Source organism: Monodelphis domestica, chromosome 1, assembly GCF_027887165.1.
Source record: "Monodelphis domestica isolate mMonDom1 chromosome 1, mMonDom1.pri, whole genome shotgun sequence".
Lineage (NCBI taxonomy): Eukaryota > Metazoa > Chordata > Mammalia > Didelphimorphia > Didelphidae > Monodelphis > Monodelphis domestica.
Window position 1 is genome coordinate 253,776,878 of NC_077227.1, and position 288,358 is coordinate 254,065,235.

Consider the following 288,358-nt stretch of genomic DNA (forward strand, 5'->3'; position numbering starts at 1 on the left):
TCCTTAATCTAGTAGTTGATATCTTTGGGCTTATAAAAATTATGTCATTCTGTTTGTTTCAATGGTTGACTCTTCTATTGTTGCCAATACCAAATAGTTTTGAGAATTCCTAATTTTTACTATAGTTGTTTGAGTAGTGCTACTCATATGACCATTTCCTTCTCACTTTTTTCATTACTTCCTTTAAGATACTTGAACTTTTGTTTCTCCAGATTAATTTTATTATTTTTTTAGCTCTGTAAAGTAATATGTTATCTCTAACCTTTAAAAAATTCTGTTCAGTTCCTTAACTTCTTTATTGTTTAATTTTTCCCTGTATTTCTTGGTCTAGTTCTGAAAGCAGTGCATTGAGCCTCCAACTGTGATAGTGTTGCAGTTTCTCCCTGTAGTTCTTTCTTTGTTTGTTTCTTTCTAAAATCTTCACATTCTATCTTAGTAACAACTTTTAAGACAGAAGGGCAAGGGATAGACAAATGGACTTGTCCACAGTCACACAGCTAGGAAGAATGTAAGGCAACATATCATCCAGGACCTCTTGTTTCTAGGACTGGTTCCCTCTATACTGAGACATCTAGCTACCCCTTCTCCCTGTATTTCTATTAATTTTTCTGTTAAGTACTTAGGTGGAATGCAATTCAGGAATGTCACTGCTATGGCTCTGGATGTCCACAGAGGAATTCTGAAGAGCATATTGGTCTTGGGCCTCCCTCACAATCCACAATAGTAGCACACAGGCTCTAAGCTGGCTAATCTTCTGCTAGAGCTCCTAGGGCTCCAAGGACAGCAGGATTGAGCCCTGTCATTCAGTAGGTACTAAATTTTGGCAGCCTACAATGATATATTGAACAGTTTTGACCATTTCTTCCTATTGTATAAATTGATAAATTGGACAACTCTTATTTAGTAATTTCTTTTTTTTAATTAAATTACATTTTTATTTAATTGATTAATTGAGAAAATCCCTTATGTAATTTATAGTGGCAATAACCTGTGCCGTAACTGCAAGAATTAACCAACTTCCCCTTCCCCACCATTACTATGAAAAACTACATGACTCACCCAATTTTTTGAAGTTTCATTGTTAAGATTGTTGGTGCCTTTTATGCGATGTCATTTGTGCTTTTGATGTCTGTCAGTCTATGATCTCAGTCATTTCATAGATTCCATCCAGAAGTAAACCGCTTCTGGCTACTTTGGAGAAATCCAGTGGAATATACTTGTTATCTGCATTTACTAATGTTGGGCGGTGTTTGCTTTTTCCAAAAGTATTTCTGTAGTTTTTTGACCCATTTGTCATGTGCTCCAAAAATGTCTGTCAATCCTCTGCCTTTCTTTTCCTGTCAAAGAAGTGTTAATTGTTCTGTTATCATTGGTATAATTAGTCTGAACCTGTTGTTTCATCTGTATGTCAAGCTCTTGGTGAGAAAAATTTTCCTTTCTAACATAGATTTGCAAATATTCTGCAATTTGAAGTCTTAGAGAATTGCTTGGGGCAATGGGCATTTAAGTGACTTTCCCAGAGTCACACAGTCAATATATGTCAGAGACAAGACATAAAACCACTGGTGCAGTGGATTAAATGTTGGGCTTAGAGGCAGTAGGATGGTAGTTCAGTGGATAGAGTTCTAGGCCTGGAGGTCAAACTTGGCCTTAGACACTTCCTAGCTGGGTGACCCTGGGGAAGTCACTTAACCCTTACCTCAGTTTCCTCTTCTGTAAAATTAATTAGTGAAGGAAATGGCAAACCACTCCAGTATTTTTGCCAAGAAAATTCTCAGTGGAGTCACAAAGAATCAGACATGACTGTAAAATAACTGAGCTACATTCTCTTCTAACTCCTAATCTATGATACTAAAAACCTACTTTTGCTCTAGAAATAGGCTATTCCTTTTATTTATTTATACTTTTGTTTATCTTTTTGTTTGATTTTTAAATTTTATTTTAGTTAGCTATAATTCTTAGGAAGAAGCATGGTGAATTGAGAGCTAGCCATAGAGAGAAGATAGTTATAATAATCATGATAATTGTGATGATGATGATAGTAATAAAAATATCAACAATAATAGCTAGCATCTATATACTGTGAGCTACTTATTAGGTGTAGCACTTAATATACTACCTCATTTGAAGATTTGTGTTCCTCACAGCAACCCTGAAAAGTAAGTGAAATGAATCTTTCTGATTCTAAATCCAAATGCACTGTGCCAACTAGACTTGTGGGCAATTTTCAGACATAAAAGGGCATTAATATTTTAAAACACAAACTCCATGCCAAACTATATGAGTGCAACTAAAGTAAAAATATTCAGCAATTTTGGCAGGGGAACATATTACATAGGTATGGGAAACCCCCTCCATTGTTTCAGATCTGTAGCCAATCTGCAACTTAGAGAATTAGAGATACCTGGGGCACCAAGAGATAAAATGACTTGCCCATAAGTCACTTGCCCATAAGGAAACAGTTTGTATGTGTCAAGAGGCAGGACTTGAAGAGCCTAAGTCTTTAGCAGTTTCCTAACAATCCATCAAAAAATTTATTTATTTATTTATTCAGTTATTCATTCATTCATTCAAATCCTTACCTTCTGTCTTGGAATCAATGCTATATATTGGTTCCAAGGCAAAGTAACAGTAAGGGCTAGGCAGTGGGGGTTAAGTGACTTGCCCAGGGTGACACAACTAGGAAGTATCTGATGCCAGATTTGAACCCAGGACCTCCTATCTCTAGGACTGACTCTCAATCCACTGAGCCACCTAGCTGGCTCCAAAACAAAAATGTATTAAACACTTAAAAAAATTAGAATGTAGTGATCATCCAAATCACTCCCCTCATTTACATATAAGAAAATTGGATTTCAAAGAAGTTAAGTGATTTTTTTCCAGCACTTAGCATAGTACCTGAAACATAGTAGGTGCTTAATAAATGCATAAATAAACAAATAAAAATTTTATTGATGGCTTGATTCTATAAGGTCATATTTAAGTAGCAGTGCAAGAATAATGAATTTCTTCTCATCAGTGATGTTCAGCCAGGGGCAGATGGGACCTAGTTTCAGGTATGCTGTAGATAGAATTCATGACTTAGTTAGGTTAGGGAGGACTAGATGACCTCTGAGTCATCTTGCATCTCAAAGACTATGAAATGTCAAGATCATGGTATCCTTCTACTTGTGTAACTATGGTGATTCTGGAAATCGTATAGGTGACCTCAAATTAGGATTCATTTTTATTTTATTTTTTATTTTACTGGACCAAATTTATTGGATCAAAACTTGAGAGACTCTTGCTAGATTTGCGTTAATGTCTTAACATTGTCCAACCTGGGAGGCAATGATAACCATGACTTTCCCTTGTTAAATTGGCTTTTGCTATCTATCATATGGCTGAGGTCCTTTTATTTTTCTTTGTATTTGTGAAATTTACCATTTAGCAAGAAATTTCTCTAAGGGAAATGCGGTAGAATGGGATGGGACTATGAAACAAGAATGATGGCCAAGACAAAGTGACGATTGTTGATTGGTCCAAGAGTGCGAGAATATATCTGTTATTCTCACCCTGTATTTCAAACTGCCCATTGGAAATTCAAGTTCCATATGTCCAAAATAGAACTCATGATCTCTGTCCTCCTTCAACCTTCCCTTCATTCAAACTTTCTTATTTCTAGAGAGGACACCATCATTCTCCTAGTCTCCCAGGTTTACAACTTTGGTGTTCTCCTCAACTCCTCATTCATACTCACCCCATATATCTACTCTATTATCATTTCTACTGTTATAGCATTTCTTATATAGATCTTTTTCCCTTCACTCACAGTCACCACCACAGTTTAGGCCTTCATTATCCCTCACCTGGACTATTGCAAAGACTTCCTAATTTGTTTCTCTGTTTCAAATTTCTCCCTACTCCAATCCCTACTCATGGCCAAAATGATTTTCCTCAAAAGTACAGATCTAATGGTGAATCATGTTACCTGATCATTAAACTTCATTCACTTTCTCTAGGATTAAATATAAAATTCTCTGTTTGGCACAGAGGCTCTTCACAGTTTGGGCCTTTCTACCTATCCAGTCTTCTCACAATTTATTCACTACCACATATCCTAAATTGTAATAATATAATTTAGCATTATATTATATAACATTATATATAATATAATAAAAATACTATACTATCACACACAGTATAGTATAATGTAACAACCCAATACATTACATAAAACAACATTACATAAAACAACACATCCTAATATATCATATCATAATATATCATATCATAACATAACATAACACAACATAACATAACATAATGGGGCAGTTTGGTGGTACAGTGGACAGAACACTGAACTTGGAATTAGGAAGACTTATCTTCATGAATTCAAATCCTACCTCATATGCTTCCCAGCTGTAAAACTCTGGACAAATCACCTAGCTTTATTTGCCTCAGTTTCCTCATTTGTAAAATGAACTGGAGAAGGAAATGGCAAACCACTCCAGTATCCCCAAGTGGGATCATGAATAGTTGGACATGACTCAATAACAACTTAATATATGATATATTATAATTAATATAGTGTAGCCTACTTACTGTGTTATTCCTGAAGACTCTCCCTCCTTTTCTCTTCTTGATATCTCTTGCTTCTTTTAAGACAACTCATATGCTGTCATCTGTTGGAAGCCTTCCTTGTTCTCCTAGTCACTTGAGCCATCTGCTCTAAGGTTACTTTCCTTCTACTCTGTATCTCTCATGTATATACCTATTTATTTACATGTGGTCTCCCTGGTTAATATATAGTTCCTTAAGGGGAGGGACTATTTTTTGGTTTTGTTTTAGACTTTCTTTGTTATTGAGCACTTAGCACATTACCTTGTGCATAGAATTTGAAATATGCTTTATGAAAGTATGCATGAATGGATATATGCATGAATCTTGTTGATTGAATACTGAATAGTAGTTGACATTTATGTTGCATTTAAAATTTTTCAGAGCCTTTTCCACACATTGAGCCTCTCCCAAACCCAGGACAATAGGTGCTATTGCTATCCCCATTGTACAGATGAAGAAACTGAGGCACATTGAATGAAATGATTGCCTCAGAGCTACATGGCCCTTAGGTGTCTGAGACAGTATTTTAAAACTAGTCCTTCTGACTCCAAGTCTAGATAGACCTCTAAAAACCCTCACACTTTCTCTAAGCATTTGAGAGCAGGAAGTATCCAAAAGACCATGGTGGGAGAGCCATCAGGGACACAGACTTCTTTTTAAAAGAAAAAATATATAAATATATAGCTAGCTAGCTAGCTAGACAGACAGACAGACAGACAGACAGATAGATAGATAAATAGATAGATAGATAGATAGAAAGATAGAAGTATATTTCTACATTAACTATTTCCAAACTTCCTATACATTTTTAACATTTAAAATTTTTTGAGTTCTATATTCATTTACTTTCCCACTCTTTGAGAAGAGAAACAATCTACATGTGAAGTCATATAAAACATATTTACATATTAGCTATGTTTCAAAAGAAAACACAAAAAGCCCAAGATAAATAATTTTTTTTAAAAAGTATATACTTCAGTTCTCTCTCTGGAGGCGGATAGTATTTTTCATCATGAGACCTTTGGAACTGTCTTTGATCATTGTTTTGATCAGAGTAACTAAATCTTTCACAGCTGATCATCATCACAATATTGCTCTTCCTGTTTACAGTGTTCTATTTCTGCTCATTTCACTTTATATCAATATATATGTATATACATGACTTCCCAGATTTTTCTGAAACCATCTTTCTTATCATTTCTTATAGCACAACAATATTCCATCATTATTATCTACCACAACTTGTTCAGCCATTCCCCAATGATTGGGTATTCCTTCAGTTTCCAATTTGCTGTCTCCACAAAAAGAGCTGCTAGAAATATTTTTTTCAAAAATATTCTTTTTTGTTGTTTTCCCTTTTCTTTGATCTCTTTAGGATATAGATCTATTAGTGGTATTGTTGTATGAAAGGGTATGCCCTTCTTTATAGACCTTTAGGTATAGTTTGAAATTGTTCTCCAGAATAGTAGGACCAGTTCACAACTCCACCAGCAATGCATTAGAGGATCAGATTTCTAACAAAAAAGAAAATTAAAGGAAGGAGTCAATGTGAAGGGCAAATATCATATGGTCTAGGAAAATTGAGGTTTGGTATTCATGGCTCAGGGCCTCCAGAGCCCAGCTGTTAGTTTGGAGCCATATAATGGATGATTCAACTACAAAACAAGGTCAACGCCATAAGAGTGACACGAAGAAAACACTAGTTCAAAGGAATAGAATAGTGTGGGACAGTAGACATAATTTTGGTTTTATAATCAGCAATTTTTGTTCAAATACCTCCACTGCCATTTATTTCCCATGTGATCACGAATAAATTACTTTATCTAAGTCTCAACTTTCTCATCTATAAAATGGGGGTTTGGGACTAAATAACTTTTGAGCTCCCTACTAGCTCTAAAGGGGAGAGATATCTTCCAAGGCTAGAGGTTCAATAGTTCTAAGGAAATAAGTTGAAAGAGGCAGTCTAAAGCCCAGTTCTTGGGGAAGAAAAGGAAAGGTCTTTCTCATCCAGATAACCACAATTGGGGTAAAGACAATTTTTCTCCAAGCCCTGGTCAATAAAGAAAAGGACTTGTTTGGGAAGATGGTGAGGCTTAGAGAAAGCAGTAATATATATATATATATATATCAAGGCCAAGGGACTGTTATATGCCAAGGTAGGGATTAAGAAAAATAGACTCTGGAAGGGCTGAGTCCTTCACACTTTTGTTAAATGTAATTCATCAGTCAGTCAGTCAATAAACATTTGTTAATTGCATACTATATGCCAAGCATTATGCTAAGCTCTGGACATACCAAAGAAAAGCACAGAATAGTCCCTGCCCTCTGGGAGCTAACAATCAGCTAAAGACCAAGATTCTATGGTAGATGGCAGCTAAATGGTTGACTTTGACATAGAGAAGTAAAGTGTCATCCTAAAAGAAGAAACACAGAGTCAAAATCAATACCATCTACATGTTTGCTTAAGCCTGAGATTGACTAATAAATTCATAAATTTAGAGGAGGAAAGGATCTCAGAGTCTATCTAGTTCACTCTGTTCATTTTATAGATGAGGAAAGTGAGTCCCTAGAGCAGGGAAGTGCTGTGCCTGACATCCCACCTGTAGTTAATTAGCAGAGCTGGGTTTGGAACCTAGGTCCCCTGACTCCAAAACCAATATTCTTTCCATTATTACATAACCTTTTGATTGTTATTCTGTTTCCCTTAATGTGTTTTCCTCTGATGCTTAGTGCCAAAAACAAACTCACAAAATCTAAAAACAAAAAAACTATAGAATCCCAACACTTGAAAACAACAATGTGGATAATATGATGCTCTCCAGCTGCAAGAAGAGAAAAAAGACTGGGTGATGGGGTTCATTTCCAGGTTAAACTAGGGTTCAGGGAATCAAGTTGAGACAAAAGCAATGGTGCCAGCTAAGATCAAGTGCTGGGGTTTCCAGATTGAAGAAAGGAATCAGATCAAATGGAATCACAGTGTGCCATGGCTCACATCACCCATTTAAATGTGGTGTACACCCCAGGTCTTGGATCTGGGAAACAAATTAAAGACTCAGCTTAGACATTTTTGTTAGTGGAATGACCAAAGGAACACAGGACCATAAACCTAAGGCTGGAAAGAGATTTGGAGGTCATTTACTTCAACCCTTTTATTTTATAGATGAGAAAACTGAGGCCCAGGAAGTGGGCTGCTTTTAACTTCAGTTTCCTTTTCTAGAAAAATGATGTTAATGGTACTTATATTACCTACTTCACAGGATTTTGCAAGGATCAAATGAAAAAGTGTCTAAGCTACTTTGAAAACCAATGGATACTCCATAAATGTCAGCAGCTTTTATTACTTCCTGTGCCCACCAGGGTGAGACCATGGGTGACAGGGAATCAATCAGGTTTCAGTTCAAGAGAAGAAACCTGAAGAATATCAGCCAAATCCAAGGAGGGCAGAGAACCTGCAAATTACCAATTCCTAACATGGGATGATAGTGATAACAAATAATAACATAGGACTCTTTTAAGGCTTAGTAATAGGAATGAAGAGAAGAGGAAGGAGAGAGGCAAAAGAGAAAAGAAAGGGGTGCTTATATTGGCATGTGTAGAGAAAGGAGGACAACAATAATATGTGTAGAGAAAGGAGGACAACAATAATAGGGCACCATTCAGTCAGTATGTGATGTTTGGTCCCATGCACTGAGCGGACAATATCAAACTAGTATAAGGAAGGGGTCCATTAAATTAATCAATCAATCAATCATTCTGCCCCACTTAAAAGTAATTACACTAGCCAGACAAGCACCTCTATTGAATCAATGAATCAATCAAAGGTTTTAGATTAGGTGAGGAAAGTTTTTGTTTAATTTAGCAATCCCTGAAAGCCATTGGACCAAATGGGTTGATGGAAAAAAGAGGAAATATATTTGGATTGGTTGAGGAAACCTGGTCATGCCCTGTGAGTCTTATATAAAGAGTAAGCCATTTTTGAACCCAGGCATTCTAACATCTGACAACTATATTTAAAAAGTCCTTTTACATTGTGAACATGAAGGACCAAAGGCAGAATGGACTGGAAAGGAATAATGTCAGTCATTACTCCAACAGTACTGGATTCTCTTCTTGACCTTCTCTCTATCTTGCAAGAAGTTACCTCTATTTTTCTATGGTTACATGATTCATTTTCTTTCCCTCCCCTCCTCCCCCTCCCCTCCATTCCACTGGGTTTTACATGTGTCATTGATCAAGACCCATTTCCATATTATTGGTATTTGCACTAGAGTGATCATTTAGAGTCTATATCTTAAAAATGGAGATTTGAACCCTGGACTTCAATCCCCAGAAGTCCTTGGTACTCCAAGAATTCCCTATAATCTCACCTGAGTCCTCACCTGAGTGCAAGAACACAATTTAGTATTTAAAGAGCTCTCTGCCTCCCAAGCTCTCTTCCTCTACCTGGAGATGACAAGATATAGTGAGTAGATTGTGAATGGACTAATCAGCCCAGGCACATGGTTTTTCTATTTTCTATTTTCTTTATGCCTTGACTTCTAATAATCTTTAATAAGCCTCTTAAAATATAATACTTTTATTACTAGAAACTATTTTAACTGTTACACAGAACAGTAGCAGAACTGATTCCAGGTCTAAATAAAAGTCAAACACAGTAGAGAAGAAAGAAATGATAGCATATACAAAGGCATTGTTTTAGAACAAAGCTGTCTCTTGGACCTAATTGGACTCAACTTCCTAGATGCAGGTTCCTTCCATACCCCTCTGCCTTAGCCTACATGGGGTAAGTCCGAGACAAAGCTACCCCTTGGACTTGATTGGCTCTGACTTTCCTGACCTAGCTTCCTGGTTATCTAGGAACATAAGTCTGAGCCATGGGGAGAGATTACTGTGCCTCTCAGACTTAGTGGGTACTAAAGACTACATAAGTAACCATAACCTGATGAGCGGATGCATTTCCAGGATAGAATATGGCGGGGGGGGGGGGTGTCATCTCCACAAAATCTTAGTGACATTTTATCCTCATCACCAATTCTTGTTTGCTGGGAACAAGATACATCTCCTTCATTCAACGACATGCAAGTGTCTCATTTCAACTCAGTGTTGCACCTAAACTCAGAAAGTGCTGGTCTTAAATCTGTGCCTCTGACAATAATGGACACAGGTAGAAAATATCATATAAGTAGACTAGCTAATGTGGGACCTAGGGACCAAATGTGAACTACCATTAAAGAGGGATGTGGGGTGCAGTAGCCATAGGATTTTGAATTATTTGCAGAATTTAAATTTAATATGATGGTTAATAGGAACTGATTTCTTAGAAGAATTTATTGTAGCTGACAAAGAAAATTCCAGGGCATGACCGCCTCACAGGGAGTAAGCAAATTCATAGATGTTTAGCCAAAGTCACCCTTATCCTACCAATGGTCCATGGAATTGATTTTCACAGTAGAGAAATCTAAAGGGAGATTGTGTGTGTGTGTGTGTGTGTGTGTGTGTGTGTGTGTGTGTGTGTGTATGAGAGAGACAGAGACAGAGACCCAGAGAGAGAAAGAGACAGAGAAATAATGGAAAGTAGTAACTGCAGTTGGTAAGTTGGAATCATGCTCTTCATGCTTATTAGACACAATTAGTCTAGAACAATATCTACCTACGTCACCATATCCTCTGATCTAGTGATCTGATCAACCATCTTTCTTGGCTTACTAAAATGATATGATGACCTTTGAACTCCAGAAAGCAGATTATTTTGGTCTTTAGGGAGTTCTGAAGTGAATCTGAAATCTAGAGCTGAAGTAAAACAACTATTATCTAATCCAATTTTTTCATATTATAATTGAAGAAATGGAGACTCAGTGGGGTGAAATTACTTAACAGAGATCCTAGAATAAATTAGTGGTAAAGCTGGGACTGGAACTATATCTTTTGACTGTGAAGCTAGTGTTCTTTCCACTATTAAAAAAGTATCATTTCTTCTTAGATTTTTTGTGAATGTGTATGTCTTCTCTCTTGGCTTTATTCCTGGCTTCTAGCTTTCGAAACTACACTGTGTTATCATCATGGAACTTCCCTCAGTAGTTGGGGGTCTCTTCATCTTGAAAAATCTAACCACTCTTGTGACCTTCCTAACTTGGAACATATCACTGAAAACATCTCCTTCTCCCATTGGTGAATTCTCCCTGAAGTTTCCATTTTGTGGAAGGGACTAGTTTGGCCTTCATCTCTCTTGGCCCCTTCATCCCCCATCCTATTCTTGGCTTCCACACTCCAAAAATCAAGCCTCCATAGTATGTGTTTTCTTTCCTACCCCCCACCCCAACATTTCAGCTCCCTTCTATATATTATCTTCTCCCATTAGAATGCACGCTCTTTGAGGGCAAGAACTATCTTTCTTTTTTCTTATATTTATATTCTCAGCACTTAGCACAGTACCTGGCTCATAGTAAATGCTTGATAAATGTTTATTTCTTCTTTCCTTCCCTTAGATTATTCTCTTTTTGGAACTGGGATAAGGGAAATGTATTATATTCCTTGTGTTTCCAGGTAAAGTGTAGATACTTGATTGGGAATCTCTTGCTTTCTGCATCTCTCCGTGGATGGTGAGAAGGAGTCAGGGAATTGATCTGAGCTAGTCAGGTTACTAGAGATGACAATCACTGATGAGACAGAACTCGGCCTAAGCTATTTAGTCTTTAGTCCAAGATTAAAGTTCTGAAGATGCATGTGGCTCTACTATCAGAAGGAAGACCCATGGGAAAGAAGACAGTACTTTTGCATCCTTGTGGCTTCCCTTTTTCTAGCTAGTCTAACCTATTTTTTTTCCTTCTATGAATTCCTTTTCCATTTACTGGCTCTAAAATTTACTGTGACTCTTACACATATGTATGAGGTTGTCTCCTAGGGAAATTGTAGTTTCCTCAAGTTCTGAGTACAGAGTAGACATTCAGGACATACTTGTTGAGTGAATGAAGAACTAGCTGAATGAAAAAATGGACAAATGAACGAGTGAATAAATACCCTTATGCTCCTTAAATGCCAGACCATACCCACCTTGAATAAGCCTCTCTCCATGTATAATTTCAGCACTTTGACCAGCTATTAAAGAGTCTTTTATTCCACCACCACACCCTTTCCAGGCAGAGACTATTGTCCTATATGAAAGAAAAAGAAAATGAGTTAAGAGGCCAAGAAGCTTGGGATGGGATGAGATGAAGAAGAAAGGAAAAGGAAGAGCAGGAAGAAAGGGGAGTGGGAGAGAGAAAACAAAAGATCAATAAAAAGAGAAGGGAGGTGACTTCAGAAAGCAGAGGGAGTCGATCTCCTGATTAGAATTCATGAACTCCTCTCTTACATTAAGTCTTTATATGACACCTGGCCTTTAATGCGAAGCTGCCTGCGAGCATTAAAAATTAAAAGCCGAAGGTAGGCTACATCCATCTCCGATAGTGTGCGCGGTACGGCTCCCCTCCTATCTGAGGTCTGCACAAAGCTATTACACATTGATAAATTATTTTGGGTAATAGCTGAGATATTACATTGTTTCTGAGTGAAGGTAAAATCTCTTCATGACATGGGCATTTATCAGGAGTGCCTTTCATCCTATTTATTATGGTCCAGATGAGCTCCTGGTCTGCTGGCAGAGCTGGGATGTTGGGCTGGTCCCCCTGCCCCCTTCCAGTCAAGTTCCCTTTCCCTCTGTCACTCCAGTGATGGGATATTGATGGGCCTTGTGACAAGTTAATTATTAACTAAAGATATGCAGTTCACCTTTAAGGGGGTGGGGGTACCAGGGAAGAGGGAAGGATGGCTCTTGAAAAACCAGATCCATCATGGACCTGTTTATCGATTCTACCTCCTCCCCAACCCCTAGCCCCACTTACAATTCATTTTTTTTTTCTTCTGTAGGATCAAGCTTGTGATGGAGGCCCATACGGATAGTAAACCATGTCTGTTTTCCTCCTTTTGGATCCTCTAATTTCCCTCTTCAAATTATCTTGTATTTATTTATCTGTGTTTGGGTTCCCCCACCCCTAGAAAAATGCAAACTCCTTGAGGACAGGAACTTTCTCATTTTTCATCTTTGTATTCTCTCTGAGTAGCACAGAGCTTGGCACATAGGGAGTGGGTATACAATAAATGTTGGTTGGATTTATTCAAATCAGATTGAGTTGAGTTGTCAAAAATCCATGTCAGCCTCCTAAGGAGGCTGGAGGAAAGAAGAATAGGAATAAAACACATATTATCCTCAACACTTAGATCAATCTTTGGAGAGGAGGCAGGTAGGTGAATAGAAAACCTGGAAAAGTGGGCTCAGACAGGTGGCCATGGTAGAGAGATGCAAAAAGGACTGTATCTCTCCCAAATAATTCAAGGTTATGGTAAATAAAGATTAAATGTGGAGTTAAATAAAAAGAAGAAAAGCCCTGATTTTGAAACCTATCTAAAGTATGCTTTCTTAAGATGTGAGCTTAGTGATCTAGATTTGCATTGTGAATCACTATTATTGTTGATCCCAAGATATGATATTCCCATAGCATGCCTGTGCATGCCCGTTCTCTGGCGGGCCTCAGAATCCTGACTTTGGCCAGGGAAATTCACTCAATCAGCATGCAATATGCCATTGCCTGAATGACTACTGTGTGTGTGTGTGTGTGTGTGTGTGTGTGTGTGTGTGCTCAGGGAGGACTAGCACTTCTGGTGTGAGAGCTTGCCAAGTCCTTCTCAAGGCTGCTCATCCACCTATGGTGTCTACCTTTCACACAACTCTCATCTGTGGCTCCAAGAAGCTGTAGCATGTAAAGTGGTCACACTCCATAAAACCAACTGGGCATATGAGCTAGGGTTGAGGGTAACCAATGGACCACAAACCCATTGGTGAGTTAGAGGAATGTCTACCCAAAGCATGTGAAGATTTCCCCTGATGGAAAGGAAAGATGAGAACAATTTGTTCCAATGGCCATAAATGTTGCTGGAAAAAAATGCTGCAGAGACTTTAGAGGTCAGACATCAAAGATGCCAAAGTCATCCACAGCATCCCAAGCCATTGCCAATCCATCTTGACTTTTGTCTTCCTACTGGACTTTGATGATTCTGGAAGAGAGTAAGGTTGATGACTTTGTATGACTGCCTCACTTAAATCCAGTTCATGAACCATTCAAAAATTGCCCCATAATGTTATTAGTTCTCTTAGGAAAGGATGAATAACAATAACAACAACAGCAATAATTGTGACAAACCAAAGGCACAGAGTGTGAAGCCAGGACAATAGAGGAAAGGAGTGACCAGCACACAGGAAATAGAGACCCAAAGAAGTCAGGAACCAGGACACTTGTAAGAGAACACATATTCATTACCAGAATTCATGGCCAAGCAAATCATTTTCCCTCTCCAGAGTCTCTGTTTCCTCCTCTGGAAAATGAGCAGTGGAATAAATTGCCTCAGGAGTTGTGGGCTCTTAACTCCTGGAGTTGTAGTTCCTACTTAGCTAGAGGTTGTACAGAGGCCTGTGCAGCCTACAAAATTCCCTAGTTCATGAATCAGATTAAAATATAATTGGGAAATGTTGTTTAACAAAATAAACAGAGATGCAATATTATATAGCTAATGTTAATTTGTAGCTTTCTAAGTCAATATGGAGCCTTCAGGGATAAGTCTCTATTTCAGCTTGTCACCACTGGATCAGATGACCTCTGAGATCATAACATCATAAATTTAGAGCTGGAGGGTACCTGAAAGGACAATTAATCCAACCTGATTATTTTACAGATGTAGAAATGAAATGTCATAGACATTGGGTGACTTGTTCCAGGCAACCCAAATAATGACAACTGGGATCTAAGTTCAATTCTTCTGACTCCAAATTCAATTCTCTTTTTTCCATAATCATGCTGCCTCTGGAGCCTTCCAGCAATGAATTTCTGTGATTATGAGAAGTCATTTAACTTCTTCAAATCTTAATTTTTCCATCTTTAAAATAAGTATAAAAATATATGCCCTAACTTTCCCCATGCTTATAACATTTTATTTATTAATTTATTTATTCTGGTGAAGAAAATGCTTTGTAAATGATTAAGTGCTTTAAGAATATGAACTGTGGAGGACAGCTAGGTGGATAGTCAGACCTAGAGATGAGAGTTCCTGGGTTCAAATCTGATCTCAATCAATCTTTTTTTAGCTGTGTAAACTCAGTCAAGTCACTTGATTCCCATTGCCTAGCCCTTACTACTCTTCTGCCTTTGAACCAATAGAAAGTAAGGGTTTAAAAAAAGAAATGTGAGCTGTTCATATTGTTGGTCACCAAATATAGCATTTCTAGCCTGATGTGGCATCTGCTCCTGTGCCTTGTAATATTTATATGGAAATGTGTTGGGAATTGAAGAACAGGGGATACTGAAGGTTTTGTAACAGGGAATGGAGGAGTTGATGGAAGAGAGGGAATATGACTGCCAGTGAGGTAAAAGGAAAGAGATGACCCCTGTTGAGAGGCTATTTTGAAAAATGAGGTTCCCAAGAAATGGGTCACTTATGATAGTCTGATGGGATGTCTTCTCTATGGATTGATGTTGAAGATACCCTAGAGCAGGTAAGCACGGACCCTCCTAAGGGACAAGCCTCCCCCCTGTCACATTTAAGAGAGTGGTTGCCTTAAACTGTGACCGCAAAGATATGTTTTTTATATTAAAAATAAAGTGGTCGCCAGGGAAAAATTCCCAAATATGAAATATACCCAAATCAGCTGGGTTTTTATGGAGATTTTAAATACAAATAAGGAATTAATGAGAGAGAGAGAGTAAGAGAAAATAATGAGAAAGGGGCTAGGCCAGCCTAGACTTTAAGCCTTAAGAGAGAGATCAGTCAGTCTTTAATCCACTCACCACAAGATTTGTCCCAAGCAAGATTCTAGTGTTCAGAGAGACCCAGCTACTCCAACTAGTCTGAGCTCCAATTCAGCTTTGGCAAACTGAATTTTCAGAGGCCTTTTCTGTCCTCCTTTTAAAGAGAATTTTCTCCTATGTCACCTTCCCTAAGTTCTCACATCTACCAATCACAGTAGATGTTTTCCAAAGGACAGACCATTCTTAATTCACACCTGAGTAGACTAAACTTTTGAGTAAGTTCACGCCTCTTTGCCCATTACAAGTTTGCAAGTTACCTGACCTTCATAGGTACTTAGCACCTTCCTAAAAATAGACTAAGCTTAAGGCTTTTGCTTCACTATAAGTATGAGTTAAGTACTTTTTCATTGTTCAGTAAAGAGTTTACAACTTTATCTTCCCCTAAAGTATGCTTAAGTATGGGTGGAGTAGAGTTTTCACATTCCTGACTAAGTGCCTTCATTGTTTAAAATGGGGAATGGTCTTAACCAAGTGTTCTGAAGTAGGGTCTGAGAATTTTTAAGATTCACACCCTAGACCAAGGTTGTCCAGCAGGGGTTCAATAAGGACCATCTTTGGTTGAATGGCTGTCCTTAGGTTCAATTCCCTCTATGTCCCCTGAAATGATAATCCTCTTATCTGACTGTGATTATTTAAATAAAGATGAATTTTAATAACAAGTTTGGATTGGGGAGGTATCAGGGAAGAGGGAATCGGGATTTCCCTAGATTGGATTTGAGTCTCTCTCAGCTTTTGAGCTGAGGTCAGGCCTCGCAGGCTGGTGAAGGGTTGCTTTTATTCCTATCAATGATAATCTGTGCTAGTTTTCTTAATTTCAAAGTCTTAGCAGTAGACAGCAAGAGGAAGAAAAGTTCTGACCTTCAGACCTAAAGACTGGCCTTACAGTTCAAACTGCTTTTTTTAAGTCCTTTTGTTCGATGATATGATCACAGGAGTCCAGGTAGAACACACAATTGGAAAAATCAGGAATAGAGGTACTTCTATCCAGAGACAGGGAGAGAGGTTCCTTCTAGTCTGAGGGCCAGGAAGAGACACAAGACCAACTGCCACTCCCAGTTGCCCCTCCCCCACACCAACTATCATTCTTGTCAATATCTTCTCTCTAACATTCCAACTACTGTTTGTTCCACCTGATTGGCAGAAAGTTCAAAACTTTCTTCAGTTTTCCTTTCCACAATAATTTCCTTTTTTTGTTGTGACCTTCCCAAAGTCACTTATTTTTATTATATTTACAAAGCTACTAAATCTAATTTCTAAATACTCTCCCCAAAATAATAAACTTCCCTCAATTGCTCTATCACTATTCTATGCTAACTTTATCTACTGTAAGGAATTCTATGCAGGAAAGTTTGGGTAAAGGCAGTTTTAGGGTTTTACAATAAATTCAGTACAATAAATATTTGAACAAAACCATTACAAAGAAATTTAAATCTTAGTGCTAATACTACTTAATCTTGTCAAGTTAAACTAATATAAACATTTTTCCTATTTTATATATCTGTAATTATTTACAAACTATTTTATCTATATATATTTCCATTAAACATAATTTCAGCGTCAGCTTTACAATAAACAATTAAGTTAACTATCTACAAATGCAGCTGAAGTCTATTCCCAAATATAACTGTCTATGCTATGCTTAACTTACTCCTAATCTATTCCCTACTTTTATATTATATTATATTATATTATATTATATTATATTATATTATATTATATTATATTATATTATATTATATTATATTATATTATATTATATTATATTATATTATATTATATTATATTATATTATATTATATTATATTATATTATATTATATTATATTATATTATATTATATTATATTATATTATGTTATGTTATATTATATTATGTTGTATTATATTATATTATTATGTTATGTTATGTTATGTTATGTTATGTTATGTTATGTTATGTTATGTTATGTTATGTTATGTTATATTATATTATATTATATTACATTACATTATATTACATTACATTATATTATATTACATTACATTACATTACATTATATTATATTATATTATATTTATTATATTTATATATTAGTTATATTATAACTATTATCTAAGTCTCTAGTCTAATCTATAACCTAATCTTATGTACAACATATATATATATGCTATGCTAAATATTTATAGACTATCACTATGTTACTAACCTAATTATAGTATATACATTATTTATAGAGATTATTTACATATAATATAATAATATACATAGTTCCCTAATCTTGATGTCAGTCAAATAGAAATATCTATTGATCTTTCTATTTGCCTAAGACCTTATGGAACTAACTATATACATATTTACATTTTGCATAAACACAATTTCAGACAGCTGTTTATTTAAACACGGTCTCCCAGTATGTCAGTTTTCTTCTTCTGTTTGTTTTCTATCAGGTATATAATTTTATTCTACTTCTAATTCAGTGTCTTCTTTCTCAGCCTCATACTTTTCATAAAGTTCCTGATAATTCTTGACTACCAATGCTGCCAGCATTTCTTCTAATAAGGTTGTGTATTCTATGCCCTGAACTAATTCTTCTGACACGATTGTTTGTTCTTGATTTGAGTTGTTAATGTAATCATCTGTCTCCCACTCTTGTAAAGCTTTGTGATCTTGATTGCAAAGTTTGATATGTTCCCAAGGTTCTTGGTCTTCTTCGCTGTCTGAGTCAAAAGTAAAAAGTAAAAAAAAAAGTAATACTTGATCGGTGGCCATTTCAAAATCGATGGGCAACCCTTCAGTTTCCAGTTCTTTGCCACCACAAAAAGAACTGCTAGAAATATTTTTGTACAGGTAAGCCCTTTTACCCTATATTTGATCACTTTGGAATATAGATCTAGTGATGGTATTGCCGGGTCAAAGGGTATGGACAGTTTGAAGGCTTTTTGGGCGTGGTTCCAGATTGCTCTCCAGAATGGTTATGTCAGTTCATGGATCAATCAACAGTATATTGATGTTTCAGTTTTACCACATCCCCTCCAAAATTTATCATTTTTCTTTTTGGCCATGTTACTTAGTCTTTTTGGTGTGAGGGTATTATCCTCAGAGTTGTTTTGTTTGCATTTCCCTAATTAACATTGATTTGGAGCATTTTTCATATGTCTAAACACATTTTTAATTTCTTCATTTATATCCTTTGACTATTTTTCAATTGAGGAATGCCTTGTATTCTTATAAATTTAACTCACTTCTCAAAAAACCCCCACAATATTACTGACATCAAGTCAGTTTATCCACAATGTGCAATTGCTTTAATGGTGACTATGTATGATGATATGTGCAATAGAAATAGGAGGATCACAAAAACCACAGATTTAGAACTAGAAAGGATCTTAGAGGACATCTATTCTAAAACTCATTTCATAACTCTACTGATTGGATGCTAGGTTGCCTGAAATTATTCGAGATAGTAGTACAAAACTGCAATAAAGGAGATCAAAACATAGCAACATTTCATTAATCTGTATTCTATTCCTTTGGAAATACAATCATACCTCAGAAATATTAAGTATGGGTTTGGTTCTAGAGTACTGGAATTAGGTGATCACAATACAGAGAGTCACATGGATATTTTTTGTTTCCCAGTGTATATAAAAATTATATTTATACTATATTGTAGTCTATTAAGTGTGCAATAGTATTATGTCTAAGAAAATTATTTATATATGTATATATATATACACCTTAATTAAAATATTTTTTTGCTAAAAAATATTAACCATCATCTGAACCTTCATGGAGTTATAATCTCCTTGCCTCGATGTTGATAGCTGCTGACTGATCAGGGTGGTTGGTGGCTGCTGAAGATTGGGGTGGCCACAGCAATTTCTTAAAATAAGACAGTAGTGAAGTTTACCACATCTATTGACTCTTTCTTTCATGAAAGATTTTTCTATTGTATGCAATGCTGTTTGACAGCAACTTACTCACAGTAGAACTTCTTTCCCAATTGGAGTCATTCTTCTCAGACCCTGACACTGCTTTATCATTAAGTTAATGTAATATTCTTCAATATTATTGTGTCTCAGGGAATAGGGAGCCCTGAGGAATGGGAGAGAAATGAGGAATAGTCAGTCAGTTGGTGGAGCAGTCAGAACACACCGGCATTTATCAATTAAGTTTTCTGTCTTATATGGGTACAATTCATGGCACCCCAAGACAATTACAATAGAAAAATAAAAAATTACTGCAGACAGATCACCATAACTGAAATTGCAATAATAATGAAAAAAATTTAAACCCTTACCTATACTTACCAATACTGTGTATTGGTTCCAAGGCAGAACAGTGGTAAGGGCTAGGCAAAGGGGGTTATGTGACACAGCTGGGAAGTGTCTGAGGTCAGATTTGAACCTAGGACCTCCTGTCTCTAGGCCTGGCTTTCAATCCACTGAGCTACCCAGTTGCCCCCTGAAAAACTTTTAAATATTGCCAGAATTACTGAAATGTGACACAGAGACAAGATATGAGTCACATGCTATTAGAAAAAAATGGTGCTGATCACCTTGCAGGGTTGCCACAAACCTTCAATTTGTAAAAAAAAAAAAATGCAATATCTAAGAAGCCCAAAAAAGTGAGATAGGCCTATAGTGATGATTTAGAACAGAATGGGTTGAAATTTGTCTATAATTTTCTTATTCTGAAGAAAGGAGCTTGTTAAGTAAGGGAATAACATAAATTAGATAGAGAGGTATTCATCCAAAGGGAACAAGTGCTTTTTAAGTATTTGAGAAACATTATACACGCATTAAAAAAGTTTGATATAGGAATGTTCTGGTAAATATTTAACAAATAACTGGAAAAAAGGACACACTTTTAAGATTAACTGATATTATTAACATTTTTTTCCTCTATCACTTTCTTAAGTGAAGTCATCAACAAAACAAGAAATCTAAACTTCATTTTAGATCAGAGAAAGGAGAAGTAGTGTAGGGTATATGAGTTCAAATATATATTTAAATTTGAAGCACCATATAGAGGTATCTAGAAGGCAATAGGAAATGTGGAACTAGTAAAATAGAGATCTAGAAAAATCACTGCAATAAGTGTAGGAATGCAAGATGTTAAAGAAAAAATAAAGAGTAGAGAGCCTACAACAAAGTGTTGAAGGAACTACCATGTTCATGGATGCATGTTTGGAGAAGAATACAAGTACAAGCAAAAGACACAGAGGAAATGGGTGAGAAAAGTAGGAGAGCCATAAACATTGTTGTTATTGCTGGTGGTCCTTCATTTTTTAAGAGAACCAATGACATTAGGGGATGGTGTCTTGATTTGAATTACATTTAAGTGAAACAGTTTCACACATCACCAGCTTCACTCTCTTTTCCAAAGGAATCCAAGTCCAGTGGCAAGACAAAAGTCAGGATGATTGGTGATGGCTCGATTGCAGTGGATGACTGGAATCTTTGATGTCTAACCAAGTTCTAAGTATTCCACATCATCTGCTTCAGTCACCTTCATGGACAATGAAACAAATTGTTCTCATCCACCCATTCTGCCAAGGAAAGTCTTCAGGTACTTGGACCAGATATCCCTCTAGCTTGTTAATGGACTTGAGGCTTGTTGGCTGCCCTCCAGTTGATTTAGCTCACCTGCCATGAGAGTACCATATTATGAAAATCAAGAGAAGCATAAAAGCAAGATTCAGTATTAAATGTTCAAGGAAGAGGGCTGAAAAAAAAGGCTATTGGGTTAATGATAAATGCCCTCACATTAGTGACCTTGCAGTGATCTATTTCAGTAGAATCATGGGGGTAGAAGTCATATTACAAGGGATGACAGAGTCAGGAGGTAATGAGGAAGTAGAGGTAGTAAGTGGAGACTGCTCTTTCTAGGAGTTTGACAGGAATAGGGATACAATAAGAACCCAATAATAACTAAAGGGAGGTCACCAAGTTTTTTAAAAAAAGATTGTTTGCTTTTTCAAGCTAGAGAAGATATAAACATGTTTATAGGTTACAGAGAAGGACCCAGTAGAGAGGGAGAGATCAATCTATGGAAGAGGAAGGATGATAGATGAAGAAGAGTCATGAAGGAAATGGAATGGGTTGGGGATCAAAGGGTTGGATTTAGCAAAGAGGAAGGCCACTTATTCCTCTCAGACTGGAGAGAAGGTGAGGGAGGTGAATAAGACTGATAGATTTAGAGGCAGAGCTGTAGAGGGGAGCTCATGTCAGAAGACCTCAGTCTTCTCAGTGAAGTCATGAGGTCATCTTCTAAAAATGTGGTAAGAGGCAGTGGAATTGAGGGGTTTATTATAGAAGATTTGGAACAACTTTTGGAGAGAATATAATAGTCAATAAGAGTTTAACAAAAGAATTTCACAACCCAGTGAGGACTCAGTTGAGATGTGATAGCAAACCTTTGTAGTGGACCTAATCAGCATGATTTTGTGATGCCCTCCAACAGTGACTAGCAGCTTAGGCCAGGATCTATAGGGGCTAGGGAGTACAGGAGGTTATTAGCAGGGCAAAAATGGCAGGAGATCAAGGGCACAAGGGTTTCGGGATAGAGGAGAGTGTATTATTGAAGTGGGCAACCCAGTTAGAACTGAATAGAGAGGAAAATGAATTCAGCACAAGGGTTGAGTGACAAGGGGAACAGGAAAAAATCAAAAGGCTGAAGGTCGTGATAAGGATAATGATCAGATTAAGGAGGAATAAGGGAATTAAGAGAAGCATAAGAGGAAGGAGACTATGGACTGAGAGGGGAATTTCAGAGGTTCAAAATTTTGGAGGAAAGGCAGTTTTGACTAATACTGAGGTTTGAAATATGGCTTCTCCCTCCCTATCCTGCCCTTATTCCCAGCCAATCCAGGGAAATAACTGAAGAAGAATAGAGGTGAGAATTATAGAATTTGCCATTGATGTGTTGCTTTCCTGAATTGCTGTTTTCTTCCTTTCATTTTTATTCTTTGTTACAAGAGATGATAAAGGTACGGGGACATATTAAAAAAATTGAAGTAATATAAAAACTAGCAACTAGGTGGTAGAGAGGATAGAGGGCTAGGTCTGGAATTAGGAAGTTCCTTCCTTCCTGAGGTCAAATCTGGCCTCAGACATTTACTAGCTGAGTGAACCTGGACAAGCCACTCAAGCCTGCTTGTCTCAGTTTTTTCTTTTATCTGTCAAATAACCTGGAAAAGGAAAAGGCAAACCCCTCCAGTATCTATTCCAAGGAAAACCCTAAATAGGGTCACAAAGAATCCGACTAAAAATGACTGAATAATGTAAAAACAAAAAATATCAATAAAATTTAAAAAGTTTTACTTGGTAATTTTGAAAAGGAGAAGGTAGAAAATAAGCATTTATATAGTAACTACTATGTGCCAGGCCTAAAGTGATAAGCACTTTACAATTATTATCTCTTTTGATTATCACAACAACCCTGTGAGATTATTGATATCATTTTTAATATTCCCAGTTTAAAGTTAAGGAAACTGAGGTAAAGGGAGATTAAATGGCTTTCAGGGGCCACTTCAGAAGTAGGATCTGAACTTGGGTCTTCCTGACTCCAGGCCCAGTGCACCACATGGTGGGAAGGAAGAGGAGATGGATGAGACTGATAGATTTGGAGGAGAGAATTCACTGGGGAGTTCATACTAGAAGACCCCAGTCTTCTCAGTAGAGTGGATGAGGCCATCTTCTGATGACCTGAACCACCTAGCTGCCTCAAACTGTAAGGACAATGTAGTTATTCACATATATGTGAATACTGAAATCTCTAAGGATGGTGTAAGGGGAAAAAAAGAGTGGTTAAGCCATAGAGAACGATAAGAAAGCTTTTGGAAAATTGGCTAATAGCAGCAACACAGATAGGGATATAATAAAATTATGTTAGAGTTATGCAATATAATATATAATTTATATTATTATCTTCATGATAATATAATGATAAATAATATAGGTAGTGTATAGATCATTATCTATTTTACAGATGAGGAAGCTGATAATCAGAAAAGTTAAATGAATAAACTGGTAAGTTACAGAGTTTAAGTCTTTCTTCTACAAGTTCATTGTTTTCTCTATGCAGGTGAGGTTTTATGTGCATAGATTTGATTCAGATTTGCCAGAGCCATAACTAGAAATTTTTGCATCAGGGATAAGTGCCATGAAAGATACGTGCAGTTGGGATGATGAGAATAAACTCTGTCATGGGGTTACACGGAGAGATTTTCATGTGGAGACTGTGGGATACCATAAAGCCATGGCTAGAGAGGATGTGCTCAGAGAGAGAGAATAATCTGACTTGGTAGCTTCTTATTTTCATCAGTTTTTTTCTAATTGGGGGTGTGAAGTATTCTGGGAGAACCAGCAGCTCTGGTGAGAGGGCTACTCATCTACCACTGGTGTCCACCTGCCACCAGACAGACCTGCCACCTGTAGTTCCAAGAAGCTGTAGGATATATAGTGGCTACTCCCTGGTAAAACCATCTTGGTAGATGGGCTAAACCAAGTTGTGGGCAACCAGCAGACCTCAAACCTGTTAGTTTGTGTCTTCTCCAGTTAGTGTCTACTCTACCAGTTAGAGTGTCTACTCCAAGTATATGCATACTTCTCCCAAGTGGAAGGGGAAGATGAGAATGATTCCTTCCAATGACCTGAAGGTGGCTGAAGCAGGTGCTGTGAAATGTTTAGAGCTTGGTCAGACATCAAAGATGCCAAGATCATCCACTGTATCTCAGGCCATTGCTAGTCATACTGACTTTTGTCTTACTCCTGAACTTGGATAACTCTGGAAGAGAAAGTAAGGTTGATGGCTTTGTGCAACTCTGCCTCACTTAAATTTGAATCAGATGCAAGTTATGCCACTGATCCTCTTCAAAAAAGGACAAACAACAAAACAATAAATATATTTTAATTTACTAAGTGCTAAAGTTAGTTGTTTCTTCAGGTATGGCTTCTCAAAAGCCTGATTATTTGGTTATGGAAGCAAACAAATAGTTATCCCTTCCAGGTCTCTGGGGTTGGGAGAGCAGCACCCTTGTGATCTGGGAAATATGAATACAATTATTTGACCCTCTCTTCATACCAGGGAAGAAGTCTGAATTTTTTCTTTTTCTTTTATGAGCTGTTTATAATACCTTATTGCAAGTCATGGAATAAGCATGCATTTCTGAGTTTCTAAATTCTTTCTGTGTCATCTTTTAGCCTTTGCATGTCACCTCTGGCATACACAAAACTCCTTCCAAATTCCCATTTAATTTCTTATACCAACCACGATATATAGAAACTATGACAGGGAAAGTCTCAATGTGGAAAGGATAATTGTAGATGCTATAAGGAGGGCTGAAAGACACCAACCTCCTCCCTCCTCCTGGCACCTTCAAAATAACATGATACAATGTTAGACTTAGAAGGGATTTTAAGTATCACCTGCTTGTACTGAGGAAGAAAGTGAGTCCCCAAAAAAGGAAAATGATAGTCCAGTGTCCTGAAGGAACACGCACTCAGCCCTTACAATATAGAGACTGAGTTGACATGGCTTTAAATGGAACCCATAGACACAGAAAATTAGAACCAGAAGAATCTTAAAGATCACTAAACTCATTCAGAATGGGTGAATGACTTGAACATAAAGAAGGAAACTATAAGTAAATTAGATGAGCACAGAATAGTATACATGTCAGACCTTTGGGAAGGGAAAGATTTTAAAACCAAGCAAGACTTAGAAAGAGTCACAAAATGTAAAATAAATAATTTTGACTACATCAAATTAAAAAGTTTTTGTACAAACAAAACCAATGTAACTAAAATCAGAAGGGTAGCAACAAATTGGGAAACAATCTTCATAAAAACCTCTGACAAAGGTTTAATTACTCAAATTTACAAAGAACTAAATCAATTGTACAAAAAAATCAAGCCATTCTCCAATTGATAAATGGGCAAGGGACATGAACAGGCAGTTCTCAGCCAAAGAAATCAAAACTATTAATAAGCACATGAAAAAGTGTTTTACATCTCTTATAATCAGAGAGATGCAAATCAAAACAACTTAGAGGTATCACCTCACACCTAGCAGATTGGCTAACATGACAGCTATGGAAAGTAATGAATGCTGGAGGGGATGTGGCAAAGTAGGGACATTAGTGCATTGCTGGTGGAGTTGTGAATTGATCCAACCATTCTGGAGGGCAATTTGGAACTATGCACAAAGGGCGATAAAATACTGTCTGCCCTTTGATCCAGCCAAAGCACTGCTGGGCTTGTACCCCAAAGAGATAATAAGGGAAAAGACTTGTACAAGAATATATATTCATAGCTGTGCTCTTTGTGATGGCCAAAAATTGGAAAATGAGGGGATGCCCTTCAATTGGGGAATGGCTGAACAAATTGTGGTATATGTTGGTGATGGAATACTATTGTGCTCAAAGGAATAATAAAGTGGAGGAATTCCATGGAGACTGGAACAACCTCCAGGAAGTGATGCAGAGTGAAAGGAGCAGAACCAGGAAAACATTGTACACAGAGACTGATACATTGTGGTACAATCGAAGATAATGGACTTCTCCATTAGTGGTGATGCAATGTCCCTGAACAATCAGCAGGGATCTAAAAAACACTATCCACAAGCAGAGGATAAACTGTGGGAGTAAAAACACCAATGAAAAGCAACTGCTTGAATACAGGGGTTGAGGGGATATGACTGAGGAGAGACTCTAAATGAACACTCTAATGCAAATACCAACAACATGGAAATGGGTTTGAATCAAGAACACTTGTGATACCCAATGGAATTGCACGTGGGCTATGGGAGAGGTGGTGGGAGGGGGGAGGGAAGAAAAGAAAATGATCTTTGTTTCCAATGAATAGTGTTTGGAAATGACCAAATAAAAAGAAAAAAAGAAAAAAAGAACATGGAACAGGAAAAAAAAAAAGATTACTAAACTCATTCCTCACTCATTTTTCTATAATGGAAACTGAGTCCCAGGGCTCATGTTGAAGCAGGAACAGGAACCCAGATCTCCTGACTGAAGTCAGGTCTTTCATTCAGATTTTTGAAATTTTGTCTTATGAAATACTGCCAACACTCATCCAAGCATAACAGCCCTTCCTGTGTGTACAATGTTCTGCTCTCATCATTTGGGATGAGAAATCCTGCAGGAAAGAGGGTTCTTCTGTCCTTACTGGCTGTAGTTTGGCTTAGAACTCACTTATTCCTGGAAGTTCTCTGGAGTACCTCTGCCACAATCTTACCTAACCTGAGGTAGGGTAGAGGGGGATGGAGAGGAAGGGTTCAAGAAATAGAATGTCCCTGTCCCATTGCTGGGGGTTAAGTCACTGTTGTCAACAGTTGAGGTAGGGGGCAATCTAGCTAGAGCAGAGTTAGACCAATTCCCCACCGCTAGACTAACTAGAGTTCAGTTCTCCTTAGTGGAGTCCTGAGCCCTCTCTACCCTTTCAATTTGGGAAACCCCAAGAGATAGACACATAACCACAAATGAGTTAATACCTGCTCCTCCAGAAAGGACCTGCTCATGCTCTCAATCTAAGCATCCCATTGCCAGGATCACCTTCTTCTTCAGATGTTGTCAGCATCTTTTCAATTTCTTTCTCTGGACAAAGCTCTGGTTACCTCCCTCTAGTTTGGTCTCTAGTGTCCAAGGTAGAGTAGTAAATAGTATTAAATTATGGCTGAGGAAGATGGAGGTATAGTCAAGAAATATCGTCTTGACTCTTGTTGATGAATGCCTAGACATGGCCTCAAGTGAATGATAAACAATACAATATTTAAAAATGCAATAAAATAGGTAAAAATGTAATAATTTACCCCACTTGTCAAGCAATAATAATAGATATGGATGTGCGAGTATATGTGTATGATATGACTGTGTGTAGATGAGCTGTTAATCCCTGACTCCAGCTCAGTGTGACTTCAGGAAATGGTAATTATTTCTAATTTTCATATTTAAAGGTTCATGGTAGATAGAACTTCTTCGTTATTTATTCATTCATTCAATAAACATTTAATTAAGCATATATTAAGTGCCACATAAGCATTCCATCACTTTCACACTATGATTCATTCAGCCATTCTCCAACTGATGGGGACCCCCTCAATTTCCAATACTATTTGGGGGGGGGCTTCAAATATCAAATAATCTCCCTGCTGTACACTGTCTGTAAATCCTACTTGCTGGGACAGCCAAAACTAACGTTCACATTCATAGAAACAAGATCAATAGAGTGGTTAAGGACAGAAGCCAATGTAAAAGGGGTGAAGACAGAGAAGGTGGTAAAAAAGCGGAGGCAACAATGGTCTAAAATCTTTTCCTTGAGTCCCAGCATCATGGAGATTTGCCTGCCTTTAAAAAAGAAAGGTCCTCTGATAATCCTGAGCCAAGCTGAGAAACACTTGGCAGCTTCCCCTATAGGAAGAGATTCATTCATCATTTCAACACTGAATTTTATAGATGGAAAGGACCTTGGAGATGATTTAGTCCAGCCTTCTCATTTTACAGAAAGACTAAGAAACCAGGCTCCCCCAAATTAGAGAAGGGTTGAGAAGTTTGAGTGGAGATTTTCTTCCACTATCAAACTCTCTCTTTATGGAGAGCAACCAGGTGGGCTCAGTGGATTAAGAGCCAGGTCTAGAGATGGGAGGTACTGGGTTCAAATTTGACCTCAGACACTTACTAGCTGTGTGACCCTGGGCTAGTCACTTAACCCCCACTGTCTAGCCCTTACTACTCTTCTGCCTTCGAACCAATACACAGTATTGACTCTAAAGTAGAAGGTAAGGCTTTAAAAAAAACCCTATATACTAGATAAATAGTGAATAATTAAACACACAGCTCTAACTCTAACGCAGGAGGTAAGGGTTTTAAAATTTAAAAAAAAAGAGTGACAAGTTGTATAAACCTGGCAGAGCCCATTCTTCCTCCCCTTTAATCACCTTTCCTCACTTCTTAACCTTTTCAAGATTCTCATAATAATTCTTTCAAATCTATTTCACTCGATCAAAAGAAATGCAATGTTATTGCTCTATGCCAAACCCTTTGGAAGGTCCAGAGATTGTCCTTCCCAAGAAAGGATGTCTTAGAGCAAGCAAAGATGGGCTCTTGCTCCTTGGGTGGGCAGAGGGGGACATGTTTCACACTGCACAGTTCCGCCTCATGGAAGTGAAGAAAACTTGCCCAATGGAAAACATTTGAGATAAGAGTGGCAGAGGAACCATATTAGTCAAGTTCCAGCCCCTAATAGGAAAAAAAAACAGACTAGAGGGTATACAAGAAGCCCCTTCTTACTTTTATTTTAAACCCTTACCTTTTGTCTTAGCATCAGTACTAAGTATCAGTTCCAAAGCAAAAGAGTGATAAGGTCTAGGCAATGGGAGTTAAGTGACTTGCCTAAGGTCACACAGCTAGGAAGTAGCTGAGCCCAGATTTGAACTCACATCTTCCTGACTCCAAGCCTTAACTGCCTTGAGTTCAAAACTAGCTTCCAACCATTCCTAAGGATGTGATCCTGGTAAAGTCGCTTTTGCAGTATCAGTTTTCTCATCTGTAAAATGGAGATGATAGTATCATCAACTTGCTCGGGTTGTTGCAAGGAGCAAATGAGATAACACCTAGAAAGCTCTTTGCAAACTTAAAGTACAGTATAAATGCTATTATTATTGTTGATATTATTACCAGATGATGTTTTTCTGATTCCAATGTCCAAAGAGTTAATCTCCCTTCCATGAGGGGGTGGGAGAGGGAGGGAAAGTGAGTTTCTATAAACCCATTGCCTCTGCTCCTAGAACCTGCTAAGGGGCAGTGGTCAGAGGGAAACAGAGGGAGAGAGAGATATCAAGTGTAGTAATCAGAATGAAAAATGGAGCTGCGGTTACTTTAAACAAGAGCTAATTCATCACAAGAACGAGTGGATAAGTAGCTGAGTTTCAGACGCTCAGTAAGTTCCCCGTTCTGCTCCAAAAATTATTCCACCCCTGTCTCCATGCTCCCATAAATCATCCCCTTCTTCACATCGGCTCCGATTACCAATTACTCCTGCCTACAACAGGCTTTCCCTGCCCAACACCGTCTGACGGGGTCTTGCCTTTTAATTTTACAAATGCCTTTTTTCCCACTTCCTTCTTCCTTCCCTCCCTCCTTTCCTTTCTATTCTTTACTTCTCTTCCAGGGTTTCTCTCTCTCTCTCTCTCTCTCTCTCTCTCTCTCTCTCTCTCTCTCTCTCTCTCTCTCTCTCACACACACACACACACACACACACACACACACAAACACACACACAAATCTGGGTGGAAAAACCTAGAAATGATCAGGATGGTGATTGGAGTGAGAACACCATAAGCAAAAGAAGGATCTCAGGAAATAAGCTTTCTCCCTTCACACTGACTCACTTGGACATTCCAACTCAGGTTAGAAGCAGGGAAGGTTTAAGAATTGGGGTGCCAGTTTCAAAGATTGTATTGTGAAAGCAGTGCCAGGGCTGGAACTAGGGGAGGTGGACAGAAACCTAGGGAGAAAAAAAAGAAGAAAAATCGTATTTATATCACTCTTTGGTTAATGAATTTGGAGCTGAAGGCAGAATAAAGCTGGAAAAAACTGTGACTATGAAGTCAAGAGGGCCTGGGTTCAAATTCTAACTCTGTTAAGGCACAGTGCCAGGAGCCCAGGATTTATAGTCAGAGAACTTGTGCTCAAATCTAACATTTATAGCCATATAACCTTAGATAAGTGCTTGTTCATTTGCTCAATTCTGTCCAGTTCTTTGTGAACCCATTTGGGTCTTTCTAGGCAAAGATACTAGAGTAACATGCCCAGCTCATTTGACAGATGAGGAAACTGAGGCAATCAGGGCTAGGCAATTTACCCAGGGTCACACAGCTAAGAAGTATCTGAGGCAAGATTTGAACTCATTAAGAAGAGTCTTCCTGATTCTAAACCCAGTGCTCTCTCCACTGGGCTACCTCACTGCCCTTGGACAAGTCACTTCACCTCAAATGACATCTGTAAAATGAATGGATTTGGCTCAATGACCTTTAAGTTCTATTCCACTTCTAAGTATATGATTTTACCTGTGTGAAGCAAGTCACTTCAATTTTCTGTGCCTCGGTTTCCCTATATGTAAAAGGAAGAGGCTGGATTAGACTATTTCTAAGTTTCTTTACAACTCTAAACACATGGTATTAGAGGTCATATAATCCAACTCCTTAATTTTAAAAATGAAGAAATTGAGACGTGGAGAGGGTAAGTGATTTCCTTCAGGTCACACAGCTGGAAAGTAGCCATTCTAGAAGTCAAATACAGATACCCTGCCATCAAATACAGTATTTTTCCCCCACTGACTCCACCTTTGTCCACAACAATTCTGTGATGTCTCTTGGTGGAATTGTGAACTGATTCAACCATTCTGGAGAAGAATCTGGAATTATCCTCAAAAATGGTGCATACCCTTAAACTCAGCAGTATCACCATTGGGTCTCTTTTCTAAGGTGACCAGAAAAAATGGAAAATAACTTATATGTTTTAAAGCATTTAGAGCAGCTCTTTGTGATGGCAAAGAATTGGAAATTGGGGGAATGCGCATCAATTGAGGAATGGATAAACAAGTTTTTGATTGTTTTTTTTTACTTCTTTATTTTTGTTTTATTTTTTCATATTGCAATAACATTTTCTGAGATTTCATGATCCATGTTCTTTTCCTCTCTCTCTCACCCCTTTCCCCTACTCCAGGATGGCAGGTAATATGATATAGATTGTACATGTGCTACCATACAATAATCATTTCCATGTTCAGCATGTTGTGAAAGAAGACATGCATTACATACATTAGAGAAAAATTCATGGAGGAAATAAAGTGAAGAATGGCATGCTTCAATCTGCCTTCAGACTCCACGAGTTCCTTCTGTGGTGGTAGATAGTCTTTTTCATCCTGAGTCCTTTGTGGTTCTCCTCAATTCTTTTTTTATTTTAATTTTTAAATATTCTTCATGTTTCCATGATTCCTTTTGTTTTCCTCCCCTCTTCCCTCACCTCGCTGAGAGCCAACAAGCAGTTCCACTGGGTTGTACAAATGTTATCACTTGATGCTTATTTCCATATTATTCATTTTTGCTATAGAGTGACTTTTTAAAGCCTAAACCCCAAGGTACACACCTATATATACATGTGAGAAGTGATGTCATATGTTTTGCTTTTTCAATTCTACTCCTATATGTAATAGATAGATACTGAGGGGTTTCCAGTGATTATTACTGATGGCTAGTGGATCAATATTTTTGCCTATCCTCCCCCCTCAGAATGCCACCCGTTTTCCCACCCCCTTCCTCCCGCCTCCCTTCCCCTCTCCCCTTTTAGTCAGCCACCTTCTAAGTAACTCAAAGTGAGCTATGAGGTTTATGAGGAAGAACTCTTTTCTCTCCTTCTCAAGTAAGGGTTTATTGGAGAAAACAGGAAAGGATGGAGGATGAGTAATTTTGAACCCTTGGCAGTTACTAAGACTTCCATTCCATCCCCATATTCAAATTTAACTGTTATGTCACCTCCATTACTCTGAATAGGATTATTGTTTTCAAAAGTAATTTCAGCTCCATTTTCAGTTCATTTTGTCTTCTCTAAATCACTCATTGTTGGATGAAAGGTATCAGCTTCTGGATTCAAATGAGATGTTTTTTTTCTAATGGTACCTTTGCCAGGTAGCTATTTACAGAATTAACTAAGTTTGGTGGGATGTGATGCAACTCTGTGAATGATTTGAAAGTATTTTCTTCTTTAGCAACAGTAACCTTTAGGGAATTGAAATTATGTGTCTGCATCTGTCACAAACTCCTGCTTGAGTTCTTGTGACTTCTTTCTTTCTCTTCTGCACAATTCAATCCCATTGCCCACTTTACACTGGAAAAAGCTCTCTAATAAAGATTTGATTTCATTTAAACTTTTTTTCCTGTGTAGTTACTGTGCAGCTCTTTTCAAAGTCTCTTACCTCAGTTGCTATTTTAGAAATGTTCTTAATTTCTATATCTGTCTCTGTTACTAGTCTCTGCCTTTCTCTTGATTTATTGCAATAGCTATCACTCACAGATTCACTTTCTTGCACTGAATTTTCACCATTTCCCAACTTTTTTCTACTATTTTTAACTGGAGCCTCATTCTCACTATTTCTTCTATCTCCAAGTGTCACACTATATACTTTAAATGTAAATTTAATTTCTAATTTAAATATTAAATTTTAATTAAATTTTAATTAAAATTTAAACTTTAAATTTAAACTTTAAAAGCCATAAAAATATGGCTTCATAACTCTTTCCTAACCATATCTGAGTACTTAGGCTTGGCTCCAGTTTTTATGGCCTGTTGCATCTCATGCAAATTCAGTGATTTAACATGCAATGAGAACAGCGAGTGGACTTTTTGAATCTAGTTTTTGTATCTTGTGTGCTCTTGTTATTAATCTCATGTTTCTTCTTCAAAAAACAATTTTTAATGAGGTGGCCTTTCTTGTGGCAAAAGAAACATTCCCTAGTCTCTCTCTGCATTGGCTTTGCCTTGTAACTAGGTCTTATGTAACTAGATTTTGTGAATGTCCTAACCGTGTTTAGTTTCTTGATTTCTTCTATCTCCTTTTCCTTTAGATTTTTCTATGTCATTTCTAATTTCTCTTAGGTCTTGGATATGTTTATTTTGTTCTGACTCATTATCAAACAAGTAACTTGCTGTGTCATGCAGTTCTATCAGGCCAACCAAGTCATACTTAGGGAAATATGCTTGAAGAAATTTTTTAAATGATGTGTGCAACCCCTCAAAAATTGCCTACAGACATGGCTTATATATTCAGCCATATATGTGGCAGGATGTTCCCCTTTGCTCTGCAAGATCTTATCAATCCTAGCCCATGCATTTGGTTTTGAGCAGTATTGTTTTATGGCCTGAAGCAAATCTTCCCTGCATCTTCTTAGGTAAGATATGCTAGTGGGGTTTGCAAAGTTCAGATCTTTCCTTTGCTCCGCAGTTGGCCAGCTAGTTAGGTTACTATCAGATCTTGTCTTCTCCAGGAATTGCCTTTGTTCATGTGGGCTAAACAATTCTAAGAGGAGAAACTCAACATCCTCAAAATCAGGATCAAAAATCCTAAAAGCTCATTTCAGTTCCTTTTGAGATTTGAAAGGATGTTCTACAAATTTGGGGGAATGTCTTTTTAGGGATTCAAAATAATGTGAGGTAAACTGTCTGTGAACTTTGGACTGCAGCACACCAACAGTGATGGATAGCTTGGTGACCTCCTTTAATGGACAGATTTTTTTCTAGTTCACTAGCAGACACAGTGTCCTCGTCACCTTCATTTCCCTTATCAGCGACCTTAGCTGTCTTTTCTTCAGATACACTGTCTGCCTGTCCATTGTCCTTGCCCATAACCTGATCTAGCCCCTTTTCCTTAATCAATTCCTCAAACAAGTTCTTTATCACAGTTTCCAAGTTGTTATCAATAGCCAGTATCTTTTCTGCCTTTAGGGGAATCACAAATCTAAAGATCTTCTTTTCATAGGTTAGAGTCTCAAGGGCTGCCATAACAAGGGTATATACTTGAATTAAAACCTGCCAGAGTACTGGTTCTGTTTGAAAAGGTAACTGAAGTATATAGACATTGTTATGTTGCCTATGTAGTCAATAGAGTCAACGATCATGTGGGTCATTCTGCTGTACAGTATGTTGTAGACCCAGAAACAAGCAATGACAGCCATCACAACTCCACGAATAACTTGCTTAAACACCTTTACTCTTTTCTACCCTGCCTTTCTAAGGATTGTGGGGTTGAGTCAGTCTTAGAGGTGCCAATTGTAATAGATAGATACTGAGAGGTTTCTATTGATTATTACTGATGGCTAATGGATCAATATTCTTGCCTATCCTCCCCCCTCAGAATGCCACCCATTTTTCCACCCCCTTCCTCCTGCCTCCCTTCCCTTCCCTACTTTTAGTCAGCCACCTTCTAAGTAACTCAAGGTGAGCTATGAAGTTTATGAGGAACAACACTTTTCTCGCTTTCTCAAGTAAGGGGTTTATTGGAGAAGACAGGAAAGGATGGAGGATGAGGAAAGAGGGATGGGGTTTTCCCTAATCTATACAACAAGTTAGGAGGGTATTAAGAAAATGGCAGTTTAGTCACAACTGTGACACAAAGCCTGGTAGGGAGTCACTAGCAGGGACAGTCAGAGAGAGATAAGAAGGCAAATATTTTCTTCTTTCTTCTTCAGACTCAAATCTCAGATATACAATCAGTTCTTCAGGTTCAGCCACCACCATTAGTCACACTATACAAAAGTTAGTTCAAAAGCTTCTCCCCCAGATTCAGAAGTCACAAGGGTCTCTCAGCATAGCTCAGAAGCTAAGAAGGATCCAGTCAGAAGCCTCTCAGCCTGGCTCAGAAGTAAGTTTTTCCTAGTTCAGCCTGGCTTGGCTCCAACTGCTTCTCCTGGAAACATTCCAACAGAATGTTACTTTTTGATTGACAGATGATGTCCTTTGCTTTGTGTTGCATGTTTGGCTTGCCTTGCAAACTCTCTCTTTTACACATACTTCTTCAGGAGTGTCCTGGCTTGTTGCATTGCTGCTAGTAACAAAGCCCATTACATTAGGTTGTTCTCAATTCTTATATTGCTATAATAGCTGTCACTGATAAGTGATGATCATAAATTATTGCTATTACTATGTACAATATTCTCCTGGTTCTGCTTATTTCACTTTGCATCACTTCATATAAGTCTTTCCAGATTTGTGTGTGTGTGTGTGTGTGTGATCGTTCTCTGTCATTTCTTATCGCAAGTGGCATATGATTGTGATGGAATACTACTGTGCCATGAGAAATAATGAGTAGGTTAATTTTTCAAAAAACATGGAAAGATCTACATGAAATGATGAGGAAAGGAGCAGAAACCAGAGAATATTATATAAACAACAGAAATATTCTTTGAAGAATACTTGTATATGTGTACCTCTAGAGAAAGAACTGATTAAAAAACCAAGCAAGACAGTTTTATGTCTACTCTACCTTATCATCTTCTTATTGTTGTCCATTGAATAGCTTGGGAGCTTAATTTATAACTATTGAGAATCTGGAGGAATAAAGGTAATATATAGCAATATATATATGTAGTCAAATGATGCCTTCTCTAGTGCATAGAGGTCAGGGAGGAAAGGAGATACCTGATAACTGTAATTTAACAAATAAATAAATAAAATAAAAGCAGTCAGTTAATATTTGAGCCAGGATTTGAACCCATGTCTTTTGATAACCCCAGAGCTCTTGATTCCAAGCCCAATGCTCTTTTCACTAAACCAAGTTACACTCCCATAGTGTATGTAACATTCAAGAAAGTCATAACAAAAGACCCTTTGGGGTAATCCATTTTCTAAAAAGGGCACTGATTTCTAATGCCAGAAAATCCCACTTGCCACGGAGTACTTCCATGTATTTATGTTGTGACTCCAAACCAAATGAGTTACAGTGATTGCTCAAGCCCTCCAGTAGCCAGTAAACATACAGAGAATGAAATCAAACCCTGCCTCAGTCACATAAATGCCTAGTCTTGGCTCTGAGTAAAAGGATAGCTGTTCTGCCTATTGAAACAGCCCCAAGCTCCCCTGGAGCCCTAGGGGCTACCCAGTGAATGCCATGATCACTATTGTGGCCCAGTGTAATAATAAATGTTTTTTTGGCTACTGGCAATTAAAGGATTCCAACTCTGAGCAAAGCTCTCCAAATACCCTAGAACCTACCCTGGAAAAAATACCTTACTTTCCCTGAAAATGCCTAACATTTGCCTTCTATTTTTCTAAAGTTGTTTCTCTCCCAGGTTAAAGACTTGGAGTAGGTTACAGGGAAATGGAGATCAGCTAGGTGGCCCAGTTTGCACAACACTGGGCTTGGCATCAAGAAGACTGTCTTCATGAGTTTAAATCTTGCCTCAGGCACTTAATAGCTGGATGATCCTGGGCAAGTCACTTAATCTTCCTTACCTCAGTTTTCTCATCTGTCAAATGAGCTAGAGACAGAAATGGAAAACCACTTCAGGATTTTTGCCAAGAAAACCTCGAATGGGGTCACAAAGAGTAGGACACAACTGAACTGAATAACTAAAATTCATATGAAATGCATATGATATTCTAAATTTATATCTTCTCATGTGTATAGTTCTCCATGGCTTCCCAAAGTAGTAGCTGCCCATCAACAATTTATGGAGAGTCCTGGAAGAAAGAGATTAAAGTTTATCCAATCAAAAGGCTTGGGAAACTACCCACACTGCTTTTCACTTCTTTTTCCTGGCAATTCTGTTTAGAGTGTGGGGACTATGAACTTCACTGCAGATTAAACCCTTCCTGCTTCTCCAGGGACCTGGTGATATTTGTGTAAGGAATGGCTAGGATCCCAAGGAAAGATGCTTGAGAGCAGCAGGGATGGAATCCTGCCACAGGTTCAAGAACTCAGATACACCGTTTTGTCTCTGGGATTCTCCAGGCACTGTAGGATGGATTCTAGTCAAATGGAACCATTGTGCTGCCTGTTGATGATTCCCAAGGACAATAAAGTAGCAGATTCAAGATGAGGGAAAGTTATTGGAGTTTTACTGTTCATGAACAAATGTGATGTGAGTGAAGCTGGAAAGTGGGAGGGGAAGCTAATTACTGCTGAACTTGGACCTGAAGAAGAGATGAGAAATACACCTTCCTCTCTTCTTTGCGGACACGGGGGACTATGAATGGAGATCACTGCACATACACACTGCCAGTCCTAGTTGATATATGGTTGCTTTTATTAAACTATTTTTCCTCCTCTCTATTTTATTCTTTGTGATAGGTCTCTGAGGAGAGAAAGGGAAGAAATATTTGGGAATGAAGGTACTAAAAGAACAAAATATATCAATAAAGGTTTTATTTTATTTTTCAAAGAAAACATTACTGTCTACAACCCATAAATCACCAGTTTTAGTGTAATACCAGGTTTGGTGTAGGGGAAAATCCTGAGACCTAGGTTCAAATCCCACCTCTGGTACTTATTATGTAGGCATTGGGTAAATCTCTGAGCTTCAGTTTTTACATTTGAAAAATAGGGACAATAGAGTTGCAATACCTACCGCACAAAGTTTCTTGTGAGGAAAGCACTTTATAGAAAGAGAGAGAGAGAGAGAGAGAGAGAGAGAGAGAGAGAGAGAGAGAGAGAGAGAGAGAGAGAGAGGGAGGGAGGGAGGGAGGGAGGGAGGAAGGAAGGAAGGAAGGAAGGAAGGAAGGAAGGAAGGAAGGAAGGAAGGAAGGAAGGAAGGAAGGAAGGAAGGAAGGAAGGAAGGAAGGAAGGAAGGAAGGAAGGAAGGAAGGAAGGAAGGAAAGAGTAAGACTTGTAATATTTATATCACAGAATAATTGTGAGGATCAGAGAAACTATATAAAAGTATGCTGTATGTATAAGCAAAATATATAGTCTTTTATAAGTAGCTAGGTGGCTCAGTAGATAGAGCACCAGGTCTAGAATTAGGAATATCTGAGTTCAAATCCAACCTTAGACATCTAGTTATATGAGCCTGGGCACCTCACTTAACCCCAGTTTCTCCATCAGCAAAATTAATTGGAGAAGGAAAGCCACTCAAGTATCCCTGCTAAGGAAACCCCAAAAGGAGTCATGAAGAGTTGGGGATGACTGAGCAACAACAAAATGTTTTATAATTGCCAATGACCATTATTACTTTTAGTACCATTACTACTAATATTATAAATTACCATTAATGATAAAAAAGAAAGCAGAGTTCAGAGGTCAAACAGACCTTTTGATTTGAGGTCCAGATTTAGAATAGGTTACCTCAAGAGATGGTGGGTCTTTCTTGGGGGTCTTCAAGAAGAGACTAGACAACTACTTATCACAAAGAGGATTCCTTTCAGATATAGGCTGGCCAGGAAATTCCCTGACAACTCTCAAATTCTATGAATCTATGGTTATTTTAAAAAGCTAGTCAAAGTCAGGTCTTCTGAATCCAAATGCAAGATTTTTTTACTAAGATAAGCAGGTAAAGAATGACAGACAAACCAATTAAAGCTGCACTTTATCAAGTACAATACCATTAATTTTCTTTTATGTTTTGTCTCCCCTATTAGGATGTGAAATCCTTAAGAAGCAGAAACTGTCTTATTTTTTCTATTTGTAACCCCAGAACTTATGGCACTGTATGTCACATAGTAAGAGCTTAAATAAATGCTCTTTCACTCATTCATTTATTAATTCAGAACATGAAAGAGTCTGTAGGACAAGAGTAATAAGACAAAAATGACAAAGACCTTTTAAATTTGTCTGCTTGGACAATAGGAAAGAAAAAGCCAGGAAAGGGTATAAATATGGTCACTGGCCTTAGAAGAGATTACAAGTAGAAAAGTATGGGTAGAAATAAGCCCCCTCTCAGAAATGGAAGAAAGAAAAAGCGACCAAGCAAATAGATTGCAGATAAGGCAAACCAGGGGTAAAGCAACATTGTCAAGAAAGGAGATTTTCCCAGGTGATGAGGTGAGCAAAATCAATAAGGAATTTTGGGTGACAAAGTACAAGACTGCCGATTCCATTTGTCTTTAATGAGAAAAAATAAAAGAAGGAACATGTATGCAATTGGGAAGTATTAAGGAAAACAGGTATGTGACTTAGAAAAATTAAATACTTCGCAATGACATAAAACAAGATGTTGGATGACACACATATAGAAGGTTTTAATGAACCTATGTAACACCTGGTCAGTAGTTTGGAACTTGGAATGAATTGGAAAAGGGAAGGCTTAGGAGATTTCAGGAATGAAAGGGAGCTCCGCTGTCTCTTGTGCTGGTCAAATTTGGAGAGTCAGGTTTACTTTTTAATGCATTAATTTCAGAAAGACATTGAAAAACATATTGTATTGAGAAACATATTCAGAGTAGAGCAACCAAGATGGTGAGGGGTCTTGCCTTATGAGCATTTTGGTTGAAGGAATTAGAAATATTTAGCTCGTAGAGGAAGAAGACTTGGGCAGTGGGGACAGGGTGTGATTATTGTCTTTAAATATTTGAAGAACAGTCATATGGAAATAGAATGAGAATTATTCTGTTTATGGTATTGTGGGTGGAGCCATAGGCCTGGAATCAAGAAGAATCCAGTTCAAATTTAGCCTCAGACACTTATAAGCTCTATGATCTTGGGCAAATCACTTAAATTTTGTTTGCCTCATCTTCCTCAACTGTAAAATGGAAATAATAATAGTGCCTCCTAGAGTTGTCATGAGGATTAAATGAGATATATTTGTAATATTTGCTTAGTATAATGCCTGGCACATATTGCTATATAAATGCTTTTATTACTTATTTTATCTATCTATCTATCTATCTATCTATCTATCTATCTATCTATCTATCTATCTATCTAGTTCCAGAGGGCAGAACTAGAGGAAAGGGGTAGAAGTTCATAAGATGATAAATATGGACCTGAGAGAGACCTGGAGTTCATCATGTTCAAATCCTTCATTTTTCAGGTGAGGAAACTGAGGCACAGAGGTTAAGTGACTCCCCCAGAGTCACACAGCTTGTAAGTGTCTGAGGTAGATTTAAATCGACATCTTCCTGACTACAAGTACATCACTTTATCCACTACTTCAAGCTGTCTCAGAAAGGCAAATTAGAGTTTAATGAGATGAAAAAACTTACTAGTTATTAGAACTATTCCAAAGTGAAAAGGGCTAGTTAGAGAGATATGATAAATTCTCCATCACCAGAAGCCTTCAAATCCAATCCAGAGGATTCTTATTCAGGTATGGGTTGGAGAAGGCAAAATTTGAGCTTCTATGGCATTTAAAAATAGATATATATGATAATAGATAAATGTCTTTAAAATAGAAGGAAAATTAATATAGCAAATTTCTCAAGTTGAATCATAAGTCCAGTACCTGAGTAAGCCAAAAGATAAAATCTACTAACATTCTTCCTCTCACATACCTGATGCTATAGATTACTCACTTTTTCCTATGTAAATTGCAACTTCACCAACAGGCTTACCACTATGTGCCAATATTCCTGAGAGTCCCATTCCTCTCCAAGATCCATGTTCTCCCACTTCCATGATTCTTGCCTGCCACATCTTGAATCCTTTGCCTCTTCCTAGGGGTTAGGAGCTTTGGAGTATGCAATATTTCAGGAACTAGGATGAGAATCTCTGAGGGTTGCTCCATCCCTCATTCCCACTCAACTGATTTAGAAACCTGGGTATCAGAATTCCAAGGGATGGCTCTGCTTACTTGTCTTTCAAACCCCAATATCATGCTACTATTATGGTGTGGGGCAAGAAGAGGGAATATAAGCCAGCTACAAAAGAAGAAACAAAGGAGAAGGGAATGGGTATCAGCAGTCCAAAAGGAGTTGAATTCTCAGATACTGTCTTAGAGCTATGGAAGAGTGCCCATACCGTAGCCATCTAGGGAGATGTCTGTCACATTTATTTCATGTCTCGAAAACAAATCTCAGCCTAGAAGGTTATCTTGGAGACTCTTCAAATGATTCTTGCAAGTGTTCATCATGAGAGAAAACCAATTAATCTGTCCTAGAGGGAATGTTGGTGCTGGGTAGACATAGGATGGGTATATCTAATTTGGGCAGGAGCCATAAAGAGGGATTCTGTAGCTAGAAGACCCTGGGAACAGGAGACAATTTGGTCAGTTCCCAAATCCTTCACCTACCTCAATAGATGATACAGATGACCTATACCTCCAATCTCTTCCCTCATTATTAGGAAATTTCATAGCACTCAAAGTCGTCCACAAAGTGGTCCCAACCTACTTTTCTAGCTTCATCTTTTATCACTATCCTATATGAATCCTTCTCACATTCTAGTCAGAGGGGTTTGTTCATTATCCTTCAAATATCCTTGGACCTTCTCAGACTCTCTACCCTGGTTTAGGACTACTCAGTCTACCTGCCATATTCTTGAACTATGGAAATGCAGCTTATGCTTCACCACCCCCATCCTACCCTGTTTCCCCCAGCTCTAATTCTTTTTATCATTTCAGTCTGAAAGTGCTCTCTCCTCTTCCTAACACCCATCATTCATGTGACAGTTATCACCTTCTGCCTTGTACTATAGTGATTTGAAATTAAACATTTCCTTTTATAATGATGGTAGCCTTATTTATTATCCCAAAGGTCTTGATCCAGGACTGACATAATTGAGGAAGGCTTCAGATCCAGTCATCACACAAGTTTACACAACCTTGGGACCCATGCCTCAGTTTCCCTATAATACCCTTTACCTCAAAGAGCAGGGACAGTGTCCAGTTCAGTCATTGTTTTTAACAAAGCTTCACAACATGTGGCAAATAGATAACAGAAAGCATCCTAGTTTTTCCTCTAAAAAGGGCAGTGAAACGATTTGTTGTTCAGTCATTTCAGATATGTCTGACCCTCATGACCTTTTATAAGGTGTTCTTATATGGTTTGCCATTTCCTTCTCAGCTCATTTTACAGGGGAAGAAACTGAGGTAAACAGAGTTGAGTGATTTGCCCAAGGTCACACAACCAATTAGTGTCTGAGGCTGGATTTGAACTTGGGTCTTCCTGACTCAAGACCCAGTGCTCTTTCCACTTAGCTTCCCCTAATGAAATCATATTCAGGTCTTAATTGGTCCAAAGCAATAAGGTTGGAACCATTGACATAGCTTCCCAGTCAAGTAAGGTAGAAAAAGCCTAGCTCATGAGACCTCAATCCTCCTCATATTTGATGGGCTACCTGCTATTATCATGTGAATCAACACTCCTGACCCCCTGAGTTGATACAACTCTGTATGGAGATATAGAGGGTACTTTCAACTGAGTTAATGCTAACTCTTTGCTGATGGTCCTTTAAATAAACTTCCTTTTATAAATGTTATGTAGTTTATGAGTGTCTTATTTCATTCCAATCCTGAGCTTGAACTACTGGACTGTTCTGAGTCAAGCCTGACCTAGAACATTTGGCAGAGATGGCAGGATTGATGTGGAATGACTCTGGACCTCATCCAATCTCATGCCAGGAGTCCTAAAATAGCCTTCTCACTCACCGGCCTCCCTGACTCTAGACTTTAGGTCCTTTCCAATCCTTTTGGTGAATTGCAAGATTAATCTTTATTAACTCTGCTTTCATTGTGTCACATTTGAGTCCAAAATCTGTCAATAGTTCCCTACTTGCTTAATTCATCAAATCTGAACTCCTTTGTTTAGCTTTCAGGACTGTCCACAATCTGGCCCTTCCCTACATATGTAGTCTTTCTCCCTTTGTTCCCAAATATTCCCTTTCTTCCACTATCATTCTGGTTCTTTTGACAATTGCTAGCTATGATATAAGGTCATAGAATCCTAGATCTAGAACTGGAAGGAAATTCAGAAACTCTGTAGTCCAGCCTCCTAATTTTGAAGATGAGGAAACTAAGGTCCTGGGAGGCTGACATGCTTATTTCCACCCTATATTTCATGTTTTTCCCCTCCCCTAAATGTTCCCTCTTTTCCCCTTTGCCTATTTAAATCCTGGGGTGAATAGGATATATGGGGTGATCAAGAAGAATTAACATTCAGGTTTGAGGGTTTGACAAGCATTTTCCATCCTTATTTGGGGTCCACTCATCCCCTAACTCTCACCTATGGCAACAAAAAGCTATAGCATGTGCAACAGCCACATCCCAGTAAAACTGTCTTGGCAGGTGGGCTGAACCAGATTGAGGGTAAATGAAAGATCTCGAATCCATCTGAATTAGGGTATGTCTATCCCAAACATGTGAAGACTTCTCCTGCTGGATGGGGTGAATGAGAACAATTTGTTCCAATGGTCTTAGAGGCAGCAAAAGGGAGCACTGTGGTTAGATGTGAAGATGCCAAGGCCATTTGGTGCATCACAGGTCATTGCCAGTCATTCTGATTTTTGTCTTTCTGCTGGAGTTGGATGACTCTGGAAGAGAGAAGGAGGGGGACAGCTTTGTGCTACTCTGCCTCACTTAAATCCAAGTCACAAGGAAGCCAAGACATCACCCCGGATGTCATTAGTCTTCTTCAAAACAAAGGATGAATTAACAACAATCTGACTGCTAGGTTCTGTGCTGTTCAACATATTTTATCAATAACTTGGATAAAGACACAGATGATATTCTTATCAAATTTGTGGATGACATAAAGCTAGGTGGGATAGCTAATATGTTGGATGATAGAATCAGGCTCTAAAAGAGAGAGATAAACTCAGTGGATTAGAACACTGAGCCAATTCCAATAAGATGAAATTGAATAGGGATAACTATAAGGTCTTCCATTTGGATACAAATGGTCAACTGTATAAAACAGAGGACAGGAAGCAAGAGCCAAGTGCCATACACTGTTTAACTACTTTACAAATATTGGCTCATTTGATCCTCCCAATAAGCCTAGGAGGCAAGTGCTATTATTATTTTCATTATTATCATCGCCATTGTAGAGGCAAGGAAATGAAGTGGGTGAGGAGATGACTTGCCCAAGGTCATACAATCCATTAAATGTTTGAAATGAGATTTGAATTCAGGTTTTCCTGACTCCAGATCTGGTACTCCCTAGAAGCTTTAAACTAAATTTTGACTCCGTTTCTCCACGAAAGATGTCAGTGACTTAATGGACTGAAAGATCATAAGGAGTTATCAGTGTGTCATTACAGTCAAAAATAATAGCATAATTTTACAGAGAATTTAACATGAAAGAGTGCCCAGAATAATAAAAATGAATAACCTAAAGAGTGTCCACAACGATAGAAGTGATGGTCTTGTTGTCTTCTACCCCTGACCCAGCCACACATGGAATATGGTACTTATTTGAGTCCTACATTTCTGGAAAGACTTGGCAAAAGCAAGCAGGTCCAGAGAAGGCTTTACAGTCCAATGAGGAGATTGGAGACCCTGACATATGAGGACTAGTTGAAGGGGATTGGAATGTTTATCCTGGAGAAGAGAAGATTTGGGGGCATACTATCTTCAAATATTGAAAAGTGGCAGTTGATAGGGAAGAAGGATCTTTCTTCATCTCCACCTCCTGATTTACTTGACTTTCTCCAAGGCTCAGTTAATATCTCGCTTTCTGCAAGAAGCCTTTCTGAATCTTAGTACCTTCTCTTTGAGATGTCTCCCAGCTTAGCCTGTAGGAAACTTGCTTGTACACAGCTGTTTGCCTGTTGATTGCCTCTGTAAGCTATGAGCTCCTCAAAAGCAATGACTGGTTTTGCCTTTCTTTGGATCATTAGCTCTTGGTTCAGCATCTGGCAAATAGGAGCTGGAGCATCTGGGTGGCCAAGCTTGAAGTTAGGAAGATTCATCTTCACGAGTTCAAACAGGACATGAGATCCTTACTGCCTAAGCAAGTCACTTAATCCTGTTTTCCTCCATTTCTTCATATTAATTAAAAGTTGGGCAGCTAGGTGATTCAATGGATAGAGTACAGTGCTTGGAGTCAAGAATACTCATCTTCATGAGCTTGAATCAAGCCCCAGGTACTTACTGTCTATGTGACTCTGGGCAAGCCACTTACCCCTGTTTATCTCAGTTTCCTCATCTGTAAGATGAGCTTGAGAAGGAAATGGCCAGCTACTTCAGTCTCTGTATCAGGAAAACCCCAAATGGATTGTGAAAAGTCAGACATGAATGAAATGACTCAATAACAACAACTACCATCAAAAATGTTAATTGATCAACTGTCTCGTTTGACTGGCCCTACTAAAGATGACTAGAAACAATGGGTGGAGGGGTCAGAAAGGTATCTTTTGTCCCTAAAATTTCTAGGAGGCTTTCTTCATTTTAATTGTACAAAGGTGGAACACTCCTTCTGCTGATGATTTCCAACCCTGGAAGTCTTCAAGCAGTTATTGGTTGACCATTTGTCAGGGTTGTCAAAAAGGGATTCCAATTCAGCTGACCTAGAATGATCTCTGAGGTCCTGGCTAACTCCAAGATTCTAAGATTTTCCCATACTTTTCCAATACTATGGCATACAACATTAACACTTTATGTTCTTGACAAAATGATCTTCCATTCCTAATCTCCCTTGACCTTCCTGACTTCATCTGAACCATACCTCTGCCCCAAAAGGATTTCTTCCACAACTCTGCCTGTTTAAATCCTTCTTTTCCTCTATTCTGAGGGGCTGAGGTTCATGAAACTCCTTGTCCTTGTACCCTCTGCTCCCAAACCCAACTAGGAATCACCCCACTCCATTTGACCTATTCTAACATGTAGTCTAGGTATTTGTGTATAACTCCTATGTCCCTACTGGACTATGAGCTACTGGAGGCCAGAGATACTGGGGTTTTATTCATCTGAGTCCCCAGGGTCTAGCCCTGAATAAAGCACTTATTTCAAGGATGTTTGTTGAGTTTTTTATTGTTCACATAATTTAGCAATTAAATTGCTAAGGATCTGCGCCATGTCAGATACCAGGTTGAAATGAAGGAGCAGCTCTCCAGGCTGGAGAGTTCAAATATGACTTCCAATACTTACTAGCTGTGTGATCTTGGGCAAGTCACTTAACCCTTGTTTTTCTTGGTTTCTTCATCTGTAAAATGGGGATCATAATAGCATTTATCAGCTAAGTGGCACAGTGGATAGAGGGTTGGGTCTGGAGTCAGGAAGACTTGTCTTCCTGAGTTCAAATATTATCTCAAAGTCTTTTTTTAAACCCTTACCTTCTATCTTAGAATTGATATTGTATATTACTTCTAAGGCAGATTTGCATAGGAAGTATCTGAGGTCATATCTGAACCCAGGACCTCCCATCTCTAGGCTTGGTTCTCAATTCACTGAGCCACCTAGGTGCCCTAAGTATCTGACTTTTATTAGCTGGGTGACCCTAGGCAAGTCACTTCACTGTTTGCCTTGGTTTCCTCATCTAGAAAATTATTTAGAGAAAGAAAAAGCAAACCATTCTAGTATTTTGGCCAAGAAAATTCCAAATGGGAGCACAAGGAGTCAGATGCATCTGAAAAGACTAAATAACAAAACTTGGGGCTGGTGTAAAGAGCAAATGAGAAATTAACTGTAAAGTATTCACCACAGTGTCTGGCACATAGTGAGCTAAAATGTAAATGTTAGCTATTATTATCATTACTGTAATTATTAAATAAAATAATCTCTGCCCTCAAGGAGCTTATAGTCCAAAAGAGGGACAGAAAATATCTATGGGGGAAAGAAACAATTCGTACACAGTTAAGTGAATTCAAAGTAATTTGGAGGGCGGACATGAGTAAGACTTATCTCATTCCCCCCTTCATTCCCTCCTTCCCTCTGTCTGGTCTGTGTCCCGCAGACTTTTCCACTTGGGGTCCCATCTCAGCCTCTCTGTCTCCTACTCCCTCCCCAGCCTCTGGACTCTGATCAAGATGCAGTATCACACTGAGTTGTTTTTAATCCTCGCTCTATCTCCTTTATTTTTTTCTCCTTTGCTGGGCTTCCTGGGCTGTAATTTTTCCCTCGATGTAATCCATCACAGACACAACGTGGCTTGTGCAAATTAAAATGCACCTCGGAATAATAAAAAAGGGGCTTCCCCCCCCTCTCCCTCTCTCTCCCTCCTTCCTTCCCAGCAGCAACTCCTCAACAGAAACCATTTGTCTCTGGGCAAGAAGGCAGGAAAGTTAACCCCATATATGCTGCCCCCTCATCCCATACCCACCTGTGCAGCTGGGTAGAGATTCCAAACTGGGTAGCCCAAAGGGAAGGAGTACCAGGAGGCCTCAGCAAGGTGCCCTCTCCTGCTTGCCACAGTTCTCTTTGCCGAACGAGATTCCTTCTCTGGGGTCTCCAAGCTGCCGATTAGAGAGGAGGTTATTCTGGGTAGGGTATGATAGGTCTTTGGCTGGAACATTGAAATTTAGACCAAGAATACTCAAACTTCATTGGGCAGTAGAGCAACGACTGAGCTGAGCACACCTGGAAAGCAAGAATAATTAAATCAGAAGCTACCAGATAACAGATGTCCTCACCCCAGGTTCTCAGACCCATCCTGCTCCCGATAGCAGCCTCAGCAGTGGCCTTGCTGTGTCCTGGGTCCCGTCTCTCAGCTTCTTTATTGAATTTGTCTTGAAAAATGGATCTGAAGGTGCATTTCATGCTTTATGTCCCAGTCAACAAAATTGCTGGTTATGGCTCTGCCTGTGGTAAATTTCTAGTGGGGGTGATTGACAAACTGATCAGTCCACCTTTCCCATGCATGGGTCTAACATTTTAGGGTATCTACTTCTTCCATTAAATATCCCTCAAATGCCCCCCATTAGAAAAGTTGTAGCAAATCTTTTTATGGTCTTAGTTTTTCCTCTTTTTTCTCAAACTGGATCCAGCTTCCCTTCCCAGGTGAATGACAGACGCCATGCTCCCCTTCACACAATCTATAATCCAGTTCATCTGTCCTTCTTGCTTCAAGCAAAAATATTTGATTTTCCATCTAATGCCTTTGCACAGGCATTGCTAGAATACTGCTAGAATACTTTCCTTCTTCAGTCTGCCTCTTGGAATCCCAAACTTCCTGGAAAGCTCAGTTAAACCCTCCCTTTCCCCCAGCTGTCTCTGCCTAGTGCCTCTCTTTCAAAATTACCTTGCTTTCATTTTGTATTTATTTATATAGTGTGTGTTTGGGGCTGTGGTTTGGTTTTCCCACTTAGTCCAAGTGTTAAAATCACAAAAAGAGGCAACTATCAGACAGTCAGTGTGTTGATGTGTTCAAAGGGGTCTCTGCTCAAATGCAAAAATTAGTCAATCTATTTATGGAGTGTAAAATTTTCCTTTTTAAAATTTTTTTTGAAAAACTTAATTTAATTCATTAATTTAGAATATTTTTCCCATGGTTACAAGATTCTGAAGTTTTCCTAATGGAATTGGAAGGGCAGTTGGCCATTGACTGACAAATGATTGATTACCCTCCTGGTAACTTTGTGGGTCAGTGTATTGAGAGCCAGACCTAGGTATGGGAGGTCCTGGGTTCAAATTTGGCCTCAGATATTTCCTAGGTATGTGACTCGGGGATCACAGCCCCCGTTGCCTAGCCCTTGCTATTCTTCTACCTTGGAAGCAGTAGATACTATTGATTCAAAGATGGAAGGTAAGAGTTTTATTTTTGTTTTTGTGGTTTTTTTTAAATCAGCTATGACCACCAGGTCTGAAAGAAGTTGAGGTATTTAAGTCAGGGAGTCCCTTTGGGAACACAACTCATGTACTTCTATCAGAGGCTGGCAGGGGTTGGGGGATTTCTCATCCCTTCCTTTTATTGGCCATGGAATATCGAAGTGGAATAACTTATTCAGGAGGAGACATCACATTTAGCAGCAAGGAGTGGCAGAGAGGCAGGGGCAGATCTAGCTTTGAGAAGCATGCCCTCTGCCAGCAGAGAAGAGAGTCAACTCTACATTTAGGAGAAAACTAACTTTTATACTTTTATAGTTGAGATAAGTTGTAAAGAAGAGAAGACTTAGGGAGCCTAGTTGAGGAACTTGCATGGCAGAAATACTGGGTCATGGCAAAGATACTGGAGTGGTTTGCCATTTCCTTCTCCAGTTCATTTTTCAGATGAGGAAACTGAGGCAAGAGGGATAGATGACTTGTCCAAGATCACATAATTAGTAAATTTCTGAGACCATATCTGAAGATCAGTCTTCCTGACTCCAGATCTGACACGCTACCCAGTGAAACACTTAGGTGCTCCCAAATTGTGTCTACTGTCTTAACTATTAAAAATAAATTCAATAAATTGGATTCATAAATTATTTTTTTAGGATTATGGTTTCAGAGTGTCTTTGAACCTGGAAATGCTTTCCATCTTGGGGACCCAAGGTGAAAACCTGTGAGTGTTGAGTTGCAGAGGAATCCAATAAAGAAAGGGAAAAGAAAGATCTATTATACCTATACTTATACCTATTTCTATATCTATATCTATACTTATATCCATCTATGTGTGTGTACATATATGTGTATCAAACATTTTTATGCTCTTATTAGGAGAGACATATACATAGAAATATATATATGTATCAAACCTTTTAATCTTATTAGAATATATGTGTAGATGTATATATATATAGTGTATGTGCCAAGCTTTTTTTTTGCCCTTATTAGGAAAATTTGCATATTTATGCATATATGTTTCAAACTTTTTAATGCTCTTTTTAGGAAATATATACATGTACACACACACTCACTCACACACACACACACACACACACACACACACACACATATATATCCCTTTAGAGCTGCTCCAACAATCCCTGCTCTCCTTCCAACCTTAGTGCCCCAAACTTTGTGGAGCTGTAAAATCTCAATCAATCTGGACACGAACTCCTCAGTTTCCATGAATGACCCTTTTCCCAAAGGTGCTGGTTTTTTGGTCTGTGGAAGCTTTCAGGAGAGTCTACATTCAGGATGTGCTAGCAAATATTTAACAACTAGCTCTGTGGAGGGGATGGGGGTGGGGGAATGTACACAAGACATATGTTTAATCTTCATTATTTGCATATTCTCCTTCACTTTCTTAAATCTAGACAATTACCAAAACAATATACCAAGCCCTGATTTGTAGCATTTGCTGATTTCTGAGGTGTAAATGCTAATGCTGAAATTTTAATCATTGATTCTTAAAAGCCCAGCTCACCCCCGGGACTTATTAAGTTCTTACCATGAATATTTTTTTCCTTTGTACTTTATGCATCGAGTAGGGCCTGGTACATATTAGGTCCTTAATAAACACTTTAAAAAATTAATTGACATTCTTTTGTATTTGAATTATTTCTGCATATATTTTCTTTTTTTTTTTAATCTCTTACCTTTCATCTTAGAATCAGTACTATGTATTGGTTCCAAAGCAGAACAGTGGTAAGAGGTAGGCAATGGGGGTCAAGTGACTTACCCAGGGTCATACAGCTAGGACGTGTCTGAGGCCAGTATTAAACACAGGACATCTGGCCTTTAGGACTGAATTTTAATCCACTGAGCCATCTAGCTGCCTCCTGTATACATTTTCATATGTTATTTACTATTGTTTCTTCACCCACTTCTAATAAAGTGGTTGACACAAACTAGGAACTTGAGGAAGATTTACCAAATTGAATGTCACAAAGGAGTATACACTTGTCCATAAGTTATTTATGAATGTTTTTCTCCTTGCAAGAGTGCTTGTCCTCTCTGCTTAATTTAGGTCAGGGACTTCTTTATCTGTCCTTTGTAAACCCTGCTGGGCACAGAGGATATGCTTAGTGAATTCTGTTAACCCCCTGGACTTTCAAGGGAGAAAGCCAAATAGCTATTTCTATTTCATTTCAAAGGAGACAAAGGAATGGAATTAGAAGTTTGAGGATGCTGTGTCACCTTGGAAAAGTCATTTCACTCTAATTGCCTAACCCTCACCACTCTTCTGCCTTGGAACCAAAGCCTAGGATCTATTCTAAGACAAAAGGTTAGGACTTAAAAAAAAGTCTGGGGATGATGCATTGGGAATAAACTATTTACAAATCCTTGGCCATCAAGCAAGGCTGGAACGTGCTTCTGCTGTACAGGGAATATTCTTGTGACTCCAGGCCAATGGGAGAATGTCTGGGGACAGAGCTTCCGGGAATTTCAGAAACGCAGGTCTCCTGTTTGTAGTGTTGCTGGGACAGGAGACTCTGAATGGGACAGTGGGGCTAGGTATGCCTAAGACACCTCTCTCCCTGCCCACCCATTTAAGCCTACCCTTTATGATGCAACTTGAATAATGATTTAAAAAAAAAAGCCAAAAACCTTTCTCTAGCTAATCCTTACTTCTTCCCTCCCTCCCCACTCTCCCATCCATCCTCTAAGAGCATCTCCTCACACTTACCTATTGAAGGGAAATTCACCATCTCTTAGTAGTTCTACCAAAGCATTAGTTTGACTCCAGGTCACACACCTCTAAAAGGACCTTTCAGTCATCCTTCCTTCTCTCCACAGGCTGGTTTTGGGGACATTTCCTTTTTTTTTGATATTGATATTATCAGGTCCAAGACAGAAGAGTTGTACGGTCTAGGCAATTGGGGTTAAGTGACTTGCTTAGGGTTACACAGTTAGGAAGTATCTGAGGTCAGATTTGAACCCATGACCTCCCATCTCCAGGACTGGCTCTTAATCCACTGAGCCACCCAGCTGTCCCTACTGAGGAGCTCTTCCTGTCTATTCACTCTATGATCTAGCATTTATTGTTGTCAGTAAGGGAAGAAGGGAGGATATAGTATTGTTATACTGCTATTGTTATTATATGCCTCAGTTTCCTCATTTGCAAAATGAGCTGGAGAAGGAAAAGTATCTTTGCCAAGAAAACTCCAAATGGGGTCATGAAGAGTCATACAGGACTGAAATGACTGAATCACACAATCCACAGCAATATTATATATTGTTAAAGCCCTCTATTGCTGTTCATCAGCTCCCAGATATTATGGGATGATATGAGACACGTGTAAGGAAACCAGCAATTCTGATTGGAACTCAGAACACAAACTAGCCTCTTTCCTGATCTTTGACACCCCCATTTACCCCATCCCCCCAAATTGAAAGAAGAAAGAGAAGGGAGTAGTTCTCCTACAGGAAGGAGGTAATGGAAGAGAAGAGGCTGGTGTTGCATGTGTGTGTGGGGGAATGATGGAAATCACCATTATTCTTAATCATTACCCAGCGTATTAGAATAATATGATTATTCTGTGGAATTCTAATTAGGGCTAATGAAGAATAATAGGCAGGCAAGTGGGTTTAGAGTATATATAGCTATAAGCTTTCACCCCCGAGCAAAGAAATACAAATGTCTCCCTGGATGCTGCAGTCACCCTGCCTCCCTAAGGGGAGAGGACAGGTCATCTAACCTAACTGACAGGTAACTAGTTAGCAAGAAAATCTCTCAAGAGCAACCCGGTCCGTGTTAGAGGGGAGGATGCCAAGCCTAGGTCGTACTGGGGGTAGTCCATTCATCTTCGGTAGTTAACGAAATACAGCAGGAGCTAGGATGTGCGATGGCGCAGGAGAGGACTGTGCGGGGGCAGAGGGAGTGGGATGGCGCCTGGGGGTCTTGTCCATGGGGGCAACATGTCTAGGCAGATGGCTTATCTCTTCCAGGATAAGCATTGATGGCACAGTAGGGAAGAGAATTGAGGGCTGGGAATATAAAGGCTTCTCTAAATGACTGGCTTCATGGAAGACGGAGGGGGAAAGTTACTCAGTTTATCATTTTTTGTCTATGAATGTTAAGTGGGCACAGAAACTCACCTACCCATCTATCTCTCTCCTGGCACTTCTTCACTCTCTTCTCTACAGGCTATAGATTATTTGTTTGCCCCAAGGTCTTGGCCACATTTCTGGCGCTCCAGCTTCAACATCATGGTCTCCTGCAGTCTTACCCTGAAGCCTCTTTCGGCTACTGGGATCTGGTCACCCTTGAGCATCCATGAGCATGTCTATTCCCCCTGATGAATTTCTCCCAAGGCCTCCGTTTTGGAGAGGGGTGCAGACTGAGTGTGGAGGGTGGCTAGCCATATTTATAACTTTCATTTCCTTCTCCTCACCCCCCGCCCCCCATGGTTGTGGTTCTGACTGATGCTCCATCTTGAGTGTGGTACCCCTGCAGTCCCTTTCACTATTGGGCATCAGGTGGCAGAGTGGATAGAGTTCAAATCCAGCCTCAGACACTTACTAGCAGTGTAACTCAATCCTGCTTGCCTCACTTTCCTCATTTGTAAAATGAGCTGGAGAAGGAAATGGCAAACTACTCCAGTATCTTTGCCAAGAAAACTCCAAACGGAGTCATGAAGAGTCAGACAGGACTGAACCCACTGAACCACTCACTGCACCAGAATGTAAGCTCCTCAAGGGAAGGAACTGGGTTTCTTTTTACTTGCATGTGTATCCTCAGTGCTTAGCACTTCTTAGCACCTAGCACATAGTAATGCTTAATAAATGCTTGTTGCTTTGCCTTTCTTAAACTCCCCCCCATTTCTATGAAAAAGGACAGACAGGACCTTCTATATTAATTTTCATCATTATTAACATCATTAGCCTAATAATATCAATAATCATTATGTATTGTGACATAATGTATACTCATAATTATTACCTAACAATAAAATGCTTCCAAGATTAAAAAAGCTTTTCTCCCCTTTGATCCTTACCACAACTGTCAGAAATGGGTGCTTTTATCACCCTATTTTGCAGATGAGGAGGCTGGGTAGAGAGACTCTAAGTAATTTGTTTGTGGCCACACAGTAGTGTGCACCAGTATACTAGTATTACACACTAGCAACGATTTGAGAACTGAATTTGAACTCAGGTCTTTCTGATTCCAGGTCCACTATTCTATCCACTATGCCACCTCACTGTCTGCAATCATTAGCAGCAGCAGCACCATCACCATCACCCCTGATTCCTTACCAGAGTAGCCTGGCAGATTGTTTTTCTAAGACTCACACCTCTGAAATGAAGAAAGTGGGTCATAGGCTCTGATAAATCTTGACAAAAGGTTGCCCAGTCCCACAAATGTGGTGTCTGTATCTCTACTTGTAACATCAGCCTGCAACTCCACGATGGTTTGGATGCCCTTTTCCTGGCTTGGGTTTGTCTTAATTCTGCTACAAGAGTTCTGGGATCCTGGAAACCTTCATCAGAGTCTCAGACACTCCTCCTCCGAGCCTAGGCCACCTCTGTCTTTCTAGGGTCATCTTCCCATGAGATAATCACCCCCTTGTACTGGCATGCAATCTCACAGAAACGGAAATTCTGGGAACTTTTACTGCTAAGTGATTGCTTTCTGGGCCCAAGTATTCACGGAGATGCAATCTGTTCTCATTAGGCTTACCTTTGTTATGTATGTATATTAGTGTACAAGAATTATTACGGATATATGCACATAGACACGCATATATGTGTATTATTTATCATATGATATAATAATTTCATATATATATAAACCCACATATATTTCCTTATTCTGGATTCGAATCAGAGATACCCAAGTGCCGACAGTCAAACAAAATCAAACACTATTCTAGGGAGAAGACACCTTAGAGAGTATTCAGTTCACACCCCTCATTTTATAGACAGGAAGCCCAGAGAGATGAAAATGATTTGCCCCACGTTTAGACAGTTAAATAGCACAGTAGAGTCAGGATGAGACTATAGGGGTCTCAATTTCGAATCCTTTACCTTATGGCATCTGGATAATTGCTCTTCTCTCTGCCTCCCTTCAGAAAAACAAAAAACAAAAAACAAAAATTTGAGATAACCTATCAGCTCTAATTTTCTCTTTACCTTCTGGTGGGTCCATTTTATTTTGATTGTTTTTTTTTTCCTAGATGATGCTGGGTTGTGCTAGTATTTTAGTGCCTCCTGATGGAAGACCTTTCCTCCACTATGCTAGGGTCAAAATCTTTCTCATTAAACTGTGACAAGTCACCCCCTGATCCTGAAGGGGTGCTACATACAGCAAAGAGACATTCTCAAAAGAAGAATTCTCTGCAGAGATGAAGAAACTCCTGATTGTGGAGGGTGGCTAGCCAAATTGACCCCCCTTTCTCCCACAGTCCCAAGATTCACTCTCTTCTCCCTCTACCCCATTTTAGAAGGCACCCCAAGGAAGATGGATTGGGCTGCTGACTCTGAGCAGAAGTGGCTTGATAGTCTGTGCATCTTTCGAAAGCAATGTACTGCCCTGTGCCCGCGTCTCGTTATGTGCTGGCTTCATTGCTCTGACAGCATGAAGGATGCCTCGTTTTGTTCCTTGTGCTGTTATCATTTATCATCCTCTTGTTAAGCTGGAACCCTCCACCTGCTCCTCCTCCCCCACCCTCTGTGCCCCTCTGGCCACTGAGTTACCTTGTTCTTGCCTCTCTTCTTCCCTAAGGAAAAGAACTCTAGGTCTTTTGGGCTCATCTCTGAAATTGACCTTTGGATTTCCAGCTAGGATGGGAAAATAAGAGGCCACAAAGAATCTCAGGTGTCCAACAAAAAAACCAGCAAAAATATGAAACCAACCTCTAAAGGACCAATGATACAGAAATCTCCCTCCCAAAGAAAGAGAAATATATGCCCCCATCCAAAACTGTACAAAAAGAATATACAATTATGGAGGGAAAAGTAGAAGGGACTAGACAGATCACAACCTCACTTTTAACTGAATCAGACAAGGGAAGGTTGAACACACACATAATACTCACATACACACACACACAAATGAACAAATGGACAATAAATTTGGGTGTAGGAATACTTTAAACTCAACAGGGAAACAGGTAGTGACAGAGAGAAGGGACTTGACTTCAGAGGGCTGATCATGTAGGGGAAATTTAAAAGACAAAAAAGTAAGTATGAAACCAGAAAATAGGGTCCTGAACTAATGAAGAAAGATGGGATAAAGGAATAGGAACAGACTATTTCAATTATAGATTACTAATGTTGATCAGATCAATCTTTTTTCCCAATTCCTTCTTTATAAGACCAAAAGGAAAAGAAGAGAAAAAAAGACAAGCACCAAAGTGCCAGTATAAAAAAATGAAAAATGCACTCATAATACAAATTACTTAATGACCTCTATGATTAGTTATAAAAATATAAAAAATTAAATATTATTTGAAGAATTTATATAATTAGAACAAACAAGAATTTAAATAGTCCAAATGAACTCAAAGGAAAAAATTCAAGACTAGATGGTTTTAGAAGTGAATTCTATCGAATTTTTAAAAAATTATTAACTCCTTCCATTTTATTTACATTATTTGCAAAAATGGCAACAATGGTGTATTACCAAACTCCTTCTGTGAAACAAAATATGCTCCTAATACCTAAATTAGGGAGAAATAAAGCAGAGAAGGAAAACTATAGGCCAGTGTTGGTGAACATTTTCAAGTCTGCATGCCCAAAGTGTAGCTTCAAGCTGCCTATGAACCCCCTGCATTATTCCAGACAGTGGAGGAAGGAAGAACTAGCTTTGAAAGGTTGGATAAAAGGGTGGAACATTCAAAACATGTCCTTGGGGGAAGGGAACCAGGGGAGCTGCCCTCCTTGTGCTGCCCCAGTAGCTGTGCCATGGCTTCGCCAACACAGCTATAGATCAATATCACTAATGAATATATATGCAAAAATATTGAGTAAAATGTTAGCAAAAAGACTACAAGAACTTATTTAAAAGATTTCAACCAATCCTTAACAATCACAAGTTTAACTGTTACAATTTCAAGCATTCACATGATTTTTACTTTTATTCATTTATTTATATACCTCATTTTCACTTTGTGGCAACCTCCTACATTGAGGTTATTTACAGAATAGAAAAAGCAAGAGGTATGATGTACAGGAGTTTCCACAGATGCTGGTATCCTACTATGGTGGCTTGGCAAAATCAACTAGTTTGCTAGAGACATCAAGCCTGATAATCCCATCATTGATCCAGGTTAAATGTCAATTTGACTCTGCTATGCTCCCACATTCCAAGATTTTTAAGGTTCTTAAGTGATAAAGGAGCAGATGCTACTGACAGACATTTTAAGTTGTTGTGTCCTTCATGATCTCCAAAGCTATCCACCAGTAATGAAGTACAGGATATTGGAGGTGATGTAGAGACCTCACCAGTCTTCTTGGCTCCCAGCAGCAGCAACTAAACTCCTAGCAATTTCTCTCCTCATTTTCAGAGGGTGGCCAAGGTAAAGAGGTTTTCTGCATTGTAATATACAGTATAATTACCTCATATCACCATCTTCTACAATGGAAGGCAAGGTTCTAGGGGGGAAGTTTGTATGTGTTATCATTTATTTTTTATACATAGCATAATATATTTATATAACAAAATAAAAATAGGAATTGTTATGTAATAATTTATGAGAAATATACTCATCTAAGAGAAACAAATTTTCACATTAGCTATGCCCAAAAATATATGTCATATTCTTTCCTCCCCCACCAGTCTGCCTCCCCAAGAAGGACCAAGAAGATAATATGATATAGATTGTACATATATAATCATACAATGTATATTTCCTATAAGAATTCATTTGTTGTACAGTATTAGATTTTATGTATTATGAGAAGATAATATTGTTTAAAATTAATGTGATTTTTTAATTGAGATGTAAGCACAAAAGGACACAAAACTCTAGGGAATTATAACAAGAAAAAATGTTTTGCATGTTATCAATTTTATTTAGTGTATTGCATTTTGTGGATTATTTCAGAGTTACTGTGTTAGGAAAAGTGCATATTATCAGAATTAATGTTCTGTTATAAAAATTATATGTCAGAACCAGAAGAACATTATATTCAGCAACAGAAATATTTTTTAAGAATGATTTGTGCATATTCACCTTCAGGAATAGAACTGATATGATAGAAATGTAGCAAATCATAGTTTTATAAATATATACATATATACCTTTTTTGTTAAATGATACTTTCTCTAGGACAAGGAGGGGAGGGAGCGTGAGGAATTTTAACATAACAAACAATCAAATAAATAAATTTTGTAAAAGAACTGTACTCAGAAAAGTATATTTTCAGCAATCTCTAACAAAAGATTAGTTTTTGATGGTCATAGGAACCTAACCTCTCTTTTCCTGTAGGTTTCATGTATCAATATTCATGTTTTTTCCCTTTCATTATATTTTCTAGGAACACTACCTCCATGAAAGTTGAGGATTGACTGTACATACTGGACCAGATTAGATTTAAAACAGGTATTCAGGGCTGGTTCAATATTAGGGAAACTGTCAATAACATAGGACAGTGATGGCAAACCTTTTAGAGACCAATTGCAACTCTCACACACATGTGAGATGCCCCCTTACTCCAGGCAGAGGAAGAAGGAAGTGCTTCTATTGGGCTGCTGGGTAGAGGAGTGGGTGATGTGAAAAATGTCCTCAGGTGAAGTGGATAGGAGGAGGAGAGCAGTCTCACTACAGCACACATTTCCATAGGTTTGCCAACATGGCTATAGGACATAGAATATAAGGAAATTTATTTTCATCTCTTTAATTGATCTAAAACCATGGAGAACAGTTGATTTTAAAAACCGAGATTGGAAAGTGAAGAAAATTGCTTGAAATATTATAGTCAGAAAGGAAATATGTTACAATGAAAGAGTAGAGATATGTAATCAGATGACCTGGGTTCAAATTCCATCCTATAACTTACTACCTGTGTGGATTTGGGCAAGTTTTCTAACTTCTCTGGGCCTCAATTTCCTCATCTATAAAATTATAAAATTACATTGATAGTCTATAAGGTTCCTTCCAGATCTAGATCTATGTTCCATATAGAGAATCCATTTAGTCCTGTAGGACCTATTCTATAATTATGAATGCCCAACTTTCTAGAGATATTGTAGAGATGGTAGGGCATCTATTCTAGTGACTCATGGGTTTCTCAGTATAATTAGTCTCATGTAACATAGATGCTTACCATATAACAATGCCTAAATTATAGGACAAATGAACAAATTACTGAAAGTATTTTAAAGATGCAATATGTCATTTCTTGCCCCATTGAAGTCATCCCCATCAAATATAGAATGCTAAATGCAACTCAAGAAACGTTTATTAAGAGCCTCTTATATAGGGGACTATATAGGTTCCAAAATTCAAAGACAAGAAGCAAATTATCCCTGCCCTCTAAGAGACTGCATTTTACTAGTGTAGATCAGGGCAGGCTCTTGAAAAAAGGTAGAGAATTCTAAGATATGGAGTGTAAGGAGATGGTATCTTGCAAAATTAGCATTCACAGGAGATGGTGTACCATGAGAGGAACAAAGAGAATGCTAGTTTATCTGGATAATAGGGTGAGGAAAGAGAAATAATGCATAATGATGCTAGAAAGATGAATGTAGGACAGGTTGTTAAGGGCTTTAAAAGTCCCATGGAGGAGTTTATAATTTATACTAAGAGTAACAGAGTCTGTGAAGATTTTTAAGGATGGGAGTGACATAGTCAAGCTTGTACTGAAGGAAAATCATTCTGGCAATTGTGTGGAGGATAAATTGGAGTAGAAGAGAGAATTGAGGCATAGAGACCAATAAGAAGCCTTCTATAATAGTTTTGGTGAGATATGATGATGGCTTTATACAAGGTGGTGGTTGTGTGAGGAATGAGAAGGGGAGAAGCTTGAGAGAAGGTATAAAGGTGGAAAAGGCAAAATCTGGCAACTTATTTGATTAGATAGATAGATAGATAGATAGAAAGAAAGAAAATAAAGAGATGGAGAGAAGAAAGGGGGAAAGAGACAAAGACAGAGAGGAGGAGGGATACAGAGAGAGAGATGGGGTGGACAGTGACAGAGAGACAGAGACAGAGGAGGGAGGGAGAGATGGACAGAGACAGAGAGAGAGAGAGACAGAGGAGAGATAATGAGAGGTTGGTGGGGAAGGAGAGGGAGGAGCCATGTTCATAATGCAAAGATTATAAATCTTGGAAACTGGAAGAATGGTGGTACCCTCCAAAGAAATAGGGAAGGTGAGGGAAGGTGAGTTTGAGTAGAAAGACAATGAGTTCTATTTTGGATTTGTTGAATTTGAGGTATCTATAGGATATCAACTTTGAAATGTCCAATTGATTGAGAACTAAAAATTCATTTTTTCCTTTTGCTTTTTAAACTATTTATAAATAACAGAGAACTAACTAGATGGCTCAGTGAATAAAGAGTCAAACCTAGAGACAGGAGGTCCTGGGCTCAAATCTGGCCTCAGACACACTTCCTGGCTGAATTACCCTGGGCAAGTCACTTAACCTCCATTGTCCAGCCCTTTCTGCTCTTCTGCCTTGGAACCAATACTTAGCATAGAGGGTAAGGGTTTTCTTTTTTAAAGAAAGGAAATTTTAAAGCTTTTTCTCATTTCTCTTTTACCACACTGAAATAGCTGTGTTCCACATGAGTACAAGTCCTGTGCTGAAGAATCCTACCTGATAATAATGTCTGAATAAGCTCTATATATCATGTATTATACTCATTGATAGATTGCTTGACTTGTAACACAAAGAAATTAGCTTTTATATTTCTTTGGGAAGGCTGGTTGTGATTTGTTTAATGCGGTAAACAGATCTGTGGCCAGTAAAGTGAGCAGGGTTTTGCCACAGATCTCCAGAATCCTGTGGAGCATATATCCTCATAGCAACTTTCACCTTTACTGGAACTTTCATCCCTGTGCCCTTCCCTTACTGCCCCACAGAACAACCACTTCCAATGCAATCTCCTCCCCTTGGTGATCCTGAATCATCATTGCCACCTCTGTAATCCATCTTCTTAGGGTTCCATTGCTATGGTGACTCTCTGTTACTGTCCATATTACCCAATCTTCACCCTTTAAAGGGATGAAGGTCGAACTATTCCTGTGGTCTCACTGTTCTCTTGAGTTGCCCATCACCTGCCTTCCTTGAGTGTTGGTACCCCAGTTGAAAATGTTTCTAGTATTAGCTCAAGGAAAAATACCATAATCGTTGGGCTACATCAATGATTTAGGCATGGATGATCTATAGAAGCATTGCAGGGAGTAGCATGTTTGCATAAGAATGGTCTGTGGACCACAGAATGCTGGCGTGTAAATTGAGCCCTGGGAAACACTTTCCTGCCATGATCAAGCCATCTGTATTGAGTCCTTCTCATTCTCTGTATTTCCTTTGACAAATGCTTTGACTCAAGCCCCCATTCCTTTTCTGGACACAGCTTGAGGGATGAATGGCCAGCAAAAAGATAATGATTTTGTGTGATTGGCTAGCATCCTCTGAGCTGTCCTACATCACAGCCACACCTCTGCTCCTAATCTTCCACATAATAATGAAGGTTGGAGTACCTTAGAAGTAATATGGCATTTGCCCTGTGATTATCTATACTTTTCTGGGTGATAAAAAGAACAGTGGCAGCTGGGCATAGTGGGCATAGATCTCTCTTATCTCTACCTCTTAACTGATGTTACAAACCTAATGTGAATGTGTTTGATCTGATGGGAAAAGTAGTCTAGCCTTAATCACTTCATAGAAAAGGAAGCATAGACTGGGCAGTGAATGACAGTTCCACAGAGTGGTGAGAACTATTGTACTTTTACATAATTTGGCACTTGATTCTCTGTGCTCTTGTCTTATCTTCTCATTGTTTTCTATGCCCTCAACTAGTCCAGATAGTTTTTGAAAGAAGATGGTTAGGAGATTATGGTGGTGGTTAAGATCCGGTACTCATGTGCAGTGTAATTGTGACAATAATTGCTGTCCAGATCACCATCAGGAGGAGCTATAGCAGTATAAATGAAAGCATTGATTGGGAACTTTTATCAAGGTCCCACTATGAATGTGTAGGGTCTAGAGTCAAGCTCTAAGGATACAAAGAAGTTCAAAGTATTTGTCCCGCAATACCGTTGGGAAGAGAGCATCTATCTATAGAAAAGATACTAACGTTTATGGTGAAACCTTTATTTATATGATTACAGAGAATGTTTCCTTGAAATTACCCCATTTTATCATCCTTATATTTCCAATGTTCTAATAGCTCAAGTTCTCACAATTTTTCACTCAAGCTTCAGGAGATCCTTGGAAAATATTTCCATTATTTTTTAATGTGGATTTAGCATTGGAAAATTAGCAAAAGCTCCTATATAAACTGCTACTGGGGACTTTGCAACTTCTTTAGAGAGTGATAGCTCCCCCCAAACAAGTCCCTCAGAAAGATCTTGGGAATTCTAATGTAACAAATAAATATTTTTTAAAGAAAGATCTTCTTATAAATGCTTAATTTATTTAGACTAGGAGTTTAATCTTTTTGGTGTAATGGAATCTTGATAATCTGGTGAAATCTATGGGCCCTTTCTCAGAGCAATGTTTTTAAATGTATAAAATAAAACACGTAGAATTAGAAAGGAAACTAATTATACTAAAATAAAAACATAATATTTCCCATATAAATTCTTTGTTGTGGTGATTAAGTCATGTGCTACTCTTCATGACCCTATTTGGGGTTCACTTGGCAAAGATAATTTGCTATTTCCTTATCTAGCTCATTTTACAGATGAGGAAACCAAAGCCAACAGGCTTAAGTGACTTGCCCAGAGACATATAGCTACTAAGTGTACAAGGAGAAATTTGACCTCAGGTTCACTTTAATTCACTCATACTACAGAAAGAAACATTATAAAATTTCCTCTGGAGAAGACTTTGTTGGTCATCTAAGAGAAAGAAAATTGTAAGATCAAAATCTAGAACCAGAAGAGATCACAGAAGAAATCTTATTCAAGACTCCTATTTTATAGATGAGTAAACTTAGTACTGGGGAAGGAAAAGGACTTCATCATGGTCACACCTCAGTGTGTAGTGGTACTAATGGTAATGCCATCACATGAGTACCCAATCTTAATCTCCATCCTAGGTCTCTTGACTGACTGCATTTGAAGACTCTATATTCCAGATAGGGACACAGGAAATGATGAGAAGATAATACAAGAACACAAAGAAACAAGTGCCAAATTGTGTGGAACTGTGAAAATTCAACCGTTCTCACCATAGTGATTGGCTGCCTCAGCATTGGGCAGCATCTGAGGATCACTGGATTTTGAACTCAATAGTCAAGTAGGGATTCAAATCCTGAAATTTTAGATTTTGAAGGGACCTCAGATGTCCTCTAGACATCCAATAGAGGAGGAAATGGAGCCCTCAACAGATTCAAGGAAAGCTTCAACTCTATGTCCTCTGACCTCAAATCAAGGGATCCTTCAATTGCACCATGATGCCTCTCGTCCCCAGCAGCAAGAGGCAGATGGCATCCCTAAGAGAGGTCCTTTCTGGACCATATCTCTGAGGGCTCTGTAAATACTCTGGTGGAGCTGACCTTACTTGTTGGGCATGTGTGTAGTAAACCTGCCCCTTGCCCAGGTCTCTGGGCTCCCTCCAACCCTTTATCAATCTTCTTTTCAAAGGGCTCGCCTGTCACACAGCCTGTCCCTGTTCTGGCTGCCCCCAGTGGCTGGCACACATCTGAGGAGTGACTTACAGGGAGCCTTCTCTTCTTGGGTCTGCATTTGCATCCAGTGATTGATGCTGATATGTCATCTAAACACCTCTGCATTTTGCATTTTAAACAAAGCAATTGCCAGAGAAGGCAGGCTTGTGGGAAATTGGAAAGTTTCCTCTGGGCTCCCATGAATCTCCTGCTCCCTTCTCTTTGGTCCAAGCCCCCCACCCCCTTCTCTCTGAAGAGGTCAGTGGCTCAGAGGTCTGTGGGATTTTAGAGCTGGAAGGGACCACTGAGGTCATCTGGCCCAAATCCTTCATTTTCTAGCTGAGGAGAATGAGGAATCAAAAGCAGAAGTGAATTGCCCAAGATCTACGTATAGCTGAAAATCAGATCTATCCCAAGGTCACTATGTCACTATCTACCCCCTCTCTGTCTGTCTATCTGTCTATCTATCTGTCTATTTATCCTCATTCTTTTTTTTTAAGCTTTTACTTTCTCTCTTGGAATTGATATTGAGTATTGGCAGCAGAGCAATAAAGAGCTGGACAATTCGGGTTACGTGACTTGCCCAGGGTCACACAGCTAGGAAGTGTCAGAGCCAGACTTGAACTAGGACCTTCTAGATCCAGGCATGGCTCTCAATCCACTGAGGTATGTAGCTGACCCTTAAAATAATTCTGAAGTGTTACAGATAGCATTTTCCCATATTAGAAATAAACAAGTTAACCTTGTTGAATCCCTTATAATTGATCTTTCCTTTTGTCTTCTTATATTTCTTCTGATTCTTGTAGACCAAATTTTGTGCCTTCATATATGTGCATATATACATATATGAAAAATATAAAAATCCTCTACAATTTTAACTACAGATTTAATATTTGAAAAATAACTTGTGAGTATTCACCTCCAGAGAATAAACAGAGAAATGGAAACGTGAAAGATATAATCTATACCTTTTACCACATGATGCCTTCTATGGGTAGGGGAGGGAGAGGTTGAATTTTTAAAATCCTATATACTGTATGCATATATGTATACACTTAAATATGTGTGTGTGTGTTGAAGAAGGAAATGGCAAACGTCGCCAATATCTTTGCCAAGAAGAGTTGGACACAATTGAAGAACTCAACAAAAGCATGCATACAATGTACATATACATACACACATGCTTACATACATGCACAATTATTTGTATTCTCGTTCCACTATTGGGATGTGAGTTAAGAGCAGGGACTGATTTTACCTTTCTTTTTTCCTTAGCTTAATGCCCCAAACATAGTATATAGTAGGTGATGGATAAATACTACTTTATTTGACCTAATGACTTAAGAAAAACATTTTTTTTTACTTCTGAATTGCATAGAACCTAAGTTTCACTTGCTTTGTGAGGCTAGAAATCTCTTAGATTCCAGGTAGCTCTACTTCTAGGAAATGAAAAAAAAAAGAAAAAATATATATATATATTTAATTCCAATGTTTAGCCAGGGTCAGGCCAAGAAGGAAGTTGGTTAAGGTTGGATTTTGGGTTGGCTTATATTCAAGGCTTTTGGCCTCTTTGCCTTTCACTCATGTGAAACAATTCTGATTTATTAAGAAAGCACTAAGAGTCTGCCTATGAGCAAAGTTTAAAAGATAAGAAAATTATACAGGCCCTCAAGGAGTTTACATTTTGTTATTTGAGTCAAGTTCTGTATACACATAGTACAAACTAGAATTTGGGGCAAAGGAAAGACTGAATTCACTAGGAAAGTTTATGAAAGGAGCAAAAACTTTCATCTGGGTTAGATCAGGAAAGAGGAGTGGATGGCAGTTTGAGAAAAAAAAATATTTGATTTAGAAAAGCCAGAGTAGGGAGTATGATAGATACAGAGCAAAAATTAGCAATTTTAGTGCCTAAGGGAAGCAGCATTGCTCAATAAATCAATAAGCTCAGAAGATCGAACCTTTGTTTCCTCAGTCATTTCATCTTTTACCTGCCACAAGGTAATCATTGAGTTCATGGAATGGGATGGAGTAGCCAGTGATGGTAGTCTGTGAAGAACCTTCAAATGAATTTTATAATTCATGGTGTGAAAACTGTACAAGAAAAAAGAAAAATGCATTTGAGTGGGAGATAAAATTGGTTATTCCAGTAATTTCCATGTTGCTGAAGGAGTTTATGTGCTAAATTTTTGTAACCCCTAAATTTTGGTGTCTAGATGAAAAGCTTACAGCTCTGGATAAGTCGTCAAAAAGAGATGAATAAAAGAATTTCTATCTCATGGTGATTGTGCAATAGAGCTCAAATAATATTAATTTATAGTGAACCTAGCTTATACAATTTCCTGATTTTCTTTAGCAGCTTAGGAATAGCAGCAGAGAAAATGGATGGTGGGGATGACCCAGGATGGTAGTAAGCAGAAGATTGCCCCCAGTGATGAAAAGGGTTGTCTATGACCAAAGCCACCTTTCCTTTCTGCAGGAAAATGGGGAAGAAGGATGAGATTGGATGGGTGATATAATATTGAACAGAAACAAAGGCATAGCCCATTTTACAGATGGGGAAAAAAGGTGACTAAAAATTAATTGACTCCCCTGGGGAGACAGAACTAACTGTCTAAGACAGGATTTAAATTCAGGTCTTCCAATTCCAAGTACAATGCTCTACCCAGTCTGTCACATAGCCAATAATGGCCAGGCGAGTCAAATTCTTTTTAGTTGAATTTGAAATAATGTGAGTGAGACAGTATTAGGCATTGTGGTGTGACAGGCAAGAACCAAAGATAAATCCAGCTCCTCTTGGAGTTGCCAACCAATACTGAAAAACAGTTGAATTCTAGTGAATTATAATGAGTAGTCTCAGAAATGGAGACACTGCTAAAGAAACCTACTTGAATGTATTGTTGAATGTGGTTGCTGTCATTTGACTTGGTTTAAATGTTTTTATTGTTATTATTACAAGGGTGAGTTCAATACAGTGGGCAGGAGTAGTGATTATGGGGAGATACATACGATACAAGAGATCTTGTGGTGCAAAAAGAAAAGATTACAAGAAATACAAAAATAGAACTTAGTTGGGAGTCAGGAGACTTCTGTTCTAGTCTCAATCTGTCCACTGAGGATTTTGGGCAAATGGGTTTCATGTTTTTCATTTGCAAAAAAAAAAATGGTTGGCTCAGATTCTTTCTAGCTGTGTGACCCTGGGCAAGTCATTTAACTCCTGTTGCCTAGCTTTTACTGCTCTTCTGCCTTGGAATCAATGCATAGTATTGCTTCTAAGACAGAGGCAAAGTTTTTTGTTTTGTTTTGTTTTTTAAAGGGAGAGAGATGTTTGGCTTGGATAATCACTAAAGTCTCTTCCAGCTCCAAAATTTATGATAAACATAGAAATCATTTGCCCTCTGTGGGCATCAGTAAAATGAAATAGTTGGACCAAATGTCTCAAAGGTCTCAAGGGTTCTATTATTTTAGGATTAAAATCTCCTGAATTTTTGAATCCCTTTCCCACTGATCTGGAGTCTCAACAAGGATCTTCCTTCCTCATATGATGGGTTACCTCTTTATACCAGTGAATGTTGTGGGGCTGGAAGAGATAATGAAGAATGTGGAATTCCTCTCAAGAAACAATAAACATTTCAACTCTTTTCCTTGTCTGAGGCAAAGATGATCTCCAAAACATTTGCTAGCTCCAAATGGAGGCAGCTAGGTGGTGCAGTGGATACAGTGCTGAACTTAAAGTCAGAAAGATCTGACTTTAAATCCAGTTTGAAACACTCAGTAGTCGTGTGGTTCTGGGCAAGTCATTTAACCTCTGTCAGCTCAGTTCCCTTATCTATAAAATGGGGATAATAATGGAACCCATATCTTAGAGTCATTGTTAGAATAAGCTAATATTTCTAAAGTATTTTATAAACTTTAAAACACTATGTAAATGCTAGCTAGTATTATTTTTGCTCTCATTATTATTAAATCAATGATCCTATGAAACTAGGTGATTTAGCATAGTCAAAAGAAGCATATGGAAAGGGACCTTAGATATCATATAGTAGTACAGTCTTCTCACTATGTTATTGTTGTTGTTCAGTCATGTCTGACTCTTCGTGATCCCATTTGGGATGTTCTTGGAAAAGACACTGGAGTGACTTGCCAATCCTTCTTCAGTTCATTTGACAGATGAGGAAATTGAGGCAAACAGGGCTAAATGACTGGTACAGGGTCACACAACTAGTAAGTAACTGAGGTCAGATTTGAAATCAAAGAAATGAGTCTTCTTGACACCAGATCCGGGGTTCCATCTTCTCATCGTCCCTTCTCACTATACAGATGGGGCAACTGAGATAAAGAGGTTAAATGACTTTCCCCAGGTCACATAGCTAATAAGTAGCAGGATCAGGATTTAATACAGATCCCTTCACTGAAAATTCAATGCTTTTCCCCCGGTACCACATTTTCTTGTCCTCAAGGAGTATCTCGTCATTTTCAAGCAGTTAATATTTGGCTGTACTCCAAAATGATAACTTTTGAGGATTACCCTCTCCTCCTCAAAGCTCTGCCTCCTAACCCACACATATATTCAATCTAGGGCGAAAACTCTAGGGCAGAGAGTGTATATGTGTGTGAGAAAGACAGACAGAGACAGAAAGACACCAGGAGAGACAGACAGACAGAGATGGGGTGGGGGTAAGAAAGAAAGACAGAGAGAGACAGTGACAGAGACAGAGACAGAGAGACAGAGACAGACAGAGAGACAGAGACAAAGAGATGGAAAGAGAGAGGGAAAGAATCAGAGAGACAAAGATACAGAGAGAGGGGGAGAAAGAGAGACAGAGAGAGATGTGGAAGGAAAGAAAGAAGGGGAGAGAGAGAGGGAAAGGCAGAAAAAGAGATGGAGAGAGAGAAAAAAAGAGTCAGAGTCAGAGAGACAGGCAGAGAAAGAGACAGAGATAGAGAGATGGGTAGGGGAGCAGAAGAATGGGGGTGAAAAGAGGGAGAGAGGGACGGGGAGAAGGGTTATATCTGTCAGTGTCTATTCCAAAGCCAAAAAGGCTTTATCTTTTTAGATCATCTGTTATCTGTGACCATTAGTTATGTCGATATTTCAAGGATCTGTGATTTCATCAACGTCAGTGCCTGGTCCCTCCACCATTAACAACTTAATAGACAATTTCAAAAGTTTCAGTGGCCAAAAAAAAAAATTCATTCCATAGTATCCAATCTTCTGCTAATAAGCCTCTGTGATTTTGTCAGCTTGCCCTTATACAACTGTCAAATGCTACGCAGCCACACAAAGCCTTTCCCAAGGTTTGGAGCTAGAAGGAAATTTAAGAGATTTTTTTTAACTTAATCTCCAATTTTAACAGATGGGGAAAGAGGCCTGGAAAGGGACTTGTCCAAGGTCATTTGGTGTTGTTCAAGTAGTTTTTCATTTGTGTCTGATTATTCATGATCCCATTTGGGGTTTTCATGGCAAAGATACCATCATATTTGACAGATGAGGAAACTGAGGAAGACAGGGTTAAGTGTCTTGCCCAGGGTCACACAACCGGTAGATGAGGGCAGATTTGAACTCAGGAAGATGACTTCCTCACTTCAGAACCAATACGCTATCCATTAGCTATCCATTTTCCTAAGGTTAATAAAAACAACAAAGAGAGGTATAAGCTTGGGCCTCGATTCCAAAAATAGTGTTCTTTTCATTAGGCTATAATGTTTCTCAACTTGCACTTCCCTGTCATGGTCATCAGTCAATCAATTAGCAAACATTTATTAGCCCTTATTATATGCCAGGTTCTATGCTCAGGACTGGAGATACAAAGGAAAAAGGGGGGGAAAAACAAAACTCCTTGAGGAGCTTACACTCTGATTAAGGAGTCAACAGAGTCACCTCCATTCCACAGCCAGAAATCCAAAGAAGATATCAGCAGAGGGAAGCCGTCCTATAGCATTCTCCAAATAGTGTCACAAAACATTGCTTTCCAGATCACTTCTTCATGCCTGTATCATGAGAACGAACATCCCTCCTCCAACTTGTGCTCTTCCAGGCTTTACTGTTGAATAGATGTTCTAAAATATTGCCAATTTTGAGAATTTTAACCCTATCTTGGTGCTGGGATTCTTAACCTTCTTTGGGTCCTGGGCCCCCTTGATAGTCTGATAAAATCTATAGAATCAGTGGAGCAATCCCATGATGCTTATAAGGAATTCTTCCAGAAAACATAAACAAAGACACTTGAGACAAATGAGGGTATCTTTAAAAATATGCTCACAGTTTGAGAAATCATTTGATCTAAAAAAAATTAATTTTTTCCATCGTTTGTTTGTTTAATTCTCTCTCTTCTCACCTTTCTGTTCCATGGGGATGGATTTTGGGGTCTCTAAACTTTCTTATTTGGAGACCAATGCTGCAAGTTGCCTCCTTGCTTCTCCCAAGTTTCCATAGGAAGTTGAATGAGACTATCTGTACAGAAGGGGTTTACCTCCCTGAAGACAACTGCTCAGGTGAAGAGGTTAGGGTCTAGGAGGAAAAGGAAGGGGGCCTTCAACAGGGAGGAAAGTTGGGGGTCCAAGTCCACCTGCCCTAGGGAGCCACTGAGAATATTACCTGTCTAATTTAAAGCCACCAGCATGGCCTGGTGACACCATGGTCTGAGCCTGAGTGCTTTGCTGTACTCAGAGGGATGATCTCTTACATCTTGTTCTTATGTTTCCTTCTCTCTGGTGTGATGTTTGGCTGCAAAGGGCAGTGAATGGAAAGTGGGAGCCTCTTAGGGCCAGGAAAGTGAACACAAATAATAATAAAATACTACACCTCTAAGGTTCCTTTGGGAGGATAGTGTATTCAAGAAAGCCCAGCAAATACTATTTTCTCCAGGGTTGGATTTTTACATTTTATTTCTTGGTTTGTTCAAAATGACCTGTACCACAAGAATACAATTAATTAGAGTGTGTATTTCTTCTTTACAGAATTTTTCAGGAGCAGCTCTTTTTCTATAACTTTTAAGCTAAATCTTTTTTTGGGGGGCGAGGTATGGCAGTGCCCTGGGACCTTTCTTCCCACCTTTCCATCTTCAGATTCCCATGGGCACCCAATACCCCACCACCACCCATTAATCCCCACCCTGCCATCTGAGCCAACCTCAGGGATCTGGCAAAGGTTATAGAAAGTGGGGCCCCTCTTACTTCTTCCATTAGAGATGAATCAACCAACCGTTTACCAAAAGTTTTCTTGTTGTCGATTATAACATGACTTCTGGTTCCTGGTTAAGCTCTGAATATATTTCAGAGGTTTGATTGATCCCTCCCTCTCCCCAGTAGTAGTGAAAAAATGGGGTACATAAGCTCAATTTCCACAACCATTTTGTTTGGGACAAAGATGCCATAATTCTGAGCTGCAGTGTCCTCCCTGCATCCAAGAGTGAGACAACATTCAATTTTATCTGGAAGATTCATCCCCCATGGTATTTTTCTGACCCAAATTGAGTTGACTCCCATAGCACTGGCAGTCAAGGATGCTTCTTCCTAGAATAGATCATCAGCAGATATCAGGAATTGTTTGTGAACCTCTGGGGGCACCGTTGTTCTTTACACTAGTTTGGCCAGCCTAGGGTGGTTTGAGGGGTGCTCTGTGGGGGGACTGGAGGTGGCACCATGAGGAAGACCCCTAGCCTAATTTTCACTGCGATGAAGTAGGGACCATCTCCCAGACCATCCTCAACTTTTTCCCCCCAAGAGTTCTCTTTGTCACAAATCACAGATTCCCCTAGAGCAGATCCCAAATTGTCCTCTGTAAAGTTTCTTCATTTCAAATTCGACAGGGTATGGGACCTCTGAGGTTGTATCTTGTGGAATATTTTAACACTAGGTTTGGTTTCTTAGTTATAATGCCCAGATCCCAGCTTGGTGGCTGAGAGAGAGCTATTGCTTTGGGTGTATATGACTGTATAGATGAGGGTCAATGGGTGAATAATTGTTTCTGGGAGTGAAGAGTGATGGATGGATTTAGATTGCAACACTTCCCCTGACTTGCTATATGACTCTGACAAGTCATTTTTTATCTCCCCAAGCCTCAGTTTCCCTACAAACAAAATACAGGGAGCATATTGCTTCCCAGTGAAATATCTTGTAATTCTTGATGAAATAATCTATATGAATACAAAGTATTAACAGTCACTATATCGCTGCTGCCGACTCACCTATCAAGCCAGTCTGTCAAACATTCTGGTTTGCTACAAGGAGGTTGGACCTCAGTGAATGCCAGAAGCCCTCTATGGGATAGGACAGAGTTGGAGTCTATGGAGGTGAAGATAGGGTGGATGTTTTGGAGGAGAGAGAAGTTTCCGTAACTGCTTTCAACTGAAAAATCATTCAGGATCAGGGTAGAAGGAGTGTGTGGTTTGTAGTGGGAAGACCAGGAGGATTCTTAGGTTCCTTGCCCATTTCTGCCCCTGCCACACTATGTGGCTTGGATAATAGCTCTTAAATGAGAATAGAATGTGCAGGCCCTCAGAATGACAGAGGATTGATTAATTAGGGTACAAGTGTGGGAATGCCTAGTACTGGTTCCTATACAGTTGCTTGGAATAGTGTTCCTTTCTTTGTTCCCTTTGGCCAACTCAACAGTCTTATATCTTAGAAGACACCGTTCATATTCAGTTACAAATGTCTCCTCCAACTCCCCCCTTTCCTTTGTGAGCACATGCAGGTTATCTGTGGAATCAGAGAAGAAAAGGCTGCCGTTTCCAGCAGGTCTCATGAAGAGCTGATTAATTGGCCCCTTTAGCTGGTTGTAGAGGTATGTGAGTCTGGTTCCTCCATCATGTTTCAGGGGTGATATGCACGGAAGGTCCTAGAGAACTTCCCCAAATCCCCCCCCCCACTTCCAGGACGACTTCATGCCAGAGTGCTTTCATACTACCCAATTGGAGGTACTCAAGGGAGTCTTTGGGGGACCCCCTCCCCAAAGTCCGTTCTTTCTGTTGGCTCAGGGGGTCATCATACGCCTTATATATGCCTTTGATATGACCTAAACAAGCTGTGGTCTGGGTCCAATCATCGCTCATCCTAGGACTCAGCCAGAGGGCAACAGAAACATAGCACAGCTTCAGAAGGAAGCCCAATCACTTCTGATTCCTTTTTCAGGTAATGCCACACTGGATTCTTAGCTAGAAACACAACTCAGAGGTCACAGATGCAGCTGGCTTCTTTTTTTTTTAACCCAGTATAGGAAGTGGCAGATTCTCTGTGGTTGAAAGAACATTTCTTCAGTTAGGTCAGGATGGATGCTGGGAGTGGGGTGAGGGGATGAGCAGAGCCCTGGAGCTTGAAATAAGAATTGCAATCTTGGGCTTTGCTTTCTGCCAATGCTTCAGACATGTTCTCACTCTCCATGGGCAGATGAGTCTGGTGGTTTGAACTAAATACATAAATGACCTATGCTTTCATCAGACCAGAAATTCTCAATGTGAGATCTGGCTATAACCTAGTAGGTAAACTATATGGAGCTGCTTGAAGCCCATAGAAGAAAAGTGACTTGTCCAGGGTCAAGGAAACTAGTAAGCATCAGAAGCAGGGTTTAGACTCAGGTTTTTCTGACTCCAAGCTCAGCACTCTATCCCTTTCACCATGCTGACTCCATTCAATTAAATACCTCTTTTTAAAATCTTTAAAAAGAATCTCTTTGAAATGAGTGGAATGGGGTCTTGGCTAGCTATTGTACTGAGCTGCTTTGGGGGAAGTCTACAGATTTAGTGAAATCCAGAGACAAGCCACAAACTAGCCTCCACCAGTACTCACTCTTTTATTCCCCCAGCCTACCAGACCAGCTGGCCAGGACCCAGACAAACTAGCTTTAGTGCACTCTTTCCTTGTTTTCCCCATCCTTCAGGCTGGGTGTTGTTGAATGGTGGAAAGAAGAAGGAATAAAGGGAAGGAACCAGGGAGGCTAAAGACCAGGCTTCTCTTCCAGTTGGATTATTAGCTTCTTCGTCATCAGTAATTAAGTTAGCATCTGAGTGAGCTAAGAGGGATCCCCTTAGCAATTCTTTTTCTTGTTGTTGTTCCCAAAGGCTTGAGGAGACAAAAAAAAAAGGATGAATGACCCTGATTTGAACTGGGATTCACCATTCTCTCAAGGGATGTAGATCTCTCTAAGAGAAAAAAACTCAACTTAGCCTTTTAGGAGGTCTATAGATTAGAACTAGAACTTCAAGAGTACCTCTGGACTAGAGCAAACTCCTACTCTTCCTTGCCACTTTGACCTACCATGATTCAGACCCCTTCTCCTCCTCCCCCAACTATGACATTAAGACTAATCTGGAGCAAGTTCTAGGGGTGCTATGCAGAGACTATATGCTGGAACACATTTTCTGTGTTTTGCATTCCTGTCTAGAACTCTCCTTTCTATTCAGATGTTCTGCTTTCCTCCCTCCTATTCCAGTTGCTTTTTCATATTTAAATGTTTTCCTTGCTTTCTATTATGGATGCTCACATCACCCAAGCCAAGCAAGCTGAGGTGAGAAGGTATGTAGTCAAGGAGAAATCCTGAGGGAAAGGAGAAGGAAATTATATGTTGGGAAAGGAAGTGAGGAAGGTTCTTGGTTCCTATGGAGAGAATCAGCTGGAAGGACAGAGATATGCTAGAGAACACATTAGCACTGGCTATGACTCTTTCATCAGTGTGGGTCCTGGTACTGATCTCTGGGGTATGCTCAACTGGTTGTATAGGCACGGGCCTTCTAGTCTTTCCATGCCAGCAGAGAATTGTGATGCTAAGTGGGTAAGAAGAGATGGCAACCTGGAACAAAAGTGAAAAAAGGACTAGGACCCCGGGGAAGTTAGAAGACCAATGTCCCATGGGCACCTCTGACCCTCCTGTCAATGCTCCCACTGACAGTACAGAGGCTGTGGATTGAACAGTCTCCTGTTCTCTCTGAAAAACAAGTTCCCCTGAACCCTCCTCCCCTTGCCTCAATCCTCCTGGATAATTTCCCCCAGAATTCTTGTCTTCCTTCCTGCCCATCATCATCTCAAAACTGGTACCTCCCTGGGCAATGGAAGGGCCAGGCGAGTGGGGTGGGAACTGGGCAATGTACATACACACTGCTTTCTGATTGGGGGAGCTAGCTTTGGTGCTTCCTCTTAGGGATCTCCTATCTCCTACCAAGAATGAGCCTTGATAGGGGCCTTAGGGCTGCCTACCAAGAAGGAAGAAGCACAACCAAAAAGAAAAACATAATCCAGATCACAAATGAACCAAACAGCCCCTCTTCCACCCCAGCCCGCCCCCTCCCACCCCCCAGATCCCCACTCCCCATTGTACATGTGATTCTGCATACAGACAGATGGACAGATGGTAAATGACTTCTTCCGGTTTTGCTCTTAGCCATAATAAATGATTTGAAGGTAAAAGCCAGTGGCTGCAGGATTGATTTTTTTCCCCTCCCTCCCCACGTCTGTCTGTGGGCTGGAGTCTGTGTGTTTGCTAGGAGTGGGCGCCAGGGCCGTCAGACCTTTGCCTCCAGCATTTCTAGGAAGAGTTTGTGCATGGGCACCTTGCCCTGCAGTTTGATGCTGTAGAAGTGTTGGACGGCCTTGGCGGCTGTCTGCCGCAGCAGGGGCAAGGTCAGCAGCAGCTTGCCTGCCCTTCGAGGCTCCTCGTGGCGTTGGCTCAGCTCGTAGTCCTGGAGGGCCTCATGGAGCAGGTCCTGGAGCTTCTGCACAGCCTCTATGTCCTCTATGTGCATGGAATCTGGGAGCAGGAGAGAGGCCAGTGAGAAAGACAGAGGTGACTTATGGAAAGGGAAAGCTCCCTTGCAAGGAAATATTAGAACCACAGGATGTTTGAGCCTGAAAGGGTTTTAGGGATGTGGGATGTTTGAGCTAGAAGAGACCTTCTGGTCCAAGCTCTTCCATTTACAGCTGGGCCAACTGAGGCCTGGTAGACAGAGGGAAGAAATTGGTTCATGTTAAATCAGGCACCAAACTTGAAGCTGCCCAACACCTAATTCAATTATTTTCTCTTTATACACCCTTATCTCTTTTATTAAGTCCCTATCATTCTCCTGAGGATGGAGCTTTGGAATTCCCATAGGTACCCACACCAGGTCTGACTCCAATTGCCTACATTCCCTTTTCCTCCACCACTGAGGTTCTTCACCCAATTTAAAGGCACAGGAGGAATTGACACTGAGCCTAGCTGTGGGACCCTGATTTCCTAGCCCTTGCGGCTCTTCTGTCTTAGAACTGATATTAAGACCGGAGGTAAGGGTTTAAAAGCCAAAAAGGAAGAAAGAATTGATATCGAAGCAGTTAGGCGGCACGACAGATAGAAAATGAGAAGACTCATCTTCCAAAATTCAAATCTGACCTTAGACATTAGCTGCATGACCCTAGGCAAGTCTCTGAACCCTGTTTGCCTCAGTTTCCTCATCAGTAAAACGATGTAGGAAAGGATATGGCCATCCACTCCAGTGCCTTAGCCAAGAAAATGCCAAATGAGGAAATGACTGAACAACAATAAAATTAACATTCGACATCTCTAGGTCCCCTCAGAAAAATGTAGGCAAACTCTTTGCAGTCAGGACTTTTTGGAGGTTGGTCTTAGTATGCCCAGTTCCTAGGAGAGTTCTTTGCATATAGTAGAAAGTTAAATGCTTGTTCATTTGGGTTGTTCCTGGTTTCTACCCTGCTTTGTAGCTTCTCTCTGCCTCCTTATCTCTTAGCACTATTTTCTTGAGGCAGCCAGGTGGTAGAGTGGATCGATGTATGGACCTGGGGTCAGGAAGACCTAAGATCCAATCCAGCCTCAGTTACCACATGTATGAACCTGGGGAAGCCACTTAAGCTTTATGTGCCTCAGTTTCCTCATCTGTAAGATATGGGTTAATAATAGTACCCAAGTCTCAGAGTTGTTATGATGAAGTGAAATATTTCTAAAGCTCTTTACAAACCTTAAAGGACTATGTAAGTGCTAGCTATTATTATTATTATTATACCTCAGAACACATGCTGTGGAGTTCACTAGTACTTCAATCATCAACAAACATTTATTAAGCACCTATTTAATTTATTATGTGGAATGCACAGTTCTTAAGGTCAGGGAATCCAAAGGCAAAATGAAATAATGAAATGTAAATCCCCCAAGGACCTTACATTCTATGAGAGGAGATATACAACATATAAATATACATGCAAACATTATCTAGCTGTCTGTATGTACACACACATCCATCTATACACACATAGCAAAAATGGTATAGAAGGCAAGAGATTCACAGAAGGTGAAGGATACTAGAATCAGATTGGCTGCCTGGGATGTCCCTCTGGTCCTTCCCAAGGAGTAGAATACTCTGGCACAACAAAATGCATATGTTGCTCAAATATTTCACAAAACATTGGTCAAAGCCAATTGTAGCTGGTGTTGGCATTCTTGGATGTTGTCAATGACCCACGTTTGTGGAGTGAGAGAAGGAAATTAACATTTATTAAGCACCTACTGTGTGCCAGGCACTGTGCTAAATGCTTTACACACATTTTGTGGCAGAGGAATACTTGGGTGGGGTGGTACTTATCTGGTTGGACAGCGACAGCCTGTCCCATGGGCTGAACTAAATCTTGGAGGAAGAGAGATGCAAAGTGTGGGGAAGGAATTGCTGCTATCCCAACGCTAATGGTCTAGTAGTAGTCTTTTTTTTTTTTTACCTCTGATTGGACAGCTCATTAGTCTGTGTTTTCTCTCTCCTTGACCCTGTATATAGCCTTCAATCTGCCTTCCACTTTGCTTGTACTAGCGTTTCTCAGAGGATTTCTCAGGCAAAAGCCTGCAGAAGTATAGAAGTTACTGAAGGGAAAACTTTTAAGTTAAGGGAGGTAGGGAGAGAGAGAAAGGCAGGGAAGATCTGGGCTTTTCTTTTTGAAATACAGAAATTTACATTAAAAAAAATGTATAGGTTGCAGCTGGGTAGCTAGCTCAGTGGATTGAGAGCCAGACCTGGAGACAGGAGGTCCTAGGTTCAAATCTGGCTTCAGACATTTCCTAGCTGTGTGACCCTGGGCAAGTCACAACCCCCATTGCCCAACTCTTGCCACTCTTCTGCCTTAGAACCAATACACAATAGTGATTCTAAGACAGAAGGTAAGGGTTTAAAAAAAAAGTATAGCTGGCCAGATCTCTTGCTGTGATATAAAGAATTGGGCTGTAAACCTGTAGATTTTCAAAGTATATATTTTAATTTCTGAAGAAATTAAATATCCATCTGATACTAATTAATAGTCCTAGAATCTGTCCTTCTAAAATCCATTAGATGGTTAAGTTTCTTAAGAGGGAATCTTCATCTTTTTCATCTTTGTATTCTCCACAACATTGAGTACTGGGTCTTCTATATCGCAGACATTTAATTAATACTGAATGAATGGATGAATGAATGAATGAATGAATGAATACCCCCCAACATCTCTATCATCTTACCCTCCTTAGGGGCACAAAGACACTGGAGAACATGACAATGGCACTGACTGAGGTTGGATTATTGGAATGAGCCAAGAGAAGGGAAAGCGAAGCCAGAAAGCCACCCCCAGTTTGAGATTTCTTTAAAAAAGAGAATCTAACTAGATTCAAACACAAATATGGTTAAAGATTCAATGAACTGGAGCAAGTTTGGAGGAGGGCATATGGGATGGTTAAGTGTTTTGAGTGCATGACATACAAAGGTCAGTGAAAAGAATTGGAAATATTTAGCCTGGAGAAGAAAAGATTAAAGTGGGTCATGATCTCCATCTTTAAATATTTGAAGAGTAATTGTGTGGAAGAGGGATTAGATCTGACCTTTTTGGTTGCAGAGGGATAAACTAGGATCAATGGGTAGTAGTTGTAGGGGGAAGATTTGGGTTTCATGGAAGGAAAGACCTTCTAGGAATAAGAGGTATTCCAAAATAGAATGAGCTGCCTTAGGAAGTAGTGGGTCACTCCCTACTGTCCCCACTAAAATCTATTATAAGCAGGATAACTAGGTGGCTCAGAGCATAGAGAGACAGGCCTGTAATATGAGATGTCCTGGGTTCAAATCTGGCCTCAGATACTTCCTAGCTCTGTGACCCTGGAAAGTCACTTGAGCCCCAGCTAACCCTTACCACTCTTCTGCCTTGGAGCCAACATTTAGTATTGATTCTAAGAAAGAAGGTAAGAGTTAAAATATATTCTTAATGTAAACTTCTGCCTCTGACTTTGGAGGTGGGATTTGCAAGGGAAGGGTTGACTAGGAGAATTACATGCTCCCACTTTATCCTCACATTCTTGTAGTGTCTTGCTTTCCTAAGGAGTGGCAAGACCTCTAATTATCTAGCCTGGAATTGTGGTGCTGGAGAAGACTTGCGAGAGTCCCCTGGCCAACAAGGAGATCCAATCTGTCAATATTTAAAGAAATGAATACAGACTATTCACTGGCAGTTCAAATACTCAAATAATGAAGCTGAAGCTTAAATACTTTGGCCAAGTAATGAGAAGACAGGACTTCCTGGAAAAGACTCATGTTGGAAATGATTGAAGGTAAAAGGAGAACAGGATGGCAGAGGATGGGATGGAATGATAGAATTGTGGAAGCAACAAACATGAGCTTGGACAGACTTTGATAGATAGTGGAGGCATGCTATGGTCCATGGGGTCCCAAAGAATCAGATAGGACCAAATAATGAACAACAAAATGCCATTTTCTGAGTTGAGTGTTACTGGCCCTGTTGTCTTTTTGTAGGTCAGGAAACAGTGTTTAGCAAGCTGGTGAGTGGTCAACCTTTGTCACGTGGCAGATCAACTACATCCTTCCATTCTTGTCCTCTTGGCAGGTAATAAAGAGATCTCCATTGCAACAGATCAGAGGCTATTTGGAACAGTGCCAGCAAGTGACCAATGACTGTACAGATTGTCTACAGTCTCTGCCTACCTTTCTTTCCCCCATCCTTTCCCCCATCCCCCACCCAAAGCAGAATTAAATTGGCAGCTGTCTTAAAAAAAAAAAACTTTGCAGGATTAATTTCTTTGCAATCCATCAGCAAGTCTGTATTGATGGCATTGATAAACTGTTAATTACAAAATCAATGACTATGAATTTTTACTGCTGTCAGGGAACTTTGGGACTGCAGTGGTGCAGGGCGAACAGAGGCCAGCAGAGTTCCCAGGGGATCGTTGGCCACAATAGCCATCGTGGAACCCAGCACTCTCCTCCACTCACATCTGGGCTCCTAAAGAAACAAGCCCAAATATCTCCCTCAATGAACCAGGACAAAGCAAGGAGGGCATGGGCAGTCTGTACTGCCCTGCTAATTCTAATACCATAATAATTCTCTTAGTCTTTTTTACTATTACTAACTAGTAATGCAGGTCCTCATTACCTGTTCAACAGCTTATCCTGATCTGCCATTCTGCCCCTAGTCCCTTAGTGCTCCAAACACATTGTGGTGAGATTAATCATCCTAGAGTCCAGTTCTAATCCCATCACTCCCATTGGGAAAATTCTTTAATGATTCCCATTGCAAAAATCCAATTCTAAGGCTCTTTATAATCTAGCACCAATCAGCCTTTCCAATGCTATCTTCCATTTCTTTCCCCATAATATATATCCAAAGTTCCAGTCAAACTGACAAACACTCATCATTTTTATCCTTCCTTTCTTTTATTTTTAAATGTGATTTCATTTTGTATTTAACAATCTCTGAATAAAATGGACATTTCCATACTCATAGGAGAAGAGAAAGGGAATTGCTCGCCTGAATATTTATCATCCACTGAAAATGTCTATTCTCTGACACACCTCTATACCTTTGTTTATTCTAATTTGCTATAAGAAATGCTCTCCTGACCCCTCAATGCATGTGGAAATGCTATCAGCCTTTTAAAAATGTTTTAAATATATATTGTTTGCCAATTACATGTAATAACAAATTTCCACAGAAGTTTTCTGAAGTTACATGATCAAACTTGTCTCCCTCCCTTCCTTCCTTTTCCCCTCCCAGATCTGGCAAGCCATTTGATCTTTGCTATGCATATATTCTCATACAAAACATATTTCCATACTGCTCATTTTTTTGTAAGTGAATAATCATATGAAAACAAAACCCCCAAACATAAACCCAAATAAACAATGGTATGGTATGCTTTCATCTGCATTCCAACTCCAATGGTTCTTTCTCTGGAGGGGGATGCTATCAGCCTTTTAAGACCAAGCCCAGCTCTAACATCACTGAAACTATGAAGGCTTCCATAGTTTCTCTTCCCAGCTCATACTTCCCCAAACTATAATTATGGCTCTCTTCTGCCATCTCTGATCAGCACTTTCAATTCAATCAATCAAATATTTGTTAAAAGCTGACTGTGTGCAAGGTTTAACACAGTATACAAAGACAAAAAAGGTAGGGGGCTATGCTCAAGAAGATTTCACTCTAGATAATATATGTATGACCCTGATGGAATTGCTGGTCAACTCCAGGAGTGGGGAGGGAAGAGGAGAGGGAGGCAACATGAATCATGTAACAATGGGGAACTCATATGTAGATTTGTTACTGGAACAAAATAAAGAAAAAAGTTTTTAAAAGATTACACTCTATTAGGGAAGGGTAACATGTGTGTATAAATATATATTATATATATAGACAGAGATTAAGGGGGAAAAGAATGAGAGAAAAGAGATATTGAGAGAAAAAGAGAAAGAGAATGAGGGAGAGAGATGTAGAGAGAGACTGAGAGAAAAAGAAAGAAATTGAGAGAGAGAAGGAGAGAGAGGGAGACAGAGAGAGACAAAGGAGAAAGAGAGAAGGAGAGGGGGAGAGAGTGGGGGAGGGAGAGAGAGAGAAAGAGAAAGAGAGGGAGACAGAGAGATCTATGGAAATATAAGTTAAGTTGAGGAGGAAAAGTGAAATAACAACTGGGGTACAATATGTACATAGATAAAATACAAAATAATTTGAGGGGAAAAAAGAAGCAAAAACTGGGGAGGAGGGAGTTCAGAAAAGACTTTGTAAGAAGGTGATACTGGAGGTGAATCTTTAAAGGAAGATAAAAACTCAGAAGGGAAATGATGGAAAGGGTTACATTCCAGATATGGGGGGCAGCTTTCATAATTGCATAGAACTAGAGATGGAATAACAAGTCCAGGGAACAGTTAGTTGTCCACTTTGACTGGTAAGTAGGGTTCATAATGAAGAGTAATATGAAATGAAGCTGGAAAGTTAAGTTGGAGCCATACCATGGAGGGCCTTAAACATCAGGCACAATATCCAGTGCTTAGTATTGTGCCTAGCACATATCAGACAACTAATAAATGTTTATTAACTCACGGTTTTATTCTAAAGGCAATAGGGAATAACTGAAGGATTTTGAGCAAGGGGGTGATAGACATATATCTTAAGAAATTTCTTTGGCAGAGTTATGTGAAAGATGCATTGTAGAGGGGAGAGACTGGAGTCAAGTAGATGAGTTAGGAAGCTATTAAAATGGTCTCGCCAAAAGATGATGAGAGATCAATGGGGTAGGGGCCATGGAAGAGAAGAAAAGGTTAGAGGTGTTAATGCTGTAGAAGTAGAGTTAAGAGAACTTAGTTATTGTTCGGAAGAGGTTGGAGGATTGAGGCAAAAAAGAACAAAGAGTAGAGGATGACTGAGGGAAAGGGAAAGGGAAGGGGAAAGGAAAGGGAGGAAGCATTTCTTAAATACCTATTATGTATCAGGCACTGAGCTAAGCATTTTACAAATATTACCTTATTTAATTTGAGTAACTGCAGGAGAGGTTGCACCATCAATAAAAATTTAGAAAGAAATTTAGATAGAAGTTTGAGAAGATGATGAATTATTTGGGGGCATGTTTGAGATGCTATTATTTGGGATATTCAGATGGATACATCCAGTAGGCAATTGGAAATACTGAGCTTGAATAAAGGAGGAAAAAATTAGGGCTGGATCTATAAATTTGAAAGTCATCTGTGTAGAGATGATAATTGAACTCATCAAAGCTGATGAGATCACTAAAGGAAAGAATTTAGAGTGAGAAAAAGGCCCTTGAAAGAGGCTTAATGTCAGCCAGGTTAAGTGAAGAAGAAACTAATGATAAATCAGACTAAAAAGAGTGGTAATATAGGTAAGCAAAGCAGAAGGGGACAGTATCATCAAAGTCAAGAGGACAGTGTTTATCAAGGAGTAGAGTTTGGTCAGCAGTATCAAAAGTTGCAGACAACTAGGTGGTACAGTGGATAGAGTGTCCTATAGTCAGGATAGACCTAGAGTCAGGAAGATTCTGACCCCAAATCTGACCTCAGACACTTACTAGCTCTGTGACCCTGGGCAAGTCACTTAATCTTATTTGTCTGTTTCCTTATCTATCAAATCAGCTGGAGAAGGAAATGGAAAATTATTTGAGTCTTTCTACCAAGAAAACTCCATCAGTCATATAGTCAAACACAACTGAAAATGACTTAATAAAAACCAGAAGTTGCAGAAGTCAGGGAGAATACATGGGTCTTTGGTCCTGGCAATTAAAAGATTGTTGGTGGTGTTGGAGAGAATAGTTTCAGAGCAGAGCCTTGATTATAAGGGGTGAAAAAATGAATTAATAGTGAAGAATCAGAGGCAATAAGAGTAGATAGCTCTTTCTAGGAACTTAACTGTGAAAGAGATGTCAAGGTTGAGTAAAGGCTAAGGATTGGAGAAGAGTTAACGATACCTGTAGGGAGTAAGAAGAAAAGCAGAGAGATGATGAAGATAAGACAAGACAGGGTGGGATGGTTGCAAAGAAAAGTTCCAGAAGAGAGAGGGAGGATAGGATCAAAGTAACAATAACCTTTAAAAAAAGTCCACTGCTTCCTCAGAGAAAGAATTGGGATTGGGGAATAGAAAGAAAACAAGCATATATTAAGTGACTGCTATATATTAGGTGCTACACTACCAATATTAACTCATTTGATCTTCACAACAACTCTAGAAGGTGAGTACTATTATTATTCCCACTTTTACAGTTGAGGAAACTGAGGCAAAGAGAGTTAAGTGCCCAGAATTATACAGCTATTAGTATCTGAAGTCAAATTTGAACTCAGTTCTTTCTAACTTCAAAACCATCACTCTATCCACTGAACTATGGACTAGGGAAGATAAAGGAATTTGTGATACATGGTCTTGATTTTCTCAGTAAAGTGGTTGTTGGGGACATTTGAGGAAAGAGAAGGGGGTGTGGGAGATGTAGGGAGCTCGAAGTGATAGAAGTTTCCAAAGCTGCTTTAGAGATTGTAAAACAAAAAGCTAACCATGGAAGAACAAAACAATTGCCATACTTTTACTACTGTAAAAGTCCATTGAGATCACATAACATGAACCTCCTTCATTGCATTTTCATTTCTTTATTTATTCATTCAAAAACATTTAAGTACCTACCTACACTAGGCTTTGGGGGAGATACAAAGTTAAGCAGACATGATCTCTGCTGTTATAGAGATCAATCTAGCGGTCTTACATTCTACCTTATATCAAAGATATTTGTGCTTTTCACAAAGGAGGGGATAGAAAAATATTTGAATTTATTGCTGGGTTAGGGTGTAATCTAAAGGCTATTTCTGCTAAGTCTGAGGACCTTTTCCACCTGATGTGTTTCTTCTCACTAAAGTCAGACTCTTAATGTGTCTATATAGGCATCAGCCACTTATGAAGAGAAGCTAAGAATGACAACTGTCAAAAGCAGATGTTCTTTTTACCCTCCGAGAAAGGCATGGAATAAGGGGATGGAACCTTTTGTTGGACATAGGAAAATGATCATAAGCCTGGAGACTAAAATAGACCAAACAGAGTATTCAGATGAGTAAGCAAAGCAGATGGGGATGGCTAGAATCATGGAAGTCAAGAGGATAGAATTGATCAAGGAGTAGATTTGGTCAATGATATTAAAAGTTTCAGAGAGGTCAGGGAGGACATTGAAGAAGGGATCCCTGACCAGTTATGAGCTGACTGTGTTCTGAGACCTCCTTTCGACTTGGATGATGTGATCGGATTGGTTGTCTTTTAAATGGCAAGTTGACCACACCGCTCAGTACATTCCGGGCAGCTGTATCTTTCCTCTTCCCTCTCAGTTGTCTAGCTTTCTGCTTGAGTATTCTCAGGAAATGAAATGTAAAGTTGTTTTAATGCTACCCTAAGCAAAATAATTAGGATGGTAAACCTACCACCTACCAAAAAGTCATCTGGTACAGACTGTGATGTGGATAACATTTTCTTAACTAGGTGCCAGAAGGTCTGTATTCAATTCTGAATTCTACCACTTACTAGCAATGTGACTATGGGAAAAACAAGCTGTATCATTTCCCTCATTTATAAAAAGAAGATAATAGTAATGATTCCTATTATATCTACTTCATAAGTTTACTGTGAGAAAAATACTTTGTAAATTATCATGTCCTAGATCAATGAGCTATAATAATTATTATTTTTATCCCCTCTACCCTTAGTTAAGATTACAGAAAGCTGACTATGTTCTACCATTATGTCTTCATAGTCCTTGCTGGTTGATTCCACTCCTCCCTCTCCTTTCCTTCTCTTGTCTTTAGTCATTGTGGATAGCTTGGTCTGTCAAGTTCACTCAGGAACCCAGGATTCCAGGATCCAGGAACTCTATTCTAACCACTAAATTAATAATGTTACTCATCTTCTCCAGCTTCCCCTATGGTCATGTCACCATAACCCTTGCTAGTCAATTCTATTGCTCCCTCTCCTTTCCTTCTCTTGTCTTTAGTCATTGTTGATAGCTTGGTCTGTCAAGTTCACTCAGGAACCCAGGATTCCAGGATCCAAGAACTCTATTCTAGCCACTAAGTTAATCATTTTTACCCATACTCTCCAGCTTTCCCTACCATTATGACTCCATGATCCTTGCTGGATAATTGTATCCCTCCCTTTCCTTACTTTCTTTTTGACTTGAGTCATTGCTGGTAGTCTATCCTGTCAGGTTCACTCAGAAACTCAAGATTCCATGACCCAAGAGCTCTGTTGTGGACTATATGCTGATAATGCAGCCCATCTTCTCCAGTTGCCTCTGTCATAAGCATCCCCCTGGCTTGTGCACATGTAATCTGGACCATTACCTGAGTTGGCGAGGGCGAGGGCCTTGAGGGTCACAAACTCTTCTTTCTCTACCTTGAGTTTCTTGTACCTGCGGACCAACTGCAGGATGGCCAAGTAGAGTTCTAGCAGCCCCGTGAGACGGGAGTGTTCCTCATCCATGATGTAGTCCTCAGCATACACCAATTTGTCATCATAGGGTAAGGAGCGGTATACAATGCCCAGGATGAGAATTTCCATCCAGGCACTCTGCAGCAGGCTCATCTGGTCTCCCAGGGAGAGGTTTGAGAATCCTGGTTTAGAAGAGTAAGAAAGACAAAAGACAAAAGCCTGGTCAAGTTAAGGCAAGGAAAAGCTAGGGAGAGGTGCATTTGCCCTATGGTCTCTAAGGCAGTCGGTGTTTTTCTAGGGAGGTAAAGGGGAGTATGGTGCCATTCAGCTGTCAAACAGCCTACTATGGTGTGAAAAGCAGAAGTACTGGACATAGGGCAAAATCAGAAGTAATGAATGGGTGGAAACTGCAAAGAGGAAGATTAACTTGATACAAGGAGAAAAAGTTCTAACAGTGAAAGCTATCTAAAAAATGGAATGAGCTGCTTTGGGAGGTAGGGCTTTCCTCACTGGTCATGTTATAGAAGAGACTCTTTGTTTAAGTACATGCTGAACTTGATGGTCAGTTCTACCTCCTAGATTCTGTATGAATCTCTACAATAAAGAAAACCTGAATTTAAATGTCATCTGCCACTTACGGGATGTTGGTCACTTAGCCTCTTCAGTATCCCCATCTGCAAAATGGGGATGATACAGATTAGGAGGCAGCATGATGTGGCAGCAAATGCACTGGATTTACAGTTTAAGAATCTAGGGGTTCAAAGCCATTCTTTGTCCCTTATTAGCCTTGGGCAAGTCATAACCTCATTGAGCCTTTATTTCCCTAAACTATAAAGAGAAGAGATTGGATCTCACACTGCATACCAAGATAAAGTTAAAATGGGTACACGATTTAGACATAAAGGATGCCACCATAAGCAAATTAAGGGAGCACAAAATAGTTTACTTGTCAAATCTATGGATAAATGATCAATTTATCACAAAATAAGAGATAGAGAGCATTACAGGGTGTAAGATAGATAATTCTGATTACATTAAATTAAAAAGGTTTTGCACAAACAAAATTCAACCAAGATTAGAATAGCAAAAATCTGGGAAGAAATTTTTATAGCAAGTATCTCTGATAAATGCCTCATTTTTCAAATACATAGAGAACTGAGTCAAATTCATAAGAATACAAATCATTCCCCAATTGATAAATGGTCAAGGAATATGAACAGGCAGTTTTCAGATGAAGAAATCAAGGTTATCTATAGTTATATGAAAAAATCCTATAAATCACTCTTAATTAAAGAAATGCAAATTAAAACAACTCTGAGGTACCACCCCATATCTATCAGATTGGCTAATACAATAGAAAAGGAAAATGATAAATGTTGGAGGGAGTGTGGTTATATTGGTACACTAATGCACTGTTAGTGGATTTATGAAATTATCCAACCATCCTGGAGAGCAATTTTGAACTATACCTAAAGGGCTTTAAAATTGTGCATATCCTTTGATTTAGCAGTACCACAACTAGGTCTGTCTGTATGCCAAAGGGATTTATAAAAGTGGGGGAAGAACCAATTTGTTCAAAAATATTTATAGCAATCCCTTTTGTGACAGCAAAAAATTGGAAATTGAAGGGATGCCTATCAATTGGGAAATAGTTAAACAAGTTGTGGTAGCTAGTAATGGAATACTATTGTGTTATAAGAAATGATGAGAAGGATCATTTCAGAAAAACCTGGAAAGACCTACATGAACCGGTACAAAGTGAAGTGAGCAGAACCAGAAGAACATTGTACACAGTAATAGCAATATTGTATGATGAACAAGTGCGAATGACAGATATTCATAGCAATACAGTGATCCAAGACAATCCCCAAGGAAAGATTCAACATAAAATGACATCTGCCTTCAGAAAGAGAACTGATAGAGTCTGAATGCAGATTGAAACATAATATATTTCACCTTCTTCATTTTTTTGGCTCTAGTTCCCTTCAACAAAATGACTAATATGGAAAAATGTTTTACATGATTGCACATGTAAAATCCTTATGATTGCTTTCTGACGCAGGGAGGGGAGAAAAGGAAAAGGGGGAGAATTTGGCTAAAAAAATTAACCCCCCCAAAGCTAAAAATTATTTTTATATGTAATTGAAGGAAAAAAAGAAAAGATAAGAAGATAAAGAACAGATAATAAAGAAGAGGTTGGATTAGATGAGTTTAAAGGTCTCTTCTAGCTCAAAGTTCTTTGGTCTCTGACCATTTTTACCCAGTTCCTATTCTCAGCTTCTACTGGAAGAACATCTGCAAGTGCCTTACAGTAGTCTAACATCATGGGAATATGCTAGGCATGTGGAGTAGAAGGCATCCAATATTAAACTTATAGATTTGGAAGATTTCAATAATTGAATTGTTTCTTTCTGTGGGTTTTTCCTTCCAGTAGGTAGCCTTCATTTCTCAATCTATCAGAGCACACCGAGGCAGTGCCTAGATCCTTTGATCTGACTTCTTTCTTAGGCTTTTCTGTGGAATTTCATTTCTTTTGAGCGTATAGCATGATACAGTAGAAAAAGTAATAAACTTTCAATTATTGGACCTGAGTTCAAATACTATCTCTGTCACTTACTATCTGTGTGATGATGGGGAAATTACTTAATCTTCCTAGGCTTCAGTTTTCTCATCTGTAAAATGAAGGGATTTGGACAAGATAACCTTAAGTTCCTTTCCCACTCTAGATCTATGATCTAGATCTCACTTTATGAGACTTTTTCAAGCCATTCATCTAATACTAAGGGTCAAGATTACTTTAAATTGAAACTGAAAAATTCCCTTAAAACTAAACTCAGCTGGTCTAAAACAAAACACATCATCTCCCCTTCTCAATAAAAACACTCTACCTTCTTCCCAAATTCCCAATTTTTTTAACATTTTATTTTTATTATCATGCAAAACACACTTCCATATTTGTCCTTGTTGTAAGAACACACTTATACAAAACCAAACTAAAACCATAAATACACTGATGTGAAAGATAATAGGCTTTGATCTGTATCCATCTGACTCCAACAGTTCTTTCTCTAGAGGTGGATTAAATTCCCAATTTCTCTTAATGGTACCACTATTCTTCCAATCAAGCCTGAACCGTTGGTACCACTTCTAATCTTCATTCTCATTCACCTTTCTTCCCACCAGTTGTCATCTTGTCCGTTCTATCCTCAGAATATCACTCCTATCCATCCTCTTCTCTCCATTCACACATACTATCCTATTCAGGTTCTCATCGCCTTTCTTCTGATCCATTGCAATAGTAGCTTCCTAATTTTTCTGTCTATCTCAAGCTTCTCCTCTCTCTGATCCATTGCTGCTCACCTTCATAGAGTCTACGTTTCAGCCAAACTGAACCAACTGCTGTTCTTCATACCTTCTACTTCCTATCTCTGTGCTTTGCACAAACTGGCCCCTATGTTTAGAGTGGTGTTGTTGTTCAGTTGATTTCACTTGTGTCTTCATGACCCTATTTGGGTTGGGTTTTTTTAAACCCTTGCCTTCCATTTTAGAATCAATATTGTGTATTGGTTCCAAGACAAAAGAGTGGTAGGGACTAGGCAATAGGGGTTAAGTGACTTGTCCAGGGTCACAAAGCTAGGAAGGGTCTTGGGCCAGATTTGAACCTAATCAGAGAGAGATTTTATGTGCATGTTACTCCAATAGAATGTAAGTCCCTTGAGGGCAGGTTCTTTTTTGTTTTGGTCTTCACATCCCCATCACCCAGTATAGTATCTGGTACATAGATGTTGGCTGATTGTGAAGTTGAGGCTGGGGGTTCTGTGGTCATGAGTGGGTTTAAAAGTACACTCAAATGATTCTGAAGAACTTATGATCAAGAATGCTATACATTTCCAGAGAAAGAACTGTTGGGAATCAGATGAAGATCAAAGCATACTACCTTCCATATTAGATTATCTACTGTATTAATTGGGGGTTTGGTTTTATATGAATATTCTCTTACAACAATGATGAATATGGAAGTATGTTTTGCATTGTAACCCAGATTAAATTGTTTACCATCTTTGGGAAGGAAGAAAGGAGGGAGACAATTGGGATTTTATAATTTCAGAAAATGTATGTTGAAAATTGTTATTGCATGTAATTGGGAAAATAAAATTTTTGGAAAAAAATAAATACTAAAGGTCTTCAGGGGAAAAAAGAACACAATTGAAATGGGACAAAAAGGGAGACATTTATTGAGACAATTAAGGGATGGCAAAGTGATTATGTCTTACGTTCTGGGAAGAATAGACAACATTCTCCTGAATATAAATGCTGGTTCTACTCTAGGCTGGGAATTGCAGAGAACTGAGTTTTGGTCTAGTTTAGGAGAGACATTCTTTTTGTGTTTGACAAATGTTTGTTTAACTGAAATGAATTGACCTGACTTTGCCATACCCTTGCTGCATGACCTTGATATGTCATTTCATTCCTCAAGGTCTTGATTTCTTCATCTAGAAGATGACCGGCTAGGAGATTACCCCCAAATCTGAGCATTTGTCATTCTATGATTTTAGGTGCCTAATGAATATAATATTTTCAATTTGACCTGAATATGCATCTTATTTTATAATTCTATGATTATATGCATCATCAATCTACTGACTGGTCTAAATCCGAGGCAAGATTCCTCCATGACCCAGAGACTTTAAGAATGCTACCCTAGGTCCCTAATCCCCTACCTCTGAGTTTTCTCCTACTTGCTGTGCACTCAGAAGATGCAAGTTCCTTTGAATATTAACCTCGGCAAGACAAAATTAGGAAGAGAAAGTCTGGGGCCAAAATATTTCATAATACATTGGTCAAAACCAAATGTAGTTCACGTTAGGATTCTTTGACGATCCATTGTCTAAGATAACCTATGCTGTTGCTTATATTCTTATATCTTATATGTCTTGCCTATATTCTCCCCCTGCCCCCAATTCCCCTCTCTCTTTTTTTTTTACTTTTAAACATTTTTATTTGTTCATTTTCAAACATTATTCCTTGGAAACAAAGATCATTTTCTTTTCCTCCCCCCTCCCACCACCCCTCCCATAGCTGATGCGCAATTCCGCTGGGTATCACATGTGTCCTTGATTCAAACCCATTTCCATGTTGTTAGTATTTGCATTAGGGTGTTCATTTAGAGTCTCTCCTTAATCATATCCCCTCCACCTCTGTAGTCAAGCAGTTGCTTTTCCTCGGTGTTTTTACTCCCACAATTTGTCCTCTACTTATGGGTAGTGTTTTTTTCTCCCAGATCCCTGCAGATTATTCAGGGACATTGCATTGACACTAATGAAGAAGTCCATTACGTTCGATTGTACCACAGTGTATCAGTCTCTGTGTACAATGTTTTCCTGATTCTGCTGCTCTCACTCTGCATCACTTCCTGGAGGTCGCTCCAGTCTCCATGGAATTCCTCCACTTTATTATTCCTTTTAGCACAATGGTATTCCATCACCAACATACATCACAATTTGTTCAGCCATTCCCTAATTGAAGGGCATCCCCTCATTTTCCAATTTTTGGCCACCACAAAGAGCACAGCTATGAATATTCTTGTACAGGTCTTTTTCCTTATTATCTCTTTGGGGTACAAACCCAGCACTGCTATGGCTGGATCAAAGGGCAGGCAATCTTTTATCACCCTTTGGGCATAGTTCCAAATTGCCCTCCAGAATGGTTGGATCAATTCACAACTCCACCAGCAATGAATTAATGTACCAACTTTGCCACATCCCCTCCAGCATTCATTGCTTTCCTTTGCTATTATGTTAGCCAATCTGCTAGGTGTGAGGTGATACCTCAGAGTTGTTTTGATTTGCATCTCTCTGATTATAAGAGATTTAGAGTACTTTTTCATGTGCTTGTTGATAGTTTTGATTTCTTTGGCTGAAAACTAACTGTTCATGCCCCTTGCCCATTTATCAATTAGAGAATGATTTGATTTTTTTTTGTACAATTGATTTAGCTCTTAATAAATTTGAGTAATTAGACCTTTGCCAGAGGTTTTTGTTATGAAAATTGTTTCCCAATTTGTTGCTTCCCTTCTCATTTTGGTTACATCGGTTTTGTTTGTACAAAAACTTTTTAATTTTATGTAATTAAAATTGTTTATTTTACATTTTGGGACTCTTTCTATGTCTTACTTGGTTTTAAAGTCTTTCCCTTCCCACAGGTCTGAAATGTATACTATTCTGTATTCACCTAATTTATTTATAGTTTCCTTCTTTATGTTCAAGTCATTCACCCATTCTGAGGTTATCTTGGTGTAGGGTGTGAGGTATTGATCCAAACCTAATCTCTCCTACACTGTCTTCCAGTTTTCCCAGCAGTTTTTGTCAAATAGTGGGTTTTTTCCCAGAAGCTGGGATCTTTGGGTTTGTCATAGACTGTCTTGCTGAGGTCACTTACCTCAAGTCTATTCCACTGATCCTCCTTTCTGTCTCTTAGCCAGTACCAAATTGTATAACTGCTTTATAATAGAGTTTGAGATCTGGGTCTGCAAGGCTACCTTCCTTTGTATTTTTTTTCCATTATTTCCCTGGTTATCCTTGATCCTTTGTTCTTCCAAATTAACTTTGTTATGGTTTTTTCTAAATTAGTAAAAAAAAATTTTTTTTGGAACTTCAATGGGTATGGCACTAAATAGCTATAAATAAGTTTGGGTAGGATGGTCATTTTTATTATATTAGCTCATCCTACCCATGAGCAATTAATGTTTTTCCAATTGCTCAGGTCTAGTTTTAGTTGTGTGGAGAGTGTTTTGTAGTTGTATTCATATAGTTCCTGTGTTTGTCTCGGGAAATAGATTCCTAAGTATTTTATTTTGTCTAAGGTGATTTTGAATGGGATTTCTCTTTCTAATTCTTGCTGCTGAGCTGTGTTGGAAATATATAGAAATGTTGATGACTTATGTGGGTTTATTTTGTAACCTGCAACTTTGCTAAAGTTGTTGATTATTTCAACTAGCTTTTTGGTTGATTCTCTAGTATGCTTTAAGTAGACCATCATATCATCTGCAAAGAGTGATAACTTGGCCTCCTCCTTGTCTATTTTGATGCCTTCAATTTCTTTTTCTTCTCTAATTCCTACTGCTAGTGTTTCTAGTACAATGTTAAATAATAGAGGTGATAATGGGCATCCTTGTTTCAATCCTGATCTTATTGGGAATGCATCTAGTTCATCCCCATTGCAGATGACATTAGCTGATGGTTTTAGATATATACTATTTATTATTTTTAGGAATGACCCTCCTATTCCTATGCTTTCTAGTGTTTTTAATAGGAATGGGTATTGTATTTTATCAAAGGCTTTTTCTGCATCTGTGGAGATAATCATGGGATTTTTGTTGGTTTTCTTGTCGATATGGTCAATTATGTGGATGTTTTTCCTAATAATGAATCAGCCCTGCATTCCTGGTATATATCCTACTTGATCATAGTGAATGACCCTCCTGATCACTTGCTGGAGTCTTTTTGCTAGTATCCTATTTAAGATTTTTGCATCTATATTCATTAGGGAGATTGGTCTATAGTTTTCTTTCTCTGTTTTTGACCTGCCTGGCTTTGGAATCAGTACCATGTTTTGTCATAAAAGGAGTTTGGTAGAACTCCCTCTTTGCTTATTATGTCAAAGAGTTTGTATAGTATTGGGATTAGCTGTTCTGTGAATGTTTGATAGAATTCACTTGTGAATCCATCAGGCCCTGGGGATTTTTTCTTAGGGAGTTCTTTGATGGCCTGTTGGATTTCTTTTTCTGATATGGGATTATTTAAGAATTCTATTTCTTCTTCTGTTAGTCTAGGTAATTTATATTTTTGTAAATATTCATCCATATCACCTAGATTGGTATATTTATTGCCATATAATTGGGCAAAGTAGTTTTTAATGATTTTCTTAAATTTCCTCTTTTTTGGAGGTGAGGTCCCCCTTTTCATCTTTGATGCTGTTAACTTGCTTTTCTTCTTTCCTTTTTTAAAATTAGATTTACCAGTACTTTGTCTATTTTGTTTGTTTTTTTCAAAGTACCAGCTTCTAGTCTTATTTATTAGTTCAATTGTTCTATCACTTTTGATTTTATTAATTTCTCCTCTTCTCTCTTAATAATAAGAATAATGCTAGTCAACATTTCTATAGTGCTTTACAAATATTTAGAATTACTTTACCAATCTTATCTTTTTTTATTCTCACAAAAATCCTGTGAGTTAAGATTAAATTTCCAATTTATAGTCGGAAGGTAGAAAAAAATCTTCATTTTATAGATAAGGAAACTGAGGCAGGCAGAGGTTTAAGTGGCTTTCCCAGGGTCATGCTTTTAGAATCTTAAGCATCCTGTTCCCCCTCCTCCCCCACACCCCAGGGTCAGCAGTCTATCCACTATACTGCCTCATTGTCCAAAAAGTGCTGGTCACTGCAAATGCCAATTAGACACAAATGACCTTGTTTGTCCTCTAGTTGCTTCTAAAGAAGTTAAATTTTAGATTTTCACAAGAGTATTTACAGACTTTTTCTTTTCAAGTATCTTTGGCTCTTCCCTTCAGCTATTTTTATCCCATACCTTTCTATGCCCTCTACCCTGGCCTGTCACTAACCCTCTTCTATAAATGGACTTTTTCTATAAATAAACCTATTCTTTTCCACTTTCTTTTTCCCTAAAAGAGAATTACAGAAGGGTAGAACTGAAAAGCACCTTTAGAGGCCAACTACCTTCACTTGACAGATGAGTAAACTGAGGCACTTCAAAGGCGACTTGATAGATTGATTACTTAGGGTCATGTAGGACTCAATCCCAGGTCTTCTGACTTCAGTTCTAATGCTCTATCAACCATATCACACTGCTTTCTAGCATTCTTTTGCTCAACCTTCTTGTAGCAGAGCCTCACACTCAGAGAGTGAATTATAGAGCCTTCCCAGCATCCCCCTTGTCTGAGCATCCTTGTGCCTGCAGCTTCGTCTGCGGAGCCCAGGTCTTCAACAATCATTTGATGTTCCTTGTTATCAAGTCAGCAATTAACAAAAGAGCTGATGATTGCTATATTGACTGACCATGCATTGGGTTTTGATATATGTGTTATCTCAGCCAAAGATGCAGTAGCAAGGAGAGGGGCAGGTGATTATGTGTTTATCACAATGCTGTTAGGGCGAGAGGATGTGTGCATGCCTATAGTTGCCAGGGGAGGTGGGAGGCAATAATGGAGAATCCAGGGATGGGACATCCAATTTTCCTTATCAGGCCACTGAAGAGGAGAGAGGCCTCAGGCGACATTAATTAACAGATACCAATCAGCAGGCACACGAGTGTGTGTATTGGAATATGTTGGATTGGGGGTGGGGGTTGAGGGTGGGGGTAGAAGGCAGTCAGGCAGAAGGAAGAGAAAGAGGAGTAGAGGGCAGAAGGGAGAAGAATCGATAGACCATTGGGTTGAGGAGGTGGCAGAAGAGGAGGGAGAAAGAATACAACCAGAGTAAAATAGGGGGCAAGGCCTTTGGAAATGGAGGGAAAATGCCAAGCAAAGTCCTGCTGGTTGTAATAAAAAAAATAAACTAGAAAGATTTTAGATAGCATGAATTCTATATAATGGCCAATGGCTCCTTCATTAATGAGAGGACATTCCTGTGGAATTTTGCCTAGGTACTAAGGACCACAGAATCTCAGAGTTGGAAGAAACTTTAGAAACCATCCAGTTCAAAGTAAAACTGTACCAGTATTTCCTTTCCCCCTTGGACTAAGTTTTAAGGTCTGTGGCAGCTAGGTGGAGCAGTGGACAGAATGCCGGAACTGGAATCAGAAAGACAAGTCATCCTGAGTTCAAATCCAGCCTCAGACACCTAATATCTGTGTGACCCTGGACAAGTCACTTAACTTTATTTGCCTCAGTTCCTCATCTGTAAAATGAGTTGGAGAAGGAAATGACAAGTTACTCTAATATCTCTGCCAAGAGAACCCTAAAAAGGATCACAGAGGATTAGACACAATTGGAGGGAAAAAAGACAAGGCCTTTGTATACTATGTATTATATATATATATATATATATATATATATATATATATATATATATATATATATATATATATATATATATATATACATGTGTATATGTAGAAGTCTGTTTTGAAAGAAATGGTTTATATTGTCTTGTGATTCTGTGTCCATCACAGATGAAACATTACTACTATGAGTATATGGACGAAGCTTTTTTTTTATTTCTCTTTCTCCCTAGTTATCTTTGAAAGGAGTCAACCTCTTCTAACCCAAATCCCATTCCAAAATATTTCCATATGTATATTTATGTGCCTTTTGTACCATTCTAGGATAGCAGTGCTGACCTTCCCTTTCCTCTTTCATTCCCCACCCTTGGGCCTGGGCTAAACAGAATCCTTCAGGGCTACTTTGCTTCCTAGGACTCTGACTACCCGGTACCCAGTCTTGCTGGGATGTCAGAAGATCTGGGAAGATCCACAACCACGGAAGCACCCTACTCCCCTGCCTCTGTCTTTACCCTCTCCTAAGGACACCCAGAACCCATCAGTCTAAATATACCTCAATATATTTCCACCCATTGTTTCTAGTTTTATGGGATGCGATAGATGCTGCAGAAGATGTGGCCCTTCCCTTGCTGATGCCCAACCCCTCTACATGCCTTTAATCTCATCTATCCCTGTCATCTCTGGGAGCTTCACCCTGAAAGGGGGGTGTCAAAAGAGGCACCTTCCTTCTTTTTTCTTTCCCTACTGCTTTAAATTAAAAGTGCAGGTTTTAGAACAGAAAAGAGGATTTGGGAACATACTATTAGAGAACAGTGTTTGGCTCTGCACGCTAGATTCTGTAGGTCAAGATAAAGGATTCTGGGTCTCTTGGCCAGCTCATGAGTACCAGGAAGAATACTTTTGACTGGAGATTTGTTAAAAGTGATCAAAAAGGAGAGGAGAAAGAAAAGTACTCAGATATAACTGCCAAGTCAGACATCACGAACAACAGCTGATAAAATGTGGATAAGGCAGCAATGGCATTTACCATCAAAGGAGAAAACAACTGGGAAAGCAGGCAAAGCTACTCTAATGCTGAGACCTTAGAAAATCAAGCACATAGTAGCAGTCCTTTGCTGCTAAAACAACTAGCAAAGAGCATGGTGGAAATTCTGTTCTGCTCTTAGAGGGAGGAAATAGACGATTTCAAAAAGACATGGAAATATTTAAAGGAACTGATGTTGAGTGAAGCGAGCAGAACCAGAATGAGTGGTACAATAACAACAATGTCATAGCAATGAACAATTGAGTCCTTTTATGAACCGATAGTGAGTGAAATGAGAAGAAACAACTTTGAAAGCTGTAAGAACTCAGATCAATACAATGACCACTCATGATTCTAGAAGACCCATGACGAATTATACTATCGATTATAAGAAAGAGGGTGGATTTTGGGTGCTGAACGAGGTATATGTGTTTGCATGTGTGTGTGTGTATCTGTATAAACACAACTTACTGTACACACATATACACATATGTATATATTTCTATACAGACACATATATGTATATAGCAACTGAGGAAATTTGTTTTGTTTGAATATTCATATTTGTTATAAGAAATATGTTTTGTTTTCCTTTTTCCAGTGGGGTAGAAACTGAGAGGGAGAGAAAATAGATTAATGTTCATTTTTTTTAAATCTTAAAGAATGAGGGGGAAGCTAGGTAGCACAGTATAGAGAGTACTGGGCCTGAAGTTGGGAGGACCTAGGTTCAAATCTGGCCCAAAACATTTCCTAGTTATGTGACCTTGGACAAGTCACTTAAGCCAGATTGCTAGCCCTTATGACTCCTTTGTCTTAGAAGTGATGCTAAAAAAGAAGGTAAGGATTTTTTTAAAATAGAGAATGAGGGAGATACTATAGATGTGAAATGTATATGAATTTTCAGATGAGGCCACTGTAGTATTAGCTTTAATAAATTACTTTGTTTTGTTACAAGAGACCTCTCAGAAGGTGGGAGTAATCTGCAAATGTTTATAATATAAAAATAAAACATCAACAAAACTTTTTTTTAAAAACACAGTTATAATTGCTGAACCACTATTGCTGATTTTTCAGGAATCACAACCAATAAGGTGCCACTGGGATGGAAATGAGGAAATGGAGTTTTTATTTCTTAAGAGAAGAAAAAGGTAGAATCCACAAATTATAGACCAGAGAGTTAGACATAGACCCCTAGCAAAATTCTCAGAAAGATCAACAAAGGGATGGTTTGTGAGAGCCAGAAAAGGAAGCAATGGTCCTGGAACTGTGAGAGATTCACTAGGGACAAGTTGAAACATACTGACCTCATTTCCCCCTTTGACATGTTTTCTAAGGGAAATATGGTAGACTTAGAGTACCTAGTGTTGAACAACACATCTGTCAATCTCTCTTTAAATCCTGATGGACTTGGGTGGCTTTAGAGATGGTTGACCCAAAAGAGTACTGATTATCAACCAGGAGGGAGTTCTCTAGTTTAGTAATACAAGAAGTTGCCATTGGCCCTGTTCTGGTGAACATTTTATCAATGACTTAGATAAAACCGTTGTTTCTTATCAAATTTGCAGATTTCACATAGCTGATCTGGGAGGATAAGTTGACATCTTAGTTGACACAATCAGGATCAGAAAAAGATTATGATTGGTTAGAATCATGTCTATATCTAATAAGGTGAAATTTAATAGGGAAAAGTAAAGCTATGCATTTAGGTTTGTTTGTTTTTAATTAACAACACAATTGTAAAATGAGAGAGACATGATTAGATAGTAGTTTATATGGGAAAAAAAGACCTGGGGATTTAATCAACTATAAACTCAAAGCCTTCATTTAGGCTGCTTGTAATAAAGAATCATGCCAGAAAAGGATGGGGCATTAATCTTTTTGATTATGTTCAGTTTTGGTGTCACATTTTAGGAGGGATACTGACAGGTGCCTGGGGGATTCATCAGTCCCTCAAGTTCCTCAAGCTGGACCTTTAGCTCCTTCTATTTCTCTCCAAACCTATTCCACCACATAGACCTGAGTTCAGAAAAATCTGAGGTTGAATCCTGCCTTAGATCCTGACTGACTGAATGACTGAGCAAGTTACTCAACTCTTAAGTTAACTTCTTCCTATCACAGGGTTGTTGTGAGAATCAAATGTGTTGATACACAGAGGTAAACTGTGAATGTCAAAGCACTCTATTAATGTTAGTTACAATTATTTCACTAGTCTCACTATTATTTACCAAAAAAACCCAACAACACATTCAAGACCTTGTTTGTTATTTTTGACTCTTCCCTTTTCCACACGTATTTCTAACACATCTAGGCAATTCTACTTCCATAATATCCACATCATTCCTTTTTACTCCACTGCCACATATATTTTCTCAGACCCACATACCTGGATTTTTATATTAACTATATAACAAGTCTCACCACCTTTGATCTGTCTCACGCCTAATTTATTCATCACACCACAGTTGGAGCAATCTTTTTAAACACAGATCTAGTCACCTCATTCCTTTGCTCAAAATCCTTCAATAGTTTCTTATGACATATTGAGAGATATTCAAACTCAATTGCATAGGGGCCAATTTCACAAAGTGCCATGATTTTGCCTTTCTAGCTTTTTCTAATATTGCTTCTCTCCACATTCCCCATACTCCAGGCCAACCGGATGACCTACTGTCTTCCATATGTGTCTAGCACTTTCCTTACTCATGTTGTTCCTCTAGAATGTCCCCCTAGTATTCTAGATACTGGATCTATCCTTTAAGACTAAACTCAAATTCTACCTCTTCCAGGAAGCCTGGAGTTAGTAATGCCCTTTCTCTCCTTAGCCCTAACATCATATTTTTTTAAAACCCTTAGAAAGTGTCTGAGGCTGGATTTGAACCCAGGACCTCCTATCTCTAGGCATGGCTCTCAATCCATTAAGCCATCTACCTGCCACTTCCTAATATAACACTCTGTATGAAACTCTGAAGTGCTCATCATATATTATTTCAATATTATCATTATTTGTAAATTATGTATCATAGAATAGGAAAACGACTTAATGAACTGAATATCTCACCTAGTTCTTAAACCTAGTGTGAACTCTACATATAGTAGATACTCTGCATTTATTGAACTAAAGTCACAACCTGGAGTGCTCCCACAGAGGGATGACCAAGATGGTATGTCCATAGAAAGGTGGCCATGACGGTAAGGTTACTCAAAACAGTGCTTTATGAGCAAGATAAGCTAAAGGAACTGGAGATGTGTTAAAGGAAAGAAGACTTGAGGGGGGAACCATGGTTATTGTCTCCAAATATTTGAAAGGCTGGCATGGTTGTTATGAGAATAGAATTCTATATTATTTGTAATATCTATTCCAAATTAGATTTCCAAATTCCAAATCCAAATTCCAAATTAGATAGTTGCAATATCTAATTCCAAATTAGCTGGTTGCAATATCTTATTACAAATTAGACATTTGTTATATCTAATTACTTTGCAAGTCTTAAAGTGCTATCTATATAAATGATATTATTATAATTATTTCTACCATCATGATGTAGAATTGGAATTAGACTTACAGCGCTCATGATCAGAAGACATAATAAGGACCAAGGGAGTAGACGTTACAGGTAGTTGGTTTTAGCTCAATAAATGGAAAATCTCCTACCAATGAGAGTCATTCAAAAATATGCAGTAACTTAGAAGGTAGGTAGTGAGCTCTCACATTACTGGGGTTATTCAGAGACTAAATGACTTTGTTTTAGAGATACTGCTTAATGACTTTATGCTTCATGTAGGAGTTCTCAACAAGTGATTAAAAAAATCTTACCTTCTGTCTTAGAATCAATACTAAGTGTTAGTTCTAAAGCAGAAGATGGTAAGGGTTAGCAATGCAGAACAAATGATTTGTCCAGGGTCACACAGTTGGGAAGTGTCTACGGTCATATTTGAACCCCAAAACCTCCTCTCTCTAAGCTTGACTCTCTACCCAGTGAACTACTTACCTGCCCCTCTCAACAAATGATTTTTAAGATCCCTTCAAGCTCTCATCTTTGACAAATCTAATAAGTTCTCAGTAATAATCATGATCATTCCTAAATAGTAAGAATAGATTTTATTTGCATAAGGTTTTATGACATTAAGCAGTCAGTCAATAAGTGTTTGTCAAGTAGCTATTATGTGCCAGGTCATTGAAAAGTCTTTATTAAGCACCTACTATGTGTCAGCACTGTGCTAAGGACTGAGGATATAAAACCTGGCAAAAAGATAGTCCCTGCTCCCAAGGTGCTCATTTTTTTTAATAATTAAGAATAGATTGTATTTGTATTCACATAATTTGTATTTGTATTGCAGGTAGGTAGCTTAATGATTGAGAGCCAGATTTGCATTCACATAATATTTTAGAGGATGAAAACAGTCAACATTAATCAATCAATCAACAAACATTCATTAAGCACCAAGTGTGTGCTGGGCACTATACTAGGCTCTGGGCATACAAATTTCAATATACAACTTATGTAGAAGATTTTCAAGCAAGTCACTTAATCTCTCTCAATCTCAGTTCCTGTATCAGTAAAAATGGGATAGGTGGTAATTATAGCCCTTATAACTAATACAGAGGTATCAAACATGCAGCAGCACAACACTCTTGACTGCAAATCAGATTAAAATATAATTGGGATATATTTTAACAAAATAAATAAAAATACAACATTTTGTTGTTTAGCATTTTTCATGTCCAATTCTTCATGATCCTCTTTTGGGGGTTTCTTAGCAAAGATACTGGAATGATTTTGTCATTTTATTCTCCAGTTTATTTTTACAGACAAGGAAACTGAGATCATCAGGGTTGAGTGACTTACCTAGGGTCACCTAGCTATGTCACCTAGCTAGGAAGTATCTGAGGCTAGATTTGAATTCAAGTCTTCCTGACTCCAGACTCGGGGCTCTTATCCAATGCTCCATTTAGCTGTTCACTATACAACATAGACAATGTTAATTTGTAGTTTTCTAAGTCAATATTAGAGATCCTGGGATTCTTTTCTATTTGAGTTTGACATTACTGCTATGATACATGTAAAGCTTATTGCTCTGTAAATATAAGTTATTACTATTTCATTTCCTCACCAATAAAATGAAGGGACCCAACTCAGTGGCCCTGAGGGGACACTCAGGAAGTTTCCAGGTCTCAAATCTTTAATTGTACTTTCAACCACCACAAGGTATCTCCTGATAAAAGTTGTTGAATTCAATGTTTGAGTTGCTCTTATGGCTAGTCCCTTTCCCTAAAGGAGTTTCAGACTCCCCTGCCATTGGAGAGCAGAGCCTTCCCCAATGAAGCATGTCCATCCTCTCCTAGGACAAGGGTCAGCGTTTCTCCCATTTTCCCCAGAATGGGCTCTTGTTTCTTAGAGCCTCTTGGGGAATGCTACGGTCTAGGAGACAGGTGGAAAGCTCCTCTCATTGTTCTTCCTCTCTAGACCCATACGAGTCCCAAAAAGTTGCTTTATCGGCACTGGCAGATCTCATGACATTCAAGCTCTCCCCCACTCCCTCCCCCAGTGCTTTGGCAGTATGAGCTCCCAGAACTTAAAAAAAAAACACATAATTTGTGGCAAGTAGAGTTCATAATCTGTTAATTTATTATCGTTTCTGTCGTCCTGGAGGGCCATTAGCAGAGGTAATAAAGGGAGATGTAATTATAGGATCTGAGGCCACTCCAGACACAGCTGCTGTCACTCGGCTCCCCATATTTCATCATCTGCTGGCGCTCTTGTCTTCCTGGGGAGAGACAGTGGCTACCCTGGGAGGAGGACCATCTCCTCGAGCCTCCCTTGTCAGTAAGGAAGCCCCTCCAGGTGGCCCCTCCCAAGCCACACACAAATGGCAGGATTGATGGATGCAGGGGTGGTAGGGAGGTGGGGAAGCACAGGGAGGGATAAGAGAGAAGGGGAGACCTCCCTGGAGAGGGAAGGCCTCCAAGCTGCTTGGGGAGGATATTGAGCTAATAATATTTGTTGAATGCAATTAATCAAGTAATTCCCACTCTTGGTTATAGGCATGGGCTCGCCATTTAATCTCTCTCTCACCTGGAAAGAAAGCTGGGCCACAGGCCCTTTAAAGACCTGGGGTTCCTGCCTGAACCTCCTTGGAAAAGCAAAACACAATGCAAAAAACACATAATTAGGGGCAGACCTGGCCCTTAATTAAGTGGTAATGATACTGTTAATTTATGTAGGGCCTGTCTCTCAGGGGCCGTCCCTGCTACCCAGGCAGGCTTTCATTCAGTCCTAATGTTCACCTTATTTCTTGGGCTCAGTTTACACTTGTGAATGGGGTCCTGTGTGCTTAGAAATTGGCTAAGCAGGAGAGGAAATGGTAACTGAGAAGTACGATCCCTTTCACTTCAGGCAGGGCATCTTCATCATCCCTTGAACCCAACTTTGTTCACCATATCTTTACTTGGCTCCTTCTTCCCTCTCTCTCCTCTTTATTGGTCATTACCTTAACCAGCAGCAAAGACTGAGTTTCTCTCCCCACTCTCTCCACGAAGTCCTCATGATTCATTCTAGCCCATGGAGCCCTTCTACTCTTTGAACCTCTCAAATATTTCTTGTCTGCATATCACTCATGTGGCAATAAATCACACCTTGCCTCATTAGTTGTTTTTTCATGGATGTGTGTGTGTGTGTGTGTGTGTGTGTGTGTGTGAGTGTGTATCTTGAAGGAGGATTTCTTCCCAACTAGACTCTTAAGACCACCCAAAGGCTGCTCCAGTACCGTATATTATTGGTGTGCCCCCCCCACCTCCTCCCACTGCAGCTAATACAGAACCTTGCACACCTTCAGAGTTTAATGAATATTTGGTGATGGATTACATGATGGGGCCCAGGCCCCTCCTTCAAGGTCTGTCCCTGAACATCCTAAGGAGATTTCTTTTCTATCTGTCTAGGAAAAGAATCCCAAGATGTGCTCCAGGCATAAGAGAAGCTGGCTAAGCTGGAGCTGTGAATATTTGTTAAATCACTATATTATCCTATTGAAATTGATGAACTATTTGATTTCATATATGAAATAAGATAGTTAATAAATGACAAAATCCAGAATTCACTTCCTTTGTTAAATAATTATATTATCCTATTAGAATTAATTATTTTATTTCATATAAGCACATATATGTGAAATAAAATAGTTAAAATAGGGCAAAATCCAGAATTCATTTCCTTTGTTATATAATATTAGCCTATTAAAATTGATCGACTATCTTATTTCATATATACATATATAAAATAAAGTAGTATATATGATGAAATCCAGAATTGATTTCCTTTCCATATTAAAAAAAGTATATGAAGAGGTTTATTGAAAGTTTCAAAAGGTACATAGCAGCAGATAGATGGTTTAGTGGATAGTGTGTCAGGCCTAAAGCCAGGAATACCTGGGTTCAAATTTGACCTTGGACACTTCCTAGCTGAACAACTCAAGCAAGTCACTTGACTCTTATTGCCTAGCCCTGTCATAGTTTAATTAGAATTAATGCTGAATCAAAAGGTAACAGGTTTTTAAAAAAGATGGGGTTTATTTGTGGAGATCTGAGCTTGTGCTAATTAATTTATAAATATACTTAATTGAAAAATATTAGTTAATAATAATAAAGTACTCTGAGATTTGGCAAATACTTCCTCTACCTTGTCTTATTTGGAATTTTAAACCCAGTTCTATCCTGATTCTAGGTCCAACATCCTCTCTGGCCATCTCAGGCACATAGTAAGCTGTGTAACCCTGGGAAAGGCACTTAACCTCTGCTTACCTCAATTTTCTCAACTGTAAAATGGGAATAATAACAGCATCTACCTCACAGGGTTGTCATGAGAATCAAATGAGATAATATTTGTAAAAAAGATTCAGGACAGTGTCTGAGACATGGAATAAGCAGTATGTAAATGCTTGGTCCCTTTCCTTCCCATCTGCCTTCAGGGTTTATAGACCTGAGAACTCACCTTGCAAATGAATTTAGAACAAAAAGTAAATTAATATTTGGGAGTTTTATTTTATTTTTTTCTAGTTGGTATAATAATAATAATTAATAACAACAATATAACAGCTAACATTTATATAGTTCTTTAAGACTTACAATATATCCACTGTTCCATTTAGCTGTCTCAAGTGCAACATAATTCAAGGGAGGGGGAGAGGGTAATCTTTCATTATGACAGCTAAAGAGCAGCTGGATTCAGTTTTGTTTTACTGTACTGTGGGAGAAGCACAGAATCAGTGCATGGAATGCTGGGCCTGGAGTCAGGAAGACCTGAGTTCAAATCTGACAGAAGATACTTCTTAGCTGTGTAACCCTGGGTTTGCCTCATTTAACATTGTTTGCCTTAACTTCCTCATCTGTAAAATGAGGATAATAATAGCACTTGCCTCCCAGGATTGTTGTGAAGATCAAATGAGATAATAATTTCAAAGTGTTCACAAGTACCTGGCACAAAGTGCTTATATGAATCTTAGCTATTATTATTATTATTATTATATCTACTTCTTTTCTGCAACTTTTTATTGTCATTTAATCATTTCAGTTGCATCTGACTATGGCACCATTTGAGGTTTTCTTGGCAGAGATTTTAGAGTGCTAGCCATTTTCTTCTTCAGCTCATTTTCCAGATGAGGAAACTGAGGTAAACAGGATTAAGTGACTTACCCAAGGCCACATAGCTAGTAATGGTCTAAGATCAAATTTGAAGTCAGGTCTTCCTGACTACTGGTCTGGTACTCTATCTCTATAACTTATAGCCCTAGAAAACTGCTTAGAGTATTGAAAGATTAAGTAACTTGCCCTGGGTCACAGAATTTCTCTATAAATAATTATTATTACAGCCTCCCTTTTTAATATCAGTGACAAGAGGCAATGTGGTACAGTGGCTAGAGAGCCAACCCCAAGCCTAGGACAACCTGGATTCAAATCCTGCCTCTATGTGACTCTGGGCAAATCTCTTGACCCTTAGATAATCATCTAATTTGATCCTAACTGCAGCCCTGTGAGGAAGTTACATGCAAGTATTTTGGTCCCCATTTCAGAGAACTGATGAAGCCGAAAGTCTTTTCCCAGAAGTCTCAACCATGGCTTACACAAGTTAATCTAAGGTTCCAGTGTTAGAGAAAAGGTCTGACTTTGAATGAAATCAGCTTGAAAGCCTGGTAGCCCAGCCCTAGCTCAGGGACCTTGATCAAAGGCTAAAGAGTTGGCAAGTGGTAGAGATGGGATTCAAGACCCGGTCCGCAGCAAGGCATGAATTCAGAGAATCCCTGACGGCCAAAGAGAAATCAGGGAGGACTGTCCCACCAAAGGAGAGGAGGCAGTGATGGCCTTTACAAGGGAGCTCCAGACAGAGAGAAAGAGAAAGGTGGTGGCACAGTAGTGACACCAAGGGGCGCCTGGTGGCTGTCAATACACAGTCCTATTGCCCTTCCCCCATCCTGACCACCCAGGAACTTCAGGCTCAGTGTGCATGCCACGAAGATTGTACTGGATCCCTTTGCTAGGTTAGTGGAGCAATCCAGGCTGAGGTATCTTTAGCAGCAGCCTAACCCCTCCATTGATGCTGAACCAGCAACAGGCAGCTTCACAGCGCATTGAGTACATAATCCTTCCTGGGCTGAGCTCCTTAGGAGAGGTACACTGGCATTATCCCCCTGGGAACACATGCATGCTGAGGAGGGATGACACGGAGAGCTTTCTGCACTCAGGGTGGGGTCTTGGGAAAGCCTGTGAGGCTCAGAAAGTCTTTCTGAAATTGTCCATCATAGCTCCCCAAATGCAAAGAACCAGGGAAACCCCAACCAATCAGTCTCCTAGGCAAATGACTGTCCCTGCTTGTCATCATCATCCTGTCTAAGCTCCAGAATTGGAGTCCCGTCTCCATAAATTACAGCCAATTCCTCCTCCCCACTAACCAAACTCCATACCTCTGAGGACAGCTCCATGAGCAAAGGGAAATAGAGGAAGGGTGTTGGATCTTCCTAAAGTTCACATAAAGTTTTTTAAATGAACAATTGAAGTTGCTGCTCTAAGATTCTGTTGGCAAGTTGTTAGCTGAGAGTCCAGTGACGAGGGGTGAATTTTCTTTCTCATGGGCAGCAAGGTCTATAGTTCTGGGAAGATACAGCATGGCATGATGGTATAATGTGGAATCAAGAAAGCCTATGTTTGAATTTCACCTAACTGGGTAACCCTGGGTAAATCACTCAACTGCTATGAGACTCAGTTTCCTCCTCTGCAAAATATGCATAATAATAGCACCTGCCTTAGGAGATCATGGTAAGGAACAGAAAGGAGAATTTATAAAAGGGGCATCATCAAACTTAGCATACCATATAAATGTAATAATACAATATGATGATATAATGATATAACACTATGGAGGACAGTTTATTTGATCCCTTTTATTTTTTTAACTTCTCACTGAGTCTGAGGTATGCAATGGCCACTGGGTAATACAGTAGTGATTGGGCACCTAGGTGGTACAATGAATAGAGTACCTGGTCTGTTATAAGGAAGATCTGAGTTCAAATTTGGCCTCAGGCATTTCCTAGCTGCCTGACCCTGGGCAAGTCATTTAACATTATTTGCCTCAGTTTCCTCATATGCAAAATAAGCTGAAGAAGAAAGTGTCAAAATCATTCTAGAATCTTTGCCAATAAAACCCCCCATGGGGTCACTAAGAGTTGGACCGGACCAAAAGGACCAAAGGATAACAACAGCATAGTGGTTGCCAGCTTTACATGCTTTTAAAATAAAAGTCCTGAACATCATGGTTTTATCTGGACCATGAGGAACCCTACTGAAGTTTTACTACACAGAGGCTATTTGAAGGTCAACGTGGAGGAATATGCATATGGTTAAGAGACATATCAAGTCAGGTCACACTGGCTGCTCCTGGCAGGAATGACTGAAGGGGGCCAGGCTATTTGCATATAGGCTGCATGGTCTCTCTGCAGCACTAAAATCCATGAAAACTAAAACTCTCTGAAAATCCCCAGAGCCCCTGGAAAGTAAAAAAAAACAAGCTCCTGGCCATCAATCCTTGCTGAATTAAGGCACAAACCCCTCTGGTTCAGTGGGACCTTGTCCCCATCCCCATACCAGCCGAGTCCCGACCTGACCCTTTTCTATCTCCCCTGCAGTCTTACTCTGTCTGCACTTCCTTATCCCGCCCTCCCTCCCCCATCCACGCCCTGGGCAGGCAATAAATGGCCCACCTAAGGCTGAGAGAGGCTTGCTTCCTGCCTCCCAGCACTTGATCCATGGACAAATTGAGCTCTGACTTCCTAGAAATCAGGACACGTGCTCTGCCCTTGCCTCTCGACAGGCGAATGGCAAGAGTGTCTGCGACTCACTTGGCTGTAGTTTTCCACTGTTCCCCAGCTGAGAGAGTGGTTAGGAAAACCCTACACTTTTGGCTTTCTGGGGTTAAGGGATCTGCTCTCTGAATTCTTTTTGCTGAATACAAGGTAATTAAAAACACCACCTGGGGTGACAGGGATAGCATTGCTCTGGGTGTGTGTCACCTGCTTCCAAGGGATTCATTGCACTTCAACAGCCTCTGCCATTAACTGTCTCCCCTTGGGCCAGTAGGTCACCTCACCTCAATGAACCTCAGTTTCCTCCTTTGTACAATGGGGATGATAATGCTTCTACTACCTACCTCAGAATTGGTGTAAAAATGTTTTTCATGATCTCAAAGCATTATATACAAATATATTACCATTGTTTATTGCTTTCCAGTCATTTTTCTGACTCTTTGTGACCCCATTCGGGGTTTTCTTGGCAGAGATATTGGAAGCATTTGCCATTTCCTTCACCAGCTCATTTTTTAATAGATGAGGAAATTGAGATAAACAGGGTTAAGTGGCTTGCTCAGAGGCACATAGCTAGTAAGTGTCTGAAACCAGATTTGAACTCTGGAAAATAACTCCAAACCAGGTGCTCTAACCACTACAATATTACTTATAATTTATATTTGATTGTTTTATTTTGGATTGGATCTATGTCTTCATCTATCTGATATCCTAGAGTAGAAACTGCCTCCATGGACATAGATCAACAACTCTTTGTAATTCATTCACTTAAGGAATGGCCTCCAGTACTAAGTAAAGGTTACATAAGCATTGAATGTCAGAGGTAGGACTTGAACCTGGCTCTCACTGACTTTAAGTCTGGTCCTCTATATACTATCTAAGGGCTTCAGCTTCCTCATGTAGATTTATTTTCCAGAGTTCAAATCTGGTCTTAGACATTATTAGCTGTATAACCCTGGACAAGCCACTTAAGCTTGTTTGCCTCAGTTTTCTCCTTTGTAAAATGAGCCAGAGAAGGAAATGGCAAACCACTGCAGTACCTCTGCTAAGAAAGCCCCAAATGGGGGACACAAAAAATTGGATATGACTGAAAATGACTCAACAACAAGAACCAGGTCCCTTTCAAAACTAAACCCATGCTCCTCTGCTCCTATAACCCTTTTATTATACTTGTTGTTCATATATATTGCTTGATCTTCAATCAAGCAATCAAGAAAATTTTACTAATTGCCTACTATATGCCATGTCCTAGAGGCACAAGAAGAATGAAATAATCCTTATTCACAAGATATTTCGGTTCTCAACTTCTTTCTAGCAGCAAAGTAGAGAAGAGAGACATAAGGAAAAACTGACTTGCCCAAGGTCCTCCACTGGCACTCAGGTTATCTGTTCCATAACTTGTAAAAGGAACGAAGGCATGAAATTAGGCTTTGGGGTTCCTCCTGGGATGTCCCATGAACATTAACAGGAGCACAGATCTTGGTGTATTTGTATCAGAGACATTCTTCTACCTTGGGCCCCAGTAACCCCTATCTACATTTATCCAATGGAAATGACTTACCTGGAATGTGCTTGGCCCAGCCAATGATGACCACAAGTTCCCTGTCTGCCAGGTCACAGAGGGTGGTCAGGGCTTTGATGTCACTTTCGGGCATGGTAGGGTCAGGCATGGCATAGATCTTCTCCGGCTCAGCCACCAAAAGATGGGAAACTATCTTGGTCACTGCAAGGGCCAAAGAGGGAAATGTGAGCACCTGGAAAGAAAGAGAAAGAGATCCCGGGGCATGCAGGAGACAGAGGGAGGAGGAGGAGGAGCCAGAAGGTTTCAGTAGCTCCTCAGCATCCACTGGAATACCATTTGTTTGGGATCTGTGCTTTGAGTTTCAGCATCTTCTGATGATGCTCTAGTAGAAGATTTTTATAGGGTATAAGAACCAGAATAAACTACTTTTTCTTTACTTTTCTTTCTTAAATCTTACCTTTTGTCTTAGAGCCAATATTACATGTTTAATATTGGCTCTAAGACAGAACTATAAGGACTAGGCAATAGGAGTTAAGTGACTTGTCCAGGGTCACACAGTAAGGAAGTATCTGAGTCCAGATTTGAACAGAGAATCCCCTGTCTGTAGGCCTGGATTCAATCCACTGAGCCACCCAGCTTTCCCCCAATATCAACTACTTTTCAAGATGGACTTCCTTCTCCAAGGCTCAATATAGATAGCATTCACATGTCCAGTGATGCTTCTGTTTCATCAGTCATAGGGCTGAGGGTGAGATGTTCATGGCTAGAGACCTTGACTTTTGGTAGAGATGATATACATGATCCCTTGCCTTTTCTCTGGGTCCAGCATGACTGAGGATAAAACATGGTGCTGTGTTTTTCAGCTTAAGAAACAAGCCACAAATACAGAGAGATGAACCACATGGGGCTCATGATATTCTTGCAGAAGCTAGTTTGGCTATTATGTTACAGAAAGGCTATATGGGATAGCTCAGGATAGGGTGGTCCTGAAGCTGCCAATGGAAAGAAAAACATCAATTCCCTTGTTTGGAGAGTCTTCGGGGCAAGGGTGTTGATGATTTAGAATACATGGGGAAAGGTTCCCAGCTTCTTTGATCTTTGAACATCCCATTTTTATTCATTATGGCTGTTCAGTCATTTTTCAGTCATGTCTGACTTCATGACCCTATTTGGGCTTTTCTTGGTAGAGATGTTGGAGTGGTTTGCATTTCTTCCTCTGACTCATTTTACATATGAGGAAACTGAGGCAAACAGGATTAAGTGACTTGCCCAGGGTCACACAGCTAAGTGTCTGAGGCCACTTTTGATCTCAGGAAGATGAGTCTTCCTGATTTCAGATCCAGGATGCTACCCATTGTGCCATTTAGCTTCCCTCCCAATAGTATTCCAAAGAGCAGTGTGGTAATCATTAAAGTGTTAGCCCCTTGCAATGCCAGGACTCAGAAATCCCCTCTCTGGCTCTGAACCACCATTTGTCAAAGGGCCTAGAGTTGCTTGTTCTCTCCATTTAATTAAGCAAATTCTCCAATGTGAGTTCATGAGGACTAACCTATACAACAAGGAAGGGTCTCATGGGTGCTAAGACCAGCGCTTATGCCGCTACTGTGATAAATATGATACATTAAATAAAACTAAATATTAAAATGCTTTGAAACCTTAAAGATCTATACAAATTCCATTGTTTGGCGTCTATCTCATCTCTCAAATGAGGAGGCTGGACAAAATGATCTTTAAGACCCTGTCCAGCTCTAAAATATTACATATTAAAGAAGTAAATCTTAAAGTACTCTATAAATGTGAGGCATTAATATTCAATCACACCCAAGGCAATGTCATGGAAAAGAATATCAGTTCCAGGGGAAGCCACAGGGTACAGGGTCAGGGAAGCAGAATGGATCCGGGACAGTAGCATGCTACCATATGTGGCTAGTACTTACAGGGCTTTTTTGCTGGAGGAGGAATCTGTAAGCTCAGGTAAGTGCTGCTTTCGGAGTCCAGCCTTCGCTTGTATTTCTGGCGGCCTCCACGAACTCGGTCAAGGCGAACTCCTGTCCAGGAAAGAAGGGAGATGGGGGAAAATCCTAAATATTTTCTAGCCATACCATGACCAGTCTTTGACCTGGGATCCTGAATTTCAGCTTCAAGTGATTCCTTTATGGGATCTATCTCAAGGCAGGCAGGGTATCAAGACCCTCCAAAGGATTGAGATTAGATATTTATTTATTTACTTACTTACTTATTTATTAGATTAATTAGATATTTACAATGGGTCTACTAGCTCTACTCTTCACTATTCCCTCACAACTGCTCTGACCAAGGGGTCACTGATATAGGACTACCTCTTCTTAGTAATCAACACCTTTCTGAGACGTATCTATACCAGAATTTGGTGCTTTCAAATATGCTGAAGTCCTCTATTTTGAAATTGCAAAGCATGCCTGTAGCTCCCTATTACCTTCAGGATCAATCAGTAAATACTGAGTGCCTGCTATATGCCAGATACTATGCTAAATGATGGGGATACAAAGAGAAGCAAAAGATAGTCTCTGCCCTCAAGGAGCTTACAATCTCCTGGGGGGGACAACCTACAAATAAAAATATACAAAACAAGTTATAAATAGGATAAATAGAAAAATAATATAAAAAGGGAAGGTGGTAGAATTAAAGATGGTTTTTAAGGCAAGGAGATTTAGAACTGAGGAAGGAGAGCATTCCAGGCATGGGAGATAGCCAGAGAAAATGTCCAGAGCTGAGAGATGGAGTATCTAATTCAAATATAAAGTACATTTAAAGCTCTTCATATGGGTCCAGGAGGGGTAGCAGGATGAGGGGGAGAGGAACTAGCCCCATCCCATCTGTCCAATCATTTTGCATCTTGTTCCACTAGAAATCTGTGTTCCAGTCACATTGGCTGGCTCCTCATGCTGGGCACTCCATTTCCCCTCCTCTGGCTGTGCCCCAATTCTGGAATCTTCTGCCCCCTTTCCTCTGCCTCTCATTTTCCCTTGCTTCATTTTAAGACAGTCTCCCTTCTTCAGGAGTCTGTGCTTGGCCTCCCCAACTGTTAGTCTTCCCCTCTGAGAACTCCACACTCATATGTGTCCCTAGTTACATACTTTACATTAGAATCTAAGCTCTTTGAGGGTGAGAATTTATTTTTTGCTTTTCTTCCCTTCAGTGTTTATAAGTGATTAATAAATAATGGTTGAGTATAATGGCTAATGCTTTTAAAGTATTTAATGTTTGAAAATGCACACATACACCCAGAGCTACATATACACTCATATGCATATACATATGTAAACACACACATTTAATCCTCACAGCAACCCTGTAAGATAGATGCTATTAATATTTTCATCCTAAAGATGAAGACATTTCAGCTGAAAGAAGTTGTGACATTCAATTGACCTGCAGCAGGATTCAGACTCAGAGCTTGCTGACCCCAACACCTTATCTACAATAAACTATTTTTAGGGACATCTAAGTGGTTCAGTGGAGTAAGCACTGGGCTTGGCATCACGAAGACAATCTTTCTGAGTTCGAATCAAAGCATACTGAATACCTATCTGTCCTTTTTTTTTTCTTCCTCTAACTACAAAAAGTTCTGCTGTGTAATGGGGGACCTGGGAGGAGCCTGATCTCTTAATGGATAAAGCACTGGACTTGGAATTGAGAATCTTGGAATTGCCTTGCTGAGATCAAATCTAGCCTCAACTTCAAGACATTTACTAGCTGTGTGACCCTGTACAAGTCACTTAACCCCCATCTGTAAAATAATAATAATAATAAAGCAGAGAAGGAAATGGCAAACCACTCCAATATCTTTGCTAAGAAAACCCCAAATGGGGTCATGGACTGGTTCAGATGAGACTGAACCATTCCCAGAGGACTCTAAACATTGAATGTATTTCCCCAGGAGTAAAGAAAGCGGCATAAAGCAAAAGAACATTTTTAGTGAAGTATACATAGACAGTCTTTGTTAGTGGTCTCCTCTAATAAGGAGTGGTTAAGCTGTTCCCTTAAACTCCCTTTCTATTTTGTGCCACTAGTTTAGGTTTGACCAGGCACTCCGCACCCAAGGAAATCTGGGTTTATATACTGGGGCAAATCCCTCCTCCTCCTCAAGGGTCTCATCTAAAATAACTGTTCTTGAGCCAAAGGTGAGCTAATGACGTGGCACCCAGCTTATGTGCTTCAGAGTGACGGCTATTGCTGACGCCGACAGGAGCTGAACCAGGACTTTCCATAAGCTTAAGCATTACAGACCTGTACTTACACTGTGTAATCCATCTGTTAGCATGTTGGAGGATTAAAGTACTATGCAAATCCCAACCATTTCTCCACCTTCCCCAGGGCAGGACCAACACTGATGTACAGTGATGCTCTGGGATCAAATTCCCACTTAGAATGCCTCGCCCCTGTTGGCGGAGAAGAGACACACTTTGATACAGAATGTCCAAGTCAGTAAATGGTAACAAAGTGTTCCTAGAGCTGAAACCCCAATTTGTTACACCCCCTCCACCGGTTACTAAGATTCACAGGAGTGTTACAAATGGGTCCAGTCAAATATCACCAGGAGGAGGGATCCTGTCCCCAGTATCAGTGTTTCTCTATGGTCACTTCCCTCAGTCACCAGCATTCATTGTTTCAAATCAGAAAGTCGACATGAGAGCTTTTTCTCCAAAAGAGCCACCCTCCAGGGACAGGGACATTCAATCAAGAAGGATGGTTAGAAAACTAGCCATAGGATGAGTAATAATAATAAGGAGTTACAGCGAGAACTTATAAAACACTTTAAGCTTTGCAAAGTTTATGCTATCTCGTTTGAACCCGAAATCAACCCCTGGGAGGTAGATGTTATTATTAAGCCCATTTTACAGATGAGGACACAGGCTGAGAGAGTTTAGATGACTTGCCTAGAAAAATGTAGCTAGTAAGTGTCTGAGGCAGGATTTGAACTCAGATCTCCAGGTCCAGCATTCCATCTGCCTAATAATCTCAACTGCCAAACTGAACATAGAGGCTAACACTGCTAAAGGAGTTAGCAGCTAGGTTGCCCAGTAGATCGAGTGCCAAGACTGAAGTCAGGGAGATCTAGAATTAAATTTGGCCTTAGAGACTAGTTTTATGGCCCTGGGCAAGTCATTTAACTTCTGTTTGCCTCAGTTTCCTCATTTATAAAATGGGGTTAATATATACTAATAAATATAACTAAATAGTATAATAAATAATAGCACCTACTTCTCAGGGTGGTTGTGAAGGAAAATGAGATAATGACTGTAAACTTTTTAACAAACAGTTCCTAGCACATAGCATGCTCTATATAAATGGTAGTTTTAATAATATTTATTTAATATTACTTAAATATTATTTAATAATATTTATATAATTTAATAATATTTACATAATAACATCACTTAATATTATATAAATATTACTAATAATATTTATATAATATTATTTGTATAGTATTTACATAATAAATCATCATCATCATCATCATCATACTTCCCCTTCACACAGCCACCAAGCAACCTGGTATGGCCAAAAGCTCCTTAGATTTGGTGTCAGAAGTTCTGGTTTGGAATTCTGTCTTTGTCACCTGCTACCCAGGTGAATCTGTGGAAGAAAGTCCTTCCCTAGCCTTCATTTTCTCTTTTGTATAATGAGGGGTTTCAACCTTTTCCAATTTTAGATCCTAATAATTTTTTTCTTATCTCTTGGAACTTTAGGGTAAGACTATGAAGAGGATAGACAAATGTAGTTGCCCCCAAAGTAGGAGAAATTCAGTTGTAATGTAAGTGATGACCATAAAAATGAGGGTTGGTCCAGAGTTTGTAAGGAAGGCAGAGATGCTCAACCCTTGGCTATTTATCTTTCTTTTTTTTTAAATTAGTGATTGATAAAGACATAGATGGTTTACTTATCAAATTTGCAGTTGACATGAAAACATTTTAAGAAACTGGAGCATGGAGAAGAGTTTAATAAGAAAATCTAAGAGATACAAAATTCAAAGTCTTTTGCTCTGATTAATGAAATCAACCTCATAAAGACAAGCTAGGCAAAGTGGCTAGACCACAATTTGTCTGAAAAAGATCTGGGAGTTTTAGTGGACTGCAAATATGAGATGAAAGGGTGATATGAAAACCAATCAGTCAACCACTAGTAATTAAGGATATGTGACTGACTATGTGCCATGTACTGTGTTAAGCTCCAGGGATTCAAGGGAAGGCAAAAGATAGTCCTTGCTCTCAATGGAGCTCACAGTCAAATGAGGGAGACATGTTAACAATTATATATAAACAAAATATATGCAGATTGGTTGTGGGGGTGTCTCTCAGAGGGAAGGCATTAAAATTAAAGATACCTGGAAAGGATTCTCATAAAAGATGGTTCTTTAGCTAAGAATTGGAGGAAGTCAGGGAAGTCATAGGGTAGAGATGAGGAGGGAGAGCACTTTAGGCATAGGGGATAGCCAATGAAAATACTTAGAGGTGGAGCAGGTAAGTGGCTCAGTGGATAGAGAACCAGGCCTGGGTGTCATCAGATCTTGGTTTCAAATCTGCCATCAGATGCCTCCTAGGTGTGTAACCCTGGGCAAGATACTTAATATCCATTGCCTAGCTCTTACCATTTCTGCCTTGGTATCAATTCTTAGTATTGATTCTATGACAGAAGGTAAGGGTTTTAAAAAAATACTTGAAGTCAGGCGATGGAGCATTGTGTTTAAGAAACAACAAGAAAGGGCAATTATTAGGACCAAGCTTGATCCTAGAAAAGAACTGAGAAACTACCCCTCCTTTCCTTCATTGCAAATATATACTATGGGTGTAGAATATTGCATATGCTGTCAGACCCCCTCAAAAGGATGGTTGGTTTCAATAAGCTATTTTTTCTTTTTAATATTTATTACACTGGAATACTTGCTGGGTAATAGAGATGGGGAAATATTTGGAAATTAATGTGATATAAAAACAAAAGGCACTAAATTTAAAAAAACATTTTATTTGATATGAAAAAAAGAAACAGCAAGAAGGATAGTGTCACTAGATTGTAGAGTAGATGGAAGACTGTAAAGTGTCAGAAAACTGGGAAAGTAGAGAGAGCCCAGGTTATTGGTCTTTGAAATCTAGATGATTTTCTATTTGAACTTGGAGACAATAGGGAACCACAGAAATTTACTGAGTGCTGGGAGGAGTGATACTTAGATTTCCATTTTAGGAAGATCAGTTTGATGGTTGAGTGGAGGGTGGAGGGGAAAGAGACTTAAAACAGGGAGAAAAAAATAGCAAGTTGTAAAACTCCAGGTCCTACTCCAAGGTGGTTATGGTGTCAGAGAGAGTAAATGAGAATGCATGAGAAATCAAGATCATCAACTTGGGTGACTGGGAGGATTACTATACCATTGACAATAATTGGGAAATTGGAAAGAGGTTGGGAGTGGTGGGAGAAGAGACAAATAATACTGAGTTCAATTTTGTACATCTAGAGTTTTAGATATCTATAGGATACCCAGTTCAAGATGTCTAAAAAAATAGTCAGAGATAAGAGACTGGAGGTCCATAAAGAACTTTGAGATGGACAAGTGGATCTGGGAGGCATCTGCATAGAAACGATCATTGAAACCATGGGAGTTGATGAAATCATGAGGTGAGGTAAAAACAGAATAAAAGGAGAAAAAAAGAGAGCGCAGCATAGAGCTTTGGGAATTCCCACTTGGGACACTAAAAGAGTTAGCAGCTAGGTGCCCCATTGGATAGGTATTGGTGTTGAGGAGATTAGGCTTGTCCAATTTGACCCCACAGAGCAGAACCAGGAGCAATGATGGGGTATTGTAAAGAGGCAAACTTCATTTTTCTATAGTTTCTATTAATTTGTGCTATCCAAAAGTGAAATCAAATATCTAAGGAATTGGTAGGTCTTCTATCCCCCCCACTGGAGGTATTCAAATAAAGTCTGGCAACCATTCACCAGATATGGTATATAAGGGATTCTTGGTCCGATACAGGTGAGCCTAGATGGTTTCTGAGCTCCTTCCTACTATAAACTACTATGATTTTGTGAAGACCCAGAGAGAGTACTGAGCCTAGAGTCAGGAAAACTACTCTTCCTGAGTTGAAATCTGACCCTGGACACTTAATATATGTGTGACCCTAGCCAAGTCACTTAACCCTGTTTGCCTCAGTTACCTCATCTATAAAAGGAACTGGAGAAAGAAATGATAAGCCTGCCCTCTTCTGTCTTTGTTGACCCTGTTCATTCTTCAAGGAATGCCTTTTATCCCAACTCCCCCAGTACTCCCCACTTTTTCAAGGTCCATCTCACATGGCACCTCTTCTGTGAATACTTTCTTGATCTTCAACTATCTTTCCTCTGCTCCCCCAAAATAGAAATGATTACTCCCTCCTCTCTCTCTGTACCACTGTGTTTATATTTACGAGGGACAAGAGGTTTGTATTAGGCTCCTTCTCTGGAATGCCCTCTGTGCCCTGTCTGCTTATCTCATCATCTTTCAGGGTCTGGCTTCCATCCCACCTCTAAGGTCACTTATTTCCTTCTATCAAACTGTCAACCAACCAAACAACATTTGTGAATGTATTGTGGTAAATTCTGGGGGATAGAATGTCAAAAATGATGAAGCACCTGCCCTCAAGGAGCTTATATTCTAACACAAATTCTAATTTTTGTTGATTATGTCATAGTTATTTGTGTATAACTAATTTTGCCTACAATGTAAGCTTTCTTGAAGGTAAGGACCATGTGTCTTGAAGTTCATTCACTTAATTTGTGTCCAGAAGCTTTATGACTTCACTTGGGGTTTTCTTGGCAAAGATACTGGAGTGGTTTGTCATTTCCTTCTCCAGGTCATTTTGCAGATGAGAAAACAGAGGTAAACATGGTTAAGTGACTTGTCCAGGGTTACATAGCTGATAAGTGTCTGAGGCTGGATTTGAACTTGGGTCTTCCTGACTCGAGTCCTTGCATTCTAACCATTGTGGTGCCTAGCAGCCATATCTCTTATGTCTTCTTATAAGCTTTACTTCATCATCTATCTGGTGCTTGGAAAGTATATAATAAATGTTTATTGAATTATTGTCCTGGGTGGCAGAGATCAATAAGTGTGGGACCTATACTCTATTCTTATTGCTGATAAGTTTGAGAAGCTTCAGGGATGCAGTGAAAACTATGCTAGATTTGGAGTGAAAGAACCCGATTCAAATTCAGCTCTGCCATTTACTAGCTGTGTGTGACACTGGATAAATCACTTAACCTCTATGGGTTTCAGTCTCCTTCTCTAAAATCAGAGGCCATGTGGGCAGGCAGAACGGCCTCTGGTCCTTTGCACTTCTAAAACCACCAGTTTCTTTTACAAGGGTGGCACTAAATATAGGTTCAGGACTTGGTGTACAGAAGCAAGCATTTAGCCAGCATCCTTCTGCTCCCATTTCCAGAGTTGCTGCTCAACAGCAGGGCTTCATGATGTTTCTGAGGATATCGTGTGAATATCGTCTGCAATCTTTCCCCAGCTTCCAGAGATGAGCGACAGCTGGGGTCCAATACATTCAGCAAGTCCCAAACAGAGAAGCCCCTTCACAAGTGACTGTCCCCAAATCGAACACGCTTTGCCGTGGACGAGAGGCTGAGGCTAGGATGGCCTCTGTACCTTGTCTGCTTTTCTAGGCATCTTTCCGGGCCTGGCATCAGTCTCCCCTCTTCTGTGAAATCTCCTCCAACTACCTAGCTCTAACCGCAGAGAGCCCAGCGCGCATCTGGCCTCACACTTTTAGGTTCCATTTGTCTCTGCAGCATTTCCTAGCTTAGCTCTTCTCTTTCCTCCCCGCGGCCTCTGGGATTCCAATAGAAGAAGGGGGGAAAGTCCAGAGTGTTCTTTGGAAGGTGGGAGGCGCCTTTAAAGGCAGTTGGATTGGACAATCCCTGGGGGCACCTTCAGTTTCTGTGAGATGCAGTCAGGGGAAAGAGAGGAGGGAGAGAAGGAGAGAGAAAGGGAGGGAGCAGGGAGGGAGCAGGGAGGGGGATTGGCTTTCTGTTTTCCCCAGAGTGACGCAGAAAAGACTATAGCACACTTGCAAAGGACACAGAAGGAAAATGGCTTCACAGGTTGCTGAGAGGGATCTTCCATCAGACTATGGGACAGAAAAGGCTTCGTTGCTTCAGCAGCGATGAGGGTCACAGGTAGATTCTTCTTTTACCACCCCAACTCCCAAGAGTGGGACAGTACCCAGCCATCGTCATCCAAGACCTTGGCCAGTTCATTTCATCCACCTCCCTTCTTCCCATCCCTGACTGACACTCCTTGGGGCAAGGAAATCAAAGAAATACAGATTTGGCAGAAGCCTCTGAGGTTACCTAGTCTTACCCTCCCCACCAAAACAGCTCAAAAACAAACAATAGAGGATCCCATCTTGTCACTGGCATCAGAGGGGAAGAGAAGAAACTCCATTTGGCAGATATACTTTTTTTTTTTAATGAATATGTACATACTGGGGCAGCTGGGTGGCCTAAAGACAGGAAGTCCTGAGTTCAAATCTTGCCTATCATTGCCCAGCTGTGTGACCTGGACAAGTCACTTGACCCCCATTGTCTAGCCCTTACTGCTCCTTCTGCCTGGGAACAGATACAGAGTATTGATTCTAGAATGGAAGGTAAGAGTTTTTGTTTCTTTTAAATAAGTGTATGCAGAGCCTGTGATAATTTCTGGGGAACTAGTTGGGATTGAGACATGATTTGATCAGAAATAACATTCTTAGGCCCAGAGATTTGGAAGAGAACTCACAGGCTGTCCAGTCCACCTTACATTTCAAAGTACATTTCCAAGGTCGGAATTATTATGAACTTGGAAATCTTTGAAATCTGTCTCCAAGCCTTTGGGGTAGTTACACAAATGAGGGAACTGAGCCTTAAAGAGGTTAAGTGACTTTTGCTCAAGGTCATGTAAGTCAGAGGCAAAAGTTGAGCCCAGGTCCTCTGGCTTGGGGCAGTAGCTATGGCATTGAGCTCAGAATTAGGAAAAATCATCATATTGGGTTCAAATCTGGCCTCAGACACTTACTAGCTTTGTGACCCTGGACAAGTCACTAAACACTGTTTGCCTCAATTTCCTCATCTATAGAGTGAGCTAAAGGACATGGCAAACCACTCCAGTATCCCTACCAAGAAATTCCCAAATGGGATCACAAAAAATCAGATATAACTGAAAAATAACAACAGTTTCAGAGGCAGCACTTTCCCACTATTTCATGAAACTCATCCAAGAGATGATAGATGAACCTCTGGGGTTGCTTTAGTTCTCACTCACACAGCCCTGCTTATTCTGACCCAGAACCAGTATCACCCAGGGAAGGTTTTTGTTCCAATGAGGAAATAATCCCAACCTGCACTGGGGCACAGAACTAACTAGAGGAAAAAGAACACTCCTCCCAAGGTTGTCTCCAACTCCTTAAACTGAGATTTTTGCCTCTGACTAAAAGGTCTGTCTTCTACCCTCATCCTGGGCCCTTACTGGGGAGCCTCCCAGGTTGACCAATCCCCTTCCTCATCCCAGTCTAACTTCTGTGCCTAGACCATGGTTATGGGACCAGCTACCAGGAAGGGAAATCCTGCCAGCCTGAGCCTCTGCAGTACATCCTTGATTTGCTGATCTTTCCAAAACCTTTCCATCAGGCCACGTCAGAGAAATGCAGGCATGTCTGCCTGGCAAATTCTGGATCAGATGTCCACTTGCTCCCTTGATAACATCAGGCTTCTGACTTTTTTTTTTCTTAATGGAAGTAAAATAATTCCTGCTTCCCCCGACATCCTCCCCCTTCTCACTTCTTTCATTCTTTTTTTTTCCTTCCCACAGCTGGACTAGATCCCAGTCTTTTGGAAGTAAAAATAGCAAAGTATGCTGGGGAGGGGGCTGAGGGTAGGAAGGGGGAATCAGTTTAAGTTTCTTTCTTTTATTCCTCAGACCTAAAAATAATTTGTGATAGCTTGTGAAGCACAGCCCTAGATGGTGGGCACTGTGGGCCCATCCCAGGGGCAGCTGTCAGATTGAGTTATAGGGCTCACATCACTTCAGATTGGAGCTAATCAAAACGTAATGAATTGGTAGGAATTGAGCTAAACCCCTCACCAGTCAGGAAGCCTGAAATGTCCCAATCAACATGCTTCTTGCTCACTCCTCTTGCAACCTCTTTCCTCCTAGAAATGCCTGCCTTGTCTGCCTGAAGAAAACTATATCTGTAATAATCACAGATAGGAGTGGGGGAGAAGGAATGGGAGACTCTTTTCTTCAGGGGAATCTCTCTTAGTAAACATGGCACTTCACCGAAAATCCTTACCATCCCAACAACTGGCCACCAAGCCACCTTTTTTGTCTTTTCTTCTAAAAACACCACCTCCCTGGAAACTTATTCTCTGACACAAATGGGAGTTTAGTCCCTCCTTACCAATAAAGCTCATCTGTACTCATTTCCTCTTCCAAACTAATGAAGGGGAAGAAATCCCGCAAAAAGTTGGCATCATTATGGCTGCCTTAAACAAAAGTCTCCTCAGGGCACCAACCATACCCGATGAGAGATGCTTTTCTGATCCAGGTTTGTTGTAGAATCCTACAATGTCCAGTGGGACCCCAGAGGCCATCTGGCCCAAACTGGACCTGACCAGGGATAACTTTGGCAATATACACAAACTTCCCATGATGGGGAATTGCATCCATTCTGCTTTTAGACAGCTGTAATATTCTTCTTTACAACTTTCTTCCATTACTCCATATTTCTTCCTCTGGGCCAGACTACCCAAGGTCCCTAATATGTGGCAGATGTGTGATAACTTCAAGTTTATTTTCTATTTGCAATACACTTATCATATATATGTTTGTGTATATTTGTTATTGGATATTAAAATAAATCAACTTGCACACTCCAAAACTAGAGCTATTGTTCTGATTTCTTGCCCAGTTCTGCGAGCTATAAGAACACCCAGCTGCCTTAGATGTGAGTTATTCTTTTTTGTCTCCTTCACCCTGGAAACCTTGGGTCAACTGGAAGGGGAAAATGACATAAATCTAACCTCTTGAGAGAATCAAGACTTAAAAGAAGATAAATTCATAGATGGGTATAGAAAAAGAGGTTGACTATAAGCCAATGCCAGGTGCTTGGCAGGTTGGACAAAAAATAATATTAATAAGGATGATGATGATGATTAGGATGCTGACATTTGCACTGCAATTGTAAAGAACTTCATATACCTTATCTTATTTGCTGGGCATTCTAGCTGATCAAGCACTGGACTTGGATTCAAGAAGAACTGAGTTCAAGTCCTACCTAATTCAAACACTTATGAATTGGGTGACCCTGGGTAAGACATCTTACTTCTCTCCGCTTCAGTTCTCTCATGGGGATAACGATAGCAACCAATCTTACAGAAGTGTTGTGGCCAACAAAGAAGATAATATATAGGAAGTACTTTGCAATATAGCTATTATCTCCACAAAAACTTGTTAGGTAGGGGTTATTATGTCCCTTGCTTTAGAGATGAGGAGAATGAATATTAGTAAGGCTAACTGACAAGGCTAGAGAGCCTCAGATCATCAGCATCTGAGGAAGAATCTAAGGTCTAATTTAGGTTCAAGCCTCATATCCGTAAGGATAGTATTTAAATGTATGCAATATGAATAGGGTCAGCAGGTCTCTTTGTTGCTGTGTGGTGTCAGCTGTGCCATACTCTTCATGATTCCACTTGGAGTTTTCTTAGCAAAGAGATTGGAATGATTTTCCAATTATTTCTCCAGCTTATTTTATAGATGAAGAATTGAGGAGTTAAGTGACTTGCTCTAGTCAAATAGCTGCTAAGTTTCTGAGGCCAGATTTGAATTTAGAAATAAACCCTTATATAGCATCAATGTTATATCAGACGCCATGCTAGGCATTTTGTAAATATCTTGTTTGCTCTTCACAATAGCTCTGTGTGGTAGGTGCTGTTATGTTCCCCCCCTATTTTGCATTGAGGAAACTGAGGCAAACTATTGCCTAACAGTGACTCTGCCATTTCCAAAGCCCATGATTTCTAGGCATTGAAACCTTAAAAATTCACAGACTCTAAAAACACATGCTCAACTCAGACTGGAATTTTCCCAAAGTGGATGGCCTAGCAAATGGGAGAAGAAACCAATTTATTGAGTTTTTCAGTTAATACTCTTCTCTCATAGGCAAATGTGACTAAACGGTCCAGAGTTCAGGGGATGCTAGGTTGACTTTTGTGCTTTTAAAGCTGATATATGAAAGGTAAAGAAGTATACTGATAGAGTTTCTCACCTACATTTCTGTCCTATTCTCTAAAGTGTAGGAAATTTGGTTTGTTTCTTAGAATGGGGGTATTTTAGAAAAGAAAAAGAATTTTTAAAAGTGAACCATCTCTCATTCTCTTTCTTCATTTGGATGCCCAGAAAAGTGATATTTCTGGCACGGGCTAGAGGCAGAATACTCTATAAATACAAAGCCATTAAATCTCATGCAGTCAGGAACCCGATCAGGGCTGCCTTTTAATTTCCTGACATGAGCTGGCCACTAACCCAATTACCCAGAATCCCCGGAGGAGTCCTCATCCTTCCCAGCAAGCACAAAGAGGGAGTGAGAGCATATTGCATGGATGTCAGCCCAGCTTTGGCTGAAATCAAATATCTTTTAGAAAACACATGGGTAAAACTGAAGGAGGAGGGGAGAGGAGATGAAGAGGAAAAGGAAAGAGAGAAAACGGGGTTCCAATGTAGGGCCCAGTTTGCTCCTCAAATTCCAAAGTGGCCCTTTAGACTTAGAAGCCATGCTGGCAAGTTCTTGGTGAATAGACTTCCTGTTCCTATATTCCTGATTATCGGGTCCATGTACATTCTAGAAGCACCCAGAGAGTTCTGGTGCCCCAGAACCCATTTTCTTTCTCTATCTAGTCTTCCTTTATAGTTTGTTCCTGTCTTCTAGGAATCAAAAAACTATGGGAGGAATTTGGAGATAGGATTTTTGTTTTATTCTTTTGAATACACACACACACATACACATACAGATAGAGAGAGACACACTGGAAAGAACTATTTTTCTCTCCTTATCTACTTTCTTCTGACTTTAGATCCCCCAAGGATAAGAAGTAGTACATTTGGCCCCTTCCTTTAGGAGTAAATCCCAGAACACTGATAGAAACAATAGTTCACACAATTGTTAGAGGCCCCTAGGTGGTACAGTGAATGGATTGCTGAGCCTGGAGTCAGGAAGACCTGAGTTCAAATTCTACCTCAAAGGTTAATATCTATGTGACTCTGGGCAAGGCATTTCACCTCTATCTGCCTCAATTTTCTCAGCTACAAAATGGTAAAAATAATAGCACCTCCCGGGGTTGTTATAGGAATCAAAGGAGGTAATATTTGAAAAGTGATGATCACAGTGCCTGGCACATAGTAGGTACTTAATAAAATAAAAATATAGCATCTTATAGCTTACAGAGCATTAACAAAGAATTACCCTTATGAGAGAGACATAAATGCAACCTCTGGTGACAAACAAGGCCAGGGAAGCTTAAGATCACATCACTAATTTGTGATGGCACCAAATTTTGAACCCTGATCTTCTTGGTGCAATGGAGAGAGTGTCAGGCCTGAAGTCAGGAAATACTGTTTTCCTGAGTTCAAATCTGGCCTCAGACACTTTCTAGTTATGTGACTCTAAACAAGTCACTTAATCCTGTTTGCCTCAGTTTCCTCATCTGTCAAATGAGCTGGAGAAGGAAATGGCAAACCACTTCAGGATCTTTGCCAAGAAAATCCAAAATGAGGACACAAAGAGGCAACACAACTGAAATGCCCGAACAACAACAATTTCTTACTGGAAGCCCAAGCCCAGTTCTCCAAGAAGGTTCGATTCAGGTCTACCTCATTTTACATTCCTGGAAGGTTATACATATATACAAAATCATATATCAATGCACTGTCTCTTTAAAGAAATACTGAATCTTTTCATAAAAGACTTTGATTCTTAAGTCAGTAAGAGGAGTTGGAAACGGGCAACTGTTTTATACATAAAGACCCCAAGACACAGAAAGGTCTGTAGTGAGTGGTCAGCGCTAGGGCCAAGACAAGAACTCAATTCAGTCTCCTGCCTCCTAATTAATTTTACTTTGTAAGAGGAGGGAACACTGTCCAGTTTATCTTTTGTTTAAATACAGATTTTCCTGTGGTGGTTTTTCTAAAAAAAGGCACCCCTGTAGTCAGATCTTTCAGAGGAATCACAGGACTTGGGGCTGGAAGGGACTTCTGGAAGCCAGTGTCCAAGGGAATCCCAAGACCCATAAGACCTTTATTAGTTCCTAATCCTTGTTCATGAACCAGACAAGAATAAAATAGCCTGAGACAGCTAAGAGACAGAGCGGTCAAAATTCTAGGCTTGAAGTCAAGAAGACCTGAATTCAAATCCGGACACTCGCTCTGGGACCCTAAAAAAGTTACTTAACTTTGTTTGCCCTAGTTTCTTCATCTGTAAAACAAACTAGAGAAGGAAATGGTGAACTACTTCCATTTCTCTGCCAAGAAAACCTAAATCAAATCATAAAGGGTTGGACATGAATGAAAAATGTATTGGTGTTCACAAGAGCGAGATTTCTGGTCTTTTCTCTGTGGTCACCGAGAGTTAATATTATTAAGAAATTATTAAATTTATTTATTATTAAATAATAGTTCTGACAAGGAATGAGGGCTGTCAAGTGACTGGCCCTGGATCACCCAGCTAGTGTGTGAGGTGATATTCAAACCTAGATCTATCTGACTAGAGCTCAGTCCCCATCTCTGCATCATACTCCCTCTTTGTTCCAAAGAGAGGGGGGTGAATACAAATGCCTAGAACTGTTTGATGAAATGCTATGGAATACTTTGTAATATGTTACATGTGCATATGTGTACAGGAGACAAAAAGAGGACTCAGAGAATGAAAGTGAGATGGAGAGAGGAGAAACAGACAGAGGCAGAGAAAGACAGACTTTGAGCCCATCAGAGGCAGCAGACAAGGACATGGAGGAGAGAATCACTATATGCTGCCCCATCCTCGGAGAGATCCAGACCCACTACCATCACACAAGATATAAACTAGGAGCTATTCCTTTTTACAGAGAAGAGCAGAGTCCTGTGGAATTGTCTAATATAATGCCTTCATTTTACAGAGAAGGAAACTGAGGCCCTGAGAAATAAAAATGCTTGCTTGTGGTCACCAAGGAGCAGAACCCAGCTGATTCCTAGATTGGCACATTGCATCAAGTTTCTTCCTCCAGTATTCCAGGTTTCTTGGTATCTGCACTCCAGTCATTCTTGATCTCTGAAATTCACTGTCATGGGGTTTCAAAGGCAAGAACCCTCCAGGGATGAGCTTTGGAAAGGCTTGGGTCTTTGGGGAAGATTGAATGGTTTTCCCTTTCAGTGACAGCCTGGGGAGGGGAGGAGGGTTAGTCATAGTACTGATCCCAGAGGGCATTATTGTCTGCCAGCAGAGGGGAAAAGGAGGCACCCAAACAAAGCCCAGAGCAGTAGCTGCTGCCAAAAGCCCCCTATCTGGCAGGGACCCAGCCTGGGGAACAAGGCACATGATTCCAAAGGAGACAGCTCCCTGAGGGTCTTCAGATCCCAGGATCTCTCTGCCAGTCAGCAGGGGCTCAGGCAATGAGTGAGGAAAGAGACTGAACCAAGATGCTCTGTTCTGTCAACCACTGGGGAACCTTTGTGTCTTCCCTCTCTGGATTTGGAGATGCCAATGCTGAGGTCTCTTGTGACTGTCTTTTTGTTTCCTCTCTGAGGCTGAGCTATTCTAAGAGGAAAAAAAGTTTCTTAGGGTCACTGGCAGAACTCTGATGTTCTACCTCAGGGAGAGACAGTCCAACTATCCAACTGATCCTGGAGAGAACTTTTTCTATCTCCTTTGAAAGATCTTTCTCCAGCTGACAAGGCTGAGTTCCTCCCTCAGTAGACTTTGCTGGATAGATATTCCCAAGCCCCACCTATCTCCAAGTCTAGATGGATTACTAGCCTCTAAGGCTTCAAACCCCAGGTATCCTCTATGCTCTCTTTCCTGGGGCTAACAAGTACAAAATGATGGTAGATACGGAATCTAATGACAACTGGGCTCAAACCTGAAGCCTTGTACTCTGAAGCCTCAAAGAGACTAGATTTCTCCTAAGTTTTCTACCTCTTCTCTCCACCCACTCCCTTTCCTTCCCTGCCCCATATAAAGAATTGATCACTGTTCTTTTAAATAAAGTGGCCCAGCCGGATATCTGAGCTGTTGCCTATTGATTGTGAGTTCAACAACCTTCCTCCCTTTCCTTTGTGTATCTCCATCCCCTGACACCCCCTCTTCTTCCTTTTCCCTTACTTCAGGGCCTTTATAAACTCCCCTTCTCTCTTCCCAGCACCAGGTAGCTCTTACTGAGAATCCATCTTCAGCATGTCATGAATCTCCAGGGATTTAAAGGGGGCAGCCTCCCTTCTCTATTCTCTCTCTTCTGTTCTCTCATCTGTTCTCATTCTCATAATCAATCCTTCTTCCTCACTCTTACTTTCTTACTTCTCCATGTTCCCAAACTCATCCTTCCTCATTCACACAACCTTCCCTGGTTAACTATCACCTGCACCCTCCCTTCTTATTTACAGGAAACTAAAAGCCAGAAGACTTTGGTTCTACTCCTGTTTCTGTCACTAAAAGCTGTGAGATCTTAAGCAAGAACCCACTAGTGCTCACCTCTCTGATACTCAGTTTCCCCATCTATAAACCAAAAGAAAGGGAATCCAAAAAACTCACTGGATGAGGCAACTATATAGAGGATAGGCAGAACTGTGACATAGTAGGCAGTATACAAGCATTTTTTTCTTTTCTCTCTTCCTCCCTAATTCCCCACACCAGAACACACCCCCTAACACACACACACACACACACACACACACACACGCACACGCACACGCACACGCACACGCACACACACACTGCTGCTTTTTCCCATTCCAGGAGCAATCCTGGACCATGAAGCTTTGAAGTCAATCCATAAGAATGTTAAGAAAGAAAGAAAGAAAGAAAGAAAGAAAGAAAGAAAGAAAGAAAGAAAGAAAGAAAGAAAGAAAGAAAGAAAGAAAGAAAGAAAGAAAGAAAGAAAGAAAGAAAGAAAGAAAGAAAGAAAGAAAGAAAGAAAGAAAGAAAGAAAGAAAGAAAGAAAGAAAGAAAGAAAGAAAGAAAGAAAGAAAGAGAGGGAGGGAGGAAGGGAGGAAAGGAGGGAGGGAGGAAGGGAGGGAGGGAGGGAGGGAGGGAGGGAGAGAGGGAGGGAGGGAGGGAGAGAGGGAGGGAGGAAGGGAGGGAGGGAGGGAGGGAGGGAGAGAGGGAGGGAGGGAGAGAGGGAGGGAGGAAGGGAGGGAGGGAGGGAGGGAGGATTTGAGGAATCCTGGGGAAGTCAATAAGGGAAGCTAAATTTAAGATCGAGACAAAAGGGGAAAAAGAGAAAAGAAGAATTTTTTTTAAGAAATAAAAAATAGAAATAAGGAAAGAAAGGAGAAAGAGAGGAGGAAGGGAAAAAGGGAGAGATGGGAGGGGGGAAAGCCCAGGGAGAAAGGAGAGGTGGCATGATCTTGGGCCAGAAACAATCAACCTAGCAGTCTATTTACTCCAGTATGAGTGTCTTTCCCCCATCACAATAAAAGAGCCACTTATTTCTTGAGAGTTGGTTTAAAGTCTTAGTCTTCAGTTTTCACATGAGATGGAGTATGTGAAGGGGAAAGAACTCACCTGCTATAGGGTCAAAGGACAAATGTCTGTGGAATTGATTTTGATCTGGAAAGAACCTTAGACATTACCTAAATCCAATCTCTTTATGTCACAGACAAGAAAAGACAGAGACAGGCACTTGGGCCTGTGATTTTATTGATACAGGGAACTCTCGGATTAGGAAATTCCTTCTGACAGTCCAGTTTGGCTTTTTCTCTATGATTTCTAGTCTAAGAAAACAACCCTGACACTGAGATATTAAGTGATTTGCATAGGATCACACAATCAGTTATGTGTCAAAGGCAAGTCTTGAGCCCATAATTTCCTGATTTTCAGACCAATTCTCTGTCCATTCTACCAAATTGACTCTCACAAATGAGGAAACTGAGACTCAGAAAGCTTAACTGATTTGCCTCAGGTCACGCAGACAGTAAATTGCAGACCTCATACTTGAACCCAGGTCTTGTCACATCAATTCCAGTGTTCTTTCTACACTAATGTGTAGTCTGATCACCTCAAGGGGGAAGAGGGAAGAAGAGGGTGGAAGAAGGGCTTGTCTGGGAATTGGATTCTATCTAACCCCAGGATGGGATCAGGATTCTGAAGGGCAATGTCTTCACCTTTCATTAAGACCTTGAATTGGGTCAGCTCCATGGCTCAGTGGATTGGAGGTCCTGGGTTCAAATCTGACTCAGACACTTCCTAGGTGTGTGACCCTGGGCAAGTCACTTAACCCCCATTGCCTAGCCCTTACTACTCTTCTGCCTTAAAACCAATACAAAGTATTGATTCTAAGATGAAAGGTAAGGGTTTAAAAAGAAAAAAAAAGACACTGAATCTCCCATCTCCCCAAATACCATGTCTCTTCCTGGAAAAAGGAGAGAACCCCTTAAATTGTTGGTAGGGTTCATCACAGATGCTCTGTATAGAGTTAAGTTGTTGCTTTAAGTCTATATGAGTGTGAGGTTTTTTTTCCCTTGTATATGCAATCTGTGTCTTCTTTCACAACACTAGGAATATGAAAATATGTATTGCATAACAATATGGAATTACCTAAAGCAGATTATTTACTGACAGGGAGGAGAGAGAGGAGGGAGAGGGAGAGAATTTAGATCACACAATTTCAGAAAACAATTCTTAAAAATTATTTCTACATGTAATTGAAAATAAATTTTAAAAAATAAACCTACAGGAGTCGTTCAGAAGTCTTAGTGGGGGAAAATACTACTGTGGAAAGGAATTTAAAGAGCTGGCAACAAGGGCATCTCCAAGCCAGGAAACTCAGACACTGTAGACGAGTCATGGGTCATCAAACAGAAAGTTCTACCAGCCCAACCCCCCATTTCCCCTGGTCTCTTACCTTCCTTCAGCATCCCCACTTTGAGACATTTCATGAAGCGACACGCCTGGCAGGACTTGCGCCTCCGTTTTGTGATTTCACATTCATTTGTGGCCGGGCAGCTGTATTCAATGTTCCCTGCAACCAGACACAGAAAGGGTCATTCCTGGAGGGCATCTCAATGCACAGCACCTGCCCCTCTCTTTGGCCTCATCCGTCTATCTGTCCAGAAGGGGTGAGGATGGAAGGACCCACAGCATTCCCAGCTGGTAGCTTTTTGCGCCTGCTTTTCTCAAACATGCCTCTAGCATCTCATCACACCTGATCCTGGAGTCATCAGTGAGGCAGCTTATTAAATAGCCCTGTGTGAAAAGCACTGTTCCCCCTTACAGTAACAAAATGAGGGGCATTTGCTTACAGCCAGAATTACCTGGGCAGGGAACAGCTGTAGACTCACAGCCTTTGTTGGTTTGAGCTCAGTTCTGCTGCTCTACCTCCTTTTGGGGAGTCTCTGAAGGTATGAGCCTTAGCTTCTGTACTCCAGGAAAGGACCAAGCCTGGTTTCCCTAGCTCTTCATGAAATGCCTGTTACCTTCTCAGCCTGCCTCCCAGGCACCACTAGATATTTTTTTGTTTTTAAAGCAACGCTAAGGATCAAGGAACTAAATTCCTTGGAGCTATAACTTCCTGACTTTCCCTAACCCAGCATAGCCTCCTGAGGTTTCTGCTCTATGGAAATCTGGTTATCTTCCCCTTCCTCCAGCATCCTGATGCAGTTGCCCTTCCATCCTAAACCAGCCTAGGTGATACAGAGTCACTCTTGGAGGCCAGACACTGCTTAATTCAATAGCAAAGAGAAAACCCAATTCAGCCCAATCTCAATTATCCATGAGTCACTTTCCCCACAATAAATGCAAACTAATTTCAAAAGGAGAGGAAGCTAGGCTTTTCCAATAATTAGGAAAGTAAAACCAGATGATAAATTCTAAAGGCAAATATAGGTGTTCCAGGGAGATTCTACCAGTTTAAAGTATTAATGCCCTAGAATTAGAGAATCTGAGAGCTAGAGTGGACCCCAGAGATCAACTAGTGCTGGAGTTCTTAATTTGGGGCAATGAACTTAAAACAAAAAAACTTTTACTTTCTGTCTTGGAATCAATACTTTGTATTGATTCTAAGACAGAAGAGCAGTAAAGGCTGGGCAATGGGGATTAAGTGACTTGCCCAGAGTCACACAGTTAAGAAGTATCTAAGGTCAAATTTGAACTCAGGACTTCCTATCTCTAGGTTTGACTCTCAATCCACTGAGCCACATAGCTGGCCCCCAGACCACACTTTTTTTTATAACTAATCTATCTTAAAAAATGTTTACTCGTACAATATTATTTATTGCAGTACTTTTTAAAGTGTAATATATTGTTTTTATTTTATTTTATCGATTAAGAAAAATTTTCCATGGTTTCATGATTCATGTTCTTTTCCTCCCCTCCTCCCACCCCTTCCTATAGCCAACACAATAAGCTTTTAGAAAGATAAATTGATAACTGTATTTCAAAATAATTCAATTTCTTGCTAATTCTACATTTTATTTTATGCATTTAAAAACAATATTCTGAGAAAGGATCCAGAGTTTTCACCAATAGTCAAAAGGAACCACAAGAAGCAAAAATGATCTAGTCCAGTGAATCCCATTTGGAAGTTAGAGACAATGGTCTGAGGGTTCATGGCAACAATGAACTGGCACTTTAAAGCAGTAAATAATTGCAGATTATTATGAATAGCATTCTAAATTACCCTGAGGGCTCCCAACACATTTTTGTTTTCTTGAAAGGGGTTTAAGGAACAAAAACCAATGGGAAACATTGATCTTAGATCAATCTAATCCTGAATAAAAGTCCCCTCTACAATATCTGATCCAGAAGCCTCTTCCTAAAAAGTTCCAGTAATCGGGAATTTGTTCCCCTCCATGGTAGCCTGTTCTACTTTATGGAAGCTTTGCTGATCCCCCCTCATCCCCACCAACACTTATCCACCCATCTAACTGAGATATGACTTTGTTTTTGTTGTTTGATCATTTCAATGCTGTCTGACTCTTCCTGATTTCATCTGGGCTTTTCTTAGCAGAGATTCTGGAGTAGTTTGCCATTTCCTTTATTTGACAGATGAAGAAGCTGAGACAAACAGAGTTAGCAGACTCACACAGCTACTAAGTGTCTGAGGTCAGATTTGAACTCAGGAAGATGAGTCTTCCTGACTCTGTGCCTGCATTCTATCCACTGTGCCATCTAGCTACCCAAGAAAGATGCAAGTATTAAAACCCATGCTTCTGGACCTCCTGTGTTCTTTCTATTTTGAGACACTAACGTTTTGCTTTGGTACAGAGTCCACTAGTGCTCAGCTAGACAATAGAATATTTCTTTCTGCTAGGTGGTACTTAGCCGTGTGACCATGGACAAATCACTTAGCATCAGTTTTCTTCATTTATAAAAACAAAATAATATCTGTTGTGGGGAATTTGTGTGGTGTAGTAGATTGGGATCTGTTGTCCTTAGCATCCCACCTCAAACATTTCACCATTGTACAACCCTGGAAAAAATCATTGAACATCCTTCAATCTCAGTTTTCTCATCTGTGTAATGGGGATAATAATGGCATTTACCTCATAGAATTGGTATGAGGAGCAAATGAAATAACATATGTATGGCATATTGTAAACCTTAATTAAATTCTAGTAGTAGCCAGATAAGGAGAAAGAGGTGGCAAAATAGATAGAGTTCTGAACCTAGAATCAGGAAGATTTATGTTCAAATCCCATCTCAGACACATACTTGCTGCGCGATGCTAGTCAAATCATTTAACCTCTGTCTGCCCTAATTTCCTCATCTGTAAAATTGGGATAATAATAGTCTCTCCCTTCCAGAGTTTTTGTGAGAATCAAATGAGATATTTGCAAAGTGCTATGTAAATGCTAGTTATAATTATTTATATATAATACATAATAATTATTATCTTACAAGACTATAATAAGACTCAAATGAAAAAATATATTTGAAGCATCAAATTGTTATTATGCTTCAGTTGGGTCTGACTCTTCGTGATTCCATTTGGAGTTTTTGGGCAAAGATACTAGAATGGTTTGCCATTTCCTTCTCCAGCTCATTTTATAGTTGAGGAAACTAAGGCAAATTGGATCGAGTGACTTCCCCAGGGTCACACAGCTAGCAAGCTTCTGCGCCTGAATTTGAATGCAGGAAGAGGAGTCTTCCTCATTTCAGGTCCAACACTGTCCACTGCTTCACCAAAGCATAAATCAATGTCAGCTATTATTAATAGTACTTCTATTGTCTTGTGGCATCTCCCATTATGGTTATCTTACATCATTGCCTGATTCTTGTTTTATTATGTGCTGCTGGTCTGGGCGTCAAGAGGACTGGGACCTAGTCCTAGCTCTGCCGTGACTATCATCACTGAATGAATGTGCTTGCCTGTTGTATATAAAAACAAAACCAGCCACGGGAGACTGGTGGCTGCGGATGAGTCTGTTGGCCAGGGTCCCTACCATCATTAAAGAATCATGGAATCCCAGAATCTTATAATTAAGAGGGACATCAGAGATGTTTGTTTCAACCCCAACCCAAATTTTGAATTCCACCTACAACCTCTCTGGTATTCCTCTCCCAGCCATACACTAGAGATGGGGAGCTCACTACCACTCTGTCCCATTATAAAATCACTCTAATGGTTAGGAAGTTTTTCCTTCAGTTGAATCAAAAACTGCTTCTTTGTTTGTTCCATATGTTGTTTCTAATTCTTCCTTCTGCATCCAGATCCAATCCTTTGATCCTTTTGGTAAATAGTCTCTTCTACAGACTCAACACCCTCAATTCCACCAATGTTCACAAGGAATGATTTTTATTTTATTTTAAAATCATTATCTTCTGACTTAAGAAATGATTCTAATTATTGGTTCCAAGACAGAAGAGCCATAAGGGCTAGATAATTGATATTAAGTGACTTGTCCAGGATCACACAATTAGGAAATATCTAGGTATGATTTTGAATCCTCTCACCATTTTTTTTTGCCTTGTTCTACATGCATCCCAGATTGCCAATTCTAAAATGAAGTGTCAAGAACTAACGCATATTCCAGATGTGGCCTGATTGGTTGAGGAAACACTTGGATTGTGTTAATTTTTTCTCATTCTAAGCACGATGCTTCTATTGATTAGAACCCATTAGTTTCGCCAGGTCCAGACTGTAGAGAACAGGTGGAAAGAGGGTCGGCAGCAACCACCTCAGTAAAGTTCTTGGGCCTTTAGGGTCCAGACTGGGAATGGAGTTGGGGGGGGGGGGGGTGAGGTGAAGGTCCTGATTTTATTTGTTTATTTATTTATTTATGTCCCTTTCAATTTGTTTTATGGGCCTGGCGGCTGACTGCCAGCAAAGCCGGCTGGTAGCTTTGTCTTGTAATTTCGGTAAGTGCCCCATGATAAAGTGATGAGATTACCTCATCAGAATTCCAGCAGTCTCTCAGGGGCAGGCGGTCATACATCCCGCTTCATATCCTGGTATACTAAGAAGGGGAATGACTGGGGAGAGCTCCAGGACTGGGAGTGAGGCCACAGGAAGTGCTGATGGGGGTCGGAGGCTTTCAAGGCTTTTAGGGTCCTTGCGCAGGTCAAGGGTTACCTGAGCAGGTATAAACCAGAATAGGCAGGACAGCTCAATACTTTCAATCTTTAGCATTTTGAGGAAGGGGCACCCAGTTTGAGATTTTTTTTGAAACATCAGAAACTCAGAGGCCAATATACCACTGGCTCTACCTCAAAGCTCTGGGGTAGGGGGGAAGGCATAGAACCAGACCTGGGTTTATATGTTAGTGTGCCCAAATACGATAGGAATCCATGCTAAATAAAATGTACTTTTGGAACTTATCTCATTTGTCAGTGGTGTGCTTCCATGGAGCATGGGAGAGGATAGGCAAATGCCCTGGCCCCACTTCCCCACCTTGCACTCTGGCTAAACTGGACATCTCATCTTTTTCCAGGTTTAACTTTTGCTTTTCCACCTTTTTCTCTTTTTTGATTCTGTATCCTACTCATGAAATGTCCTTCTTTCTCCTCTTCTTGCTGTATTTGAAGGCAAAGAGCCCAGGTTGAAATCCTGACTCTACTACTTTACCAATTGCATGGCTGTAGATAACTCACTTGGTTTCCTCATCTATAAAAACAAGGGGTTCAGACTAGATTCTTCTAAAGCCCTCCCAGCTATGAATTTAATCTATGATTCTTTACATCGTTACCATATTTCAGATGCCACCTTCTTCATGATACTGCCAACTAAAAATGTTCTCTCTCTGCTATGAACTATCATAGTACCCTCTGAGTTTATTGTCTTATTTTTTTTAAACCCTTCCCTTCTGTATTAGAATCCAATCCAAGTATCAGACCTAAGGCAAAGGAACAATAAAGACTAGGCAATTGGGATTAAGTGACTTGCTCAGGGTCATAGAGTTAGGAAGTGTCTGAGGTCACATTCGAACCCAGGACCTCCCATCTCCAGAACTATCTCCTTGGCACTGGGTCACCCAGCTGCCCCTTTCATATTTTGTTTGATAAGTATTTGGGTATGACTTCTAATTCCTAATTCTTAATAAACTTCTTGAAGTCAGGAAATATATGATATTCGCCTTTATATGTCCCCAGGATCTCACATTTGGTAACTGCTAAATAAACTTATTGAATGAATGGATTAATGAAATGAGTCTTCATAAGGATCTCACCCCACTCCCCACTCCCTAAGCCCAAGACTTACCAAGAGTCCCTATAATCTTGGGCTGAAGTAAAGAAGACTTATCTCTCAAGGAATACCACCAATAATTATCAATGAGCATGCATGGGATCATAGCCCTATCTTAGATGAATTGAACTATGGGAATGGAATGGAGAGCCTATGGTCTCAGAGACAGATAGGCAAATCCCAAAATCATCATGGAAGCCAAGGAGTTAAAGAAATTTGTAGGTATCAGGGATTAGGTTGAGGAGACGAAGGAATCTTGCGTAGCAACTGGCATAGATACAAATGGAACTCTAGTTTTAGAAATAACCTTGCTATTGTTAGTGTTATCATTTAGAAATGTATAGCTTCAGTATTCTTCCTATTTTATCTCAAGAAAGAGTCTCCACAAAGTCCTACTCTGATGCTTCATTGTAGTGTGGAGGTGACCCTGGGTTGGCAAAGGTTATGCCAACTGAGCAAAAGCTCAGGCAGGCTCTACTATGTTGGTAAGGTGTTGAGCACAATCCTCTCAACAGACTCTCCTTTCTGGGGATCGGGCTAGCCAAAATCATCAAACAAACCAGTAAAGTGACCCTTTGGTGATTCTTCATCCATGACAACCCATGAAGCTCTGAAGACCACAAAACTGCCCATAGTTCTGGGTGGCATACTTCTTTGACAGTGATGAACGTCCAATGGGCAAAGGACGTTGGAGCAGTACTAAGAAACATACCATTAATTTAGCTGTTGGTTTTCTAAATGTTAGGGCAGGTAGGGGGCACAGTGAAGAGCTCCTCAGGTCTAGTAGTCAGGAAGATTCATGTTTCTGAGTTCAAATATGGTCTCAGGCACTTCCTAACTGTGTGTCCCTGGGCAAGCCACTTAACCCTGCTTGCCTTGATTTCCTCATCTGCAGAATGAGTTGGAGAAGGAAATGGCAAACCTCTCTAGTTTCTTTGACAAGAAAATATCAAATGGGTCACACAAAAGGGCAGAAACAACTGAAAACAACTGACAACTCTAAATGTGAGATCCTTATCCAGGGACCAATAAAAGGATATTTCTTTAGGAAGAGAATATAGACATCTTGACATCTCAATAGAATAATGATAGCATTTACATAGTGCATTAATGTTTGCAAAGCACTTTATAAATATTATCTTGATTTAGTCTCAAAGCAATCCTGGGAAGTAGGCACTATTTTAAAGATGAGGAAATTGAGGCAGAGATTAATTATCTTGCCCAGAGTCACACAGCAGGATTTGAACCCATGTCTTCTTAACTCAAGGTTCACCACATCACCTAACTACCTCCCAGAAACTAAAAATAAAACTGGAAGGAAAAGGGTATTGCAAAGCAGGGAACAGATGACTTACAGGTTCCTGAAGAGTAAGAGAGTTGCAAAGCTTGGTTTTATCATTGTGTTCAAAGGAGCCAAGAACCATTTTGCCTGTAGTCCTCCCAGTGTTTTTATTATACATGATATAGATGCAATGGGCAGATTGCCTTTGATATTGCAGAGCCTCCTAAATGATGACTATATTCAGTCAATAGAGTTCAATCTAACTAGTATACTGGACAAGCCAGTGCTCTTCGATGGACCCAGAGTGCTTTCCTCTCACTACATACAGCTGAGACCCAATTAGTGTAAATAATGAATCCTCTGAAGTGACCATATTATTCCAAAGCACATACCATATTTCATTTCCTGACATATAGTAGGCACTTAATAAATGCTTTTTTTTTTAATGACTGGAGTCCAGAGTTGCTAGATACTCATAGAAGGCAATGAGTCATTCATTTATTCATTTGTTCATTCACTCAGTCAACCTTTCATGCATTTATTCATTCTAACTCATTCTTTCATTCATCCCTTTGTTCTTTGAGTCATTCATTTATTCATTCATCCAGCTAGCTTCCAAGTAGCATACTTTTCATCTGTACCAGTCAGTCAACCAGTAAACAACAGTTGAATACTCAAGATTTCCATGGCCTTATGCTGTCCACTTAACCCTAGGTGCTCCTCTTCTCTCTGCCCCACTAACCACCTTAGATCATATGTATTGGGTAGAGTGATGGGCTTGGAGTCAGGAAGACTTGAGTTCAAAAGTTGCCTCAGACACTTACTATGTAACCCTCAGAAATTCACTTAGTGCTCTCTCTCTCTCCCTCTCTCTCTCTCTCCTCTTCTCTTCCTCCCCTCTCCCTCTCTGTCTGTCTCTGTCTCTGTCTTTACCTCTTTCCCTCTGTCTCTCTCTCTTTCCCTCTCTCCCTCTCTGTCTGTCACTGTCTCCATCTCTCTCTCTCCCTCTCCCCCTCTCCCCCCCTTGTTTTCTGTCTCTGTCCCACCCTGTCACTCTCTTTCCCTCTCTTTTTCCCTCTCTCTCCCCCTCCCTCCCTCCTTTGCTCCCTTCCCCCCTCTCTTCCTCCTTCCCTCTCTCTGTCTCTCTCTTTCTCCCTCTCTTCTTTCCTCCTTCCTCCCTTCTTTTCTCTCTGTCTCTGTCTATTTCCTCATCTGTAAAATGGTGCTGATAATCAAACCTATTTTCTAGGGTTGTTGTGAGTACCAAATAAGACTATATATATAACATTTTACAAAATTTAAAGTGATTCCATAACTACTAACCATCATTATTATTCTAGTGAGTCAACTTATATGTTCTATTCCTGGAGAAGTGAGCTCTGTCCTATTGGTCTGTGGACAAGATTCTCACAGGTAGAGTATGAAAATGCTAGTTTTTATAATTACTATAATTATTCCCTTTTCTTTCCTCCTTCCATGTAACCTTTTCCCTTCTCTCTTCTAGCCCTAACTCTCATCACTTCTATGGCTCCTTGCCCTTTCTTCCTTTCTAGATCCTCTAGGATCTTCCAGGATCCTTCCTAGGTTCTGCAATACCCAACCAAGCCAACTTCCAAGAGGATTGGCTGAGGAGTCAGTTAAAGCAACTTGATTAAGACCGGCTTTAGGATGGCAAGGGGGCATTAATTCATGTTCATTGAGGGTCTAGCTGCACAGGCAATGGTCATGCACATCCTAGGATTTTGCTGTGCAAAATGAATCTCTGTGGTTTTCTTCTTTCCAATTTCATCTCCTCATTGTTTTTAATACCAAAGGTATATATATATATATAGCCAATTTTCTACTCTCCTGCTCCAATCCTTGGAATTTTATAAAACAAACAAACAAAAAACAGAAGCTAAATGGGAGAAAAGAGAAAGAGGAAATGTGATGATTATGAAGAGTAATGGATGAAAAAAACTTGGATAAAAAAAAAAGATATAAACCTCCTAGAACAGAAACAAAGTTCTCTGCTATTTCCTAGCCTCAGGAGGTAGCTAGGTGAGTAAAACACTAAGCCTGGAGTTAGGAAACCCTAGGTTCAAATATGTTCTCAGATATTTACTAGCTGTGTGACCCTGGGCTAATCGCTTAGCCTCTATTTGCCTCAGTTTCCTCATCTGTAAAATGGGAACAAAAATAACACTTACCTTGCAGGGCTGTTGTGAGGATGAAATGATCTTTGTAAAACAGTTAGCACAATGCCTGGCACATAGTAGGTGCTATACAAATACTTATAATCTGAGTAACTAACTAAGTCACTTAAGTTCTCTGGTCTCAGCTAATTACAGTGCAAAATTATTAGATGGTTAGTATAAATAGCCTCTGAGGTTCCATTCCAGCTCTAAAACTATTAAATTAGATATGTATCCTTAGCAAATCTCTTCTCTTTGGGGGGCGTCAGTTTTCCCATAAGTAAAATGAATGGTTGGGCTAGATCAGGGGTTCTTAATCTGAGGTCTGTGGATTCATTTAGATAGATAGATAAATGGATAAATATATAGATGGACAGACAGATTGTATTTCAATATAATTGCCTTCCTTTGTAATCCTATATCACTATATTATTAAAGTCTAGCAAAGAAGAATTATCTGTAGTATTCTGTTCTTCTACCATTTTGGTTCCCCCTATACTTGGTCTAAAGTAAAAATGACCAGAGACATTGTACCAAAGGCAATTTGTCACATATTTTTAGAAGGAATCTTGAGATTGCTCCAACTTAAAGAAAAATTGAACTGTATAAGAAGCACACAGCATTATATCAATTTTTTGTAACACTTATCCTTTTTTGATTGTCCTCCCATTAAAACTTTGCTTTAAATGGAATAGAAAAATTATTTTTTTACATTTAAAACCATCATTCTGAGACAGGGTCCATAGGCTCCATGAGATGATCAAAGAAATTAATAATAATAATAATAGCATTTATGTAGCATTTTAAGGCTTGTAAAGTATCTAATAATTTTTTAAAAAGGTTAGGAACCTCTGGTATTTCCAGTTCTAACATTCTGCAGTTGTGACCTCCACTTGATCAACCCCACGAAGCCTGAGAGTTTTCTGGGACAGGGTATATAAGTTTATACATACAGCCCTTGGCGAAGATGTGAGGGGACACTTGGCAGTAGAATGACTCTTGGATTACAGCATTTCCCAAAAGATCAAGAAAAGCAGATGGAAATCAGCTCCAACAATTCCATCCACTCCTGGTGCCAGACACCACCCTTGTGCCGCTCCAGTGTCTGCCTGTTTTAGAAAGGTTTTATCTCTAAATGCCCATGTGTGTCACTGAACTCATCTCCCCTTGGATCAGCCAATGTTTTCCAGGACAAAAGGCCTTGGAAGCAATCCAGAACAACTTGGATCTAGACAAGCACCAGCCAACCAGACCCTGTTTCTGATAACTGATCAATCACCTCCTGCCTTTGCTCCTCCTTGGGGAATATCCTTTCCAGTCTCATATCTGGGCCCAAAGTGAAAAACAAAAGCATTTTGAAAGTCTCCCCTTTGCCTTCCTCCCACCATGACCCTGCTCACTGTTCCCTTCTTATGTAAATAAAAGATGCTGGAGCCATATTTGGCTGCTATGTGAGCTGGTGCCTACCAATTCAATGTGTGTCAGGTCAGAATATACCTCAGGATACCCCCAAAGCAGTTTCCTTAGGAAAGGGGGGCCCATGACACATCTGAGTCACATTTAATGCCATACTCCTCCTCTCCAAGAGAGGAAGAAAGCTGAAATCCATTTAGGCAGGTTGGGGTTGGGGTTGTTAAATTAGCTGGGAGCAATTTGGGCAGTTCTAGACAGAAATCGTAGTATCATAAAATGTCAGAGCAAGAAAAGACCTAAGAGGTCAGGTAATCCAATTTATGCTCCCTTTAATGTGAATATCTACATCTCAGAAATTGGAAAATACTACAAAATTAGTGTTTGATTTATTGTTTCATTGATTTGCCTAGATTTTAGAAAGTCCTAGAGAAAGTGTTAATAATGCAGATTCAACTTTAAAGTGTGTCATGTGTAATTTTTTTTTCTCAGCTGGTTATTAAACATTTACTGGTATACCGTGAGGCAGCTAGGTGGTACATTGGATAGAGGGCTGAGCCTCAAGTAAAGAAGACTCATTTTCCTGAGTTCACATCTAGCCTCAGATACCAGTTGTGGGAACCTGGGCAAGTCACTTAACTCTGCTTGCTTCAGTTGCTCATCTGTAAAATGAGCTGGAGAAGGAAATAGTTAACTATTCCAGTATCTCTGCCAAGAAATCCCTAATAAGGCTACAAGGAGACAGATAAATATGAATGACAATACACCACTGATTATACTGTATCAATCAGCAAAGCTTAACCCTTTCTCTTTCCCGTTACCTCATTTTCAAGGCTGGAGAGAACCTCAGAAGTTGAATGATGCAAAGGGGTTTCTCAGGAGCCATTCTCTCAAAAGATTTTACCTCCAGATTCAATTTCCAATGGTATATATTGAATACATATTCAAATTCAATTCAAGTCAACAAATATTTATTAAAGAACCTATGCATGGGAGGTCCTGGATTCAAATCTGATCTCAGATACTTCCTAGCTACCTGACCTTGGGCAAATCACTTAATCCCATTTGCCTAGCCCTTACCATTCTTCTGCCCTGGAATTAAGACTTAGAATTGATTCTGAAATGGAAGGTAAGAGTTTTAAAGGTGGGAATGTATAAGGCACCATCAAAATTTCCACTGTTTTAATAATATTTGTCCATTTTGTTTCCTGTTTCCTATCCAGTCCTTAATGGGCATGGACACAACTGGTCAGCATCCCTCTCATCAAAGCCTATCAAATAAATCCTTGAAGGTATTAAGGTTATTTCTCAACCTGCTTTTCTTCTGGCTTTTAAAAGCACCATTTCCTATAGCCTTTCTTCATTGCATTGCCCACACTAGTCTATCTCACTGTACTTCACAAATGCATTTCTAAAATGTTCTGTAAATCCATTTTTGGTCAATTCAGTCCTATTTTAAGTGTGCTAAGAGCTAAATTTTTTTCTTAAGAGATCTTATTGTGATTCCCTTTGCAAAGCAAATAAATTATCCTCTGATTCATCTGTTCTAAACATCCATATTTCTGAATTATGTATTTCTTAAAGAGCTCCAGATATAGAATGGAAAGGGACTTCAGATATAGTGTACCACCATCTCTGCCTTTATTTTTACTGTCAGTACTAATTAAGTGCTTGCTGTATGCTGAGCATCATGAAAAGGGAGAGACAGACAGCAGAAAGATAGACAGAGGCAAAGAAAGACAGAGACAGAGAGACAGGGAGAAAGAAATGGAGAGGGGGGAGAGATACAGGGAAAGTGAAAGAGACAGATAGAGAGAGGGGAGAAAGAAAAAGAGGGAGAGAAGGGGAAAGAGGGAGAGGGAAAGAAAGACAGAGGAAGAACGAGGGGGGAAGGAAGGAAGGAGAGGGAGAGAGGAGGGGGAGAGAGAGACAGACACAAAAAGAGAGAGACAGAAACAGAGAAAGAAGAGACAGAAATTTAGAGGGGGAGAGACAAAGGCAGAGACAGAGAGACAGAGAGAAGAAGGGAGAGGTGAAGGGAGAGGGAGAGGGAGAGAACACGCTGGCAAGTCCTTCTGTGGAAGGTAGGGATTTGAGCTAAGTCAAGAAAGGAGCCAAAGAAAGCAGAGAAGATAATAGGGTATATAGCCAGTAAAAAGGCATAGCATGGAGAGATAGTGCCATTTTTGAGGAATAGCATTTAGAGAGCAATAATGAGAAAAAGTCTGTAAAATCAGAAAGGGATCAGGTTGTCAAGGATTTTAAAAGCCAAACAAAAAAATTCATATTTGATCCTGGACACTATATAGAGCCACTGGTGTTCAGCAATTATATAAGGAAAATTACTGTGGTATCTGAATAGAAGAAGGGTTGGAGTGTGGAGAGATAGAGCCACCAGTAGGCTCCTGCAATTGTCCAGGTTTGAGGTTATGAGGGCTTCCACCAGAGTGGTAGCCATGTCAGGGGAGAGATGGAGACATTTATGAGAGATGTCACAAAAGAAAAATGACCAAGCTTGGCAAGATTGAATATGGGGGACAATTTGAGGGTGACTGAGGAGTCAAGGATAATGCCAAGATGTACAGGATGGATTAATGGATTGAGAGGATGTTGATGCCTCAACAGTGATAGGAAAGTTAGAAAGAGGACAATCCTGAAGAGGTCAACCAACTTCCTAAGGTCACATATGTAGTAACAAGCAGGGCTAGGATTTGACATAGTGTCCTCTGACTCCCATTCCTGCCCTTTTTACACTGACACATGATGCCTCCTTTCTTTTCTTCTTTAATTTCTCCACATCCTTTAAAACTGGGATGATGTGAACAAAACACAATCATCCCCCATAGAACTGATGACTGCAAAGCTATACCAGCAGGATTCCTTCCCAGCATCTACAATTCAGTCTTCTGTGAGTATCTTCCAATAACATGCTGGTACTTTTCACATCAAACTTGACTGCTATTAATCTTTGACTGAATTGGAAATTGATCTTTGACTTTGATACCAATCTTTGACTTGACTATTATTAACATCTTTGACTAATGTTAAAACTCTGGCCTTCCCAGGCTTGCCAGTCTTTGCTTTCTCCATCCTTCTTTCTTCTTCCTCAAATGATCATGTCAAGTTTCTGTCTCTCAATCTACCCTGCTACCCTTGTCCTTATTGAATTTCTTGTTTTCATAGGAATGCCTTTCCAATTTAACAGGCCATTGGGGTTTTTGCTTTCTGTACTATAGTTTTACAATTCAAACCAATTTGTGTTATTTGCAGATATTATGGATATATTCTCAATTCCTTCATCATCCAAAAGACACTGATGAGATTAAGCCTTCAGGCTTAATTTTCTGAAGATTCCTGAATATCCCTCTCTATTCTATTTTTTATTTCAACTTCGTAACATGAGGCTACTGTAAGTTATAGCACCATAGATGTTATGGCAGAACTTCATATGGGTACGGAGAAATCTGCATGTTATCAAATGGACTCCATCCATGTATGAGAAGAGCTTCTTAATCTGAGGGTCTGTGAACTTGGATTTTTTAAAAACTATTTTGATGATCATCTCAAGATTGTCAACCAATAATAAATCAATAAACATTTATTAAGTACCTGTTCTGTGTGTGCCAGGCAGGCACTGTACTAAGCACTACTTGGAGATACAGAGAAAGACAAAAGACAATCCATAACCTTAAGGAGTTTACAATCCAGTTAGTTTCCTTTGTATTATTAGGCATTTTATTTTATGCTTTTGAAAATATAATTCTGAAGAGTCTGTAGGCTTCCCCAAATTGTCATTGGAGTTGATGACCCAACAAAAAAGGTTAAGAACCATTGCTTTGGAGGTGAAAAGCCATTGATTGTTAGTTCTAATCTGAGCTAAGTAGAAGAAATAACATCTACTGCTTTTACAAGTTCTGAAAACTATTTGTGCAAAGCCTAAATATCTTGTGAGCACAATTAACAGGCTTATTATTTATTGCGTTTAATGAAAATTGGAGAAGTGACATTTGCATTACTAATAGCCCTCTCTCACAGTGTGTTGACACTTTTGTTGGTTATGGATGGTCTTAATGGTTCTCTGAAACTGGGCAGATCCCATCTGGCCATTTACAAGCACACATAGATAGGCTTCTACCCACTAGCCTTTGACAGATGTATTTTGTGCAATGCTGGGACCAATGTTGGTGCCAATATTTTATTTGAGAATCACTTTTAGACTATGTATATAATATGGGACTCTAGGAAGCATATCAATATGGAGTTCAATGATCAGGATCCAAATTCTGGCTTTGCAATTAACTAGCTCTTTGACCTCAAGGAAAGTTGCCGTGCCTCAACTGGCCTTAGTTTCATCACCTAGGAAATGTTGTTGAATTGTGCAATTCTTTTTAACTCCTTTTGGAGTTTTCTTGGCAAGGATACTGGAGTGGTTTGCTATTTTATTCTCCAGTTCACTTGACAGATGAGAAAACTGAGGTAAACAAGATTAAGTGACTTGCCCAGGATCACACAACTAGTTGACTGATGCTGGATTTGAACTTCCTGACGCCAGACCCTATGCTCTATCCACTGCGCCACTTAGCTCCCCATCTAGCAAATGAGTTAGACTAGAACATGAGTTCTTAGCCTGGGGTCCATAGATCACCAAGAGTCCATGGATAGATTTTAAAATGCCCATGAACATGGATGAGAGAAAATTACATCTTTATTGCAATATAAATTCTTTTCTTTTGTAAATCCATGCATTGCATTTTATATATTTAAAAACAATATTCTGAGTAGGGATCCATAGGCTTCACCAAAATGGCAAAGGGGTTCATGATGCAAAAAAGGTTAAGAACTCTTATTAGAGGATCTCTAGAGAAACTTATGGCTCTGACATCTCTACCTCTATATGGTGCCTTCTGCCCTGGGTCTAGTTAGTCAATAATAAAATGAAAAGATAACTGATATCCTAAGTAACCTGGTCCACTTGGGAGGATTTCTTGACTCTTTCCAAATCTATTACTCAGTCCTGACCTGTCAAATACTGCTTTCTGTCATTATCACAACAGTCCATCTGCACTGGCCCTGGCAATATTTTATAAGGAAGAATTAAAGATTGACTTCTAAGCAGAGATCATTATCCTATTCATGGTAGCAAATAATTAAATGTATTTACAGATTCTCAAGACAGCCTGCTCTTCCTACTTGCTGATGACTATCTGAGATAGCTTCTCTCCCTCCCCTTCTCAAAATGAAATTGGATCTTGCTTATATCTCTGCCTCTTGTCTTCTATTTTAGAAAATTCCAGTTTCAGAAAATATTCAGTTAGTTAAGGGTTATAGAAATTGCCCTCCCTAAAAAGCAATTTTCAGGGCAGTGAGACTTAGTGGATATAAGGCTGGGCTTGGAGTCAGGAAGACTTGAGTTCAAATCCAACCTCAGACATTAGTGGTGTGACCCTAGACAAGTCACTTAACCTTGTATGCCTCAGTTTTCTTATCTGTCAAATATGTCAAAAAAAGCTGGAGGAAGGGATGTCAAATCACTTCAGTATCTTTGCCAGAAAAACCCTAAATGGAGCCATGAAGCGTTGGACATGATTGAAACAAATGAACAACAATAAAAAGAAACTTCAAAATTTTGTACTCAGAAGTATAGAGAGAACAGATCTGTAATTTCATTAATAGAAGGAACTCCTGGGAGAGAAAACTCCCTCTACTTCTGCAGCATGTTTTCTGCAGCTTAGCATCTTAGAGAGTTGTCTGGCACTCTGAGCTGACTAACCTAGAGTCACACATTCAGTACATGTCAGAGGCAGAAGCATGATAGAAATAAAATGAAAATGAAGCACATATTATTGCCCTCTCACTCAAATACATACATGAATTCTTTGTACCCAGTCATTTTTTTCTGACTTTTTTCCTTTTATCTTTTCTTTTCTTTTCTTTGGAAATGTATGAGTGAATCCAATCTATGAAAATATAGTTTTGTTAGATAAATTAATGGCAAGATTTCCATTTACAAAAGGATTTAACATAAAAGTTCTGAAAATAGCCGGCTTCCCTATGGCAATTAAAATGTAATGGATGTATGTGATGCTGGAATGGACCTCAGAAGCCATCTAGTCCAACCTCCTTATTTTACAGATGAAGAAACTGCAGCCCATAAAGATTGAATGTCTTGTCTACAGTCACAAATTGCAGAGCTGTTATTCAAACACAGGTCCCATGACTCCAAGCTCAATGAGAAAGTTTAGCATTCTTTCTGCTATGCCATCTGTTCCCCCCCCCATTTTCTGCTTCCCCAAAACACACTGATGTGTAGTAGTAACACAGGAGGAACCCCAAAATCACAGCGTTAGAAGAGAAATGAGTGCCCTTGACTATAACACCAACAAGTGACCTCCCAGCCTTTACATGAAGGTCTCCAGTAATAGGGAACTCATGGGTACCTGAGACAACACCATATGCATCTTTTGATCAATTCATGACTGGAAAGTCTTCCTAGACATCAGGCCATTCCCTGCCTCCTATTTTTTTAAAAAAGACTCTTACCTTCTGTCTTAGAATCAATACTAATTATCAGTTCCAAAGCAGAATAAGGGCAAGAGGTAGGCAATTGGGGGTTAAGTGACTTGCCCAGGGTCACACAGTTTAAAAGTATCTGAGATGAGATTTGAATCTAGCATCTCACATCTCCAGGTCTGTTTCTCTATCCATTGAGCCACCTATCTACCCACTCCCTAGTATCAATTCTAAAACAGAAGTATAGCAAGGGCTGGGCAATGGGGGTTAAGTGACTTGCCCAGGGTCACACAGTTTAAAAGTATCTGAGATGAGATTTGAATCTAGCATCTCACATCTCCAGGTCTGTTTCTCTATCCATTGAGCCACCTATCTACCCACTCCCTAGTATCAATTCTAAAACAGAAGTATAGCAAGGGCTGGGCAATGGGAGTTAAGTGACTTGCCCAGGGTCACACAGCTAGGAAGACTCTGGGGGCACATTTGAATCCAGGACCTCCTGGCTCTCATCCACTGTCTGTCACCTAGCTGTCCCACTCCTATGTCCTTTAAGGCCAAGCAGAACAATCTAATCTCCCTTCCCTAGAATAGTCCCAAAGAGCCCTTGACTCTTCCAGATTCTATTTCATCTCCTCTTCCCAAAGCAGTCTCCCACAACACAAAGACATCACCGTACCTTGGATTGTTCTCTTGAAGAAAGCTTTGCAGGCTTCACAGGAAGCTACCCCATAGTGGTACCCAGAAGCTATGTCCCCACACACCAGGCAGAGCCTCTTGGGGATGGCATTTAGCATATACTCGCACTTGGTGGGCGAGTCTTCCATGATGGCGCTGGCACAGTCATCGTAGCGCTTGCGGCAGGGGGTGCCACCCAGGCCTGTGCCATTGAACATGGGAGGTGAGTCCAGGCCATTGGGATGCCCCATGGCCAGGCCATAGCCACCACTGGCGTCAGAAGAGCCGCTGGGACTGTGGTGGCTGATAGCATCGATGCCTGAGGATGGGCTGGAAGGCTCTGTCTTGATAAAGGAGCCACAGCTGGAGGTGAGATGCCGCTCTTCTGCGGACATCCTATTCAACAGCCTGCAGAGAGAGGACACAAGGAGTCATCTACTGAAGAGAGTCAGGATCTGGACACTGCAGAGACATGGCAGGGGTGCAAGTGGCCATAGGCTACCCAATATTCAAACCCAGGTCCCACGACTCCAAGCTCAGTGTGACCGTCTGGCATCCTTTGTACTATACTATGTCGTTTCTCCCCTCTTCTTGCTCCCCCAAGATGCAGTGGCTTGTCCCAAACTATATAACCCTGGTGGTCCCTGGCACTGCTGTAGAAGGGGATGGGCTCTGTGCTAGTTGACTGCTGGTATTCCATGATTGCCAAAAACACCAGACCTTACACTCCCTGCTGATGGACCCAACAGAATCATTTTATTTTGCCATTAGCAATAACAATAGCATATATCTAAGTAAAATCTTTTTTTTAATCCCGTACCCTCCACCTTATATGTATTGGTTCTAAGGCAGAAGGAAGGGAAAATTGCTTTGATGAATCAAGATCTTAAATTTGCAGCAGTTAGGTCTGTAGTGAAAACATCTTTGAACTTGGTATATAGATCTGTACTTTGTTCAGCACTAAATTGTGGAAAGAGCATTGACTCTGTGGTTAGAGGACCAGAATTCAACTCCTGCCTCGGACACTTTGTACTTGGGTATGTGAACAAGGAATTTGTCAAAAATAAGGGTCCCATCATCTTTCAAGCCCCCCCCCATTACAAGTATCCTTGGCCAAGTCATTTCCATCATTGAAAATTTTCTAGCCTTTACTGTTCTTCTGCATTGAAACAGATATTTAGAACAAGGAATTTTTCAAAAACAAGGGTCCTATGATCTTTCAAGCCCCCCCCCCATTACAAGTATCCTTGGCCAAGTCATTTCCATCCCTGAAAATTTTCGAGCCTTTACTGTTCTTCTGCCTTGAGACAGATATTTAGAACAAGGAATTTTTCAAAAACAAGGGTCCTTTGATCTTTCAAGCCCCCCCCCCATTACAAGTATCCTTGGCCAAGTCATTTCCATCCCTGAAAATTTTCTAGCCATTATTGTTCTTCTGCCTTGAAACAGATACTTAGTATTGATCCTAAGACAAAAGGTAAGGGCTAGGCAACTGAGGTTAAGTAACATGCATAAGTAACACAGATAGGGAGAGTCTCAGGCCAAATTTTGAACCCAGATCCTCCCAACTCCAGGTCTGTCTCTATCCTTTGAACCACCAAACTGTCACACTTTTTTTCCTAACAGTAATATTTTAGCACTAAGTTCATTTAAAAAAATCAGACTAGGGATTTCACTGATATTGGCAACTTCCAGTGAAGAAATTCTCTCTATCAAATCAGATCAGCAATTATTTTTAAAATTAATTAATTAAATTTAGAATATTTCTTCATAGTTACATGATTCATGTTCTTTCCCTCCTTTCCTCCCTCCCCCTTCCTGTAGCCAATGAGCAATTCAACTGGGTTTTACATATATCATTGGTCAAGGCCTGTTTCCATATTATTAATATTTGCAATAGAGTACAGATCAACAATTATTATTCTACAGTTTCTCTCGTCTTAAGAAAGTTGCCTGAGACATGGTAAGTTTATATGGTTTGCCTAGGATGATATGACCAAGATGTATCAGACGCAAGACTTGAACTTGGGTCTTTTTGACTTATAGTTGAACATTCTAACCATTATGCTTAGGCTGCTTTTCAAGGTCATTTTATTGCATTGAAACCTGTTGTATTCTAATTGTTTGAAAATTATTGTACATAGGGGCAGCTGGGTGGCTCAGTGGATTGAGAGTCAGGCCCAGAGATGGGAGGTTCTGGGTTCAAATCTGGCCTCAGACACTTGTGTGACCCTAGGCAAGTCACTTAACCCCCCTTGCCTAGCCCTTACCACTCTTCTGCCTTGGAACTAATACACAGCATTGAGTCTAAGATGGAAGGTAAGGGTTTAAAATATTATTATACATGATTACTCTATTAACTAAACGATTTCATCCCCCTGTGATGCCATTGGTCCTCTTTGAAACGGAAGGACAAACAACAACAACTAGAATATTCAACTAACCAGAATCTCCGTTTCCAATTATGCCAAATCATATGTCCTACAGATCATATATGATAATTAACTCCATTTCCAAGACCAGTGGATTTGGTCAAATCTGTTAGAAGCTTCCCCAAATGCCCCCCTCGATTCTTGTACTCTACTACCCAGTTCCTTCTATAAGCATCGGTACTCCTTTTCAAATCAGCTAATCAAGTAGTTTATGGCTATGGAGCAGAATCAATTAATTGGTCCACAAAGAGTTTGGACCCAGGACCTTGGGCTTATCGGCACCCACTGAGCTCACCAGCCATTGAAAATGGGCTTAAGGATAATGAACCTCAGCCGCATGGAGAGGTGTTCAGAATGACATCACTTGGAAATTGATAATTCATGAACTCGTGGCTTCAGTTACTTTAGTACCAACTCCTTTGTTTTCCTTTTTATTCTCAGATTAGACAGTCAGGCTTCTCCAAATTCTTATGGGTGTGTTTATCCATCTCAGACTCCAGAGGAATACTACACTAAGATGTCCCAACAATAGCAACCTTTACTTAGGGTCTCGACTTTGCTGATGAGTCTGGGTCTCTATCCCATGATACTGAGGTCTGGAAATGCAGGCAATGATAAGAACTTTTGTGAGGATATAGCTACTAACAGTCCATCTTCTTTGACTCAAAGGGCTCATCTCCAGGGTCCTGGGCCAGTCATTCCCTTTTCCTGTGTACTTTTCCGCCAGGTGAGATGGGTTATTATCTACCTACTCCCTCATGGACAGCCTGGGATGGACACACACACACACACACACACACACACACACACACACACACTCACACACACCTTTCTATTATAACTGCTCTGGCCACTGCTTGCCCCCAAATGCTGAACAGCAAACTCAGCCCTATCTCTGCCCCAGGCATTCTCCTTTTTTCCTACAATTCCTTTTGAGAATCTTCCTCTGTCCTAAAGTGGAAAGAGTCCTAGATTAGGCAACAGTTGACCTGAGTTTGAATCTTACCACTGCCACTTATTAGATGTGTCATGACATGAGTCAACTCCATTCTCTGGCCTCAGTTTTCCTATCTGTAAAATAAAAGACTTGGACTATATGACCTCTGAGTTCCCTTCAATCCTGATTTATGATCCTGAAGTCAATGAAAGCTGATCTAGGCTAGCAGCAAGGTGGAGAGGGTCCTTTTCCCTTCCTTTAGCAACTACTCTGGGAGGAACCAGCAGCAGAGATGCTGAAGATGAGGCTCATGTTTCAGGTATGGGTTGGACCAAGTGATCCCTGAGGCCCCTTCTGCCTGTGTGTACTCAGGGAATGCAAACATTTTAATATCAGTCTGAACAGAGCCCAATTAGGAAGGTAAATCTGATGGGAAAGAATTACATAATGATAATTTGCCTATTATCTCCTGTTTGGGATGATCCATACCACTGTTTCCTTCTGTTAGCTCAGGTCATTCTAAGTTGATTGGGTACACTATTTTTTTATTGATGAATTAATTAATTGGGTGCCTGCTAGGTTGAAGCCCAATATTTGGCAATGTGGGAGATATAAAGATGAATGAGACAAGGGACTCAAACAATTTAATTTAACCTTTACTTACTGCTATGTACAGGCACTGGGTATTTAGTACCTACTATGTACAGGGCAAGAGCTGAAAAAAAAAACCCAGGGCAAGATATAAGTTCCTCAAGAGTCGTACAAACAATCCCTGTTGTTTGACTGCTTCAAGTTCTGCTGATCAGCTTTTGGAGAGAATAAAATCATCCTGATAGAAGAATGAGAAGAACACCAGCCTCACTAAAACTTTCCTTTCATCCATTTCTATTTTGATCATTCTCTTGAGTGAGCAATCTTTGGAATCTCCCAGTCTTTAGGTGATAGGGGCAATTGAGTGACAGAAATCAGACAAAGGCCCACCTTATGGTCCTTTGCAATGGTCAACAAGGGAGGTATATTTGCCTCATCACCCCCCCCCCCACTCCAATGAATTATGCCATAATGGAGGAAAGGGGAGAGAGCAAACTAGGTTTTTGTAGCTTTCCCTTCCCCATTCTGAATGGTAAACCCTTTGTTTCAGACCTACTGAGAGGGCAGCAAGAAACCCAAGGGGAGTACCAGCACACCCAAGCTCCCACCTTTTATACAGATTTGGCTCAACAATCCCCTTCTTCATCTTGCAAAGAAAATACCAGGCATGTTCATTGAGTTCTGGTGACCTCGAGAATAAAAAGGAAACAAATTTGATCCTGCTTTTCTCAGAGCTGGCTGGGAAGCTGGGTTGCTATTTTGGTGCCCAAGTCACGGGCTTGGGGATGTGGGGGTGGAAGGGTCTAAGCATTTCATTCCCTTAGTGTCTCCTCTGAGGTCATTCTTCCTACTCACTTGCCATTTTCGTGACCATTTTTTAGCCTTGCTTTTACCCCAAGAGAGCCCCTTTCTGTCCTGAGATTTCTAGAATTACACAAAGTACAAGAGCTATGAAAGTGAGTGTGACAGCTGGGGATTTGGCCAAATACTTGATCCTCTGACTGGAGTGAGCTGGCTAAGGTACCCATTCTTAGGATCCAAGGTTAGAAGAGATCTTAGAGATTTCAGAACTATGGATTTATAACTGGAAGGAACCTTAGAAGCCATTGAGTCTAACACCCTCATTTCACCAATTGAGAAAACTGAGGTTAGATGATTTGCCCAAGGATACACGGATAAGGGAGGAGGAATTAGAATCTAGGTCTTCCTGACTCCAAGTCCAACACTCCATCTACTCCTATAGGTTTCCTCATGTAGCTCAGTACCTCAAGTGAGAAAAAAAAGAGGTACAGAGAGGGGATATATCTACCAAGGTCATCCAGGGAGAAATAAACTAAGCCTTTTGAGACAGAGAGTCTTAGGTTCCCATCTGGCCACAGATACTTCCTAACTCTGTGACCCTGAGCAAGTCACTTAACCCCCCATTTCCTAAGCCTTACTGAACTTCTGCCTTGGAACCATTACAAATGTTGATTCTAAGATGGAAAAGAAGGGGGAAAGGAAGAAAGGAAGAAAGAAAAAGAGAGAGAAAGAGGGAAGGAGGGAGGGAGAGAGAAGAAGGAAGGAAGGAAGGAAGGAAGGAAGGAAGGAAGGAAGGAAGGAAGGAAGAAAGAAAGGAAGGAAGGAAGGAAGGAAGGAAGGAAGGAAGGAAGGAAGGAAGGAAGGAAGGAAGGAAGGAAGGAAGGAAGGAAGGAAGGAAGGAAGGAAGGAAGGAAGGAAGGAAGGAAGGAAGGAAGGAAGGAAGGAAGGAAGGAAGGAAGGAAGGAAGGCAAAGAAAGAAAGAGAAAGAAAGAAAGAGAAAGAAAGGAAGGAAGAAAGACAAGATTCAAAATCCACGTCTTGGCTTTTAAATCCAGTGGATTTTACCACTTTATACTTCCTCTCAGCCCTATTAGGATGTGTAAACACATCTCTCAATGCCTCAGGCAAATTTAAGCTTATCTCAAAGCTGGACCAACTAAACTTTTGTGCCTCATAAATGAATTGTGCCTGGGACATTTGATAAGCTCAGAGGAAAGTAAGGATTTATTAAAGAGGTCCTAATTTCCAAGGAATGAGAATATTAATGATGGAGGAGCAGCAGGTCAGGGCCTGTTGCCAAAAGGCCAAAGAAAAATTTTCTCAAGAAATCTAAATCTTCAAAATAAGTGTTTGTTTGGGTCTGAGTGACCATGAATGATTCCAACCTAGGCTAATCCTTTTTTAACAAATGATTCTTCTTCCCTCAGTAGTAAATTTTTTTTCCCACACCTTTTCCTAAATCTCCTTCTGTATTCTAGATGGCTATACTGGGTTATAGTATCACAGCTGGACTGGGTTATAGTATCACAAGTGAATTATTAGGAGTGAGTCTGAGAAAGGGTACAGAAAGGGGAGTTGATTCCCCCAATTATGTTATGCTGCCTGAATCTCCTAGAAGAAACTGAAGTGATATCATCAGCATCAGCATCATCACAGCTAGCATTTACATACTTCATTAAGGTCTGCAAGGCACTTTACATACTTTATCTTCTTTGATCCTGAAAGGACCCTGATGGATAGGTGCTATTGTTATCCTTATTTTATAGATGAGGAAACTGAGGCACAGAGGTTAAGTGATTTGCTCAAAGGCCACACAGCTGGGAAGTGCCCAAATCTAATAGATCTTTCTAAACCCAAATCTGGTACCCTAACTATTATGCCACCTAGCTACCATTTAGAGACGTAACCAACTCTGGAAATTTTTCTAGCCACTGTGAAGCCAAAGAAGAAGAAGAAAACTCCTATTTTGGTCCTTCATTTCCTCTTTTTTCTTGTTGCTACCTAATATTTTGCCAGTCATTGCTCTGTTTTGGTGAGCAAACATTAACATTGCCAAAATTTAACGACCAAATTAACCCCATAATTGTTATGGGTGATAGCATGTGGTATGGATGGGGTGGACAATATGTGAGAAGCTGATGAGAAAGGAGAGTTAGAGGGATTGGTTTGAAACCAATGGTCAAGCATCATCCCTCATTTACAACCATAAATTCTTTCAGTGCCTCTGAGGTGGTGGTGGGAGACAAGACCAGGAAAGAGAGAGGAGGGAGAGAGTGATTTTGAACTACTGTCCTCACTTTAGGGAGAAGTGGGTCATATCAGGTCCATTGTGCATTCTTGGCTGGAGTCCAGTTCCAAAATGGATCAATGAAAATTGATTCTTTTGGGGGGAAGGATTCGAGGCCAGAATCAGAACTGTCTTTTGTGAGAGCAATATTCTGTGGCCTAAACCCCCAGAGGTATTGTTTTCCTTTTGATCCATCTTGTAACTAGATCTGAGCTACATATTGATAGATCTGCCCTGACCCAGATTTTTACCAACATCCTAACCAATACTGCCTCCCCATCCCCCCCCATCATCCCTAGTCCATTCCAGTCTCATCTTTCTGAGCTCCTGGAAAGAAGTCTCCTTAGGGTGAAGCATCTTGTCTCTTAGAGTGATGCTCCCAGGCATCACTACTCTCACAAGATTCTTTGAATGAACCCTGGGAATGAATCTTACGGAGGTTTGGTTTGGGGTGGGAGTAGAGGGATGACTTCATAGAGAGTTCAGTTGTTTTAATTCCATAGCGAGAATGACAACCTCTTCTGTCTTATTCCATAGCTTCAGAATTTTCCTTTCAATTCTAGTGCCTTCTTTTTGTTTATTATTTATGTGTATCAATATAAATCTTATTTTATATTTTATTATATATTATATTTATAGTATATTACATATATATTTTATACATACTTTTAGATATGTTTATAAATGGTTGTTTGCAGGTTGCCTCCCTGCTTCGATCTCCTTGAGCTCAAGGGCTATCTTTTTTATTTTAGACCCATATCTTCTTTAAACCCTTAGAATTGATACTAAGTATTGGTTCTAAGGCAGAAGTGTGGTAAGGGATAGGCGACTGGAGTTAAGTGATTTGTCCAGTATCTGAGGACAAATTTGAACCCAGGCACTCCCATCTCCTGTCCTAGCTCTCTAGCTGCTCCTTTCCTTCTCCCTCCAGCATTTAGCTCAGTGCCTAGCATATAGTAGCTGCTTAATAAATGTTTATTGACCAATTTGGAAGCAAGATAAAGACCAGCAGCTTGATACAGTGCATAGTACGTTCTTAGAACCAGAGAGACCTGGCCTTAAAACCTGCCTTAGACACTTACTAGCTGTACAATACTTGGCAGCTCTCTGGATCCGATTTTCTTCATCTGCAAAATGGGTATAATAGGAGTAGCTAACTCACAGGGTTGTTGTGAAAACCAAATAAGCTGATGTACAGAAAGAACTTTGGAAAGGCTAATGCATTACAATAATTCAAGAAATAAATAGCTAAAGAAATGCATTGTTTAGAATTGTCACAAAGGAATCCTTGATTGGTTGATGGATACCAAAAGGGGCATCAATATTGACAAGAAGCTTTCTGGATTCAGAAAAATTTTGCTATCATAAAGAGGTAGCCTAGGAAGACCATTTTCTAATATATAAAAAGAGACATACCTTGAACAATGTATTCATTGAGAGATTATCATCACTGAATTCTTTTACTGTTTAACTTTTCACATTTTGTTTCATATTTAATCTCCTGCTACAGCAAAAAGAACATTCCGTTTAGAGTTAGAGGATTTTGGTCCAAAATTTGGCTCTTTATAGGATCATTTTAGAAAAACTTGGAAAAGATTTATATGAACTGATGTAAAGTGAAGAAAATAAAACCAAGGAAATTATTGTTTGCATGTTGTCTCCTCCATTAGACCATGAGCTCCTTGAGGTTAGGGACTGTCTTTTTTATTTTAAACCTTTATCTTCTGTCTTATAATTGCTACCAAGTATTGGTTCTAGGGCAGAAGAGTGGTAAGGGTTGGGCAATTGGGGTTGAGTGACAGCAATATTGTACAATGATCAACTGTGAATGAATTAACTATTCTCAGCAAGACAATTATCCAAGACAACATCAAAAGACTCATGAAGAAAAATGCTATCCAATTCCAGAGAAAGAACTGATGGAATCTGAATGCAGATTGAAACACCCGATTTTTCATTTTATTTTCTTTGTGTGTTTTTTTAATATGTATCTTCTTCCACAACATGAACAACATGGAAATACATTCTGCACAATTGCACATGTATAACCTATATCAAATTACTTCCTGTCTCAGGGAAGGGGGAGGGAAAGGAAGCAGGGAGAGAATTTGGAATGCAATATTGTAGAAAACAAATGCTAAAATTTGTTTTACATGTAACAGAAGAAAATCAGATTATTACACAGATCCTTACTCTTTTACCTTTGTGGCCTTGGGCAACGCACTTTCAACCTCTCTGAGCCTTAGTTTCCTTCAAGTGTAAAACTGAGGTGGTTGGATTATATGGACTTCAAAGGTCCCATCTGATTCTATGTTTATGATCCACTGAACCTCAGGAAACATCCCTCCTCAGCTTCTGCTGCAGTGACCGTCTCAGTCACTCTCTGTCCCTTACAACTGTCAGCTCCAGCAGGGATGGGGTAGGAGGCATTTCTTGGTGGTTCAGATGGGAAAGCTGCGGGCTTGAAATTTTGATGATTCTATGAGTACTACCACTGTTATTCCTACATTTCAAGTATTGTTGTCTATACTTATGTATTTCATTGTAAGAATAATTCTTTTATCTTGGTGCTTCCCCTCCCACCCAATTAATACAGACAGTAGGTCACATTAGCATGGTGAGAATATACATGAAATTTCAGAGTTGGAAGGGAACATATATAGAATTTCACCTATGAGAAGCCAGTAACTCCCAAACTGTATTTCATAAAACAATGGGATTCCAAATGACATGAAAAGGGCTTTCGGTAAGATCGTTTCAACACCGATGATATTTTCCCTTTTAAAATATTTAATATGAAATTACATCCATATGAAAATACTTATGTGCAGAATTTATTTGGCATAAAGATAAACTCAATTTCCTCTATTTGGAACTAAAATTCCCCTGACCTACCTTTATTCCCTCAGAGAATTACTCACCTAGAGAGGCAGCTAGATGGTAGAGCGGATAAAGTGATGGACTTGTAGTCAGGATAGACTAGAGTTCAAATCCTACTTTATACACTTAATAGTTGTGTGACTCTAGACGAATCCCTTAAGTCCTCTGTGCCTTAATTCTCTCATCTGTAAAATGGGGATAAAAATAGCATTCCTACATTCCCTAGTTTGTGAGGACCAAATTTGGTGTCATATGTAAAGTGCTTTGCAAACCTTGAAATGTCATTTTAATAATAATGCTAGATATTATTACTGTTGTTATTATTAAAGAGTCAACCCCAATACTTGGGTTTAAATTATGCCTCTGGCACATACATGATTTGTGATGCTGGGCGATTTACTTGATCTCTTAGTGTCTGAGGTAATTCTGTAAGAAAATAAGGTGCTCTCAGTAGGAACTCCCTATCCTGGTGAATTAATAGGTCCAAACTTATAGATACATATATATATATATATATATATACACACATTAAAAGAGACAGAGGGGAGGAAGAGAAGAGAGAGAGAGAGAGAGAGAGAGAGAGAGAGAGAGAGAGAGAGAGAGAGAGAGAGAGAGAGAGAGAGAGAGGAAGAGAGAGAGAGAGAGAGAGAGAGAGAGAGAGAGAGAGAGAGAGAGAGAGAGGAAGAGAGAGAGAGAAGAAGATGGGAGGAAGGGAAAGAGAGAGAGGGAGGGAAGAAGGGAGGAAGAGGAAGAGAAAGAGACATGCAGACAGACAGACAGACAGACAGACAGACAGACAGACAGACTCCAAGGCCTCCTTTCCAAGATATATATCAATGTATAGGCAGGTATGAATATATTTCCAATCTCAAAGTATTCCAGGACGAATTAGTCTGGAACCTGCTGACCTAAGCTAGCTCCCTCATTTTTACAGAGGAAAAAACTGAGACTCAAAGAGGTAACATGACTTGTCTAAGGTCATATAGCCAGTGTGATAAAGCAGGTGTCATAATTCCCAATCCAAGCTATTTGGAAATATAAAGAATCAGATGATAAGCCTGGTATCCATACAAGGTCCATAGGTTAGGTCTGAAGCATTCCATCACATTGTCGGCTCTGGCAAGGCTTGGCTTTCTTGTGCTCTCTGTGACTATTGTGTCCCTCTCCACTCTCCCACCCTCTTTCTCTTTCAGGGACCCCTCCATGACCCTTTGCTGAAAAATGACCCCAAAGCAAACACAAGCTCTGGAGTGTACGGCTGCCTGTTCAGTGCCCATTGGAGCAGGGGGAAAATCTGTAATTAAGTGTCTTGTAGTTAGGAAGATTAGTCAAAACCAGGCTGATCCCGGACAACTGATTGAAATCTCGTTCCACACAAATTACAGCGTGGAAAATAATGATGGGTAATTAGTGCTTTTCAATCAGGGTTTTTTATCCCTGACTTTCTTGGAAGCATCAATCAGGATGAACAGGGACAGAAGCAGGAGCATAGACCAGTGAGAAACAGCATGGCACTCAGGGGCCCTGCTGAACTGGAAAAAAATGGGCTGAGGCTGGTGAAAATTGGGGCTTGGTACTGCACAGAGGGCCATGGACCTGGGTTACAAGCCCTTATCAAAAAGTATAGCAGATAGAACATTGCATCAGGAGCCTTGAGTTTGTTTTGAACAATTCTCTTCACTCCTATGTCTAAACCATGATGGAAGGACTGTATGGAAAATGTGGTAGGAACCCCTCTAAGCATGAGATTGATCTCTCATTCTAGAGGCCATCAGGTAGATGGGCACCAGAAAAGAGAAAGGAAAAGAAGCTTTAAGATAGAGACATGTGGCTCATCCTCATACAAATGCCAGGGCTTTTTCCCCCTTCTCTTCTCCCTTTCTAGGAGACCCAAGACTTTTTCTCCCCAAAGAATTCTATAAAGATCTTCCCAAAACACAGATTTTACCATGTCAATCCTCTTCTCAAAAAACTCTAGTAGCTCTCTATTACCTCCAAGATCAAACTTTTTTTCTTTTAAATCCCTACTTTTTGCTTTAGAACCAATATTGTGAAGGGCTAGGCAATAGGAGTTAAGTGACTTTCCCAGAGTCACACAGCCGTAAAATTTGAACCCAGGACCTCCCATTTCCAAGTCTGGCTCTCTATCCACTGAACTACCTAGCTGACCCAGGATCAAACTTAAAGTATTCTGTTTGACTGTTAAAATCCTTTCATAATCTAGCCTCTTCCTATTTTTGCTATTCTTCTTACACTTTTTTCCCCTCCAAGTGCATTGATTCAACCAAACTGACCTTTTCTTGCTATTCTTCCTACATGACCTTCCATCCTCCAGGACTGACTTTTCACTGATTGTGGCTTCCCCCTGTTGATGGACTCCAGTTTATCCTGGTTATACCATTTTTATATCTTGTCCAGTTGTCAGATGTATCCAACTCTTCATGATCTCATATGGTATTTTCTTGGCAAAGATGCTGGAATGGTTTACTATTTCCCTCTGGCTCATTTTACAGATGAGGAAACTGAGGCAAACAGTATTTGGTGACTTGCCCAGAATCAAACATCTAAGAAGTATCTTCCTGACTCCAGATCCAGGTCTCTCTCCACCTACCTGACCCATTGTTATACCTAGTTGTCTGCATGTCATCTTTCCCACAAGACTAGCACCTTAGGAGAAAGGACCATATTTTGTCTTTCTTTGTATCCCAAACATTTGCTGCAGTACCTAGAACAACGTATGCACTTTAAAAATCCTTATTGATTGTCATACCCTTGCAGGTATCAGCTTCTTCCCTTCCTAAAACTTTCCAACTTAAATCTAAAGGGACCAAATTGAACTAAATTGTAAAACCTCACAACCCATATGCATTGGTTTATCAGAGATCAACAAAGTTTTTGTTGGCAACTAAGATATTAGACAAGCAAAAGTGCATTTGCAGGAACAGTTTATTGGTTAAACTGACTCAAGGCAATAAAGTGGGACATTAACTAGAAAATGACAGTAAGATATTGGTCTGATAGAATTAACATGGTGTAAGTCTGACTGGTCTTTATTTTGACCTCCATACTCCCTTCTCTACCACAAGTCTGTAGTTTCAAGATGTCGGGTCTCACAGTGACTTGTGGATAAAGATAGATTCTCCTTGTCAAATCTGGGCACTGCTTGACCATGGTCTCTAACCTGACCCTACAGGAACTTGATCGGGTGAAATCTGCAGGGAACTAAGAGACAAACTAGTTTGTCTAACAAGTAATTAGTTGCATAATCTAGGAGCAGATTATCATTCACAACCGTCTGCTCATCCCCCCAACACTGAGAAACACAGAAGAAACTTCCCCAGACCGCTTTGGGGATGCCAGAGGGAAGTACATATGGAGAGAAGATATCAAAAGAATTAATAATTAGGTGAAAGCAAAGAGTCACCAGAGAATATTCTAAAGGGAGGTCCAAGAGCCACAGAACAGTCACAATTGTGACCTAAAGAGAGATTCAGCCCTGACTTAGTAACATTCAATTTTTATAACTCATTGAAAAGTGCCAAATAATGAGGGACTTGCAAGAACCGTCCCTCCTCTCTCGAAATATGAACCACGTTGACACAAAAAGAAATTGACTATACCTTAGTAATTCTGACAACTCAGCCAAGTGTCAATTCTAGCTGAGATTTCATCCCCCAACACCACTGCAGTTTTTCTTAACTCAAACGGGTGGACCAGAATCCCTCTGACTGAGGGGGGGTCGGGAACCCTAGGAGCAAAGGAGGGAGGAAAGAAGCCTTGGAGTCAGTGTTTGCTACACACAGCATTTCCATGGAGTCATGGATTCCATCCCTGAGCTGGACATTTTCCCTCTCACTTTGGTAGCTGGAAAGAGAAAGATCTGCAGACCTACGTCATTCAAGCTTTCATACAGGAACAGGAACCAGGCCAGAAAGTGGACAAAAGGATCTCTTCAGACTTGATGGCATGAAATTAAGAGTTCACCTAATTAGAAGCATCATTCTCAATCTTGCTACTTTTGTTGGCCCTTGTATTTATTATTAAAAGGCCCAAAGTCTTTTCCGAAGAGGCCTGTGGTTCAAATATTTTAGTAGTCTTTTGGCTAGCTAGTGGAGAGAAAAGCACCATGAATGACAATTCTACAATTATCTCCCAGACAAACTAGCCAGTGGGGAAGAAAGTAATCAAATCTACTTGGCTTGGTGGGTCTTGAAGGATTTCAGCTGTGTGCTTTTTGAAAATAAGCATGGATCTGAACACTGTCCATTCCCCCTAGGTAGAGCTAATCAGACAAATTAATCCTTGTTAACAGGTTATCCTTCTATCTCCCCATCATCCGTGCTCACTCCATTCAAATCATACCATATAGGTCCTTTGCTCTATGCTCTCAGTCCATATTTGCTAGAATAAATGCAGAGAGAGGAGGTAGAAAGGCAGGAAATCCAAACAGTGAGAGTATCACATTAGCTTGCTTTATTTTTCGTGGCTGAGTGCATACCACTTTCCAAGACTGGGAATTGTCACGTGGGGAATAATAAGGTTATTTGCCCACTGGGAAAGAAAGTGCAGGTTAGACACTAGACACCCCAAATCAGTCTCTCTGTCCTCAGAGACAGAAGAGTTGATGTTTAGGATAGGTTGATTTTTCCATTTTCCAAAGATAAAAGTAGAATTTTAAATGTTTGCTCTCTCTCTGTTCTTCTTCATCTTCCCTTTTTCTCTATCATTAAGACCTCTGATTCTAGCTTCTCTTTTCTTCCTCTAGAGCTTCCTTTAAGAGAAGGGGGCAGTCTTAGAGAAAATAGGGTTTGGGGTCAAGTAGACGGTGAGTGTAGGGAAAGAAAGAGAGAGCCCTTTGACAGATTGGCTCTAAGGTAAGATTTCAAGAGAATATAAGAAAGAATTTGTCTGATGGGAATAGAAAGGTAGGGAATGAAAGATGGGGGAGAAAAAGTAAAATTATAGGTTATCAGTAGAACCTGTGGAGCCTCTGCTTTGGGGTCTTTTAAAAGATACTGACTGTTATAGGAATGAATCTCTTTTCTTCCCCAGTCCATGCCTAGAAAAGGAAGAAGGGAATTCCACACCCCATTTCAGACAAAGGGCATAAATAAAATTGCTTGAAGACTATTATTCCTAGTTTTGGCCTTCCTGTCTGAGAACTGATGAGAAATAAGTTTTTATTTCTGCCTCTGAGACTAGAGGGTCCCTCGCCAGTTGCTCAGATAGGCCACCCTGTTTCCTCCTCAGGTCTAGCTCTCTAGGCACCATTACCACCATCATGGCTCAGTACCATCATTGCCAAGAAAACCCCAACTGGGGGCAAAAAGAGTTGGACAGGATTGAATAACAATGAAAGTGTAACAAACTACCTAGAGAGATAGTGGAGTCTCCTTCTTTGGAAGTCTTTAAGCAGAGCCTTTAAGACCATATGGTGGGAATGTTATTGGGGTGGGGAGAGGGCTCCTTTTGGGTCTGGATTGAACTGAGCTCCCTTTCTTCTCTCAAACTCTGATTCTTTGATTCTGTGAATAGTCAGAGAGATTATATTGAAATTTTGCTGGCTCGCCATTCCATCCGTTTACACAAGAGAAACTTAAAAACTAAACCACCAATTGTACCATTGCATCCTCTGTCACAACCCCCAACATTCACTTAATGGGATAAAATGGCAGTGAGGAAGTGGAGTACTTTCTACCTCCCCTGCCCTGCCTCAGCTCTTTTCCCCAGGGTAATTCGGAAAGAGGGTTAAGTCAACACCTTGAGGACTTCGGTGCCAAGTTCACTTTCTGACTTGACTCTTCAATCTTCTTGATAATGAACAAGGTAGGTAGGTGATAGAGAGACAAGGTAACTCGGGTGGACAGTCACCTGGGAAGGAAGGGGTGGGAGATGGACTGTGGCTGGATCTGATACTCACCTCTGTTCTGAGCTCAGTTCCAAAGAGGTGTTTTTGACTCATAGGACTTGTGATGAAAGGACTAACGAGACTGGTGGAATATGAGAAAATAGACCAGATTAGCCAAATATAGAAACTACATACTAAACCAGGGAAGACTGGGTATTTGGGGTGCCACAAAGAAGGAAACACCAGGCTGAAAAATTAAACTGAGCATTCGTAATAGGGAAACTAGGTGATGCAATGGATAGAATGCTGGATTTGGAATCAGAAAGACCTGAGCTTAAATCCTGCCTCAGACTGTTACTAGTTGCATGACCCTGAGCATGTCACTTAAACCTCTTTGCCTCAGTTTCCTCATCTGTCAAATGAGCAAGAGAAGTGAATGACAAACCACTCTAGTATCTTGGCAAAGAAAACCCCAAATGGGGTCACGAAGAGTTGGACACAACTGAAATGACTGAACAACAATAAAAAATATGTAATGAGATTGCCAGTTTCCCCATTCAGCAATTCCCAGTCCTAATATCCTAATTAATCTGAAAAAATGAAGAGGTAGGACTAAATGGTCGTTAAGGCCACCGCTAACTTTCCAGGCTCCTATCTAACTTAAAATGCCATGGTTTTCTATAGCTTTCACCCAGGTCTCCCCCTACTGCACCCCATCCTTTATCTGGTCCACCATATAAGCCTCACAGGCTTTAAAGTAGAAAAAGAGACTTTAGAGATCATTAAGCACAAGCATATGCCCAAATTGTTATCCCTGTAGTATGGGTTGGATTAGATAGATGCTAAGTTTCTTCCAATTCTCAAATTCTATGAATGAGGTTTTATTAGATTTTTTTTAACCCTTACCTTCTGTCTTAGAATCAATCCTTTGTATTGATTCCAAGGCAGAAGAGCAGTAAGGGCTAGGCAATGGGGGTTAAGTGACTTGCCCAGGGTCACACAGAAAGTATCTAAGTGTCTTCATCCAGATTTGAACCCAGAACCTCCCATCTCTAGGCCTGACTCTCTAGCTGCCTCCTGGATTTGCTTTTTATATGAGACTACAGTTTTCTGTGAAGTTCTGTGAGTTACAATAGAAACCTAAAAGTCCCAACCAGAAACCATCCAACTATCTTGATCCCCGCCCCCCCCCCCCATTTTCCATCAACAGAAGGCAAATGCCAGTGAAAAGGCAGACTTCTTTCTACCATCTCTTCTCTGTCTTTGTCCTTTCCCCAGGGTGATTTAGAAAGAGGATCAAGTCAAAACTCCAAGGATTTCAGCATCAGTTTCACTTTGTGACTTTTTAGTTCAGTCTTAATGGACAGGTTAGGTAGGTTTCTGAAGGTCTAGCCCAGGAGGTCACAATCTTTTTTAATGTGTTATTGATCCCTTCAGATGTCAGAATAATGTTTTTAAATGCATAAAATAAAATAAATAAGCTTGCAAGGAAGATCAATTATATTGAAAAACAGTTATAAAGTACAAAAAAAAAATAATTCATGGACCCCTAAGGTAAGAGTTTTTTGGTCTAGTCTGATCTATACACCAAAGTCCAACCTCCTCACTTTACAGAGAAAGAAACTGAGGAATAGATTTGTCCAAGGTCCCCCAGGTAGTAAGTAGCAGAGCTAGATTCAAATTCTCACCCTCTTATGCTAAAATTGATCCACTTCCCATCTCAATATACTGTGTCCCGCCCTTCACCACAGAGCCAGAGATGCTTTCTAACTCTTCTAGATCCTTTGCAGTCACTACAAACAAGTGCCTTTGGCACGGTAGGGAGAGTCATTGAGGTGTCACTTTCCAGTCTCTCCTTGATCCTTCTCCTAGGCTGGGGAGGCAGAGCGCTCTATCCTGCTTACCCTTGGAAATACTGTCACTTATTATCACGCTGACTTCTCCAGATGGGGCATTTTGGCTATTGATCTGATAAATAAACAGCCTGCTCGCTCGATCAAAATGTTATTTTGCATTTCAATTACTGCTCACTAATGCAACCTTCATCCCGCCAAGAGAGCTGCTGGCAATGACACCCGACCTGGCACCAGCATTGGGAGCAGAATCGGCAGTACCCACTGCACGGACCTAACGGGATTACCACACTCCATTAGCTGTGCAAGAGAAAAGGAAGATTGGAGATGGACAGACAAGCCTTGGCTGATGGGGGGCACACACATAAATAGAAAGAAAAAGCAGTTGTGGGCTTTGAATAATAGGAGCGAAACAGAAATGAGAGTGAGTAAGGAGGGATGGAAGGAGGTGATTTGTCAGGATGGCCAAACTGACCAACACAAGATTGAGAACCAACTCTTTCTGACAAAGTGTCTTCTACTGCTCATCTTGTGGAGAAACTCAGCCTCTCTAGTTTGCTTCAGAACCCAGAAAATCTCTCCTAAAACTTCAATGACATGGGATCGATTCTGCCACCATATAGCAGTGTGACCTTGGAGAAATCATTTAACTTCTCTGAATCTCATTTTCCTCATCTGTAAGATGGGTTGAGATGGGTTAAGAATACTTGCTATCACATGGGTGGAGTTGTGAACTGATCTGATATTCTGGTGAGCAATTTGGAACTTTACCCAAAGGACAAAATCTGTGTATAGTCTTTCATCCAGCATTAGGTCTATATCCCAAAGAGATCCCCCCCTAAAAAATGGAAAAGGACTTATATGTATAAATACATATGTGTATGCACATTTTTGTACACATAAATGCACATATACCAGCTCCTTTTGTGGTGGCAAAGAATCCAAAATTGAGGGGATGCTCATCAATTGGAGAATGGCTGAACAAGTTGTGATAAATGATTATAATAGAATACTATTGTGCTATAAGAAATGCTGAGCAGGAGGGTTTTGGAAAATCCTGGAAAGGGTTATGTGAACTGTTGCAAAGTGAAATGGGCAGAACCAGGAGGACACTACACAGTAACAATGATAGTATGCAATGATCAACTGTAAATGCCTTAACTATTCTCAGCAATACAATGATCCAAGACAATTCCAAAGGACTCATGATGGAAAATGCTATAAACTCCAGAGAAGGAATTGATGGCGTCTGAATGCAGATTGAAACATACTACTTTTTACTTTTTTATGTTTCTTTTGTCTGTGTTTCCTTTTACAACATGACTAATATGGAAATGTTTTGCATGATTGTGTATGTATAACCTTTATAAAATTGCTTACCTTCCCAAGAAGGGGAGTGGGGAAAGAGGAAAGGAGAGAATTTGGAACTAAAAAAATTCAGAAAATGAATGTCAAAATTGCTCTCACATGTAATTGGAAATAAAATATTATTTAAAAAATTTTAAGAATATCTGCTGTCTCCACTTCAAAAAACTATTGCATGGTATAAATTTTGTTTTGACCCAGACTTGTAATTTTACAAGTGTGGAGAGAATTCCCAGCATGGAAACTCCTTTCACTGATGTAGATCAAAAACTTGCCTGGAATCTATATAACCACCCCTACTTGGAGATACTAAGAGTTTATATAATAAACTCATGCCAGTATGGAGGCAGGACTTCAAAAAAACTCTTACTGACTCTTTGGACAACCCTTGATCTAGTATGTCACACTGCCTCTTTATCAGCATGTAAAACCTTTGAAAAATAAGTTAAAAGAGCTAGGTATATACACAGATAATATTATTTGAAGATATTAAAGGTAGACAATATTCTAGGAGAAACAGAAAGACTTCAAGTATATTTCCACTCTTCTTCCTTGCTGTGACTGATATGAAGAAGCAGTACATAGTAGCCAGGATTTTAGGAGAGATGAATAAATTGGGATGAGGAAAAAGAAACAATTTCAACCTCACTGAAGGTTGAAAAAGAGAGGGGAAATTCTAGACGTTCTGGAGGCTACAGCTGACCAGAAAATTGCAACCTGCAGAGCAAGAATTCAAGGCAGTAGAGAGAATGACCAGGGAAGAATTCAAAGATTATGACCCCTCAATTGACCAAGTAATAAAATTCAAAATCTGAGAAGAAACAAGGAAAGAGTGGACAATAGACCTAGACACCTGGATTTAAGAGCAAGTAGAAATTATGTGAACTTGAGACAATTACATATTGGGTCTGGACATAAGGAAGTCTCATAATCTGAAAGCAGAATCTTCATGCAGCTGGACAAAGAATGGGGGAGTAATTTCCTAATAGGAAAATCAGGAGAATGGCCTTGATTTTAATATGGGGGGGGTGTTTCTAACAGTACTTTATAGTCACCAGTCTGTGACTTACCTTCACCTCACCACCCCTTTATCATGTTTCCCAAAAGGTTGGAGCTAGGATATTTTTTTGTCTAGATTTCACAGTTTAAAAAAAATCTCTATGCCCTCATGTTTAGCCATCATCTGGTAGAAGAAAGAACTGGGTTATTAATTTATGATTGACTGATTTATCTGGGTTCTTCTCCCAGTTCCATCATAGACAATGTGTCCCTTGGAAAATCACTGGACCTAGACAGTCATCCTACCTTTCCACCTGTAAAATGGAGACAAATGTGCCCATTTCCAGTATGTGTATAATCAGTCAGTTAGTCAGTCAACAATCATTTATGAAGCATTTGCTATGCAGCAGGCACTGTTTTAAGCAGAGGCAGTAGAGCTATTACCCCTCTCTAAATTTTCAAACCAAGAAATGTAAAATAAAAAACAGCAAAAATAACAACAAAAATGACTCTCTTCCCTCAAAGAGAAGAAGGAAGGAAGGAAGGAAGGAAGGAAGGAAGGAAGGAAGGAAGGAAGGAAGGAAGGAAGGAAGGAAGGAAGGAAGGAAGGAAGGAAGAAAGAAAGAAAGAAAGAAAGAAAGAAAGAAAGAAAGAAAGAAAGAAAGAAAGAAAGAAAGGAAGGAAGAAAGGAAGAAAGGAAGAAAGAAAGAAAGAAAGAAAGAAAGAAAGAAAGAAAGAAAGAAAGAAAGAAAGAAAGAAAGAAAGAAAGAAAGAAAGAAAGAAAGAAAGAAAGAAAGAAAGAAAGAAAGAAAGAAAGAAAGAAAGAAAGAAAGAAAGAAAGAAAGAAAGAAAGAAAGAAAGAAAGAAAGAAAGAAAGAAAGAAAGAAAGAAAGAAAGAAAGAAAGAAAGAGAATCTTGGTTTTGAATCCTGAATCTACTCGTTACTACTTTGGTGAAGTCATCTTACGTCTCTAGACATCAGTTTCCCTACCTGTGAAACAAATGGGTCTATACAACTCTGATCAATACAGTGGCCAATTATGACTTTGGAAGACTGATGATGTTTGAAATATGTTTCCCATCTCTTGGCAGAGAGATGGTGGACTAGAGGTGCAAAATGAGACAAACATGTTTATGCTGGCTAGTATGGTCTTCTAAGTGGTAAAGTGGATAGGGTGCTGGGTTTGGAGTCAGAAACATTCATTTTCCTAAGTTCAAATCTGGCTCAAACACTTTTCAGCTGTGTGATGCTAGGCAAGTCATCTAACCCTGTTGTCTCAATTTCCTCATCTGTAAAAGGAGCAGGAGAAGGAAATAGCAAGCCATTCTGGTATCTTTGCCAAGAAAACCCCAAATGGGATCATGAAGAGTCAGATAGGACTAAAATGACTGAACAACAATTTGTTCAAAGAAGATACTTCTTCTTGAGTGAGGAGGGGGTGAGTGGGTCCTGAAAATGGAGAAAAGAAAGAAAAGAATGAAAGAAAAGTGCATCAATAAAACATTTAAAGAACAGAACAAAAAGTTCAAGAGGGGATACAAACAGGGTAATTTTGTTACTACCATACCAAATTTAAAATGTACTTTGATACTGTACATAACTAGATAATTTAATAATGAAATGCTTGTGTTTGCTGGTAATTATTCAATTATAAGTAAAATAAAACAGAAATAGGCTCACTGATCTCTAAGTTTCTTTTCAGTTTTAAATTCTAAGATGCTAAGAAGGTCATGAAAACAGGAGAAATTGCATATGAGGAAACTTTTTTTATGGAGATGTGATATAAACACTAAGGATAGAGGGGTAATACAGTGAAGTGGAAAGTGTTGAACTTGAAGTCACAGCACACAAGTTAAAGTCCAGATTCTAGCACTTATGTGATATTGGATGAGTCATTTCACATCTTGGAACCCCAATTTTATCATCTATAAAATGAGGACATTGAACAAGATGACTTCCAAGGTCATTAGTAGGACTACATCTATGCCCTGTTGTTATATTATCATTAGGGACTATTGTCACCTAGAAATCTAAGGTTTTAGAAATTTAGAAATCTAAATATTGTCCCTCTCAATCTAAGTCAGCATCTTTTTGTGTGTGTTGGTTTCCCTTTATGGCTCACAATAAACCATCAATGGGCATTTAAGGGTTAAAAGTAAAGTTGACCAACGAAAAACCCACATTACACAAATGAAACACTCACATAATACACTGAAGTGAGATCAATATGATGTGTAAAGACAGGGAATCCATAATTCCCTAGCCTCCAACTCCAGTCTACAGACATAGCCAAACCCCACACTGTCCTAATGCCACCTCCATCCACCCTGCTCTGGGGCATCTAGTTGTCTACTTCATCTGGGAAGCAGTGAGAAACAGTTGCTTAGTGATGTGATTGGGAGGTTTATTTCATTGTATTATCTTAGGGTCTGCAGTATTTAATCATGAAATCATTTATTTAGTCTTTTATTCATTCATGTCACTCTACATGACCCTATTTGGGGGGTTTCTTGGCAGAGATACTAGAATGATTTGCCATTTTCTTCTTCCGTTCATTTGACAGATGAGGAAACTGAGGCACCAGGGTTAAGCGACTTGCCTAGCATCACACAGTGTATGAAGCTAAATTTGAACTCAGGAAGATAAGTCTTCCTGACTCTTGATCTGGCACTCTATCTACTGCACTACTTAGCTGCCCCCATGAAGACACAAATTATCAGAATTAGAAGGGATTTTAGAGTCCATCTAGTCCACCCATAAGTAAATTGAAGCCAACTTTATAATTGTGGACAGAGGAAAAAAGAACTAATTCTGGAGTCTCAGGACCTGAGTTCAAATCTCATCTCTGTTATTACCCTGTGTGATCTCATCAAGCAAGTAACTTAATCTCTCTGGGTCTCAGTTTCCTCATTAATAAAACGAAGGAATTGGTCTAAAAGAGAGCTTTTAGATCTCTAGAACTTTCCAGGTCTACCCAAACTCATATGTGAAGAAGAATCCCTTCAAAAATCAATGGTACTGTCTTTAGAATCAAAGGTCTTCAGTTCAAATACTGTTCTAATGCTTACCACCTATGTGGTCTTGAACAACTGTCGGAACCTCTCTAGATCTCAATTTTCTTATTTCTAAAATAAGATTGACTTAGATGATTTCTAACATCCCTTCCTGCTCTAAATTCTCTGAGCTAATCGATCATTTGTGCTGTGGATAGAACATCAGGGCAGGAAGTCCTTAATTCAAATGTGACTTTGGACACGATCTCTCATTGTACTCTTCTCCCATTCCAGAAGCCATCAGGTAGATGGGCACCAGAAAAGAGAAAGGAGTCAGACACTACTGAAATGACTAGACAACAAAAAAAATAAATCTCATAGAAGATTTTTGTGTTATCTTTAAGATTATCAAATCCAACTCCTTTATTTTATAGATGTGGAAACTAAGGTCTAGAGGCAGGAAATGATCTTCCCAAGACCACACTTACTCAATCTCAAAGTCCATCCAGGGATCCTAACCCCCAGGTCACCAACACATTTGGCCTCTCCTCCATGAAGGAGATGAAAAGAGACAGCTAAGTGGCTCAGTGGATAATGTGCCAAGCCTGGAGTCTGGAAGACTTGGCTTCAAATATGGCCCCATATTTAGCTATGTAACCCTGGACAAGTTACTTAATCTTAATTAATTGTCTCTTTTGCCTAAGAATTGATAATAAGACAGAAGATGAGGGTTGAAATAGAGGGAGAGACAGAGAGAAGAAGAGAGGAAGAGACACAGAGAGAACCAAACACACACACAGAAACAGAGAGACAGAGACAGACAGAGAGAGAGCCAGAGAGAGACAGAAAATAAAGGAAAATAGGTTGCAGAGAAGGCTATTCGATCAGTATTTATTCTAATAAATTGACTCAATTTAATCGAGAAAGCCCCCAAAAATGTAATAAACAAAAATAGCAGCAGAAAGTAATTATTAATAATCAAGTAAAATTGGATTATTCCTCTGCATTGCAGTGCTGACTGCATCGGAAGATGAAAAAGTGTGAAAGTCCATTGGAACACAAGTGACTGAACAAAATGTCTAACCTCAGCAGCAGCCCACCAGATTCAGTGGAGATCTGGGGAAAGAGCCTGCTATGGGATGGGAAAAAACATGGAACCTTCTAGAACATCATTGAAAGACGATATCCTATGATGCTAAGGGGACATCCTCCAAGCAGAGAGGGTGAGCTCTGGATTTTAGCTTATCCCACAAATAAGGTAGCAACCCAGGGTCCAATGGAGAAATTTTAGAGGGAGCAGAACCCTGGATATCAGCCCATTTTCTTGCCTAAAAAAATCTTGACCTCGTGTTCAGTTACTTTTCTGTTGTGTTCAACTTCATGACCCCATTTGGGATTTTCTTGGCAAACATATTGGAGTGGTCTGCTATTTCCTTCTCCAGATCTTGTTATAGATGAGGAAACTGAGTCAATCCAGGTTGAGTGACTTGCCTAGGATCACATAGTTAGGAAACATCTGAGGCTGGATTTAAACTCAAGTTTTCCTGGCTCCAGATCCAGTATTCGATCCATTGAGCTAACTAGTTATCCTCTTGGCTCCACAGACAGCTATTCAGCAACCTTAAGGGGCCATTACTAAAGCAAGATGTTATGATTTCACTTTGTAAAAGGAATAAAAGTCAGTTGTATAAATTCTACTTTGCCTATATCAATTCAGTTTTCTTAACATAAGGGCTATAGTATCTTCCTTCTGAAGAACCATCTAATTTAAGTCCTTCATTTTACCAATGAATAATCTGAGGCCTTTGGGGATGATTTGCCCAAGATCTCAAAAGCAGTAAATATCTGAGGCAAAATTTGAAATCTGGATCCTCTGACTCTACATGCAGTTCTTTCTCCACTGAAGAAACAGGGTTAGAACAAGTTAAAGTTTTAGCAATAATTCTGCTGTGGAGCCAGAGGAATGGAATCAGTCAGAGAAGTTATATGGAAGGAGTCACTATGGCAGAAGGAGAAATGAAGGTAATCTCTCTCCCCCATCCTCTCTCTCAATCTCTCTGTCTCTGTTTCTCTCTGGCTCTGTCTCTGTCTCTGTCTCTGTCTCTGTCTCTCTCTCTCTCTCTCTCTCTCTCTCTCTCTCTCTCACACACACACACACACACACACACACACACACACACACACACACAGAGGGCTCTGACATTGCTGAAAAGTGTGCCTTCCATTAAGTTTGTGGCAGAAAAGCTGGATTTGGGGAGAAGAGGGCAAGCACTGGGCACTTGAGCAGCCAAAACAGCTTTATCCATATCACAAATATCTCTCCCATTTGAAGAAATTAAAAAAAAAACCTGACCCTAAATTTGTTTATGGTAGGAATTTTTAATACAGCCAAATGCAACCCTCTATCCAGTGTTTTCAATATCACCACTATTCTTTAAGGAGTCAGGAATTATCTGTCTACACTAATTAGCCACATTTTAAATAATTAAAACACTGGGGCAACTAAATGGCTCAGTGGATAGAGATCCAGGCATAGAGGTGGGAGGTCCTCAGTTCGAATCAGTTCTCAGACACTTCCTATCTGTGAGGCCCTGGGTCAATCACTCAACCCCAATTATCTAGCCCTTACTGCTCTTTTGCCTTGGAACTGCTATTGATTCTGAGATAGAAAAGAATGGTATAAAAAATAACTTTTTAAAATGTGTATAATTAGTATAGACAGATACATTCTTAACTCCATACATGTCTATATGTTTGTATGTATTTTTAACTTTAAAAAAGGATTTGGGTCTATTAATGGTATATATTAAAATATAAAATATGTTGGTATTATATAATACAATATATTTTATGCATTTCTAAGTTTCTAAACTTTTTGTGTCATCTGATGGCCTTCATGTATCATCTGAGACCTCCACAAATCTCTCCCCAGAATTCCCATTTAATTCCATGTGCCAAAACCATGATGGGGAAAGTTACAATGTGATATATATGATGGAAATAATTCTGGACTCTTCTGGGATATCATTAACAGTATAATATACAATACAATAAAAAATATATACATACACACAGAAAAACCAAGACACTGATCTGAAGGACATGAGTCCACAAAGCTAAGAATTTTATCTGTCATTTCTCAATAACAGGAAAACTTTTGAGATGGAATGAAAAGATGTTCATTTTTGACTCCAAACTTGGAAAAGGAATCAATGGATCACCAGAGCTTTGCAGTTAATGTTGTTTTGGGGGAAAGCATAAGAGAATTTTGTCCATACAACCCTCAGGAGGGCAGATGGGAATTGGAAAGCTACTCAGAGCCTCTGGTACTTGAAAGACAAAAGTTTGACTGACTCTTTGTAGAAGATCTACCCCAAATGTCTTCACATGGTCTAGAGGTTGGTCAATATATGGCACGGTGAAAGGATTTGGAGAGAGATCTGCCTTCAAAACTTTTTTCTGCCATTTTCTCTATAAATGACTTTGGATAAGCCTTTGAGCCCTCAGTTTTCTCATCTCTAAAATGAAGGGTTTAGACTTGAGGACTACTAAGCTCAAAATCCATGATCCTAAAATTCTATGCTTAAATGTTTATTAGTCCAGATTGGATGAACTAAGAAGATATGTAACACTTTGACCCAAAGGGTAGAAGAACTGCCCAAGTTAAATGATACATCAGTGGTACCCAACTTCCCCCTGAAGGCCTCTGAGGCCAGCAATTAAGTTTTCTTTCTTAACTGTTTTCCAATTAACTCTGCTAAAACCTAGTACCAAGGACTTAGTTTGAATTCACAATCACCTCTCCCTGTAGTCAACCTGCCCACCACCTCCCCTTACCCACTCCCTCCTCAAAATGGGCCTCCTGAACTCGTTTGGCTAATGTATTCTCAAACCATATTAGGGGCCCTGACTCCCCAGGAAGTTCTACAAAGCCACTTGCCACGATGCACTGAATTAAAGATAGCATCTTGGACTCAAATCAGATTAGAGGCCTCCCCCCCATGCCCACCACATGCAAAAGCCCACTTTCTAATCAATTTTACAAAAGGCCTTCTGCAGAGATACACTAATGGTATTGAGCTGAGATCTTTAAACTAAGTCTGCAAGAAGTGGGGGGAGATAAAACACATTCTGTATTAAGTAAGAAGTGTCCTTCCCTTCAATGTGAGAGAGGTAGGAAGTAGGAGGGTGGGGGGATGGGAATGGAGACCCAATTTTTCTAACAGCCATCCGTCCTCCATGCCCCAAGAAAAATGAAATCTACATTATTCAGATAAATGATCATTTGCATTTTTTAATAAAGTAAATAAAGAGTTAATTTAATAAAGTAACTTTTAGTAAAGTCTTTCATCCAGAAAACAAAAACAAAAGACTGTTTCCCTTTATCTTTAAAACTCCAATATTTAATTGTGTTTTTTTTTTTACTCTTCGTTCTCCTTTCGATACCCTTCAATGAGGTAGGACTGTAACAAAGGTTATCTGCATATATGCCCTTTGAAGAATGGGAGAGAAAGCATCATCAGTGGACCAATTCCTCTAGAACTGCCTAGTAGCCTGGATGCATGGGAATTTCCCAGCTTGACCTATGCAGGTCATTTGGTCCCAGTGCTCAGTCTGGAATCCCCATTGCATCTCTGGATCTTCTGTCCTCCTTTAGAAGGTTAATATTTCCCCATGCCAGTCCCCTGAGACTTCCCCCACCCAAAAAGAGCTGTGTTTTCCCTCCAAGTTCTGGGTGGTAGTTTCACAAGAATCATCATCTAGCTGGAGAATCACCCTAATAGCAGGGTACCCAAATGACTGGAATCCCGAGCTTTCCAGACTCAGGTTTTGGAGCCCATCCTGAGTTACAAATCCCCTTGTGAGGACACTGACTCACTCAAGCCAGAATTCTGAGGGCCTGATATCTTAGTGTTTCTCTGCCTCTGGCCTGAGGGTTCATGCATTTCCAGCCTCCAGGTCTTTCCCAAAGGTTCATGGCAGAGACAGAATTCTGTGTGGCAAACAATACTCCCCTACAGCATCTCTCAGCTGGATCCCCATGCCTTAGTCTCCATGCTTGGAAATGAAAGGCTGAAAATGAATGGGATACCTTCCTTCTGCAGCTGCTTGTTGGGAGAATGAGGCATATTCTTCAGTTCCCTGAACTCAGAAATCGTTCCTCTCCCTTTGGTTTTTAGAAAATAATGGAGAGGGGAGAGAAAATTGGGGACATTTGGGGTCATACAACCCTCTAGAGGAGAAAGGTTGGAGGGTCAAAGATGTAATAGAGATTGTATCCTGAAAGTCAAGGCTGAAGGATCCATGGGGCAGACTGAGAAATGCCCATGAGGCAAGGCTCCTAGCAGCTCACAGCATCCCTTGCTTTCAGAACTGATGTTGAAATGCAGTTAAGCGGATGGCTTCATGTTGTGAACAGAACCCAGCACTTCTGATGTGGCCTCTTCTACAAGAGACAATGCCTTAAATGTGTCCACTTCCTACGGCCAGCCCAGGGACTTATACCTGACTCCAAGACCTGATTCAAAAAGGATGTAAAGGATGAAGGCAGCTGCTGTTCATCACAGAAAGAATATGAGGCAGCATGAGCCTAGAGGGGGAATGATGCCCAACCTCTGAGTTCAAATCTGAGTCTGGCCATAGGCTCATGCCTGTCTTCCGAACCACAGAGTGGGAGGATGAGGGCTCTGGCCTCCCCAAGCTAAGTCCTGAGTTTGCTTTTGACTATTCATCTCTGCCTTCCTCTCATGTTACAGAGCTCTGCTAATGCTTTACAAAGACTGTTTTCCCCCGGGCTCCATCCCAAGATGTTAAGGCAGCAACAAAGAAGAAAAAGGCAAAGAGTTCTAAAGCCAGTCCTTAACACCTGGGAGCCCAGCTTCCCCTGGCAGCTCTGACTCCTTCAGTGGTGTTCTGAGACATAAGTAGCAGCAATTCTTAGTGGCAGGCAGGTGATGCCCAGACCAGTTCACAGAACGAGCCTGCATTCAGAGTAGCAGCTTTGAACCCAGGCTCATTGAATATTTTGCCTTTCCACAAGATTTTACACACAAACACACACACACACACACACACACACACACACACACACACACACACACACTGAAAAGTAGCTTAGGAGAATAAAAAGAGAATTGAATTTAGAGTTGAAGGCCCTCTGCCACTTAAGTGACCTTGGACAAGTCACTTAACATTTCTGTGCCTCTTCCTCATCTGTAAAATGAGGGGGTTGGACTCAATGACATCTGTCATTCTTTCCAGGCAGCTAGATGGCACAGTGGAGAACGTACCAAGCCTGGAGTCAAGGAAACTTGAATTCAAATTTGCCCTCAATTACTTGCTAGCAGTGTGGCCCTGGGCAAGCCACTTAATCCTGCTTGCCTCAATTTCCTCATTTGTAAAATGAGCTGGAGAAGGAAAGGGAAAATCACTCCAGTATCTTTACCAAGACAATCCCAAATGGAGTCACAAAGAGTCTGACATGACTGAAATGACTGAACATCATTATTTCTTCTTGGTCAAAATCTATCATCTTGTGTAATGAACTCCCTAGCTTCTTTCAATGCAGAGCTCCTGTGCCAATAACTGCATCTCTTACCCTCTCCTGATCATCCAGTTATTAGCACTGCCTCCCCATAAGAATGTGAGCACCTTGAGCACAAGGACAGCATTCTTGGTTTTCTTTTCACTCCTCTGTGTATAGCACAGTGTCTGGCACACTACCAGGCACTTAATAAATGTTCTTTGCCTCACTGACTACCTACTTGGGTGCATGCTGCTCTTCTGAAGACTGTCTTTGTATCACAGAGCCTTGTGAATAGCTGATGCTTAATAAATGTTTATTAAAAATAATTGAGATGAGTTGCATATTTTCCTTTTTTGAAGGGTTTTCCTGGTAGATCTACCTTGGTCCTAAGGTTCAGTTATTTGAATTGTACCTCATTACTTCTTTTTTCTTTCTTTTTGAAACTTTACCTTCTGTCTTAAAATCGATAGTGAATAAGTTTTAAGGAAAAAGAGCAGTAAGGACTAGGCAATGGGGGTTAAGTGACTTGCACAGGATCACACAGCTATGAAATGCCTGAGCCCAGGTCCTCCTGGCTCTCTATCCACTGAACCACCTAGCTGCCCCTGTGACAGAGGTTCTAAAACTTTTGTGTGGGTCCCCCTTTGGCAACTATAGTCTATGGACCCCTTTTCAGATTAATTTATTTTCTAAACCCATACCTTTCATCCTAGAATCAGCACTGTGTATTGATTCCAAGGCAAAAGAGTGGCAAAAGCTAGGCAAGTTAGGGAGTTAAGTGACTGGATCAGGGTTGCACAGCTAGAAAGAGATCACATTTGAACCCAGGACCTCCCATTTTCAGGCTCTCCAGCCTTTGAGCCACTACCTGTCCTTATGGCTGAAGTGCTTAAACCTTTGTATCATGGCCCTTTTGGCAAGTATAGAGCATGGATCCATTTTTAGAGTAACGTTTTTAAATGAATAAAATAAAATCTACAGAAAATTACAAAGGAAACAACTTATACTAATAGTTATCAAAATATTGTTTTAAAAACAATTTTTAAAATATCCCTTACCTTCTCTCTTAGACTCACTAGTAAGTGTCACTTACAAGGCAAAAGAGTGGCAAGGGGTAGGCAATCAGAGTTAAATGACTTGACCAGGGTAACAGCTAGGAAATGTCTGAGGTCACATTTGAACCTAGGTTCTCCCATCTCCAATCCTGTTGCTCTATCCATTGAGCCACCTAGCTGCCCCTCATTTACTTTCACAGTATTCTAAGGATATGGGTAATCAGGACTAAGCCCTGGAGAAGTGTGCTACAATAAGCTACTGCTCAGGAGAGAACTTGGTATCTTGGTGAGTCAAAGGAAAGTATCTGCAAGGAAAGAGTCCCTGAACAGAGAAAAGCCTTGGAATGGAATTGGAATGTCCAAGGCAGGAGCCCTGAGGCAATATGATCAAAGCCTAGTAGTCCCCATCTGGGGCAGCTTTGCCAAGAAAACCCCAAAGAGGATCATGAAGAGTAAGTGATGACTGAACAACAACACTCAGTCAATAAGCACTTATCAAGTGCCTACTATTTACATTCAATTTACTAAGCACTGGAGATACCCAGAAGGGCAAGAGATGATTTCTGCGCTCAAGGAAGTCACAATCTAATAGGGAAGTGCTTTGCCTTCATGGAGATAAACAAAGGGGATCAGTTTAGAAACAAAGCCTTGGCTTCCTTAGATTTTCCTCCAGAAGGCAATGAAATAGGGGCAGCAAGGTAGCTCGCAGTGGATTGAGAGCCAGGTCTAGAGATGAGAGGTCCTGGGTTCAAATTTGACCTCATATACTTCCCAGATGTGTGACACTGGGCAAGTCATTTAACCTCTGTTGCCTAGTATTAACTACTCTTCTGCCTTGGAACCAATATTTGGTATTCTAAGACAGAAGGTAAAGGTTTAAAAAAGAAGCTAATTAAAGAGGCTTTAAAGAGAAAAAAAGGCTAAATCTTAAGGATGTTTTATTGATACAGCTTAGAACTTGGCCCTTGCCACTTCATCTATTTCTTCAAGATCCACATCTTATTTGTTGATGTAAGATTCTATCTGGATTCCACATACCACATACTTGAAGTTAAATAAAACCCGACCCAGTCAGGATTGTTGAAAGAATTTTTTTTTTTAAAAAGCTAATAGGAAGAAGGCAAATAGGAATCTTAAAGGGTTTTCCCTTTATTGATCAAGAAATCAAATGCTTACTAGCTGTATAGTCCTGAAAAAGTAAGTCATGTAAGTTCTAAGCCTCACTTTTCTCATCTGTAAAATAAAGGGTTGGCCTCATTAAGATCCTTTCCAGATCTAAACCCATAATTCTATGTTATGTTTCTCCTTATCTCACTCTCTATTAAATCAGTTTTTTTTTTATTAAAGCCTTAGCAACTCAACTTCCCATGAGATATGGATAGGGCTCACAGAACTTAGAGAAAGATCAAGAATCTTAGAACTGGAAGGAGTCTTACAGGTTACTCAGTCTTAACTGTCATTTTACACAAGAAGCATTTGGAAAAGCTGCGACTTGACCCAGATCATAGAACTGCTTATTTGTGTCAAGTGGGACAAGAGCCCAAGGATACCTTGACTCTTAATCCAATGTTTTTTTCCATTGCTGGATCTCATCAAAAGGCAGTTCAAAATCTGTGAATTGGGTTTGAGGAAGGAGGGAAGTTCCTAGTTAGTATAAAGATTGCTATTGTTTAGTCATTTTCAGTTGTGTCCAACTCTTCATGACCCCATTTTGGGGATTTTCTTGGCAAAGATACTGGAGTGGTTTGCCATCTGCTTCTCTAGATCATTTGACAAATGAGGAAACTGAGGTAATCAGGGTTGAATGACTTGCCTAGAGTCATACAGGTAGTAAAGGTCTGAGGCCAGATTTGAACTCATGAAAATGAGTCTTTCTGATTCCAAATCCAGTGCTCTCTCCACTGTACCCCTTAGTGGCCTCTTATGTTACAATTACTTAGAATAAAGAAGAAAAGGTTTAGGGGTGGGAGGTGGAAAGAAATGCCACTGTAGGGAAAAGAGAATGAACTGAAAGACAAGTTTTGGGTATGCACATCCATGGAGACATTAAAGTGGCAGTTTCATTTCTACTGACAATAGGTAGAAAAGGATTCAGTATGTCAAGTCCAACCCATATGATATAGCTAAGGAGCATGCAGTACAAATTGGACTTGTTCTAGCTCATAAATTTATAGAACTTAAGGCTAATGATCACTCAATCCAACCTACTCATTTTACAGATGGCAAAACTGAGACCTAGAGAGGCAAAAGGGCTTGCCCCAAATCCCACGGGTATTAATTAAAAAAGCCTAGTATTCTGACTCCTAATCACTCCTTCATCTCTTACCACTCTCCTTTCTCTTCCTCCTCCCACACAAATGTACAGAACTCTCTCTTTGTTTATTCATCCAACTTTTCTCTAAACCTTCAGCTACAATGTGTCTAATGTCTTCTTCCCATTGATCAAATAATTACCAAGATCTCAAAAGCTGCATGCACTTGTGTTTAGGTACATATATACATATTATGGCATGTTTCTCCAAAGAAATTGGGTCATTAAAAAAAACCCTATAACATAGCAGAATTTATATATACTAACAAGGATATCTTTTTTTTTTTTCAAATAAGGCTGTATAAGATGAACTATTCTTCTCTCAGAGGGGATCTTTAAGTTTAGGATGTGGCAGATATATCTACTGTGTCCACTGGTTTTTCTTTTAAAGAAAAGAGTCTAAGAGTAGGAGTTAGAGTAGGAGCTATATTCAGAAAGTAAGAAAGGCATAAAAAATAGGGCATCAATAAGTCTTTTTTTAAAAATAAGATTGTATATTTATTACACCAATTCAGCCAATGCTTACAGCATTTTAGGAATTTCTTTTCTGCACTTACCTTTAGAACCAGTTTAAAGATTGTAGTCACACACACACACATCTCAAAAAGTAGCTTAGGAAAGTAAAAAAAGAATTGAATTTGGAGTCTCTGACACTTGCCACTCATTTGACCTTGGACAAGTCATGTAAACCTTTTTGATACTCAGTTCCTCGTCTTTAAAGACGGGGTTGGATTTGATGACCTATTTATTCTTTCCATCTCCCTCTCTCTCTCTCTCTCTCTCTCTCACACACACACACACACACACACACACACACACACACACACACACAAGAACAAATCTCATCTTTTACCAGGGAGTCATATTTTAGGTTTCCATTTTTATCAAAACTCTTAGGATTCTATGTGGCTGCTCACTTTATCCAATTAAGTGCATAGTTTCCTAAAATGATCATTTAAAAGAGAAAAATGATCATTTGGATGTATAATAAATAGATCCTGATACTTTTGTAAATATTCAAGATGTTGTGTGTGTGTGTGTGTGTGTGTGTGTGTGTGTGTGTTTTGCAAGGTAACACAAAGATAGAATGTCCATTCTGGTGTCAGGAAGACTCATATTCCTGAGTTCAAATTTGGTCTCAGACATTTCCTAGCTATGTGACCCTGGGCAAGTCACTTAACCTAATTTACCTCAGTTTTCTCATCTGTCAAATGAACTAGAAAAAGAAATGGGAAAGCACTCTAATATCTTGGCCAAGAAAACTCCAAATAGGATCATAAAGAAGTAGATACAACTGAAACAACTGAGCAACAACAATAAAAATGTTTTGGATTTTTTTTTTATTAAACCACATTACTTTTTAGCTTCACTTTCTCCATGGAACAGGGACTAGATCTGTGATTTCACTGGTATTGGGAACTGCCATGTGAGAAAACTCCCTTTACAAAGCAGGTTGCACTTTCTCTTCAAATTCTAGTCAGAGAATAGTTTAGAACATTAAGATTTTAAATGACTTGCCTAAGATCACTCAAGTAGTATGCCAAAGATAGGACTATTAAAACTCTTACCTTCTGCAGTTTGGAATTATGCCCAAAGGGCTTTAAAAGAATGTATACCTTTGATCCAGCCATACCACTACTAGGTTTGTACCCCAAAGAGATAATGGACAAAAAGACTTGTACAAGAATATTCATAGCTGTGCTCTTTGTGGTGGCAAAAAATTGGAAAATGAGGGGATGCCCATCAATTGGGGAATGGCTGAACAAACTGTGGTATATGTTGGTGATGGAATACTATTGTGAAATAAGGAACAATAAACTACTTAATTCCCATGCAAGCTGAAAAGACCTCCATGAACTGATGTGGAATGAAATGAGCAGAACCAGGAGAACACTGTACACAGAGCCTGAAACACTGTGGGACGATCAAATGTAATTGACTTTGCTACAATCCTGAGGGACTTATGAGGAAAAACACTCTCCACATCCAGAGGAAGCACTGTGGGGGTAGAAACACAAAAAGAAAACATTTGATTCTTCACTTGTTTATATGGGTATATGATTTGGGGTTTGAGTTTTAAAAGATTATTACAAAAATTAATAATAGGAATAGGTGTTCAGTGATAACACATGTATAATTCAGTGGAATCACTTATCAGCTCTGGGAGAGAGGGAGGGGAAAAGAGGAGGGAAAGAACTTGAATGATGTAACCATGGGGAAAATACTTAAATATAAAAATTAAACAAACAAAAATCTCTTACCTTCTACCTTAGTATCAATTCTTTTTTAAATTTTTCCTAACCCTTCCTTTCTGTCTTAGATGCAATACTAAGTGGGGCAGCTGGGTAGCTCAGTAGATTGAGAGCCAGGCCTAGAGACAAATCTGGCCTCAGACACTTCCCGGGTGTGTGACCCTGGGCAAGTCACTCAACCCCCATTGCCTAGTCCTTACCACTCTTCTGCCTTGGAATCAATAAATAGTATTGATTCTAAGATGAAAGATAAGGGTTTAAAAAAAAAAGAATCAATACTAAGTATCAGTTCCAAGGCAGAAGAGCAGTAATGGCTAGGCATTGGGGTTAAGTGACTTGCCCAGGGTCACACAGCTAGAAAGTACCTGAGGTTATATTTGAACCCAGGACCTCCTGTTTCCAGGTCTGGTTCTCTATCCACTGAGCCTCCTAGTAACAATTCTAACATAGAAGAACAGCAAGGACTAGACTAGACTTGCCCAGGATTACACAGCTAAGAAGTGTCTAAGTTCAGATTTTAATTCAAGTTCTCCCACAGAGGTAGGAATGAATTCAACCTTTAAATCCAACTTCAACCATATTGCCTCTCATCTATGGGATACACACATAGGCATGCATTTCTCTTTATGCTACATATCTCTATCTTTATTCGTAGGAGAGTTTTCACCAGCTCCTTCAGGAGCCACTCATATCCCTTTCAGTGACTAGTACTTTCTTTCTTTTGAAATGACTATGAATGAATTTTGCATTTACTTTTCCGTCTCCATGTTGTTTTGCCTCAGTCAAATATGAATTCCTTTGAGCCGGAGTCTATTTTGTGTCCCCAATGCCTTGTGCATTGTCGAATTCAGCTGAATTGATTATGACATGCACAAAAGTATAGACACGTCTACTGAGTATAGTGGAGGGTCTGACAAGGATCCCCAAAGGATGTATTTTCACAAGGGCACACGACAAGCTGATAAACAGACGAGTACGGTGCCAAGCATTCAGCAGGCCCCTGGTAAATATTGGCAGCTGACAATACACAGAAACACCCACACTCAAGTTCATTTTCCTGGAAATCACCGCTGCCAGGTACAGTACGACACCATTGTTCAGTTAGTGAATGAGCGGGTAGGCATTAAGGGACTTCACCAGGTTACCTCAAATATTGACCCAAGAGATCCTGCTCCAGTCCTCAAGACGCCTGGTTGTTAGTCCTAACCTTCTGTGGCTTTCAGAGACCCGGTCCAAGGGCATCTGGAGGTCCCTGCATCAGGGACAGGGCAGGGTGGGATCTACTTGCAATTACCAGAACAGGACATTGAGTTTCAGACTTCTCAAGCTAATGTACTGCCCTCCCAGATTGTGATTCAATGTTATATAAACCGCCTTCCCAATCATTAGCCAGAGCTCCAACAATCCACCTGCTTCCCAATATGTCTTTTCTTTTAAACCTTTACCTCCTCTCTTAGAATCAATTCTAAGTATTGGTTCCATGGCAGAAGAGCAGTAAAGGCTAGCCAATTGGAGTGAAATGACTTACCCAGGGTCACACAGCTAGGAAGCGTCTGAGTCTCATTTTAACCCAGGACTTCCCATCTCCAAACTGGGCTCTCCATCACTAAGTCACCTAGCTACCCCTCTTCCCAATATGTCTTAAGGTCTTCAAGATGTCCCTTTCCCTGCTCCTCTCTACTGTCACAGTAGCAGAGGATTTCTTTTTTCAGATGAAGTTTTGACTAGATGCCCATTGGGGTATCATTTTCCAACTTTAAAATGCTGTGATTCTATGACTTCCAGATGACACAGTGGATAGAGAGTCAGGCTTGGAGTCCAGAAGACCTGGGTTCAAATCCAGCCATAGACTGTTGCATGACTCATGGAGAGTCATTTAATTCTATTTGACTCAGTTCTCTCATCTATAAAATAAGCTGGAGAAGAAAAGGACAAAGTACTCCAGAATCTTTACCAAGAAAAATCCCAAATGAGGTCATAAAGAGTCAGACATGACTGAAACAACTGAACAAAAAATTACCTCTGAAGAAAAGACAGTTTTTAACCAATCTAATACTAGTCTCTGTTTAAGAGATAACCTTTTCTCTTCTTATATAATTGATCTGCCTCTTCCAGAAAGACTTCTATGATTGCCTGTTGGAGTCAATCAATCAGCATTCATTTTTTAAACTGTGCATTAGATGGAAAGCACCAGATCTGGAGTTGGGGCAACTTGGGTTCAAATCTGGCCTCATATTGTGACCTTGGGCAAGTCACTTAATCCCATTTGCCTAGAAATGCTACCAAGATAGAAAAAATAAAGGTTTTTTAAAAATGCCAAGGTGCCAAGCCCTGTGCTAGATACAAGGGATACAACAATCAAAGTAAAACAGTCCTTGCCCTTGAGGAGCTTACATTCTGCCAGGGAAGATGACATGTGTATATGCAAAATACCTGTTAATCTTGGGATGGACAGTAGAAGCTGAAGAGGGCTCAAACTGAGTGTTGGAAGGAAACCAGAGATTCCAACATCATCTGAGGCAGTGAGGTGACACGGTGAATAGAGGACTGGGCTTGGAATCAGAAAGACCTGAATTCAAATCTGATCTCAGGCATTTAGTAGCTGTGTGATCCTAAACAACTCATTTAAGTTCTGTCTTCCTCAAGTGTAAAATGGGGATAATAATAGCATTTACCTCCTAAGATTACACTGAGGAATAAATGAAAGCACTAAAAAAAAAGTTGTAACACACTAAGTACAGTTTCTAGCACTTAATAAATGTTCATTTCTGCCTTTTCTTCCTTCAGGCATAGAGACGGGGAGATACGTATCATATTTGAAGAAGAGCAGGAAGACCATTTTCTTTAAAATATGGGCTATATGGAGGGAAATAAGGTGAGACATGACTAGATAGATAGGAGTCCGATTGTAAAGAACTTTAAATGCCAAGCAGGAAGCTCTATATTTGATCCTAGAGGCAATAGGGAGCCACTGGAGTTTATTGAATAGGGGAGTGCCATAAAAATTTTTACTTTGGCAACTAGGTAGAAGATGGATAAAAGAAGGTCAAACCTTGAGAAAATTATTACTAGAATGCTATTACAATATTTCAGTCAAAAGATGGTAAAAATTTGAACTTTCATAATGGTCATGTGATTGTGGAGAGAATGGGATGGATTTGATAGACATGGTGGGGATGGAAATGCCAGCTAAGTGGTACGGCAGATAGAATGCCAGGGATGAAGTCAGGAAGACTCATCTTCCTAAGTTCAAATCTAGCCTCAGTCACTCATTAGCTGTGTGACCGTGGACAAGTCACTTAACCCCATTTGCCTTGATTCCTCATCTCTCAAATGAGCGGGAGAAGGAAATGGCAACCACGCCAGTATCTTTGTCAAGAAAACACCAAATGGGATCATGAAGAGGTAGACATGAGTGAGACAACTGAAAAAATAACAAGAAATGACAAAATTCAGCAATTGATTAGATCTATGGGGTAAATGCAAGAGAGGAGCTGAGAATGATGGAAGAAATTATCCTCCTTTGTGCTCAATTCTACATTATAGAGGAATATTCTATTCCTCCTTCTGTCAAGGCTGGACAATGCCCATTTTCACTGTGATTGCCCACCCCACCCCCGCCCCAAACAGTCCCCTGAATATAGCAAGTACTTAACATGAGAGGGGACAGCACTGGACTTAGAGTAAAAAAAATTCTAAATTCAGATCCCTGCTCTGATCGTGAGGAAGTCACCAATATCATCTGAGAATTGAGGGGGCTGAGCTAGAAGGTCATCTTTAAGGTCTTTTCCAGTCCTAAGTGCCATGAGCCTATGAAATATTTGTTGAATTGATTTCTTTTCCTTCTTATCCATCAAAGCTCTCTCAGCTGTGGGGGAAATGACCTCAGGTCTCTGAATCATGACTGAAACCCAGTCCAAGAAAACTCAAAAGAAATGATGTTATACAAGGCAGCAGGTAGAGAAGGAAAGAAATTAATTCTGGATATCATAGAAGTTTCATTATCTCAAGGATCATACATTTAGGGCCAGAAGAGATCTCAGAAGCCACCTCATCTAGCTTCTTCATTTTCCGGATGAGGGCACTGAAATCTGAGGAGGTTGCCCAATTTCACACAAAGGTAAAGCTGGAATTTTAACCCAGCTGGAAGGATCATAGGTTCATATATGGAAAAGACCTCAAGGTCACCTAACTGAATTAGTGTACAATAGCAGATAAGGAAACTGCAAAGTCTAGGGATGAATGACTTGTCTAAGGTCACCCAGGGGAAAGATATGAGTTGCAATTTGAACCTAGGTCCTCTGACTCCAATAAATCCACCACAATTATTTCTACTGCAATTGGATGGAATGACAAGAATGCTGGACTGTGAGTCATGAGGGACAGTTTCAAAGCCCAACCGCCATTTTGTCTATATGGCTCTGAGCATGACACAAACTCTCTGAGCTTCAGATTTCTCACCTATAAAATGAAGCTAATACCACACTGAGCTATGAGAAGGGAAGGGTTTTACAAATTTCAAGGCATTACAAATTTCAGTCATTTGTATTTGATTGTGACGGCAATGAGGTAGGACAATGGATAGAGCACTACTAGGTCAAAATCAGGAAGACTCATCTTCTTGAGTTCAAATATGACCTCAGATACTTACTAGTTGGGTGACACTAGGCATGTCATCTAATCCTATTTAACTCATTTTCCTCCTTTGTAATCTAGGGAAGGGAATGACAAATCAGTCCAGTATCTTTTCCCACTAAAATCCCAAAATGGGGTCACAAAGATTTGTACATGATTGAAACAATTCAACAACAACAACAAAAACTTGACTGTGAAAGAACAGCCAATGGAGAGTACAGTTCTAGCCACATCAACCACTCTCAAGTAGGACATGTATCTCCTCCCCAAAGTCAAGGTAGATTCCCAAGGTACTTGACTACAAAAATATGTGATCATCTGGGGCATAGGTGGTGACAGAAAAGAAATATTTTCAACTGGCGATGTCTTATATAAGATTCCTTTAGTACCAATATTTGAATGGGCAACTAGAAGGAGAGACAAGTCAGTCAATGATAGCTGTTCTCTCCTTGCTGCCTGGAGAAAGTGAAAATGACTCCCTCAATCAAGCCAAAGAATCTCAATAATAGAAGGGACCTCAGAGCTTAGCTATAGAGTTTAAGCTTGAATTTTCTTTGCCATGTGCTGAAAGCACCATGGTTCAGTAGAAAGACTAAAGGAAATAAATATATGACCTCGAGATAAAGGGAGATATTGGAAGTAAATTAGAGGAACATGTAACACATATTACCTGTCATTTATGAAAGGAGAAGAATTTATGAATAGCGATAGAGAGCATTGTGGGATATAAAATGAATAATTTTGATTACATTAAATTCAAAAAATTTTGTACACATAGAACCAGTGCAGCCAAAGTTAGAAGGAAAGCAGAAAATCAGAAAAATGATTTTATAGAATTTTTTTGGATAAAGGCCTCATATCTTAAATATCTAGAGAACTTTGTTAAATTTATAAGAATATGAGTCATCAATCCAGCAAAAACTTGTCAAAGGATATGAACAGGCACTTTTTGGTAGAAAAAAATCAATGCTATATTTTTTCATGAAAATGCTGTAAATCATTAATGATTAGAAAAATGAAAACTAAAACAATGTTGATACCCTCTCACAACTATCAAAGCCAAAATTATAAAATGAAAAAATGACAAATGTTGGAGGAAATATAGACAAATTGGGACACTGATACATTGTTGGTGAAACTGTGAACTGAACCAATACTTTTGAAGAGTACTCTGGAATTATGCCTAAAGAGTTATAAAGCTGCATATACCCTTTGGACTCAGCAGGACCATTATTAGGTCACTATTAGGTCTGTTCACCAAGGTGATCAGGGCAAAAGGAAAAGAACCTAGATGTTTTAGAATACTTATAGTTTTCTTTTGGGGAAAAAAAACAAAAATTGAGGACAATTCCATTACTTAGGAAATGGCTGAATAAGCTGTGGGAAATAATTATGTATACTACTGTGCTGTAAGAAATGATGATCAGGTTGATTTTAGGAAAACATGGAAAAACTTGCATGAAATAATGAAGAGTGAAGTGAGTAGAAGCAAGAGAATAAAAAAATCAACTACAAAGGACCTAAGAAGGAAGGCATTATCCACCTCCAGAGAAACAATTGATATATTGAAGTGTTATATGGTTTCACATACACACACACACACACACACACACACACACACACACATCTGTGTCAAATGTTGGTCTTTTCTAGTGAAGGGCTGGATGGAAGGGAGGAAGGGAGGGAAACAGATGGAAACTCGAAATGTAACAAAACAATTAAATAAATATTTTTTTAAAGGCTGATGGAATTGGAATCAGAGGACCTGCGTTCAAACCCTGACTGTCACTTACCACTTGTGTGACTTTGCTCAAGTCTTTTAAATTCTTTGACCCTCAGTGTCTTCATCTGTAAATTGAAGAGGTCAGACTAGATAGTACTTAAGCTCCCTTCTAGCTTCAAGTCTATGATTCTATGCCAAATTTTCCCTCAACTCCTTAAAGGCCCTCAGTACCAAGGAACTTATGAGCTACAAATGGTCCATTCTGATTTGTGAAATTATTAAGAACATTTTCCTTATACTGAGATGAAATTTCTTTCTTTGGGGTTTCCAGACAGCTAGGTGGCACAGTAGATAGAATTTTGAGACTGGAAGATTCATCTTCCTGAATTCAAATCCAGCCTCAGTCACTTACTAGCTATGTTACCCTGGGCAAGTTGCTTAACCCTGTTCACCTCTGTTTCCTCATCTTTAAAATGGACTGGAAAAATAGCAAATTACTCCAGTATGTTTGCCAAGAAAACTCCAAGTGGAGTCATGAACTGCCAGAAAGATGTAACTAAAACAACCAAATAACAACATGGTAGAAACCTATTGGTTTTAATTCTAGCCTTTGGAGTAGTTCTGCCTACTGAGGTAACCCAATACTGATCCCCACAAACCATGGATCTATTAAGTAGAAATCTTCTACACCTAAAGGACTAGTGGAGAAATGCAAAAGATGACTTCCACTGAGAATGGCAGTCCTGATCTGACTCACATTTATCCTTTCTTTTCCCCTTGAGACTGAGAGTTTCATGCTTTTCCTCCAAAACATTTGTCCCAACTCTCAAAATCCATCCCAAGTGAATAGAGTTGGCGATGCCCAGCACAAGCAATGGCTCGGACCCAGAGATCAAGACGGAGGGTAAAAGGAATCTTTTTTCTAAGAAATGAGTCTGGCAATGCATAGCAGGAGACATGAGCTCAGCGCAAACTCCAGAGGGATTTTGTGGATGGAGAAGAGGCGACCACATTGTTACTATCTGCGGTACTCAGAACCAATCATGAAAAGAAATCTTATATCTCTGGGACCTAAAATCGGCTTCCTGCCTGCTGAACAAAATGAAAGAGGAGAACTCCGTGTAGACAGGATAGAATTGCTGGGATGGACTGACATATGATCCAACCACGTTCCTTCTCAGCTTAGATTGCAGGCTGCAATATTTGCTTTTCCTGACTTTCTGGGGGTCCAGAGTCCCTAGCTGGTCCTTCTGTAGGATTCAGGGAAGACCAGCTTCTCTTGGAACATCCTCTAGGGTCCTCCCAGCCTTCCTATTATAATCACAGCTTGCCATTTTCTTTCTCTAAACCTCTAAAATGATGGTTCACAAGTCCCTACCTTTCCATAAAACAATTTCACTTGGGTCTTTATAAGAAAACAAAATGTCAGGGATCTGTGATAAAACAAAAGGGTGTGTGAAGACTCCTGCCATCAGGTTAATTTTTAAAAGCAAATAATATGTAATCAATTGGATCATGGGTTTGTCACCTCCAATAATCCACGAGACTGGCTAACTCCTGATCATAGAGCATCAGAGTTCTGCAGGGGGAATTGGCCATTTCTGATGGTAAGAAAACAACTGCAGGCGACTCACTAAGACCTCAACACTATTTGGGGCTTGTGATCCCAACCTTTGCCTAACATCGTTTCCTAAAATTTCTCTGGCTCTCACAAAGACGGCTGCAGTACACTGAGCTGGCCCAGAGCTCTGGACTACGACTAAATAGCAAGATTTGTGTATGTTTGATTGTTTGTTTTACAGAAAATATTCAGAACTTACATTTTCATCCAAGTGAACATTGTTACGCTTAGCACAGCCTCCTTAGGAGATTCTAACCTTCTTTGCCAGGGCACTTTCATTTCTGAAAACGGCCCTGGAATCCATCTCTTTAATCATTTTAATCATCACATTTTGTTTCTTGTATTCCTCAGCTTGATCACCCACCTTATTTACCATACTTGGCTCTGAATGACTTTTGACTGTTTTCTGAATTCAAATCAACCTTCAAAGCATAAAGACTTTCCATCATGGAAGATATGCAAAATAATGGGCCCAAAGCTTCCAAGGCAATTTCCTAAGAGAAATTATAAAAATGCCTGGAATGGGGGTAGCTAGTAGATTAAGAGCCAGGCCCAGAGACAAGAGGTCCCAAGTTCAAATGTGGCCTCAGAGGCTTCCTAGCTGTGTGACCCTGAGCAAGTCACTTAACCCCCATTGCCTAGCCCTTGCCACTCTTCTGCCTTAGAACTAATATACAGTACTGATTCTAAGGTGGATGGTAAGAATTCTAAAAAATGCTTGGAACAAGGGCACAGACTTCCAAGGTGATTGCATTGGAAATGAAAGAATTCATTTGGACACATTAATTCTAGCACTTTTGTTAAAATATTGGTTGTTACTCTAGAGTAGTACCTTAAACTTTCTTTGTGGGCTTATGAGACACTTTTATTGTCTCCATCTGCAAAAAAGAGGACGGGCAAAACAAAGCCATAAATAGTCATTTTGGCACTAGCATAAGCATCACAAAATGTACAGGGTAGAGTTGAAAACCAGGTGGAATAAGAGAAAACCCACTATGTAGTGACTTCCCAGTTTAACTAATTATTCTTTCTGATTCTTTGCTAAACTCAGTTGGTCCAATGTTTTCTCTACTCCAGGGTTCTGGGTCAAGGCTCCAGTTTCCCTGCCTTTGTTACTTCAGAGACAGAGAGACAAAGAAGAACCTAACTATGGTCAAAGATTTGCTGTCAAATCTCGAGAAAAACTCTCTGAGGCCCCAGGTGAAAAATGATCATCATAATTTCTGCTCTCTGCCTCTTTCATTATTGCTAGATCATGCTAGACTTTCTTACATACCTTAACTAAAAATCCCTTTTTTAAAATTTGGGAATTAGGGGAAATACTTTAAATCCCTAGAAGAAAGAAATATCATAACTTAAATCAACCTCAAGTCATCACTTCTTAGCCCTGGTCTGATCCTAACTCTTTCTTGTCCCTGTCCCTAGACCCTAGTCTAATACCCTCCTCCATTCCCTTTATTTCTTGATATCCATTATTCCCACTTCATTCCAATACCCATGTTTGCCCACCAGGATCTGCCAAATAAAGTTTAATTTCTCTTCTAGACAGGGACAAAATGATGTGGTATAAAGGTCATGTTTTCTCTTAAGGATCAAAATCAATAGTGAAATGGTATTCTCAGCCCACAAGAGGGGGACCAAATTATTCCAAACAAGGGGGAAAAGTATATTGATGGATCCCACTTATCAACCCCTCAAACTGGTATAGCTTTCAATCTTTAGTAAAAAATTTAGTAAATTTAGTAAATTAAAGTATATGTGTGTATGTCTTCTATCATGGCATAAGGAATATAGAAATATGTATTGCATGGAAGCACTGATAAAACCTAGAACAGACCATTTACCACCTTCAGGTGGGGGAGGAAGGAAGAGAATCTGAATCTAAAAATGTCAGAAATCAATTGTAAATTGTAAAATTGTAAAAAATTGTTTCTTCATGTAATTGAAACAAAAGACAAAACAAAAATCAATTGAATCTGATCTCAAATATCATAAGGCAGCTTATTAAAGAGACCTTAACCCTGAGCCTTTCTGCATTTTGAAGAATGCTTCTATATAATCAACAAGTAAACAAACTTTTATTAAGTACCTATTTTGTGTTGGGCATTGTGCCATATGCTGGAGAGTCAAAGAAATGTAAAAACAATCCCTGCCCTCAAAGAGCTCACAATCTAATTGGGAATAACAGCAAGTATGTGTGTGTGTGTGTGTGTGTGTGTGTGTGTGTGCGCACGCATATTCACATGATAAATTAGAGATAATCTCAAAGAGAAGGAACTAACACTAAGACAAATGGGAAACGCCTCTTGCAGAAGACAAATAATGTTTTCCTACTACTTGAGTTTTGACATCTTTGGGTTTTCATATTTCGGATTTCCTGAAAATAAGTTTCACTTGTTCTGTGTATACTAGCATACTAGCATATGCAACTATAGAGAAAAGGTTTTTAAGGGGAGATAAAAGTGCCAAGATGTTCCAGAACAAGTGTTCTAGAAAGCCTAGGGAAATTTTAAAGTTCAATCATTTAAATATATTTATACAATACTTAAATACATTTTAATAACTTAAATAACATACTGGGAATCCCAATAAAGATACAAGCAAACAACTCCCTCCAGACATTTTTTTCTTCCTGGATTCAGGAGAAAAAGGAGTGAAATATCATAAAAGACTATATGAGACCATCACCTACCTCTTCCTCCAATGCATCACCATGGCATGGAGATGAGCCAAAGTTTTCCAAAACTATGAGGGCAGAGGGTATATAATATTATTTTTACCAAGTTAGAAAGTCTCTGAGTGGGGACCAAACAACAGATTAAATGTCTTTCATTAAGGGATCAGCCTAGCTAGATGCCAGGAATCTCATCCACAAGGCAATGGTCTCCTTGGCATGAATGTCATTCAGGCATAGGGAGTTGATGATCTGTATTAAGAGCAAAAATAATCATGCTGATGAAATCACTACATTTTGAAGAAGTTAGATTTAGAATCAGTAAATAATAGATGTGGAGGAGGACAGAATATATTCGGACATGAAGGATGTAGTGGTTAGAATGCTGGGCTTAGAGTCACAGTTCAAATTTGCCTTACTCTTAATTAGGTGTGTGACCCTGGACAAATCATTTAACACCAATATGCTTTAAGTGACTTAAAAATTAAATCACAGAAAACTAAGAGCTGCTACTTGCTTAGTGAATGAAGTTCCCCAGTCTGAGGGAATGCCAAATCTTTTATATTGAAAGAAATCAAAATACCCAGACTAATAGATAAAACAAACAAACAAACACTAACCTTACCTGCCAGAATGGTTTCCCTGCCATTGCATGGGATCTCTCCTGTGCCCAGACTTTATTTCCTATTCATGTCTTCCTCTTCAAATTCCTTGTATCCTTTGAGACGCAGCTCAAGCACCCCGTGCATAATGCCTTTCTTGATCCCCACATCTCCTAGTGCTTGGGCCACTAAATGGCACCATTGATAAAGGGCTGGATTTGGAGTCAGGAGAAACCTGTGTGTGAATCCTTCTTTGGAAAATTGCTAACTGTGTGACTGGACAAATCATTTAACCTGTCTCAGATTTCTCATCTGTAAAGAATTCTAGCACTTCCTTCCCAGACTTGACATGAGGATCCAATGAGATAATATATGCAATCATTTTGCTCTAGGCAATTCCCCAAGACTAGACATTGCAGTATTGTAGAGAAGTTCCTCAACTGGGAATTCTTGTATCAAAAAATAATAATAATCAGGCTTTAAACTCTGATCTTATTTTTTCATATACATATAAAAGTATATGTTGTCTTCCCAATGGACTATTCCATTTTTCTCATTGTAGTCCCAGTGCTTAACATAGTCCCTGGCATGTAGTAGGGAGGTCATAAATGCTTATTGGTCCATTGATCTTTATAGCTAGCAACCTTTAAATTTTCCTCACTCAGAAAATTGGTTCTGTAAGTCAAGACTAGATTCCTCAGGTCAGGGTCAGACCATTCCAGAGGGTAACAGGTCATTTGCTCATTATTCTGTGGGGTCTCCTATACTTTTTAGGTGTCTTTAGGGGGAAAAGACAGGGACTATCAGCGAAAAGAAACTTGGATCCAGTATCACCAACAAATCCAATGTCACAAGAACTGCAGAGTCTACAAGGGGGAGACATTTGAACCCTAGCTTTATTGGTGCTTTCTTTGCATTACATAAAGTCAGATTGAGCTCTTCTCTGTGATCTCATTCTCAAGACCCTACAATAAAGAATGTGCCCTGCATGGATGGCCTCTAAAGGCATGTGTCTTCCATGACCTTGAATCCACAGACCCTGCCAAAAGAGTAACAATGAGCAATGCTGGTGGAATCTTTTCTTTGAGGTACCCCCAATCTAGGGAATTGGAGTCAAAATATATACACATAAAGCCAGACAGTCTTTTCCCAGGGTCTCAGCCCATGGTGGAAAAGAACCCAGAGCTGGTCTGCAAATGGATGGTTAGGTACAGAAAGGAAAGGATGATGGCAAGATGAATGGCTGCCTGATGTGAGCCATTCCCTCATACAGGTTAGAAGGACCACCACATCCTTCAGACTGGTTCCTTCAGGAACTAATCACAGATGGCTGAGGACTCAAGGGTTTAATTTGTTGTTAGGAAGGGGTGAGGGGGAGGAATGGTTCATTTTTCAACTCAATATAGCAGTTATCACCAGGAAGCAAATCCTTCAGATTTAGAATCATAGCACTCAAGGCAGCATTAGAGTGAGGTCATCATTCTGAAGGACTCCATAGCAAACAATAGGACTAGAAGCAGGAACAGTCATTTAATACCTAGGTGATCTTGGGCAAGTCACTTAGCCTCAGTTTCCTTATCTATAAAATGAAGGAGTTGAACTAAATCGTCTCTAAGTTCTCTTCCAGAAACAGAAAGGGAGAGAGAGAGGGAAAGAGGGAAGAAGAGGGGAGGGTAAGAGAGAAAGGTGAGGACAGAAATGGAAAGGGAAGAAAGGAGAGGGAGGAAGAGAAAAGGAAAGAGAAATCCTGGATATATGGGCAGATGGGTAGGTGGAGAGAGAAAGAGACAGACAGACAGACAGAGAGAAAGAGACAGACAGAGAGAGAGAGAGAGAGAGAGAGAGAGAGACAGAGACAGAGATGGAGAGAGAGAGATGAAGAGAAGCAGACAAAGGAAGGGAGAGGGAGAAGAGAGAGTTGGGAGGAAGAGAGGAAGGAAGAGAGAGAAGGGGAGGAGAGAGGTGGGAGGGAGAAGGAAAGGAGAGGGAGAGAGAGGAAGAAAAAAGGGGAAGTGAGAGAAATAGGGAGAGAGATGGGAAGTAAAGGTGGAAAGACAGAAGCAAAGAGGAAGGGAGATAGAGGAGGAGGAAAAGAGGAGGGGAAGAGATGTGGGATGGAGAGATGAAGAGAGAGGGAAGAAGGGAAAGGGAGAGAGGAAGAGAAAAGGAAGAGAGATATAGATGGGTGGATAGATGGATAGCTAGAGATAAATTATATATAGATAGATAATGGATGGATTGAGATGAGAGAGAAATGTTGGGGAGAGGAGAGGGGGGAAGAAGAGGGAGGGAAGGAGAGGGAGATGGAGAGAGACAGAGACAGAGAGAGAGAGAGAGAGACAGAGACAGAGAGACAGAGAGACAGAGAGACAGAGAGAGACAGAGAGAGACAGAGAGAGACAGAGAGAGACAGAGAGAGAGAGAGAGAGAGAGAGAGAGAGAGAGAGAGAGAGAGAGAGAGAGAGAGAGAGAGATGGAGAGAGCTAATGATGATGGTGATGATGGAGCATTTACTGTTTACTCTGTGCCAGGCAAACAAGATGATCCCTGTTCTCAAGAAGCTTACATTCTACTAGGACAAGGGTTCTTGTCCTGGGCTTTATGAATTTGTCTTTAATTTGTCTTTGTTTGAATAGAATCAGCTTCCTTTGTAATTTTATGTGTTTTATTTTATGCTTTGAAAAACAATGATGTGAGGATGGAGATGACAGGCTTTACCAGACTTCCATAACACAAATAAGGCTGAGTCCCTATAATAGTGGTAAACAAAATTTAAATGGGGCAAGGTTGGTGGCAAGGAAACTGAGAAATCCAGAAAGTGAGCTGAGCCTCTGGGAGCAAAGTGAGCATGGCTGAGGCTCTTCATACAACATCAGTCCTGAGGGACTCACAGATCAGGAGAGCAGGGCTCAGGGCAGAGGTATCTCAAGGGGAGACAAGAGAACTGCAGAACATGAGTTGATCTAGGACTAAATCCTCTGCATGTTACTGTTAAACTTCTCTTCATGCAAATCTTTTAAGGAGAGCCTGTATCACAGAATGCACTAACTAGCTAAGACTTCTTGAATTTGGATGGTTGTTTGGCCACCTTAGCATTCAAACCGCTAGAATGTGCAATCCAGCAGAGAAATGGAGTGAACCTTCCAGTGGCTGCTCATTGCTCTCTTCTACATTCAGGGAAACCTTATCCCTCCTGTTTTTCAAATGTCCTCAAGAATATTTTTTTCTATGAAGTTGTCTTAGCTTCATCTAATCAGCAGTATACCAAGTGGTAAAGACTAGGCAATTGGGGTTGTGACTTGCCCAGGGTCACATAGCTAGCAAGTATCTGGGAGCAGATTTGAAGCCAAGTCTTCCTGACTTCTGGCCTGGCACTCTATCCATTGAATCACTGAGTTTCCCCTTCTGTGTTAGTGCTTTAAATCTCTCTCCACTATTTTTCCATGTTAACATAGCATCCGTATACTTTTCAGCATTTTTCATGGGTCTATATCCTATAGAATTATGGGGTTTGAGTTGGAAGAAGCCTCAGGAGTCATTTAAGTAATTAATTCCCATTTACAGGATGCTTTAAGGTTTGTAAAGTTCTTCCCTTGAAGTCTACTTCCTACCCAAGTCAATTCATAAATGATCTTTTACAAAGAATAGCCTTGGAGAGTATCATTGATGAAGAACTCACTACCACAGCCCCACATCTCCAGGAGCTGGCCCATCACATTTTAAAACAGCTGTAAGTTTTCCTTATGAAGAACTGAAGTGTCTCCCTGTAACTTCTTCCCATTACTCTTAAAAACTGCCCTCTGAGCTCAAGTAGAGAGTGCCTAAGTTTATGGGAGCTAGGTCGCAAAGAACTTAGAACACTGAGTCTGATATTCTGAAGACCTGAGTTCAAATCCAGCTGTAGACACTTAGCTATGACCCTGCACAAACCACTTAACCCCATCTGCCTTAGTTTTCTCAACTATAAAATGGGGATAATAATGGCACCTGCTTTCCAGGGTTGTTGTGAGGATCAAACAAAATATTATTTGTAAAGCACCAAAATAGGAACATGATAAATGATTATCCCATTCTTCTTGTCCCCTTCTCTTCTTCCACATATGATATTCCTTCAAAAAAACAAAAACAGCTCTCATATTGCTTCTAATATTATGTAGCCTAAACATCCCCATTCAATGTCCACTTCAGGTCCACTTCTATTAGATGAGTACTCCAGTCTATGAGGATTCCCCAGTATGACAGCCAGACTAATTATAATACCCTACATGTGGTCTAACTAAGGCAAGGTATGTTAGTTCTACAGACTCCCCTGCTCTAGGGTTTTCATTATTGTTGCTGTTTAGCTGTTTCCGTCAGGTCTGACTCTTATGACCCCATTTGGAGTCTTTTTAAAATTTTTTTCTAAAGTTATATGATTCTTGTTGTCTCCCTCTCCTCTTCTCTCCCTCCTCCAGGAGTAGACAAGCAATTCCACTGGGATAGCTATATGTGTGTGTGTGTGTGTGTGTGTGTGTGTGTGTAATCACTCAAAATCTATTTATTTATTATTCATTTTTGTAATGCAGTAATCTTTTAAAACTAAAACCATTTGGGGTCTTCTTGGCAAATATACTAGAGCGGTTTGATATTTCCTTCTCCAAGTCATTTTACAGATGAGGAAACTAAGGCAAACAGGGATGAGTAACTTGCCCAGAGCCAGTTTGTCTGAGATTGGATTTGAACTCGGGTCTTCTTCACTCCAGGTTCATGGCTCTATCCACCTCATCACTTAGCTGCCCCTGACTCTAAGGTAAAGGGCTTCTATTTTTTTAAATCTTAACTTCCATCTTAGAATCAATATTGTTTATTGGTTCTAAGGCAGAAGAATGATAAGGGCTAGACAATGGGGGTTAAGTGACTTGCCCAGGGTCACATAGGTAGGAAGTATCTGAGGTCACATTTGAACCCAGGACTTCCCATCTCTAGGCCTGCCTCTCAAACCATTGAGCAACCCAGCTGCCCCTGAAGGCTTCTATTAATGTTACCTAAGATGGCTTTTTTTTTTTTTGGCTGCCACCTCCACCAGCTCCTGCTGAGCTCATGGTCCACTAGGGGTTCTAGTGGAACCCCTACATCTCTTTTTCACATGAACTGCTTTCTTGTTAAGTTTTTCCCTTCACATACTTATTGACATCTAAAAAAAAACATTAACTCAGATGTAAGACTTTATATTTATTCCTATTACTTTTTATCTTCTTAACTTTGATAACATCCTTTTGAGACTTTGTAAAATTAAAATTTTGTTGTGTTCCTCCCAGCATTAAATCACCGTAAGGTTTGATAGGGCTGCTCCTCTCTTACTTCAAGTCACTGATAAAAAATACTGACCAGGACACACCCAAGAGCAGAGCCCTGCAGTCCTCCGTTATAGACTTCTGTCCATCCTGATGATGATTGGTTTATCAAAAGTGCCCCCCCTATTCATTTGACATTATCTTAAGGAGGTTACAGGTTTGTGGTGATTTAAAAAAATAACAACTCTTTTTCTAGACTGTTACATCTTCTAGGTCAAGAGGTCTGCCCATTATATATTTAATGTTTCCCAAAATTGCTTACTAAGGTACACTACACACAGAAAGTTCTTGATGAATGCTGTCTGACAGTCTAATCGTGATGCTATGCATGGCATCCGGACTATTACTGCTGCTCCTTTTAAGTTACCAATGAGGTCACATCCACCTGAGCCCTAAAAATAATGGCTGCTCAAAAAATATTAATTCATTAATTAAAGAATGCCATCTCCCAATAATAATGATTACCATAACAAAAGCAACAATGATAAAGACAATAACCCCAGTGCCTTGCATATAGCAGAAAAACTATATTTCTAAATAGAAAAACATATATTTACATATGTGTGTATATGTCTCATTGTGTATAATTACACAGTAGGGGAAGCTGGGTACATTGGTGGATTGAGAACCAGACCTAGAAATGGGAGATCCTGGGTTCAAATATGGCCTCGGACATTTCCTAGATGTGTGACCCTGGACAAGTCACTTAGACCCCCTTGCCTAGTCCTTACCACTCTTCTGCCTTGGAACCAATGCATATTATTGATTCTAAGGTGGAAGGTAAGGTGTTTTTTTTTTAATTATCCAGCACTTGAAGAATTAAAAAGAGCTTGCTCCACAACAACCCTGGGATATAATGATGAGCATAATATAAGTTCATATTGCTGATGAAAGCCAATTGTCAAATCAAATTTTCAGTGTGAGCATTTATACCTTGGGAAACAGCAAATGTTCTAAATCATGCTTTGATTTACCGTTTTGTTGACTGTCTAAACTAAGTTGGTCATGGGAAAAAATGTTAATAATTCAGATCAAATTTAAAGTGTGTCATCTATTCTTTTTTCCCAGAAAGCCAGTTGTTAAATATTTATCAGTATGCCCCTGTCCCTTCTTCCATAGGGAAGAATGAGGCTCAGAGGGATTGATATTAGCACATAAGACATATGTAAAGAATTTTGTAATTTTAAAAGTGTTTTGCCATAGTGGGCAGCTAGGTGGCTCAGTGGAGTGAGAGCCAGGAAGTCCTGGGTTCAAATGTAACCTCAGGTACTCCTTAGCTGTGTGACCCCCCAGTAAGTCATTGAACCTCACTTGCTAAGCCCTTACCATTCTTCTGCCTTGGAACAGATATTTAGTATTGATTGTAATAGAGAAGGAAGGAGGGCTTTTTATAAGTGTTTAGCCATAGATCTGAACTATTGTTGGTGTTGGCACTCTTTGCTACTATTGCACACTTCCTCTCATGTAATAGTTTTCAGCAAAGCTTAATACTACCCATGAGTAGGGGTAGAAAAAGGAAGACATGAGTTAACAGAAGAGGATGGAGACAGAATGCTGATACCTGTCCTTGAGACTGTCACTCTCAAGAGGAAACTTGTACCACCCTGATGTCCCTAAGCCTCCTTCCCCAGGCTTCTTAGACTCACTTCTCACTAGGGGCAGAAGATAAACTTGGTCGGACTTTAGATGACACCTAGAGAAATCACTAGTTCGGACCAGCAGCCCTGGCACTGACCTTTAAAAGCCAGGAGTCATTTGGCAGAGCGTTGAAGCAATGACTGACATGAAAGGAAGCAGGTAGCACTATTAAAGACCCAAGAGGACCATGATGTTCTTTCCACATCTGTCTGGAGGTTTTAACACCCCACTCCAATCTGTCTGAAGCACGAGACAAGAGTCCATATCTCCTGACTCCTGGTTCAGTGTTTTATCCAAAACACCAAACTGCCTTCTCAGCATCTCAAATCCATTACCATTGTTCACTTGTTTCAGTCATGTCCAACTCTTCGTGACTCCATTTGAGGCTGGCTTTATTGGATTATAGGACTATGAGTTCCCTAAGTATAGGGGCTGGGTCTGGGCATCCCACTTTGTTTACAGACCAGTACAGGGTCAGGCACAAATAAGATTTTAAGAAATAGATAAGGAAAAAGAGAGGAGACAGACTGTAGGTTAGGATGGTAAGCTTGGCAGTAGAACTGAATAGAATGGGCTTACCTTGCCTTAACAAGGACCGATGATCCACCACACACACGCACATTCACAAACTGATATTCTCTATTAGCTACCAGATTACATCTCCTTCCAACAGAAATGGCTTGGGAATCATTGAGTTTTTTATTTTTCATACATGGGTAGCTACAATAGTGTCTAAACATTCTGGCAAACAGCCTAGAAATCATAATTCCTGGGTTCTGTCCCCGGTTTTGCCTTGGATTTGCTAGGTCATTTTAGTCACTTCAAAACATTTGTGCTGCAACTTTACTTCCTGTAAAATAAGGACAGACAAATAGCTTCCTGGAGTATGGCTATCTTCCAAATTGTTCAGTCATTTTAAACTCTTTGTGACCCCATTTGGGTTTTTTTTTAAGGCAAAGATACTACAGTGGTTTGTCATTTCCTTCCCCAGATCATTTTACAGGTGATAAAACTGAGGCAAATGGGTTTAAATGACTTACCTAGGGTTACACAGCTAGTAAATTGATTTGAACTCAGGTTTTCTTGACTCCAAGACTGGTATTCTATCCATTGTACCACATAGTTGCCCTTTTCTCCAAATACCTGAAGCATAAGATCCAGGAAAGGACTTAGATTATCCAGTCTAACTTGTCATTTGAAAATGGGAAAACTGAGGCTCAAGATAAATAAGAAAAGAGGAAATTACTATGAAAAACAAGGAGAGAAAATGATATTGAAAGAAAGACAGGAGATGCTTTGTGGGGAGACGGTGTAAAGCTTCTTCGCCCTCCTATAAATGACCTAAAACAATCTACAGAATCAATGTTAAAAGTAGCAAAAACCAAACGCAAGCCTGGAGTAAAGCTGAATAGGCAGGGATAACAAAAGAGAAAGGTTTCTAACTTCCCTAGCCTCAATATCACCACCCCAGGCCCTGGGGAAGGATTGGCAACTTCACCTTGTTGGCTGATCTCTGGAGCTTGCATCCCTGAAGATACCACTGGAATCCACAGGAGGAGGACCCTAAGAGCATCTGTGTCTGCTGAGGCTTCAGCTCCAGAGACCTCTGCTGGCCCACAGCTAAAGATTAAAGAAGTAGACATAACCAAGTCTATGGGCACCAGATCCTAAGGGCAAGAACTCAGACCTCACTATTAATAAACAAGGGACTTTGGAGATCCCCAAAACACAGACTAGACACTTGCTTTACCCTAGGCTGAGGCAGTAGGGGAGGAGGAGTGAGATAGAAGCACATGAGCTATGTTTGGAGAGCCTGAAGTCAATCTGGATTTGAATGGGGGACTGGGACTCCATCTGATCCTGGGCTATAATAACTGGAATAACTAAATAAAACCCAGGAAAAAAAACATACACACACAATCTTGAAGCCTGAGGTAGCATATCCCAAAATACTAGAAACCCTAGGATTCCAGCAAAAAAAAAAAAGCCAATAATAACTAAGTCTGTTGGCTTGGATGATAAGATTTGAAAATAAACAAATAAAAATGAGTAAGCAAAGGAAAGAAAACTCAATTATTGAGAGCTGTTATGGAGACAAAGAAGACCTTGGCTCAAACTCAGGACAGTCAAGTAAAAATACTTACTTCAAAAACATCAAAGAAATGCATTAAATGGCAACAAGCTAAAAAAGAGTCTTTTGGAAGAGCTTTATAAAGGTCTCAAAAATCAAATGAGAGAGATTGAGGAAAATTTTGAAAAAAAATAAGAGCAATCCAAGAAAATCAAGAAAAATATGAAAGACAGATCATCCAAATGAAAAAAGATCCCAAAAATCACAGCAAAGAACTAGAATTAGGCATGGGGAAACTAACGATTTCCTAAGACAACAAGAAATAATAAAGCAAAATCAAAAGAATGAAATAATAGAAGAGAATATGAAATATCACAAAAACAACTGATGGAAAATAGATCAAGGAGAGACATTATAGGAATAGTTGAAGTCCTGGAAAATTACTATTAAAAAAAGAGTTTAGACACCATACTCCAAGAAATCATCAAGGAAAACTCCTCAGAAATTCTAGAATCAGAGGACAAAATTGAATTTTAAAGAATCCTCCAGTCATCACCTCAAAGAGACACAAAGATGAAAGTGCACAGGAACATCACTGCTATGTTCCCAGGTTAAGAAGAATATACTATTACAATCAGTAGGAAGAAAGTTGTTTAAATACTGTGGAACCATATTCAGAATAACACAAAATTTAGCAACCACAACATTAAAAGAACACAGGACATGGAGCACAGTATTTTTTAGAGCAAAAGAACTGGACTTACAACCAAGAAAACACATTCAGCAAAGATAAGCATAATTATATAAGGTAAAAAGAATATTTCATAAACTAAAGGGGTTTCCACTATTCTTGAGGGAAAACTCAGCACAAAAGTTGATCTATAAGAAACATACAAAGGTAAAGACTAATCATAAGCAATCCAAAATTTCAAAGAGTTTGATTCCTGTGTGTGAAAATGTCATTTATGGCTTCCTGGGAATGGCATTATTGCCTGAGTATTTTGAAGGGATGGGTATGAGGGGAAGACTTGAGGAGGAGGTAAATATAATGGAAATGAGCTAAAATGGTAGTGAAATAGATCAAGAGGATGGAATGGCTATCTCATATGGAGAAGGAATGAGTTGAAGAACTGCCATAGTGAAGAGGAAGAGGGGATGGAGGGCTGGAAGTAATAAAAACCCTTCTCTCAGTAGACCTGGGATAGCGAAAGAACAACATACACATTTAGAAGGGTAAAAATCTTCTTAACATACAAAGAAATAGGAGAGAAGGGAGATGGGATAACCAAGGTTTGGGAGTCCCCTTGGGAAGCTGAAAGAATAAAAAAAAGGAAGGGTAAATTAAGAGAAAGATTGGCCAGGGGATAAGCAAGCAAAAGGAGGGGAAGAAGGAATACATGCCATGAGGTAGGAAGGTAAGGTGAGAAGATAAGGAAGGGATTACTAGAATAAGATAGGACAGATATTTTTAGAATCAAATTCATATCAAGAACTAGGAGGGCACAGTTGGAGAGTGATGAGAAAGGGATTTTTAGAAAGGTGGATAGAATAAGAATTAAAAGGTAAGGGGGAAAGAACAAGGGAGGGACTTTTGGAAAGGTGGGCCAATTTGGAACTATGAAGAGCAGGGGAGAGAATAAGAGAGGATTTGGGGGAAGGGATGTGAATTGGAAAAGTCTTGGTCAAAGAAAATTGGACATTTGAGGAAGGATGTGGCAGAAAGAAAGGAATAGGGGACCAGTGAGAAGAAACAGAATAGATAGAAATGCACAGCTAGTAACTATGACATTGTGTGTAAATGGGATGAATTCACCCATGGGTAGAAAATGGATAACAAAAAGGATAAAAAAAACAGGACCTAATAATGGGTTGTTTACAAGAAACATTCTGAAAATGAGAGATCCACTTAGAGTGAAGGGGACGGACTGGAACAGAATATACTATACTTTAGCTGATCCAGAGAAGGCAAGGCTGATAGAAATGGGACTACAATGGATAATGAGTCCATTTCAGATTTTCTTGGCAGAGGTACCAGAATCGTTTGCCATTTCCTTTTCCAGCTCACTTGACAGTTGAGGAAACATAGGCAATCAGGGTTGAATGACTTACCCAGGGTAAGTGTACAACTAGTAAATACCTAAGATTAGATTTGAACTCAGGAAGGTGCAACTTTCTCCAGGCCCAGAACACTATCCACTGCACCACCACTCTCCACTGTCCCAGTCTATTACTAGATGCATTTAATTTACCATAAAATTGGCATTCATTTATTTGATTTAACACAGCAGTTTAAGACTTTTGGTCTCAGGTTTTCTTTATCCTCATAAAAATTATTGAAGACTTCAAAGAGTCCTCTTTATATGCATTTTAGTTATTGATATTAGAAGTGAAAAATAAATTTCATATTTATTAATTCATTTAAAATATAAACCCATTATATATATATGAACAGAAATAATATTTTTATTAAAAATAACTATTTTCTGAAACCAAAAATAGTGAGAAGAGTGATTTTGGTTTACATAATTTTGTAAATCTTTTAAATATCTAATTTAATTGATAATAGGTAGATTTTCATATATGCTTCTGCATTCAATCTGTTGTTTTGGTTGACATTTAAAAAGAAAATATGGCACCATATAGACATATAGTTGGAAAGGGGAGGCGTACTTTATAGACCATAATGTCATAGCATTGTTTTCAACTTTTTTGATCTTCTTTTCCCTCTGAAAATCTTAGGAATCCTCAATGGTCCCCGGACTATACTTTGAGGACCATTGATTTAAAGGAACAGTTGTTCTAAGGGTGGTGTTGGATGGGAAATTGATTCACAGGATGAGTGGGGGAAATGGCAAAATGGGGGAAAAACAATTTTGGAATGAGAGATATGGATGAATTAGGAGATCGTCCTAGATAATCCCTAACATCCTTCCCAGTTTTTAAAGTCTACAACCTCCTATGAGTGGTTCTCCTACAGTACATTTCCTGAAACCTGGAACCTAATGGATTGACATAGTACCAACTCAATGTGTAGACAGGCTCCTTGCTGTCTTTTTTATGGTATGCATTCTCTCAGAAGATTGGCTACCCAGGCTGTCTTCAGGGGTCATTGCTATGTTTTTGCTTCAGAAACAAAGGAGAATAAAAGACAAATGGAGATACCAGAATCAGAAAAGAGAAAATTATTGTGAGAAATAAGGAGAAGTGATAATGAAAGAAGTGAAAAAGAGTATCTATCATCTATCTATTTATCTGGCTATTAGTCTGTCTATCCAGCTATCTGTGTATTTCCAGCTATCTTTATCTATATCTATCTATACATGCAAGTATATGAAACTCATATTGCCACATGAAGAGAATGGGTGTCATGAACCACTGGATAGGAACCTAAATAGCCAAGATTGGCATTCACTATATACTAGTAAAACAAGATACATGAGTCTTCCCAGTGAAAAATACTTCACACCAATACAATTCACAAAAGATTACAAAAGATAAGAAGAGTCAATGTTAACCTTACTAGGAAAATACTTGTATAATGATACACTGCTTGTGGAGCTGCAAAATGGTTCAACCGTTCTGGAAATCAACTCAGATTTATGTTAAACAAACAAACAAACAAAAAAGAGTGACTAGAATGTCTATACTTGTTGACCCAGAGATCTCCCTGTTAGATATAAGCTAGGTCCCAATTAATGGAAATAAGGACTCCTCTGAAGTAGTCATGATACACTGCTTGTGGAGCTGCAAAATGGTTCAACCGTTCTGGAAATCAACTCAGATTTATGTTAAACAAACAAACAAACAAAAAAGAGTGACTAGAATGTCTATACTTGTTGACCCAGAGATCTCCCTGTTAGATATAAGCTAGGTCCCAATTAATGGAAATAAGGACTCCTCTGAAGTAGTCACATGCATTTGAATTTGTACCACCTGAATTTATAATTATTTAAAATATGGCCATTGGTTCCAGTCCAATGGAAATATGCAGTATGAATTCAAATAGTGTTACCACTCCAGGGGATCCATTATTCTCACTAATCAGGACCTAGCTATATGGCCCAAGGAAGTCCAAGACAAAAAGATCCCATATACACTGTAACCTCCATAGAATACCTTTGTTGGTAGCAAACAACTGAAAACAAAATGGATGCCCATCAATCAGGACTGAGTTTTATAAATTGTGCTTCATGAATGTAAAGCAATATTACTTTATTTTAAAAATGATGGAAATGAAGAATTTAAAGAAGCATGGACTTATATGAAATGATGATCAGTGAAAACTAAGAAAACTTTCAATGACTACAATACTATAATGAAAAGAAAAAAATCCATCAACAAGTGAATTCTATATAATTAAAATTACCAAACTTAAGGTCCCAGAAAAGAGCTGGGAACACATACTTTCCTTCATTAGAAAGATGGGGAATTATGGGTATGGTACATATATCTTAGAATTGGGAGAGTGTATTAATTTCAGTGAACTCTTTGCATTTCTTTCTCTTTTATTCATTGTTACAAGAGATGGCTTCTTGGGTAAGGGAGTAGGGAGGGATGTCTCTGGAAAAGGTAATATGAAAACAAAAGATATCGCTAGAAAAAGGTTAAAGAAAAAGATACCTAGCATGGAAAAAGAAGGTTGTGGGGCACTGCATATATCACCAGGTGGGTTATGTTCTCGTTGATTTTTATTCAACTGCTATGTTTCACTTTCTTTTTAAATCTTTGCTACAAAGGAGAGATCCCGGGACAGGGATGTGGCAGATAAAGATATAGATAGATATAGATATAGATATAGATATAGATATAGATATAGATATAGATATAGATATAGATATAGATATAGATTTAAAAATGAATGTGATATTAAAACAAAAGGCATAAGTAATAAAGAGAAAAGAAAGATACCTTAACAAAACCACTTTTTCTCCAGTGTCCATTCCTGGATTCTTCAGCTTACTCTAGAAAAGGTTTTTCTTCTTCTTCTCCTGGCTATCTTACCGAATTGGGCAATTATTGGCGGTCCATTCAGTTTTTCCAATAGGGCTCCTATTTATTTAGGGCTCTTTATGTTCCCGATATCTGCCAAAGGCTAAATGGATATGAAACAATAAACAGCAAGGACATCTTCTGGTCTAATTTCCACATTCCTTATCAGTCTGAATGCAACCCTTGTGATAAGCTGGTGGTAAAGAGTATGGGCTTCCATCTCCCTTGGAAAAGTCTCTTGGCACTGTGGCTGCACTTGATGAAGCCAGAGAGACCCTCTGGTCAAGTCTGCAAGGTTTCTGCTATATCATTTCAAAATAAGATTTATATCCTGGGAATTATTTAATCTTCACTCCATGGACTGCCCATATGCAAGGAAGGTAGTCTGGCTTCAGTTGGCATACCCCTATCCCAAACATGAGAGCCTAGCCTTCTGACACTCTCTTTCATTTCTGAGGCTAGATAGGAACCAAATTCATAGGGAATTCTAGGCTTATAGATTTAGAGCTGGAAGGGACCTTTGAGGTCATTTAGATTAACTCCTTCATTTTACTGAGGAGGAAACTGAGGCCCAGAGAAATTAGTGACTTGTCTGAAGACACAAAGATAAATCCAGATTTATCCAAGGTTTTCAGATCTCAGTCCCAGGATTCTCTCCATTGTATGATGATACCTCAAAGGGATCCAAGGTGCGGAGTGAGGAATACATTTTTGGACATAGACCATATGGGAATTTGTTTTGTCTCAATACGCATATTTCTTTTTTGTTTAAATTGAAGTGAGGGGGGAGAGAAAAAATAAATGTTTTTAATTTAAAAAATAAAATAAAATTTTTAAAAGGAAAAAATAAATAATCTCAAAAATGTATCCAAAAAAAGTTACAAAGATACTTCCCGCCCTTAGCCCCTGCAGGGAATATCAAATATCACCCTTGCTAATTAACACTAAATACACATGTATGCAGCAATTAACATTTAATAAAACCTCCCCACCACCACCACTAATAAATTACACATTGAGGTCAAACACAAATATTCGCTATCACCGTAAAACACTCTGTGTATTTGCCAAAGACCCTTTACTCCAAGAGCATTTAATAACTGTCCACAAGAACTGAGCCCCAGGTTACAAAACAAGGAGAGTATTTGTGTCCTTTTGGTATCTCACTTATCCTTGGCACAAATAGATATTTGTTCCCACTGCACAGACAGGAGAATCAGCAAACTGCTGAAGGTTATCAAATGTATCCCTGAGGGCTCATCCCATGGTGGCTGCCCTGGACTGAGCTGCAACCTGGGTCCATCCAGGGAAATTATTATAGCACAGATGCTTTTTAGTCACTATACACAACTGATGACCATCCGTGCTCGAGTCATTCCAGGGGCAGGTGAGATCACCCTGATTTGGACTAGGCAGTGCCAGGAGAAGTACTAGGAAAACTGTTTTTGAGCTGAAATGCTTTGCAAGGAACAGAGGACCCTGGGAGAACAAATATATTCTCAGCTGGTCCAAAGCAACAAACCCAAGAATTCCCCAACAGCCAACCCCAATAATTTAGACATTCTAAATTGATACCAAGTGGACAGTCTTCCAGGATGCTTCTGAGAATCCTTACATCTACTACATTCCTGACTAAGACCCTTGAAGTGGTTTTCTGGTCATCCCTCATTTCTGGGCAGGAAAAAAGGTTATAAGAAATGAGGATATGTTCAAAATTCAGCAAGAATTTTATAGGTCAATAGCTACAAGTTGGTCAATAAATATGACAGACCCTGTTCTATGCAAGTGACCAGGATGAAAAGAAAAGAAAAAGCACAGTCCCTGACCTCAAGGAGCTCACATTCGAATGGGACCTATGGTTTACTATTCATATTATTCATATATAATATTCATATTCATCTTTGTGTTCTCAAGGCAGATAATATCTGTGTGTAACTTAAAAATTCAGAGATGCCTAAGGCTCAGTAACTTAAGAAATAACATTTTAAAACTCAGATTTTCCTGATCCCAAATTCCATACTATCTTCATAAGCCAAGGTATATCTTATTTGGTGGCTCAGTGGACAGAGTGCTGGACCTGGAGTCAGAATTACATGAGTTCAAATTCAGACTCAGGCACTTACTAGTTGTGTGACCCTGGACAAGTCACTAAACCCTGTTGGTCTTAGTTTCCTCATCTGGAAAATAAGCTGAAGAAGGAAACTAATTCCATTCTAGTATTCTTGCCAAGGAAGCCTCAAATGGGGTCACAAAGAGTCAGATGCATTGAAATCATTGAACAACAACTCAATGAAAACTACCTCCACCTCCCTGCCTTTTTTAAAACCCTTACCTTCCATCTTGGAGTCAATACTGTGCTTCTAAGACAGAAGAGTGGTAAGGGCTAGGCAATGGGGGTCAAGTGACTTGCTCAGGGTCACACAGCTGGGAAGTGTCTGAGGTCAGATTTGAACCTAGGACCTCCCATCTCTAGGCCTGACTCTCAATCCACTGAGCCACCCAGCTGCCCCCTTCACTCCTATTTCTGATCACTACAAGAAGAAAGGAAGTCCTACCTCATCTAAAGGTAAGCAAGCTCACAGAGGGCATCAGCTGTTAGAACTAGAAAGGACCTTAGGGATAACCTAGACATAGAATCATAGATCTAGAACTGGAAGGAAATTTAAATGCCATCTGTACAACCTTCTCATTTAACATATGAAGAAACTGAGATCCAGAGGGTAAAGGTAATTCCTCCAGTATCTGATGGTTGCTTAGTGATTGAGCTGCCACTGAAACTCCCACCTCATTGATTTTTCTGCTCAGTGCCATGGTTATTCCTCCAAAGAAGCTTTGAAGAGACTCAAAGATAAAAAGAAAGCCTCCTCCCAAAAGGATGTAAGTTCTGTAAGAGTTCTATAAGCTACCAGTTCTATAAGGGTTGAGGGGTTTCCCCAGAAAGTTAGGGTTCATCATGTCCTTATTCTCTGAGATCAGTCTTAATCAATAGCTCTGGCAAAGATTATGTGCCTGGAAAATATTAGAAAACACAAGACTGTGTGGACAGTGTTTATGTGGGGACCCCATATTTGTAGAAAATTAGGGAGCTGAACCTTTCTCCTTTCCTGATCCAGACTACCTACTACCCACTAGGCAATCAAGGATCCAGGAGAACACATGCTGGGAGGAGCCCTATTAATGCTTCCTTCTTGGCTAGATGTTGATTCCCATTCCCTCCATCCTTAGCCCTCTCAATGGAGACAATCAACTCCACTCCATCATTTTCCTAGTTGTTGTGGACTACATTCCTCTATCCATCTCTACTACTGACTTTGTACTAACACAGCTGCTCATACTACTTTTTTTTTTTAAACCCTTAACTTCCATCTTGGAGTCAATACCGTGTATTGGCTCCAAGGCAGAAGAATGGTAAAGGCTAGGCAATGGGGGTCAAGTGACTTGCCCAGGGTCACACAGCTGGGAAGTGTCTGAGGTCACATTTGAACCCAGAACCTCCCATCTCTGGGCCTGACTCTCAATCCACTGAGCCACCCAGCTGCCCCCTTATACTACTTTGCTGAACAATGAATCACCAACTATAATCCTTGCTGTACAATGGAGGACCACTGACCTTTCCATTTGCCCTGTTACTACACCTTACAGATCCCTGGGCATTTGCTATCTAATCTGTCTCTATACCCTAAGAAGTCCCAGAACTTTTGATCTTCTCTGTAACCTAATCCTCCCTTCCTATATATGTTGTCTTAATCAGAATGTGAGCCCCTTGAAATCTAGAACTAACATATTTTTCTCTTTGTAATCCTAGCACTTAACGTAGTGCTTAGAACACAGTAAATTCTTAATAAATGTTTGTTTGTTTTCATTCATCCTATAGTAATGCTTGCAAGCAGTTCAGTGGCTCTGTGGATAGAGTGCTTGGCCTGAAGTTAGGAATACCTTGGTTCAATTGTGGCCTCAGACACTTATTATGTGACCCTGGCCAAGTCTCTTAACATTGTTTGCCTCAGTTTCCTCAGCTGTAAAATGAGGAAAAGAATGGCCAACCAGTCCAGTATCTTTGCCAAGAAAAATCCCAAATGGGGTCACAAAGAGACAGATGAAAATGATTTGAAAATAGTAATTCTTATGTCTATTTTCCACCCCTCTAATCCTCAAATGTTTTCCCCCACCTTGTACATTATGGCAATAATACAAGGAGATCCTTGGCCCTCACTTCTTCCCTCTCAGGCATTCCTCTGCATATAATCCACATGCAACTGAAGTGTTTTTTTAAAAGGTTTGAAACATAAAACTTGAATTCTGAATCCTCACTGTTGAGATGAGTAGGTATGAACACCTGGTCAATGCTTCTAAGAGAGGAAGAGCAGCCACTGATTTTTCACAGTTGTGAGGTTCTGCAGGGTCAAATCCTATGGGAGTAATTTAGACAGGACTGGTCAAGAATTCTAATGGGGGCGTAGGGGTGGGTGATAATATTTTAAACCAGAAAGATCAGAACAGAATTCTAAGATTTAGAAGTTAGTCTTCTTTGGATGCTTTCTCTAGTTTTTGTCTCCTATTTTATTTTCTCTCCTTCGTTTCTAACCTAGTTTAACCCTTCTCTGGAGAAATCTTCCCAGTGAGCCTTAAGTGACTCAGAGTTTGAGATATAGTGCAAGTGATTGCTTGATGCTGGTGAAATTGTTCCACATTGCATATAGTATAGGGTACCAACAGCACTGGCTCCCGGGAGCCAATATCTGGACAGAGAGCTGATTTCATAAGGTCTTTCCTACAGTCGGACCCTGAAATTCCATCATAGGACTCAGTAATTGCTGGAATTGTGCAAACACCAACATTGTGAGTGTGGGACGTGAATGGTGATGGAAGGAAGCGGTGTTGTAAATAGTGAGAGAAAAACCAAGAGATGAATTCTGAAATTAAGTAAAGACTGAAGAAGCTTCCTCAAACTCAATCAGCAATGATGCCCCTCCTCCAGCTCACTTATCTGGGCAGGATTTCCTAATGGAATCACTTTACAAGAGTCCACCTCTAGAATGCTGCATATAGAGGTGCTGTTTTACCCAAGTCCTGCAGGGGGCTCTAGAATGCTTCTGTTTTCTATACCCTAGGCTATTTGATGCAGAGGCTTAAAACTATGTACTCTATTACTCTAAGGGTAGAGGTTAATGGGGTCTTTTTCATTCATTCATTCATCCATCCATCCATCCATCCATCCATTCATTCACTCACTCATAGGGACATCGATCCGTACTTATCCCAACTGGTTCAGTTTTTTTGTGCAGCATCTTTATTCACCCATTCTTGATTAATGTCTCTCTTCTTTTGGGAATTAGTAAGTAGGCTGAGTGGCCAGCCCGCCACCATTGCATGATTGGGTAGAGAAGAACAACAGATTTGGAATCTCCAAAAGTCAAATATTGGGTGCACTCCTGTCTCAAGAACTTCAGGATCCAAGGGAGATTTTCTCATTTCAACCTGTGCTTCATGGAGACAACTTCAGGAGACCTCCCTCTGGGGAGACTGGGAGACTTGGCCATTTTCCAAACTGCAAAACTGTCAGGGCATTTAGATGATATTTCTAGTGACCCAGGATTGTGGTCAGGGCCAGTGAGCTAACATGGGTGAGTTATTTAAAGCTGTATGAAGAATGAACTAAAATAATGCAATATCAGCACATGACCAAATGCTACGTAACTTTATAGTCTGGCCAGAAGAAAACCAAACTCTTCCCATCTTAAGTCTAAAACACACATGTGTATATGTGTGCACCTATGTAATACATGTGTATTATATTCATCCATGCATTCATACATACATGTACATGTGTTTATATACTTGATTTATTTGTACATAAGCCTAAACACATACACGCTTGTTTTTCAATCCTGCCCAAGTCTTTATGAACCCATTTGGAGTTTTTTTGGCTGAGGGACCAAGTGTTTTGCCATTTCCTTCTCCAGTTAATTTTACAGATGAGGAAATGGAGGCAAACAAGGTGAAGTGATTTGCCCAGGGTCATACATTTAGTAAGTGTCAGATATGAACTCAGGAAGATGCATTTCCCTGACTCTAAGACTGGTTTTATCCACTATGCCACCTAGCTTCCTGTATTTATTTGTGTGTATAGATGAACACTATGTACATATATGATGTATATACATATGCATATGTACATACGCACATGCATGCATGTACGAATTCACCCCAACAACCGTCTTTACTCCCAGTAAAATACACCAAAGTCCTGATATGAATGCTAGATCCTTTCCGTCAAACAGTAGTTTCATCAATACTGGATCTAAGAGGGCTGGGTAGAGTTCTGATGGTGCAATGATGCCAATAGAAAAATATATTTTTAGCCCTTTTGCCCCATATTCTGGGCCAAAAAAGAAAAAAAAATCATAATAAACCATGGCCAGCATGCAATCAAAGGCGAGGCATAAAGAAAAGAAATAGCTATAAACTGAACTTTCTGTTCTTTTCAAAGCCGGTCCATTTGAGGGTCCTCAGGCTTGGTAGATAACTTGGTCAGAATGTGTGTGGGGTTGGGGGTGAGAACTAAGGACAACTCCATCCATTCAAAAATGAGCTTACTCTTAACAATACAATAGTCTGGGGCTTTCTAGCTGTATGTTATTTACATGGGAAAGTAATTTCAGGGACATCTCCAGTGTGAAGTATAGAACTATAAGGGAATAAATGAGCAGAAAATGCTCTGTGGTCATTGGAACTTAACCTCATAGCTAAGGAAGACACAATATTCCTTCCTGAGCTAATAAACATCTCATTTCCCAGCTTGGCTTCTGTCTCCTGCCAATAAAGGGAAGCTTGAGCCATTCCTGACTGCTCAGTAGAGATGACACTCAGATTCCAAATGTTCCCTAGAAGAAAAAACACCCCTTTTCCTAATCCTTCTTAAACTCAACAAGACTGATTGGTTTTTATTATTCATGAATTAATTTTTTACTCAAGGCCTAACAGGGGAATTGAAGCTATAAAATTTCTCACCGATTGAGGCAAAAAGCAGCGCCAGCCTCAGAGCTCTCCGTCAAACTCCGGTTTAGTTTCTATGGTGCTGTATGGTTAAGCCAACTAATAATCATTAGAATCAACACATGCTTTTTTTTTTCTTGTAAAACATCATGGAGGAAATTCTCAAGGGGGTAGGTGGAGAAAGGAAAAGAGAATATACATATAGACCTGAGATAAGAACTAGAATTTACATAGTGCTTAAAGGCTTGCAAAGTGTATATTGGAAACATGTAAAACATATTTTATCTCATTTGATCCTCTAAACAATTCTGGTTAGTGGGTGCTATTATATAAGAAAATAGGCTCAGAGACATGAAGTGACTACCCAGGGTCATATATATAACTAGTAATTATCTGATGTGGGATTTGAACTCAGGTCTTTTGTACTCCAACTCCAGCATTACAACAATTAGCTACATTAGTGCCAGAAATACTATGTTGCCCCATATTTCCAAAGCAAATCAATGAAAAGAAAAAGGAAAAGAGCAGTAAAAGAACCATTTTCCTATTGAAGGGCAAGACTTTGCTGGATGTTGTAATCATGGTTAAAATGCCCAGAAAAAGTCCAGGCAAGGTACGGCCTCTATCCAGAGAGGAATGGTCTTTTTGGTCAACTTCAAGATGCTGCCTTTAAGGATTTGATCTGAAAAACATCCATTTTAAGGCATATGGTGCTCAGAGATGGCTACCAAATTGTCAAGAAAATAATCATAGGCAGAAAAATGTGTTGGCTTCTCTCTTTAATAATTCTTTCCCTAGGCGGGGGGGGGGGGGGGGGGGGGGGGAGGGGAGTGGAGTGGAGGAAAAGAAAACGATCTTTGTTTCCAGTGAATAATGTATGAAAACGACCAAATAAAATAATATTAAAATTAAAAAAATAAAATAAAAAAATAATTCTTTCCCTATCTGTAGACATGGACAAAACGAAAAATATTCTTGTATTCCTTTGAGCTTTTAGCCTATGAAGCCTACTCCTCCTTCTGCAAGGCAGACACTTAAAACAACCCAGAGGTCCATACATTTCTTGGCTGCACCAAGGCAAATTTAAACCATTTATAATCCAGTAAATAAGTCTTAGAGAGTGGTCTGAGCCTCACAAAAGTTAAGGAGCTGCCCGCGGTCATGAGCTAGTGTCACTTGGTCATCCAACCAACAAGGGTTCAGAAAATCTCAGATCATTTTCATATATGAAATAAGTCTGATTTCTTGAGTTCCTGACCTATACTGATTTGTTCTAACTTAGAGAACACACAATTTTGGCATGTAAATGAAAACAGACACGTATACAGAGAACTCATGTATATGCAAATTTATGTCTTTATGTTTGTATCAAGACACTCATGTTTAGGACAAAGCATCGGCTTTGGTAAGATGTTTTGAAATAGCTGGTCATGAATTGCTTCGAGTTTTAAGGAAGAAAAAATATGTAAGTTATTATCATTATTAGTAAATTAGTAACCAATAGTAACTAAGAACATTTAGCATTCTTATATTAATACTATGATGACTGTCAAAGCAGAATTCTTTCCACTTCCATTTACCTTGATCCTTAAGTAATGCAGCATCAACACACCAGAGAAACATGTAAGGAATGTTGCCACAAAGAAATGGATAAATACTCTTCAATGTCTGTGCAGTGGAGCTATGTTTTGTCACCAAAGGGGAATATTTTTTGGAAAACAGAGGCACATGAGATTGTTTCCTCCCTCTAGCTCAAGGGTTTTACAACTGGGGTCTGTGAGCTTTTATACTAATATAATGTAACAATATAATGCAATGTAATAAATAATGTAGCAAAACAGAATATAGCATATGTTTATATGTATAGTATATGTATACAGACCCACATATACATGTATGTATATAAATGTAATTATATTTCAATATAATTTGTTTCCTTTGTAATCCCATGTGTTATGCAATTAAACACATCATTTTAGAAAGGGTTTTATAGGCATCACCAAACTGCCAAAGGGATCTAAGACACACACGCAAAATATATTTAACAGCTCACATCTAGCTAAAATCTACCTTGTTCTTCTGACCCCCAAATAAAGGGCCAGGAATGGGAGAAAAGGATGGCGATTTAAAAAAAAATCAATTCTAAGTAAATCCCAAATAAACCCAGAAGTCCTTGACACTTTCTGCAGCACCTCAAGCCTATATTCCATTCATTGCACCCCAGTCTCCATGACTGAACCCACCTGGAACTCAGAGGTCAGTAAGCCCATGAAGAAACATCAGGGTCTCCTTTCCCTTCCACCTAAAGACCTGAGCAGGACAGCTGCAGAAGATAATCATATCGACTGGTATTAGGGTTTTGTGTATCACTAGATTTATTTAGTGCTCAGCATCTTAGATCAGCACACATCTTGGCAAGCTGTGCTAGAAATCGCATGCACACACGGAGAACACACAAATATACACACACATTTTCCTTTACTAAATAAGTGAATCAAAAGGGAAGAATGGTAGAAAGAAGGTCCTTAGAATGAAGAAAAAGAAGAAAAATCAGGGCAAAGATGAGAAATTCTTAAAAGAAAAGGACTAAAGATCAATGAACTTTCATAAGAAATTTCAAGTAAACCTTCTCTCTCCACATCTTGACCACCCTTCCCCTGTTTCCTTTCCTTCCAGACAGGCAATATTTCCTTGTTCTATGTCCTTCAGAAACCCAGAACAGATGAAAGATACTGTGATACTCAGAAACCCCTCCTAAACATCTTTTTTTTTTAATTAAAAAGCAAAAATTGAAAAGCAAGTGTGGGCACTCACAAGTAAGTTGAGATTATTCTACACAAAAATAAACCTGTCACTTTCAGTTAATTCAAGGAAGTTTTTTGTTTGTTTTGTTGTTGTTGTTGTTTTAAAACAATTAACCTATGATATCAGTGTATCAATAGTTTTCAAGGCTATATTTTCCTAGATATAAGGAGACAGCTGCATGTAATGGAATATTTTACATGCCTATCATTTTAAACACATTTTAAAAATAAATAACAAAGAGTAGGAAATTGTATTTCCTTCTGCAGTTCCTAAGAGCAGGTAAATACATCTGTTTTGTTTTTAAACTCACGTTTGTTTTTAAATGCCCATATTTCTAATGCTCATAATTTCTAATGTTCATATTTGAGACTAGAAGAGGGAAACAAAATATCGTTATGGTGATGTTTAGGGAATGTCTTTTGACCTCTAAAGATAAAATGACATTGGGAAATAAAATGACCCTCTCCAGCAACATTGTTACCAGAAACTGTTCAATCACAGGGAGTGTGAGTGACAGTGCTGAATAGAATACTCTAAAGTGCTAAGAAACAAACAGAAGGAAAAATTCAACTACTTCCTCCTCATTCAAAACTCACCTCCATTCTCCAAGACAATAATGAGAGGGAGAAAAAAAGCAGAGGTTTCTCCTGATATCAAGGACAATTTTTGTTACTGTTGCTTATTGGTTTTTAAACATAATTAACAGACTAAATCTAAATGGAAAGAATTTAAGTGATACATTCTTTTCTTTTAATGTATTCCACTCATTCTGAAAGTTCCATAGGCAGATTAGCCAAGATTTTCTTCTATCCAGGAAAATGTTTGACACTAAAAGCTATAGAATACCCATGGCTCTTTCCATGGAGAGGAAGCAAAGTTTGGGATCTTGAGACAAAGATTGTCCAAATGCTCTTTTGACTCTTGCCATCTGTTAACCCAAAGAAGGAACCGGGATTCCCATTCTTCCTCCTTGGCCCCTTGTTGCAGCCCCATCCAGTCAAGAAAATTGGAAAGATGCCCTAAAACACCTCTCCGGCAGTGTAGGCTGGGACAAGGCAGGTGTCTACACTCCCTTTTATATTATGGAAAAAATCTAAAACACAACAGCTGCTTTATCAAAGAATGCTCTGGCCAGTTAAACCCTAACACCCCCCTCAAAAAAGGTTGAGAATAGGAAGCTGTTTTAAATAAGAGATTTGCATAAGAAAGCCAAGCCTTAAAAAAAAAAAGAGGGGAAGGAAAAAACCCCTGCAGATAGTTTATGACTTTCTTATGAATTAACTCTGCTTTTATTGCTCAGAAACACATACATACGTTATGTGTACATATATACTTACATGTATGTATATACTTATGCATAGGCATGTCACTTCTGGCTTGAGAAATTTAGGTAAATAGAAATATTATTCATTGTAAAAGTGCCATAGTCTCCTTTTCACTGGTACTGGGTATAGTGGCTTGTCTGGTTTTAAATCCAGGTTAGATAACTAGATTCATCTCCTCCCATATTTCTCCCTCTACTGGGGGGGGGGAGACCCAACAATTCACTCCTCCACTCCTAGCCACTTTCCTCTATCCCTACTCCATGCTCTCCCACATTCTATCCTGTCCTACCCTGGCCTTCTCTCCCCTCTCAGAAAAAAAGAACAGCCAACCACTGGATTCTGCTAGGGACTCTGAATCCAAACAAGAAGGTTGTGTGAGAGCAACATGCCCCCTGCTTTTCACAAGTTGCCTCTACAAAGGGAGGGAGAGGGTCGAACACCCAAATGGTCTGCTGAGATGGAGAGTCACTAATCAAACTGCTTTGAATGATGGTGGTGGTAGGGTTTCCATTTCAAAACTAGGGCTGCGCCTTCCAATTGGAAACTATCTCTCAGTGGCTGGTGGAGTCTGGCAATGCTGGGGTGAAACAAACAGCCTGGGAAGGTTTCTGATAGCCTTGGCTCTATGGAATGGGAAATGTAAGTATATTTGGGGGGTCTGAGTGGGGAGCAAGAAACTACAACTCCCTGAATTCTAGGATGAGACCACCATAGCTAGATATAGAGTATTTGACCCAGGACCTACGTGGTGTGATATTGCTCATACTTTTTTCTACCCTCAGAGGATGGAGCTCTTTCCCACACTCCCTTTTGGAAAGTCTCCCTCATGAGATGGCATCATGATCACTTGAGAAACCTTATTTGAAAAGGTTGTCTGTGATCCTGCTATTAAATTCCATGGAGTGGGAGTGGAGGTGGGGTAGAGTAGAGACTTTAAAGGGTCAATAGTCCATACTGTGATCCCAGATCAAGGGGAAAAGGAAAAGCAAACTGGACTGGATAGGGTTAATATGTCCTGGACCAGACATTACAGGGGTCATCCTGATGAGCAGGGAAAGTTGAACATCCCCAATCCCCCAGAGCTGGTCTGCTAATTACATTTGCAATTACAAACATGACAAACATACTCACTGCATTCCCTGAGCAAGGAAGAGACCACCCAGAGTTGACAAGTCTGGGACACTCTGGATGAGCAAGGGTGCCAAGCTGCCAAGCATATTATCCCCCTCCCCCAATACACATATCAACCGCTGCAGCCTCTGTGGGGTCACGGCTACCTTCCATGACTATCCAGGCTACTCTGATGTGGCATGGTTCATTACAACTCCGTGCAGAAAAGGGGAAAAGAAAAACTTAACAGACATGAAGGACATATAGGGGCTCACCAATTCCATTCAACTCAACTCCATCCAACAAACATTTCTTCCAAGGTTGAAAGCAAGACAAATTAGGAAGGTTCAGGAAAACCTTCCGGGCTCAGATCTGTCCAGCATCCAGTTACCTTCATACCTTTTCCCCAATACATTTGAAAGTCTCCCTGCATTCACCCTTTACCTCGTCGGAGCCTCCTTCCTTTAGATTTTTTGCAGGAGTAAAAATAAAGATTAACTGTTCAACAGTAGTTCAGGAATGAAGTGCAAGTTTGGATACCCCGCTGTAAAATTAAGTTAAAGAGCCCTCAGATTCCAAGAAAGGGGCTTCCTGGGGAGAGTAAGTGGAATAATGACTAATTCCTGTAACAGATTCCCTGCTTCCTCTGACTCACACACACACACACACACACACACACACGCACACACACACACACACACAGAGCTGATAGGGTCTTTCTCTTTGAGAACTGCTTTTAAATTGGAAGAAAAGGGGTGATCATGTAGACTGGTTCCTATAATCCAGCGTGAGGATTTGGGTTGAGCTGGTGGGAGAAAGGGACTATTTTTCTACTGTGTTCTCTCCTTCTCCCTCTACCTAGCTAACTATCCTTTCACCTCTTAAAAGTAAGACATTCATCCAGATCGTGTTCACATCCTCCTTCACATGTAATTCTATTTGTCAACTATACTTATTCAGATCATTCCAGCTCAGAGATTGACCAAAAAGAATTCCAAAGAAGGAGAGCCAAAGTGGGAATGGAGCAAAGTTTCCCTAAAAGTTAACAGAACCTTGAAAGATCACTTTGAGACATGTTAAAGGCCCAAGGACATGAGTCAACTGCCTATGTCATAAGGGGTCAGCTAAGAAGGGAACTGTCCCACAAAAAGGTTCAGGATAGGGGGTGAAGGCCCTAGTACTCATCTAGTAATGTTGGGGTTGAGATGTGAAAATCTCCATCAAAGCAACTTTCCTTGCAGCACTTTCCCCGGAAGTCCTCCCTCTCCCTCTATCTCTGACTAAATGGAATATTTATTGATTACTCCAAATCAATAGAATGAAAAGGTTCCTGTTTGGTGGGGTAGGTAGGTTTCTTCTTTCTTTCTTTCTTTTTTTATTAAATAAATTGAGTCTTTCATGTTTCCACATTCATGATAAAAGGATTCTTTTAAAAACATAAAAGAAAGAACAGGAAAATAAAAGACACAGAGAAAATTTCCAGGGAAAAAGCTAGGATCTTACTAAGCTGAGTAAGGGCCCTACAGGCAACCTGAGAGCTTCACATTTACCTAATAGTTTCTGCTTATTTATCACTCTCTGCCCCAGAACAATCTCCAACTCTCACCAACCTCCCTTCCCCAATCCCATTTAGGGTGCAAAATAACTCCTTAATACAGAAATCTTAACCAGTATTATAGTTATCTCTATCTTTTCCTTTATTTCCCCTCTCCTTCCCTAGGCTTCCCTGGAGAGAATATTTCCTGAAATTCCTTGAAAAAGGTAAGACAATCTAGTAATCTATTTTAAAACCCAAAAAGCTGTCTTTGAAAATTAATGCATTTTTTATTTTCCTCTGGGCCACTGATTTTGAATTATGGTGTGGCAATTTATTCTACTTTTGAGGCCACATTTTTACCTTTGGTCCAGTTTGTTCTTTGTTGCTTTGGGTTACAGCAGAGAGAGTGGATCTGGGAATAAGATGGTTGAGAGGACATCCACATTTGTCACTGTTTTTGTGGCCGCTGCCTTCCTATAGGTCCCAACTGTGTCTGAGCACACAGCATGGACACACACACACACACACACATACACACACACACACACACATACGAGCATACTCATGTTCCTGCTGATTATATGTGTATATAAAATATTGATTAGAAATGGTAATGGTTTCACCTACATTTATTGACTTGACTGAAAATGAAGGAGAAAGGAGGAAAGAATTCTTCTCACCTGGGAAAGTGAAGAGAACATTAAAGGCTGAAAAAGGAGATTTTTCCCCTCTCTTTCTTTCTGAACTCTAAGCTGTGCCATACTCTTGGCTTTGTATAAAATGCAGAGCTATCAAATAACCTCATGTGGAAAGAGATCCCATTTATGATGGGCACAGAGTACAAGTACACACATTCACATACACAATCATGACAGAGGGCATGTGGTGACACTGTCCACTTCACTAGCAGTACAATTGATGCATTCACTCAACCTGCCAGACAGAAGATTCAAATCATCTGCTTTGTTATTGGGCCACTCCTGCTCATTCTAATGGAAGGTTCTTCCATATGCTTCGGCTCACCTGTCACAGAGAGAAAACTAGGAAGAAAAGACCCTAAAGAAGAAAACTTTCCCCAGACAACAGCCTAGACTATGGCCCCACAATTTCTTTCCATTGGACACTGAAGCACCTGGACCACAGAAAATTTGAACATACTTTGAATCACAACTGGTCACACAATACAAGAGGAGTATGCATGAACATATACGCCTACACACACATACACACACGGACTGATATTTAAACATGTACAAGAGTGCCAAGTTAAAGGTGTTAATGGTTCCTGCCATCATAGGCTTTGAACATGAAGAAAATAGTCCATCATTATGATAGGATTTTGCCTCCAATGATTTCTTAATTCCTAGTGAGGTGAGCAGGTAAGTACCTTCCTACTAGTCAGACAAACTGATAGGATATATGTGACAGAGTCCAAACATTTGTGAGTTTATTTCAAAGGCATTTGCTTTTTGAGATTCTTGGATTCCCTTCTATCCTTTTTCTCGATCCTTGGGTTTCCCTCATTGCCTATGTATTCGTTTAGACTCAATATAGCAACTCAACTGATTGCCCAGCTCCTAGAACCACAATCTCACCTTGCTTATCTGATCAGTACGTACAAAAGGGTCTACTTTCTACACAGAATTACCATGCTTGCTTAATGTGTCTAATACCAAGAAAGGATAGATAGATAGATAGATAGTTGTGCCTATATGTGTGTACAAACATAAATATACATAAATACATATATATGGGTACAACTTTTTAAAGTTATCTTTGGGGAGATGTTCTAAATAATTTAGATATCCAATATTTGGCATCCATTGTAATCTGATGTAGAAAATTTTGATATAGATATATTAATTCTTCCACAAAAATCATGTCATACATATTCAGGTTTCTTCTTGCTTCTTCCCCTTCCTCCCCTTCTATTCTTGGAAGATAGTAACATTAAACTTCTCCTGTCTCTATTCTGGAACCAAAATTTCCTTTTCTGCCTTACAAGTTAGTAGGGTCCTTGTTTACTTGTTAAAAAACCTCACCAGAGGTCAGCTTCCATCTATAGGGTGGTTTGCCTCAACTCAACCTTTTCCCTAAGATTCAGCACAATTCAATCTTTTCCCTGAGGTTCTGGGATGGCTTCTGTGATTACTGCTGTGCCTAAAAAGGGGCTGGAACTTATTTGAAAGAAAGACTGGAGACTGCAATAGTCATACCCTTCAAATAAGAGATTGCCTCTAAATCACCATCTAGATTCATCATTCATCTGTTATGTGGGGGCTCAATGAGATGACTGTGGGGCTTATGGGGATACAGTAGATATATATCCTAGCTTCAGTGAAATCCAGAGTTTCTTGGGAGGGGCAGGGGATTGATATGGCAATTGTGGTTTGAGGGGTGAAAGGATTGAAGGGTTAAGAGTAGGATGAGGAAGGGAAAGACATGTTAACTTTCATTGTTTACAAAAAGAAAGATGAGCAAAAGAAAGTTTTTCCCCCAAGTCCCTAAAGTCTGCATCTTATTTTAATTTTTTTAACCCAGACCTTAAGTGAATACACACTTACAAATACATACAGACACACATGTCTTTCTTTTTTAAGGGACTGAATGAAAGGATTTGGGACAGGGGAAAGCTGAGAGATAGGAAGAACTCTGGGATTAAGTGAAGATGAAGCTGAGAGGAAATAAAGGAGGCTAGAAAGGCTGAAGAAGACTTAAAAAGGGGCATATGACAAAGAGAGAGCATCATTCTTTTGACACGACTTGACAGTGACAACCACTGCTTGGTTTTCTATACCATCTCCTCAGAAGAGGCACACTAAATGAAGGCAGGGAGGGGAAAAGAGTGAAGCTGTCCTAAAGATCGGCTATGCTGGGTCCTGAACACCTAGAGCCCTGTACAGATAGTCCAGACAGTAAGAAACTGGAAACAACCTAGATCTGTATGACTCTATTAATGAGGAGGTGATGGGCAAAGAATTCACATTGGGCTTCTGTGTGAAGCAATTTCCCCCTCTCTTCCCAACTTTCCCGAAAGTCTCCAAGTCAACTTTCCTGCAGCCCTATGTGCCCAGCGCCCAACACACTCTAGCCTGATATCAGAGAAGTGGGACCTCTCTTAATCGTTGCTTCCCCGCTCCAGCCCCAGGCGCAGCATCTCTGCTTTCTTTCCATCCCCTCCTGGGCGGGATGCCTGCTCGCAGCTTAGCCTGTCCCTTTCCCCCAGGGTCTAGAGAGAAGCTGAGTCTCTAATCTACTCTGGATTTCAAGGACTTGTCTTGGACATCCCTTTCCTGCCTAGAGGAGGGGAAAACAGAGCATGGCAGGGGTCTCATTTTGCACAGTCTTGTGCACACAGCATAGCAGAATCCGTAGGAACACAGGAAGGGAAGACTTGCTTGCCAGCGAGTGAGGACCATTGAGCAAACACCAGAGCGAACCTTCTGAATCAAATCTATGCTATGAATTTTCTCCCTTGATCCCCCCCTTCTCCGAAATATCTCCCCCGTGAAGAAAAAGAAAAAAGAAAAGAAAAGAAAGTAAAAGCAGCGGGCAGGAGCCTCTTTTCCTTGCAGGAGCGGATTCTCTCTTAGCCCGTGAACCTAGGTTAGAAACTTCCCTCTTCTGCACAGGCTCCGGGCTCTCTTGCAGCCCCGGCCAATAATCATGCAAATGTTTTCTTGACAATGGAATAAAGAAGAATAAACGGAGGGAGAAAAGAGAATGAGGAAAGGAGGTTACTTCCCCAAAAGATAAATGAATAGGGAAAAGGGGCAAAAAAGTTATGTGATGATTTATCCTCGCAGAGGAAAACCCCAAAAGTATGACAGCCGTCTTCTTCTCCTACTGAAAGTAAAACACCTGCCACTTTTCAGGTCCCCGCCTGCGTTCAGAGACATCCCCATCACTTTATTTTTTTTTAATACCTAGTAGAGGGATTGCAAAACTGAGAACAGAGACACAGACATAGACAGACAAGCAGGGCACCTACTGGTTGTGGTAGCTGAGGGGGTCCGAGATGCAAAGTTCTGACATGTCCATCAGTCCAGTTTTAGCATTCCCAGTTGGTAGAGAAAGGCGACAAAAAGAATCACACGGAAAACAGAGTGAAGGGTAAAGAAAAGGTCCGGGATCCAGGCAGGGGGACAATAGAAAGGAGAAAGAAGAGAAAGAGACAGTGAGAGAGGAAGAGAAAGGGAGGATGGGGGTGGGGAGAGGAAGACATATGCACATCCAAACGCTCACACTTATCCAGACACACTGAGGCTGGCAGAGGGGAAGAGAGACAGCTGAGGAGACTCCGGCACAAGAGATTTAGATCCCACTAACCCCACTGTAGCTTTAAGACTGAGAGACTGATGAATATGGTATAGCTCCTATTGGCTACCTCTCGGGGGCTGGACTTAAAGTGACAGAACAGAACTGGGGTGGGGGGAGGGGGGAATCAAGTGAGACTTCAATGGAATAAAATACCCACACATGGTCTAATACCATCAGAAGAGAAGAACATGGATTACATAGCCAGAGGGCTCTCAGTCTCACAGTTAATGAAAACATGTCAGACTCGTTGGGCAAAGCCAGGACTACTTGGGGCTGGGGGAGTAGGGTGATTTAAGATTCCCTCACCCCTTTTTGCTTGGGCATTCAGACCAAGCAAGCTATGGACCATTTTGCCATATAGATCTGGGTTCGTCTTCTAAACCAGGCTCTCTTGTATCTTTCTACCTAAAGTTAGCCTTTCTGCCTAAAAATGAGAATTACCAATCCTTGAGAATTCACAGATTTAGACCCTGTTTATGTGTGCCAAAGTGTACATGGGAAGTGGGAGTGTGGTGAAAAGAAGTAAATCCATTATTAGTATCATCACCTGAATTGGCCTTGGAGCCAATTGGGATATCCTCGTTCATTTACTATGCAAAAAGCTCTCCAGGTAGATCATTCTTTCTTTACCCACATAATTTACGAATATACAACTCTCAGATGCATGGAAACACATGCCTATCCACTAAAGTAAGCAAAGGATGACAACCAATTAAGGTAACCCACATGCCCCAACTCACAAGAAGATGTACACCCAAGGACACTCCTTTCAATATACACTTTGATGCATTAAAAAGGCTATCAGCCCATACATCTCATACTTCCAGACAGAGCCCTTCACAGACCGTCCAGTGTACAATGGCATAGTGACATCTTACTGAAACAAGTTGTCAGACACCCATTTCTATTTTTCTTGCCTTTTCTCCTATTTTCATCTTTAGAGTTTTGCCAGCCAAAGGGATAATAATCAATTTAATAATTTAAATGAGTCAAATAAGGTAAAGAATTATTTAATTTGAGAGGAGGAAAAAAATCTCAAGAGAGACCACCACCTTATTCTCCTATAGTCTGCAGAAGACAATGAGCCAGTAGGGGAAAGACATAATTTTATCATCAAAATAATGTCTAAATGGAATGTAACGGCAGGCAGCAGTATAGCCCGTCAGAAATAAAAGCAGCGAGAATTGTGAGAAACCCCAGGAGGGGCTAATCATATAGGGAAGAAGTGGGGGTTTGGGCCGCATGGAGGCAGATGATGTTTGACTTGGATAAATGTAAGCTAATACATACTGGGAAACGGAATTGAGATTTTTCATGTCTACGGATGTCCTCAGAACTTGTGGCCTTCTCTGAAATGAGAGACTTAGGAGGTATCACAGAGATAGATGGATGGAGAACCAAGCAGCAGTCCTAGATTTCTCTTTTTAAATATCACATAAGGTACTTGGTTACATTTGAAAGAAAAGAGAATCGTAAGCACCTACCACAAAAGATTGCGGAGCAGTTTTCCCCTGAGAGAGGTCTCTACTGAGAATTTAAGTAAGTGGAATATACTGGGAAAGTTGGAAGTAGGATATCCAGGCCAGGAACGAGACTGCCAGGGTATGGGTCAAACATACTGGGAAGACAAATGATAACCACAAAGGTTAGCTAGAACAAGAGGATTTCAGGAGTGGGTATTCAGGGGCATTTCATTCTGCCAGGCTGGCTTAAAAGGACCAATGTGTATACAAATACACATACTTGAGTGTGTTATTTATTCTTAACAAGGGACTGACCACATACCAAGGGGACCAAAGGCCTTTATATATGATGCTAATTCAAAAGAAAAAGAACTTTCCAATAAAATGTCATTAGACAGTGAGCCTCAGAGCCACTGGAGGGCACAGGAAAAATAAGGCTGTGTTGGCTAAAAATCCTGGCTAATGCTCTGACCAGCAATAATATCAGCAGCCATGGCATAGAGATAAGGATGACTGAATGCCATACTTCAGGGCACAAGCTGATTGCCCTCAGGAGACAGGTGTCCTCTGATCTCTCTCCTCCTACCTGCATCCACCTAGCCCCCACTCTTTCACTACCCATATAGCATGAGGGCTTTGGTATTCTGCTCAAGGATATATAAAGTTCTTTTTCCATCCCCTCAATGGGAAGCGGGACTTAGGAGCCCATCTGATAGCAGAGAGCTGAGAACAAGTGAAATGATCTGACTTGGTAGACCTAAATCTTTCTTTTGATTCCCTCTGTAAAACCTCTCCTGGATTACCACAATACATGGAACTGACCTTTCTGAGTTCTCCTTCACCAAGCTTTTCACATTGGAATAGACATTAGATGAAGCAGTTATTTGTTTCCAAAGCCCAAGGTCAAGTCTTGGTGGCTCTGGTTAGAGAAGAAGCATAGTATAATGAAAAAAAAAAAACCACAAGATTAAGAGCGTGGATAACTGGATTCTGGAGTCTCCATTCTGCCACCAATTGTCAGTATGATTTTGGATACCACTCAGCCCCTCCGATAAAATGATGAAATAATCTCTAAAGTCATTTCTAGTTCTAACATTTTATTAGTTTATGGATTCTAGTTTTATTCAATCAAGTGGCTAGCAAAAATCTCAGTTTATTGTCCTCATGTTGGAAAGAAGGGGAAGACTTGTTTTTTTAGAATGGGTAGCTTTTATTACCAGCTACTATTCAAAATCCAGCCATGTGGAATTTTTGAGGGAAAAAAACCCTCATCACCCACATACTTATCCTCTGTCCCGATACCCACCATGCCTCCTCTAATCCTTCCTAGCTATCCCCAAAGAGACAAGTTGGTGAACCTTCAAGAAGGTTGGTAAAGGATATTAAATTGAATGATCTTAGAATCTGTTGAATTGCTATGGCTCAATGTAGGTGTCTGAGTTTTTCATTTCCTTTATATCTCCTTATCTCTGGATTTTCATCCCCTTATTCAGCTTCTAAGTTTTCTCAGTACAACTTTCCCCTCATTCTTTCCCCCTTTCTTAAAAAAAAAAAAAACTCAGCTTCTTTCTCTTTTTTCTTTCTTAAACCCTTATCTTCCATCTTACAATTAAAACTAAACATTGGGCAGAAAAGTAGTAAAGGCTGGGCAATTGGGATTAAATGTCTTGCCCAGGGTCACATGGGTAGGAAATGTGGACTCAAATTTGAACCCAGGACATCCTATCTCTAAGCCTGGTTATCTACTGAGCCACCCAGCTGCTCCTCAGCTTCTTTATTTTTTTCCCCTCAGCTTCTTTATAAACAAAACGAAACCCAGCAATCATAGAAGATCTGGAAAAAAATAATACCAGTAATAATTGCTAACATTTTTTACATAGCCCTTTAAAGCTTGCAAACTATTTTAAATTATCTCATTTGATCCTCACAACAGCTCTGGAAGGTAGGTACTATTATCTTTGCCACTTTACAGCTAATGAGGCTGATAGAGGTTAAAGTATCTCTCCCTGGGTCACAAAACTAAAGAGTTTCTGAGGAAGGATTTGAACTCTAGCTTTTCTGGCTCCAAATCTAGCGCTCTACTCTAGTGTGTATACTTTGGTGAGGGGAGGGACATTTCTGGTGCCACCATGTGTGGAGTAGAAGGCAAAGGTCATTGTATCCACACTCCTTGAATTCACAGAATGAAGCAACCTGATACTATCATTAGGATATTTGGAGATGGCCATATGAAGGGGCTGAGTGGTAGATTTCAATATGGCTCTTCTCAGGAGTTTATTGTGACACTTCCACTCTCGGAGTACACTAATTATTACCTGACATGTTCAGTCAACACCCTTTCTTTCAAGCTTATTTTCCAGGACTGCATAAATACCTTTTTATGAAAAAATAGGCAAGTATATATTTAAAAAAAATCCCCAAATCTCCCCATACTATTGAGATATAACTTTACTACTAATAATATTTAGCATTATTATAATATACTAACATTTACAAAGAATTTTATATACATTTAACCCTCACAACAACTCTCTTAGGTAGGTGCTCTTATTACAACCATTTTACATTTGAGGAAAATGAGACTGATAGTGGTTAAGTGACTTGTTTAGGGTCATACAGCTAAGTATCTGAAGCAAGAATTGAAATCAAGTCTTCCTGACTAGGTCCAGCATTCTGTCCTCCAACCCTTCCATTGCCAAGAAGTTTATATGATGCCAAAGGGACAGCTGAGCAGGTGTTGGCTTAAACCATCTTGGTATCCAAAAACCAAGGAACTAGTATGGACTCATTCTTTCTAAAAGATAAAGCCAAATGAGAAATGAAAAGGTGATCAACTACCCAGGAGAATATCATTGAACAAGAGGAGACTAATTCAGGTGGAGGTTATCATTCATTTAAACAAACTGCTCTTTTCCCTTCGCACTTTTCCCAGGAGATGCTTCCCTTTCAGAGTGATGCTCTGGGAAGGATGCATGACATACCAGTATTTTTCTTACCACCAACCTGGAGTGCAGAGAAAGCTGTCACTGAACTTCCCCAAACTTCAAATTAGGCTTGTTTCCATTCCACACCAGGACAAGAACTGGGATCAGCTTGTTCCAGAAGTCAATAAGTCCTTGGTCAATGGTCACTCACTCTACTTTGGGCCTGGTTGGAGAAGCTGGTCTGTCATTCTAGCCAGTCAAGTACAAGGATGAGTGTTTTGTGGACCCCAAGTTGAGGGGAACATTGTCCCCCGCTTGACATGCTGCTTTCTGACTCCTTTAAGTTAGGGGTTGGAGTTATATCTCTGAGTGGTGGTCAGCCAGCCTTCTCCCTGATTGGTTGGCATAAGTCCCATGTGGCCTAATTAACTGATAACATTAATACAATGTGAGTTTGTACTACTATAATAGTCTCCTGCTGACAGATAAATGCCAAGAAGACAAGATGGTTTTTCCTGAAGCGGTAATGGGCCATTATTGGTGCAAAAAGTCTCATATCCTATTAGTATTGTTGCCATTACAACAAAAAGCAAAGGAAACTTCTTGAGGGGAGAAATGTTTGGCCTTCCCTTAGTTCACTTACACACACACACACACACACACACACTCTCTCTACCACAGAAAGGTCACTAGAAAGAGAAAGGGGCCCTAAGAACTGTTTTCAAAGGACCGCTTTACTTTCTAAGACCTTCCAAGACCCATGCTCACCAAAGCACGCAAGAAAAAGTCATTTAAGGAAATTGAAATGGATAGTGGTCAAGTGACTTGTCCAGGGCGTCAGAGCTAAGTATCTGATTCAGGATTTGAAGTCAAGTCTCTCTAAACCAGTAGACTGATACCCTCGTAAAAGCTATGCAAGCTAGTAGCTTTGGTAAGGAAGCAGGATTCAGGAATTGGCAATCTTTGGGAGCTAAAAGGTTTTATTTTCCCTTTTTTATCCAAAAGAAAAAATATCCCCTAACCCCAATACGTTCTCCTTTAGTATATACTTTTGACAGCAGCTGAAGGATGTCACCTTCCAGTGAAACTGTTTTCCATTGCATTTTTGCTATAATGAGAAAATGAGACTGTACCCCTCTGTAACATATCACATGTAATATTTCACGAATTGCGCATCTTTGCCAACCACCCAAGCATGATGACTTCTTAAAATAAAGAAGCTTCAAATAATGATTCCACAGAATCATCACTGATAGAAGGAAAACTTCGTGTTTGTTCAATATAGCTGTTAATAGGTCAGTTAACAGAGCAGGAAAGAACAATTGCAAAACTACTAACTTTGTTTCTTGTTACACTTGTATTCCCAATGTCAGTTCCTGAAGAAGTTTTATGTATTGGGTGGTACGATGGAAAGGGTCTAGAGAGAGAGAATGTGGGTTTGGATACCACAGGTGTCTTTCATTAAGTCATGTCACCTCCAAGAATATGAAAATCATCTTCAAAACAGATTGAACTTGAATTGAACAGATTGAACAGACAGAACTTGAAGTCTGTGATGGAAAACCTTTTTGAGACCAAGTGCCCAAACGGCCACCCCTTTGCTCCAGACAGGGGAAGAAGGAAGTGCTCCCATTGGGCTGTTGGACAGAGGGGCAGGTGATGTGAAAAATGTCCTCAGGCATAGTGGAAAGAGGGAGGGGAGCAACCCCCTCTGGCAAGCATTTCCATAAGTTCTCCAACATGACTTTAGGATAATAATTAAAAGGATAAGCTTTAAAATATTCCAGCTCAATCTATTTATCATGTATTAATACAAATTCAAAAGGGGTATTTGGATAACATAGCTTATTTTGAATGAGTAATGGTAAAGGCAGACATTTTAACCGTTTTAAAATAATTTCATGTTTAATTTTTAATAGTTCTATTTGGTAATAGAAATATATATGATCATATTTATAGAAGAAACCTTAGAAATCAACTAGTCCAATTCAACTTATCTTTCAGATTAGGAAATTCTTTATATGTTTTATATCATTGCACATGTAAAATCTATGTCAGATTGCTTATCATACCAGGAAGAGAGGGAAAGGATTTGAAACTCAAAATGAAAAGCAAAAAACAAGAAATTAATGTCAAAATTTGTTTTTACATGTAATTGAGGGAAGGATCAAATGTTATTTTTAACAGATATGTTTTCTACTGTAAAATTAGACTAACTAAAAAGATACATGACATACAAAATAGACAAACCAGTTGCTGGATTTCTCACTGAGGGCTCCACATCATAGGATCTTAGATTTACATGTGAAAGTGATGTAGTCACCAAGTCCAACTCCCTTATTTTACAGATAAGAACAATGAGGCAGAGAGAGGTTAAGATCTTGCCCAAGGTCACACTGCTAGATCCAAACCCAGATCTTTCTGATTCCAAGTCCAAGATCTTGTTCAACATGCCAGTTCTCAAACTTTTAGTCTTGGTGCAGCTAGGGAGTACAATGAATAGAGCACCTAGCTTGGAGCTAGAAAAAACTGCAGATCAAATCTGGCTTTGGGCACTAGTTATATGCCCCTGGCCAAGTTAGTTAATTCTGTTTGCCTCAGTTTTCTCATCTGTAAAATGAGCTGGAAAAGGAAATAACAAATCACTCTCAAGATCTTTGCCAAGAAAACCCCAAATGGGATCATGAAGAGTAAGTCATGGTTAAAACAACTGAACAAAAATATCCCTTTACACTCATAAAAATTGAGGATTCTGTAACACTCTTAAAAGATATTAATGACCCCAAAGAGCCTTGGATTATATAGGTTGTCATATCTATTGATATTTCTTGTATTAGAAATTAAAATTTAAAAATGTTAAAATATTTATTGATTCCTTTAAAATAACAATAATAAACATATTACATGTTAAATCATTCATTTTATGAAAAGATGATATTTTCCACAAAAAAAAAAGAATATTGACATTGTTTAACGTATTTTGTCAATTCTCTTTCATGTCTGGCTCAAAAGAAGGCAGCTGGATTCTCACATTTGCTTCTGCATTCAGTCTGTTATAGTCCTTTGGTTTGGTTGAAGTAAAAGAAAATCTGACCTCTCCTAGTTACATAGCAGGAAGAGAGAGAAGTGTTTTAATAGGTAAATAACTCTTAGCATTACTGTGAAAATAGCTTTGACCTCAAAGAGCTCTGGAAAGAGTCTCAGGGACCCCCAAGGGTCTAAGGACCACACTTTGAGAATCGCTGCTCTTTACCACGTCATTACGATAGGCGCCGTACCAATCCCCGGCAAAACTGTTTTGTATTGAGGATTACCCTGTGACACTGTATTAAATGACCTATAATATCAAGCTTTGATAGGACTCATAGATTCAGATGGTTTGCCTTACCAGGAATAGAGGTACCATTAACAAAATGCAGAAAGTGAGCCAGTAGAAAGATTAAAGAGAGTTTAGAAAAATAGGCAGAGGGCAGTTAATGATACTAGATTTAATATGGATAAACACAGGTAATACACTTGTCAGGAATGACCCTATCTGGAGCTGCCGACTGCCAGAGAGCTGGTTAGAGAGCAATGATGCAGAAAGAGACCTGGGGTCAAAACAGATAGCACATTAAACATGGCCATCCAATGCAATGGCATTATAAACACTGCTTTGGGATAATTCTGTGGAGCCCAGCAGAGCAGGGAGTTGCAATAAGTCCTCTTTACTCTGCCTTAGTGAAGACACAGATTGAGTTCTATGTTCAGCTCTAGGGGATTCGCTTCACAAGTAAACTACGAAAGGGACACTAGTGATCTGGAAAGAACCCAAAGATAATAAAGATGCTAATGTATAGCAAAAGGGCTTGGGAAGGGGAGAAGCTAAAGGTGCTGGGCAGACCTAGATGCAGGGACAGACAGTGAGACCCCAGAGGGGCTGGTATGTCCGTATCCAAATGCCTGCCATCTAATAATCAGTCCCAGGATTGAGACTGGAAGGGGCCTTAGAGATGACCTCAACTGCCTTCATTTGACTGGCAAGGAAAAGCCAGAGAGGTAACATGACATAGGTGGGAAGATTCAGAGATGGCACGTAAGCTCAGACCTACCAACTAGAAATCTAGTGCCATCATCACCCTCTGGGCAAGCTCTCATCTGTCAAATGAATTGAAGAAGGAAATGGCAAACTGCTCCAGTATATTTGCCAAGAAAACCCCAAATGGGGTCATTAAGTGTCAGACATGACTGAAATAACTATTATCCCCATTTTACATTTGAGGAAACTGATATGAACAGAGGTTAAGTGGTATATAAAAACATATACGCATATATATGTGTGTATATATATATAGTGATAGAGTCAGAGGTTCACAGAACTAATAATTGTTAGAGTTTTGAGACGAATACTGGTTTCTTGACTTGAGGAGTCTAGCTACTTCCCACTCCACCACATTGCCTCTCAGGATTGTTGCTGGGTAATGAGCAAAACCTGAATAGTTGCTTTCTTTTCTCAAAATTTCCGAGCTAGTTAGCCATTGAGTAGCAACGCCATTGTGATTTGGTCAGAAGAGCAATCAAGGCAGGGAGATGAACAGGCTTATGGTGAATGAGAAGAAGGAGGAGGAACAATGTTTTTTCAATTGTTCAAGTCAGGTAAGTGGGAAGTAGCTAAACTTAGCTTGGAAATTTTGAGAAAAGAAAGCAACTATTCAGGTTTTGCTCATTACCCAGCAACAATCCTGAGAGGCAATGTGGTGGAGTGGAAAGTAGCTAGACTCCTCAAGTCAAGAAACCAGTATTCGTCTCAAAACTCTAACAATTATTAGTTCTGTGAACCTCTGACTCTATCACTATCTATGCAACCTGGGTGGGGAGGTGGAGATGGGAAACCTCTGTAAGCCTCAGTTTCATCATCTGTAAAATTAGGGGATTGGACTAGTTAATGTCAAAGATCCCTCATAGCTCTAAGTATGTGAACCTAGGGCTCTATATGATTCTGTTTCCAGGGGATGTTGTCTCCAGGGGGGTCCTCTAGACCCAGTCTGACTCAGGTCAGGCTGTTGATTTAGATTTGGTTTAGGAGTGAAATGAGACCCTTGTAGACCATCTACCAAAAGGAACTTTACTGAGGACGTTCAACAATGATCTAGCTTTGATTTCATCAATTAAACTTCTATGAGCCCTAGTTGCTTAATCTGTAAAAAAAGGTACCTAAAGTACCTATCTCACAAGGTTATTGTGAGGAATGTACTTTGGGAACTATTAAGTATTTCATAAGTGGGTTTTTTTTTCAAAATACTATATGACTTTTGAAAGTCCTTGAAATTGCTCCCAAGTTTTCTTCAGAATATCCACAATAAGTTCCACCTACCACTTTGCCTCCTCATAATCAAACCTGTTTTACCTAAAGCAGTCGCTTTCAAGGTCTCTTCAGCTCCACAATTCTATGATTTATGATCTGTGAGATTAAAAAAAAACCTCTATGTGCTATTCAATTGCACTATTTCTCTGTTTTGTTTAATTTCTAATGCTACAAATAGTTTCTTACCTGCTATTTTCCCACCACAAATGTACTGGAATCATTCACTTTTGTTGTTGTTCAGTCATTTCAGTCATGTTCAATTTTTTGTGGCCCCATTTGGGGTTTTTCTGGAAAAGTTACTGGAATGGTCCAGCTCATCTTATAGATGAAGAAACTAAGGCAAACAGGGTTGAGTGACTTGCCTACAGATACACAGCTAGCATCTGAGGCTAGATTTGAACTCAGGAAATGAGTCTTCCTAAATCCTGGACTGGCACTCTATCCACAGCACCACTTAGCTGTCTTGAAAATTATTAACTACCACTTATAATATTGTTTCATTAGGAAAATTTGACTTCTATTTTAAATGATTAACTTATTAAATAGTTCAAAACTCAACAAAGGTCTGAATTTTTTAATCATTTAAAAGTCTCTAAATGAGAAGTCCAGCTAATTCAGTTCAACAAACATTTATATTTTTGTCTACTGCATGCTAACCTCACTTTTCTGCCAGTATGAATGTATGTGAAGGATAATTATTATAGAGGATGGAACTGAGAGAAAAAAGCTAAGAAAAGAATCATATGAGCATAGACTTAGAGATGGAAGGGACGCTAGAAGTCATCAAGTCTACCTCTCTTATTTTACAGATGAGGACACTGAGGTCAGAGAAGTTAAATAGCTTGTCAGAAAGTCCCACAGTAAATATCAGGGGCAGCATTTGAACTCTAGTCTTTGTGACTTCAAGTCCAACCCTTTATCCATTATACTGCTTTGGAATCTAGCTGGTTCCTGAAAAAAGAAGGACACTGAAGTAAATTTTCATTAGTGAGAGATAGACAGATCATTAGGATGGTAGGTAGGTAAGTAGATAGATAGATAGATAGATAGATAGATAGATAGATAGATAGATAGATAGATAGATAGATAGATAGATATAGATAGATAATTTCTTAAGCTATTATATGAATTATATAATCTTATATATATAAGTATTATATATATATAATATAAGTAAGTATTTAAATTTTTTCTGAAAGACAATCTACTGCCCAGCAGTCTCCTCATTGAGGGTAATTTGCTTAGATTGGAATAGATTCAAACATGGAACATTTTTCTGACCCAACTGGATTTATTACAATCATCTCTGAAGACCCATGAAGTAGGAAATCTATTTTGCTTAAATTCCTCAATGAAATTCAGTAGACCTTATCTCTAGATATTTCTATTTCCAAGAAGCAGGACCCCAAATGACTAGGTAAGTAATTTGGGTTTTTTGTAGCTCCAAAAACACCTTTTATTTTATTTTCTGGGTTTTAGGAAAGCAATTATTCACACAAACTGAACTATTTTTTGCTCAGTACTAAAGGACTGCCAAGAAGCTGGTGAGTTCTCTTACTCCTGTTCACCTATTGAGCCAAAACTAGCTACTTTGGTACCTGAAACAGAAGCTTACCTGGAACAAGCAGCACAAAAGAGCCATCACATCAAATTCATGTTGTGAAAATAATAGAAAAAGTGATAAAAACAAATTTGATCGAGGGGACCTGGGTACTATAATAAATATACTTTGCACTCATGAGGATCCTGGACCAAAATTTTAGTTATACCTTTGTTCACCTGAAACCAGGAATGGATTATTATGTGATTCAAGGTACTATAAGGAAATCTTCCACAGCTAAGATTTTTATTTAAAGCTCCATTTTTATAATGGATTATGAAAGGATTTATCCTAAAGAGAGTCTCTAACAGAGTAAAATTGAAATTGTATTAGTTAACATTTATATGTTTGGAAGTTTGCAAAGTGCTGTACAAATATGATCTCATTTGATCTAAGGGATGTTATAAGAATATAAGGCTTGACAGACTGGGTTAGTTACATGATCTATCACTTTCTCTGGCACAGGCACCAAAAGTGCATCATGGGAAAGCATGGTCAATTTGTATGATACCAATCCTTGGACAAATCCCCTTATGGCCCTCGGTTTTCTTATCTTCAAAATGAGGGAGATGAACTATGACTCAACAAGTGTTTATTAATAGTTTATCACGTTCCAGGCTGAGATGTGATGAAGGCTGAGAGTTATCAAAAATGGCAAAAACAATCCATGCCCTCTAAGAGCTTACATTCCAGTTGGGAAGATGAAACATAAATGCTAGTCGCATAATGGAGATCGGTGGTGTCATATACAATTGTGAAACACAGTGACACTGTGGATGAAGTGGATATCACTGAACCTGGAGTCAGGGGAACTTGAGTTTGAATCCTGCTTTGAACTCTTACTACCTGTGTGACCCTACACAAATCACTTAACCCCTGATTGCCTCAAATCCCTTATTTGTAAAATAGGGAAACTAATAGCAGCTATGTCCCAAAATTTTTGGGAGGATGAAATGAGAAAATTTATGAAGCAGTTTGCAAACCTGAAAAAGCTAGATAACTGCTGACTATTGTTAATTATTATTACTTTTGTTTTGTATTCTGCTGTGCCTTTGGAAATGCTCTTTTTCAGTGCTTAAATTAAAAATAAAATTTTTGAAGTAACTCGGTTCATTTTAGATAGGTAGGTAGATAGATAGATGAATAGATGGATAGATAGATAGATAGATAGATAGATAGATAGATAGATAGATAGATAGATAGATAGATAGATAGACTTATGTGTGCCTGTCTATATGTGTGATATAGAGAGAGAGAGAAAGAGAAAGAAAGAAGAGAGAGAGAGAGAGAGAGAGAGAGAGAGAGAGAGAGAGAGAGAGAGAGAGAGAGTAGATGGAAGATAATCTGGGGGAGGGAAGGGAAAGCCTTTAGAAGCTGGAAAGACCTGGAAACCTACATATTGTTGAAATTAAGGTAAGATTTGAAAGAAATCAGGGATACTGAGAGGCAACAGTAAGGAGACAAAGCATTGTAGGCATAGGAGACAGTTAGAGCAAAGATGCTAAGCCAGGAGATCCAGTGTTGGGTTCAAATAACAGCAAATAGGATACTATAGCCCTTTCATAGAGTAGATGGAAGAGAGTAAAATGAAAATAGATTGGAAAAGTTCCTTCCAGCTCTCAAAATATATTTTGGAGTATCCAACCTCAGAAAAATAAGCTATGTGCCCCAAACATTCTAGCTCCCTTATTAGTGACCAGAGATGTTCAATATGACACCAATTTATTTGGTTTAGATAGCAACACAGTGATTAGGATGATGCAACTGGGTTAAAATAGTCAAAATAGTCACTGCTTGCATCCCGACCTACTATTCTCTTTTGATGCTCTACAAGGTGTCTACTGAGGAATACTGTCTGGGCCATCAACCCTAGGGAGTTAGGATGGGAGCTCTTAAATCTGACCTATCAGTAATCTTTTCCCTTGTGGCTACATCCATTTACTCTATTACACTCAAACCTTGATAAGATTCTACCCTGGTAGGACAGGACACAACAGAGGCATTAACTGGTGACTGATCTTATTCAATGTGACAGCTGTACATTTTCTATTCAGAGGCATTCACTTTCTCTCATCCCACCCCCAAATCCCAGAAGATCTAAGCTTGTGTCATTTTAACTGTAGATAAGGAACAACAGCTTTTATGACTCCAGCACTGTGTAGGTAGGTTCTCTTTCAAACTACTTCCTCCTAAACCCTAATCATCTCCCAGTGAGTTTCTTAATGATGCCATAATGTTTGATTGGTCTGACCATCTTCACTAAGGCCATGTCTCCTTGAGGTGTTCAAGTGACCCAATATACATCTTACTTACTAAACTGGAAGGGTTTCAAGAAGCAGCAAGAGATACATATGTCCTTCGAGATCCAGCCTAAATTGAAAGCTTCATCACCAGAGGCTTGGTCATCAGATAAAGAAAAAAAATTAGGGAGCCACAGCAACTCAAAACTAAAGACTGACTATTATGGAAGGTGGAAAGAGTGCCAACACCCATGGAATCCCAGATATTTACAGTATAAGTCAGTCCCACTTTGGTAATTACCAACATTGTTGTCAGTGAACAAGTACATACTAAGTAGTGTATGAGGGAGCCTCTAGATGGTGCAGTGGATAGAGCACTTGGCTTGGAAACAGGAAGACTCATCTTCATGAGTTCAAATCTGGCCTCACACACATACTAGTTACATGTCATCTTGATCAAGTCACTTACCCCTATTTACCTCAATTTCTTATGTATAAAGATGAGACTGATGAAAGAAATGGCAAACTATTCTAGTATCTTTGCCAAGAAGACCCTAAATGAGGTCACAGAGACTCAGACATAACTGAAATGACTGAACAACAATAAAATGCTAGGGATAAAAGTACAAAGAATGATTGAGGATTGAGGCTAGAACATCAAACTGGTGGGGCAGCTTTATTCATCTCTCAGAAGGGGTGATTACTTCATATTAGCACTTTCCTTATGAATTTATGATTCCTTTTTTGTGATAAGACAGTTGCCATTGTAATGATTCCAGAATATGTCAAATATCTGAGTTCAAAAGTTATCTTCCACCCTGATCTGCCTCAGTTTTCCATCTCTGACTTTGAAGCTATGGCTCAAGATTATTGTAGCTTCCTAAATGGTAAATGTAGGCTCTCAAATGGTCAGAGTTTTCCATTCATGGTATCCTCCATAAATATTAAGCTGTACTCTCACCATCTTTTTGCCATGTTGCCATCAATGCGCTACTTTCCAACTCTTGTTCTGGAAACAGAAATCAAATTAGCACTACCATTCCTGGAAAGGATGTATTAGACCTGACTCTACTCATCACCCCTGTGACTTCCCAGACCAAAACCCTTCTCCTTGGCTACTATTCTCCTATATATGTTGACTTCTCTGAATAGAATGTAAGCTCCTTCCATGAGGGCAGGGACTATCTTGTTTTGTTTTGTTTTTTGATGTGTGCCCCTATCACTAAGCACCACGTTTAGTAATAATAGGCACTTTTTTACAGGTAGTGATACTTCAATGTGTACCATAACTTCACCTACTCAATGTTCCCTGGCCCACAAGCCAAAATCTCTCCCCACCACAGGGCTGCTACAAAATCCTCATCCCTTTAGATGACTCTGATAAGAAACTGACCACTTCTTCTACAGAGACTGGCAGCTTTTCCTCCCTTCTGTCACCAGAAAGCAAAGCATTTCCTCACAACTCTTCCCCTTGGTATTCCAAATGCTTCCCGAGAATTAAATACTCAATACCACAGGATATTATACCAACCACAATGTGGAAAGGCCTTATTACAGTTCCAGATTACAGTAAACAAAAGGCTACAGTGGCCACGCCTGTGATGCTGATCATGCCAGTGACCACTTGACTGGGATCTGCCCACTTTTGCTGTCTGATCTGCTGTCCCTGGGGCCAGTGACCAATGGCCACTAGAGCCTGTTACACTGCCCACTATGCCAGGGTCAAAAATGTTCCCCTTTTCCCAAGTCCATAGTCACTGACACTGCCCACCTACTTGGGTCAGATTGATGTCCTTCATGCTAGGCTTCAAGCATTGCCCAGAGTTAATACCCAGTGCCAGAGCCTTCTTGTGCTGTGATCTAGCTGTGGTTTTCCAAGTCAGAGTTGAGCACTTCCATGGATGCTACGAGTGGAGCTCTCCTATGCTGTGCCCTGAGCAGTGCCCTGCCTGTGCCAAGGGCTAAACACTGCTATAGGCACTGCTATTGCCACTGTTCCCCTTCTCCCTGGCTAAACATTTCAGAATCTCTGCTCACTTACCTAGGCATAGGGAGAGAGATTCAAAGTGAAAGGGTGCCAGAGATTGATCTAGCCAGGTGCAAGCAAATACTATTTCTGTAAGAATTGGGATGGATGTCCAGGGTCTTCAATCCCTTCTCAATGGATGTCCCAAAGAGAAAAAAAAAAGAACTATGATTCTGGAGCAAGAGATGAAGCTGTTTCTCCTTTTATTTTGATATAATGCTCTCTGACTTCAACAAATCAACCAGGATGTATTTGATACATCTGTCCCTATCCTTTATTCTAGAAAGGTCTATAAGGTTGGCAAAAATCAAGGGTTATCCTTTCTTTAAGAAAAAAACAACAACTTATATTTTATCCTAGAATCAACACTAAGAATAGATTCCAAGGCAGAAGAGAGCTACGGTCTAGGCAATTGGAGTTGTGACTTGTCCAGGGCTCCACAGCTGGGAAATTTATGAGGTCAAATTTGAACACAGGACCTCCCATCTCCAGGCCTGGTACTCTATCCACTGAGACATCTCTTCATTTTAAAAACATTCATTAAGTACTTATTATATGCAAAGCATTGAAATACCAAGACAAAAATAAGGTTTGCCTTCAAGGAGCTTGCATAGTGGGGAGGAAAAAAGAAAAAATGTGTATGTGACAAAATATGTTATAGTATTGGAGTTTCTGATAGAGGGGCCCATCCTTCTCTTCTATTTCAGGATATATATATATATATATAGCCTTTGACAGATTTGTGGGGTCATATTTGAATAGAAATGGATACTTGCCTATTGACTTAGAAAACCACAAATAAGCATTATTTATATTATATTGTAAAAGAAAAAAGGATCATCCTTTCAAGCGCCTCCCCAAGTGCTTTATAAGAAAGAATATTCAAAAAACCCATGTAGCAGTGTTCTGGTTGACTTCTCAAACACCACCCAAAAGGTCTGAAACAGTCCATTCAGAAATAATTATTAGCACCAAAATCCCAGGAATTTATAAAGATACAGACCTACTATAGCAGGTGTGTCTGTAGATCACTTTCAGATCCAAATACAAAAGTTATGCAAACTCCACATCATATAGCATTAGTTATCTTCAGGATAGTTCTTCAAGATAACAAAAATAGTAACATTGGTCCTTGGACACTAAATGCCCACAGATTTTTCTCTAATGTTCCTGGGTCAAAGAGTGCCCCCTCACAGAACCAGCAGAGCTATCCAGAACCAACTGAACCACCATCTAAATCAGAGGCTTCATACCATGTAGGGCAAATCAATGCTTCTGATTATACAGGACTCACCTTCCTCCTCATTTCCCTTCTCCCTCTTCAATAGTTTGATTAGAATCTATTTCTACTAACTGATGCCAAATGCTGTAGGTCAAGCCTGACTCAGGTTGATCTGGTTATTTGGGTTCAGGATTACAATGAAATGAGAGCCTCTTTGATCATCTAAAATTTCACAAAAGGGAGTTTACTCAGCTCAGCCATAGCATGGAAAGGTTGTTCAGCTGGGATACAGCATTGATTCAGTCGGGTGTACCTGCCCTGCCTCTGCTTTAAGCAAACCTGTGTCAAGCCGGAAGGAAGAGCTACTATACTAATTCCTTGTGTGTCTCTTTTTTATAGAGTGACAAGGAAGCAACATCAGTGGTTTGAATCTTAGTCTTCTGAGCCAGTCATCTTGAGGGCAATTGCAATACTTTATAAGGAAAAATTGATCTAGCTAGCATAGGGGAATTGTTGCTCCTACAACAGAGGACTGAGGGCACAGAAAGGTTTATTTTTCTCACATTAGCCATACTGGGGGGGGGGGGGTAAGAAAAATTAAGAAAGTAAAAATAATAGATGTTTAAATCTGCATTCAGAGTTCATCGGTTCTCTCTCTAGAGATGGATAGCATTTTTTTTTACTTTGGAATTACTGATAATACAAGTTTTAAATAACAGTTCAAGGTAACAAAAGAGATACTGTAAGGTAATACCTGATGTATACTCAAATATTTTGGGAGAGATAATAACCAATGTAACAGGAAATCATAAGAGGGAGGATTTCTTCCAGCTGGGAGACTCAGAGAAGACATTTGTGGAGATGTAATTTGACTTGAGCCTTTAAAAATGAATAGGTTCTGAACTGAGAGAGAAGAAAGAAAAAGTAAAGTCAGCAAATATTTATTAAGTCCTACTATGTGCCACACTGTGCTTTAAAGGTACTTCAGGTGACAGCAACAACATTAACGAAAGTAAAGAGGATTGTAGAGGTAGAAAGTCTTTAAAGAAATGAAGTCTTTTAGGGGAGAAATTAATAAACAAGAATGATTAGAGAAGAGGGGGTAAATAAAACTACGGTTAGCACCATATTCCCTGGGATTGTTGTTGCTTAATTGTTTTTCACTCATATCCAATTTTTTTTAGTCCATTCAGGGTTTTCTTAGCAGAAATACTGGAGTGGTTTGCAATTTCCTTCTCTAGCTCATTTGACAGATGAGGAAATTGAGACAAACAAGATTAAGTGATTTGCTCAGAGTCACACAGCTAGTGAGTGTCTGAGGCCAGAGTTGAGCTCATGAAGATGAGTCTTCCTGATTCCAGGTCTGGCATTCTATCCATTGTACCATCTAGCTGCCCAGTTTCTTGGGGTATCACCACTTAATGGGTCACTGAATCACAGATTTAGACTTGAAGAGAACTTAAAGGACATTTAGTTTAACTCCTTCATTTTGCAAATGAGGAAACTGAGGCTCAAGGAGGTTAAATGACTTAAAGTCACAAAATTAGTGGTAATGTTGGGGCACCAAGTTGGTTAAATGGAGAGAGAGCCAGGCCTAGAGATGAGAGATTGTGGGTTTATATCTTACCACAGACACTTCCTCGCTATGTGACTCTGGGCAAGTCACTTACCCCAATTTCTAGCCCTTACCACTCTTCTGTCTTAGTAATTGATTCTAAGATGGAAGATAAGAGTTTGAAAAAAAAGAGAATCAGTGATGGAATTTGAACCCAGGTCCCTTGACTTCAAATTCAGTATTCACTGTACTATTTAACCTCTCCCCCTTAGACTAGCCTAGGTCAATTGATCAGGCCAAAGAGTACTCTACTCTGAATCCTCATCATCCACTATCATTTAGCTTCCTTTATTTTCTATTTCATTCCACCCCACAACCTCCTTTACTACAGTTCCTTAGACAAGTTTATCCCACTGAGTCTCAGTGGGTCAATCATTAGGAGATCCTTAGATTCTATCAGAAAGGTGCCAGTACACATATCTTTATTCCATAAAAAAATGACCCTCCTCATTAGATTAATTAGGGAGCTCATCAAATTGATAAGGGACTGATCTTTTCCATTTTTTTCTTATGTGTGTATAGATGTGTGTATTTATATGTATATGTTCGTATATGTATGGCAAGCATTGCAAATAGATAAGTTGAGCCCCAGCTAAAATAGAAGGAAGGAAAACAGGCTGGATCAATGATGGGAAAGTAGGATTATTTTAATGACCCCAAGACTCCCTCTAACGTAAAGATCTACTTTTTAATACCACGATTCTTCTGGTGTTATGTCTGTAGCCATATATTATGATGGTCGAATTGAAAATCAGCCAAAGAGTCAGTGAAGAAGCCCATGGGTATGAATAGGTTGCAATGCATTTCTGTTAAATAAATTAGGAGAAAGGGCATAAAGGAGCATTCAAGAATTCTACAAATGAAAAAGGTGGGTTCCTCACATGGTAAGAGCAAGAGTCAACCTTTAGAAAGCCTATTTGCTGTTATGGCAACCTTTTGATGCCATTATCAAATGAGATAATATTTGTAAAGTTTTATGCCTGGCACATAATAGGTTGCTGATAGATAATATCTCCCTTCCCCATTCATGAGAAATTGAGGAATGCCTTCAGAATTTGAATGGGTCTTTGGAAAACATAGATGACAAGAATAGGGGTTACAAGCATAGATGAGTTGCCATCTTTGAAAGGAATGCCAATGGGGGCAGCTAGGTGGCTCAATGGATTAAGAGCCAGACCTAAACACAGGAGGTCCTGGGCTCAGATCTGGCCTCAGATACTTCCTAGCTTTGTGAACCTGGCCAAGTCACTTAACCAAGTCGCCTAACCCTTACCACTCATCTGCCTTGGAATCTATACACAGTGTTGATTCTAAGACAGAAGGTAAGTGTCTTAAAAGAAAAAAAAAGGAATGCCAAGACTTGGATGAGATTAATCAACAATAAATCAATAGAAATTTATAAAGCACCTACTATGCATGTTATGCTAAATACTGGAGATAAAAAGACAAAAAAAAATTAGACAATCTTTGCTTTCAAGGAGAGATCACTACTTAACACCTGGACAAGTAATTAATCCAGGGGAACTGCTCATCTTGGCTTTAATTTCTCTTTCACGTCTTCTTCTCAAATTACTCAGACAAAGGAGCCAAGTAGAACCAAGCTTTCCCTGGAGAACAGCTCATCATAAAGTTGCTCTCATTACCTTTTCCTCCTCCATTGGTGAGGCAGAACAGTAATGGGAATGTTTTGATCTTAAGTTCTTAATTTGTTTATTTTGTAACCTCTCCTTTAACCTTGGAAAGCTGCCAAGGGTGCAATATGCAAGCATAGAATACTCCCATGGGGTCTCCCCCATAGAAAGATGCTGGAGAACCTGATTCCTCTCTTTTTGGGAGACTCATGATGACAGGGAATGAAAATGCCTTGGAGAGGCTATGGAGAACTAGGGAACATTCTGGTTCTCGTCAGCTAACCATGGGGAGAAGAGGCCCTTTGGCTGCAGAGCCATTCACAAAGGCTTCTCCCACCTTCTCTTTGGGAGAGCTTGACCACTCCTTTGCTCATGATGACTTGTGAAAGAGTAGCATCTCCAGTCTTGTGAGTTTAAATGGTCTAGAAAACAACTGAAAGTCAAAGTTGGAGTTTGGAGTAGCCCCTTTCCCTCCCTTTCTCCCTCTTGCTTCCTCCCTTCACTAAAGAAGACAATGACATGAAGTCTCCACAGCCTGCCCAGAACTCTGCAGCTGCCTCAGAATTTCTCACCTCAAGTCATTCAAAGTGAAGACATGGAACTGTATTTCTGAGGCTTTCAAAGTCTGATTCACTCTTCCAGATAGAGGAGGCTTCCACAAAGCTAGTAGTCCCAGTAAGGCATTAATCCACTTGATACAGCAACCTAAGACAAACCCATCTCTCCAAATAAATGTCTTTATGCAATTGAATTCTGGGATGCTTATTAAGAAGGAAGAAAATAAGCATTGATTAAGTACCAGCTATGTATATTGCAGGCAGTATTCTAAACACTTTACAAACATCTTATTTGATTCTCACAACAGCCCTAAAGAGCAAGTGTTGTTATTATCCCTATTTTGTAGTCAAGGAAACTGAGGCAAACAGAGATTAAGTGATCTGCCAAAAATCTTACAGCTACTAAGCATCTGAGGCTGAATTTGAACTCATATCTTCATGACTCTAGATCAGCTCTCTATTCACCGCTTTACCTAGCTCTCTGAAATATAACTTAAATTGGAAAAGCAGAACACTATCAGAGGAAATATAATCCAGTTGATTTCTGAATACTTGGGATCAAGTCTCACCATGTATAGAAAATTCTCTGTATGACATATTATTATAAAATTCTACTCTAGTTAGCATATCAGATTCTATATATAATATGTATATAAAATTATGTTCACAGTATGTATATAAAATGCTACATATAATATATAATTCTAGTTATGCAATGTGAATATTAAAATGTATTTATAAAATACACATATACAATTTTATGCATGTAATACATTTCCACATACAATTTCGTATGTTAAAATCTATGCATTTTGTATATAAAATTCTAAAAATATAATACATGTGTAAAATTCTATATGTATAATATGTATGTAGAATTCCTTGTATATAATATGTAGATATAATTATGGGCAACAAAGAATTGAACACAATTGAAATGACTGAACTACAAAAATCCATATAATATGTAGGTAAAATTCCATGTTGTGACCCTAAGCAAGTCACTTAACTTTGCCTTAGTTTCTTCATATGTAAAATGAGATGGAGAAGGAAATAGCAAACCACTCCAATATCGTTGTCAAGAAAATCCCAAATGGGGGCACAAAGGATTGGATGTGACTGAAACAACCATACAACAATCAAAAAAATTTCTATGTATCTAATATGAATATCAAATTCAGAGAGAAAATATGGCATGGTGTGATAGGGTACTAGACTTAGACTCAGGAAGACCTAGGTTGGCAAATTATTTGGAAGAGTTACTAGCTACATAAGCACAGGCAAGGTCCTTAATCTCACTGAGTGAGCCTCAGCTTCCTCAGTTGTAAAATGGGCATAAAAGTATCTATCCCACAGTGTTGTTGTTGGACTGAGACAAGAGAATATATGTAAAGAAAAGTACCAACTTGCTACCTGGAAAAAGGGCATGGTGTCATGTATATAAAGCTGGTCTTGGAGCCAGGAAGATCTGAGTTCAAATCCTTCTGCTGAAAAATACTGACTGCATGACCCTGGACAAATTAAAACTGTTGAATGCTCTAGGCAGCCCTCTAAGTCTAAGGTTCAAAGAAGGTGCTGACCTGCATTGGTAAAAAGTTTCCTAATTTGAGAATTACCTAAACCAGTGAAACATTGGTCTACTCCCCTTCCCTAACATACCATATAAGTATCCATTTTTGCAAAATTCCCCACAGGGCAACATGCACAAACCACTGTAAGGTTATGACTAAAGACTCAACAAACTCCCTATTTCCCATGAGATCAGGAGGAGCAATGGATGCGAGGGGAGAAAAATAACTATTCAGAGGCAAGGGTGAGATTGACTTAAAAGCCACTGAAGCTTTCTAGCCACCCAAGAGCCATCAGAGTGCTGTATGCTGATGGGGACAGACAGAAAGGATTATTTATTGATGTATTTCTCATCCTCCTCTTCCTTGGAGTTTTTCATCTCCACTATGAAAGTCTGGAGAGTAATGAAGCAGCAAAATGAAATCTGGGGTGATTTCATTGTTTATGTAGGTTCATGTGGAAAGGCAGTGAAGGTTCACTGGAAAGACCATTAGATTTGGAGTTGAAGGAGCTGGGTTTTAATCTCAGTCCTGTCATTCACTACCTCTGTGATGAGACAGCAAGGTGGCATAGTGGATAAAGTGTTGTATCTAAAGTCAAGAAGACTCCTCTTTCTGAAAATGAGGGGATGCCCTTCGATTGGGGAATGACTGAACAAATTGTGGTATTTGTTGGTGATAGAATACTATTGTGCTGAAAGGAATGATGATCTGGAAGAATCTCATGTGAACTGGAGCAACCTCCAGGAATTGATGCAGAGTGAAACAAGCAGAACCAGGAGAACATTGCATACAGAGATAGCTACACTGTGTTACAATTGAATGTAATGAATTTCTCTCCTAGCAGCAATGCAATGATCCAGGACAATTCTGAGGGACTTATGAGAAAGAACACTATCCACATCCAGAGAAAGAACTGTGGGAGTAGAAATGCAGAAGAAAATCCTTTGCTTGATCACATGGGTCGATGGGGATATGATTGGGGATGCAGACTCTAAATGTTCACCCTAGTGCAAATAATAATATGGAAATAGGTCTTGATCAATGATACATATAAACCCAATGGAACTGCTCATTGGCTATGGGAGGGGGAAGGGAGGAGGTGAGGGAAAGAATATGTATCATGTAACCATGGGAAAATATTCTAAATTAATTAATTAAATAATTATTTTTAAAAATAAGACTTCTCTTCCTGGGTTCAAATCTGGCCTCAGATACTTATTAGCTTTGTAGCCTTGGGAAAATCACTTAAATCCTGTTTGCCTCCATTTCCTCATATGTCTAATGAGCAGAAGAAGGAAATGGCAAGCCATTCCAATATCTTTGTCAAGAAAATCTTAAACAAAATTTTAGATATGATTGAAAAATGACCTGGCAAACCACTCCAGTATCTTTACCAAGAAAACCCCAAATGGAATTCCAAAGGATCAGACACAAATGAAAAATTACTGAACAACAACAACAACCTCAACATGATTCTGGGCTTCTGGACTTCATTTTTATTATCTCTAAAATGGAGTTGAAATAGATCAAGGGTTCTTGATCTGAGATCCAGAAATTTCCAAGAAGTCACTAGGTAGATAGATATATGGCATCTGTGAAATTAGATGGGGGGATAGCATCCTTATTTCATAGAATTGGTTTCCTTTGTAATCCTGTATTTTATTATATGTTATGTTATGTGTTAAAAACCACATTATTCTTAGAAGAGAATCCAAAGGTTTCAAAAGATGGTCAGTGGGATCTATGACACAATAAAAGGAATCTCTGTCTAAATTATTCCTAAGGTCCTGTCCAACTCTAAATCTATGAACATGAGTATAGAACTCAAGATGAAGAGCAGGCAGAATAATCATACTTAAAAACCCATTGGAATTGCTCACTGTAGCACCACAGGAGGGGATGGGAAGAGGGGAGGGAAAGAACATGATTCATGTAACCATGGAAGAAAATTCTAAATTAATTAAATGAATAAATAAACTTAAAGACTAAAACAATGAGAAAATAAATAAAATTTAAAAAAAAGAATAATCATACCTATTAGGACAGCTCATGATCTCTGGGTCTATTAAGCCATTAAGCTTTGAGTGGGTAAGAATTTGAATAAAATTTCAGACACTGTCCTTTGGGAGCTTATAGCCCAGGAGAGGAGGAGGATATATTGTGCATGTACATGAAGCAAGTGATGAAAAATACAAAATGGTAAATTTTAATTAAAAAGTACAAGAGATATTTATTAGATGCTTACTGTTTATACAGCACTGTGCTACATCCTAAAAGAGAAACAAAAGCTAAGTAAGACAGTTCCTTGATCTTGTGGAGTTTATAGTCTTTGTTGTTCTTGGCAAAGATATTGGAGTGGTATTCCATTTCTTTCTCTAATTCATTTGGTAGATAATGAAACTGAGGCAAACAGGGTAAGTGATTTGCCCAGGGTCACATGGCTAAAACTGTCTAAGACCATATTTAAACTCACAAAAATGATGCTTCCTAACTCCAGGCCCAACATGCTAACCACTATCCTATACAGTTGCTTGTTTATAATCTCAAATGAAGCTATGGTTGATTGGTTGGTTGCTGTCCTTAGTACTTGAAGAGGACCCAAATGGCATCACTATGTCAAGGTCAATGTACAGTGTGTCCAATTGTGGTTGACATTTAGAATAGCAATGTCTCTAAATTTGTCATTCCCATGTTTCTTTTGAGCTACTACAATTCTGCTTTGCTCAAGGAGCACAGCAACTTCTTTGATGCAATCACACCATATTAAACAGTCCCATGCCAGTGTCTCTCATGTCTCACAATCAATATCAAAGTTCTTCAGAGAGACATTAAGAGAGTCCGTGTATCACTTCTTCTGATTTCTGTATGAGTACTTCCCTTGTGTGATTTCTCCATGAGAATTACATGAATTTCTCTAGAAAAAAAATCTTTTTGGAATTTGAACATCTCCAGCCCATTGAAGTTGTACTCTCTATAATAGAGTTTGAATTCTGGGCAGTTCAGCTTGAGAAAGGACCTCAATGTCCCATGTCTTATCTTGTCAGGTGATCCTCACAATCTTCCTAAAGTAATTGAAACAGTTCAATTTTCTACCATGGTGCTGGTATATTGTCCAAATTTCACAAGCATACAGTAATGAGGTCAGCACAATGGCTCTATAGACCTTCCATTTGGTAGACAGTCCAATACCTCTCCTCTCCCACACTTTCCTTCAGTCTCCCAAGCACTGAGCTAGATCTGGCAATCTGTGCATCAACCTCATTCTCTCAGCATACATCCCTGGAAAGTACACTGCCAAGGTATGTGAATTTATCCAGAGCAGGCAGATTTCTTCATTTGCTGTTCCACATATTGTTGATGTGGGACTGGCTAATGGAGAACCTCTAGGGTTTTTTCTATTTTATCACCATCAGAGATCTTGAGCTTTGCAGGAACCTCAGAGTTCATTTACTCCAATTCCCTCACTTAATAACAAGGGAATCAATGCCCAGGAAAGGAAAGTGATTTACTGAAGGTCATACAGGTCTAACCACATCAATTTCCATGCCCAGGGACCTTCAGGAGTTCCCTATTACCTTGAGGATAAAAATATAAGGTCATTTAATGCCCTTCCTGTTCTGGCTCCAGTCTGTCTTTCTAGGTAGATTAGGCATTATTTCTCCTCATTTTTTGTTTCAGAAACTAAACTAGTTTACATGAATTTCCATCATCTCCATACTGAGATGCTCTTCCTCCTCACCGCTGCCCCCTGTAAACTCTAGCTTCTTTCAAAGTTCATTCAAGAACCACTTTCTTCAAGAAATCTTTCCTGTTTTTTCCCTCAATTAATGTCTTCTGCCACCAAATATATATATATATATATATATATGCTTATATATGAATGTATGTATATGTGTACATACACATCTATTTATATGGGTATATATATATACACATATATATATTACATTTCTACTTACACAAATACATTTGTATATATGTGTAAAAAGGCAGCTAAGTAACACAATAGATAAAGTATCCAGGCCTGAAGTAAGGAAGACTCATCTTCCTGAGTTCAAACCTGGCCTCAGCCACTTACTAGCTGTATGACCCTCATCAAGCCACTTAATCTTGTTTGCCTCAGTTTCTTCACCTGTCAAATGAACTGGAGAAGGAAATGGCAAACCACTCCAGTATCTTTGTCAAGAAAACCATAATTGGGGTGTGAATTTTAGATTTTCTACACCCTGCTTAGTCTTTAGAAATTCTAGCAACCAGGAATGTACACACCCCTACTTAAGGATTAAGTGTTGAAGAGAATGGCCTATGACTGACATGTGCTAGCAAGTGATAAATCAAAAACAACTGACAGACCCCTGGGCTGTCCTAAGTCAAGCTTAAGCTACCATTGGTATATATGAGACACAGGAAGTGATGTAAAGAACTGTCTATATATTTCAGGTCACCTCCTCTCTCCAGGCTCTCTCTCGCAGAGATGTTGGACTCAGCAGCATGGGGAGCTCGTGGCAGTGTTCTTATAGTGCTTGGTGAGTAGTTAGGCTGATTCCTCCTTTCCTTTACCTCCTAAAGCACTATCCTCCTAGGAGACTCCTTATCTTGGAGGAGACCTCCTCGCTGGTAGCCGAGCTAGATTGAGAAGGCCCCTTGGCCAAGGCCTCTGAACTCCTGCCTGGCTCAGCCTGGGCTAGAGCAATTTAAATTCTCTTTCCTCTCTCTCTCTTCTTAATTTTTTCCATCTATTGTAATTAAACGACCATAAAAAATCCCAAACTGACTTGAGTATTTTATTGGGATTGATTTAATCCCTGGTGATCACTAGCATAATATATTCAGTAAATAAACCCTAATTTTTACCCTTACAAGGGGCATGAAGAGTTGAACATGACTGAAAAAATGACTGTACAATTGTATATATCATATATACACAGGTATATATGTGTGTGTTCACAGATAAGTAAATTCAGAATACATACACAAAAATGTATGTATATGATTTGCTGCTTCCCTACTGCCTCCAAACATGTTTTCCCCATCCTCAAAAACCCACATTTGATCCATCCATAGCTGGCCAAATTCCTTAATAAAAGTCTATAATTATTTGCCCTTCTCTCATTCCCTTCTTAGCCCCCTACAGTCTGGTTTCTGACTTTAGCATTCAACTGAAACGGCTCTCTCTAAAATTGTCAATGATCTCTTAATTTCCGAATCCAATGGTCTTTACTCAATCCCCATGCTTCTCAAACTCTTTACAGTCATTGACTGGATCAATCACACTCTTCTTAATATTTTCTTTCTCCTACTTTTTTGTGACATTGAGTTGACTATCCTGACACTGTTCCGGATCTGTCTTCATTCTCTTCCTACCTATCTAGCTATTCCTTCTCTGTCTCCTTTGCTGTCCTAGGCTATACAGGTCCCCCACCCCCACCCTCCAAGGCTCTGTCCTGGGCTCTCTTCTCTTCTCTCTCTCTACTTTTTCACCTAGTGGTCTCGTCAGCTTCCATGAGCACAACAATCATCCCTCTACAAACGATTCTCCAATATCTTTGTCCAGCCCTAACATCTCTCCTGATGTCTAGTCTTATATTTCCAACTTTCTATCGGACATCTCAAATTGGTTGTCTCATATACATCTTCAACTCAAAATGTCCAAAACTGAATTCATTATCTTTCCCCCCTAAACTCTCCCCTCTTCCTAACTTCCCAACAAATCCTCTAGTAGACCCCTACCATCTTCCCAGGAAATCCAATATACACTTTCAGTTTCATCCTGAACTCCTAATACTCTATCACCCCTCATATCCAATCGGATCCCAGTTGTTATTGTTTCAGTATTTGCAGCATCTCTTAGACATGCCCTTTTCCCTCTTCTGATACAGTCACCAACCTGGATCATATCATACCTCAGCTATTACAATAGGCTACTGATTGGTCTCTCTGCCTAGTCTCTCCCCACCCAAGTCCATTCTCCTCTAAGCTGTCAAACTGATCTTCCTAAAGCATAAATCTGATCAAGTTGCCCTCCTTGCCCCCATTCAGTCAATGCCAATGTCTCCTTATTTCCTCAAACATCAAATATGAAATCATCTATTTGGGTTTCAAAGCCTTTCATAACCTGATCCCTTCTTACCTTTCTAGTCTTCTTACATCTTATACCTCTCCATCTACTTTGCAATCCAGTAACACTGGCCTCTTTATTGTTCCTTGCAAACACTCTATCTCCATAATCCATATAGTTCCACCAACTTTTCCTTCTGCCTGGAACTCTCTCCCTCCTCATCTATATCTCCTGGTTTCCCTCGTTTCCTTAAAGTTCCATTTTCTGTAAGGAACATTTCCCGGTCCTTTTTAGAGCCGTCCCTCTGAGATGATTTCCAACTTAGCTAGTATATATCTTGTTTTTATGTGGTTGTTTGCATATTGCTTCAACACTCATTACACTGACTGCTTCTTGAGAGCAGAAGCTATGGTTTTTTTGCCTTTCTTTTTCTCTCCAGGGCTTAGCATTGTGACTGGATCATAAATACTTGCTGATTTGCCTTGATTATTATTAATTATTGATTGACCAGGAAAGATGGACAGGATTGAGACAGATGAAGATCATCCTTCCATGTTAAAGGAAGAAAGGGAAGTTCAGCTGAAGTTTAGCTCTCAATCCTTTGAAGTTAATCTCTTTTATCTAATATTTTCAGCTAAGCAGACACAGGATAACAACACTGGGGTAGGAAGTTATGGGCTGCATGCTGGGGGAACTTTATTCTTTAAGAAGTTAAGGAAGAGTTTTTCTTTGTAAATGTTAGAGCAAGGTACTAAGAAGAAAATTTTAAAACCATCTGTGAGACTTTATAAAATGTAACTTGTTTTGCTGGGCTACTCTATCCATCCAAGGAATGGAAGTTCCCCTACCTAACTTCAGGACACTAATTACCTCTTTTATTCTCTTTCAACTCTGTTAGCCCACACACCCTGATCTCCTTGCTGCCTCCAGCCCCAGGCCCTACTGTTTCCAAAATGACAGTATCAAAATCACACCAAGGAAGCTAAGAGACACAAAAGGAAAAACATGACTGGGATGAAAACTACTCGTGTGTGTGCATGTGTGTGTGTATACGTGTGTGTGCATTTATTTATTTATTTAAAACCTAAAAAATAGGAAGAAAAAAATCTTGTTTCTATTTTCTTTCCTATTTGGTTTCTGGGAATGAAAGCTGTCTTCTTAAATTACAGCCCATATTCTTACCCACTACCTGTCAATCCTAATTCTCATTTTTCCATTTTTATCCTTTTCCAGTCGCCAAGTAAGGGCATATTCCATTTCTTTACCTTGCTCCCCATCTTCCCCCAAAACATCATCTGGCCCAATATTCTGAGAAAGGAATTATGCAGGGATTTGGCCCTAGATCTCAGGCTTACCAACAACCCAAAATACTTTCCTGAGTATTAGTTCCATTTTTGGAACTGATCCGCAGGACCTTTTCCCTTGGACCTAGGACACATATTTCACTTTTACTTTATGAAATACCATTATTTTTGATAGTTTGAGGTCATAAATCTGGGAGGGCCTATGAACCAGCTTGACTCCCCCAAATCAGAAAATTTTCCTACTCAATTCCTAATTATTTGTCCCCCTTCTGTCATCATCATCATCAAATTTTGATGTCTATTTCTACTATTCCCTTTACTATTTTTTGCTTATCTTTTCTCTTCACACACTGCAGATTTCAAGAGTATGTTTTTTTAGGATTTATTTGTATATGAACATAAAAATTCAGAAATAATAACCTAGGACAAAATAATTCAAGGTATGTACAAAATTTAAGCAGGTGAGGAAAGGAGAGGTCCTTCTACCATATTAAAAGAATAAAGAGAGTCCACTGAAAAGCTTATTTCCAGTCCTTTGTAGGACTGGTTGTTCTGTAGTCTGATATGTTTGGCTCTAAAAACCCTAATGAGGTATAGACCTGGGGTAAAAAGAGATGAGGCCATATGCAGGAAGAACCACCTTCTTAGAGAGGCTGAAGAAGACTTACTCATTGCTGAATCGTAATGCAAGATAATGAGAAGAAGACAATTTGTGAGTGCTTGACACCAGGAATAGTGTTGGCCTTGGAAAGAAGACCTGGATTCATATCTCATATCAGACCCTCACTGTGTGACACTGGGTGCCTCATTATACCTTTCTGCACTTCAGTTTTTTCAACTGTAAAAGGGGGAGAATAGTAGAGCCTACTTCACAGGTTGTTACAAGAAAAAATGGGATAATATATGTGAAGCTCTTTGGAAACTTCAAATCATTATATGAACATGAGCTCTTATTACTATAGACTAAGTGACACTAAGACAGGGAGTTGGCACAGTGCACACAATGTCATGCCTGGAGACTGGAAGACATAAGTTCAAATCTGACGTCAGATACTAATTGTGTGACCTAGGGCAAGTTATTTAACCCTGTTTGCCTCAGTTTCCTCATCTGTAAAATGAGTTGGAGAAGGAAGTGGCAAACCACTCTAGCATCTCTGCCAAGAAAACCAGAAAATGGGGTCAAGAAAAATCAGACACAACTGAACAATAATAAAAAATATCACTAACTTATATTGTCTAGTTAATTCTGGCATGCCTCTCTCTATATTGAGCATCTCCATTTTCCTCAACCCACAGTGAGATCCTCTCCTCACCTCTGCAGGTCATCTGCTGGCCACTAGCTGTTTGCCCTTCCCAATCTCCAGGGAGCTGGAAGCCTCTTTAGCCAGGTCTCAGAAGTATGCTGTCTTTAGTAGGACCGCCATTCACATGGCCTCTCTTAGTGGAATGTCTCATTCTCTTACTAATCTCCCTCAGGGAAAAAAATCCTTCCACACTCTCCAAAGCTCACTGTTCTTTGGTAGCACTGGACTCCTTTGCAGGGTCCTGATTCTTCCACTTGGATTTCATTGGTAGATAGAGACACTGAGACAGGGGTGTGCTGGTCAATATTTTATGACCAGCTTGGGTGGGAAAGGGGAATGTGTACACAACACATTTTTTAGGTTTTAGCTGCATTACTAACATTTTCTCCATCACTTTTCTTAAGTCTAGACAGTTAACAAGACAACAAATCAAGTCCTGATTTATAGCATTTGCAGATTCCTTCAAATGTTCACAATGAAAAATCTAGTCAAATCTCCAGAGCCAGTTAGAGCTGGCTCCAGCACACACTTGAATAAAGACAGCTAGGTGAAACCTTGGATAGAATGCTAAACATAGCATCAGGAAGACTCAAGTTCAAAACAGATCTCAGATTCTTTAACTAGCTGTGGGACTCTGGGCAAGTCAATTAGTTCCTGTCTACCTCAGTTTCCTTATTTAAAAAATGGAGATAATAATAGCACCAACTTCCCAGGGTTTTATTGTGAGATGATATTTGTAATATGTTTTGCAAATTTAAAGTGCTATATAAATGATTATTACTCCTAATGGGCACTGTGATAAGCCCTGAGAATACAAATACAAGCAAAGACATATCAAACTCCTACCCTTAAAAAGCTTACATTCTAATGAGGGAAAGATGACACATAGGACGAAATAATATGGGATAAAAGAGGGGAGGGGTCAGAATAGAAAAATCAGGGTATGGCTGCCTCTGGTACTTCTTCTGGGATGGAACTCATCAATGGAAATTGGTGGGCAGGGCCAAGAGATAAAGCAGGGTGAGAAGGCAACCATACGGAGGTAGAAAAGACCAGAGGGTCAAGAGCAGAAAGTGATTAGGAGTGAGATCCAAGAGAAGTCACTGAGGACACCTTTTGCCCTTTGCCCTAGAACTTTTTTTACCTTTCAGTATTTTCTGATTTTCTCTAGTTGCTAAAGACAAATCAAGATACTAAAACTCCTGAACTCTCTCAGATTTCAGAGTCCAGCTCATTTCCCTGAGTTCAGAAATATGACCCAGTTGCTCCCTGATTACTATCTCCCTTCTTGAGAGTATTGTTACTTTTTCTTAATTCTATCCCTTGGTGCTCACTTCCTTCTTTCTATTCTATTTCAAACCCCCAAATTAAAATTTTTAAGGCTTAAGGGAAAAGAGAATATTAAAATGTAAAATAATAGAACAAGCAATTGACACACATATAAAGGAAAATTCTATAAATTTCCAGATTAAGGGAATACTTAAGTGCTCAGCTTGTCCCATTCATGATTCTCTCTAGGCCGGGCAAAAAACATCATTTCCATTATCTTAGATGAAAATGATGTCTTCCTTACCTACAATATCCCCAAACTGAGTTTTGAGATGCATTTGACTTACCTGAATCTAATCAGTCCATTAGATTCATTCATCATTCTTCATTCCCAGGCTTGCCCTTAGTCAAAGGTGGTCTGGCCATCTTTTGGTTTCTCTAGATTCCTGTTTAATGACTTAACTGACTGACTTCCCCTATTCTCTACCAAAAGAAAACAAAGGGAAACAATTGTAGAGGGTTGTTATCACCTAAAAAAATCAGCATATAGTCCACCCCTAAAATTCATAATAGATATCTATAGTTTACTGGGTCAAAACACTGAAATAAAGAATTTGTGGCACTTTAATTATGGTTCTGTCAGCTATTTAAAATGGGGCTAATATTCCATTAATTGTTCCCTTCTCTTTTTTTTTCTTAGGGAAGGTAATCTGAGAGTTTTTCTGGTCAAACATCAGTTGATGAAACTAACTCTAATTTAGTTAGATGGACATGGTATAAATTTCTTCTTAATTTTCATGGGCATTCAGGCTTTCTCATTTGGGGGATTTCAATTCAAACCCTTACTTATGTGAGTAGCCAGTCAGGGAGTCAGTTTAAGTCCTTCAAATCATCAATTGCCAAAGCAGGATTTCCAGGTAAAAATCCCTGAGAAACAAGAACAGCTAATAAAGAGTCTCCATAGAACTTGGACATCTTGGACCTACCTAATTCCAGAGGAGATGACTTGGAGAAAGGATTGCACTGAATTTCAGCATGGAATTCTAGGAAGGTAACCAAGCAAGAGGCTAGGTTGTGGCATGGATAGAGTCTAGAATTAGAATGAGGAAGACCCGAATTTGAATCCTGCCTCAGATAATTATTGCCAATTTGACTTTCATTTTCTCCTCTATAAAATAGGGATAACAATAGCACCTACCTTTCAGGATTGTTTCAAAGTTAAAACAAGATAACATTTCAAAGTGCTTTGTTAACTTTTAAAAACACTACACAAATGCTCTTATTATTATCTACCATATTAGAGGTACCCCTGCCCCCAATAATTATTGACTAACTTGAATTCAACAATTGGGGAATCTGGGGAACGAAGGGTCAATACACAAAAATGCATAGAATTTCTCCTTTTTTCCTGTCTTAAACCCAGTTTAAACATTTTAAAGAAAAAAGGTAAAAAGAAATTTTTAAGGAAAAATAGACAAACACATTCCTTAGTTATCATAAGCTCCTTGGTGCCCAGATCCCTAGGGAGTGGAACTTTTGACCGGCCACAAGCTACACTAATGAACCTGTTTCTCCCCTCTGCTTAATCTTCCTCAGTTCCAGAAACTTTCTTGTAGGCTCTGCCCAGCAGGATGCGTCTATTGCTTCCTGCTGCTCTCTAGATCTCTAGAAATGCAAAGGGAGAGTCGAGCAGAGTGGCCAAAGCCTTCTCCTTAACAGAAGAGGGAGAGGGGGGGAAATGAAAAGAAAAGAAAGCAAGAGCACCTGGGAATGGCAAAAATCTACCCTTTCAATGACCTTCAGCAAAGCTGGAGACTGGCAGGCAGCTAGGAGCTGTGGCAGCCAGTACCCAGCTCCAGAGGTGCGTCTGAGTTGTCCTTGACCACCAGAGGGCACCCTGAATCTCACAGATGGAGATCCCAATAATCAAGCCTTGCCATCCCAGATCCAATGTGTAGATGTGCATCTGTGTGTAGGAGGAAGAGAATGGAGAATAGAGAATGGCAGGAAGGTGCAGGATAGGAAGTAGGAGCGGGAGAGGAAGCCTTTTTATTTCCAGCAGTAGAGAAGAGAACAAGAACAAATTCATTAAGATGGGTCTTTTTTCCTGCCCAAGTTCCCTATGCCCTCTCAGGTAAGTGGAACTAAGGAATGAAGAAAAATCCAAAAGGTTAGAAAATAATCTTGTACTCCCATACTCTCACAGACTGCTTAATAAGCGAGGCAGTATGGAGTAGCTGGGAGGAAGACTGGATCTGGAATTAGAAGACCCAAGTTCAACTGCTCAGACCTTGGATAAGTTATTTGACCTATCTGGACCTCATTTTTCTAAAGTGTAAAAATGAGGGGAGTTGCAATTGGTTTCTAAGACTTCTTCCTGTTCTAAATAATACTATGATTCTATTTTCCAAAATAACTCAGTCTTCCAGCTCTTGTATGATTAGCTGGGCCATGGGTAATGCCACTGAATTTGCTGAGTTTTGCTTTCCTAGTCTGTAAAATGAAAATAATAAAATACTTCCTTTTGCTGTTTTGAGGAAACCACTGGGTAAACCTTAGAAAACTACAAAAATGTTTTTATTGAGGAGAGCAAATACGAACTATTTTTGTTGTTATTATTATATTGCTTTTATTAAAGACAGCAACATGACCATGTGAGCCTCCAAGAAATAGAAAGTAACACAGAAATGGTTCAATTGTCATCCCACTGTATAGGAACAGTGTGGCTATTGGAAAAGTCTTTCAGTATCACAATTTATTCCAAGACCAAACACAAGAGTAATTTAAAAAGCCATTTATTTCCTTAGCCTTAGTCTTTCTACCTTGTCTACTTTGGCAAAGATTATAATCATACAAAATGACTACAAAGTCCATAAAACAGCAAGATACGTTTGATACTGGCACATAGACAATTATAGAATACTCTTCAGAGGAATAAAGAACAACTTAGAAATTTGAAGGAATGTTCAATGTTCATGGCTGGGTCATGCCAATATAATAAAAATGTCAATACTGTCAATTAATTTGCAGCTTTAGTGTTAGATCAAACTATAAAGGGAATACTTTCTAGAGTAAGGTAAAATAATAGCAAAATTCATTTGGAAGAATAACAGATCTAGACTATAAAGGGAAATAATGGGAAGAAAAAGTAGGCATAGAAAAAGACTAGCATTTTAGACCACAAACTCTATTATACAGCAATTATCATTAAAACTACTTGATACAAATTTTAAAAAATAAGAAAGTACATCAGTAGAGCAGATAAGGGAGACTCCAAAATTAATGAAACTTTATGTAGCAGTGACCTGCTTCCTTAGAAAAAAATAATACATTTACATCTAACTCTTTTTATAAAGGAATTTACAAATTTCAAAGCTTGTATTATATTATTTATTATATTCAAGTTATGAATTTATTATAATTGTATAACAAAATTCTTAAACATATCAGAAAATTACTAGACAAAATAACATCAATACTCTCTGAGCTGCATTCAGCTGTCCTAGGATCATAGATTTAGAGCTGAAAAGGGCCTTTGAGATCCTTTCATTCATTATCCCCTCCCATCCATTTTGAGATTAAGGAAATTGAGTCTGAGAGAAAATAAGTCACTTATTCAAGGTCACATAGGTAATAAGGAGTACATCTAGGATCTGAATACAGGTCCTCACTCTCTAAATATATCTCTCTGTCCACTATCTCATGCCACTGATGAAGGAAGAAAATGGGACAATTATGGGTGACCTCTGGGTATTTAAACCATTGTTTTGGGTAGAAGAAAGGAGTGGGAAAAGGCATGGGTACACTGAAGCAGAGACTCAGCTGTCAAGTGCCCCTTCCCTGTTCAGTCTGGCTCCAGTCCCTAGGCAGCCCTTGGACCCCCTTTTCCCTGTAGAAGGATGGGAGGTCTGACAGCAGCTCATAGAAAGCCAGCACTGGAAGAATCTGAGCAGTAGCAAGTTAGCTTCTTCAAAGTCCTGTTTCTAACAGGAATGGCCTAGATTATGGCTACATGACAAAGGACAGGTAAAGAGAATAGCATTCTGCCTACTATACTATGAGATGATGGTCAAATAAGATCATAAATGTAAAGTATTTCGCAAAGCTTAAAGAGGACTATTATTCTATATATAATAGATTCCATTATATCATTATTAAATATCATTATTATTAAACACGGGCTATTATTATGGATACTAATAAAGTGGCCATTAGGCTGCCTGATTTCCATTGGGCTCATTCTGATTCCTTTTGGTACTGGACCTGAGAACATGGAAAATGGGTAGAATGGTGAGAACTATCAGTGGAGAGAAACATATTGCAGAGGGGATTTCCAGCTGCCCTTTTAGCTTCTACTTCCAAGACATTTCTCTCTTCCTATTACTGCTTCCCAGATGTGAATTCAAGCATTCTGAGGGATGAAAGTCAATATTTCTTTCCCTATCTTCCCTCTCCCTTCTCCCTCCTGCTACTCTTGGCCACATGGGAATTTACTTAATTAAGTTATAAACTAATTTATATATTATAAATAATTTATAATAAATAAATTTAAAATTATAATAAATAAAAATATTTATATATTATAAATTATTTAATTACATTGTAAACTTAAGATGTGTAAATGTGCTTCTCAAGTCTCGAAGTTCACCTGCCACCCACTGCACTTACCAAAAGCTAAGAGAGAAACAGAGATTTCTGGTCCATACCAGGCACAGAATAAATATTCAAAAGCTTGACTAATTGAATAGTCTTGTGCAACGTAAAGGAGAAATCACACAGAGACAGTCAACCAAATACATATGGAGAACAGTAGCAAGGTATTTGGATCATTTGAGTGATGAGAATAAGCCAAATCATGGATACAGGATAGAAAATAGTCACAGGGACTTCAAGATGCCATTTTTCCACCCCACTCACCCCCACTCATCCTCCTCTTCTTCTCAGGATGAAAATGCACATTTCTATAACTGTTAAGGGCAGTTTGGCTGTACAATAGATAGAAAGCCAGGTCTGGAATCAGGAAGACCTAAGTTCAAATCTGACCTCAGACACTTACTCACTGTGTGACAGCCTTTGGGAAAGTCACTTAACACTGTATGCCTCCATTTTCTAATATGTCAAAGGAGCTGGAGAAGGAAATGGCAAACCACTCTAGTATCTCTGCCAAGAAACCCCCAGATGGGGTCATGGAGAGTGGAACACGACTGAGATCACTGAAAAACTACAATAAAATGATTCTACTAGTTATTCTATAACTCTCCATAACCTTATCTCCACCTATCATGGCTTAGCCATGGATTGGGTTCTCCTTTTTGTTTCTGGCTTGGGCGAGTTCTCTATCTCAGCAGCATAGTCTTCGTTTTGACTCCTCTGACTCCTGAGCTGCCCCCCATCAGCCATTGCTGGTTTAATTTACTCTGCCAGGATGTGCTGACTCATTAGATGTCTTTGTGACCTGCCAGGTTGCAGAGGACAACTCCTCAGACACAATTACATTTGAGGACAAAACATTTCCTCTGGGCTGAGGACAAGCAAGTGAAGCACTTGTCTTTTCTTTCCTTTTGTTCCCCTCTATCCTTCCTCCCCCTTTTTTTTCAAAGGACAGGAAGGGAAAAGAATCTGAAGATGACTCACTAAACAAGAAAAGGTTAGTAGGTTTTCAAAAACACACGGACATCTCACTGAAAGACTAAGTTTCTACTTTGACCCATTATGCACCACTGACTTCCCTTCTCTCGAGCGTATTAGAGGAAGATAAAGAAGGAGAAGTTTAATGTCTATCTATATCTATATTCCTTCTGTTTGACACCAGCTTAGTATAGATCAAATCGTGGTAGAAATGGTTGTCTAGGTCCTTGGAATTCCCATCACATAAAGCTGTAACTGAAAGCTGCTTAACCAAGCAATCAAAAAGTAGGATCATAAGGGCACATAGGTGCTCCAGTGGATAGAAAGCCAAGCCTAGGTTCAAATATAGCCTCAAATAGTTCCTAGGTGTGTGACTCAGATCAGGTCACTTAACCACATTTGGGTAGACCTTGCCACTCTGCTGCCTTGGAACCAACATTTAGCATTGATTCCAATATGGAAGGTAAGAATTTTTAAAAAGTAGAATCATATGTGGAGCTTCAAGGAATCTTAGAAACCATTGAATCCAACATCCTTATTTCCCCCTCATTTTACAGAGGAGACAACTGAAGTACAGAGGGTGGCTTGCCCAGAGTCACACATCTACTGTTAATCTAAGGCAGAACTCAAACTTGGTTCTCCCTATTGCAAGCCCAATATTCTGCCCACTTTGTCATCTACCTGCCTCACTTCAACTCCATTCAGCTAGATAAGAAATGATTATTACTTAATACTTATTACTATCAAGGCTTTCATCATCTAATTGGAGAGATGTCCCCAAGACACATGATTTTGTTATTGTCATTGTTGAGTTGTGTCTGGCTCTTAATGGCCCCCATTTAGGGGTTTGGGGGCAAAAAATCATAGAGAGGTTTGCCATTTCCTTCTCCAGCTCATTTTGCAGATAAGGAAACTGAAGAAAACAGGGTGTAAGAGTTAAATTAATGACTAATGCTTCAAGTATCATTTTTATAAAGTTGATTACCTGACAAAATAGAACCATGTGACTAAGTATTTCTACCTGCTCAAAATGCCCACTCCACCAAGCTGCCAACAGGAAGGGAAGAGAGCCAAACACGGAACTCCACCCAATTCATCTTCTGCCTACATCAGCATATAATGACAGGAAGTGAGTGGGCTCCTGGGTAATGTAGTTCAAAGGTACAAGATTTCTAATTATACATTTCCTCCCTGAGAACCTTTGGAAGACTAGTCTCTCCAATGGATCTTGTAAACATAAGCAACTTTTAAATTACAATAATTTGGGGATAAAAGGAAAAGAAAACAAAACCAATTATTGCTAAGGATTATATAACTAGTAAATGTCTGAGACCATATTTGAACTCATGAAGATGTCTTCTTGATTCCAGGGCTGGCACTCTATCCACTGTGCCACCTTGCTGCCACTTGGACAGTACATCATTAAAATGGCTTGACATAGACACTATGCAGGTGATCATAGAAGTGTATCAGTGAGGGCTAGAATAGTGTGTGAAATGTGAGTTAGGTCTTGAAGGATTGGTTAAAATCTCCCTTTAGCTGTTTTGATTGGTTTAGGGTTTTATGAGATTGTACCTACTTATCTCACCTAGGCTGGAATTTCAGAGGATACTCGCAACCCAGTTGGCTCTGCCCACTTCCAGGGCTAGTCTGCCCCTCCTAAGGCAGCTGGATTCATCCACCACCTTCCCAGAGCTCACCATAATGTTGCTAGACTTGAAATAGATACCTAGTCAGCTTGAGTCCTACCATAGCTCAGAACTCCTGAACTCAGAGATCCTCCAGGCTCAGTCTGACCAGTGGCAAGTGGTCCAGGTGTGTGCCATCATGCTTATAAGATTTAAATATTGTGGTGTTATTCATTCTTCAGTTTCAATGGGGACCAATAACATCACAGGGTTTTGTTTTAATTGCATGAATTGGATTTAAGTGAGGCAGAGTTGTACAAATTTTTCAGTCTCACCCTTTCTTCCAGAGTCATCAAATTCCAATGGCAGGACAAAAGTCAGGATTGCTGGTGATTGTTGGGATTGTGTGGATGACCTTGGTGTCTTCCATGTCTGACCAAGCACTCCATAGCACTTGCTTTCACCCCTTCATGCCCAGTGGAACAAATTGTTCTTATTTGCCCATTCCTCTAGGGGAAGTCTTCACATGCTTAAGGCAGACATCTCCCTAACTCCCTGAGAGATTTGAGGACTGTGGGTTACCCCCAACCTGGTTCAGCCTACCTGACAAAATGGTTTTATCATCATGTGGCTGCATTGTGTGCTACAGCTTCTTGGAGCCACAGGTGACATTTGGGTAAAAGGTAGACACCAAAGGAGGATGAGCAGCCCTGAAAAGAGCTTGGCAAGCCTTCACACCTTAGGTGCTAGTCTTTCTTGTACATCCCATATCTCCCATATACTCTAGGATTTATATAGATAAAGGGAGAAAGGGAGAACATTTCAGGGAAGGAGGAAAACATGACATATAGGGTGGAAATAGGCAGGCTAACCTCCCAGAACCTTAGTTTTCTCATCAACAAAAAATAGGAAGCTGGACCACAAAGTTTCTGAAGTTCCTTCCAGTCCTAGATCTAGGATTCTATGACCTTATGTCATAGTTAGTAGCCATCAAAATAACCAGAATGACAACAGAAGAAAAGGAATATTTTGGAATAATGGGGAAAATGACTATATAAATAGGGAAGGGCCAGATTGTGGACAGTCCAGAAAGCTAAGCAAAGGAGCTCAGATTTGATGAATTAAGCAAATAGGGAACTATTGACAGATTTTGGACTCAAATGTGACACAATGAAAGCAGAGTTAATAAAGATTAATCTTGCAATTCACCAAAGGGATTGGAAGGGACCTAAAGACTGGAGTCAGGGAGGCCTGTGAGTGAGAAGGCTATTTTAGGACTCCTTGCACGAGGTTGGATGAGGTCCAGAGTCATTCCACATCAATCCTGCCATCTCTGCCAAATGTTCTCGGTCAAGTCTGCCTTAGAACAGTCCAGTAGTTCAACTTCAGGATCAGAATGAAATAAGACATGCATAAACTATATAATATTTTATAAAAGGAAGTTCATTAAAGTACCATCAGCAAAGGGTTAGCATTAACTCAGTTGAATGTAGCTTCCATATCTCCATACAGAGTGGTACTGACTCAGGGGGTCAGGAGAGTTGATTTGCATGATAATAGCAGGTAGCCCATCAAATATAAGGAGTATTGAGGTCTCATGAGCTAGGCTTTTTATGCCTCACTTTACTGGGAAGCTATGTCAATGGTTCACATCTTCTTGCTTAGGACCAGTTAAGACCTAAATATGATTTCAGCAGGGGCAGCTAAGAAGAAAGAGCACTGGGTCAGGAGTTGGAAACACCTAAGTTAAAATCCAGCCTCAGACACTAACTGGCTGTGCGACCCTGAACAAGTCACTTATCTTTATTTGCCTCCTTGGTCAAATGAGCTAGAAAAGGAAATGGGAAACCATCCCAGGATCTTTGCCAAGAAAACCCCAAAAAGGTTCAAGAAGAATCAGACACAACTGAAAAAACTGGACAACAAATAACTCCACTGCCTTTTGTAGAGAAAAACTAGGTTGCCCTATGTGATAAGTAGTTTCCATTCTTTCTAGGCACTTGTCATACCACCCAAATGCTAAAAATTGCCAACATGTTTAATAATAAAGAAGCAAAACCACAATGGAACCTAATAATTCCCTGAGCTATAACTATCAGGGAACAAATTCCAGAATTTTTCAGAGTTTCCTCAGTGAGACCTGTCATCATGAAAAGATAATGGTCTAATAAATGGATAATTAATCAACAAGCACCTACTACATTAACAATACCAACACTTTTTTATAGATTACACTTTTTGATTCTCAAATTGCTTTCCTTATAAGAGCACTGTAAGAAAGGGAATGGAAGTATTATTATTTATATTTTATAGATCTAGAAACTAGTCAGGAAGCTAGTATCAGGCAAAGAGACAAAGCCAGGTCTTCTGTCACCAAGATTAGTGTGGTCTCTACATTATTTTTATAGCTAACAAAATACAGGTCAAGTTCTTTCTGAACTTTTTGCTTGGGGAAGGGAGCAGGGGGGATGGTTCAGAGGGTTGAGAATAACTACTGTTCATACAACTCTATGAATTCTTTTCAGAGCCTGACATCACTCTGGGAACAAATAGGGCCAGGATATAGACACTAACCTTCCTTTTTCTTTTCTTTTTTTAATCTTAACTTGCATCTTAGAATCAATACAAGAGTCCAAGGCAGAAGAGTGGTAAGGGCTGGGCAATGGGGGTTAAGTGACTTGCCTAGGATCACCCAGTCAGAAAGTGTCTGGAAGCAGATTTGAACCCAGGATCCCCCATCTCAAGCTCCCTATTCACTAAGATACCTAACTGCCCCTGACACTAACATTCCTTTGAGCAAACAACATAAGCCAACCAAGTAGCTGGAGAAATCGAAATTATGAATCTAGTAAACATCCAGATAATAAGATCTTGATCTGGGGTTACCCATTTTCCAAAGTTGCTTTTAAAGATTACAAATGTATGCTTAGATTCTGGCCACTATATTTCTATGCATGGCCCTTGGGGAGAAGACATGGGGATGGACAGAAGAGAATTCTCTACTTCCTGCCCCAAATCTGCCATAGAACATTTGAGTTTGTCAGTACACTCTGCAAAGAAAGCATCTGCAGAAGCCCAGGCATGTGCATCCCCCCCGTGATGTTATTCACAGCCACTGGCCGACAGTAAATAAGACAGTGGCACTTGATTCATGAGGCCTGACAGGAAATCTATAGCATGTGGTGTCTATAATCCGCTCGCTACTTCGTCGCAAAATGAAAGAACAACAGTCCAATTACTGAGTCCTTGTTGATCTTAGGCACAGTCTCCTGCTCCCGCTTGGCTCTCTCAGCTAAGTGGGAAGCTGCCTGCTGGGCCAAGACTAGGTGGTCGCCTTTCTAGAAGACTGGCTGTATGTGTCAGGCAAAGGGGATAGGAACCAGTTTAGGAAGCAATGGTCAATTCGTGATTCCTAGGCAGAATTTGGCTGCCTGGAAGCAATAGGCAACCCAAGATTCCTAAGCAGTCTGGTAGCCTGGAAGTAATGTGGGCAACCCTAGATTCCTAGGCAGAATTTAGCTGCCTGGAAGCAATGAGCAACCCAAGATTCCTAAGCAGTCTGGTTGCCTGGAAGCAATGTGGGCAACCTGAGGTTCCCAGGCAGAATCTGGCTTCCCCAAAGCAATGGGCAACCCAAGGTTCCTAGGCAGAATTTGGCTGCCTGGAAGCAATGGGCAACCCAAAATTCTAAGCAGAATCTCACTACCTGGAAGCAATGGGCAACCTGAAATTCTAAGCAGAATCTCACTACCTGGAAGCAATGGGCAGCCTGAAATTCCCAGGCAGAATCTGGCTGTCTGGAAACAATGGGCAACCTGAGATTCCCAGGCACAGTCTGACTCCCTAATGGGAGGGTTGACTATGGGGTAAATATGCTGGGGCTCTAAGCTGGCTCTGCCAGGAGCCAGATCGGCACCAAGAAGCCTGGAATTGTACAATCTGTCACTTTGTGGTTAATAAAGAGTTATTTGTCATGAAGAACAAGTATTTCACCATAGTCCCTTGTTCCCTCCAACCTTGTCCTAGAACCACCAAGTAGAGGGGCAATTCTTGGGATCTCTGCACAGGTAAAATGTATTTGGTGAATTAAAGAATGCTACCAAAGAGATGGGGGTGGGGGGAGTTCATTAGCAGGGGTGGGTTAGACTGTTCATGGATGCTGAGCTCTGATGCCATGTACTTCAACATCCTCATGGGCCCCAGGAGTTGACTTATGCAAGGTTAGGGTAGAGTTTGTGCCCAGGTCCTCTGACTCAAGCCACTAGTCTTTCCATTATTAATGGGCAGCCTCCCATTTAGGGGATAGAAGGAATAATAAGAACTATGGCAATAGCAATAGCTCTAACAAATCATTTAATATAACACTTCATGGATTTTTGCATGCCCCATACCTCAGTGCCTTGCAAATAGGAGACATGAAATTTTTCACTAAATTGAATAAGGTCTCTAAATAAATTTCACTAAATTGAAAATAGGTCAATTTTACAAGTATAATTATATTTATTTTAAATGGGACTCAAAGATGGCAAATGACTTGCCCAAGGTCATGCAATTAATGTGTCTAAGATTCAAACTCAGGACAAAAAATAAGCCAATGTGAGGGAAGTTTGGTCCACTGGAGTGCAGTTGACCAGAAATCCTGGGCTTTGCATTCAGGAAAGGTGATGACATTTGGGCCAATCTCCAATCTCTTATCCTATTTTATATCATAGTCATTCCTACTTCTATATACCTTTGCATGTGCTATTCCCCACTCCTCACCTCTGCAATACACCTGCAAATGTCTTTTCTCCATCTTTCTCCTCTAAGGAGTCAAGGGTCATACTCAAATCCCACCTCCATCTCCACAGTCTTCCCAGAAGTCTCCAGTTCACATAACTCCCTCTTTTCCCTGAATGCCTAATGCCTGTAGGCATCAGCATCCTGTAGTGTACCATTCGACTTAATTCAGTTCCATTGAGTAGTCATTTACTAAATACCCACTTACTATGTCCCAGGCACTGTGCTAGATCCTGGGGCTACAAAGGCAAACAAAATAGTCCCTGCCCTCAGAGACCTCCATTATTGGGGGGAGGGAGGAGAAGAGGACTCAAAGACAATAGAATGTATATAGAAATATACACAAAATAAATAGGAAGTTGGGGGGTTGAGAAGGGAGTGAGAGACAGTCAGGACTGCTTACACCTGAGGGAGTCAGGAAAACTGGGATATCCAAAAGCAGAAATGAGAAGGAAGCGCATTTCAGGGACAGTCTTTGTGCAAAAGCAGGGAGACGAGGGATGGAATGTCATGAGTGGGGAACATGCAGGAGGCCAGAATGTGGGGTGTGTGTGTGTGTGCATGCGCGTGTGCGTGCGGGTGTGTATGCACCTGCGCACATGTGTAAGACAGAGATAGAGACAGAGAGAGACAGGGAGACAGACAGGGAGATAAATAGGGGCAAAGGTTGGGAGAGAGAGAATAGGAAAGGGAGGAGAGAGGGAGAGGGAGAAAGAGATAGGGAGACAGATAGGGAGACAGACAGACAAGGAGATAGACAGGGGAGACAGACAGGCAGGCAGGGAAACAGACAGAGAGAAGAGACAGAAGGAGGGGGAGAGAGAAGGAGAGAGGAAGAAGGAGGGAGGGAGATAGACAGAGACAGAAATAGAGGCTGAGACAGAGAGAGACAGACAGAGGTGGGGAGAGAGGGAAAGAGGGATAAAGGGAGAGAGGGAGAGGAGAGAGAGGGGGAGGAAGGGAGAGAGAAGGAAGGAGGGGGAGAAACAGAGGCAGAGACTGAGACAGAGAGAGATAGAGAGAGTCAGAGAGAGAAGAGAGAGTGAGAGAGAGAGAGGAAGAGAGGAAGAAGGAGGGAGGGGAAAGATAGAGACAGAAATAGAGACTGAGACAGTCAGCGAGAGAGAGAGAGAGAGAGAGAGAGAGAGACAGACAGACAGACAGACAGACAGACAGACAGACAGACAGACAGACAGAGAGACAGAGAGAGAGAGACAGAGAGAGAGAGACAGAGAGAGAGAGAAAGAGAGAGACTGAGAGACAGAGAGACAGACAGAGACAGACAGAGACAGAGACAGAGACAGAGACAGAGACAGAGAGAAACAGACAGACAAGGAGATAGACAGTGGTGAGGAGGGAAAGAGACAGAGGTTATAGAAAGGGCTTCAAATGCCCAACAGAGAAGCACTTAATTCTGCTCTTGCATTCATTCTATATGTCCTTGGTGACTTGTCCAGGGTCACACAGCTCAAAAATGTTCTGAGGTCATATTTGAACCCAGGACCTTCCCATTTCTGGGACTAGGTTCAAATCTGACCTCAGAACACTTTTGAGCTGTGTGACCCTGGGCAAGTCACTTAACCCCAGTTGCCTATCCCTTGTTGCTTTTCTGCCTTGGAACCAATCCTAGTATCAATTCTAGGACAGAAGGTAAGCATTTAAAAAATAATGATGCTACTACCTAGCATTTGTAAAGAGCTTTAAGGTTTGCCAAATAAAGGTATCCCTTCAACATCACAGGGATTAGGGGTGTGACAGCCCAACAATCTGGAAAATCCACATAAAATCTTTTGGCCCTAACTTTGTGTCAGAGAAGAACAAATTTCTCTTTTTATTTTATGGAGCTGTTTACAGTAAAAGAAATTGTGTTTTTATAGTGTTGAAAGATAAAATATATTACCATTACCCAATACTATACATATTTTTATGTATTTCTGAGTTTCTAATCTTTTTTGTGTCATCTGCTGACTTTTGGTGGGTTATCTGTGGCTTCCAGAAAACTGCCCCAAAATTCCTGTTTAATTTCTTATGCTAACCCAAAATATAGCAAAACTGTTATAAGGAAATCCACATTGTGGAAGGAATGTGTGTTTTTTATAAATATGATCTGATTTTGTCCTCACACAAACCCTGAGCAGTAGATATTATTATCCCCATCTCACAAATGAAAAAAAAATTGAAGCAGGTAAAAGTTAAGTGACTTGCCTAGGCTCACTGAGCTAGTATCAAGGCCATCTTTGAACACGTCTTCCTGACTCCAGGTCCATCACATTATACACCTTCTAGCTGCCCCAAGTACTAAATCATTGAGTCTCTGAGCTACATCACAGATTTAGAGCTGGAGATAAGGAACTTAGACATCATGTGGCTCAAAATCCTCATTTCACAGGTGAGGAAACTTCTGTTTACACTGGTAAAGACCATGCATGCCTCAAGTCACATAAGTAATAAGATGCAAGAGCAGGATTCAAAAATGGGTCCTTTGACTCCTTTCTACCAGTTACTTCATCCTCTCTTGGCTGATGACTATTCTCTCAGACCTGATCTTCCCCACATCTAGACCTACTAAAAGTCATGGGAATGAGTCTTGGACAATCGTAGCAGTGCCATGCCTATAGGTACAAATACCAACCAACCATTCTGTGTCACCAGATCACTCCACACCAACCTTTTGGCACCAAATCTTCTGTTCTTCAGAACCAACTAGATTTTCATACAATTCAGGGAAAGATTAAGCCAAAGAATTAAGTAAAAAAATACCTTCTCCCAATATATACACACCCAATCCTTGCCATCATCATTACGCCCTACACATGTAACAGCTAACCCAAGAATCCCTGCTGACAGCCTGAAGAGCGGTGAGCAGGGCATTTGGTGACATTCCATTTGAGAATTTCCATTAAAGGCTATGCCCAATTATTTCTTGGTCTATGGCAGGATTATGTGACTAAGGCTCCACTGCCTCTGCCATGAATACTCAGATCCATACCTAAACATGGTACTTAATCTCAAAATCTAGAAGCATTTTTAAGAGTTTCCATTAAAGATTTACAATAAAATATTGACCACCATTTTAAGAGCTTCTAAATGTAATTTAACAGGATCTTGATTGTAATGGGATAGGCCAAGACTAGGAAGGTCCATATAGACCCACAAGGGTGAATCAAAACTAGAAATTGGACAATCCATGGGAAATAAGCCAAAGTAATTGGACCCTCATGAACCATAATCTGTGAACAGGTCAGCAAGGACAATATGGTCCCTGACCCATGAGACTATGACTCTAGCTCTCAGAAATTAACTCAAGGAGATAAAATGTGCTATGACTTAGAACGTTAACTGCTAGAAGTCTGCTTCTGCTTCCATTTGAAGCAAATGATAGGGGGGAAAATCAAACCAAAGTTAGGTTTAAAATTAGTCTGTGGGAGTAAAAGAGGGGCTGTGCCTCAGTTGTCAAAGCTCTAAACCATAGTTTAAGATCTAGACTGCCTATCTGAGAAAAGACACCAAGAACTCAGTTATGAAAAGACTGTCTCAGTGAGACTTGGGAAGTGTTAGAGGACTTGGGGATCAGGGAAGGATTTGGTCATCAGAGAACATGGCTGGAATTCATTCCTTGGGATACAAATTGTTAGTGTAGAATCCTCAGAAAAACAAAGTCAATGCTGAGCAATTGCTAGAGGAGGTCCTTGATATTCATTTTATCTAGCAATAAGCCTCAGAAGACTAGGTTTAGAATAGCCTCCCATTCATGGTTATGTGGCCACAGCTTCAAAGGGAAGGGAAAGCAAGGGCAGGGAGAAAGTGGGCCATATTATAAATCCCATGGATAAATAGATTTCTCTAACCTATCATCACCCATTTGACCTTTGCTGTACTGACCATACCTTCAAACTGGCCCTATCTTCATTGAGCCTATGACAATAGGATAATGAAGCTCCAGAGTTAGAGGCCTTACCCAACGCATGAATCCCATCTACTGCATCTCCAAAAAGTGGTCCCCAAGTCTCTACTTGGATACCTGCAATAATATAGAACTCCCTACCTGTGGAGTATTCCCTCTGGTAGGGGCTGGAACAAAATGAACTAATTTATTATAAGATTTTCTTCATAGGGAATTTTTGTCCTACCCATTGGTTCCTGGTTCCATCATCTGGGACCCAGCAGAAGTAGCTTCTTCCCTCTTCCACTTTCTCCCAGGCTGTCTGGAAGTGTCCCGTCAGTTAACATCCTAAAATATAGCATGTTTTTTTTTTTTCCTGTCAGGTTAATCTCTGAGTGGCAGACACATAGTCTCCTAGGTCAGGGACCAAAGCCATGCAAGATGAGCTGTTCACGAATTATGGTCTCTTGGGTCCATCTACTTTGATGGTTTATCAATAGTGTTAACCAGAAGAAAGACCCCATCATCTAGGGGCTCTCTTTAGTCCCTCAGAAATCCAGATGATCTTAGATTCCAAAATATAAATCACACTTAAGTAAATACCCTACATTTAATAATGAAAGAATCCTCTCCCAGAAGTCAAGAAGCATTTGGTAAGCATCTATTATGTTCCAAATACAGTGTTAAGCTCAAGATGTATACAGAAAGACAAAAAGCAATCCATGCTCTTAAGAAGCTCACAGCCTATTGGAGCAGGGAAGGGGGGAAGAGAAAGTAGGAAACTGAAGGAAACAAGACAGAGCAGCCATTCAATTCAATTCAATTAAAAAATGCAACTCATCATTTACAAGGTACAGTGGAGTGTGCTGAATTTCGAATCCCAGTACTGGAGCTCAGAAACTGGCTTTATTACTCACTCTTTGATACCTGTGTTTCTGGGCCTTGGTTTCTGCATCTGTAAAATGAGTTAGGTTGGTCTTCATGAACTCTTCGATCTTTTCTAGTTGTAAATCTATAATCCTATTATCCTATCTTGACACAAAAATGAAAAAAGAAAACAGAAGAAAAATAATTGCTTATCCATTTAATGCATCCTCAGCCCATCCTTACCATTCATTCTGCCAGAGAGTAGCCAGGTCATACCCCCTGGCCCAGACATTCTGCAGAGAATAAGAGAAACTAGGCTATGCTTTAGAGGTTTTCTGAAAGGGGCTATCTACTTAGGTGGATGGACACACTCAGGCTCCCACTGTCCTTTCCCTGTCGCCTCTGCTCCTTTTCCTGCCCCCCAATTGTTATCTGTCAGTAAACAGTAATTAGAGATGTGGCATGCTTGATAAAGATTACTGCCTGCCCTGAGATGGAACTGCCCTCTTGGACGTGTCTAATTAAAATCCTGATTGATAAGATGGAGAAATCCCACCCGGATGTCTGCCTGCCTAGCCTTTCTTTTTTGCCACTCTGAGCCTCTTCATTATGGGAGACAGGGGAGAGAGATATAAAGGACCCCAGGAAATACTCCTACAAACCAATCAATATGTCCTTTTGTTGGACGTGATGGGGCACTCAGCTCAGCCTTTTGAACTGCGCCTGGATCGTGCAAGGCAGCCAAGTTCCCCTGAGCGGTTGTGAACAGTGCTTCACGACAGGATGGCAGGAGTTGGATTTGGGCTTCTAATTTTGCCAGGTCTCTGATCGTCCTGGGTGTACTAACAGAACTCCAAGCCAAATGACACACAGGATCACAGGATGTGGGACTGGAACAAACCTTAGAAATCGTCTAGTCCAGGGGTTCTTAATCTAGACTCCTTCAAGTCTCGTTTTTTCAATGTATTTTGATTATTGCACTTCAGCCTAACTGATCTTCATAATCTCACGTATTTTAATTTATACATAATAAAACATTAATCTGGGAAAGGATCCATAGGTTTTATCAGCCTGCCAAAGGGTTCTTTGACATTAAAAAAAAAAAACAGAAACGCTAAGTACCCGTGATCCAGTCTAACTCCCTCATTAAACAAGTGAGAAAACTGAGGTCCAACAAACCAAAACTAACTTGCCCAAGATCAAGCAAGCAGGTAACAAATAGGAGGACCGAAATTCAAACTCAGATCCTCCGATTCCAAATCCATATAATTGTATGAGCTCTGTCTCACACAGTTTGCCTCTTTCTAGCTCCTCGATTCCTGTTAGGTTTATCTGCTGTCCCGTCAGTGGTTCTTGTGAAATAAACAACCCTAAATTCTGGTGTGCTGGGTTCATAAATGGCGGCAGCTTGCAAGCATACCCTCTCTTCCTCCTGGACCCAATCATCAAAGAGTCACAAAATGGAATAGTCCCAGATTAGAGTGACACCATGCAGTTCTGAGGGGTGGTGGGAGAGGGGTCAATAGAGCCCTTCTTCAAACAGCTGGTTGGACAATGGATGTACCTACAAGCAATGGGTTATATTATGTAAATCTTGATGGGGCAGAGCATGCCAGACACTGGGTCAGAATTAACCTTTAGTTAATACTTATTTCAATAGGGGTGGGCACACATAGATGCAAAACAACTCTAAGAACGCGGAAATAGAGGCACGATTCAGGAATTAAGAATAAACTCGTCTCATTGTTCCTTCCCAAAAAATGTAAATTCAATATAGAATGTTAATTCTGTTCACTAACCTATATTGAGGAGCAGCTAGGTGATACAAAGGATAGAGCACCAGGACTGGACTGGAGTCAGGAAGACCGGAGTTCAAATCCAAACTCAGATACTTACTAGGCTTGGGCAAGCCATTTAGCCCTGTTTGCCTCAGTTTCCTCATCTGCAAAATGAGCTGGAGAAGGAAATGATAAACCACTCCAGTATGGGATCACAAAGCATCAGACACAACTGAAAAGACTAAACAACAAAAAATTACTAGTACTAGAGATGTAAATAGACTTGGCTACATGTGCCTCCTACATGAGTAGCTCAAAATCATTGTATTGTAAGCATCTCAAAATCTAATAGGGAAGAGAGTAAAAATAAAAAATAAATTAAATGATCTGGAAAAGGAAATGGCAACCACTCCAGTATCTCTGCCAAGAAACCTCCAAATGGGGTTTCAAAGAATCAGACATGACAACAACTGAACCACAACCTGGATTGGGGTGGGAGTGTGGAAAGAACCAGAATGAACATCTATGATCTTTCAGAAGGAACTGAAAGAACTCTATGGATCAGATCACAGAATCCAAAATCTGGGTTTGGAACAAACCCCAGAGGCCATTTAATCCAACCTCCTTCCTTTTTAGATAAGAGTCTGAGCATTAGAAAAGGTAAGTGACTTACCCAGGGTCACCCAGAGAGTAAGCACCAAATGGAGGATTTGAACCCAGGCTCCCTGATTCTAGAGCCAGACTTTTTTGCTGCACTATGCTGCCTTCCAAGATTCTCCTAGGAGGTGGTGGGGTAAAAAATAAATATAAATAAATAAATACTAGCCTTATAGTAAATGGACTGTGATTTAAATTCCAGCTCTGCAGTTTTCTGACTGTGGGCAAGTCACTTCACCCAAGTTTCAATTTCTTCCCCTAAAATAAAAGACTTCTTAGGAGCAGTTAGGTGGCTCATTGGATAGAGTGCTAGACCTGAAGTCAGAAGCTCATCTCCCTGGCAGCCCAGAAGTCCATCTCTGACATGGCCAATGATACCCCACAACTGCAAGATGAAGGGCACTGCCTTGGGCAGTTCCAGAAGCAAGAGCAAAGACTACAAGTATACCCTGACTGTGGCCGACCTGCTCCCTGCACTCAGAGAGTAAGGCATTAATGTCAAGAAGCTAGAGTCCCTCTAGATCCAGGCTCAAATCCAGCCTCAGACATTTCCTAGCTATGTGACCCTGGGCAAGTCACTTGACTCCAATTGCATACCTCTTAACTCTCTTCTGTCATAGAATTGATACTCAGACAGAAGGCAAGGGTTTCATAAAAGAGAACAAATTTTAAAGTAAAATAAAGATCTCTTGTTGGATGGCTTGAGGATCCTTCCAACTCTTTATCAATGATCCACCCATCTCTGGTCTTCTCAAGGAACTATATATAGCATAACAGGAAGAACATTGGTCCCAGAGTCAGAAGACACAGGTTCATGTCGTGACATTTAATAGCCCTGTGACCCCAGGCAAGTCTCTTAATAGCTCTAATCCTCAGTTTCCTCATTTGTAAAATGGCAATGGGAATAATGCTTGTTTCCTAACTTAAAAGACTCATGATCGCCTTATAATTTTTGCTATGTGTTTTATGCTAAAAATAAACGTTTTAATGTTATGTAAATGATCTTATTTATTTGTCTAATAATAATAAAAATAAATCATAATTAATTAATATGTTTATTATTGTTGTAAATAGGTTGCCTATTTTTATTATTTTAGGAAATGTTAAATAGGAAACAGGGTAGCAGGCATGTGGAGTCTGCACATAGCTTTATTTACATCAATAACAGCTGCTACTCCGATGTGCACAGATTTACTGTTGACCCACAGTCCGATTTGCTATTGACCCAGCGGCCCCTGAAATCCAGCGCTGAGTGACACAGATATAGACCTAGCTATGGGGACGCAGCCAGGAGGGTCTGGCTGTTTGTGGCCTGTAATAAGCACCTGGCACGAGGGGCACCGACAGCTCTACCTAGTCAGGAGGGCCAGTGGGCAGCTCTAATCTCCCCGGACAGGATGAAATGACAACAGCAGCCCGCGGGAGGCGGGCAGCAAGCCCATCCCGGCGCCGGGACTCCTGCAAGCAGATGGTGCTGTTGGGGCTGGTGGGGAACGCTCAAGCTCCTTCCCAGCCCCAGTCTGGGCTGGCACCTGGGCTTGATAGAATGACACATTGCTGCACCAGCTAATAAATAGAAGTAATTTGATTAGCTTTCTCTAACTAGCGATAAGATCCTGACAAACCCTTTTTAATGCGTTTCTGGAGCAGGATGAAATTGTTTCATTCGGAGAGCACGGCCCCCCGGGAGTTGCCTTGAAGCTCCTTTAGTGAGAGGTAAAAATATGCCAATCATTAATGAGGGGAGAATTACGGAGACTTTAATGCAATCAGAAAGAGGAGCCCTGAGGCAGCTCGGGAATAAAACCTGTCCTTAAATCAGAGAGAGGGGCTTGGAATAAGGAAAGGGAAGGGAATTCAATGGGTCTATCTATAAGGTACGCTTGCTCACAGGTACACTTACCATACAGAAAGCAAGTCCTCAGTTTGCAAAGAGGCCCCAGCATCCCCCTGGCAACCAATGGTCCAGCAGGATACCCTACACCATGTCAAAGGCTCCAACTGATAATACAGGGAGGATTAAGGTGTGGTACCTGCATCAAATCAAAATGCAGACTGTACCCCCAGGGTGTAATCCCGCCCCCCACTAGCCATACCCAGTGCAATGGGGAATCCCTGCGGGATTAAAGAATAATGATATATTTATGTAGAGCTTTAGGGTCTACAAAATGCTTTCCTCACCACCACCCTTGGAGGTAGCTAGTACAAATATTATTTTCCCCATTTTATAGGTGATTTACCCATGGCCACATGTTAGTAAATTTCAAATCTGAGATTTGAACTCAGGTCTCCAGGTTTTAATTCTAGCAGCTTTCTTCATCATACTGCATTGCCTCTCCAATAACAAAGAATTTTTTTTTTTGTGGAAATGCTTAGGGACTAAGATCAAAATAAAATATAAACCGTACTCCTTAGAGCAAGAAAAATATGTTCATCGCCTCTCTCAAGGAACACTATGCTTTACCTGTACCACCAAATTAATTATTATTGAATACCTGAATCTAGTACTTGGTATAATGTCTGGCACATAGCAGTGACTTATTAAATGTTTATTGAATGACTGAAATGTTTATTGACCTTAATAAATGTATATTGACTGACTGAAATGATTATTGACCAAGTTCTTCCCCTGCACTGCCCTAAAAAGGTTTTTTGTAAGAAGTCCCCAAAACTACAGAAAGTGTTTCCAAGGTGATATTTTGCATCTCATTTTCTAAGTTTGTATTTTTAAAGTGAGGTTTCTATATTATAAGATCATAGAGTAAGAGATGAAAGGAACTTTAGAGGCTGTCTAGTCCAACATCCTCATTTTACAGATGAGGAAACTGAGGTCTAGAAAGGTAGGGCTTTGCCCAAGGTCACAAAGTAGCTAGTTATTCTTTTCCTAGAATTACAGTGTTGGGGAAGCTAGATAGTTTGGCAAGCCTGGACTTAGAAAGACCTGGGTTCAATTCTGGCTTCAGGCTTTACATAGGTAGGTGACTCTGGGCAAGTTATTTAACCATGACTGCCTAGCCCTTACCATTCTTTTATCTTGGAAATGATACAGAATTAAAATAGAAGTAAGGGTTTAAAAAAATTGCTGTGACTAGGATTTCTTTTTTTATTTTATTTTATTTAATTAATTAATTAATTTAGAATGTTTTTCCATGGTTACATGATTCATGTTCTTTCCCCTCCTCCCACCCCCTCCCATAAAGACCTATTTCCATATAATTAATATTTGTACCAGGATGATCGTTTAGAGTCTACATCTCCAATCATATCCCCATCGAACCATGTGATCAAGCAAAGGATTTTCTTCTGCATTTCTACTCCCACAGTTCTTTCCCTGGGTGTAGATAGAATTCTTTCTCCTATCCTGAAGGATTTCTAATTCTGAATTTTCTTCTTGGTGGCCTGAGATGGTTGAATCTTTGTCTACCCATACCTTCCTGTATCCCAACTTCTTAATGATTTATGACACTTGGACAAAGGCAGGTGTATGATCAGAACTGTCATGATTGTCATTCAATCATTTCAGTCCTTTCTGATTCTTCATAACTCCATTATTAGGGATTTTCTTGGCAAAGACACTGGAGTGGTTTACATTTCCTTCTCCAGCTCATTTGACAGATGAGGAAACTGAGGCAAACAGGATTAAGTGATTTGCACAGGGCCACATAGCTAGGGAGTATCTGAGGCCAGATTTGAACTCAAGAAGATGAATGTTCCTGACTCCATGTCTGACACTCTATCCAATGTACCATGTCACTGCCTGATTGGAGCTGAGCATCAAGAAATAGAACTCAGAGACCTAAGTAGCAGGAATGAAGCAGAAGATCCAGGAAAGGATCCATAACTAGCAATACTATGCAAGAACTGAAGAAAGAAGTATATATAGCATAAGAATGCAAGTAGGGTTGGAGCCAATAAATCAGTTAACCAAACCGAAATTTATTAGTCATTCTTTCATTCAATATTTACTGAATACCTACTGTATGCAGCACATTGTACTAAGTGACAGATAACATTTAGATAAAGCAGTTGCTGTGTTCATCTGGTAGGAAGATGAGACACAAACAAATTACTATTATGTGGTATGTTACATTAATACATTATAGTAGCTTAGGTCCTTCTGGAGTAACTGTTACAACCTGAAATAAATGGATAAAGTGCCAGATCTAGAGTCAGAAAGAACTGAGTTCAAATATGGACTCAGCTATGTGAAACCTGGGCAAGTCACTTAATTCTGTTTGGCTCAGTTTCCTCAACTGTAAAATGGGGAGAATAGCACCTATTTCACAGATTTGTTGTAAAGATTCAATGAGATACTACTATTCATGAAGTGTCTGGCACAGTGTCTGGTACATGTAAGCACTTCATAAATACATTTTTCCCTTTCCTTCTTTATTTCCTCCCTCCCTCCCTCCCTTCCTTCCTATCTTTCTTTCTTCCTACCTACCTTCCTTCCTCTTTCCCTCTCTCCCTCTCTTCCTTCTTTCTTCTTCCCTTCTTTCCTTTCTTCCTCCCTCCCTTCCTTCCTTTCTTCCTACCTTCCTTCTTACCTTTCTTCCTTCTTTCCTTCCTCTCTTCCTTCCATGTCCAGCACATAGTAAGTACTATATAAATGCTAATTTACTTCCCTTCCCTCTAGACATCCTCATTCTCTTGGGTGCCCACCACACTTGGGAAAAGCTAACTATATTCCCTCTCTCTCAGCTATCACCATTACCCCTTCTTAGTTCCCAGACCAGAGGAGAGGAGAGAAGAGGACTGATCTCTAGAGCAACTTCCAAATTGCTCTAGGTTCAAACCAATGGAAATCCAAGGATCCTTTTCCTTCTCTCCTCGGTGTCAGGCCTCCACTCTATTCTCCTTCCTGGCAAAAAGATCTCTCTAGAACCAGTATTGTAATAAGGTACTGGAAGAAAGCTGAGATGCGGCATTTGGCTTTGGGTCTATCTTATCAGGCTTTTCTGAAGTTGGATGGAAAGAGTGCAGATCTGAAGAAGCCTGGGAGTAGACTGAGGAACTGCTTCTAAGAGTTAGGGGCAGAGCTTCCTTTCCACTTATCTCCCACCTTTCCCTTCCTAGTCTCCCCCTTCATCCCCTGGAGGTCCTTCACCAGGGGCTAGCTTGCAGGGTTGCCTTGCTCCAAATGACTCCCTTTGTCATTCTGTTTTGTTATGATTAAAAATGCATGTCGCAGGCAAGGCCCTGGAGTGGAACCCGGCTGAAAATTGGATCATTAATATTCCCCCTCCAGCCGACTCCCTGGCTCTCTTCACACGCCACTGCTACTGGGTGAGCAACAGTTTAGGCTCAGAGAAGATGGGGAAAGAGAGGGAGAAAAAAAAAAAACCTCCAGCTGGGGAAGAGAGGCTAGTCTCCAACTCTCCCTTGATCCTTTGTCATTTACGGCCCCAGGCAGGGCTGCCTTTGGTCCCTTTGGGATAAGGGTGATAGACATGGCAAGGTTCATTCCCAAGCTCTTTCAGGGCTCTCAGGTTCCTCTCCTCCAAGTGACAGACGTGCAAATGAATGATCTCTGGGTGAAGAAGTTGGTGGTGGTGTTTTCCTTGGCTTTTAAGCTAGGAGGAGACCCAGATGCTATTCCGAAATTTCCCTTTAGAAAATCTTGCTCCAAAGGCTAATAGCCTAGGAAACCATCTTGCTACTGAGCACTGAGATCTCTTGGCTGTTCATGATTCTGTATTTCAACAGTTTGAGAGCAGCAGTGGCAGGAGGTGGAGACTGAGCTATAGCTAGAGTAGTTTCTGTCTGGTCTGAGTAGGGAATTTAGGGAGGGAATTCAGGCAAGTTAGTTTTATGGGTTTGACCAGGATTTCTAGTTTTGGTTTCAGTCTCAAAAATCCAGAAGTTCTTAACCTTTTTTGTTGGACTTTTTGGCAGTCTCATGAAGCCTATAGACCCCTTCTCAGAATCATGTTTTTAAATACATACAATAAAGTACATAGGATTACAAAGGAAATCAATTATGTTGGGAAACAGTTACCAAAATATTTTAAAGCAAATTCAAAAGGCAGTTACATGGTTCAGTGAATTGAGAGCTGGGCGGAGAGACCAGAGGTCCTGTGTTCAAATTTGGCCTCAGACATTTCCTAGCTATATACATATATCCTGGGCAAAACAATTAATCCAAATTGCCTACCCCTTACTATTCTTCTACTTTGGAACCAATACTTAGAAAGAAGGTAAAGGTTTTTTAAAAAGGAATTCTTGTTCAAGTCCCTTTTTCCCCAGTGGTACCTAGAGGATTTTTTTTTTTAATGAAATGATAGCCTTCCTGCTTAGCAATGAAGGTGTATGACAGTTGCCCATGATCAAGGCTAGGGGGAGCGGATATGGAAGAAGGAGGAGAAAAAGGAGAGCATATTGAGAAGGAATTAGCAGATGGAGATTTAAGGCAATGAGAAGAAAAAAGAGAATTAAAAACAAAATAGCATCAGGAAGAAAAAAATAATCTCTATAGCAGCACCTCTCCATTTGTAGCAATGAGAATACATAATGCATATCAGGTATTTACGTTCCAAATCATAACTGTAGCAAAATTACAGTTTGAAGTAGCCAGCAAAATAATTTTTTGGTTTGGGGTCACTGAAACATGAGGAACTGTATTGCGGAGTCACAGCATTAGAAAGGTTGAGAACCACTGCTCTATAGCATTTATTATTTTTAATTGATATCCAACATTTATTAAGCCCCTTCTGTACGCAAACTCTATTCTCTCTGGACATCTCATTAGTGTCACCAATCATCTTGTCACCCAGACCAAAAACCATGTTGGGAAGGTTTTAATCCTTTCATAGCCAGAACTTCTGACTTATGGCCCCACTTTCCTGAACCTGGCTCACTATTTTACTCAAGAACTGAATATGTCTTACTACTTTTTCTCCCCCCTCTCTCCACTCCTTAGCATCTTCTATAGCTGCTTTCTATTCTTTCCCTGCTCTCTCTTCAGTTCTGGAACCATGATCAGAACCAGTTCTACCATTATACCTGGAAGAAATATGTCAAACTATTCCCCTAAGGCCACACTCAGTACTCCTGTAACTTTTTGGACCAAAATGTCCCTCCTGGGCTATCATCTTCACCATTAGAATATGTTTTTTTGAAGGCAACAACTGTCTTCACTTTTCTATTTGTATCCACAAATTTAATTTTTGCCACATAGGAAGCATTTAGCAAGAAGGTTTGCTTTGGTTTCCCATTCATTCTTCATTCAAAGCTTTATACTATGGACTGAAGGAGGTATAAAATTTAGGGAGAACACATTTCTTGTCTTTGTGGAACCTGTGGTTGTTTAGTCTTTTTTTTTAGTCATCCAACTCTTTGTAACCCCTTTGTGAATTTTCTTGGCAAAGATACCAGAGTGGTTTGCCATTTTCTTCTCCAGCTCATTTGGCAGATGAGGAAATTGAGGTAAACAAGGTGAAGTAACTTGCCTAGGGTCAAACTAGTAAATGTCTGAGGTCAGATTTGAACTCAAGAAGATAAGCCTTCCTGACTCTAGCCCTAGTGCTCTATCCACTGTACTACCTAGTAGACTATAGGTTGGTAAAATCATGTAGTATACACATAGACAAATGTACACAGGATTAAGAACATTAAAGAGGAGTAAGCAAATGGGCTTTGTAGGATCTGAGGGAGAATTATTTCATTTACACACCCTCAAGGAATTTATGGGCTAATAGGAGGGTAAAATGTATTAAATAATTTTCATACAAATTAGAACCTGATAAAGGCATTAGAAAGATTAAACAAAGATGATTCTGTGGGATTCTGCTAGCTATTGTTATTAATTATTATTATTAATTGATATTAAGACTGTTGTTATTGGAAGGCTGCAGGCAAAAATCAAGAGGTATTATAGGCTGAGTAAGAGGTAATCACAGTCTGAATTAAATGATGGGAAGAGAAATGGTAAGAAAATGGACTAGAAGTCCCACATCTACATAACTACAGAGATCATATAAAGGTACATCTCACAAGTATAGCCTAAGCAATGGAGCTTTCCTCTTCTAATCAAAGCCTGCTAAATAGGAGCCTCAGTGATGATTTGCTATGGTTCCCTATTGCCTTTAAGATGGAGTCCATACTCCTTAGCCAGTTTATTCAAGGCCCTTTGGGGGATTTCTTTGTTTGTTTGTTTTAATTCAGAGTCTTTTGTTATATGAACCCATCTTGCCTGTACCTCAAGTGGTACCTATCCCCATATATACTGTCCCTTCCAGTCAGGTCCATCTCTCTTCTGTTTCCACTCACCATGCTCATGTTTGTTTAAGTGGTACAGTAGATAAAAGGCTCAGCCTGGAGTCAGGAAGACAAATCTAAACTCAGATTCTTACTATGTGTGTGACTCTGGTCAAGCCACTTAACCTCCATCTGCCTCAATTTCCTCAACTATAAAATGAGGATAATAATAACACCTCCCTTCTGGAGCTGTTTTGAAGATCAAATTCAAAAAGCTCCTACTTATTTAATAAGTGCTTATTCCCTTCCTGTCCCTTAGGCTTTGTTTATACTATTCCCCCATACTTGGTGTATCTCTAATATCACCACCCAAACCCACAAATCTCCTCTATCACCCCAACAGCAATTTAAAGTCCCAGTTTAACTTCCCCAAGAGCCTTTGCATGAGTACAGTAATATTCAACAAAATACTCAAAAGAATATTCATTAAAAGTGTCCACTAAGTTGAGGCGCTGGGGGAAACCACAATTTAAAAAATGACACAGACCCTATTCTATTAGGGGAATCTGACATTAAGTACAGTGTAAGATGAGGAGGATGGGGCAAAGCAGAGATCCAGACAACATGCTCTGGTAAATTTTGAGTAGAGAGAGTATTTTCAGCTTGGAAGATCAGGAAAGGCTTCATAGAGGAGGCCATCACTGTTCCCCAACTTTTAACTACAATTACTATTCCTATCTACTAATTTAGTGGTTGAAGTGACTTAGTGAATTAGATTCTCCTCAACTTGAACTGAACTCAAATAAAAATTATTTAACTTCTTTCATCTCCATTTCCTCATCAATAAAATGGGAATAATAACAGCATCTACCTCATAGGTTCATCATGAGAATCAAACAAGATAACATATAAAAAATTTACAAACCCGGGGGGCAGCTGGGTAGTTCAGTGGATTGAGAGCCAGGCCTAGAGATGGGAGGTCCTAGGTTCAAATTTGGCCTCAGACACTTCCCAGCTGTGTGACCCTGGGCAAGTCACTTGACCCCCATTGCCTAGCCTTTACCACTCTTCTGCCTTGGAGCCAATACACAGTATTGACTCCAAGATGGAAGGTAAGGGTTTAAAAAAAAATTTACAAATCTAAGGAACTCTCTCTCTCTCTCTCTCTCTCTCTCTCTCTCTCTCTCTCTCTCTCTCTCTCTCTCTCTCTCTCTCTCTTTCTCTTTCTCTGTCTGTCTCTCTCATATATATATATATATATACGTATATATATATATATATACATAAACTGATTACTATAACTAACATACTAATTACTATAACCATCACTGGGGCAACTAAACAGAACAGTACATAGACTACTGAGCCTCGAGTCAGGAAGACTCATCTTCCTGAATTCAAATCTGGCCTCAGACACTTACTAGCTACATGAATCTGGACAAGTCACCTAACCCTGTTTGCCTCAATGTCCTCATCTGTCACATGAGCTGGGAAAGGAAATGAGAAACCACTCCAATTACTCTGTCAAGAAAACCCCAAATGGTGTACCAAAGAGTCATAAACTATTGAACAACAACTACTATTATAATTTCTTGATTATTCACTATTATATAGTTATCTAGATTTTTGTTGTTGTTAATTGCAAAATGAGCAAAGCTCTTCAAATCATGATCAAATCAACTTTGCCATTGTTCCTGAATGGAGTGTGTCAAATTCCCTAATGTTCCTCCTCATCTTCCCTAAAATTTTCTGGACCAAATGTACCTCCCTTACTTCCCCTTCCCTACATGTATTTCTTCCTATAATTAGAAT

General features: G+C 39.7%; 1 protein-coding gene and 1 long non-coding RNA gene across 2 annotated transcripts; both read right to left on the reverse strand.

Moving 5' to 3' along the window:
- Nucleotides 1-1,035: 1,035 nt before the first annotated feature.
- On the reverse strand, nucleotides 1,036-16,504 carry LOC130458995 (uncharacterized). Its single transcript, XR_008918302.1, has 3 exons — nucleotides 16,356-16,504; nucleotides 11,653-11,753; nucleotides 1,036-1,337 (listed from the first exon to the last, which is right to left on the reverse strand). It is a non-coding gene; the product is annotated as an uncharacterized LOC130458995 (long non-coding RNA).
- Nucleotides 16,505-70,288: 53,784 nt separating this feature from the next.
- On the reverse strand, nucleotides 70,289-227,064 carry ESRRB (estrogen related receptor beta). Its single transcript, XM_056810631.1, has 7 exons — nucleotides 226,674-227,064; nucleotides 148,494-148,900; nucleotides 130,664-130,780; nucleotides 111,460-111,570; nucleotides 109,562-109,723; nucleotides 85,531-85,800; nucleotides 70,289-75,176 (listed from the first exon to the last, which is right to left on the reverse strand). Exons 1-7 carry the CDS (start codon nucleotides 226,913-226,915, stop codon nucleotides 74,932-74,934), a joined length of 1,554 nt encoding a protein of 517 aa, XP_056666609.1. The 5' UTR covers nucleotides 226,916-227,064; the 3' UTR covers nucleotides 70,289-74,931.
- Nucleotides 227,065-288,358: the final 61,294 nt, after the last annotated feature.

What these genes read in the sequence shown, in the direction of transcription:
- ESRRB (XM_056810631.1), bottom strand. Translation starts at nt 226,915, where the DNA reads ATGTGCATATGTCTTCCTCTCCCCACCCCCATCCTCCCTTTCTCTTCC. An exon ending in TCCTCCAGCAAAAAAGCCCT is followed by an intron (nt 109,724 to 111,459) that starts GTAAGTACTAGC and finishes TGGCCCTTGCAG; the next exon opens with TGACCAAGATAGTTTCCCAT. An exon ending in CTGGGCCAAGCACATTCCAG is followed by an intron (nt 85,801 to 109,561) that starts GTAAGTCATTTC and finishes CTTCTAAACCAG; the next exon opens with GATTCTCAAACCTCTCCCTG.